The sequence below is a fragment of the Phoxinus phoxinus genome, assembly GCF_949152265.1.
Source record: "Phoxinus phoxinus genome assembly, chromosome: 8".
NCBI classification, from domain to species: domain Eukaryota; kingdom Metazoa; phylum Chordata; class Actinopteri; order Cypriniformes; family Leuciscidae; genus Phoxinus; species Phoxinus phoxinus.
The window spans coordinates 19,879,904-20,168,261 of NC_136883.1; the positions used below are offsets into that span (position 1 = coordinate 19,879,904).

Sequence of the window (288,358 nt, forward strand, 5' to 3'; positions counted from 1 at the left end):
CGACTTGTAATGTTGTCGCGTCCGGTTGTATTAGCTAGCTAACTAGCTAACTTTAAAAGTATTAGCTTGATAAATTTTAGAAAAAAAGCAGTCATCTTCCGTGCATTCATTACCTTCCATTTCGTGCACATATCCCTCGATCCAGTTGCTGTAACCTTTCAGCAGAACAGCCCGGGGAATCTTGCAGTCGTTATTTACCCATTTTTCAACAGTCCACTGTTAATTCCGGAAGAGATGAAAGGTTTGTTGTCCACAAAGGTACCGCCATAATGACAGACGCCCGCTGTGCTCTGTCACTGAACTTCCGGTTTAGAGTGTAGACCCTAGCCTCGTTTTGGTTTTCAAGATGGAGGCGCGGTGAATAAGGGGAATTGTGCCATCGTTGGTTTTTGTGATTGTGATTTTGGGACCTGTGTTATTCTTGTTAACTGACCCACGCCTGTTTGACTACGATTTTGGATTCTATTTAGCATTGTTTGCTACAGACTTGTACATTCATCTCCTGTGCATATATTCTTGTATATATTTTTGCCAAATTAAGGGAGGTAGGGGGGTTGACGGCATTTTATTTTGTACATCTATCTTTTCAGCTCGGTTCTGTCAACACCGCATTGGATCCCTATTAAACATTGTATAAATTGTAATATGTTGCCGATCACTTACAAAGCACTAAATGATTTAGCTCCCCATTATAGTCCTTCACGTCTATTGCGATCCCAAAAGGTAACACTTTACAATACGGGTGCACTAATATGCATTACTTCATGCTTAACTAATGCACAGATAATCATGTGTTAATGTATGACTCATGAAGAACTAAACCATTAATTAATGATTACTGCATCAGTAACTAATAAAGATTCTAAATGATTAATAGATTAAGTAATATATTAATTGTTATTAATTAAATCCAGTCCCTTGTTGTTCATGTACAGGAGTACATGTACTCCAAATACCTTTACCAAGATTAGTGTTTTGCTCTTAAATAAAATATTTAAAAAATCTCACATTTTAATAGTTTATACTCAAAGTTGTAGTTGTTAACAAAAATCCCATCCAGACATGTCAGGGTTCTGTCACTTCTGTCTAGTTTATTTCTTGGTTTTGTGACAGAGGCCTGACACTCCTGTCTTGTCTTTGTCTGAGCGCGCGGTTTCGAGCGTTCTCGAGTCGTGCGCTCTCTTGTCTGTTTGCATTGTTTCATGTGCTGGGCGTGTTGTTTGGATCCCGGCACTTCGGTCTAGTTTGGCTTCGGTTCAATCTTGTGATTCGGACATTCGTACTAATGAGTTCTCATTAGCTGTGTGTTCATGTCTTGGTTTTGTGAGCACATGACTTGTGACTTGTTTTACTGGCCATGTACTTGTGTTTTAATCATGTTTGTTGTGAGCACATGGCTTGTCATGTGTTTCCTTGAGCTATGAACTCTCCTCTCATTGTCTAGCCCTGCCCATCTTGTTACCTTATTATTGGTTAATTTGCCCCACCTGTCCTCTCTCATTACCTGCTTTGTTTACCTCTCTCATTACCTGTCTCCCTATTTATTCTCCTTGTGTTTGCGTTCCTGTGCTGGTTCGTCGTGGTATGCACCCCTTGTGCCCTGCCAGAGCCTGTTGTGAAGTCTTGCCATGTCCATCTGCCAGTCTGTGTTTTTGACCCCTACGGGGTAGTTTTTGTTTGTATTTGTATTATTAATAAAAGCTTTTTTATTAATTACGAAAATGTGTTAATGCAGACAGCAACTTAGTGTCGGCCCAGATCCGGCCCACATGGAATCCACATGTACTAGATGTGGCCCAGATCTGGGCCAACACTATGTTGTTGTCTGGGAGTCCATGTCAGAATGTTCTAGAAGTTTAGGATGATTACACTGCTAAATATCAATTGATGTTGGGTGTTTGAATTCAGAATGCTGCATTTTTCACAGTATATCAAACTTTTGTTTGGGCTATTTGACTTTTCTTGAAATGAGCCATATAGGCCTATGTACATAATTTGAGTGGTGCTTCTAAAACAGAATATGAGCAGTAATGGTGACTTCATCCAACACATCTAACAACGACTTAATATTCTATCTGTGGCACTGCATTAAACCTTTGACGCGTTTCAATCATCAAACAGAAAGTCATCAAAGCTCAGCCTGCTGTTGGGAGGGACTCAAGGTGTACTTGTCCTTTATTAGAGGGCATTGAGGAGTTCATCCATATTTCTTAAGTGACTGAGACACTCTCTCATTACGGTTTGAGTCCTCGTCTCTTGTGCAACAGCTTGTGAGAACTGGACCAGCAGGAGGACGGGCGGATCTTTGTCATTCCTCGAGCACCCTGTGGAGCATCATCATGAGAACGTCTTTCACACATCCCTGCTTAAGATTTTCTCTGAAAACATGATCTCGTTCACTCCACTTAATATGCTTTCTGAAGGGAAACCCATCATTCGGTAAAGCAGTTAATCTTACAAAGATCATGTACATTTTTAGATGTTTACATGCATTTGGCAGGTCCTTTTATCTAAAGTGAATCACATTTAGTTCTCGAAATACATGTTAGGCTTGTACCCATGACATTGGTGTTGCAAGCACCATGCACCAAAACCCCCAAACAACAAAATTCAAATAAAAGAAAAAAGAAAATGAATCTTGTATTTTTCGCACGTTAGCATTTTTATATTGTATAATATTTGTATTTTATCATGCACTCTTATGCATATGTGTTTGTGATACCTGATTACAGAGAAAAGTACAGAAATGTGCACAATCCTTGTAAATCCAATGAATAATGCATATTACATATTACGTAAAAATTACATATGTTTTGGTTAAAAATGTCTCCATTGTAAAAATGTGACTGTGGCAACATGCTAGCAAAATATTCCACTGCTTCTTGCATGTTTCAACATTTTCAATTGAAATGTTCATTGAGGGTGCAACTAAGAAACACATTCAATTTTATCCAAAACCGAGAAGCTTGAACCTGAGAAAATTTTATTGCTAATTAATTTAAATGCATTTGTAACTCCTGAAACTTTGCAGTGTTTACATGGTGACCAAACCTGCATCATGTCCTCTGTGAAGACGAGATCTTTATTTCCTGATGGAATGATAAACTCAAACATATTCAGAGGTGTGGCCGCTTCTGTCCTTGAAAGCAATTATTACGATCCATAAATATGCTGGCGTGCTGTTCACAAACACTGTCACATTGAACTGTCAAATGAATAGACACACACGGACAGATGCAAGCGAAATGACATTTGAAGTCCTTGTCATCTGCACAGATGCTAAAAGACTTCAGTAATGCGAGCATGAGCTTCGGGTCGCAACCGACATTAAGTCCTCTCTCTACTCTTGGTAATGCATCTCTTTCTGTCTTTTTCTCCTTGTGTTTATGAGCAGATTATTATGAGCTGGCGCGAGAATGTGGGTTGAAGGTTAATGTCTTTTGGCTGCTTGTGTATGTACAGTATGTTTCTCCGTGCTTGATGAAGCAGGACAGCTCACTTCCTCGAGACATGTCCAATAAGGACAAACAGCCGTCTGAGAATCGCTGCGAGACCAATGACACCGGAGCGTGTTTTTCCCCAAGACGCTTCCTGAATTAGAGAGGTTTGTCTCTGTCTGTTTTCTGAGGCAAATGTCCTAATGGCTAATGCAAGAAAAGCCTCCAGATCCACTCATCCTTAATATCACTGAATCTTAGTCTTCTGTCCTTAGATGTCACCAAAACAAATATGAACATCCGTAGGGATATTTGTTTTTAATGACCCTACAAATTTGATTAAACCAAAATCAAAAATATTTGATATTTAAAAAAAAAAAATATATATATATATATGAGAAAAGAACAAAAATTGATTTATCAATTATTTGACATAAAAGACAAAATATAAACCTACAGGTTCTATTGTACTATTAAAAAAAAAAAACACAATGCAGTAAACATAGCCTAGCTAGCTGGCTATGATTTCAGTATAGTAATATTAAAGATCCTTGCTCCTTCTCAACTCTCTAGTAATATTCTATTCACAAAATACAACCAATAGTACGGTAATGTTAAATATATTACTTGTGAAAAGTAATCCCCCGAGTAGTGATGGTCCGCCAATTTGAGCAGGAATATGCTGCTCAGTGCTAGGCAACTGGGAGTATGACTGGTCCAAGATGGCGGCCGCATTTCTTGCGCCCAGTGGCCAATAGGGCGTCTACTCTCTATTATGTCTATGATGCTGCCTCCTTTATGGTCTACTTCCTGTCATGTGATTGCTCACATGACAGGCAGACCCATTCACATTTAAAGACCTACACATATTAAATGGTTAAGCGGAAAAGAAATGTCTAAAACAACATGTAAACCCATTAAGACTTGTAAGATAAAAAAAAAATATATATATATATATATTGTTTTATACCTCTCAATATATACCATGATGGTTTATATTTTATTTATATATATATATATAAACCATCATGATATATAGAGCGGTATAAAACGTCTCGGCTACTAATGTAACCCTCGTTCCCTGAAGGAGGGAACGGGAGAAGTTACGTGATTGGGATCAGTTGTGGGCTGAAATGCTCGCGGCCACCACTGATCGCGCCGTCACTCCAACACTGGAAACAGAGTCTTCTTTGAAGTATTTTCAACGAAGTAGCAGTCTTGTAGATCTGAAGTCAAACAGAGAGCTCGGCTCCGAAGTGAAAGACAATGTGTTTATACCTGCGCTGCGGGGCGGGGTGCATGACGCGATTCACGCACGCCAACGTTCATTGGCTCGTTCTGTAGACACTCAAAGATGATAGGGCCCCCTGAAATGATCCCAATTACGTTGTCACGACGCTGTTACGTCGAATGTGAGCGACTGAAAGGGAACGCGTGTCTGTAGCCACATTTCCATTACCCTTCAAATTGTGCAAATTGAAAGGCGAATTGAAAATACGCCCAATGGAAACACGTCAATTTAGCAAAAACTCCCATATGTTGGGAATGTTTTGACAAAAGGAATTTTTCGTAAAACTACAATGGAAACCGTTTTTATGCATTTACACGTCACCTGACGTAGATGGCGCGGTGTATTTAGACAGAAGACTAATTCTTCATTAAATTCATAAAAGACAAAAGAATTACGGGAATACTGAATACAAAGAAATGCCACAATCAAGACTTTGAAGCAGATATGAGGGAGAAACACCCAGAAACAACTCATATGTGGCTTTCCTTGCCATTGATGCTTGGATAACTCGCCTCCGTCTCCTTCGATTATAAAATAATGGCTAGTGCGGTGGCTGCGATATGCGTAAACCTATCAACATCCGTTGCCATGGTTTTTGGAATGACTTGTTGCGAGAGGAAATAAATTAAGTTTCAGTCGCATAACATCGGTTAATGGAAACGCCGTCACTGCGCAATAGTTTTTATCAACATTTAGAAAATATCACAAAAGTTTTCCGCAAATCTGTAATGGAAATGCGGCTAGTGTCACAAGCTGAACTTGATTGCAGATCATCAGAAGTCTTCACATACTTCTCCTTGAGTTTTATCCTGAGCTTCAATATCTGGACTCAAATATTTATGAAAAATGTAAATTGTACATGGGGATTGGGGGTGGTCAGGTGAAACTATAGGTGTTGGGGGCCCCTTTTGAAAATTTGCTTAGGGCCCCCAAAAGTTACTGGACTTAAGTATCTTTTTGGCTACTTTGTACTTTGACCGAGTATCAAGGATATTAGTAACTTGAACTTTCAACTCACTAACATTTTTTAAATAAGTATGTACTCTTTACTCCAATAGACATAACATTTTGCATGTCACCTAACTTTTTCTGCAGCAGTTTATTTATGCTACAAAAAAAGTAATGTCACCATCTACAGGACATTGTAGGTACCATTTCTTCTGTTTTTTTTTTTGCTTTTATTCACTAAAACTGACCAACAAGGTTACTTTCCACGAATAAGAGAGCATTAGCAGGTAGTTTCTGAAACTCAGGTGTTTATCCGAGGTGAGGACGTGGCGGCAGCCGAAACCAGCACGTCTAGTGCAAGTAGGCTTTGACTTTTTTAGGCTTTAATTATAGTTAACATTATTTTATATTTTATAATTTTTTTTTTTTTTTTTATTTTTTTTTTTATTTTTTTTTTTTTTTTTATCCCCTCCTTGAACTGCCACCTTAACGTGGTGGAGGGGTTTGAGTACCCGAATGACCCTAGGAGCTATGTTGTCCGGGGCTATATGCCCCTGGCAGGGTCTCCCAAGGCAAACAGGTCCTAGGCGACGGGTCAGACTAAGAGCGGTTCAAAACCCTTTATGAAGAAAAATACATCGAGGACCGTGACGTCGCCCGGTATGGCGCAGCCGGGGTCCCACCCTGGAGCCAGGCCCGGGGTTGGGGCTCGTATGCGAGCGCCTGGTGGCCGGGCCTCCCCCCACGGGGTCCGGCCGGGCTCAGCCCGAAGGAGCGACGTGGGGCCGCCTTCCCGTGGGCTCACCACCTGCAGGAGGGGCCGTAAGGGGCCGGTGCTTAGAGGATCGGGCGGCAGTCGAAGGCAGGGGCCTCGACAACCCGATCCCTGGACACGGAAACTAGCTCTAGGGACGTGGAACGTCACCTCGCTGGTGGGGAAGGAGCCTGAGATCGTGCGTGAGGTTGAGAGGTTCCAACTAGAGATAGTTGGAATCACCTCTACGCACGGCTTAGGTTCTGGAACCACACTCCTTGAGAGAGGATGGACTCTTCACCACTCTGGAGTTGCCCATGGTGAGAGGCGGCGGGCTGGTGTGGGTTTGCTCATAGCCCCCCGACTCAGCCGCCATGTGTTGGAGTTCACCCCGGTGAACGAGAGGGTCGTTTCCCTGCGCCTACGGGTTGGGGATAGGTCTCTCACTGTCGTGTGTGCCTACGGGCCAAACGGCAGTGCAGAGTACCCGGCCTTCTTGGAGTCTCTGGGAGGGGTGCTGGAAAGTGCTCCGACTGGGGACTCCGTCGTTCTACTGGGGGACTTCAACGCCCACGTGGGCAACGACAGTGTTACCTGGAGGGGCGTGATTGGGATGAACGGCCCCCCTGATCTGAACCCGAGCGGTGTTCAGTTATTGGACTTCTGTGCTAGTCACAGTTTGTCCATAACGAACACCATGTTCAAGCATAAGGGTGTCCATCAGTACACGTGGCACCAGGACACCCTAGGCCGTAGGTCGATGATCGACTTTGTGGTCGTTTCATCTGACCTACGGCCGTATGTCTTGGACACTCGGGTAAAGAGAGGGGCGGAGCTGTCAACTGATCACCACCTGGTGGTGAGTTGGATCCGATGGCGGAAGAGGAAGCTGGACAGACTCGGCAGACCCAAGCGTACTGTAAGGGTCTGCTGGGAACGTTTGGCCGAGTCTCCTGTCAGAGAGATCTTCAACTCCCACCTCCGGCGGAGCTTCGACCGGATCCCGAGGGAGGCTGGAGATATTGAGTCCGAGTGGACCATGTTCTCCACCTCCATTGTCGAAGCGGCCGCTCGGAGCTGTGGCCGTAAGGTCTCCGGTGCCTGTCGAGGCGGCAATCCCCGAACCCGGTGGTGGACACCGGAAGTAAGGGATGCCGTCAAGCTGAAGAAGGAGTCCTATCTGGCCTGGTTGGCTTGTGGGACTCCTGAGGCAGCTGACGGGTACCGGCAGGCCAAGCGAACTGCAGCCCGGGTGGTTGTGGAGGCAAAAACTCGGGCCTGGGAGGAGTTCGGTGAGGCCATGGAAAAGGACTATCGGCTGGCCTCGAAGAGATTCTGGCAAACCGTCCGGCGACTCAGGAGAGGGAAGCAGTGCCCCACCAACGCTGTTTACAGTGGAGGTGGGCAGCTGTTGACCTCAACTGGGGATGTTGTCGGACGGTGGAAGGAATACTTCGAGGATCTCCTCAATCCTGCTGTCACGTCTTCCATGGAGGAAGCAGAGGCTGAGGTCTCAGAGGTGGACTCGCCCATCACCCAAGCTGAAGTCACCGGGGTAGTCAAAAAACTCCTCGGTGGCAAGGCACCGGGGGTGGATGAGATCCGCCCTGAGTACCTCAAGTCTCTGGATGTTGCGGGGCTGTCTTGGCTGACACGCCTCTGCAGCATCGCGTGGCAGTCGGGGACAGTGCCTCTGGGATGGCAGACCGGGGTGGTGGTCCCTCTTTTTAAGAAGGGGGACCGGAGGGTGTGTTCCAACTACAGGGGGATCACACTTCTCAGCCTCCCCGGGAAAGTCTATGCCAGGGTACTGGAGAGGAGAATACGGCCGATAGTAGAACCTCGGATTCAGGAGGAACAGTGCGGTTTTCGTCCGGGCCGTGGAACACTGGACCAGCTCTATACCCTCTACAGGGTGCTGGAGGGTTCATGGGAGTTTGCCCAACCAATCCACATGTGCTTTGTGGATTTGGAGAAGGCATTCGACTGTGTCCCTCGTGGCGGCCTGTGGAGGGTGCTCCGGGAGTATGGGGTCCGGGGTCCTTTGCTAAGGGCTGTCCGGTCCCTGTACGATCGAAGCAGGAGCTTGGTTCGCATTGCCGGCAGTAAGTCAGACTTCTTCCCGGTGCATGTTGGACTCCGGCAGGGCTGCCCTTTGTCGCCGGTTCTGTTCATAATTTTTATGGACAGAATTTCTAGGCGCAGCCAGGGGCCGGAGGGTGTCTGGTTTGGGAACAACACGATTTCGTCTCTGCTCTTTGCGGATGATGTTGTCGTGTTGGCCCCATCAGACCAGGACCTTCAGCATGCACTGGGACGGTTTGCAGCCGAGTGTGAAGCGGCTGGGATGAGAATCAGCACCTCCAAATCCGAGGCCATGGTCCTCAGTCGGAAAAAGGTGGCTTGCCTACTTCAGGTTGGTGGAGAGTTCCTGCCTCAAGTGGAGGAGTTTAAGTATCTTGGGGTCTTGTTCACGAGTGAGGGAAGGATGGAACGGGAGATTGACAGACGGATCGGTGCAGCTTCAGCAGTAATGCGGTCGATGTACCGGTCTGTCGTGGTGAAGAAGGAGCTGAGCCGCAAGGCGAAGCTCTCGATTTACCGGTCAATCTACGTTCCTACTCTCACCTATGGTCATGAGCTTTGGGTCATGACCGAAAGGACAAGATCCCGGATACAGGCGGCCGAAATGAGCTTTCTCCGCAGAGTGGCTGGGCGATCCCTTAGAGATAGGGTGAGGAGCTCGGTCACTCGGGAGGAGCTCAGAGTAGAGCCGCTGCTCCTCCACATCGAGAGGGGTCAGCTGAGGTGGCTCGGGCATCTGTTCCGGATGCCTCCTGGACGCCTTCCCTGGAAGGTGTTCCAGGCACGTCCCACCGGGAGGAGACCCCGGGGAAGACCTAGGACACGCTGGAGAGACTATGTCTCTCGGCTGGCCTGGGAACGCCTCGGTGTCCCCCCGGAAGAGCTAGAGGAAGTGGCTAGGGAAAGGGAAGTCTGGGCATCTCTGCTTAGACTGCTGCCCCCGCGACCCGGCCCCGGATAAGCGGAAGAAGATGGATGGATGGATGGATTATTTTATATATCCGTTATATCAAAGAGACCGGTTTAAAAAATATTCGTTTACATTTGAGCTTAACTGATTCTTGAGTGCATATGTTTGTAGACGTCTAAGAGGCTGCTGTGTCAACGGGTTCAGTTTTATTTTGACTATGCTCTCCTCACAAATCAGCTGTTTCTTGTTTTTCACTGTCATGTCTCTAAGGTGTTGAGATAGAGCATCTTTGAGCCTACATTCAGTCATAGTAAAGTACTTCAGTACTGTTAAAAACAGATTACCTAGTTTCACAGACACGACTTAAGCCTATAGTCTATTGCATGTTTGAGCTGTTTTAACTGAAAGTAACTTGCACCGAAATATCTTAAAACATGCAGTGCCTTTGTTTTGTCTCAAGATGCACACCAGTAATGTTTATTTTTTCTAAGGCAAATTTAAAAGTTACTTAAATGTCCTGATTTAACTAAGGCCTAATTCTGTATTAATCTAAGCCCTGTCTTTGAAACTGGGTCTTAGACTTTTACTCAAGTGGTGAAATTGAAATTGGTGACTTGTAATGGATTAATTTTAGCTGTAAGGTATCGTCCTTTTACTCAATATGATGTTCATACTCTGTACACCTCTGAGTGCATGTCCCATTGTCTCTATTAATTGTTTGAGACTAAGTTGATATCTGCAACCAATGAGAAATCATGATCTTTAAAACCGCAAACTCTTGGCAAACCTGCTTAAGTTATGGAAAATGTGAAGTTCATGTGTAATAGGTCATGCGAATCTTAAGTGTATCTTCTTCTGTATGGTCTCATGTAATTTATGTCTGTCCTGTTTTAAGATTTTTCATAATAAATGCCCAAACCAAACTGTTGAAGGGCATATGCAAAATCAGTCTCCGCCTCCTTGTGTGTGTCCTCGGCTCTGAGCAGATTCATGAATCACAGCATGTGCTGTCTTTGACACAGAGAAGGGGCGTTTGATTTGTCTTTGTGTAACGTAGGCCAGTAAAAGCTGTGTGTGTAAACCTCGTTCCGTTGGCCTCAAGAGGCGCGTAGTGACTGACGCTAGAAGCTGGCGTCTTTAGCGTCCTTGTTAGCGCACCCGCTTCCCACGCCGGTTCGTGTCCCGCTCGGAGCAGGTTGAGGACCTTTACATTTGGTGCTGTGACCTGGATGAGAGTGAGGTTTAGGGGGTAAACCAGAAAGAGCTGTGCATGTCAACCTCTCAAAGAAGAAAACCGAGGGTCAACAAAATTAAACAAAGTGTGAGCTGATATTTAGCTGCGTTTGTAAAAGATGCAGCAAACACCTTTAACATTGCTCTAAAGCCTTCTTAAATAGCCCTCTTTTCCCTTTGAGACGCCGCTGAGAGATTGATGACATGGGTCGGAGCATTACTATAAACCCACGGGAAGTGAAATATTGGCTGATTGCTGGTTTGGTGATTATGGTTTTTAAGATGTCAGTTTTTCATGGTCAAAGACACAAGGAGCATCACCCACAGATACAGAGATGCATCGTTTCCACAGCAACTGCAGTCTATACTAGGCTGTGTGTGAATGCTTCGAATATGGAAACTGAGTTAATAATTTATTGAGCTCTGAATTCTGAGATCTATAAAATCAGTATTGCAGAAAGGTTTGTTCTAGAGGTTTCTATCAATAAAACTGAATGGGTACATTCTGAGAAAAGTGAATTACTGGTGCAGTGTGGTGTTTTAGAGTGAAAGGAAATGTCTGTAAACAACAGATAATGTCCTGTCAGAAAATTGCCAGCACCTTTTCCATATTTCTGCTGATTTTTATTTTAGGGTTTATAAATATGAAGTGAAAACCTATGGCCCATTTTGATGAACTATTCATAAAAGTTGGTTATTTATGAAGTGAAACTGTCTCACAGGCTCTGATAAAATAATATATTACACACGTCCATTGTCTTGCTATAACATGAGCTCAGGCTCGAGAACTTCAGACATTTGGAGCTGGATTTCAGGTCTTAACCATTGATACATGGTTGCTGTATTTGGCTCATTTTCAAGGGATGCACATTTAGTCTTCAATCATTATCATTATAAAAGTGTTTACCTCTTTCTCTTTAATCTTACAAAATCTGCATTAAACCGAATTGTGTGATATTTATGAGGAACCAAAATGTTTGGAACAGGTTTGCTGTCAGAAGCTCGCAACACATCTGTCAGTTTACATGCTTGAGTTTGACCTTTTCAATATGGCGGCAAATGCTGCAAGTAGCTAATGCAGAATCGACATATTCATATTTATGGTCTCTTACCATTATGCTGAGCGATGAGGATAGTTTTGAATGTAAATGTGGCGGGTCTAATTTCCCTCCTGCTGTCTCAAAAATCAACAGTGTTACCACATACTGTGATGAAATCCGTTGTTGTTGTGTTACCAATATTGTTAAGAGCTGATTGTGGCCATTCAGATGAAGATGATAAGACTCATATTGAGGAGAAGTTTTTAAAAATATCAGAACAATTGTGAGAACAACTGAATTATAAGGTAAATGCCATGGCATCAGTCAAGAACATGTCAATTCACCCCCCAAATCATAAAGAAATAATATACAAAGTGTATTACAGCATCTGCATTCTTTAAAAATTACTAATAAGTTTGAGTAATGAGAATTTGGAGGGCAGGGTCAATGCACTCCCACTCATATAAGTAGCCAGAGGAACTTTTCTCTATTTACAGAAATGACGACACACACACACACATCGGCGCAGCACGGCACGACTCGGTTCGCTTTAGCTCGGTTTGCTTTTCCACTGCAGTTAGTACCGCTTCAAAGTGGGTGGGATTATAGACTGATCATTATAGTTTATCCGCTCCTCGGCAACCAATGAGAGGAACATCTGCACTTCATCCACTGACCACGATTCAGCCATTTCTTTTTTGGAAGTTTTTTTTTTCTTTTTTCTTCAAGCAAGTAGTTTAAAAACAGGTGCTACAGCGGTGGCTTTTACTGGCTATTTAAATCTAGCGGGTTTGGTGTCTCGTGTCGGGCAAATACAATGACGCTTGTAGTGACGATAGTCTGACCAATCAGTGATCTGCAGTGTTTTCACATCACATTTTAGTATCGGTACGTTATGCTCGGAACCTCAACAGAGGTGGTACCATTTAAAGCGAGCCGAAACAAGCCATACCGTATCATGCAGTGGAAAAGCGCCAAAGTGTGCCATACCGAACCGAACCATGCAGTGGAAAAGCGCCATAAGTTACCACATATAGCCAGAACTTCAGACTGACGTCAGAAGTTCTGGACTCCATAGCAGCTTTCATTGGCCAACGACAGCCCATGTCTGACCGACATGTAAAGCAAACAATCACAGTTTGTTTTGTTCTGTTTCATGTTTAGGGGCGTGAAAATACTGGTGTGTAAAACTCTAGGAATTTTAAAAAGAGTCTATGCCACGAACTTTACGTACTTCACATTCTTTTGAAAATCCAGCATTTAGTTGATCCTGATAAGCGCTCATTGTCACAGTTGTAAACACGACAGCTTTCTTCTTCCATGAGGGGGTTTTGACATCACGGCATCTTTGTTTCCCGGAGGAATGCTAAAAAACGCGACACACGTCTCCCAGAAATTCTGTAGAATTCAATCAATCAGATGACGACTTCAAAACTCCTGAAGTGTTTCTAACTTTGTGTGCCATATGTATCAGACGTTCAGCCAGCGGTCTGCGGGCGTGACGTCCGAGGCTGAGACTAGCTTACAATTGTCAATCAGGGTAAGACAAAACATGTATTGACTCATTTAAATTTTGTTAATTCTGAACAGAAAAAGTTACATGGTGTACCTTTATATCAGGGATGACCAGGGGGCTGTTCCATAAAAGCCGCTTAGAAAAGCGGGGATTAAAGCCCAAAACCCGACTTGAATAAACCTAACAAATATGTTGGGGCTAAAGCGGTTTCATAAAAGGTAATTCAAGTTCACGCAATCCCACTAATGTGATCCAGGTTTATCTAGTCTAGATAACTGCGTGTGCACACATTTCTTAAGCAGCCCTGGAGGTCGATCATAGATCAAATCGATCCACCATCAAACTGCATATATTTTGTGCTGTTTAATGCGTTTGAGACATGGTGTTTGCAAAACTTACATTTCACAGGAATATTCTCCATCTGAAAATCTTAGAAAGTCGTGCAAATAGTTAAATTTTGCTGTAAACTTCACATTGAACGAGCGCTGCTGCGCGCATGCGCGCCAAATAGGAGCGCAACAATTCTGACTAATACATTTTGCTTGGAAAATTAATAGGTTATGCAATATTTTATAACACCAGAAATATCTTCTAATTATAATAATTTATCTTTAGGATGTTGGATCAGTTGCAGTGAACTTGTATCTCATTAAACTCATATATTTTATACTTATAATAAATCAATTGAACAGAAGTAGGCCTAATTCAGGGAAGATTTTTTTTTTAAGAAACCAAATATTATATAATAAAGATACAAAATATAGTTTTGGGTTTAGGACCTAAGCTACTTAAAAAAGATGACTTATACTTATTTAATTAGAATGCTGAGAATTACAGCTTTTAAAGCAATCTTTTTTTTTTTGGAGAAAGCAAGAAGGTTTGGTTAGATTTAGTTTATACAGTGCATTATGGAGAGGATAACATGAAATTAAGAGCAAAAGTATACATTTTGAAAAGATATGTGCAACTCTAAAATCAAAGAATATTCCATAAAATAAAGGAATACATATTAGCCTATAACTAAATAACCTTCCCTCCCTTAATTCTAGTTATTTGTTATTTTATTTATTTAATATTTGATATTTAAATAATATTACTTTAATAAGTTATTATGAATTATGTGTCATTATAAGAGTTTGATATAAATATGTGAATGTTTGATTTTTTTCCTTTTTTTTCATATGTAAAAGTGTCTAACTATGTACTTAATGGTTGTTGTTCTAATTGTTTTTATGTGTTGGTGGGTATTATCACAAACGAAAAAAGTAGAAGGAAAAATAAGATTTATTGGGGGGAAATATTATGTCTTTAAAGGAACTGTCCATTTGTATAATTGTGTTAAATGTATTTGAATTGAAAGACATAATAAAGTACATAAAATATATATATGCTAAAATATTGGTTGTTGGACCTTAGATGTGCCTTATTTAGAATTTTAAACCTATACAATTTAGTGTATTTTTAGGATAATAACTGTAAAGGGACTGTTGTAATGGGGTAAATCAAGTGTAGGTTAATATAGCAATTACTAAGCTCAGATTAATTTTACCAGTTTAAATGTATACTGTGCTTTTGTAATTATTTCTTTTAAATGTTGTGTTTCATAATTTTTTTAAACTATCTAATTAAATCACAAAACATTCAGCCAGTAAGAAAAGAAAACCTGTAGGATATATATATGTAGGCTATAAAACCCCCGACATATATATGTTTTTTAGGTCTATATTGTCTAATTTATCATTGTAGCCTTGTTTAAGTTGATTTTCTTTACTGTATATTTATTTTTGGATTTATAGTGGTTAATAAAGTCAAATAATGATATGAGAGATTGTCAGTAATTGTGTTCCTATTGGTCAGTGTTAGAGGATCTGTGTAACAACTGAGGCTTAGCCTGACAGTTAGCCTGCCCTGAACCAGGCTAGTTTCCCAGCATAAGTTGCCAGGGTAACTGAGTTTGAACTATTTTAAGTTTGCTTTATGAAACAGAATCAACCGACAATAAGTCTGACCAACCAAAATAAGTCTGGCTTATACTCTAATCTTGGTTTATGAAACAGCCCCCAGGGCATGTTTTTGTGAAACTCACCCCATAACTTCCTCTGTTAACTCTGAATGTTCAATGATAACCCATAATGCTAATAATTGATAGGTTGATAAAGCTGCTTTCCTTAAAAATGTAAAACAATGAGACCTTAATTACAATTTCTCACTAAATATATTTACATGACATACAATTTGCCATCAGTGCAATACATAGGAATGTTGCATAAATACCAAATGTTAAACTTTTTCCTCTGTAAACAAAAATAAATGAGATGACAGCGATCGATATGACTCTTCTTGTAAAGCAACATTTACCACGTTCATACCAGATAAAACAACTTCACAGAAATCATCCTGAAAAACTCAGAACCCGGCCCATAAACACAATCAGATATGATTCAGCAATACTATAAACATGATTCATGTACAGTATGTAGCACGTGTACATAGTATATACTGATTTTCATACAGATCATGGATTGCTTTTGTATGAATATTTTCATGTAACTTTGGCAGTTTTTTTTTTTTTTTTTTAGAATCAAAGTTGTTTCAAAAAATAAAAAGATGATATCAAACAGTCAACAAATGTGATGTAAGCTTGCCTTTCAGAGCCCATGTTCACAGTGATAATTCAGAAAGGCTGAAAGCCTATGGTTAAAAAAAAAGGAAACGTACAGGAACTAAACCTACTAAACAAATGAAAAAAACTTCCCACCCTTCCTGCCTGGACCGACAGCACTCAAGGTGGTTTTCATTGTTGTCAACGACTATAAAATTACAAACACGTATGAAGAGATTCGTAGCAGTCATCGCCATTTTAAAAAATGGTCTCTTTTCAAAGTCGGCTCAAAATACAAAACGTTGGAGGGGAGAGGGTCCGAGCCGATGCCCACAGTCACTGCGAACACATGGGAGAGACGTCACCAAGAAAACGAGACATGCACCACCAGTGCTGTGTGAGAAAGGGTGTGTTACCAAAAATGCAAAAAACAAACAAACGAACTACAAAAAATGGTGTAGAATGAAAAGACGAACAAAACCGTTACACACATAAAGAGAGGATGATATACACTGGACAAAAGAATCGAGCAAATTTAGAAAGATACCAACGTCACCAATAATTGTGTTTGTTTGTTTTTTGTTTGTTTTTTTTCGTCATTTTTTTTAAACTCATCAGGTTTGGCACTTTATCTGAACAAATACAGGATCTGTTCAAAAAGACTAATTGTCATACAAAACTGTATTTAACGTCTCTTGAACATAACTTTGTAGAATATAATATTTGATAGAGAGCATACGGTAGGTAAACACTTTTGTACGTACTTGTAGTTTAAAATGAACATTCCAACAGATGTTTTACACACATGCACAAAAACAAACACAACCGTCTTGCGTTGCGATATCCCTCCCGCTCTTTTTTTTCTTCCCACCGGTTCTTTACGATACTTCCTCGGCTGACCGCGTGTCTGATTTGAGACGAACGAACTCTTTGGCCACTTCGTCGTTGGTCCTTTGCGAGAGTATTCTCATGATGGTCAGACCGGTATCGTCCATCGTTACGCTCCTAGCGAGCGGATAGCAGGCGTTCAGGCTGCCCTTTTCGGCCAGTTCTCTGAGCTGCAGGACCGTCAAGCCGATGATTCGGTCCTCTCGGGCGAAGCAGTAGTCCTTCACAGAGATGTGAAGCTCATAGGCCTCTGGGCCATGTTCGTTACTCAGCACGCTGGACGGAGAAAGACAACATTTATATTAATACACATCAATGTATTATACACATGGTCCGGGCGTTAACTGACTGTGACATGCTGTCAATTACAATTCATCTCATCCCTCGGTTTGTGAGAACAAACAAGTGAGCCAAATCAAGCCCAAATTAGGGCTGGATTTATCTTATATTATGACATAAGAAAAATACATTTGTGTTCCCCCCATAAAAGATGAAGTGCTACGGCTGTTTAAGACAGTATTGGCTATGACTCAACAACAAAGACGCTCTTCTCCGCTCCTTAGCCTTTATAGACAGTATTTCTCATCTTAAGTAAAGAAAACTCTGTACTCAAACAAGCAGTTCTTTATTTACCCTTGCGAGGTTGAGTAATGCGGTTTGACCGACAGTTTGATGATCCAATGGAATTACAAGGTTTACTAATAAACTCTTTTTAATACTTCTCATTGGTTTAGGGCGGTAGTCGTGACCTAATGGTTAGTGAGTCAGACTGGTAACCCGAAGGAAGCGGGTTCAGTTCTCAATACTGGCAGGAAACGACTGAGGTGCCCTTGAGCAAGACACCAAACCCCTAATCGCTCCCCGGGCACCACAGCAAAATGGCTGCCCACTGCTCCGGGTGTATGTGTCCACAGCTCGCAGTGTGTGTGTGTGTGTGTGTGTGTTCACTACTACTCCCAATGTGTGTGCACTAACTTGGATGGGGAGAGGACAAGTTCAGAGTATGGGTTACTATACGTGGCCTTCACATAAATATTTGCTAAACCCACAGACTATTATTTCGCCTCATTGTACTTGGGCCCCGGGGCCCCCCCTGAATGTGCGAGCATAGGCACACATGCTTAGGATGCCTATGCATAAATCCGGCCCTGCACATAATGGATTTCCAATGGAAGTCATTGTAAGCCATTGTAAACTAACAATGAACAACACTTCTACAGCATTTAGGTAATTCTGCAGAATGTTAAATCATGTTGAATAAAAATGTTATCTGTTAACATTAGTTAATGCACTCTGAACTAACATGAACAAACAATTAATAAAGAAATTTTTATTAACAAACATTAAGAAAGGATAATACATTGCTGATTGTTAGTTCATGTTAACTAATGTAGCTAATGTTAACAACTGAGACCTTATTGTAAAGTGTTACTGATATTTATTGCTTACTTGTTACATAACAATATTTCAACTCCTGCCATCGCCATTAAAGTTGGTAAACTTGTAACTTTTGCATAATATGTTTAATAATACTGGCAAGTAGTTTTAGCAACTCTAATCATCGTAAACGATATGATCTCAACAAAAATGCAAGCTTGATTTCAACTCTCCAGAATGTCTTGCCTCATAGACTTCCTTTATAAGTGCATTACTGTTAATTTGATTTTAATTTGGGTGAGAAAAAATATTTTCATTATTTCATTATAAATAAATAATAATTATTATTATATCAACTCTTTCCCCGCCATTGACGGAAATTTCCATAATTTGTGAGAAAACGCTTCTCCGCCATTGACGGAAATAAGCATCTAAACATTTTAGCGATGAATGAAATGAACGGTAACCCCACCTATAATTGACCACTTTTGCTTTCATATTAATGGCTGACTGTGAATAGAGCATCTCTACAATGACATAAGTAACTGAAAACCTTTGCATAGTGCTTCATTCAAGTCACTAGTTTTCAGAAAGTCTGAGATGACTGTCAATATCAGCCAGCAAAAAGAAAAAAAGAAGCATTGAATGTAAATGTCTTCTATGCAGGTATGTCTTGGATCTGATGAGTCTGTAAAGTACCCTTGACAGTAGTACACAGCAACCAGGTCAGCCTTTTTTATCCGCTTAATGTTTAGCATCTATCAGACACAGAAACCACACTGACAATGTGAAAAGAGCCACACAGGAGCTCTTTTATGATTCCACACAAAAACTGCTTAAGACTCCATTAGGCTAAAAGGCCCTTAATACCCAAAGGTTGGCTTTGATTTCATGGTTTTTTATGAGCGCTCTAAGTGAGAGGTTAATTCAGTGTGTCTTTGAGTTTGTGCAGGGCTCCCATCATATTGTACGTCGGCTTTGAATGCCATTGAAACGCCAAATGCAGGTCTTTCTTTTGAGCCGACTGTTCTGGAAAGCCTTTCTTAATTATCTTTTCGACCCAAAATGAGACTGTCAGAAGAAAATCTTCACGTGAAGGGTTGATTTCTGTGCTGTTGTTCAAGTGCATTTGTGCAGCTTAAAGCCGATAAGTCAATGCCACCGGTGAAAAACCAGGAAGTAGATGAGACAATTGCTGATGTATAATGCTCTTTACAGTCAGACATGATTCATTTATTTTACAAGAAAAAGGGGCCCATAACAGGAGGGTTACCAAGATAAAGTGAAAAGTATGCGTCTACTCCATGAGCTCCATATAAAATACAACATCTTTTATTAGGGTGCTTTCACACTGGCAGTTTAGTTTGAAAATGTGGAACTGTGTGAATGTGAAAGCAATTGCACATAGTGAGTGCAATCAGAATGGCAAATGAATGGCTTGCAATCCGCTGTCTCCTCTGCAAGCAGCAGAAAGCCAGCTTCATGCGATGGACATACAGTAAACCTAAATCTCTGCTGTGCATTCTGTTTTGTATCATGCACCGTGCACGCTTGTGATGATGTAAGATGAATGCAAATGCACCAGGGTTTGATAGTCAAGTGCCTGTGAAACCAGACCAACGCCGCGGGAGGAGCCAGGAACAATCGGACTGCAGCAAACGTGCCCAGTGTGAAAGTCCTCTTAAGATACAGAGTCTTACGAGAGCTTTCAAACGTACGCTTTCTTTCTTTCTGTTAAAGTTCAGGACAAAATGACTGTGTGAAATATGTGATTACAGAACGAATAGTAGTATCATATCGAACCATGACTTTATCCAATTACTAGTAGCTGGGATGTCATTTTCAGTAATATAACCCTATGGAATTGCCATCCAGCTCTTAAAAATCAATTCAATGATGGTATCAGAAGGTAATACAATGGTACTTTGATAAGCTACTGTTCAAAAGTTCAGGGTCAGTAAGAAATAAATATTTCTATTCAGCAAGGATGAACTAAAATGATCAAAAGTGACAGTAAAGACATTTATAATCTTACCAAATATTTCTATGTCAAAAATGTATATTCCAGTTCCCCATGTACATACTATAAACTTATTATAGTAACTACAATAACTAGGTACTAACCTAACATTAACCCATGTAGTTACCTTATAATACCCAGTACTTTCAAGTACACTCTAAGTACATGTACTGTAAAATATAGAGACCAAAAAAAAAAAAAAAAACGTTTCAGTTTTCATAAGAATTTTAAAGGGTAAAGTATGTAAGATTTTTTATGTTAAAATACAGTCACTTAACACAGTTTATTGTTCATTAATTACTATTAGTATGGGTTTATCTCCCCCAAAGGTGTGAACATTGAGCCTCTCAGGCACGGTCCATTCAGATCCATCAATCTCTTTCCAGCTCAACCTATAGCATGAGTTTGGGGTGTGGCTACTGTAGCAGGCAGGCGGAGCCAGAGGATGATTAGCAGCTATGGGACCATGACTGACACATCACATGGGACAAGATGTGTTAACTTCGGTTACAGAAGTGCAAGCCAAAATTTACTGCATTTAGAAAGATTAAAGGGATAGTTCACCCAAAAATTTAAATTAGCCCATGATTTACTCACCCTCAAGTCACCCTTGGTGTATATGACATTCTTCTTTCAGACTAATATAATCGGAGTTATATTAAAAAATGTCCTGGCTCTTCCAAGCATTATAATGGCAGTGAATTGCATTTTCTGTTTTGAAGTACATAAAAGTGCATCTATCCATCAAAAAAGAGCTCCACACGGTTCCGGGGGGTTAATAAAGGCCTTCTGAAACGAAGCAATGAGTTTGTCTAAGAAAAATATTCATATTTAACACTTTACAAATTAAAATTCTAGCTTCCGGCCAAACGCATAAATATCAGCAGTACGTTGCATTACTCGCGTAAGTTAAACTTTACACTAAAGTGGAATCCGTATGTTTGTTTGGCCGGAAGCTAGTTATTTTACTTTATAAAGTTTTAAATATGGATATTTTTCTTACACAAACGCATCATTTCGAATCGAAGCGAAGCACGAGTCTTAAGGACATGAAAGGTTTGTATTTACAACATGTTTTGCAGCGTTGAGCTATGTAGTCAATCACAAACATATCTGGTGATTTCTTGAACACAATGTGTTCACAATGTGGTCAGTTAGCATTGAACAAAAACTCTGGCGTTTTGAGCGTTGAGTGGATTTTGAATTCTGCACGATTGCAAATCCCCTCACTGTTATAAACAACTATGTAAACAGGAGATTCATTGTGTAGTCAGCTTCATTGATTATAACGGAACTTGGTGAGATTGCAATGAACTAAGATGAGTGACTGTTTTTTTTTTTTTTTACTTTTTTTTTAAGCGTCCCTTTAACACATTCTGTTGACTAAGTAACGTTGTATTAGTAGTAGAGTATTAGTAGACTGGTAGGGTTAGGTTTAGAATAAGTTGACATGTAGTGGCAAAGTTACTTATAGTCAGTTGAATGTCTGTTGGAGGACCATCACAATAAAGAGTTAGCAGATATTAAGCAGACCGTCTATATTAATACCGTACTCTGAGACATGTAGTTGCAAAGTTACTCATAGTCAACAGAATGTTCAATAGGAACCATCAAAATAAAGTGTTACCCAGTTTTTTTGTGATTATAAAGCTCTTTGCGTTCTTTCTTCCATACCAATTTCCACATAATACAGTATGCTTGCTTTTCAGGTAAAATTAGCAGTAGTTTGTGAAACCTAGCCACTTTAGCTACAAATAATTTATCGGGAGCATTTATGCTCAATATGTGGACGTTTCTAATCTTTCCAACTGAATTTCTGAGATTAAGACATGGATGTCTATTATTTTTTTGTTTAAATAGTTCTAAAACTTAAGTCAAGCCCCTTGGCTCTCCCCAACAACTGTGTAATGCTGGCTCTATAGCTTTCCCTGTTGATAGTGTTTCCTTAAGTTACAAATAAAAATAAAAATCGAGTCATCTTTGATGCCAGCCTGTCATTCGAGCTTATTGTGCAGAACACTGTTAAGACATCCCTTGAATAATAAGAAATGTTTCTTGAGCAGCAAAATCAGCATATTAGAATGATTTCTGAAGAATCGTGACACTGAAGACTGGAGTAATGATGCTGAAAATCCAGCTTTACATCACAGAAATAAATTACATTTTAAAATTTAATTCATAAATGAGCATAAATTCATTGATGAGCATAAGAGACTTATTTAATAAAACATTTTTTAAATCTTACCGACCCCAAACTTTTGAACAGTAGTGTATGTGATACTGAAAATGGTCAGCACTTATTGTACTATATTTTGCTAGATAAAAATAAAAATAAATCATGATATTGCCATGGTTCTGTCTCCATAACCATCATACTTTTTATATATTTTTGTAAACACCAACTGTTATGAGTATAAATTATAGAAAGGTTCCAATCCTGTATTAAATGAATACTCACTACTGGAATGTTTCATTGAATTTTGGAGACCAGTTGTTATTCTTGGTTTTGGTGCTAAACTTGCGTTTCTTGTCAGCCAGGTGTGGGCCGATGGCGTTGATCTCCACGAAGGGGCGAAACATGGCATTGGTCTGCCAGTTGATATTGTTCACACCCACAACTGCAGAGAAGAAGAGGATGGTCTCAAGTTAGATCATCAAACACTACACTGGTAAGACAGACATTGAAGTCACAATGAAATCAAATCCTCTTTTTTTCTTAAATATTGCAGTATTTATTATAAATAATATATATATCTGTGCACATCATTATTTAAAAAAAAAAATCATGTTCTCTAATCAAAATAACTCCCCCTCCCTTTGGCAGCGACATCTCTTCTCTCCTCTGATGATGTGTTTACTGGCGCGAGGGCGGGACAACCTGTCACTCACAGGAGATCCACCAATAGCAAACCACAACCATCCAATTAATTCCCCATATACAAAATCAAGTCCCGCCTTACATTTGTTCTTGTTCCAGAAGCCGTTTCAAATATACGTCACAATAGGGAAGAAAAGACTATCTGCTTCTGTTGCTTTAAACTCTCTAATGTGTTTTACTAGAATTCCTTATCCATCTCTAGAACTGCGTAACTAAACCTGAACTCGATGACCAGAGAGGGTTGTCTAGACTCTAAGATTGCAAAGAGAAATCCAACATGGAACATCCAGACCTGCTCTTTAAAATAGATGCTGTATTATAAAACATCATTACGACTCTAAAATCAGACCAGATGAGGCATGTTTGAAGCTTTTGCAAAATTGCAGACAAGCAATGATACAACGTTGCTTGGCAACAGTAAACAGCCGACAGATTAATAAACTATAGTTTACTTAATGTAATGTATACAATAAGTCTGTTTTGTGATGTGCCTCAAATTCATACATTAAATTCATAACACAATGTTACTGGTATTGTTTTGATTAGAAAAGCACTTTTTAAAATGCTTCTTTTTTTTTTTTATACAACGGGCTAGTTAGCTAGTCTGTTTTATTACGTTGTGGTTGCGGGTCATTAATTGAGCAACAGCAAACGAATCTCACAATCCAAACGCTTTATCAGTGAAATTACACAAAATTATTAAATTAATATAAAGTCAGAGAGGGAAAGAGAAACATGCCAATTCGATTCATTTAGACCTCAGAGTTTCATGAATGAATCGCTGTGTGTGTGTGTTACCTTTCACGCTGACTTTGTGCTCTCCAGTACCGGGGTGTGAGATCAGATCCACCTGGATGGCGACCTCCCCGTTGGATGCAGTCGTGGACTGACCTGGAATCAGTGTTGTTACATGAACTTCATACTGTATGTCACATGAGCATGCGTAACACACTGACCCACACACCAATATACAATAAAACCTTAGAAATCAGTGGTCAATTAGTATGTTGTCGATTTGTATACAGTACACTGTGATCCAAATTATTATGCAAGTGACATATCAGTAGGGTTTCAGTACAATACACATTTGTGTTTGTTTTATTTCTCTTTCTCTTGGTAGATAACTGGTATCACTCCCAGGTTCAGTAGTTTTCCAGATACTTAGGTAAATGGAAAACCTACTTGAAGAGGTTGTTCCACATCATTAAGCAAATCACAGTTCTCAAGAAATATGGGGAGGAAGAAAGATCTTTTTGAAGATGAAAAGCAAGCAAAGTCTTGCAAAAGACATGAAAACAACTAATATTTTTGGAAAACTGAATAGAGATTATCGAACTGTCAAAAGAATTATGAGTGATTTAGAGAACACAAGAACTCTGTCAGATAAAGCACACGGGTGGTGGTTGAGGAGAGACCCCGACATGACCGTAAACTGTAAAGCGCTTTGGGTGTACAGTAGTACATATGAAAAGCGCTATATAAAATGCCTCATTCATTCATTCATTCATTCAGTCAGTCATTCATTCATTCATAAAGGCTTGTTAAGGAAAGTTTCAGTCAAAAATAGGGATGTCGCAGTGAAGGAATTTCCCTTGCGATAATTTTCAGTGGCTCAATACCGTGATGTGTGTTATTATAGCCATTTATTTATACTTATTTATTGCTATATATATAAGTGTTACGATGTGATCAGCAGGCATGAAACCGAGGACATGTTCAGTAACCAATGAAATCAAAACTAAACAGAGCGTTGAAACAGGAAGTGAAGTAAACAGAAGAGAATGTCAAAATAAGGGTCCACATAAATCTGACAATAAGCTTGTTGGGCTATTGTTATATGTAAAACAGTTTGTTCCGATAGCACTACTCATATCTGCCCATTCTAGATAGGCTGTCAGTCAATGCAGTAACATCATGTTACGCTACTAAGTTGCGGCAAGGGACTATCTTTGAGCGAGTCATTAAACCCTTAAACCGTTCATTCAACGAACACGTTCAAAAAAGCTGATTCATTCAAAGATAGATGTAATGAAACAAGCTGTTAATTATTTTAACTTTGAGCTCCACTTTTCAAGGCTCAGCGGACCAGCAATGCGTCGCATGGGTAACACTGAAGCTGATGCTTCACTTCATAGCGATCAATGGCATTGATTCAATGCATTGATCAGCGCTGACGCCATTCATTGGGAATACCCTTAAACGTTAAAAGGATGATACGACAAAGATTTTGCCTTACTTGAACACGGCAACCTTTTCACGAACATGACTTGACCTCAAAGACAGACGAAGGTAATCTCTCTCTCTCTCTCTCTCTCTCGGCTTGTTAATTAAGTTCAAATCCATGGAGCCTCTGTACAAATCACCATGGTAAACAGTCTTATTATCATTATTAACTTATTTAACATGCAATACAGGAGTGATCTGTCTGAATCTACTCTAGTAGATTACTCTTAAAACAGGAAGGGCATAGCCTTATGAAAAAAAGAAAACATGCAAATATCGCGGTTGCTTGCATTCCTCTTCGGTTGGCTTGTCAGTATCGCGGTATTACACTATTGCGGTTAAAGGAGAAACGTAAAAAAAAATTAACTATCCTCATTCCTCCTTCGGATGAGACGTTAAACCGAGGTCCTGACTCTCTGTGGTCATTAAAAATCCCAGGATGTCCTTCGAAAAAGAGAGGGGTGTAACCCCGGTATCCTGGCCAAATTTGCCCCTTGGCCTCTGTCCATCATGGCTTCCTAATCATCCCCATATACTGATTGGCTTCATCACTGTCTCCTCTCCACCAGTAAGCTGGTGTGTGGTGGGCGTTCTGGCGCAATATGGCTGCCGTCGCATCATCCAAGTGGATGCTGCACATTGGTGGTGGTTGAGGAGATCCCCCCCCCCTTCTATGTAAAGCGCTTTGAGGTCTCAGAAAAAGCGCTATATAAATGTAACAAATTATTAATTATTATTATTCCTCACTGGAGTAAATTCAGACAGATCGCTCCTGAACGTGAGAATAACAGAGGAGTAATTGGTGTGTTCTGTATCTTTGCATTTGCCCTTCAAGGTTTGCAGCAAACAGAGAAACTGTCAAGGCCACATTTGCCCAAACTAATTCAAGAACACATGACATGTGTCGGCTAAATGAACGACTACAGAATGACCTATAGCGTCCACGGCAGACATCAACAATCAATCAATATTGGATTAACCTCGTCTCTGCTTTCATTTGCTCTCTGACCTCGTAACAAACACTGTGTTTCATAAAGAGTCTCTTTGGCAGATGCCTGGCGGGCCCTGGATTTATTTCCCAGGCCACAATTAGACAGGGGAATTTAAAAGACTTTCACAACAACGCTACAAATGGTAGACTATGAAAAATGTTGTGATCGCCAGAAATTTTTTGCATGAACTTTCATTTTTTGACATTAAGCATCTTGTCCTGATATAAAAAAAAAATATTTAAAAAAAAAAAATAAAAATAAAAATATATATATATGGGTGGGAGACATATAAGCCTAAAAAAAGTTTTTATTTTTTACTTAAAATATTAGGCATAAAAAATATTGAGTTGTGTTGTTCTGACTCTTGCATTTCCCAAAATATATGTGGTCTTTTAGATTTTGTATTTGAAATTGGATTTATTCACCAATTTGTTGCATTCGTGCCTAAAATTGTCATATGGTGTGACAAAAGTTATTCTATACAAAATGAAAATGGGATATACTCTCCCTAAGTAACTACCTTCAACATAAATCGTTATCATTACTATCTTAAGATTTAACATTTCTTTTGTTCAAATTCATTAGATTTTGTATTGTTTTTCTAAATCATCATGCAAAGTAAGTCATCTCTCCTCAGCCTTTCCAGATATTTTAGATTAATTATGTTAAACCTGGTTATAAATATATGAAAATACTTGTGACTCTTGCTGACACTATTTCTCTTGTGTTCCATTGACTTTTTTATGATTTATAATTAAGAAAGTATTTTTACTGGCACAATTCTGAATGTCACACCAAATTATATAGCGTCACGCTATATGATAAACTGCACCACTCCACCAATTTGTCAATGCAAAAAACTGTATTTTATTTGGATTCAACATTCAATTAATTCAATTCAGTTAACACTAATGATTAAATTCACTTCTTTTTTTCCTTTTTCTGTATTTCTTTTGTGCATCTCTCCACATCTCTCTCATTTTGTCTTGTCTTGGAGAAAGAGACTGTACACTGAATGCCTTGAGTTTTCCCTTTTGTTTCTTCTCTTCATACCTGGTAATGAAAAATATGTAATTAAGATATTTTCATTCCTTTCAGTTTCACCATCTTGATAATAGTATCATGTGTTGAAGTTACACTATGTTGTGGCCTAGACTTTCATATAGTAGGTGTCTATTCTGTGTGAACTGGCATGATCTCTTTACTTTTTTCTCCTTTCCCTCAGGACCTCCTCTCTCCTTTCATGGTCAGCATTGAGTCTTTCCCTGTATTTGTGTGTCCTCTCTTTACTTGACATTTCTGCCTGACAGACAAAACATTGCATCTTTTAATAGGCAAAGCATTGCAAATATGGTGAAACATGGTTAAATTAAGTATAAAATTGAAAAGAAATACATTAATTGTATAGTTAATTTAATGTTTACTATTAAATTCATTGAATGTTTTAAATAGTTATTTATTTATCATTAAAAAAGGTGTATGTAATATTGTGTGACAAATATATCATATGGTGTGACTTAGAAAAACAGTCACACCATATGATACAGTGTCACACCATATGACGTTGTGTTCAGTTAAGCTAATCTCTTGGTTAACTAAAAACAGCTAGCTTATACTTAGCATCTAAATTGCCACATGGCAGGAATGATTTTTAAGAATTAATAAGTAAAATTCGTATAAAAGCATTTCATTTTTATGTAAATATAGTCACACCATAAGACACAAAACATTGACCACTAGTGAGCATATCAGATACAGAGCTTTTTAATTAAAAATGAAAAAGCCAGGACTCACCTCTTGACCTTGCAAACCACTCCAGAGATGACACTGCAACTTCCTGGTTGAGTGTGGACCTCTTCATCATAATGATATCCAAATTATTGCCCGTTCAAAATATAAATTGCAGTGTCACACCATATGACGCCCATTTTGCGGACAAAATGTATTTGGCCAGAACTTGCTTTAAAGTCATACACAGACATCAACACTTTCTGTGTCTGTTGAAATAGCCTAATTATTTTACTTAAACTGTAAATCTATCAATTATTTATACTTTGCTGATATATATTGGCATATTAGTAAAGTCACACATATCACGGACAGTCACACCACATGACAATTTTGATGTTTAGATAAAAATTTGAAGTAGAGGTCTTTATACACCAGCTACAGCTATGGTATGCTGTAATAATATCTTGTCAGAGGAACAACATGAAGATATATATTTTTAACAAATACCCATTTTTATTAGGTTATGACATCATGGACAGGTAAAATTGCATGTCATGTCTCCCACCCATATATATATATATATATATATATATTATGAAGAATCTAATTTTCATTGATATTCTAAGATTTTCAGAACATTATTCTTTGAATTATTAATCTTTTCCAATATGAATCAGCTTTATAAAATCTTATTATAAAGGACCTCACGTAGAAAACTTAAATAATAATAATAATAAATGTATAATGTTTTATGCCCACTTTAAAATAAAAACCAATCTCTCTTCTCCTCTGGTCAGACTGAAAAAAAAGAAAAGAAATCCTGTCCAGAATCATTCACGTTGACTCTGAACTCCAGTGACAGGGTCTCGTAGCATCGCTGGACCCCACGGGATACATTTTCACAGGCCTTTTCACAGACAAAGAAAACCAACTTGTCACTGGAGGAGTTTTTAAAGTTAGTTCAGAAAGGAGCGAGAGGAAACTGGGGGACTGTGGGAGATTTTCCCTCGAATCACGGAGAGTGAATTGATTACTTCCAAAGCTAATTTTAAGGAGTCAGAGGTCACAGCAAACAATGGAAGCTTGTATTAAACTGCGTTAATATTTCTGCATATAACGGAGTTAGACTTTGAGTTTCTGGAGATGAGCACATCATCTAAATCAAGATAAAAATAAAACACTTTACATTTCTCAGTGGGTTTGCACCATTATCACATCGTCACTGCATTGAAATACAGGACGACGTACCTAAGAAGATGCACACAAAGGCATCTTGACTACTGTAGCTAGATATCTAAACAACGGGTGAATATATAATGATAATTATGCTAGTGTAGATGTAAAATACTGTTAGATTAAGTTTTTAAACCAGTTTAAACGTACCGAAAAAAATGTTTTAAGCGTGACCCTGTGTAAAATCCCCAGAGATTCTCCTTCTGAACCAAAAGAGCCCCGGATATCAATCACCTTTTCCGAAAGGAAATTCCCTAACTGGAATGATGAATAACTCCAAACATGAAGTTTGATGAATTATAAACTGTGTATAGGGAAGTAAACACATCCTCACCTACACACACACACACACGCACTCACGCACACAAAACTGTGTATTAAAGAAATTTGCCTCAGGAGCTCAGAAAGAACAAGAGACAGGAACTGAAACAGTGTTTGTACTCTTTCCTAAACACAGCACAATATATACTGTATGCTATTAAAGCAGCACTAGGTTACTTTTCAACCTTAATAATATATTTCCAAGTCTCTTGTGATGGTACATCGACTTACAATAGGTTGAATGACACGTCTGCCATAGCCCGACGGGGTCTGTAGCGTTTTTAATCGTACTTTTAAACTTCGGGTTTCGGGTAGTAACCGGCGAACAAAGAGAACTACAAAATTCGACTGCTTTACGGCATATACGTCACTTCCACCACCACCCCCACTTCCTTAAAATCGGACGTGCGAGCCAAACTTGCGCGTTTGTTTGCCAAATGTTATAGTCATAGCCGAAGCAGACAGAAAAGCAAGAAAGCAAAGGTTTTGTCGGAGGAAAGCAAAAAGAGGGAACGAGAAAGTGATCGCATTAAAGGCAGAACGAGGATCAACATTGGGCCAGCGTTTCCTCGCTGGCGTGAGCTGAAGGAGGAGGAGGGGTGCCCGATGCCACCCGTCCCGGTTCTCCAGGGATTGTTCTCTTTTTTGAGCGACAGTCCCGGAAAATGTATATTATTTCCCGGGACACGAATTGTCCCGTTTTTTTGTGAAAATGTACTTCTAAAGTAGAATTTCCTGGTTTCAAATTAAACCATTTCCGTCTACTGTTACTGTGTTTTCTTCATAGTTCTGTACAGTACATCCAATCCTGTGTCCGTAAACGGGTAAAACAGTGGATTGGCCAATGCCAGGCGTTTACTTTTATTTGATTGGAAGCTCAACTTATCGCCTAGCAACTGCCTGTGCTGTCGGTCGGTCGCGTGCGCGCATCAACACACATCCAAGATGATACAGTGTGAGTTTAGTTGCTATAGCTAGCTTTTTAAAAACTGTCTATTTACATCTATTGTGTGAAATGGGGAGAGAGACGGACGAGGAGGATAACCACTGTCTATGAGGATAACACAACAAAGTCGGATGAGCCACCAGTGTCAAAGAAAATACTATTTACAACCTACAACTCAGACTCAGACCACAAAAAATAATAATAATCTGTCCCGGTTTTTCACAAATCAAAGGTGGCAACCCTATGCTCGACCGATGCGGACTTTCAAATATCAAATGAAAGTTCAAATGTCTAAAGGGCATGTTTGGTAGGGGATACATTCTTGCAAGTAAATATATAAGATGTACAAAATAATATTTTAGGATACCTAACATGTCTGTGATATTTGTTTATTTGTCTTGCCTCAAGCTATAATGCAAATCGATTTGTAAAATTAGCAGATTCATCTATGGTAGCTTGATATTATAATATTGACGAGATATGGTTATTATATCTACCACTCAAACATTGCATTGAAGTATCATATAACGTTAGATTCAGTAAAACGGTAACCAATAGACTAGGCTACTATAATGACGCTGGCTTGTAAACGTGAGCATCGCGATCATTTGTCGTTTGAAAAAAAATAAAACCCATGAAATTATATTCATATGACATGCTGAAATATATGCCACTGTACCTGGATGAAGACATTTCACACGCGACACAAGCAGAACACCTGCATGTGAACTCCTCCTACAGTGTTCAGGGCTATCATGGTTGTCAACAAATGCACGTGCATGTATGACAGAGTTTACGACAGTAGTAGAGGACAATACTGTTTCCCAACTGTAGGGGGACCCCGAGAGCAAAAAAAAGAAAAGTAACCTAGTGTTACTTTAAGGATCAGAAATAGAAATATAAAAAACAAAAAAAAAACTATTAAAAATGACAAAAGCACATTACAAAATAACTAAAAATAAATGAAAATATAAAAATAAAAGCTAATTCAATATTGATAAATATCAATAAATCATATAATTATATATAAATAATACTAAAATAACGCTGCCTCTAAAGCTGCATGCTGACTGGAAATGGAACCACATAAGTAACCAATTTGGAACTTTCTACATAGACATAATGTGTCCTAAAAGTAGTGCTTGATCTACACTTAAAACATGTAAGCTATGCAATGCCATGCTATAATAAGCATACTGCACAGCACACGCAAATAACTGTTTCACTGCATGGAAACCTATCTCTCTCTTTCTCGCTCCCTCCAGTCCTGACAGAGAGATATATGATGAGGTCTGCCAGGAGCACAAACATGGTCTTACCTTGAGAGGTTTGGGTGCATATATATTTCTTGATCAAGGCATCTGTGGGTTGAGTGTAAAGGCTGAGGGCGTATTTCAAGGACTTGAGATCGGGGCTCTTCTCCAGGAAGGTTTTCTTCAGACCGTTTCCACCCGCATGGAAATATTGCTGAACGGAGACACAAAAGCACTGCTTACTAAAAGTCAAACATGCTGCTTGTACGGATCAGTCATCCATCACAGCCTTAACCTGAAAAATCATCCATTCATTGTGATAGAGCAAAATAATCATATAAAAGACAGGTTTTTAGCAGTCACTGTGGGAAGTAATTTGGGGATATTCGCAACAAGGTTACTCCTACTAAGCAGCACATTTAGATGTCATAGAAATCATAGTTAATTTCAATATAGTTAATCACAAATGAGTAAAAATGGGTCACAGCTGGAAGAAAACAAAACTATTTTGGTATTTTGCAGTATGTGGAAGGACAGTGTTACTGCATACAGAAAGGCATTAAAGGGTCATGAAATCCCAAAACAATTTTTTTGAGATGTTAACATATGTACAGTTTGCACATCAATAAAAAAAGCTATTTTATTCTTCCGATTTAAAAAGCAAAGTTAAACCAACATCATGAAAAGTGGTCGGAATTGCAGCAGCTAGAGAATTGCATTGGCATTAAATATTGTATACATTTTAAAATCCTATTACTCAAAAAAAAAAAAAAAACTTTTAAAGCCCTAAATGGTTAGATCTTTAGCACTTGAGCGAGCTCTTAACGCATTATAGTCCTTCACGTCTATTGGGGTCTCAAAATATCAAAATCGTTCCTTTTCCTATTTAGCGCCCAAACTCTGGAATAGTCTTCCTAGCATTGTTCGGGGGGCAGACACACTTTGTCAGTTTAAATCTAGATTAAAAACACATCTCTTTAACCTAGCATGCACATAACACACTATCCCATTTCTATAAATTCAAATGCGTTAAATGATTTCTGCATAAAGTAGGTCAACCGGAACCAGGAACCCTTCCCACAACATCCGCTATACTCAAGAATAATATTAGTCTGTCTGAACCAGACAAGTCCTCTGCACAGTCCCCAATGGCCAGCTTTGTCTCCACACAGTGTGATGAATCCCATCTTTAAGCAGGATGTATTACTGGATGTAATATTACCAAATGATACCAATCCACAATCTGTTTTCTGACTTGTGATGCAGCCTGGAATGAAACCAAACAATGTTAGTTTGTTGGCCAAAGGAGAAGCCTGAGCCTGGACTGAGCCTGGTTTCTCCCACTGTTTTTTTCTCCATTTTGTCACCTGATGGACCTTGGGTTCCTTGCCACTGTCACATAGCTTGCTTAGTTGGGAACACTTAATATGCAACAATATTATTGATCTGACTGAATTGACACTATAAGATGAGAACTGAACTCAGCTGGATGATGACATCACTGTTTCCTGCAGAGCTGCTTTATAGTAGAATTGAACTAATTTAATAATTGATGATCTTTATAATGGAACTGAATCAACACAGGACTAACTTAAGCTGAACAATGACACTTTCTTTTTCTTTTTGAAGCTGCTTTACAGCCAAATTTAACCGTTCACATCATTGAATCTGTCAGGGCTCTGCCCTGGCAGCCTTGTCTGTGTTGTCTTTGTTTCATGTTTCTAGGGTTGTCTTGTGACTTTGAGCACATGGCTCTGTCTTTGTTTGTGTTTGCCATGTGCTCCTCGTGTCCCGCTTCCTTGTTTCCTGTTAGCACGCCCCCTTGTTTAGTGCTCGGTTTTACTAATTGTGCTCACCTGATCCTCATGTGCTCTAGTCCCTTTATATTGTGCCTCATTCCCTCATGTCTTTGCTGTTTTGTTTTGTGCGCTTGAAGTTGTTTTAACACTTGCTCTAGTTTTTTTTAATGATCTCCTCCAGTATTAGAGCATCTTTGTTTGTATTTAGTTTTTCTCTTGTCTCTTTTCTCTTGCTTAGCTTTAGCTCTTGTGCATTATAACCTAGATTGGGTTGTCTTTTGTTTTAGAATTTTTTTTTCCTTATTTTCCTCAGTTCTTATTTTCCCTGTAGTTTTTTGTTTATTTACTCTTTTCATTAGTTTGCTTTAGTTATATTCATTTATTTACTTTTTGTTTCTCTAGTCTTTCTTATCAGCTTACTTTTGGTTTTCTTTATTGTTGCTATGTCTTGTCTTGATTCTCGTCTTATATGTTCTTCTGTGTGTTCCTGCCCTGTATCCTGAGTCCCATGACCCCTGAGTCTTAACTGCCTGACTGGTGCAGCTTTCTAACTCCAGTTTCAAGCCTCTGGTTCTGTGAGCCTCTACCTGGCAGCAAGACTGGTGCTACATCTGAGATCTACATCAAGCTACGAGTTCCTTGTGTTCCTGCCTGGTCCTTCTTTTGGAGCTGCCTCTATTGCACTCACGTAATCGCCATCTTACTAACGGTCTCCGTGGTCGCCTGTCGTCTGCCCTGCCCTATGTGAACTGTGATTCACGCTTACTCTCCCTGCTGTCTCAAGTCTTGTTAATAAAACCCCCTTGTCTGCTCATTTGCATCAGGGTCCTATCTCTTGCAGAATTGTGACGGAATCATAATTTTCCTATTGATCATCGTAAACTGAGGATAACTCTGAGCAATGATAATTTGTTTGTCTTGAATATAATTAAACTTTCATCATGTACAGTATTCTGTCAACTTGTCCAAACTCTCATTCCCTCGGAGCATCTAGTTTAACTGTCGGAGTTTGACCTAAGCATATTTTTGAATGTTTGATAAACCCTTTATTTAAAATTACAACAACAGCATTTGTTATAGAGTTTCAGAATTTTCTGCAGAACAGAAATGAACCTAATATCTATTTTATAAACTGCACACAAGACCATGCTATATTGTCTATTGACTGCAATGCTCTTTAGACATACTGTACTCCCAATATTGCATTGCCTTGTTTATACTGTTATGCAACATGCACACACAGAGAAAAATCATTAATTCATTTGAACAAAACGCATGAATTTGAACATAATAAATGATTCTCAGTGGAAAATCACCACAGATGCTGCAGGAGGCAGTTCAGCAATATTCATACCTCCACACTGTTAATTGAGTTCATCTCTGAGGGTGCTTTCACACTGGTAGTTTAGTTGGGAACAGGGCACGTTTCGCATGAAAAATCGCTAATGTGAACGCTGTCATGCGGACCCGAGACTACCTGGAGGAGGTGGTCTGAGTTCGGTTACTCCCGAACCGTGCCGAGGTTTGCGTGAATGTGGAAGCAACACGGACTCGGGTGCGCACTTGTTCAGGAAGTAAAGTGACCTGCGCATGCGTTTTAGCTGATTATGATGTATTTAGTTAAATAAAACACATGTAAGGGATGATAGTGTTGATGGTTTAGCTTGGATACGAGCGAGAGTTGAGCCTGCAGTGTATTTGTGCATAGCGTGTGGAATCAGGGCAACAAATATGTAAATCCACTGTCTCCTCAAAAGAGTCCGTTTGCAACCAGCAGAAAGCCACCTTATGCGACACACGCACAGTAAACCTGTGTTGTTCACTAATAACACCGAATAAATAAAAAACACAATATATTGACCCACGTTCTGCACGTTTACAATGACGTAAAATGCACGCAAACGCACCAGGGTTCGATAGAATCTAGTTGAGTGTGAAACCAGACCAACGCTGCGGGGGGCGCCGTGAACAATCGCGCTCGGGCCGCAGCAAACGAGCCCGGTGTGAAAGCACACTAAGTTACGTTGAGACATAGGACCGATACAGCATCTGTCACAGTCACCTCTATCAGCTGAACACAATCAGATCAGGGTTAAACATGAGCCCAGAGCTTCAGGCACTGCCACAGAGTTAATGGCACATGGAGATATCGGACACAACTAGACATTAGTGTGAGGGGAAGCCTGGCATTTGATCAGATCTAGTTTATTATTCTATTAGCATAAAGGGCGATTAGAGAGGGAATGGTGTGGACAGAGCGGTGACGTTTGCATGTCTGATGTGATTGAGATAGATGAGATTTCCACTGAGGAATCAATTGCTTCGGGTCTGTGGAAAGGGCAGGTGTCATTTTCAATGTTTGCATTTAGTTTTTCCCTCACTTAATACAAATAAATAAATAAACTAAATAAAAAATAAAAATAAATAAAATGTTTAATTTGCAAAGCATCATGCTGCATAAAAAGCAACTCAATGTTTCATAATAATTAAGAAAAAAAAAAAAAATGATGCAGTCTGTCTGTCTATCTATCTATCTATCTATCTATCTATCTATCTATCTATCTATCTTTGGCTCTTTCTCAATCATTTCACAGTTTGTGTGATGAACAGTAAACAGCTCCTCATTTTCTAGTGATGAGAGCCTCTGGCTGTGCGCTGGATTTTAATTGACCCGATGATGAATGGCTGATGTAGTTGGTCGGCTGTATTGATTGGTCAGGTAGAGCATCACTTTTTTGGATTTCAAATGCATGCTTTTTTGATCTTCTGGAGGCCCATTATTTTAGCTGCATTATTCATCGAGCATTCTCTATTGTGCGTTTGAGATCAGTTGGTGTGTGGTGGTGGTCTTCTGAAATGAGGCGGCAGAGTATCTTACTATTACTGTATCTTAAGGATGTTTAGATATTTCAATGGAAAACGTTAATGGAAAATTTTATATTTTGCAGTGCATTGATTCATACATATTTAAAAAGACAGTTGATGACAAAGACATCAGACTGATTTGCTCTCCTCTCTTTTCATCGGTCTGTGTATCTTTTTCTTCCACTCACCCATTAATTATTTTTCTCATTAATATCTTCAGATATCTTCGCTGTCGTTACTTTGCCACCTCAAGCACAGAATCCTGAGCTCATCACTGTGTGCAGCCGTTTTCCATTGTCAAAATTTTACTCAAGGCTTTTGTTAACTTCCCTAATTAGCTTCTGTCCTCAGAATACCAATGAGCATAATTCCCACTCCATGACTGATTCGAACAGGGAGGGGCGCGTGTTACCAAGGAGACGACTGAATCAATAATATCTCTGATGATGCATGTATCTGCAGCTCACATGCACATATACACCACAACTAAAGACACACACCATTCTAACCGTGTGTGTGTGTGTGTGTGTGTATATGTGATACAGGATAAATAGGGTAAATGCTCTCTTACACAGCCCATCTAATCTGGCTGTGTTCCATATGCTTCAACTGAATAATAATCTGTTTCGGGCATTTGAAAAATGGACTTCACATCATCTCTTAAACTGTTTATTTGACTATTTTAATGGAAAGAAACACTAGTGACTCAAGTCTAAGCATACGTTTATGCAGCTGTCCCCTGAAATGGGAGAATCAGAGCAGAAGAAAAGAGAGAAGCTGATACCTTGATGGTGGGAAGCACTAAATCCATGGCGGCACATTGTCGAGGGGTGAGACTACGAGCTTCCTCCCGTATCACATGCTCCTGAGAGAGAGAGAGAGAGAGAGAGAGAGAGAGAGAGAGAGAGAGAGAGAGAGAGAGGGATAGAGAGAGAGAGAGAGAGAGAGAGAGAGAGAGAGAGAGAGAGAGAGAGAGAGAGAGAGAGAGAGAGAGAGAGAGAGAGAGAATATTATGATTTACTGTTTACATTAAGATTAAAATAGAATATTATGATTTACTGTTTACATTAAGATTAAAATGTACTTGAAATCTTTTCTTCCATCCATTTATGTTGGTCAGCTACATAAATTACCTCATGTTAAAGTGCCATTTACCCTCTGCCTGAAACGCTCTGTTTTAATTTGTTTAAAACCCGCCTTCTGAAAAGTGTTGTCTTCTCTGAGTGTGTACTGGAAATGTAAAAATGTAACCGGGGTTTGGCTCACGAGGCTTCATGAGAAGTAAATCTCTTACCCAAATGTTCTTTGAAGGTGGACCAAAGCAGCCAGTAGGCGAGTATTATGCAAATGTGTAACATGGTGACGTAGCTAGTCACAGAATTAATGGCACCTGTATATATATATAACAAATAGGTGCCCTTAAAAGTCAACATGAAATTACATTTTAAATTTTTTATGAAATATTGCAGTAGGCTACTTATTATAAATGATTAATCCATGCACATAACTTTTTTTCTATTCCCTTTTCTAGCCCTCGTAATTTTAAAACAAAATAAAATCCCCTCCCTCTTGCAGCGAGATCTCTTCTCTCCTCTGATGATGTGTTTACTGGCACATGGGCGGGACAACCTGTCACTCACAGGAGATCCACCAATAGCAAACCACAACCATCCAATTAATTCCCCTTGGACAAAATCAAGTCCCGCCTTACATTTGTTCTTGTTCCAGAAGCCGTTTTACTTGAACATCCGTCACAATAGGGAAGAAAAGACTATAATATATTCCATTTCATGCAGACTTTATTCCATTTTGATTAAATACCATGCATAAAATGAGCATTTAGATTTCGCTTTCCTTTTTCTAAAATACCCAACTGTTTTCAAACTTTCACTCCAGCTTTTCCAGTCAGTTTCTTTGACACCAGAACACGACTGGATAATATTAGGTGGAAGATAAATACAAACATAAGGTATTTTTGAAAATCACTAGTGTGCATCAGTCTTTTAGTGTGAGATTTTGCATGTATACAACATTCAGAGGTGAACAGGGCCTTTCCCGGAGAGCTCCTTACCGCTCATTAGAATCAAAAGTGACAGCTCCCAGAAGACTTCGTGGCCTCACCATGACGCAAGACAAGAAGTCAGGCAGTTAAACTTCAATTTCATTTAATCGCACAGGTCAATGGCGGAGCAAAGTTTAATACAAATAAGCCTGAGAGTGATATCAGGGTGGCGTGTGAGTGAACATTAATCCCACATCAAATCAGTGTAAATTCATCTGTGTGTGTGTAGGAAGAGCTGATTCTGTCCATTGACTTCTTCCAGTTAAAGGTCACCTTTTTAAAGAAGCAGTCACACCTCTAGCACTTCGACCGAGTGTATTGATCAGGTGTTAAGATGATCTGTACGTCCACTGATAACTCTCTTTTCAGGTCAGTACACACTTTCAGACTGACCACAAATCCACAAATACTGAATGCACATTTTGCACAATGCATACTCATTGGGTTTTAGATGTTACTACACATTTAAAACTTGTCATATAAAGATTTTAATAAAACAGATAAATCTCACTTGATGCACAACGCAATAAAAGCAACCACAGCTAATCACCTTAGCAACCAAAGGTTATCAGTAGAATTGGAAATGTAGTAAATAGCATGCAGATTAATACTATACTAGGGGACAGATTTACTAAACGGGGCTAAATTAGTGTGAGAGCGCAATTCCAAAACAGCGCCGATGGGAGTGGAAAGATCTGCGCATGATCTACTGATGACCCACACATTAAAGAACAGAGACACAGTCAGATAAATTCCCATAATGACCAACGCAACCTACCATGTAGCGTCTGGTTTAAGACTTACTTTTTTAGGCGGTAAATAATGGCACAAACACCAGTACATTGACTAGTGCAAACCTTAGTATTTATAATTACCGGTTAAATTAATGGAATGAAATTGAATAAAAAAATCATCTACAATTATAATACAGAGTTTGTTCCGTTTCTTTCATTACATTCTGCAAAATAATAATAATAATAATTTATGTTCTTTAACCGTTTTATTCCCAAACTGATGAGAAAGAACATAATTTTCCATAAATTGATAATAGTTTAATTCATTTTGAAGATTAAAAGGTTAGTTCACACTAAAATGAAAATCTTAAAATGAATAATTACTTCCCCTCATGTCGTTCCAAACATGTAAGACTTTCGTTCATCTTCGAATGAACAAAATGAACAAATGAAGATCTTTTTGATGAAGTCTGAGAGCTTTCGGTTCCTTCAAAAGCTTTCTTTTTATTTATTATTTAAATACTCTCCTCCCATACATTTTGTGCCTGAAAGGGAAACTCCTACAAATGCATATGCAATAAGGTCAAATGCAAAAATAACTGTGTCCACGCCTTTTCAGCGCTAAAGACATGTAAATGCTGGCAGTAGTTTTTTAACGCCGAAAGAGGGTTTGCGCTGGCGCTAAATATGTATACGGTATATACTATACTAATCTGTAGAAGCCATAGACTACAATGCCCTAGGTTTAGAAACAGAGCAGCTGAATTATACACACAGTTACTGCAAGACAGAGAACAGGAGCCATAAAAAGCCTTTTTTGAGGTAAAGCTGCAATTGACCAGAGATGTTTCAATGCATATGAAATGAGAGAGAGGGACAAATGAGATGGAGAGTATCCGCCACTGGACTGTGGAGACATAATCACGAGAAACCCTCCATCTGCCTGACACCTGCTCAGATCCAAAGTGCCCATCCTTCTCTGGACTTAAACTCCTCAGCAGGGCGGATTTAATTACACCAGCAGATCTCTCGCAACCGGGAACGTTTTCCGCCGTGATTCTAAAGAAACTGTCATGATGTAAGCGGGCAGCGGTGGAAGCTTTTGACGGACAGCTACAAAGCCTTATCGTAAGCTGGAAACCATTTTCACAGCACACGGAGCAAAACGCGAGCTACATGAAAGCCCCAAGCCCTGCTGTAATTTCTCAAGGAGGATATCTACTTCTGCTCTGTGTCCTCGAGGAGCACTGCCTTCTAAATCTGACAAAACATAAAACTCTCTGTCAGTCGCAGCCTGTTTGCCTTTCCTCCCTCTGTCAGGATGGAAAACAACAAAATTAACATTCCTCGCTACTATCTAAAATATAATACACAAATATTTGTACTCAGAGGCTTGATTATTAAACCAAGTATCTCCCATTTTGGGGGTCATGTTCAAACCAAGCAGCAACCTTCTGGACTCTCTCTAATCCAACACGGAAGTGACTTAAACTGCAATTCATCGACTGGCCGCTAGAGACAGGCTCCAAAAAAGAGTCAATCCCATAGACCAATTTTACAGCAAAAAAATATATGTTTACAGCCTGGTACAAAAAGTGGTTTTGGTCTATATAGCTAATTTTGGCCTTCATGAGAACTGTGAGGGGGGAGCATTTTTTTATAACTAATCCGTTTAAATTATATTATAAATATAATTATATTATTTTGAGTGACTAGTGGATTGTCGCTGCTGTAATTCCTAGCCGTTTGTCTGCTATCTGTTAGCGTCACGTCACCTCAGCTAATCTTCATTTATCAGGGAGTGATGCACTGCCAAGATGGCGACGGCCGGCTCCGCTCACTTTGGGCTTCAAAAATGCTCTTCAGAAACTTACGGGTGACGTCACGGACACTACGACCATATTTTTTTATTTTTTATTTTTTTCAGTCTATGGTTCAAACACATGAAGCCATGTACTTACAAGCTCCTGTAATTTTTGCAGTGCATTTTCTAAGGCAGTTCATAGTATCAAGCGAAAAGCTTTTGAACTTTTTTTATGGTGCTTTTTGTCATTTTTGAAACTGGGCAGCATTAGTCATGATGATGAACTAACAATAAATATTATTTTCATTTTTTGTGACCTATGTCTTTAAAATGAAGTTAAAACTTCCTGATTTGGTCATACTTTATATTAGATGTCTTAAAGTCGTTACATAAAAAAATGACTAGGTACAATGTATTTAACATGTGTTGATGTTGCAAAACACATTCGCTGCTATTGAAGTGGGATACGATTAATTTAAAAACATGTATGTACACACCAAGTGCATTGTATTAAATTATTAATTGAAATGTTAGTACATAGTTGTTAAAGACACTTAATATAAAGTGAGACCCCTGAATTTTTTTAGCATAGATTACAAAACAAAATCCTCACCTTGAGCTTGGAGAGCTGACCCAGGTCCTTGGCAGCACTGAAAATCATCTGAGCCCCTTGCTGTTAAACAAAAGTACAAAACAAAGAATCAAAAAGTAATTCTCTCCTTTAGGAATGAACTGTCTCAGGAGACATGACGTTCAGCGAGTGAAACAGAATTTGTTTGTTTAGTGTGATTGACAGTCAAGTCTGTGGCTGCAGATTCAGCTTTTTAAGAAGATGGCCAGGAAGCTATAAAGTAAAATACATAAGGCCCCCATTAAACGTTATACACAAATATATATAATTCAATCAATCAATCAATCAATCAATCAATCAATCAATCAATCAATCAATCAATCAATCAATCACACAAAACAGCTGGTGTTCCTTAGTATTTATGATCAGCATTCATATTTGTAGATCCCTTAACCACTAAATAACACTTTTTAAAGACACCTCTCTTTATATACCCAGCTGATGCCCTGGAATGGTATCTTCTCTCACATTTCCATAAGCTTCTGTTAGGAGCAGATGCCAAGGAGACGACGTATTGTGTGTGTGCGTTTGGCTAAAAGACTTGTTACACTCACTGTCTGGTCTGAGAGCGGCGGAAGAACAATCTGTCGTTCAATGGTGTTAATGACAATTTTCCACAGCTCCTTCAGAACCCGTTTGAGAACTGTCTTCTCACAGATCTTAGCAAACAGAATAAGGCTGGAGAGAAAGTAAGGGGGATGGAGTGAAAGACAGTAATGCAGCTGGTTACCATGTTTCAAGAAATGTAATCCCGCAATTCTCTTACTTCTTGTCCAGCAGGTCCATGAGGGGTCGCAGGACCGTCTCTGCGTCCATGGCCGCATTACTCTTGTTCCCTGCGTTTCCTTTAATCTGCACGAGCTCCTGGTTCATTTGTTTGACACAGTCCTCAATCACTGGCTTGAAACTGTGGATGAACGTGTTAAACTCAGTTTGAAAACAACATTCATAATCACACGTAACCTAAGATACTATCATTTCATTTGATAATGAAAACATGTTCAACACATTTTTATCATTTGAGATAAAATGATTTTTTAAATAATTTTATCATAAATCGTCCGTATGGCTATGCTTTTTAATCACGGAAGGCAACATGAAACAAATGTAAAATGGATGCCATTTACTTTGTCCATAAATGTCACAGGTCTAATTATGAATGATTCCTTGAATTATTTCCAGTTTTTCCTTTAAATGCATTAACTTTCTTCATCTTCGCTGACGTAATCAAAGCTGTAAATCAATAATATCATAGCCTATATCATAGTGTTAACATTTCATTTGTTTGAGGAATTTACACTCTTTAATTCACTTTAGCAAGTTCATTAAAATATATATATATATTTTATATATGATGGGCATTATAAAAGTTTTTTTTAAAGTCCTCCTGTGGTGAAAATCAAGCTTTTAATGTTGTTTATATGTCTATGTGGTGTTTTTAACATGCTTTAAGACAAACCATGAGTAAATTCACAAGTCTACACCATTGCTGAGTATTTTCTCCTTAAAACGGCAGTGAACCAAAGACAGTCTCAAAAACACGGTTTGAAATCGCTGGTGTTTCTGACGTCACAAACTACCTTGTAACCAATGTAACGTCAATGAGTGGATCTCTGAGCTGGTGTGAGTCAGTGGAGGCGGGGCTAATTTGCATATTCATAGAACCACATATACTAAATGTGGCAAAGGTGTAGAGTAACATTCAAGCGATTTTAAGGCATGAATAATTTTTTTCAAGGAAAAGAAGTTTAAATGTGTAATTTTGGTGATCAAAGATGAATTTAAAGGATAATTCCGGTATTTAACACCTTGAGTCTATATTGTAGTTTGTTTTGGATGAACAAGAGTGGTGGACAACATTTTTTTGACAATGGTTCCTCTCTCGAGTTTTTGACTATAATAGAATTGTCCATGGATCCATTTAACATTGGAGTCAATGGCCATGTCCGAAAAAGTCATTAAAACAGCCAATAATGTTCGTTTACAAAACTGTTAAACTCACCGAGTGGTTAGTGGTGTTCGTTGATGATTATAAACAATATATCGTCGCAATATATGATTCCAATCCGTTTATTTTGCTATAGTGGAACTATTTTTTCAGACACTTCACAACCGTGTAACTTCCGCTCAATATTTGAATCTGAAGCGTTAGCACACTCCCGACCACTTGATGGCGATAACCGATGTTTATGTCTTGCGGGACACTCACGGTCACAGTCGAGTTCAACTTCATATTGCACTGGTCAGTGGTCACGTCTTTCAATATGGTTAGAATTTGTGCGGTCAAAAACTGACAGTGATTAGATTCAGGCGTCTCCATAGCCCTAGACTGAGCCTCCATCTCCCTTACATGTAGCTCCTCTTGTGTATATTCTGGTTCGAATCGGTATCCTCGACCGTCAAACTCAAAATCGAGCGGGTCCTCCATAATCCACTTTTCATAATCCATGTTACAAGTAACAATTAATGAAGGTTTTGTTTGTTTATTTCGCTTACTCTCCCGGAGCACAGTTGCTCTGCTCGCTAGCCTTATGAGAAACGGAAGCGAGCAAAAAGACTACATCGACCAAATGTAAACAGCCCCCTTTCCGTTTCCGGTAGCGCATTTATATTAACGAGCACTCAGTCCTTCAACAGAATTCAATGGGATTTTACAAAATGACGAATAAAACACGACAGAAACTGTATTTCGCAACACTTTTTGTTTCTGGAACATCAACTAACATCACTAATCACTCGGTGAGTTGCACAGTTTTGAAAACTAATGTTCAAGGTTGTTTTAATGACATTTTCGGACATGGCCATTGACTCCAATGTTAAATGGGTCCATGGCCAATTCTATTATAGTCAAAAACTCGAGAGAGAGGAACCATTGTCAAAAAAATTTTGTCCACCACTCTTGTTCATCCAAAACAAAGTACAATATAGACTCAAGGTTTTAAATACCGGAATTATCCTTTAAGGGGATAAAATGATTGGGGGACATTAATGCATAAATTATGCCGTGTAATGCGCCTTATAATGCATTGTAAGATCTCATGAAAGATTATAACCACAGTTATAATACATTATACTACTTATCTGTTCATTGTAACACCATTAGACAGCATAATGCATTAAAACGTGTTTAAGTATAATGCATTAAAACACGACAAACAACTGCAAATACTATAATACATTTGGTTACAATTATTTATGAAAATATATAATGCATTATACATTAAGGCTTTAAGTAAAGTGATCATATTTACACCAGCTCAACAACCCATTGTTCCCTGATACTTCACCTGGAGCCGAAGACCGCACTGAGCTCATCCAGCACCGTATTGAGCTTATTCTGAAGTTCTTTGAGCAAACCACTGGCCTCGGCATCCAGCTGTAAGAGACACACAGCATCACTGTCAGTGAACAGGATATGCTACATATGACAGGAACAGGAAGTACTGAAGACTCAGAATCAACCAGTAATGCCTCTATGAAATATTTAGTTGCATTGCAAATACTAAACTCTTCTGAATTGAAAGTTTATTATACAAAAAAAAATATTTATTGTTCATACGCAGGGTCAAAAATTCACCAAGCCAACCAACTGCAAATAAAACTTGAGTTTGAGTGATTAAAACATTCATCATCCATTTAGTCGGTATTAAAAAGTAAGTTGAATTGCAAAGTGAAGAACACATCAGTGACTTGTGTAACTTCTAACCACTTTTACCTTAGTGGAAATCAAAAAGTGCATTTAGGATACCGAAAGTAATTTTTCAAGAACAAAAATAATGAACAAAATTACAGTGTATTTATGTTTTTGACATTTGCAGATTTACAGAGCGATGGAGACTGACTCATCCTGTACATGATGCAGTGAGTGACACGATGACCTGTGATGTTCGTCAAAAATAAAATTTAAAATATTTGAAAAATATAAAATTTTGTCCTCGTATTTTGATGGATTAATCGAACTTGTAGGGTCATTAAAACATCACTTTTGTATACAGTATATGGTTGTATGTTTTGTGTTTTTAACACAGGTTCACTTGATTTAGAGAACTGGCTGACAGCTCTGTTTTCGTGCCATGGTTGGGTGATTTTATCTGCCATTGAACAGCGAGCTTTCTGTCAAGCGTGCTCAGCCTCTAAAAAGGTCTTGACTGAGGAGTCGCTTGACTAATGATGATGGCAAATTCAATACAAGCCTCTCGCCACATCAGAGGCATGAGAGCAGAGGAGCCAATGAGATGCAGGTGTTCTGCATTCAAACATTACATTGTCTGCATCACACAGGTGGATTTTACTGATAATGCACGTGTATGTATTCATCATAGTGCAATCAAAAACAATGCTCAATATTTGCAGATTTGCAGTCACACAAAATGTGCCCCAGTGGAAATTACTTTAAAATGCACTTGCTGAAACATTCATGCAAACCGTCTGTCAATTACACTTTCACAACATCCTAAGGGCTGAATTATACAGAAAACCAAAGTAATTCTGCATAAAATTAGTGCTATTTATAATTACTGACAACATGGACCATTTTAAAAGACTTTGCAGGGAAATTAAAAACCTAAAAAAAAAACTCTTTACTAAACTGGACTTGCTCATCTCTAAATATGCTAAAACTGTGAGCCATATGGCATTATTGACTATGTTTATGTTCCAGAATCAATTGCTGTCCAGTAGATCTAATATGTATAACCTCCATGAGACAAGGATGGTCCACTTTAGACATCCTACTAACTATAAGTAAATTTGCAACTACATGTCAACTAACTTCATTAGAGTATTAGTAGATTAGTAGATTGTTAGTAAACAATGAAACTGAAACACTGGCCAATATTCCATGCCTATATATATGCACGACCTGGTGGCCGATCTTTACTGATTTTACATTCCGTCAATAAGAGCAGAGTGTGAAGGTTGAATTAGCAGAGCTGTACAAAATATTGCCATCCAAACAACATAATGGGAGACATATCCGAGTTCAAAAGAGGACAAATTGTTGGTGTACGTCTTGCTGGCTCATCTGTGACCATAAGTCTTTGTGGTGTATTGAGAGTTATGGTATCCAGGGTAATGTCGGCATACCACCGCGCAGGTCGAACCACATCCAACAGGAGCAACTGTCAAAGCAAAAGGTAGCTGTCTAAAAGGGATATCCAGGTAATAACCCGGATTGTATCCAAAATCATAGAGCTGCCCAACTCAGAATTAAATGCGCACATGGACTCTGTTTGTCGAGAGCTCCACAAAGTCAATATTCATGGTCGGGCTGCTATAGCCAAACCTTTGGTCACTTGTGCCAATGCCAACTGTCGATTTCATTGGTGCCAACAGTGCAAATCCTGGGCTGTGGACTATGTGAAACATGTATTGTTCTCTGATGAGTCCACTTTTATTGTCTCCCCCACATCAGAGGGAGGGTTACATTGTGGAGAAGCCACAAAGAAGCTTAACACCCGGACTGTTGCGTGCCCAGAGAGAAGCACGGGGGAGGATCAGTGATGGTTTGGGCTGCAATATCATGGGACTCCCTACTGTGCTTGATGGGCGCATCCCTGCCAAGTATTACCGAACCATGCTGGAGGACCATGTGCACCTAATGGTTCAAACATTGTACCCTGAAGGGGGTGCCGTGTATCAGCATGATAATCCATAAATACACACAGCAAGACTTGCGACAGAATGGTTTGATGAACATGAAAGTGAAGTTGAACATCTCTCATGGCATGCACAGTCACCAGATCTAAATATTTTTTGAACCACTTTGGGGTATTTTGGAGGAGCAAGTCAGAAAACATTTCCCTCTACCAGCATCACATAGTGACTTGGCCAATGTTCTGGAAGAGAAATGGTTCAAAATCCCTCTGTCCATTGTGAAGGACTTGTATCTGTCTTTCCCAAGAGTGATGCTGTATTGACCGCAAAAGGAGGCCCTTCACCATAATAATAAATTCTTGTGGTCTAAAAACAGGTGTTTCGGTTTCAGTCCAACCCCTGTAGTTTCAAAGTTACTTACAGTCAGTAGAATGTCTGTTGGGGGACCATCAAAATAAAGAATTAGCACATATTTAGACTGTCTACTAAAACTCCAATGACTGCTAGTTGATATGTAGTTGCAAAGATACTTCGTAGGATGTGAAATAAAGTTTCCAGAAAGTTTTCCTTCCTATGTTTATTAGTTGCATTTTAATGGCAATGTTCTTGTATAACACCATAGCTGTGCTTGGGTGAGGCAGGACGTCCATGTAGTCAGGGATGGATGGCTGACTTGTGAATTGTAACAGCGTTTATGGTTCCCGGTAAGCTGAGGGGCGGCCAGATCAATCAATGATGGCAGCGGGCCAATGCTCGTGCAAGAGACCTCATCAGGTTAATGGAGATCAGAGGAGATGTCGGTCACCGGAGAGGTAATGGCGGTAATTCTGACTGATAATACAAACACAACAAATGCTTTGCAAGTGTGACCCATTAAGAAGGCTTGTTTAAATGAAAAAGAGACGGAAAAAAAGAAATACTATTGTGCTTGATGAAAAGTCCATTTTTTTTTAGCGCACCACCACCCCAATTCTCATTACTGTGATGTGAATAAATCTCATATGCATCACTTTGATATATAAACTACCAATCAAAAGTTTGTTTTCAGTAAAAAAATAAAGAAATGTATGCTTTTATTCAGCAAGGATTCATTACATTTTTTTAAAGTTACATTAAAGGCATTTATAATATATGCCTATAATATATATATATTATATATAATTATAATATATATATACAAACTATATTGATTGTTTTTGTTCTATACACCAAAGGTTTGCATCACAGGAATAAATAATATTTTAAAATATATTCAAGTAGAAAACAGTTATTTCAAATTGTAATAATATTTCAAAATACTAATATTTTTTACTGTATTTTTGAATGGGAGTGTATTACTATATTACATTTAAAAGTATTTTATAACTATTTATAAATTATTATTTAAATAAAATATATATATATTTTTTAAAGTCGTAAATGATAGAAATATTAAATAAAATACTAAATAAATTCTGTAAATATTAGCAAATTAGTTTCAACTAAAAACGGAAAACTTTGTATGCGTTTTGCCCATTAATTTACAAGACGAACAGCGTTTTGGGGGCCTGGGTTTCAAAATGCATGTTTTTGAAAACGATCCCGTTATTGTCTATTGTTATTTAGTTTTCGCAAATCCGTTTGATAAACGTTTCCGTTTTTAAGTAGATCTTACATTTAAGTACATCGAATTTCTTTTTTCCCCCACATTGCTTCTATGAGAATTTAGTAGAGATGCACCGAAATGAAAATTCTGTGACGAAAACCAAAACGCTTTATAAAAATTACTTTATAAAACTTACTAAATTACCTTTTTTTTGTATAATTGTATTAATATAAGACTTTTTAATGAATAATTTAATTCAATAATTTTAATGCTACTGAATTTACAAGCCAATACAATAAAATAACCAGTTTTATAGAAAGGAACACACTAAAATTGGACGTAAAATATATTAATATTAAATATCAATATATTATTCTTTATTCAGTTCTAAGCAACAGAATCAGTTGTAACAGATTTATTTTTGACCAATTATCCAAATAATGTATAGTCCAACAAAGCTTTTATTCTCAAAGCATGTGAGCAGAGCGTAACGGGGAGCGGATAAGTGAAGAGAGGATAGCGTCATTTTACTAATGCTGCACAGCACGGCTATACACACCATGTTACAGCACAGTAGGGGTGTTGCAAACCGAAACAAGTCTATTACATACTAGTTTCATGTTAGCGCATTATTTGAGCGAACTTTGCTTTTCCGATGAGCATTAGTTAAGCGTTCGCTTGGGCCGTAAGCGACGGAGCTCCGCACGTGCAGAGCATTGAGCGGAGTGTCACACCATGCAGTGATCATGGCTAGAGCGAGAGTGAAACTTGAGCACAGAACATTGAGGGGCAGGGCGAGACGGCATATTTTCGGCGGCCGAAATTTAGTTCAAGTTTTTAACTTTTGTTTATGACCTGGAAAAGTAGCACCAGATAAGAAAATCTTTAGTAAGTTTTACCCATTAGACACCGAAAAGTCAATGAGTGACCTTACTAACAAACTTTTTTTTTAAAGATAAGAAATATGTATGAACATGTATAAGAACATAATTTAAAATTAGGGAGGGCTAACTGACTCAATAATTAGAGACGGATTTGAGTTAAATAATGGTTTGAAACCACTTTAGGAAGTGAAATGTGAGTGAAGTTATAACTAAATTCATTATATTCTAATTTTAATCTTAATTAGGGAATCATGATGTGAAATTGTACAAAAGATTACTCTTGTATACTGCACCTGTGGTCTACCTCATCGCGTTAATGAGCAGATAACAGATGCTTGAAGGCGGTCAGTTTTCACCCCGAGGCCCCGTTTCAGACTGACGGACAGCAGTGGGAACGCTTCCGCTATCGAAGCTAACTTTGACTTCTGCAATTAATTTTTCTTGGACAGTTTGGGATCTTATATTTATAAATCCACGATAACGAGCCACTGTAATTGCATTTTTCTTTCAGTTTGCTAATTGCTTTGGGAACGGTGGCGCTGCCAGAGCATGGCAGGGTTATATTTGGAGCGTTTCGCTTTTGCTCTCTCAGAAGGACTTGGAGTTTCATGAAGGAAGCAGAATCATATATTAGTCATACTTTCGAACAGCTGCGATCCTTTTTTAAGCACTGTAGCCTGTAGCCTTAATTTCAAAAGAGGTAACACATATAACCTTAATCTGACAGACCTCTAGCACTCGTACAAATGATCTCACTTTATACATCTTTAATTTGATTTTGAAGTATTTTATGACTGCCCAGTGATTTCACCACATTATGGAGCGGCTTTTTAAACGGCCACTGTTGTGATTATGAAACCATACAGATGTCAATGCAGGGACGGAGCAAAATTGGGATTTGGATACATGTTGATTAAAGCAAAATAAAATAAAACCAAAGAAAGTTTGAGTGCTGGAGAATAGATCAACCCAAACATCAGGATCAAACTAAAAGCTCTTGCAGCCTAAACTCTGGTACCCAAATTAACCACAAACATTGCACATTAATAAAAAGCAAGTTGGTGGCTGTCGGTATAGTGTTAGTTCAGCAAACATAATTTACACTCTTCATGTCATTATAAACCTGTCCCTGTTTTTCCATGGAACACAAAAGAAGTTAGGCAATATGTTTACACATCTCTTTTCCAAAGGGAAATGATGCAATGCAATAAAAGTGAATTATAATGTGTGTGTTTTTATGCTCCAAAAAGCACCAGAAAAGTAACATATGCTATATTAATGAATTTTCACCTACATCTATCATATGACTTCAGAAGAGTTGGAATATGTGCATGGGCATATACTGTATGCATGCGCATGAGTGTTTATGATACTATTTATAATACTTTTAAGGTGCTGTTGACATTTTTGAAGCTCATTCACAATTCATTATTTTCTTACATTGCATGGAAAAAAATATATCATTCTTATCAAACTTTCTTTCTGTGTTCCACAGGTTGGAAACTGCACACTCAAACATTAATCACTTAATTACTCGCTCATGTCATTCCAAACCCGTAAGACATTCGTTCATCTTCAGAACACAAATGAAGATATTTTAAATAAAGATCTTCACTTGTGTTTCAAAGATGAACGGAAGTCTTACGGGTTTGGAACGACATAAGGGTCAGTAAATAATGACAGAATTTTCATTTTTAGGTGAACTAATCCTTTAATATTTATGTATTTAAATTGTTTTTGATAAAATTATCTTATTCTCACCAAGGCTTCATTTATTTAATCAGAAATACAGTAATATTGTGAAATATTATTTCAATTTAACAAAATTGTTTTCTAGTTTCATAAATTCAAAAATGTAATTTATTCCTGATGCAAAGCTGAATTTTCAGCATCATTACTCCAGTCTTCAGTGTCACATGATCCTTCAGAAATCATTCTAATATGCTAATTTGCTGCTCAAGAAACATTTTTATTATTATTATATTATTTTATATTATATTATTATTATTTTATTATTAATAATAGTTAAGCAGCAAAAACAAACAGTATTTTTTTTTTGTGGAAACAATGATACCGTTCAAACATTTGTGGTAAGATTAAAAAAGAGAGAGAAATTAATACTTTTATTCATCAAGGATGCATTAAAGTGATCAAAAGTTACAGTGAAGACATTTATAATGTTACATGCTTTAATAAATGTAATAAATGCTGTTCACTGAACTTTCTATTCATCAAAACATATTATTTTTTTACTGTAATTTTGTTTAAATTAATGCAGCCTTTGCGCATAAGATACTTTTTTAAAACATAAAAAATGTAAATGTTTCCAAACTTCTCACATGTACTGTAATATAGTTAACTAATGTTAACCGATTGAACCTTATTGTGAAGTGTTACCAACTATTCCATGATTTTTTCTCTCTCCATGCATTCATGTAATACTTGCGTTTCATCCATGTGTGACTGACAAATATGCAAGTTCATTAGTTAATGTTGCAACTGTGTAATCCACATGGATTGAAATTGAAATGTAATTCAAATACATAGATCTTAAATGTAGGCCTAAATATTTATTTGAGAGCATGAGGGTGAGAAAATGATGACAGAATGTTCACTTTTGTCTGAACGGTCTCTTTAAAGTTGAGGATTAGCAGCTTCTGTTACTGAAGATACTCGTTCTTGTGAGGTTTCATGCCAGGTAACTCGAGCAGGTGCGACATGCTCTTAAGGGGACCGAACAGGAAGTGCGAGTGACAGGAAGTGAGGTGGGTTTCAATGGGTGTGAGAGCACTCGTGCTGCTCAAACCTGGCCAGTAAAACTGATCAACTGGGATGAATTAAGGCCGTACACTACAGCCGGAATTCACAACTGGGAAGCTGCAGAGATCTGGTTCAGTGTCTTCATTCACTGTCATTTAATGTTGCTCCAAACCCGTTTGGATTTTGCACGTAAGACTTACACCTTACGGGCTTGGAACGACATGAGCGTGAGTAAATGATGACAGGATTCTACTGATTTCTGCAGCTGGTCTGGCTGTAGAGCACTGGCCTAGAGAGATGTTAGAGGAAACCTGTCCACACACCTTGCAGAAGACCACAGTCCCTTCCTCCTGGTGCAAGAGCCCAGAGGAGACGGGAATGACAAGAAACAAGGATATTGTCATAGTTGGAGAGGTTTATCACATTTACAGAAGATAGAGAAGCATTACAACACGCATGCAAGATTCACAAGGGATGTTAAGTTGCGTTCACATCATGACGGAATTCCCATAATTATGAGGAAATTCACGAGGAATCATTTATTTCTATGGTAACACCGGATGTCAAATAGATCCATGTGTGGCTTTGTTGTTCATGACATCATTATATTTGATCACTCCATTAATGAACCTAAACTCTTTTGAAATATCCTGAATAGATTTGCACACATGCAACATTGTTTCCTGCATCACTATTTAGCGGCATGTTCTGCTAATGGATCTACAATTTTTGTGCGTTTGCAGTCTCAATTGATTGTGATTAGAAAAAAAGTATTATGTACCACTCATTTTTTTTCTCCACCAGTGCATTATCAGCTTAGTTCAACCAGTCAGTGTTTCTGAAACCATAGTTCTAACGAACGTTCGCACACAGCATTGGAAAGTTGTGTAGTTGGAACGACAGCTCTCGACCTCTGGTTAGAATAGTTTCTTGTTTGCATGACATGTGTGTTACTCGATAAATCCTTATCTTGAGCCGAAAAAGCAAGCTGACATTAATCTTTTATTTAGAATACAAATGTCATTTACGTCTTTTAGTTTGTCAAGAGATTTAAAGCGTTGTTTTTGAAGAGTGCACATGTGCGTACGTGCTCTAGTAAGTGAGAACAAGCTTACGATTGAATCTGGAACTAAAGCAAAATAACTGAGGGAAATGAGAAATAGTACTCAGATGCCATGGTCGTAATTTAAAGCAAAACATCTAGCATTAATTTGATCATAAATAGATTAATTAAAATAAGTTATTACTCCAACACGTGCGTGACATCCTTAACCAACGTGGTTGAACGACCAATTTGCGACAATACGGTTTCTTATAAATGAATCAAACTAAAAGATAAAAAAATCTGTCTCAAACGCATATTAGTTCGAACCAATTTAACAACTCACTGACTGAATCACTCATTGTTGAAATGATCATTATTGATTGTTACTGTATTTTTTGAGAAGAGTGTAATTTCGGACTGATTGTCTGAAAACAACGACTGGTAAAATACTGGTTTTAATACGGTACGTATTACGTATAGATAAAGATACGCATTCACAGTTTTATCCCAAATGGTCATTTGTTTTCACATCATTGTTTTTGTTTAGTATATTTGTTAAGTACATAACTAGGCCTAATTATTCTTGAAATATTGAAAAGCTCATCAATCAAAAGGGAATTATAACTGTTCAGAGGAATCAGTATCGGAACCAGAATAATTCAATTCTAGTCTTAAAGAAAGACAGAAAGTGCCCCAGATAACACTGTCTATGCAATCACGTTTTAAACAGCAATATGTTGACATTGGTAACTAACACCTGTAACTGCTAAAGCCATGAACTTGATGGACCTTCTAGTTGCAACTAAAACCGACTCATAATTACGGCAATTTGACATGTCATGAACGCAGCTTTCCAGCCAGGGATGTTCTATAACTTCACTCACACAGACAGTTAGTGGGAAAACATTGTTGTGGAGAGTTGCAGTAACATCGATTAGATTACTGACCTGTTTTCCTCCCATGGACTCAAACATCTTCTCCAGCTGAACTCGGAGCTGCTGGATGTTGTTCAAGAGGATACAGGACTGTCAGGAGAAGAAAGATAGACAAGATATTTCATGATTAATCGACTGTCCTCCTTTCCACATGCATTCGAAACCCTCCACCCTCCTAATGCAAGGAGACGTTTTTTACTTGAAGACTTTGTAAATATATAAATTGATTCGTCTGGATGCTGATGATGATGGTGGTCACTGACATGAAATTGCACATCTTACTTTCATCAGTGACAGTAAATATGAATTTCATTACGTAAAATCTGTCTCCACCTCTTCAGAGAAATGCCAGAATTACACAATTGAACATTCAATGTGTTCAATTCAAACACTCATTCCTTTTTGAAAATAATGCACAACAAAGGTGTTATTAAAGCATAATGTTTCTTTTATATCTTGAAATATTCAGTAGGTTGCCCTAATGCATCAAATCTTTTCACCACAAACCTATATATATATATATATATACAGTATATACTGTATATATATATATATATCATTGGCGTGCGGTTCATATAAGCTGCGAATGTTCTGCATACCCAAGCCATTTATGGACTCGCTAATTAACATTAACACTATAAATTACTATAAATATCCTTGTTTGAGGTGTACCATATTAGCCTGACTACGTCAGACTTCCTACTTCCGCTAATTTCATTTCGCTCCTGTAGTCAGTCTGAGACAGCGGCCTATCTTTCAGTTTTCCAACGGCCTTCGGACGGCCGGGCCAATTAACGAACAGAGGGCGGGCTGAGAGCCGTGACGTAGACGCTAAGCGCCGAGTTTTACATTGTAGGTCAGAGAAATCGAAAACCGAAACAACCGCGGAAATGGGAAACGAGACACGGGATGCAATTCGCTCTGTTATGGTGAACCAGTGCCGCCGCTCCCACCACGCGCTGTGCTTAGGACACCAAGAGCTGAAGGGGCACCAAAAAAATAGCCTCCCGGGAGTCTCCCGCATATTGATAGCGGCTCACTGATGCCCACGAATTAGTTAAAATCTCCGGAATCTAGAGCGATCGAGCCCGCGAGACAGAGACTGTGCTCCAAACCGCGTAGCGCGTGCACGGCAGAGAGGGAGAGAGAGTGCCTCATGAAGCTTCTCGGGGTAGAGGGCATCATAAAGGAATTATGCTTAAGGCACCAAAATGGCTAGCAGCGGCACTGGCTGTGTTTAAAAGATCTAATCCTAAATTTGAGAGTTGGCTACAAATATTTTCTTGTTTCACTCTGTCAAAAATAAGTTTACAGGCCGTGATTGTACCGTGGATGCTTAGATTAGACTTCGCATAATCTGCAAAAGTCGTTTACAGCCATGTTCACTCCGGTATTTCGCTCGCATCATCATGTTTACAGTGTAAGTTCGATCATAGATTTGAGTTCGTTGCATGATGTCTGTGGTTCGATGCGGCTGTACAGGCGCATAACATACGTCCTAACTAAACTTATCTGATTGGCTTATGGGTAACCAATGGTTTTAAACTTCAGACAAGCGCCCCCTAGCGAGAGAGAAAACACTTCTCTATTATGCCATTCCAGACTCTGTCTACGAAGCAAAGTGAAGTAGCAGAGTCTGGTATTACCAGGCTAGTACCATATAGCTTACATGATAAAATGTTGGCAATGCGTATGTAACTCTCCGCCATTTATTTATTTTATTTATTTATTATGACGGTAATTTTCTTCAAATCTGCCATTCAGTGATAGTTCCTGCCATTCAGTGATATATTTGGCGCCTACGCTATGTTGTTGTGTATCGTCATCACTGAAAAAAATAAATAGTCATAACTGAAACTACATAACTGAAAATTATTTTTACCGAAAACTTATATATATATATATTTTTTAAAGCCCATGTTGCAGGTTAACCACCACTGTCGATTAATGGGTACATAAATCACTCAAGATATAAGCATCTAATTTTTAAAATGTCTCAAAAATGGTCTTAAATACCAGTTTTTTAAGTTTTTGGTATTAACGTTTTTTTTTTACGCAATTCGGTGATGACGTCACGTTGGGGAGAAGTGGAAAAAAGGTAGCCTGATGGCCGTCAAAGCCAATGAAATGCATGGTCCGAGGAGAATGAGTGGAGAGTTGGTGAAGTGTCCTGGTGAGTTGCTATCATTTAGCAATGCAGCAATGAGATAACGACACATATTCTTTTTTACTGTCATTGAATAGCACAGAGTGAAAAATCAAAGTTTTCTTTATAGTGGCAGTGATCATGACGTTAGTTCAGATAAGTACCGGTAACCTTTGTCATAGTACTGGTAAACTTTGTCTTTGTCATATAGAAGGCATCGTGCTAGCTATATGGGCGTTTCTAAGCGTTTCTCTTCCTCCGGTGAAAATGTTGTTGCAAACGTAGTGTCTGTCGCGGTGTTTGGCAGGTGCTTGTGCTGTAGGGCAGTGAGTGCGTTTTGGTGGCTGGTCGAGGAGCTCACCCCGCGACCAGATGTGACGTGCCTCACTCAGCATCCAGGATCATGCTGCCTGAATCCGTTTGTGCTGAAGATAGCATACACCCGTTTCAGGCAGGATCATGGTCACCTTCAAGCCAGCACGCACGAGTATGTTAATTGTTTACTTTTTACACGAAGTCTTATGAACCAACTTAAACAGTTATAGGTGACTAGAGATGTGTATAGACAATGATCATGTTCTATAATCTGAATACTCTCGTCTACTACTCGTCTCTCTAGTCGCTCTCAAGGCGGGCTTTGGTATATTCTCTCCCCAAGGTGAGGTCATGCAATGCATTGTGACGGAAAGGAGAATCGTTGCCGCTGTAAGATAGTACCTACTTTTTCGTATTATATTCCGTTTTTGTGATACCCAACAACATAAAATACAATGGATAACAGTTTAAATGTTCATTACCAACAAGCAAATTGCACAAATTCGTTGAAAAATTAACCCTGCAACACGGCCTTTAAATACTACTGTTGTTATGTCAGAAAAATGCAGTTCTAAGAGTTTTTTAGGTGAGAATTTAGTTATTTAGACCTCAACTATGTGACTAATATATAATCATTGTGCCTATTTTACAATCTGTTGAGACGCTTTCGCAGATGGCCTTCACAGTCACCAGATCTCAATCCAATAGAGCACCTTTGGGATGTGTTGGAATGGGAGATTCGCATCATGGATGTGCAGCCGACAAAATCTGCAGCAACTGTGTGATGCTATCACGTCAATATGGTCCAAAATCCCTCAGGAATTTCCAGCACCTTGTTAAATCTATGCCACAAATAATTACGGCAGTTCTGAAGGCAAAAGGTCTAGCAAGGTGTACCTACGATATACCCGTACTAGCAAAGTGTGCCTAATAAAGTGGCCTGTGAGTGTGTATACATAAAATAGTAAATATTATTTTCATTATTGTTTAATTGCTTTATGATTTTAAAAAAAAAACTGTGCATTAAAAAAAAACGAACAACAAAATATACATTATTGATAGCACATTATTTCATGTGTGTAAAATGACATCTGCAATTGAAAATGTTATAAAAAAATAAAAAAACATTAAACTCAATGACCAGGTTGATGGTGACCTCTTTAAGATGACCTTCTAACTCACAAGGATCAGTTCCTGTTGGCTAGTGTTAAAAGAGCAAAACAGTTGACGCCAGCTTGATCCAGGTGAGGGTGTTATTGCAATGCTCGTTGGGTAAAGAGTGTCTGTTACAGTGAATGTCAAATAACCATTGGCCAGATTTGTGTTGACACAGATTACCAAGAGATACGGCAGTCAAAACACTCTAGTGTAAGTGTCCCAGGATTTGACTGGATGGGTAGGAGTGCACAATTAGTACAGGAGTCTATAAGCTAATTAAAACGGGCTCTTACTGTCTGCACTGGCACACTTCTTAAAGGTCACATGTCAGCCGTGTGACAAATAGGTGTAAAACTCTGAAACGAAAATATGAAGCAGTTGCACTAATTGAAATGAGGGAACATCGTCTCAGTGACAGGAGCTGGTGATTTCACACAGTCGTAAATTGAATTTAAGACAATGTATATAAACTCTGATGTAGCTGATTTATGGGCATTGGTGCGTTTAAAGATGTAGATATTCTTAGGATGAAGTGTGCTGTCAATTAAGCGATGGATGAGACCCGAGGAGCGGCTCTATCCTCCGAGACAGAACAGAGATATGTCTTTAATTACCGGCCGCATGATTTTCTCTCTGTGGTCCTGTCACTGCACTTAAAAGATACATCTGTCTTTCTTCCCACCACAGACGTCCTGCATGCCAAGCTTTTATAAGCATCACATGAAGACATTGTGAAGAATAAGAGGTAGAACAAAAGCTGCTCTGAGTTAGCGCCGCGAATGCTGTCATTTTACACAAAGAAAGGGAAGTTAAAAGCAAAGCGGAAAGAGAGGAGGACGCGAGAAGGTCTCGCTCTTTATTTGTCGTCTACATATTGCCCTCTCACGAAGACATAATGCAGAACGCAGCCAAAGTCAAATTTAATGTCTCACTATGGTCTCCGGGTTGGTTTCCATGGCAATGTCCCCGGTGTAATCTGATCAAGCCATGTTCGGACACTTGCAGGGTCATGACTTTAAAACACGCTGACATTTTATGACGAAGCAGTTTTGAAAGTGTGTGTGTGTGTGCAAACCTGTTCATAGACTCACCACGTTCTCCTTGTTCAGGTGGTTGCTGAAGTCTTTGGAGATGATCGCAGCATACTGGACAAGAACTTTGTTTATGGTCTGGAAAGAGAGTAAAATGTAGATTTAAATATTATAAAAAACAGTACAAATTAACTTTGTGAAAGCAATAAGTTGGGTATGTGGTGCTGTTATTATTTGCAAACCTAAAACACAAATGTACATAAACTACCATTCCAAATGTTGCTGAAAGAAGTATCTTTTGCTGATTAAGACTGCATTTATTTGATAAAAAATACAGTAAAACCAGAAAATATTGTGAAACATTATTACAATTTGAAAGGGAAAGGGAATAAAACTTAATATATTCATAAATATGTAAATAAGTAAATGAGGGGAGTAATGATGTGCGTCTTCTCAGGCCGCCGTAATAGATTTCTCGTGTCAAGTTTGCATGAAGTAATCAATGCCTCCTACAAGACCCTTTACCCACAATCCTGTGGGTGGAGAGCTGGTATCAATCTTTCTCTGTCTCTCTCAGTTCATTTGCATTCACAGGAGACATTTACAATAGGAAAATATATAAGCTGGCCTGAAATCTCTTGGAAATGTCATATAAAATCTGTTATGTGTATACACTACTGTATATAGTATAGAGTATACACAAGAAAAATGATCACCATATTGATAAGTTGTGAGTAGATGTGTTAATTTGTGGTGTTTTCCAAGATAAACATCACTATTACTGTAGTATTGCTTATAGGTTTAGAGATGTGATCAAACCTCTAACACTGGCAAACATCCTGGCTTCACAGGGTAAAAACTTTATGCATTTTTACATTTTCAAATAATATCACCTAGTATGATTTTTAAGCTGTTTTTTCTCATGGGGACCAAAACAATTCCCCACAAGGACAAGGATTTTGGATATTGACGTTTTACGTATAAGTAGTTTATACCTGTACCTCACACACACACTGCATTTATAAAGTTGTAAAAAATATATTTCAAATAAAACTTCTATTTCAGATTTGAACTTTCTATTCATCAAAGAATCACGTTTTCCACAAAAATATGAGACAGCACAACTGTTTTCAACAATGATAATGATCAGAAATGTTTTTAAAAGGTACTGTAGGTTTCCTCTAAAAGTGTAACACTAGTGCTTTCAAAACATTGCTCTATTCATTTGATAATCCTAACTAATATTCACAATTCCTTTTGGTGATAGTAGTGGGGCAAAAATTACTGCACATACTACTCGGCATTTAAAGAAAATCAAGTAATGGTGCAAAAATACACCCTAAAAAATTCCCAGCCAACAAAGGTCTGGATCTATGCCTAGTTTCAAAGCTTTTCTCCATCATTTGTTTTATTCATCATTTTATGCTCTCAGCTGCCAGGCAACCATATGACAACCTACAGTTAGTGTAATATTGCTTGGCGGAAGAACCGTTTTCTTTGTGTGAGATTATTATTGTTAATTCATGTATTCTTTATTGAAGTGTCTTTTATTAGACTGCCACCGAGACTCTGCAGCTATGATTTTACCACATTTAATTTTAATTTTTTTACTTCGTTTTACATCACAGCAACATGCACAATCACCAATGCGCAGCCTCAAAGGACACACTTTCTATTCTGATGTTGTCTTACCTTTGCAAATCTGCGCATGAAGTGAGCGAGAGCTTGAGGGTTCGGACACTCCAGCTTCTTAATGATCTCAAAGCTTTGGTTCAACTGCGTGAACACATCCACCACCGAGCAAGAGAAGAGAGCATGTTCTGATGTCGGCTGGAACTGCAATGATAACACACAAATCAAAACATGAATGATTATGTCTGCCACACAATATTTTTTTACAGCAATTTATATATATATATATATATATATATATATATATATATATATATATATATATATATGTTTCCTTGAATTTCAGCATTTACTATATAATAGAAGAAATAAAAGAAAAAGTTTTACAGCCTGATTCTAACTTTTTTTCTAATTTTACTTTCTTTGTTTAAAGAATATGTCACACAAAAATCATAATTCTGTCAGCTTTAATTCACCATAATGTCATTCAAAACTAGTCTTTTTTATGCTCCATACAATATACAGTACAGTTCAAAAATTGGTGTCAGTAAGATTTTAATACTTCATCATAATAATACTTTTATTTGGAAAAAAATGATCAAAAGTGACAATGAAAACATTTATAATGTTAAGTTTTCTACTTGAAATAAAACTGTTCTTTTAAACTTTCTTTTCATCAAAGAATCCTGAACAAAATCTATCAGTGTTTTCACAAAAATATCAAGCAGCACAGCTGTTTTCAACATTGATAATACTCAGAAATGTTTCTTGAGCAGCAAATCAGCATATCAGAATGATCATGTGACCCTGACAACTGGAGTAATGATGATGAAAATTCAGCTTTGGATCACAGGAAAAAAACACATTGTAAAATATATTACAAATAGAAAACAGTTATTTTAAATTGCAATACTATTTTTCAATATTGCTGTGTTTTTTTTTTTTATTGTAAAAAATCTTACCAACCTCAAACTTTTGAACGGTTGTGAAAGTGAAAGGAGACTTTTTTTTTGGTGTGAACTATTCAATATTGGTTCTACCTACAGCCAATATGCTGAACTGAAGAATCTATAATTAAATATCAAGGAACGCTATTGGTTTGTGATGAGAAGAAGCTGCCAGCAAGCACTGAAGATGTTTTTAAGAAGACAGCTCTGGTATGATTCAGAGCCTTTGGGAATGCCTGCCAACATAACCTATGACACAATTAACCTGCACTTCTGCCCTTATTCTCCAGGCGCTTCTGCCAACGAGCACAAGCCTAATAATCATTAGACAATTAACTCAAAGTGGTGCTCCATTAGCATCTTAATGTAGAGCTGAATCTCACAAGACTTGAACCCGAGCGCAGCTAAACATCTAAACACAGTTAGCAACCCACTACGCTCATGTAATCTCAGCACTGGCACTGCCTATAAATAAACTCCGGCACTGCTGTTAACAGTAGGAGGAAAAAAACACACACATTTTAACACTGTTTTCATTGCTCTGCAACACTAATCTGCATCTGAAAATGCTCATGTGTAATTATATTTGTCATTGTCACATATCGCATATAATAACGTGGCCGTTCATCACAGCAGTGGATAATGTGCAGGCCAATATTAACAGCACTAAATGGTTTGTGTTTTCACCGCAACCAGTTTCAGGTGAAAGAAATTAGCATATGAAACCAATCGCGCCGGTGATTTGTTTTCGTCAGCGAGGGGAACATTGAGCAGGATAAATGTGTGTTTTTGTAAAGCCTTACAGTAACAGCAGCTCATATTTACACCAGTCCAATCAGAAGCATTTGTTCGGTTTATTTCACGAGCACTCATCAGCCTAATGCTTTCAATTTACCAGTTTACCAGCACGTCAGATTCCATTCATCGTGTTTACGTCTGTGCTATGAGAAAAACACATTGCTTAATCAATTCTCAGCGCAAATATACAAGAGAAAAATATATCCCATCCAAAGAGTGAGCTTATTGAATTGAAATTGTTATAAACTTGTTCAAATGCCTTCAACTTATGTCAGAATGACTGGATTTATGAGTTGAACATGAATGCCACTACCCAGATAACAAAATTGTCCAAAACATTTTCCTAACATTTCTATTAAAGGAATAGTTCACTTTAAAATGAAAATTCTGTCATCATATACTCACCCTCAAGTTGTTTCAAACCTGTATAAAAAAAATTATTCTGCTAAACACAAATGAAGATATTTAAAAAAAATTCAGTAACCAAACAGTTAACTGGTCCCATTGACATCCATAGTATTTTTTTTTCCTACTATGGAAGTCAATGGGAACAGTTAACTGTTTGGTTACTGACATTCTTCAAAATATCTTCCTTTGTGTTCAGCAGAAGAAAGAAATTCATACAGGTTTGAAAGACCTTGAGGGTGAGTACATGATGACAGAATTTGTGAACTATCCCTTTAAGTTTCTTTAATTCCTTTCTGAATGTTTAAATGTCCAGGTTTTAAAACATTGTTTATTGGTTGTACGAATGTTACGGGAACATTTAATCATTTTGCAAGCATTATGGGAATGTTTATTTTGAATGTACTCTGAAACGAGTAAAAACCTTAGACGAATGAAACATTAACAATGTATAAATAGTGTTTTTGTGCTAACGTTTTGAGAAAATTATTGAAGAATTTGAACAACCATTCTATTAACATTACTGGAAGAACATTTGTTCATAACTTTGAGAGAAAGTTTGCCAAGGTTTTGAGGACGTTCTCCTGTTAGCTGGGTACAGTATTGTTTTTACTAGTAATTTTGAAGTGTCGAATAAGAAACATGGCAACTGGTATTGATCATATTTAAGTTTAGTCTACATGCATTTGTGTACTGATTATGAATAACAGCAAATAGCTTGCCAGAAAATAATCATTTAAAAGGTTGTGACAGGCTACATTTTTCATTATTATAAGGACAGAATAAGGATTAAGAAAGTTAATCATATACCCAAAGCATATCCTTTGCACTTTATTTTGTTGTTGCACTAAAAAGTGTCCCGTCTTTGTTTGGCATGTCAAAAAAAGAGGATGAAATAAACTCATCATTTTATTCTGACGAATCATAATTCAAATAGTAATAGTAAGTAGGAACTTCACAGGAGCACTTTGAAGGCAACACACAAGCAAAAGAGAAATGCGGCATTTAGCGTTAATGTGACGTTTAGATGGTAACGGCAGCGTTAGACTATTTGCCAATTTACAAATGAAAAGCTCTACTGAAGCAAAGTAACAATACAAAAAACTCACCCCATCTTTTTTATCTCTCTCTAGAGCTCCGTTAACAAAATCCATCGCTACATCTTCATTCTCATCCAACCACTGGATAACAAACGGCTCAAACCACCTGCAGAGAGAGAATAAAGCAGTGTAATAGAGGCTTTGGATGTGAAAGCTGTTGAAAAGAGCCTATCACAAAAGGTTATTCTGATCTTTATACATGCTTTTTTTCACCCTATTTCATCATCCACGAGATGTGAGAAACAAATGATGTGCCAAAGTTGAATTCCTAATTTGTATATGAACCAGGATTATTTTTGTTAACTGAAACTATTAAAGCATTTTTGTTCATTGAAGCTGAAATAAAATATAAATATAAATTAGATACAAAATATACATTTAACGAAAATGTTCAATGTTGCCTTTTAAACACTAAAATTACAAAACTGAAAATAGCTAAAACTGAAATAAAATAAATTAAACCTAAATACTGTTATGACAACATAAGCTTTTACATTGCTTTAACTTTTCAAAAATAAGTTAAGCAATTTTCAACTTTTTTATACAAGATTCAACTAATTTTTTAAGTCAATTTAATGTAATTTAAGTTGAATGAACTTAAAAAGTTAAGGCAGCAACTTTTTTGTTTTTACAGTGATACTGTTAAAAAAACATAACATAAAATTATTATTTTTTTTAAATAAAATTAAAACAAAAAAATGGAAATATAAAAATAAAATCTAATTCAAGTACCCTTGTGGGCACAGCACTCAAATTTACTCAAATAAACACAATTCAATGCTTTGACTCGTACATATATGGGAAAAGGTGAAATACAGTAGAGGAGACTAAATCTGTTTGAGACGTTTAGCAACAGTATAAACAGTCTCATAGTTATGAAAACATTTCACTTGCAAATAGACAAACAAGTATTTGGTAAGCAGAAATGAGACAAACATTTCTAAATCAAGGAAAGTGTTGTGGATGGCCTGTGGCAGGCAGAATCACACTAATAGCTCTGCTAATGTAATGAACCTGCGCTGTTTACTCAGATTGAGACGGTTTGCAGTAACTCACTGTTTTTGACAGTAATAAGGGAATTAATATGATGGCATTTAGCTTGCTATCTTAAATATTGATCTGGATTGCTCTATGTGACGGTTTCCTAACCACACATTCCCCGATAAGACCCTGATTGCTCAGGAAAGCTGCAGATAGATCTATCTGCTGACTGTTTGTTCATCTAGGTGTAATTTCTACAGCGATTTCTCATTTGCAGTATGTCCCTGGATGTTAGAACGACATTTAGCAGATGTTCTTGCCGACATTTATCGGTTTAAATGTACATGCATTAATTTTTCACGATTTATCAGATGCTTGTTCACAAATATGACATTTAAAATGCAATGTTTTCCAGCAGTGCTCTCTTTCAGACATCTCAGAAACATACGCAGCTTATGATAGGTCCATATTCTATGTGAGACTAGAGCCTAATTGTAAAAAAAAAATACTTTAAAAAAACATGCCCCCAGTAAATAAATAAACAAATAAGCAAGCGAGCATCTGGTTAAATTATGTAAAACAGACAATATTCATCTGATCACAATGCCAGTTGCAATTGTAAACTCATAGTGTACTTGGGCAGGAAAGCTAACAGAACTCTGCTAAATGAAATATAATAAGAATAGTGTAATAATTATAGTACTTTATAAGTGAGAAAACTATGATGGGTGTGATGGGAAACACGCTGAGTGGTTTTAACAGCTGAGAGTCAAAAGGAAATCTGAAAGGTGATGAAACTAAGTAGGTGACGAGGACTCCTGTGTGAGAACATTTGTCTATGTGATAACTTCACATCTGACAGGCTGTACAGTGATGCTGTTCCAATGTTAGTTTTTATAGCTACTGTAGTTTTTTTTTTTTCTCAAACAACATTTTTATTCTTCCCTTTTCCCTTTGAAAATAATTCAGCTTGAATTTTTTAACCCACAAAATCCATTCAGACTAAATTTAGTGATTAATTTAAGTCAGATAGGTCTGTCGTCTAGATGTCCTTTTGTAAACATTATACTTTGTAGGAAATTTACAATTAAATTTTGAACATCTCCTTCTGACATATTGTAAGATTAGAATGTTCGGCATTATGATGACATCATAACATTTAGAAACTGAAATGAGAATGATTTTCTCTCATCTATTTGCAAACTGAATTGTATTAGTCTATTAAATCTATTTTATTAACCATCTGTGGACTCCATTTTAAACCTAAACGCATCTAAAACTTCAGTGTTATTCCTTTGCTGCTTTACAAACACTGGTATTTCCTTCAGCAAATGCAAATTCACTTCTCGTGTCACTTATGCTATAAATATGATGGGCAGAGCAGCTCTTATGTGCGGTCTCATTCTCATGGCAAAATCAATTCTCCTCGAGGTGGTTTTTGATTGACAGCTGTGTGGCTCTTCCCTGATGTCCTGTCCCGTCTGTCATCCCGCCTCTCCACGCTCATAACTCACAGTAATGAATGAGTGACTTTTTGACAACAGACAGCAGCCAATGAGAGGCCAGCGTGCGTCTGCGGATCCAGGACAGATGCATGATGGGTTGTGAATGGATGGATCAACATTCAATGTAAATGTGAACCAGGGGCACTTTCTAAGAGGAAGTCAAATTCGGGTTTATTATTTGAAAGCATAAAAAATTAAAATAAAATATAGCTGCAAGCAGCGATTACGGGCCCAAGCCGGTGGCACCGCCACCCTGGTGCCTTTAGTTACACTAAAGGCACCGGGCTGGCGCTGCCACCGGCTTGGGCCCTCCATCGCTGCTTGCAGCTATATTTATATATATATATATATATATATAAAAAGCCGCCACCCCGTTGCCTTTCGGGTTCCTGTGCACGACGGGCAATAACGTAACCCCGCTTTGACTGTCGAGAAGAAGTCTGCTTTAGAGCTTGTATCAGTGTGAGTCTTTCTGCTCCCCTACAAACACACACAGAAAAGGGGAGGGGGCTGTCTGTGTGTGTGCCCCCCCTCCTCCCCCCCCTCCCCCTCCTCCTCCAGTATCTCACTGGACTAACACACACACACACACACACAGAGAGAGAATGGCAGGGGGAACTCTGTCAGAGAGAGACAAAACCACATTCAAACCAAAATATCTGACTTCCTGTTGGTCGGAGCTAATGACTGTAAATGAGAAAGATGTCCGGATCGATAAGCACAATATACAGACCGAGTTTTGTGACTGTAGGTAAAAATAACCCCCCCACTTTAGTCAAAAGTATCTTGAAAGTAACACACTTCCTGCTGCCAGTTGGTGGCGCTATAACTTTGACTCACAATAGCCACATCCATGTGATCGCCCTCTTACAACAAACACACTGCTGAAGTTTCATCAAGATCAATAAATGTATGAAGACGTTATAACACATTGTGTTTTTCTTTTCTCGCCATAACTTTGTTTCCTCGCCACGGCCAAACCGTTCGAGATATCAAAAATCCGTCCGCAATGTAGCGTCCTCAATGTCTTTACTTCATGCTGACTGAGTTTGGTGGCGATAGGATAATTTTTCTTGGAGGAGTATATCAAATTCCAGGGGCATGCGTTTTCATACAACCCATAATAGCCGACTTCCTGTTGGACTGGCGTAAAACTTAGAGCACGAAAGTTGTTCGGCCCGATGATATCTAAATGTGTACCGAGTTTCATATTATTACATGCAAACGTGTTTGATATATGGACCAAGTTTTTCGGACCACGTTCAAGGGGGCGCTGTTGAGCTCCCCTGCCACGCCCGGGTACCAGCTTCAGTCCGGCTCTAATGGCCGCAGGTTCTGACCTGTGTGCAAAGTTTCAAGAGTTTTCGAGCACGTTAAGGGCCCCAAAAGTGCCCGAGAAGTCCCACACAGCAGAGAAAGGGTTAAAATAAAGCCCCCCTCCTCTCTCACACACACAGACACTGAGAGAGACTGGCAAAATTCCCATCAAATCACATTCAAACCAAAATATCTGACTTCCTGTTGGTCGGAGCTAATGACTGTAAATTAGAAAGTTGTCCGGCTCGGGGAGATAAATATAAATACCGATTTTTGTTACTGTAGGTAAAACTAATACCCCATTTTTGACTAAAGGTGGCGCTACTGAGCCCCTCCACCGCGCCCGTTTCTGAAACTTCACACATGCCTAGTACCTAATAAATCTGATATGCATGTTGAGTTTCATGCAATTTGAAGCATGTTAAGAGCCTCAAATGCACCCAAAAAGAATATTAAAGTTTGATGCGTTGCCATGGCAACAGTATTTAAGATATCAATAATCCTTTCACAGGTCTACATCTGCCGTGTGTTTACATTATACAGATGAAGTTTGAAGCAAATCGGGTAAAAATAAGAGGGTGATTTCAAAGCATTTTGAAAGTGACACACTTCCTGCTGCCAGTTGGTGGCGCTATAACTTTGACTCACAATAGTCACATCCATGTGATCGGCCTCTTACAACAAACACACTGCTGAAGTTTCATCAAGATCAGTTAATGTATGAGGATGTTATAACACACTTCCTGTTTCCAATATTCGCCATAAATTCGTTTCCTCGCCACGGCCAAACCGTTCGAGATATCAAAAATCCCCTCGCAATTTAGCATCCTCCATGTCTTGACTTCATGCACACCGAGTTTCGTGGTCATCCGATGAATTCTCTAGGACAAGTGTTTCAAATGCCAGAACATGCGTTTCCATCCAGCCCATAATAACCGACTTCCTGTTGGACTGGCGTAAAACTTAGAGCACGAAAGTTGTTCGGCCCGATGAGATCTATATGTGTACCGAGTTTCATATTATTACATGCAAGCGTGTTTGAGATATGGACATGTTTTTGAATCCCATTCCAGGGGGCGCTGGCGAGCCCCCCTGCCACGCCCGGGTCCCAGCTTCAGTCGGGCCCTGATGGCCGCAGGTTCTGACATTTGTGCAAAGTTTCAAGAGTTTTTGAGCACGTTAAGGCCCCCAAAAGTGCCCAAAAGGTAGTAAAATAATAATAATAATAATAATAAATATAGCTGCAAGCAGCGATTACGGGCCCAAGCCGGTGGCACCGCCACCCTGGTGCCTTTAGTTTCACTAAAGGCACCGGGCTGGCGCTGCCACCGGCTTGGGCCCTCCATCGCTGCTTGCAGCTATATTTATTTATATATATATATATATATATATATATATATATATATATATATATATATATATATATATATATATATATATATATATATATAAAAAGCCGCCACCCCGTTGCCTTTCGGGTTCCTGTGCACGACGGGCAATAACGTAACCCCGCTTTGACTGTCGAGAAGAAGTCTGCTTTAGAGCTTGCATCAGTGTGAGTTAGAGGATGGATACCCGACCCGAGCCCGACGGGACCCGCCGGTACCCGACGGGCCGGGCCGGGTTCGGACAGATATTTAGAAATGATGTTGGGGTTCGGGTCGGGCTCGGTCACATCAGCGCGATAAGGCATTGAACATTTTAAATTTAAAACAGCTTATTATGTAGGTAGCCTATGTGCCTGATGCTTTCACTTGATGCAAACGTTCGTTTTTGTGATTAAAATACATGTAAAATATTACCATAACATCCGTCTTCCTGTGTGCGGACATTTGTTTATGTAGCCGTGACAACGAAACGCGTGCATAATGTGCGCGCGCCAGGTGTTAAGAGCGCTTGTTGCTCCGCGCGCTGATGCGCTTGTCCTGTTGACATTTCCGATTGCCTTCCTACAGTTGCTTAATAAAAGCGGGCTTTCCACACAAAAAAACGTACAATTGTCATTAGTATGAGAAAAAATGGGATTTTAACTGTCGGGCTCGGGTCGGGCTCGAACATAAATATCTTTATGCCTGTCGGGCTCGGGTCAGGTTCGGTTACTGCTCTGTCGGACGCGGACCAGGCTCGGACTGAAAAATTTGGCCCGATCCGCACTCTAGTGTGAGTCTTTCTGCTCCCCTCCAAACACACACAGAAAAGGGGGGGGCTGTCTGTGTGTGTGCCCTCCCTCCCTCCCTCCCTCCCTCCCTCCCTCCCTCCCTCCCTCCCCACACACACACACACACACACACACACACACACACACACAGAGAATGGCAGGGGGAACTCTGTCAGAGAGAGACAAAACCACATTCAAACCAAAATATCTGACTTCCTGTTGGTCGGAACTAATGACTGTAAATGAGAAAGTTGTCCGGATCGATAAGCACAATATACAGACCGAGTTTTGTGACTGTAGGTAAAAATAACCCACCCACTTTAGTCAAAAGTATCTTGAAAGTAACACACTTCCTGCTGCCAGTTGGTGGCGCTATAACTTTGACTCACAATAGTCACATCCATGTGATCGCCCTCTTACAACAAACACACTGCTGAAGTTTCATCAAGATCAATAAATGTATGAAGACGTTATAACACATTGTGTTTTTCTTTTCTCGCCATAACTTCGTTTCCTCGCCACGGCCAAACCGTTCGAGATATCAAAAATCCGTCCGCAATTTAGCGTCCTCAATGTCTTGACTTCATGCTGACCGAGTTTGGTGGCGATAGGATAATTTTTCTTGGAGGAGTATATCAAATTCCAGGGGCTTGCATTTTCATACAGCCCATAATAGCCGACTTCCTGTTGGACTGGCGTAAAACTTAGAGCACGAAAGTTGTTCGGCCCGATTAAATCTATATGTGTACCGAGTTTCATATTATTACATGCAAACGTGTTTGATATATGGACCAAGTTTTTCGGACCACGTTCAAGGGGGCGCTGTTGAGCTCCCCTGCCACGCCCGGGTACCAGCTTCAGCCCAGCCCTGATGGCCGCAGGTTCTGACCTGTGTGCAAAGTTTCAAGAGTTTTCGAGCACGTTAAGGGCCCCAAAAGTGCCCGAGAAGTCCCACACAGCAGAGAAAGGGTTAAAATAAAGCCCCCTGAGAGAGACTGGCAAAATTCCCATCAAATCACATTCAAACCAAAATATCTGACTTCCTGTTGGTCGGAGCTAATGACTGTAAATTAGAAAGTTGTCCGGCTCGGGGAGATAAATATAAATACCGATTTTTGTTACTGTAGGTAAAACTAATACCCCATTTTTGACTAAAGGTGGCGCTACTGAGCCCCTCCACCGCGCCCGTTTCTGAAACTTCACACATGCCTAGTACCTAATAAATCTGATATGCATGTTGAGTTTCATGCAATTTGAAGCATGTTAAGAGCCTCAAATGCACCCAAAAAGAATATTAAAGTTTGATGCGTTGCCATGGCAACAGTATTTAAGATATCAATAATCCTTTCACAGGTCTACATCTGCCGTGTGTTTACATTATACAGATGAAGTTTGAAGCAAATCGGGTAAAAATAAGAGGGTGATTTCAAAGCATTTTGAAAGTGACACACTTCCTGCTGCCAGTTGGTGGCGCTATAACTTTGACTCACAATAGTCACATCCATGTGATCGGCCTCTTACAACAAACACACTGCTGAAGTTTCATCAAGATCAGTTAATGTATGAGGATGTTATAACACACTTCCTGTTTCCAATATTCGCCATAAATTCGTTTCCTCGCCACGGACAAACCGTTCGAGATATCAAAAATCCCCTCGCAATTTTGCATCCTCCATGTCTTGACTTCATGCACACCGAGTTTCGTGGTCATCCGATGAATTCTCTAGGACAAGTGTTTCAAATGCCAGAACATGCGTTTCCATACAGCCCATAATAGCCGACTTCCTGTTGGACTGGCGTAAAACTTAGAGCACGAAAGTTGTTCGGCCCGATGAGATCTATATGTGTACCGAGTTTCATATTATTACATGCAAGCGTGTTTGAGATATGGACATGTTTTTGAATCCCATTCCAGGGGGCGCTGGCGAGCCCCCCTGCCACGCCCGGGTCCCAGCTTCAGCGCGGCCCTAATGGCCGCAGGTTCTGACATTTGTGCAAAGTTTCAAGAGTTTTTGAGCACGTTAAGGCCCCCAAAAGTGCCCAAAAGGTAGTAAAATAATAATAATAATAATAATAAAGAAGAATAAGAAGAAGAATAATAATCCTTAGAAAAACAATAGGGCCTTCGCCTTTTCAAGGCTTGGGCCCTAATAAATAATAATCCGAAGAAAAACAATAGGGCCTTCGCCTTTTCAAGGCTTGGGCCCTAATGAAATTTTATAAAATTGGAAATTCAATTCTGTACACTTTTAAGTTTAAGTTAATGAAACAACGTAAAAAATGTATAAACTAGGGCTGGGGGAATTAACGCGCTAATCTTTGCGATTAATTTGAGATGTTTAACGTGTTAATTGACGCAGCACTTTTTTGCCTCGTTTTAATGACTTCCTGTTGCGGCTGCTATTATGAGTGTGCCGAACCAAGTCACCCTGTCATGATGGAGAAGGACAAGGATGGCGTTTTAGGAGGTATTTTTGCATTTAAAAAGTTACCTGATGGCGCGTTTGACAAAACAAAGATGCTGTGTATAATTAGCCAAGCTGAATTCAAATACCATAGAAGCTGGATGCACCGAAATTTCGTCCGCCGAAAATTATCGGACGAAAATATAAGGCGAAAATATGCCGCCCCGCCCATTCGTGTTCGGCGATCAGGTTTCACGAGCGGGTCTTTTCCGCTCTGTGTGTGCGCCGCGCTCTCCATTTCGTGTGTGTGTGTGTGTCGGCGCGCTGCTGTGCTCTCTGCTCAATGTTCCGCTCCGTGTTTGCGTTGCGCGTGTCGTTCACGGCGAAAACGCTCCAATCATGTACCGCTCACACAATGGAAAAGCAAAGATTTTCAAAATTTCAAAACAATTTAATTCATTTTAAAAAAGTAAATGTCTTAGTAGTAGACTTCTGTTTGCAATAGCCCTACTGAACTGGTATAGCCATGCTGGGCAAAAATGGTAATGGTCTGATCACATGCTCTGGTAATAATAGCTTTGTAGGACTATACTTTATTTTGATAATTAGTAAAAAAAAAAAAAAAAAAAAAATTTTTTTTTTACATTTTTGAGTATGTTGCAAAGAACTGGATGAAGAATAATATATTGATATATTGATGTTTAATATTATTTGAATATAGGGCTATTTTTCTGTTCCTTTTTTTTCTGTGTTGTTTAATTTAATTCGGTGATTCTATGTTTAAATATTGATGATTACAAGCTTGGGGAAAATGCAATTAATTGCAATTAATTACAGCAAATTGTGCAATTAATTAGTTATTTTTTTTAATCGATTCCCAGCCCTAGTATAAACCTATAATATATGTAAGGGATAATGTGCATCCAGCCGGTTATTACCACAAAATAAACCCCTACAGAGTGATCAGGACCCCTTATTTAACGAAAACCAAAACTGACTGAAAGTATATTATATCGCTTCTTACATGGCTATTAGACGAAATACTGATACCGGTAAGTTGAAATATTTCATTAGTTATTTAAAGGCAAATCCTCTGCAAATAAAAACAGATCCTAGCAAACAGCTTTAAACCTAGACGAACAAAGTTCCGACAAGACATTTAAATTCCCCCAGCAGTTAATCATTTAATACCTTAAAATTAATCTTTGATCATCAAAATGACATATTTAAATGTTTTTTTCCTCTGAAAATAATTCTTCATGCCTTAAAATAGCTTGAATGCAACTCTACACCCTTGCTTCATTTAGCGGAGCCATCAATATGCAAAATACCCCCGCCTCCACTCACTCACGCTAGCTCAGAATACCTGATCCACTCTGTCAATTGTAGTAAACGCGGCACAATGACAAGTGGAAATATTGGTTTAATTCAGCCATATATGTTTGAACTAGAAACTGATTCAGAAGAAGAGGAAGAGCGAATTATACAGGCTCGTCTACAAGACGATGTATCAGAATGGTAATGCGTTTTATGTATCGCTCTCTACAACGTAGCCTTTGGCTTGACTTTGTTCACGTTCGCCCTCTCAGAGTCAGACAGCTGCCTTCTAAAAATCAGACTGAAGAATTTGCACTTGGTCTGTCTTAAAGCCAATTCACACCGCATAGTCAGACGCCAACAAAAACGCACAATCAAGTAAGCCGTTGGATTTAGAATTTTATGAAAAATAAGTGTAATGTTCACACTGCCCCAACAGACACGGACACACTTCGAGTCAGACTGACTTTACATGTCATTTTTCAACAAAACGAAAGAGGTTGTCGGTGAAGCCGTAGTTGCTGCGACGGGAAAGACAAGGCGCCTTCTTGAATTTATGCTGTGAACTGCAGCTGATCTAGACAAACTGTTTTATTAGAAAGATTAAATCATCCAGCTTCGATATTTGTCTACTGTTTATTATAAAATTCGGTTACAGTGACAGGAATTTCTTAATGTATGTCATGAAGTGCAAAATAATCAGTAATTTATGATAATTTTAATAGAATAACAACATTCATTCACATTCAGTCATGTCCGCTGCGGTTTATTTATGTTCACATAGCTGCACTGAACAGCGTCCATTATGGCTTTTAGTTCAAAAGTGCGAATACTTGGAGAAATATTGATACATTTAAATGCGCTTACTTAATATTTATTCGACAGAATCATCATTTCTATTAATTATCCACTGATTTATGCGATCTGATGACCATTGGCGGCTTCCTGTGCTGTCTGCAGGGTCCGAAATTAACTTTTTGGCTCACCTGCCACGGGGACTGGTAGATGAAAAAATCCACCAGCCAAGCATATTTTTACCGGCCAAAATATTAAACAGCATTTTTGTGTCACATATACATTCATTTCAGTACATTTAATTGAGATAATAAGGTATTATGTTGAATACAAACATAAAAAAAAAGTTTTTCAGAGCAAAATTTGAAATGTATAATACTTATTTTTATATATATTAATTTAAACAGTATCTGGAGACAAACATTAACCTAATGTTACAGAGCCATAGGAAAGCATGGAGCTCAATGTCAGCATCAGCAGGCCTATTTTACTGTATTTACACAATTAATTTGAGGTAAACCAAAAGCTTAACAAAATCTGAGAAATAATTGGACATCGGTGATGCTCGCATGGTCGCGGCTCGCAGTGTGTGAGAGGAATCACGAGCCGGGCCGAGCCGAGCACCTCCCGACCAAAAGTTAAAATCAAAAGTTGTATTTGTTAACATTATGTTGTTGTATTTGTGGACTAACATGAACAAACAATGAACAGCTGTGTTTGTATTAACTAATTAAATATTGATAGAAAGTATGATAATTACAGTAAGAAATGTATAGCTCATTGTTAGGTAATGTTAGTTAATACATTAACTAATATTAACAAATGTGACCTTATTGTAAAGTGTTACCAAATGTAGTTTTGGTTGTCTAAATGCTTAATATATATAATCTAAAATATATATATTAAAAAAATGACTTGTATGCACATAATTAAATGATGTCTAACAAGCAATGTGCGTGAACATGATAGCGTAAGGTTTAGAGTTCCATACTGTGTAAACATCAAATGGAATATGTTTTTTTTACATGAGAGGGGAACTTGACTCCTCATTTCAGAAGACACCACAAGTCAGTGGTTTTAATACTATAAGAGAATGAGAGAGGAGGAAATAAACATGGGATACTTACAGGGAATACTCCGGAGGAATTCCCTTAAAGGCAGGCAGGTCTCGGACGTACTCGTTGTGGAACCATTTGACTTTGAAGTGCAAATTCATGTACTCCGTGCTCTTGCATAGGCGATGCTTGTCATGTTCTGCAAATGAAGGGAAAAAACATGAGACATATATACACACACACATATATATATATATATATATATGAAATATACAAAACATAATACAACTATAATGTATATAATTAATAACACTGTAACCAAGAGGACACCACAGGGAAGAACAAAAATCACCACTGAGATGTATTTAATATCTCAACTGTTTATACAAGACAATGAGATTAAATGGAGAGCAAATTGACTCCAAACAAACAAACGCTTCACTTGGAATAAAGTGTTGTGCACAGCTGAATTGTTCACAATAAGAACATACTGTACTGTATATTAAGCAAGTAAATGTGACAGTTTTGATTTCATGTTAACTTTAATAACCCCTATCCCCTTTGGGGGAAAAAAATATGATTTGAGCAATAAAACTTCCCCCTGACAGCTTACAGAGCAAAACAGGACATAGGAAATGTACGCCTGCTTGATTTGTCGGACAGCAACCGGAACGATCTGTACGTTTGCTGCGGTGTTTTGTAAGTGCATACGGCCACAGCGAGTAGAGCTCATCCCAGACTTGTCAGAAAAGATTTTTTTTTAAAAACCTGCCCACCTGTGTGGACACAACGCGGACAGAGTCTCAGCGGCCGGGTGGGATGTTTAGCAGGGGAGCTGTGATATAGACTCTGACATGCCACATAATAGAATTCAGAGAGGATTGTGGGTAACCTACAGCAGCTAAACAGCGAGTGGATTCAGGAGACGACAGTCTGGCAGTCATTAGAGGAAGCACAGTGAAGTATAGCTCAGAAATGACAGTAAGGGAGAAGGAGAGTTGTTTACTGTAACTCCTAAAGTTGTCAAGCGCAGGGAATGACATGCAACTACAGTGAGGAGAGACGTCAGCATATATCCACCGTAACCTCTCACTCCCAGCGTAAACATGAGGACATATCACCTCCGACAGACATGGAGGACTTTATTGACTTAATCACAGTAGTGCAGCGCAGGGCTGTAACCAAAACTTGATGACAAACAGTTTTAAAAGTTAAATACTGTTTTTATCTGTTTTAGTTAAATGCCCTAACCAAACAAAAGAAAACGCCGCAATAAATAAACTGTTATGGTCCGATCTTCTGTCACGTAACGCTACGTAGTAAGTCGCACAACGAGGGAGAATTCCAAAATATAGTCTTTTAATAAATCCATAGGAGGGTATCACAGGAGACAGGCAAATCCACACACTAAAGGTGGACACTGTGCGATTCAGCAAGTTACCTACTCACACTGAACGAGTAGATCACATGCGATGTAAAGCTAAAGCTCAGGATTTATGTGCTCACACTATACGGTCCGATCATCGAGCTGCGACTTCACTGCTCACACTATACGTGTGAAATATGTGCGATGAACCCCCGTGCCGGATGACTCCAATAGACGATATCATGTATCCAGAGATATTGTCAAAACAAGCATCAGCTATCAATATTAAGATGATTTAGCATTTCCAATTTATGTATTAAATTATTATTAATATGATTGCATTATTAGGGAAGGTAGTTTTATTATTAAATTGATAGGCTATTATAATTAATTTGCCACGCAATAATTTCATAGCGCATCACCGCATAACCAACGCGCAGTGAGGTAATCAAATATTACATATAGGTTACTCCTCCTCATTGAAAATTGTCTAAAAACATTTTGGTCGATTAAAATGAATTATAGGCCTATAATTAAAAGCATTAACAGTCTATGGGCTAATATTTCCGAACACTGCAATAATTAGTCAAAACAGCTTTATTTCAAAAACAGTTTGTTTAACATGGACATTGTTTAACAAATTAATAAAAGAGGCACGGTAGCTACATTGCAGGTGAAGACGTGGGCAATATATGGTTTATCCATTTCGCAACACGAACTGGAGCTAAGCAACCGTAATTTGAAGCTAGTTTGACAGCTACAGAAATTAAGATCTCCCTCCTTTTGTTTTCTTTCTTGCTGCAGATGAAATGGTTAAACTTCTGTTTTCGCGCAGGCGCAGTGAGGGAAAAAGCACTGAGTTTGCGGCAATCGGTTCGTAGCTCAGCTTCAACTGTGAGATATAGTCATGAGGAGCGACCTAAATTTCTGACATGCCAGAAATTCATCCGATCATCTGATTGCCGGTCGGGAGAGGTTTATCGCCTCTCGTTTCTGACCCGAAAAAGAGTCGCGCGAGTCAGAATTCGGCTCAAAATCGCACGGTGTATGCCCGCTTTTACATAAGTTACACATAGACGAGATCGGACAAAGGACTGAAAGACACAGGGAGTATTTATACTAGAACTAATGAGATACATGATAAACAGGGCACGGGTGAATGACATTGCTAACTAGACAGACTGGGGAAAACTAGGTCACAGGGACTGAACCAAAAACACACAAGACAGAGAATGTAACAATACCATAATATTGCTGCAATTGACCAATCAGAATCTTATTAAGAACATATTCAATACACATGAGCAGTATACTCATATAACAATAATGATTAAGGTTTCATGACATCTCACCTTAACATGCAGTACAGCTACAGACCACCTTCTCAAATATTCACAGTACGATTTAAAATATTCAACCTATCCGACTGTGGTTGTCAACACTTAAATGTAAGTGTCAGTAAATAATGAATGAACGCATTAGATCATCTCATTCATCACTGCACTGTGAAGTTCTGATTTCAAGCCCTTCGGCTGAAGTGACACGCTCACGTTTCTGCCCTCCATCCAGTGCCAGACCTGCAATGAGGGTCACTTGAACCCAAAACCCTGATCCACCTGAGCTTTTAATAGCTTTACCAGGCAGACAATCGTCCCGCTTGCCATGGAAACACCAACCACTGTAGTCTGAAAGCAAAGATAATGATTCAAACTGCTGCTTACATGCTGATCTTTAATTGTTGCATATGGCTTGAAAAATGTGCTGCATTTATATCACAGCAGAAATACCATAATTACAAGATATACTGAAAAATACAGACATAATTAAGCTGCTGCTCTCACAATGGCCACATGAGACAAATCACACATATTAAAGTCAAAATTAAACTAGTTAATATACTTTCCCTAATACAAGTTTCTGGTTATTTTAAATTAAAATAAATTCAACGAAACGATCCTATTAAATCCTGATAGATAAAATCCATTCCTGTCAGAGTTGTTATCGTTAAATACAGCTAAAACTTAAACTATTCAAAACATTAAAATATAAATATTAGATGAAAAACTTATTAAAAAACTAAATGAAAATGAGAAATGTCGCCTAACTAACTGATTTAAGTTTAAGTGCTACAATTAGTAGAAATTAATAAAAAGCTTAAACTGAAATACAAATAAACCAAATAAATCTTTTCAAAAGAATCATTTCTTTTGGGAGTAAGTAAAAGTCAAAAAAAGCCCATGCAAACAATCATATATATATAAATGTAAAATCAAGATTGTATTTACAGTGTACGTAACACTAAGATAACACTGATACTCTCTCTGCACATTATTTCCACCTGAATATTCTCCTTCACTGCGAAACACATCAAATTATGGAAGATAAATGCGACGAATGCATCTACAAAGTCCCGGCTGACATTATTTCCTGCTGAATATTTCATTCTGAAAGTTATGGGAGTCATTGTGGAATGTTGTCATTAACATGTTCTGGAAATGCAGAGCTAAACTCCAAGACTTATGATAGAAGGAGTCTCGGTTGGTTTAGGCAGCCCTGCATTTCCATAATGCTTCGTATGTTTTCCAAAACCCCATAATGAACGACATTAATAACACCTGCTTATGAAGCATGTCTGCATGAATTATTAAAATGAATGACTAACTCTTTTGGCAGCTCATTGTTTCTTGCAACCTCTGAGAAGTTTAATTCCTGAATTGTGCCGCTGTTTGCCATACCGTGGAATTGCTCGTTTATCTTAAAGGAACCGTTATTTTTCTCAGGCAACAGTCACCTCGAGGCTAATGTAAGGGATATCAGATAGCGTCACACTGAGTGACTTGCTCTTTAAGAAAAAATATAACATCCCTCACTTTAACATCAAAGCATTCATAATCCATAGTTCTGGAGTTTTTCACCACAAAGAGCGTCCTGATAAACACCTGGCGCTGCAGCCGTGTGTCACATGCTCTTCTGAATGTTGCATGAAGAATGAAGCTGTAAAAGAGAGTTCGCTGAAACTGAGAATCAGCTATTGGGTAAAGGCTGCATTTACACTGCAAGTCTTAATGCACAGATCCGATCTTTTGACCATATCCGATTTTTTTGGCCCGCCTGTTTACATTTACTTTAGACAGGGCTGGAATACAATATCTGTGTTTACATTAATTCTGATCATTTTCGCTGATCGTTTTACTATGCACATGGTAGACTCTGGTTTTGAATGGCCACGCTATTCAAATTATTTATTTAATTCATGTCGGGTGGTCATAATTATCCGCCAGCATGGACAAGATAACAGCTGTCATGACTCATGAATGTTTTGTAGCGCAAAATCTGACAGAACAGGTATATAGTCAGGAAATAATTTTAGTTTATCTACAGCTCAGATCTAGGAATCTGAAGTGAAATAAAGTAGCCCTGATTTTTTCAATGAAATCTCCTGAATTTTAATGAGCTCCTGAATGTCGCAAAATTTCGTTTCTTTACAAAGATAAATATAAAGTTCCCACCTCAATAAAAAGCTGTGAGCTGCGCATACAGGAACATCTGCCTCATAATACAACATTAAAAAGCCATCTTTGTGAATAAACATGTCGTCCTCGCCTTGTGGTGGCTTGGAATTCAAAGGGGAATCGGATATGCGTGTTCAGATGTAGGTCGGATATCCAGATATCGGATATATATCTGATTTAAAATCACATTTGAAAGTGTCTCTGATCAGATGCGAAAAAATCTTTTTTGTGTTTACACGTGTGCAACAAATTCCGATCTGTGTCAGATGTGAGTAAAAGATCAGATTTTTTTTAGTGCAGTGTAAACGCAGCCTAAATCTGTCAATAACAGGTCAAGATTACATTTCACTCCAAGATCAACAAAGAGATGAAAATTCTACAGTCTCTAACTGTAACTGTACCTATGTGTGGTGTGAAGAGGTGGATGGTTGAGAAGAGGGATGTGATGTGCTCTGACAGTGTCACTTTAATCATTGGTCCCGAAGGCTAAAGCGAGTGCTAGTGCGGTGTGGTTCAGTGGCGGCAGGAGATGTGTATGCCCGGCTGCCCAGAGTGTAGTCCACCCACACTGAGAGCGAGCGCACCTCCAGCACATGTCCTCCCTTGAGACAAGCCCTTATTAAACCAAGAACTCGAACAGCATGCGATATTCACACAGAACAAATAAAAACGGAATTTTCCGTCAATCAATGTTTTAACTGCAATGCTGCCGTGCAAAGGCAAAAGACCGTAACTTTATGTTTGGTCGAAAATGAGTTATTGATATTTTTGGCACATTCAAGACCTCCTTTATCATGTGGATAAGGATCTTGAGTTAATTCCGTTGTTTTTTCAAAAAAAAGTATGGGTTATCTTAACAGTAACTTCCAAAAGCCCATGAGAAACCAAGGCAGAACACCGTAACTCCAGTTACCGCTCTTTGGCTTTGTTTTTGAACGCTCAAATTGAGTTACGGTACTCTGCCTTTGTTTAGCCGCATGTCAATATGAAGTTACTGCGCTGGTGTTCTATCAAATAATGCTACCTATCAGATGTAGTTCTGCCGTTCTGTTCTGTTCTGCCTTTGTTTTACTGTCAATTTAAATTTAAATCACTGTAGCCTTTTTCCATCGACAAACGTGCAATATTGATAGCGAATGATATATGCAGAGCTGACAGAAAAATGTAACGCATGCCGTAGCAACAAAGACCTAAAGTCCCGCCTCACCCAGTTGGGGTATCGGACCTGGTTGAAACACCCATACATCTAGCTGGCAGAGTGCCAAAACTTCGCCGGTGCCTTCAGCATCGCCTTAAATACACGCGGGAATAATATAGCACAGGGAGTGTTAATAAAGCAACACGGGTATATTGGTGCATACAACATAATGAATCGACAAGAGTACTGGTGCGTGCATGCAACATCAGACCAGCTGTTACAAGCAGGTTATACAATCACATCGTCCGAATAAATCCGCGGGACGAGCGTGCACAAGCATAATAATATGGCAGACAGCTGAAACCACAGCATGCTGAAAAGACGCAGAAGGTTGTGCAATAATGCAATTGGTCGTCGAGGTAGTCCAGAACGCGCTCCCCACTGAGTCTCAAAGGGGAAAGCCCTGCATTTTTCGCGCGACACATTCGAACACGAATCTTAGGAAGCGCCTGTGTGATGAGCATGCTATATCCTATCTGAATGTGAAAGTATATGCGTCTTTCAGATCCACCGCTAAAAACCAAAATCCAAATATTGATAATGTGGAAGTTACTGCCTTTTGCCTTGGCAAACTTACTTCTCGCTTTTTGCTGACAATACAAAGGCAGAGTACAGTAACTTTAAAATAGGGGTTAAAAGTCAAGTTTGACCTCAAGATTTTTTTTATGTAGATAATTTTCATTACTTAAAATCTAATTGCCAGTGCCCGGTTGCATAAAGCACCTTAAGTTTTCCCCTTAAGTATGACACTTAAGGGGCGATTTCCCCTTACCTAAGAGAATAACTTAAGGGTGTTGCATATAATCTCTTAAACGATTCTCTTAGGTAAGGGAAACATTTAAGTGTTTCACGACAGCGATCCTGGATTCACGTTATAAAAGTCTGTTGTTGCCATAGATACGCAAAACACTAACACGAGCGGGAAATAGCCCCCGCAACCCGGTGAACCACTCTGCTGACAGACGATTTATGAACGTGGAAAACATCTCCCACTATCGTCTGAAAACTCCAAGTTGCAAAAAAACGCAGTGCTATAAGCAGTTGTAACACGCAGGTGAAGAGTGGTGACACGGTCAAGGTCGCCGTCTAGTTTGTTAGTGATGTCAAATATTGCGCGTCGATCAAAACAGTATTCATGCAACAATAGGGTTCTCCCTATCCCTAAAAATTCTTCTTGGCACATAATGATCTTCAGCTGGTTCCATAAATTCAGCCATGTCGTCTTATTTTTTGTCCGCGTTACTCTTAAGGTTACGATTTCCAAACCTTAAGTTATACTTAGGGAAATGACCGTTAAGGGGTTTTATGCAACACTTAACGCTTTTTAAGGGATTATTTAAGTGAAAAAAAGCATTTAAGGGAAATTCTAAGTGTTTATGACGTTTCACTTAAAAAAACAGTTAAGTAACACTTAAGGGTATTTTTCTGCAACACCCTTAGGTTTAAGGGAAACATAAGGGCGAACTTAAGGGAAAATTTCACTTAAGGTGCTTTATGCAACCGGGCACAGATTTCCAGTGTCCTACCTATAATTCATTTGGCGGGACAACTATACATCTTTAAAGTCATTTTTCTCAGTTCCACACTCTAGCGAGTTAAGGTCTTTTGCCTTTGTAGGGCAGAATACTGGGATGGGTGATACCACTTCTTTTATTTTCAATCCGATACCTTATGAAAAATAACCATGGTGTTACATAAGTAAAATGTCAGTAATCATGTTTTTTTTTTATTACCATGGTTTTACTATAAAAATATTATGGTTCATGTAGTGGTAACCATGGTAAATATGTGGTTACTGTTTACTACAAATACTATAGATGAACTGTTTAAAACCATGGTTAATTTTTGTAAAGGGCTGCCAGTGACAGGCTGTTGTATCCTTAAAGGTACAACTTAATTTTTTTCTGACAGATTTATTAACAGCCATCAAATAACATAACACGATCCATCTGGATGTTTAATGATCAATGGAAATAAATGTAATTCCACAAACTAGCCTAATTATAATAAGTGTCACATATAAACTACTGTTTACAAGTTTGGGGTTGGTAAGATCTATTAATGCTCATCAAGGCTGCATTTATTTAACCAAAAATACAGTAAAAAACAGTAATAGTGTGAGATATTATTACAATTTAAAATATCTGTTTTCTATTTGAATATGTTTTAAAAAGTATTTTATTCCTGTGATGTCAAAGCTCCATACTCCAGTCTTCAGTGTCACATGATTCCTCAGAAAACATTCTAAGATGCTGATTTGCTGATCAAGAAACATTTCTTATTCTTATCAGTTGAAAACAGTTGTGCTGCTTAATATGTTTTATTTTCAGGATTCTTTGATGAACCAAGTTCAAAATAACAGTATTTATGTGACATATATTTTTTGTAACAATGTAAAAGCCTTTGTAACAATGTAAAATTAGTTTATTGTGAAATAACTTCCGGTAGTTTCTCTGTCATCTGATAAGCATTGTTCTGGGCTTTGTTTCCCAAACCCATTGTAAGGCTAAGCTGATCGCAGAGACCAGTGGTGGCAATGGTTTGATCTACTTTATGCTTATGCTTTTGGGAAATGCAGCTCTATTTGAACAAGCACCAAGAGAGAAGCGTCAGCAACGAACACTGTCAGGGTCCTGATTTGTTTCTATTTAACTTTTCTTCATACTTTAGACTTCATGCAGCGCTGGGCAGTTATCGGTGGCTGACTTGAAGCAGTTATTGCCGGTTATAAATTTTGTCTGACTTGAGACAGCGCCGACGGCACGTCACTGTGACGTATGGCATCAATCTCAGCGAGAGCGATTCGAGACCAGACGGCTGAGTCAGCAGGCACAGCTCGCTGATGGACTCGATCTACTCAATCAAAGTTTTGATTATCGTTCTAAATCCGATCCAGACCTAGGGCCCTATTTTAACAATCTAATAAGCACATGGTCTAAAGTGCAAGGCGCAAGTGCACTTACTCCGACTCCACTTTTGCTAGTTTAATGACGGGAAAAATGGTCTGCGCGCCCGGAGCATTGACTAAAAGGGTTGTCCCTATTCTCTTAATGAGTAAGGGGTGTGTTTTGGGCGTAATGTACAATAAACCAGTCAGAGTCTCATCTCACATTTCCTTTCAAATCCAGTTGCACTCGCGCCATGGCAGATTCGCTATTTCATGGCGGAATTTGCAAGCGGAAAAACTGAACGGTTCTCTAGCGAGGAAACGGATCTGCTCGTGCGCAAGGTAGCGCGCAACCAGACCATCTACGGGACAAAGTGTACGCGCACATTACAAAAGACTCTTTAAATAACAAAAAAATATATATTGCGCCATTGACTTTAGATCAGGTTTTTGTTGGTCAATGGCACAATCTATTTCAGTTGCCTCAAAATAGCAACACGGCAACAAAATAGCCTGAACACACCCATGGGTGCACAAATGCATTTGCTGTTTAAACAACGTGGCGCAGGACGTGAAAATGATAACTGCGTCAGGCTGAAACTTGCAAAAAAAACACTTGCGTCGCACCTGGCGCCGCATTGCACGGGGTGTATGATAGGGACCCTATCCTTTGACAAAAACTTGATTTTCTCAGCTTTTTGTTCAAATTTTTGCTTTTTTAATTACCCACACGCAATAAAACGTAATGTATGAAAAGCTAGAATAAAATATTTTTTGTTTGTTTGTTTAAAGCAGAGGCCCTGTTCTTTGTTTGATATATTGTACGTTTAGATATCCATACAACAAAATATTCGATGGGCCATGAAATGTGGGTGAAAATGATCAACAATACTAGTGCTGGCTTTTAAAAAACGCTGGCGGGAAAGAGAAGGATAAAACAATGATATTTCCAAAGGGGAGGGGGGGGGGGGGGGAGGGGCATGAAAATAAATAGACAAGGAAGTAAATTAATTAAAGCATATGTTAAAAGCAACATTTATGGAAGTTAGAACCCCTGGAAAGACAACAACAACTGAATTATATCACATTAAATTACCACCCTACACTTTAGATCTCATATCGATTTTTACCACCAATCCTAACTCAATCCTAACCTCAAATGCTATCTGTGTGCTCTGGAGCAGGAGGTATTGTGGGTAAACATTGTGGGTTTCTCTCAAGAGGACAGATGGGGGTCAGACGGGTTTGAAGGGCTCTAAGAACAGCTGTTCACATCAACGATCGCAGACCCTCGTAATAAAACCTCAATGCAAACCATGAATGCTTCTCTCCTCTGGTATGGTTATCAATTATAAATACATTAGGATGTGTCATCTTATCCTGATGGTAGGCACAATTACTCAAGCGAAATGAAAAGTACAGCAATAATAAGATGTGATAATGAAATAATAAAGTGAACAGAGCTCATCAGCAGCTCAAACTCATTCGCTTTATAATGCTGCTTCACTGGTCTCTCCTTAGTAATGCAGCACATGCACACTCAGCAAACCTCACAATCATCTTCAGAATAAAGAGTCACACAGCCCCAAAGTATGTGAATACATAAGATAGTTTGGTATCACTTTAGAATACGGTTCAGTCATTAATAAATAACTACAAAAGGAACAAATGAGTAACGCAATATTAAATATATTTTAAAAAAAAAATTCTTTCATACTTACCCTCATGTCGTTCAAAACCAGTAAGACTTTTGTTCATCTTCGGAACACAGATGAAGATATTTTTATAAAATCATGTGCGATTTCTGACAGCTACGCATCTATCACTTTGATAATTAAAAATGTTCATAAAGAGATTGTAAAACTAATCCATATGAATTGAGCAGTTTGGTCCAAATTCTCTGAAGAGACACGATAGCTTTATACGATGAACAGATTGAATTTAGGCTTCAGCTGTGGTCAATGGAAGCTCAAGGATGTTCGCTTGACGTGCGAGAACAATGAGGTTCGTGATGTTCGTGTGTTAACGCAGCACGTTTGAGCTTCCGCAAGAACCAATGAGGTTTGTTCTTGCGCGCCAAGCAGGTTCGGTTGAGCTTCTGTTTATGTTCGCTGATCAATGTTTATATGCGAAGAAAAGCCTACATTTAGTCTGTTCATCATATAAAGCCATCTAGTCACTTCAGAAACTTTGGTCCTAAATAACTCAATTCATATAGATTAGTTTTACGATCTATTTACATCAAAGTGGTAGTTGAGTCATTGGAGAGTACATTTATATTGTACATTTCGCTTAGACATGAGGGTGAGTAAACGTTCTCGTCACTGCTATGAAATAATGAAAAAAAAACTCTGATTAATGAATTAGTAAGTGCAGTAATAGAACTCAGCTGAATGTGATAGTTTACTATTAGCTAATCAATAACTAATATTTTGCATACCTCTCAGAGGACTACTACGAACTACTATAAACAAGTTCATAATTAATGTGAATAATGCATAATGTATCATTCCTTTAGAGTCAAGATTATGGTAACCCACTAGTAATGACTCAAGTATTACCAAATCTTTTAAAAGGAATTACTAATTATTTGGAACAAATATTCTAAAGTGAAAAGCTTTAGAAAAGATAACTCACTGAAGTTATTGTAAGCTTTAGAGGTTTTTGTAAGGTTTTTGATAGTAATTGCTTCTGATGGAACATACCACATGAATTAAATTCTTTCTACTGACCCAAAACCTTTCAACGGTGTTGTATAAAACCCACTTTATATAAAGAGCTGAGTGATAATTACATTTTATGACTAAATAAATAATCAAGCAAAAAAAAATCAAAAGAAGTAAAAAATTTTTTTTGTCCAATCAATTACAAATGGGAAAACGTACCCTCTCTCTCTCTCTCTCTCTCTCTATATATATATATATATATATATATATATATATATATATCTTTCCTTTCCATCTAGTTTTTGCTGTTGATCAATTCCTCTGAAAACGTATTTCAGACTCAGAGAAAAAAACTGAATACAGACACAATATTACAGACAAAGAGCACACGATTTATAAGAAAGAGTCTCTGCTTCATCTACAGTGGGCACTGTAGAGGTCTGAAGGATCTCATTATGTGCGCTTCATCATTTCAGTTCAGTGCCTCATAAAGATGAAGCTGCAGTGTCGATCAGGACTTTCTCTGGGAGGAATGTATTGATGAGGTGAGGCGGTGATCACTGCTTTAATTTCACACTTCCGTTCGAGCCCAATCCCTGCACGGATATGTTTGTTTTAATGCAAATATCTTATAGATGTATTCATGTCATGTGCCTCATTTCCACATATTCCAGATTTGAATTCAATTCCACACTGGACGCACAATATCTGTTGAACTGCTGTCTTTATATTAAAGTTTGTTTTCTAATCATTCATAACCACAAGAACAATGTTCAAGAAATGCCAGGCTTGTCTTTGACACTGACAGATGGGGACGTGAGCTGACGAGCTAAACAACAAAACGGTTATCCTTACTAACACAATATTCTAATAATCGTAAAATACATAAAACATAATAAATCAAATACAGTGTTTAAATAATAATTAATAAATACATATAACATAATACATTTAAATAAATTAAGAATTAAAATCTGAATACAATAAAATAGATTGAGAAATCGAAATGTTCTTGATTTTTTGACATATAAGAGTTCATTGTTATATAAAAATATTCTGTAAGTTTCAAAACTCAAAACTTCCTCGTTAGTCCAAAAACAGCTTTCATAGATACCAAGCTCAGAAAACGACTTGTTACGTATTCTGTCACATTATTACATTATTTCGCTTTTAAACAAGACACAATTCGACGCAGGCTTTTCAGAGAGACTGAAAATAAAAGATGATGCAGTGTCGACTGTATTAGATCCGACAGTAATGTTGCAACACAGAAGTGTGAGTAACAATGGGTCTCATTCACTAAGCGTGCGCGAAAAAACCTGCGTAAGAACATTTTCACAAACAAATCAAACTTTCATACTAAAATGTATTCTAAATGTACGGAAAATTTAACCACACGTACGCAAAAGGAACTTTCTGCGGCCCTATAATTGTGTTAAGAAGTTGTATTTAATCTCAACACGACTATTATATTATATTACCTTTATAGAAAATTATATAATAAAATGAATAAATAATACAATTTAATTTAACCTTAAATATATCTATTAATAATCTATAAATATATTGTATATAGTGAAAGGGTGAGAAAAGCTGCATTATAGGTTCAGCTGCGAGGTTTCTCTGAAAAAACGCAGATTTACGCGCATGTACAGCTGGCTAATGAGAGAAATCTGGGTCTGTATAAAAGCAGTTTGAACAGGTTTAGAGAATGACACACTTGGCATTCCTCGAGGATCTGGAAAGAGCGCGTCTGCAGAAAGCGGTATGTTTGACGAGAGTGATAAAAGGCTGTAAAGCAAAGCATGTGCTAAAAAGCCCTTATATGGAGATGGTTTGGGTGCGTTTTATGCAAATTACTAACTTTGTGCACGCAGCCGCTCATTTAGAATATGCCAAATTCACTAACATTAGAACAAGATTAAGAGCAAAATCATGTGCGTACACACGTGTTGTGATTTTCTGTGACAGGTTCTCCTGTGCGTACAAATACATAATGATCCACACAATCATAGTAAATGAGACCCAAAGTATTTACCATGTGTCACTATTGCTTTGTCTCATACAGATCGTTTGATATGTATACATATGTATTTATACTCTGTAGTGCCGCAGCCAAACTGAACAGTTGTGATTTGATGTTCTTTCCTTTGTTTCAGCATTCATGGGGTTAATGAGTTGGGTAAGCCATTCACTGTAATCCAGAATAAAATTAAAAACATAACAAACATATATTAAATAAATAAAATAATAATTGTATTATTATTAGTCGTAGTTAAAGGGATAGTTCACTTTAAAATTAAAATTCTGTCATCATTTACTCACCCTCAAGTTGTTTCAAACCTGTATTAATTTATTTCTTCTGCTGAACACAAAGAAAGATATTTTGAAGAATGTCAGTAACCAAACAGTAGACAGTACCCATTGACTTCCATAGTAGGAAAAAAAAATACTATGGAAGTCAATGGGTACAGACTACTGTTTGGTTACTGACATTCTTCAAAATATCTTTCTGTGTTCAGCAGAAGAAATAAATTAATACAGGTTTGAAACAACTTGAGGGTGAGTAAATGATGACAGAATTTTTATTTTAAAGTGAACTATCCCTTTAATAATAATGATAGTATTATAGTGCCTTTAAGCATTACATATTTTAAAGACTTAAACCTCAGCTGTTTAACACAGAATATGAGCAATTTTTCAGATATTAAATTTATGTTTTGACAGATGCACACACACACACACACGCACGCACGCACACACGCACACCTGATGAGTGATGATTGACTCCAATCATGTTGCACAAAGACTCCCTGGAGTGCTTTCAACACAACAAACCTATTTATTTACATTGATTACACACAAACACACACACACACACGCTTGTAATTGACAGGCAAACACACTCCCATCACTGACTAATCACCCCCTGCAGATGATCTCTGAATCTTCAAGTTCGGGTGCCAAACAACTAAAACCAATCGGACACAGCCGGCTTCACACTGTCAACAGATTGCATTTCGTTTGGAGAACAGGTCGTATTTTTCCCTCCTGATGCAACTTACAAAATGTCACACTCTGATACAGAAAACAACATTTATTAAAAAGTGTTGAAACTCTTAAAGGAAGAGTTCAACCAAAAATGAACTGCTGTCATGATTTATTCCGGTCTCATATCTCATTTGAGATTGCAGACAAACCATTGAGTGGCCGTTCTGAATAACTCAGTAGTGAGTTGTTGTGTCAACCCAGAGGCTGATAATTCACAGAACCAGAAAATAAATGCACCACATCACTCTCTTCTGAACAGTAAAAGCTGCTTTTCTGCTGTTGGAACATCAATCCCTGAGGTACTGAAACAAGTAAAACCGGAACTCATTTTCTTTAACAGACTCTTTAAGAGGCTCTACAGTCTCATCAACTAACATCCAAACCTATAAACTCACTCACATTGAAGGAGTGCAATAAATAAAGTAAAAAAACACACACACACATTGACAGTAATCTATCCTGAACAAGACCTTGATGAAAAAGCTTTAAAAAATAAAATAGAACAAAAACAAAAAAACTAATTGAGAGTGATCTATGCTGCACAAGAACTTGATAAAAAGGTAAAGGAAAGAAAAAAACATTGACAGTGATATATATGCTGACCAAGACATAATATATATATATATATATATATATTACACACGCACGCACGCACGCACACACACACACACATATTTACATACACATATACATGTGTGTGTGTGTGTGTGTGTGTGTGTGTATCAATCACACAGGTACAGTGATCAAAGGCTGCACAAGAACTTGACAAAAAAGTTATACTTAGACCAGGGTGGATATTTTTCAGTTTTTATTTACATTTACGGGTAACTGGTATATCAAAAAGTAGCGTTTTTGCTCAGAACGAACCAATAGTTTTAAAATTCCTAATTTGAGAATAACAAATAGCCTACTTTATTGCTTGGTAATAGGAAATGAAGTATTTGTTTTTACATATCGCCCAGCCCTCTCAATCCAGGACCTCACCCATATCCTGCAGGTCTTCCCTCTTTTTTTCTGCCCAAATTGCACTGCAAATAAGTAGCGGCAGCTGTCTGTGACATCCCTGTTTGTTTTACAAGATCTCGCACAGTTAAATTCGGCAGACCTCGTCGTAACTCGCCAGTTGCTAAGTGTGTTGTGTAGTGGACTGAATCAGTTGTTAGGTTTATGCTACTCTCTGACTGTCAAAGACTGCAATCTGCACCAATCAATGGAAACGGTCTTTCTGTCTGTTGAGTTCAGTTTTGATATTTCAACTAGTTGTTCAGGGTATCCCCAGCTTAAGGGGATAATGCCACAAAAATCGAAATATAATCATCATTTATCACATGCAGCAATCTGGGACTCAAACAGAAAAGAAGTTAAGTCAGTCTCATGAGGGTTAACTTCTCATATTTTCCAGAGGCCTTATAAATGTTTTCGTATTTTCAAAAGCAAAAGGAGAATATGTAGTCATTAGTTGTTCCTGTACAAAAACAAACACCCCCATAAAAACCCCCGGAGAGCTAGAGGGTCTCGGTCTACAATCACACCGACGTCCTCACAGGAAAGTGTCACGGCTCTATTGAGATTTCATTGAGATTAACAGTGAATCGATACGAGCAAACACCAGAAAAGATTTACGCCGTGTCGCAGGGTCCAGCTTTGCTAAAAGAAAGTCTTACAGATTAAGGTTGCTAAACATGAAGATTAACACCCGGCTGATGTGAGACACCTGTGAAACACTGACCTCTTCATTTCATAGAGGCTTTGACCAGTTTAATGTTGATGTTCACAAAAATCTAAGCATTTTTCCTCTGTAACGTCCCATATCTGCAAGGTCACGGTGGGGCCGAGCTGACATACTGCCGCCCCGTTTGCCGTTCTTATCGGGACGGGAGATCATGGAATTAGAAAAGAGAAAGTGCAGAGAAAAACTGAGACGCAAGCTGTCACCCGATCCTGACAACAAAACATCTCTGGTTACGTATGTAACCTTAGTTCCCTGAGAGGGAACGAAACGCTGCGTTTACGCTGTGGGAACACTTCCAAGTGTCTCGTCATGAAGCAAATGTATAATCAGTCCAATGAATGAGCGGGACGTCAGGTGACGTCATAGACCAGGAAACTATAAATCACCCCTGAACGCAGAGCGTGACAGCTTCTGAAAAGCCTGAAGCAAGTCGATCAGGGCATGCAGGAAGTATGGCAGGCGAACGCAGCGTTTCGTTCCCTCTCAGGGAACTAAGGTTACATACGTAACCAGAGACGTTCCCTATCAAGGGAACTCCCGCTGCGTTTACGCTGTGGGAACCCCAATACCCACTACGCCATAATGACAAGTGCCCGTTCTGTGTGAAGACCTTGCGCACACTAGAAGCAAGCAACCTCGCCCCAGGAGTGGAGAGGTCTAAGTCATAAAATTTGACAAATGCATGCGGCGAGGGCCAGCCTGCCGCATCACAAATGTCGTGAAGGGAAACTCCCGAAATTAGAGCCATAGAGGCAGCCATACTCCTCGTAGAATGGGCCCGGACAGCCAAGGTGAAGGCTGTCCGGCCGCTTCATAAGCAAGTGAGATAGCCTCAACTACTTGCTTGCTCATTATCTGTTTAGATGCAGGGCAACCTAACTAGTTAACCCAAAGCAAACAAATAATTGCTCTTATATACGCCACAGGGCAGCTCTGTGGACATAAGCATCCAAAGCCCGGAAAGGGCATAACAGATTAAGTTTTTCCTGATCTGGGGTATTAGGTGGAGGACAGAAGGCCTGCAGCACAAATGACCCGCAATTTTAGAAGGGACCTAAGAATACAACCCGGCCTGGGGTGAAGAAAGACTATCACCCTACCAGGTGCAAATCCAAGTATGTGCAGGCCTCAGCCTCATGTACCACGGAGAAATCGAAATTAAGGATCTCTCCTCAGAGATAACCCAGCAAAGAAACATTAATTGCAGAAATCAAGTATTGTACCATCAGGGCAGATAACAAGATTCAGAAGGTGTTCTCCGCACCAGGCAGAGAACAGTTTCTATTTCAATGCATATTCAGTATTCTCGTGGAGGGAGCTCTAGACTGGAGTATGGTCTCCACGACCTCGGTCGAGAGACCTGAATCTATGAGCTGGGCCCCCTCAGAGGCCGAGCCCACAGTATCCATAACTCCGGAAGAGGGTGAAATATTGTGTCCCTGATTGGGACGCTAAGTCCCTCCTGAACGGAATCTCCATGGGAGAGCCATCTAGAAGGGACAGTAGGTCTGAGAAACACTCTCGGGCCGGCCGGAATTGGGCTACTAATAATAGATGAGCCCCTACCAGGCAAACCCTCTCCAGAACTCCCGGGAGCAAAGATATCGGGAAATGCGTACAGGTGTAGCCTCAACCACACCTAGTACATCGTATCCAGTCCAAGCGGAGCTGGATGCATCAGGGAGAACCACAAAGGGCAATGCGTAGTATAAACGATGCAAAAAGGTAGACTGAGTTTACCGAAGTTCTCCCAAAGGAGCTTCACCACCTCAGGGTGAAGTGTCCATTCCCCGGGCCTCAGCCCCTGCCTCAACAGGATATCTGCTCTGATATACGAGACCATCAGTGTGTTGTCCGAAAGGACAGGCACATGGTGACCTCTCGGGTCTGACAGGAAGTATTGAGATAATCGGAATACCGCCATCACTTCTAGCCATTTATGTGCAAAAAGGAAGATGGTCCTGCCAAAGACCCTTCGCCGAGTGACCACTCATGATCACCCCCCACTTGTGAGGGAAACATCTGTCGATAGCATTATGCGTCGACAAGAAGCCCCCAACACTGGGCCTGGGCGAGGAACCAAGGTTCTTCCACATGACCGAGGCACGTAGGCATAGCCGCGTGACCTTGATCATGTGAAAACGGATTTCCCCTCGGAGAAAACCCCTTGGTCCTGAGCCACCACTGCAGGGGTCTCATGTACAGAAGGCCAAAAGTAATTACGTTGGACGCAGCTGCCATGAGACCCAACAGTCTGAAACTGCTTCACAGTGAGTGACTGGCCTAGTTTTACCCCATTTACGGCGAATCGTTATAGCACACCTAGAAAAGTGGTCCTCTGAGCTGGGAGGAGCACACTCTTCTTGGTGTTGTGTCGCAACCCCAACATCTTAAATAAAACAGGACGACATCTCGATACCGAACTGCCATATGCTCAGATTGAGCTAGGATCAACCAACCGTCTATATAATATAATACGTGAATGCCCTGGGGTCTCAGAGGAGCCAGAGCTGCATCCACGCATATTGTAAAGATGCGGGGTGATAAACATAGGCCGAATGGAATAACCCGATACTGGTATGCTTCGCCCCTGAAAGCAAACCTCAGGAACCTCCTGTGATGAGGATGGATAGATAAGTAAGCGTCCTTCAAGTCTATTGTGACAAACCGGTCCTCGGACTGAATCTGTGCACAATCATATTAGCGTAAGCATACTGTGAACTTGAGATTCTGAAACCTGCCGTTTAATTGACGCAGATCTAGAATAGGACGCAACCCTTCATCCTCTTTCAGAACAATGAAGTAACGGCTGAAAAACCCTGACTGTCTGCTGGGAGGAGGAACCCCTTCTATAGCTCCTTTTGCAGAAGTGTCAGCACTTCCTGCTCCATAACCAGAGCCTGCTCGAGGTCCACCACTGTGGGGAGGACCCCTAGAAATCTGGGCGGACGAGAACCGAACTGAATTCTGAAACCCTTCTATAGTGAGCAGGACCCACTGAGAAATATGTGGCAGTAGTAACCACGCTGCCAGAAATTCTGCTAAGGGCACCAGTCTCTGGAGTCTGGCCTCTGGATTTGGTTGAACAGTCACTTCGGTGCCCTGAAGCGGCGAACCGGCAGGAAACAACCAAACTGACCGTTCTACGACCCTCCTCGGAGGATCGTATGGGGACGCTGACACCTCGGTGCCCTGAACGGCGAACCGGCAGGGAACAACCGAACTGGCAGCGCTGCGACCCTCCTCAAAGAGTCGCACCCCAGAGGTCGCCGAGGAGAAACGATTTCTCAAAACCGTCCCTGCCCCGGAGGAACCTTCAGAAGCCTGATAGCCTCAGCGTCAGGACTTCTTGTCCAAGTTTTATTAGAGATAACGACAGTCCTCAGATCTTGCCTACCTCTAACTCCTAGTTCCAACGACCCTCCTCGGAGGATCGTTGGAAAAAGCAGGCACCTCGGTACCCTGAAACGGCGAACCGGCAGGGAAACCGAACTGACCGCTCTACGACCCTCCTCGGAGGATCGTTTGGGGACGCTGACACCTCGGTGCCCTGAACGGAGGACCGGCAGGGAACAACCGAACTGGCAGCGCTGCGACCCTCCTCAGAGAGTTGCACCCCAGAGGGCGCCGAGGAGAAACGATTTCTCAAAACCGTCCTACCCCGGAGGGGACCATCCTCAGAAGCCTGCAGCCTCGGCGTCAGGCTTATTTTCTTTCTTTTTGCAGCACTTTATGCTGCGAGGAGCTTTAGTAGGTTGAGACTGCTTCCCAGCAGTCTCAGGAACATTAGATCGGTGAGGAAGAATCCTCTGGAACGCCGCTGAATAGTTTATTCCTTTGTTTATTTGAAAGCGCAGAGTTCAGAAGAACAGACATGTTTTATATTATTTTTCTTTACATCAGAAAACTTAATATATATCACTCCGTGGCCACCAGCAGGAAACAACCGAACTGGCAGCGCTGCAACCCTCCTCAGAGAGTCGCCCTCCAGAGGACGCCGAGGAAAAACGATTTCTCAAAACCGTCCCTCCCCGGTACAGTTTTGTCTGTTGCGCGACGCAATTCTGGAATAGCGTCAGCGCTGACATCCTCACATTCATCCATGCCCTTATATATAAATATATATATACTTTACCAACCAGCGCTGCTTAATAATATTGATCTATTATTTATGATGGCTGGTGGGTAGCGTCGGGGTTATAATGACGCCGACTCAGGAGAGAGATAGCTTGCAAGCGTCTCTTAACCCGAGGCTCTGTCATACCATGATACTAAATACCCATAACTATAGTAGAAGTTTGGGGATTTAAAACACATAAATAGAAACCGGTTTATTCCACGATCTCGACACCTCAGTGTGCAGATAGGGCGCTTTTTTTAAACGGCAATCCCCGACGAGGAGGCTGAGATATAGAGTTATATAAATTCATTATATTCTCACTCTCATAATGTTGGCTGGCCAGTAAATATTTATTTAACTTAGCAACAGCACTAGATAAAACCTCCTTTTATAAGCTCCTCTTTATTCAACAGAGTTATATGCAAACTTGTTTATTATAGAAACTCATAAACATCTGCCTTATATATATATATATATATATATATATTCTTGTATATATTCTTTATTGTTTTGTTCTCTCTTTCTTAACAAAACATAAACGATACCAGTTCCTCGGAACTGGAAATCGCAGCATGAGTGTCTCATCGCGGGGAGGAGAAACGCAGCGCGTGCTTCTCCCCGAGAAAAGCCACTGGCAGATGAGAGCCGAGATAGGGCGCGCCCGTCTCAACCCCCGCTGTCAGATCCGTTTGCGAACCCCACGAAACGAGTCCCCGCCGCGCCTCGGCAACAGCGGGACCCGCGCCTCGAGGAACGCGAACCGAACCGTCATCCTCGAAGAACGGCCGGCGGGAGCAGAGCGTCCTCACGGACAGCTTCTAGCAATGCTCACAGGCAGTCCCCACGAGAACTGACTGTTAACATGCTCCACTCCCAAACAAGCTGATGTGTGTGTGTCCCCGCTCGTAAAATAACGTGGGCAGGGGAACACAACGCTTGTTTGCTCTTTTTTTGCCATAAAATATATATTGCAACTTGACAGACAACAATAAATAAGACAGACAGAATCAGACCGATTCACACAGAGAGCGCTTCGCTGAAGAAACAGAAGCTGTCACGCTCTGCGTTCAGGGGTGATTTATAGTTTCCTGGTCTATGACGTCACCTGACGTCCCGCTCATTCATTGGACTGATTATACATTTGCTTCATGACGAGACACTTGGAAGTGTTCCCACAGCGTAAACGCAGCGGGAGTTCCCTTGATAGGGAACCTCGGTTTCTGCAGTGGCCACGAGTATTTGGGTACTTAAATGTCACCATGAAATCAAAATAAATAAATAAAATGCATGGAATATAGCAATATTTAGTACACATTATTTATCCTTACACATTATTATTATTTTATAATTAACATGCATCATAATCCAATCAAAATAATTGCAGCACCATCTCTTCTCTGATGACGTGTTTACTGGCGCTAAGGCGGGACAACCTGTCACTCACATGATATCAACCAATAGCAAACCACAACCATCTACCCATCCAATCAATTCCCACGGACAAAATCAAGTCCCGCCCTACATTTTTTAAATCCGAATTAACGGCACTATTTTCTCCTGTAGAGCCGCTTTACAGCTGAAATTTAAGCTGTTTCTTACTGTAAAGCTGCTTTGAAACAAGCTACAGTATATACAAAAAGTGTTCAAATACTATCTGGACCCTGACTGTGTTTCTAACCACTCTACAAACATCTCCATAGTTCACCGATCTCCTATTCTGTCCATGGCTGCTTATCGACCTTGTACGTTGGACTGCAACTACTGTTTTGGATTTTTCTCTATTTCAGTGGTCTTACACTTGTGGCCTATACAACACACACAAACTAGACCACCTTTGAGGACTCTAAGCTTTCAACTGTGAACAATTTCACAGCTCAATGAACAATTTTCACAACAATGGTCTCCCTCATGCCCCAGAAAATAAAATTCTTCCTAGATACCACTCCCTGATCGACTCGAGTTGTGTGTCATGAAACAAACCCATTGAGGAGCCAGATGACACTTCAGATGAGCGTTGTCCTGGATAAAAAAAAAAAAAAAAAGTTTAATTAAAAGCCACCATTTAATCCTCGTGATGTGGTCCGTATGACTTACTTTCTTCTGCAGAACAAAAAAGACCTTATGCAGAATTGTTTGCATTACTCTTTTCTTTATAACGGACAGTAGTAGCACAAATGTTGAGCACAATGATCTATATTTCTTCAGAAGACTTGGAATAGAGCACATAGAGGTCATATGGAATACTTTCATGATACTTTCATGGTGCATGGAAAAGAGCAGCATGAACAATCTGCTAAACATCTCCTCTGGTGCTCCACAAGAAAAAAAGACATATGGGTTTAAGTATAACGGTGCATTCACACGTTGGCGTTAATGCTTCTCATTTACTTTGAATGTTTGACGTCATGCATTGCCCAACTTAATTGTGGGTTCCGTGCAGGCGTCAGCCAATCAGATCGCCAATGCAAATACCCTTCAGACATCTTCAGACATGCCTTCCATCAAGCGTTGACTGCAGCAAAAAAGAAATGTGATGACAGAATTGTCATCATTGGGGAAAAAATTCATTTTAAAGAGATAAAATGTAAAAAAATCATCCCTTCATAAACATGTACCGTGACCTCTTTAAATCTGCTATTAGCAATAGATTAAGCTCATCTCCAATCCTGCGTTCAACGAGTCTCTCGCTCAGTAAAATTAGCCACCTTCATCTTCCAGCCGACAGGGCCTCAGGGCACCGAACAGGAAGTACATCAAAGTCTCTATTAGGCATGAAACACAAAATATTTGGTGACAAACCACTCTTGCGCTTCTAAGTAATTCTAGGTAAGAGTTTATAAATGAAATGGACGCCCTGAGCCACAATGAATTAAACAGGTCAGAGAGAGTTAGTTCCGTCCATTTGGAACAAGTGACCCCTGGAGGATGATGGGCCAGTTTTATAACTCTACAATCTCGACTTCATTATGTCCTTTAAGCATGCAAAGAGACGCACTATATGCACATGAGTCGGTAAATGTTAGCAAAAGGACACCGCTGATACTGTGGGGCAGGGGTATTCAATTAAAGTTCCAGAGGTCCGGTCTCTATATTTTTGCTTCCCAGCGGAGGTCATGGCAATACTTTTTCGGAACAGTTATTTCCATCGAGGCAGCCGTTGTACTTTGTAAAAGAAAAGAAAAAACCTAAAGACTCAAAATAGTCCATGATATTGATCCATAATAGAAGGATGATTGGATGAGGGATGGATGTATGATATCTATCCATACAGGTGCACAAACAATATAAACTATACAGATAAAATAGTACTGAATTATGTGTGTTACACACAAGTGTTACAACTAACCCCTCTGTCTGTTACAATTAACCCCAAAGCATATGGTGTAAGTTGTAACATTTCCACTTCTGTCACTTGCAGTGCAACTGTACGAAAATGTTCCTAGAAAAATGTGAAAAGTGTTCATTTGTAGCAGAGATGTGTATGTTGCTTGTGTAAAAAAAAGATATATATATTAATTGAGCCAAAACCTAAATGTGTTAGGTTGTGCCCCGCTCTCCCCCACATAACCTAATAATCAAAACTTAGTCATTTTAAAAAATTGCTTCCCTTGCCATCTCTAAATAATTTTTTTTTAAATCTAACATTGTTTATTATGAAATGCTCTTTATATGTTGATTAATAATGCTAAATGTATGGGGGGAAAACCCTTTCTAAAGACACCACACATCACAAACCTGGTTTAGTTAAACGGTCAGTCATCTGTATGACAGATAAAAATACTTCCATTAACTGCATTCTCGTTTTCGCCAGTGTTTTAGAGAAAGTGTCTATTCTGCTGCTCAACGTGTTTCTGCTAATGTTGTTAAAATAACCGTGTCATCTGCAGCTAATGTGGCGCTTCACGTTTTCAGCTATGGAGAGAGAGAAGCAATGCGCACAGAGCGGAGAGGGCTTGAATGAAGCACTTTTGGCTCTCTAGATAAAATATTATAGATATAGCTCCGAAAGATCATTACCATAAACAACCCTGAGTGCTCGTGGTGCAGCTCCGTTGTTTTGACGCGCTGCTCACTTTAGTCTGTAGAAACGGTAAAATGGCGCAATTATGTCCGGTCTGCCATTTGAATAACACTGCTGTAGGGTACGCTATATGGAACAAGCAAGCGATTTGTATGCTGAGAGGGGTCTGGCATAATACCGCTGTAATGAGAGTAAATGAAAACTTTTAATCTGTTTCCTGAAAAACAGATTAAAATTTTTAAACACAATTTACGTGACTTCAGATTTCATCAGTTGGATTAAATGAAACTAATTAAAACTGTAACGCACCCTTTATTTTGCCAATTAAGCTGCCACTCAAGTTTGTGTCACAACATATTTACAAATATTTCAACTCAGACCGGAGTTTTCTGATATTAAAAATGATGAATGTCTAATGCCGAACAAAAGTTTGTTGTTTTAAAGAAATTAATACTTTTATTCAGCAAGGATGCATTAAACTGATAAAAAAAAATAGTCTAAAGACAGTTATAATGTAACAAAATATTTATATTTCAAATAAATGCTGTTCTACTGAACATTCTTTTCATCGAGACAAAAAAAAAAAAGTATCCCGGTAACCACAAAAATATGAAGCACCACAACCTTTCAACATTGATAGTAATAGGAAGTGTTTCTTGAGAAAATGATTTTTGAAGGATCATGTGACACTGAAGACTGGAGTAATGATTTGCATCAGAAGAATAAATTGCATCTTAAAATATTAAGAAATATTAAATACGTATTCAAATAAAACTAAAAACAGCAATACTGTTTAAAACTACATACAGTATTTTAAATTGTATTTCTGAACAAATAAATGCAGCCTTGGTGAGCATAAGAGACTTAATAAAAAGAGACATAAACAAATCTTACTGACCCCAAATGTTTGAACGGTACAGTACTTTTTCCCCTGAACATGCTTACATACACCAATGTAATGCACAGTGTTAACTATAAATAATGCATTGGTAGATTGACTTCCTGAATCACTAAGAATTAATAGCACCGACTGATAGTGATTCACTAAAGGAGTTATGCAAATCAGGTAATGACACAAGCAAATAAAATCTGTGCATGAAACCAATTTGCATGGTGCAATTCCCCATCTTGCAGGTCGGTTCTGAGTGTTAGGTTGCTTTACTGGAACTGTACAGCATCAGTCCGCCAAACATAAATACCAAAAATATGTTCATCTACACTGCATACACAGATACATAGTTAGTTATACATTTTTCTCCATCATTAGATCATCTTTTGATTAATTTCTACTCCCCTGATCAACAGAAATATACACACAGACATTTTTTTAATAGATTGTGGATGCCAACATTGCAATATATAATAGATTTACCAACACGATCTCATGAAAGTGCGTATCTATACCACAAATGTTATTTCTCGTGCCATTTATATGCCAAAAATGCGTATTTTTTTGCGTACATATGCTACGCACTGAAAACCCGTGGGTAGGATTAGGGGATGGGAGTACGTGCGTATTACACGGCATAAAGTGCGTATCATAAGCACGCAAAAACTATTTTTGCCGTATAAATGGCAGGATAAATAGCATTCGTGGTATAGATAAACACTTACATGAGATCGGGCTGGATTTACAGTATATAGAAAGTAGGCGTTTTTGCAATGAATGACAACAACTTAACATACATATTCATGGCATAGTCCTTTTTTTTCTGAATTTATCATCTGGTTGAAGTAGATTGCTGGTGCAAGATTATTGAATAAGACTCCACTGCATTTCTTAGCCTTATGTCAGATCGTAATCGTCCACAACAAGAGATGGGGAAATTCACCATCCTAATTGTGGTCAGCACACATTTTGTGCTGCTACCTGATTTGCATAATTCCTTTAGTGAATCGGATACTAAAAGAGAAAGCACATGCAAATATTCTGGAGTGGATTCCCTCCTCAGTATTTCTGTCTGGTGCTGCCATTGGTGCAGAAATGACACATTTCACCTTTAAATCTCTCTAGAAGGATTCACACACACATACTTATACTCCACACTATCGGGATGAGCCTGATGCCATATGTAAAGCACTCTGGGATGAGTAGATAGGTGCTCTCGGAGGTTTTATCTTAAGGGTTCATTGGCTGGCCAGATTAAGCGAGAGACAGTGACTATACGAGTCTGCGTGAGAAATAGTTCACATGCAACCATCTCCCGGAGATGATCAAACACCTCAGCTTGATCTGTTACCGAGAACGTTTAATGCTCCTTGTTTTGTTTTTACAGTTGTTGTTTTTGTGTGTGTATGCATCCTATTTGTCATGCAGATAAAACGAACTCAAACTGAAAGCTAAAACTGATGCCAGTCAGGGGTTTTATCTAAGAGAAGATGAGTTTGTCATGTGGACGCTTGCTTTGCACAACTTGTAGGGTTTTCTTTTGAAGCATTCTTCTGCTGCAGGGCAAAAGCATCTGTACACACACACACACACACACACACACACACACACACACACACACACACACACACACACACACACACACACACACACACACACACACACACACACACACACACACACACACACACTCCTGCTGTGTTGCTGGTGCGTTTCTGATGCGGTTTTTCGTCTGCAGTGGCTCTTTAAAGGCTCCAGACATCATTTGTCCAGCAGACGCTTGTCCTACTGAAATCTTCCAGCTGTGTGGATCAGTATCTCATTAACATAAGCGATCTACAGCACACTAGGACACACAAGTTGATATATAGTGCTGTTGACTAAGTCATCACTATTACTAATGCTCATATTTAGTAAGTGATTTTAAAGTGCCCCTATTATGCAATTAAAAAGTGTGTTTTAGAGGACTCCTACAATAGGATTACATGCACCCAAGGTCAAAAAACACTCATTACACTAATACACTCATTTTCTCATTGCAGCATCAGCATCACATCAGCTCTATAAAAGATGTGTCTCTCTAAATCCCTGTTTTCCGAGACTGGCTTCTGCATCTGCTCTACAAACTCTACCAAACTCTTCAAGGCCTCAGCTACAACTACAATGTCTGAGGACGGGTCAAAGTAGACGTTGTTTGTTCACCATTTGTTACAAACCTACGGTTCAAGCAGGAAGTTAGACTGGAATTACTGACAACTTTTTTTCAGGAGGCTCAGAATTGGTTCTTTCTTTTGGAACAATAACTGCATTTATCTGCACTTTGATCTGAGTCTTTGCAGACCTTTTACAATCACAAACAGCTATATAACACACTACATGAAAGGTAATATCTAAAAAAGCATAATATGGGCCCTTGAAAAAAAAAGGAGGGACCCATGCCATGACCAGAAACCTGTACTAACAAGCAACCAGCCAGAACACTGTAGCATCCATCTAGCAATGCTCTACCAAATCACACAGAACAATCTAGCACAGTGAGGGCATGTTTTACACAGGAATTTTTCTTTAAAAAAAATTAAAATAGTTATCGCTCACTTCACTACTCGGTTGTTGTTCAGCTACTGGAGCACCTAAGCGGAGGTGTACAGCTGTTCACCTGATGTCTTTTACATACATGAACAATATGTCACACCCTATCAGAGAGAAAGATATACAATATAAACAGAGAGACAGGGATTGCTGGTATGTGCAATCGTTTCGTATGCATGTTTACCAGATATGAATAAATCATGTAAAATATGTAAAACACATTCCAGATATTCAGACTTCATGGTCAGTTCTGACATGTCAATGTGTGAAATTATTTAACTCTGAATATGTTGGTCTAAATCATGCATCACTGTATGTATACAGTATATGCATTATAGAGAGACACTTATGCTTAAAACACGCGCCAGGCCGTATGCATGAGATCTTGTTCTTTAATCTCTGGACCACCAGAGCTTGTCCGTTTGGGCAGGTGGCGGCTACGGGCTGCTAGAGCAGATTTGCTGTAATCCATAAGTCAGATTTTCCACTGTAACAACCACAATAAAAAGACCACCACCATATATATGCTGAAATATAAAGGATATTATAAAGCAGAGTTATATTTTGACCTGTTGGGCAATAAAATAGATGATAAAAACCCACAGGCTTACAATGAAAGAGGAACATTAAAGGGACAGTTCCCCCAAAAATTAATATTGTCATAATTGACTCTCTCGAGGTTGTTTTAAACCAGACTAAGTTTCTTTATTTTGCTGAAAATAAAAGTTAATTTGAAGAATGTGGGTAACCAAACAGTTGCTGGTTCCCAGTGTATCCTTTTTTTTCCCCCTATGTTGCTATGGAAGTCAATGGGGACCAGCAACTGTTTGGTTACCCACATTCTTCAAAAAATCTTCTTTTGTGTTCAGCACAAGAAATAAATTAATACAGGTGTGGAACAACATTAGAGTGAGTAAATAATGACAGAATTTTCAGTTTTTTGGAGAACAATCCCTTTAAGGACAAGCGGCAGCATGTTTACTATTAGGCTACTGTCGCTTTAAGACCGCCACGCAACGCATCGCCACGCATATGACACACGCACCAGATTTTCTCTCAAATGTTTGCTTTCACTTTAGACATAACCAACTCTGTTTATGTAACCCTTGTGATCGTCATTGACACTCGCTGTGAGAAATGCTGCCACTCAGTACAGATCAAAGTTATACAAATTGTGAAATGGTTTTTGAGTGATATTAGTACAATATTGCATGGCTGGAAAAGACTCTCAGCTAATCAGATTCGAGAACCAGAACTAATTAACTGTTGTGTTTTTATATTTAAAGGGGCTATGTGTAGTTTTCCTCCTAAAATTAATCCTTTTTTTATTGCCTGTGTGTGAAAGGGTTGTAATCTCACATTAAAATTATCCACTTGGCGGGTTTTGCTATTACCTCTGAAAGCAAGTATTCCTATTTCTATGTGAAGGCTCCGGGTCGGATTTATCGCGAAATCTAGTGACGTGACTGAGACCTGCATGCGCGCTCCCGAGCCTCTCGCCTCGTCTACTGACTTTGCACTCAACAGCGACGACACTGCAACTTTATGACATGGAGTCTGCTAATACTAAGAAATGACCAGCACAACACAGACTCCAACACAAACTCCACATAATGATAAAAAATAAAATAAAAAGTTTTATCTGCTGAAGGAGCTCGTCAGGCCAAACGTGAATCGGATCAACTTTGGACGAAAACACGGATCAACATCGGCAGGGCTTTTGAATCATGGAGAAACCTCCGCTTTGTGTTGGGTATAAAAACAGACCCGGAGTTGGCTTTCATCCTATTGGACAGGTAAGCTAACATTATTACAAAGCATGTAAAATATATTTAGATTTTGTGCTTTAGTTTTTTTTTTTTCCAGCTATCATAACAGTACAAACACAGCAAGCCAGGACCCAACTAAATAGACCCCTAGTAATACACAAGATGCACTGAGCCATCCAGCTTTGACAACTGGAGAAGAATCTGACTGGTGAGTTTGTCTTATAATTCTAAATTTATAGATGAGTTAGTGTCATCAATGTCAACATTACCAGAATGCACATAAAACAGTGTAAGAGATATCAAATGTAATATCACGAGCACTCGCTTGTAAACGTATTGGTTGCAATCTGAATCATCACCGCTAGAGGTCGCTGAAAACTACATATAGCCCCTTTAAAGGTGCATTGTGTAATATTAAGGAGGATCTGTTGACAGAAATGCAATATAATATACATAACTATGTTTTCAGTGGTGTATAAAGACCTTACATAATGAACGGTTATGTTTTTAATACCATAGAATGAGCCATTTCTATCTACATACACCATGGGTCCCCATACACTGAAATAGCCATTTTGCGCCACCATTAGGGCTGGGCGATATAACAATAATTATCACGATATAATTTTTTGATAAAACGATATCAAGAGTTCGATAAATGTTCGATAATGTTTATACGCCAAAAGCGTGACGAAACTCATTTGAACCGTGCGCCAAACGGACGGTTTATCCGCTCGGCTCAAAGTCCAAACGGCAGCGCACGAGCGCAGCGCGAGCTCATTAGAGCAGATGCGTTTACTCTGATCGGTCTCGGTCACGAGATCCAGTGAGAAGCACTTCAATTCAGAGAAGAACGCAAATGTCTCAGTGATTTAAACTAGTTTAAAGGCAGATGAAGCGGCGCTGACGAACAGGCGAAACTCTGTGCGCAACGATACAGTCAGTCTACAAATTCCCATCATTTACCACGGATTTACTGTAACGTTAGGCTAGTAATATTAACTGCACCATGAAATGTGGGATGTACATATTGAATTGTATAATATTATTATTATTAATGTAGACAATGTATAAAAGGACTAATGGAATATAATTACAGTATTTAATAATGCATTTAGGCTACTGGTTTTCATACAAATACCATAGAACCATAAAGTAATATTGTGCCATTTTATCCGTTATTTTAACCTGTAGGCTATGCCCGGTTTTATCTGTGGTTATCATGATCTAAATGCGTGACGCTGGATGACCAATTGTTAATTTTAATAAAACTCAAACAGTCATAATATTACATTTTACCAAATAAAAACTAGCACATGCACAAACTAAGAAATATTTTTTTCTATTAAGATATTTATTTTGTTAAGGAAAAATGACAAATGTTTGAATGTTCTACCTCAGATTTGTGGATGTTCCCCTGTTTGGCAAGTGTTTGTCATGATGTGTTCTGACAATAAAGAGTAGTTTAAAACTACAATTAACGCTCTGGTTTCTTTTTGCTCCTAACTTTCACTTAGGAGCAAAAATCTGCCTTTAAACTTGAAAGAAATAAAGATTTGACATTTATCGTGATAATTATCTATATCGACTGATATAAAAAAAAAATATTGTGATAATTTTTTTTGGCCATATTGCCCAGCCCTAGCCACCATGTTTCTACAGTAGCCCTAAACGGACAAACTACTAGTCAAGTCAAGTCAAGTCAAGTCAAGTCAAGAATATTTGTATAGCGCTTTTCACAATACACACACACACACACACACACACACACACACACACACACACACACACACACACACACACACACACACACACACACACACACACACACACACACACACACACACACACACACACACACACGTATGTATGTAAATATGTGTGTGTGTGTGTGTGTGTGTGTGTGCGTGTGTGTGTGCGTGTGTGTGTGTGTGTGTGTGTGTGTGTGTGTGTGTGTGTGTGTGTGTGTGTGTGTGTGCGTGTGTGTGTGTGTGTATAGTAAAATAAATACAATCTACATCTCCTCATCTGGCGATTCCTCTATTTTCATTCTATCCAGCATAACTCCAATAATGACCTTTTCCTGAGCAGGTTGCCAAACGTTGAGCCAAAAGTTGACTTTAGGCAGCTCAAACAAACAGAGGAATGTGTCTGTTTGTTTTTATGTGCCTTAAAGGGAATGCTTTTTGCCTCACATCAATGTCAACGTGTCAACACAAACTAATCTGGATTATATTCAAATGAAAGAGAGATTTCTGAATGTGCCCTCAAGTAAAGCAGAAATGAAAATAAAATGAAACTGCACAAAGGTTTGTGCTTTTCTTTTCTGTCACATTTCACGGCAAGATGTCAATCCATATTAAGAAGAGATGACAGCATAGGCTGGGAGGTGTGCAGCATGTGTGTGTGTGCACACGTTTAACCAACAGTACATATCGGATAGTAAAACCTGAGATCACCTACGTTTTGGGGACCACGAGGGAAATGGATTAATATTAAATGCTTATTTGAAAAAGTAAAAATTCTGAAAGTTTTTCCTGTGATGGGTAAGCTTAGTGTAGGGAGATATAATATAGGGTTATGTCTATGGAAAGTCCATAGAGGGGAGGGGAGGGGGGGCGGTGTGTGTGTGTGTGTGTGTGTGTGTGTGTGTGTGTGTGTGTGTGTGTGTGTGTGTGTGTGAAATCCTTAGATTATTTTGACACCTTGTTCCTATGGCAACCTAAAGTTGGTTCAGTAACCTGTGAAAGACTGAAGGATTGTGTGTGAACCATCATATGGTCTGCTGTCAAAGGCTATGACACACACACACACACACACACACACACACACACACACACACACACACACACACACACACACACACACACATTACGAACATATAAACGGTGTGTGTGAATGTGCAGACACAATATCATTGTTCGTTTTTGTCTTTGGTAACATCTACAATTCACTGTGTGAACCAGATTGATATTGAGAATATAGCCTATTATGTTTTTTTTGTTTTTATCGTTATTTAATTACGAAGAAACACCAAACATCAGAAAAAATTGTGTAGCCTTATGTCAAAACATACTGGATAATGGAGCATCAAAGTGACCAGCTATAGTTATTTCAGTGAAAATATTGATTACCGGTATATAAAAATGTATAGCACATAAGGTATCAGTGATCTTAACAGTAAATCTGGAAAAACATCAATTTAAAAATTGCAATTCCAAATGAAATAATCAAATCAAAATGCCTTACACAAAAACACCAATAAAAAAAAATATGCTTAATAAAAAAAAATTATTCAACCCCCAAATGTCAAATTTTGTGCAGAATCGTTTATTCTTTATCACCTCCAATAAACGCCTCCTGTAAGTGCTTAGAAGCTTCTGTCACCTCTCTACGGCAATCTTGGCCCATTCCTCACTTGAAAAAGCTTACAGATCACTGATAATCTTTGGTTTTCACGTTACCACTGCTTTCTTCAAATTCCACCAAATATTTTTAATGATATTTAAATCTGAACACTGTACAGGCCACTCAAGAACATGCTACGACTGATCCCTGAACCAAGCTTAAAGGGGTCCTATTATGCCCTTTTACAAAGTCTTGATTTTGCTTTTGGGGTGTAATAGAATATGCTTTCATGCTTGATTGTTTAAAAAACATTTTTCACATATTTTACATTATTACAGCTCCTCTCTCCCAAGTCTGTCAGTTGCGGTTTCGATGAAGCCCCTCCTTCCGATATACCAAATTTGCTGTGATTGGTTAGCTGGCCCAGGGTGTTGTAATTGGCACTGCGCGTGTTCTGGAAATGTTACGGCCCTTTACCATAACCACGAGCTCTACTCAGATATAAATATTAAGGATGCCATCAATTTCAAACCAATTCAAGCCTGATTCAGACGTAAAGTGTTGTTTATACTGTATGTCTATGTGGTGTTTTTAACATGCTTTAAGACAAACCATGTGCAAATTCATTAGTCAGCACAATTGCTGTGTATTTTCTCCTTAAATAGGCAGTGAACCAAAGACAGTCTCAAAAACGCGTTTGAAATCGCTGGTGTTTCTGACGTCTCAAACTATCTTGTAACCAACCACATCAACACGTGATCGTCAATGAGTGGATCTCTGAGCTGGTGTAAGTGAGTGGAGGCGGGGCTCATTTGCATATTCATAGAACTACGAATACTAAATGAGGCAAGGGTGTGGAGGTACATTCAAGCTATTTTAGGGCATGACAGATTTTTCAACAAAATTTTTTGAAAATGTCGTTTTGGTGATCAAAGGTGAGTATTAAGGGATACAATGTTATACACCATTTAATCATGCTATTTGTCGGAAAACTAAAAGTAATACAAACAGTAATTGATCCCAAAACCAAGGTTCATTTTCTTAGGGGTGGTGAACATCCTTACAGAAGCTACAGTAAACACTACAGTTTAGACAACCAGAATGCCTATTACCGCCGCGGCAAAGCCATAGCGGAAAAAAATAACCAGTCGCGTTTCAAAATTGTTCGCGAAATGACTGCCAGGTGGCGCAAATGGACATTTTGCAAAACAGCTGCAATTGCTGAAATGTAAGTGGAGCTGAAGTCATAAATACTATACAATGATGGTAATTTCCTACAACAAACATGAAAAATCAAAACAAGAGCTATTGACATTTACTGCACAATAATGAAACAAACAAAGATTTGGTGGAGTTGAAACTGCAGGGTGAGATTATAAAGTAATAATTTCATTATTAAATAAAGTCCAAATCAACACACTACCGCACTCTCCCAGCTAATTAGGTGCTGAGACCTATATTTCAAATCAAAAATGCAAAAGGTTTGCACTCAAAATTGTTTACATTCTTGACAGGAGATATTATATATATAGTGCAAAACATGGAGTTCAAACATGGAGGTGGTCTAGTCTTTTTATGGGGGTGTTTTGCTGTATATATAAATTTTGCATAACAGAAGGCCTCTCTGTGTGGAGTTTGCATGTTCTCCCTGTGTCTGTGTGGGTTTCTTCCGATTTCCCCCACAATACAAAACATGCAGTATAGGTACAGTACATGCAAACTGGAGATGCTAAATCGTCCATAGGTGTGTGTCTGACTCTGAGCCCCAAGCCATGTAAAGGGGAGGGTTGGGGAAATATAAACAGCAAGAGCAAGAGTCGGATACAACTGAAATGGTTAATAAATTAATGAATGTAAATAATTTATGAAAAGAAACAGATGATTCCAAATGTGCATTATAAAGCATTGTGAATATGTATTCTATAAATGTATTCGCTTCATGAAAGTCTAAACATTTAAAAGGTTGACTATGGTTTTGGCTTAGCTTTATTTTAAAAACAATATCCTCACTGAGATGCTCAGAAAATGTGTGAGATTCAATCAGAGGGAATGACCTTAAAATGCTCTACCGTCAAGTGTGTGTGTGCGCGTGCGTGCGTGTGTGTTTGTGTGTGTGTGTGTGTGTGTAGGACAGAATAACCTTGCAATTCATTAATCTTTTACTTTTAAGAACAGTTTTGTGTGTGTTGTTTTTGGTTTTCTGTCACAGACTTTGACAGCAGACCATCTGTGGTTCAAATCAATTTTCACAGGTGAATCTGAATCCTGGAGAGTTTGTTCCAAATATATCCATGAAACACAGATGCCACACTGCCCTACTGCTGTCAGAGTCACAAACAACATTCATAAAACACAAATTCAAACCTTCCCATGATCCAATCACATTCATGTCCCCCTGACTCTCACCGGCTTCCTCTAAAACACTGAACTCCATCAAGACATCACCATATCATAACTTTTCAAATATAAGTTTGATGAAGTATGCAGACATTCTCTAATGTTTACAATAAAAAGCTTCCTTTTGATTCCACCCAGATAATTTATAGAAATCATTGATTATGACATTTAGATATCAACACTAGTTCATAGAGATTAGTCAATCCTAACCAACAGATTATTAACATATTAAAATCAGAAGTCAAAACACCAGAGAGTGGGTGAAACAATGGTCACAAAAAACTAAAATCAAACCATGTTTTTGTGGGGGGAAAAAACAAAAAAACGTTATACATATTATTGGTAGATGTATATGTAGACTAGATGACAAAACTAAAACAGTTTTCAACCAAAGTTACCAAACCAAACCATTTTTCTCTTTAAAAACATGAAAGAGCCTACAGAAAGAACAGAAACACCGGCATCACTTAAGATGTTTGAGTTGAGATGCACTCAGACACTTGAGTTTTGCTCAAAAAGAATCGATATACGAAGTGAGTTGGATCTCAGATCCAAACAGACCCAGCTGAAGCCACACCAGAACAAAAACCATGCCACCAACCCCATAAAGAGATGAGCAGGAGTTACTCACCCTCCATTGCGTACTTCATATCCATGGCGAAGAGGTTCCACATGATTTCAGCACTAATTCTACCCATATTCAACTCTTGCGGGAACCTAAAATGAAATAAAAACAGACATCGTTACAACCATACAGCAATCTGCTCAGCAATTCATTCGTCCAGCGGTCCGAGTCTTCAGAGATCTCAAGGCCGCGAATAAATATATAAATACATAAATAATGTACTTTTTTTTATTTCAGTTCTTGGATAACATGTTTTGGTCTTGATCTGAAACCCGAGAGGTCTAGTATTGTTTTATGTCTTGGAGGGGTTGTAAAAGCGTCCTGTCCTATTTTAGATGCGTGCATTTTCACATGTGAGTACATTCTGTTTATGGGCACCAATTTCACTGTGCTACCCATCTCACAGGCTGTTTCCATGGCAACCGCCACCATACCATATCACAGAGTGAAGTGATCAGTTCTCTACTCTCCCCCACTGCTCAAAAGCAATCTCAGATCAATCTAGACTAGGCTCAACTCTATATAGACGTGGTTTAATTGCTCAGGATGGACAGAAGGAGCTATCAGAGATGGACACATATGGATGCAAATGAACACAGAATGATCATGAACTAGAGAAAACCTCTCTGTCCTCTTTCTCTCTCTCTCTCTCTCTCTCTAATAGTGATGAAAGGGACGTGCTGCTAACTGAAGACATTTACTACGTTTAATTTAAGCGTCTCTCTCGGTGGCTCTTTGCTCTGAGAGATTCAGTGCTGTAAAAGATGAATTGAAGACTATTCACAATGCACAAAATTCCAATTTCATTTTCAAATTTTTAGGACCGACTGTCATTTTTTGATCCATTTGTTCAGATAATGTAGTCAGCTGCTGTAGCTATGACTTAAATTCAGGATGAAACGTCGTTTACAGCCCATTTTACGTGATTTATTGTGCAAACATGATTTTATCTGTTGTGGGGAAGAAGGCGGAGGATGTCATTATTATTCTGATGAGAGGTTATGAAGACAAACGTAGTTTCTTACTGTATAACAGCACACAGCGATGAATAGCTCATAATAAGACCGGGAACTTGTATCAAGGAAGTAAACAGGGTCACGTTGACTTTAAGGAGTTAGCATGCTGTCAGTTTGGAAAGAGAGGATGGAAAATCAGAAATTGCACCTCTGCTCATGACCATCATAAATTCTCTCTGTTCTGAACTCATGAGGTTCAGTTCACTACCACTCAAAAGTGTGGTCAGGAAGATTTTTAAAAAATAAATAAATACTTTTATTCACTAAGGATGCATTCAATTGATCAAAGGTGACATTAAGGGCCTTTATAATGTTACACAATATTTATTTTTCAAATAAAACCTGTTCTTTTGAACTTTCTATTAATCAACGAATCCTCACAAAAATGTATCACTGTTTCCACAAAAATATGAAGCAGCACAACTGTTTTCAACATTGATGATTGAATTATTTCTGAAGGATCATGTGACATTCAAGACAGGAGTAACGATGCTGATTAAACAAATGACATTTAAAAATATATTACAGTAGAAAAAATATTTTAAAATGTACAAATATTTTAGAATGTACAAATATTTTAGAATGCAACTGTTTTTACTGCATTTTTGATCAAATAAATGCAGCCCTTGGTGACATCTTTCAACAAATATTTTCAAAATATAACCAACCACAAACTTTTGAACAATAGTGTCAGCTTTAGAGGCTTTACTGTAATTTACATATTCATGCACATCATTATAATTACATTGGGAAAGAGTAAATTCAGTTGCAGCTTGATATTTCAAACGTGTTGCATTTTTAATAAAGAAAACCTGAAATCCAATCCATTTCCAAAAACCTGATTTAGTTGGAGTTGAAGCTATGTATAAATGTGGTTTGGATTGGACTTCTAAAAAATTTCATTTTATGTGTTCTGTTTGGACTACAGCAAACTAATAAATCAGTTTTTGCTGCCCGTTGAAACAAAGTGCCGCTGTATTGATATTCCTTCAACACCCTTGCTCACTGCTTGCTCAGAGCTTGTTCTAAACCTCTAACCTTCTGTATTACACTTCTGCAAATAACTTATTCTACTTTATTTCCTAGAATAAGTGTCAATGTACCTTTTGATTTTGGATTTTGTAAACCTCATATCTTATGAAATGCAAGATAAAAGTTTGAAAATCTCACACTGAATTGATAGAATTTTCTATCAATCAAAATATGATGCCATTGCAATATTTGCATACTGAACTGTGATTGGTTTGTTGTTGCAACATAATGTTGCAGAATGTGTTGATTATTGATGCAGCAAAGTGACTGATGCTGAATTTCATCCTAAATATTAAAGATACCTAAAACACTGCTCTGCCCTATAAAGACAAATCACAGGAACAACATATTTAGTCAAAACTGAGTTTGTTTCTTAGACTGTGATTCATCCCTTGGCTTGACTCAACTGTCCTCAGATTCAGAGAAAACAAAGTGTGAATACTGACATTAAATCAATTAAATTCAATCAAAACACTCAAAGTCATTTTTTCTCAGATTGTGTGCGTTTTGTCTTTGTAAAGCAGAGTGAATCCTATCAGTTTTCATTTTCATTGTGTTAAAGGGTTAGTTCACCCAAAAATTGTCCGATGATTTACTCACCCTTCTTCTTTTAGCCAAACACAATCTTATTATTTACTTAAGAGTTATATATTTTTTTTAAATGCCCTGAACAGTTCCATAAATTTTGAAGTCCAAATATCCCAAATCCAAATCCATCTATCATAAATCCAAATCCATCTATCATAAATCCAAATCTATCATAAAAGTAATCCATATGGCACCAGGGGGTTAATAAAGGCCTTCTGAAGTGAAGCGATATGCATTTGTTACAATTCTTTTTAACTTTATAGACTATAATCACTGGCTTCCAGTAACGGCCGTACCCCGACCACTTTTTTGGGCTTCAAAATAGCAGGCGCAAGTCAGTTCCATTATAAAAATTGAAAGAGCCAGGATATTTTTTTAATATAACTCCAATTGTGTTTAGGTAAGAAGAAAGTCATATACTTCAATGATGGATTGAGGGTGAGCAAATTATGGGATAATTTTCATTTTTGGGTGAACTAACCCTTTAAGTCTTCTGAAAAGGAACAAACAAACAAACACACACACACACACACACACACACACACACACACACACACACACACACACACACACACACACACACACAGTTGTGTAGAGATCATTAGAGTCCAAACAAAGTATGTGCTATTTTTCTTCACTCCACATGGATCGAGAGACGAGACCAGAACTAATGACACTATAAGTCCAGTAACATCTTCCTTACACACACAGACTTCTGCAAAAGGTGTGATAAAAGATAAGAGAGAGTTGAATAAACAGAAACGCTTGAAGCAAAAAGAAAAACTCTAATTGAGGGATAGACGATTCTTCTCTGGGTTTGTCCAGGATGCTGAATTATTCAAGTCCCCTGCCTGCCTGTGAATTTCTGAACAGTCTATGTCTGTCACATACACACACACACACACCACATATTGCGTTTCATTGCAATGTGCTTATGAAATACTGCAATCTATGAACATGTTCAGAACATCCCGAAATCATCTGTCCTAATTGCTCTTTCATAACTCAGTTGATTTTCCAAAGAAATGTGTTATGTTTAATTGAAGTATCAAGTCTCAGAGGTTTGTCCTAACATGAAAGCGCCCCTATAATGTTATTTTAAAAGTTCCTAATTGTGTTTTGGAGTCACAGTTCAGTTATATTTGGACTTTTAGGCCCTGTCCACACGAAAACGGGCATTTTCAAAACCGCAGCTTTTTCTATGCGGTTTGGCCGTTCGTCCGCACACAAACGCAGTACGCGGTCACTGAAAGCGAACATTTTTGAAAACTCCTGCCAGGGTGAAGATTATTAGAAACTCTGGTTGAAGTGTTGTCGTGTAGATGCTGAATCCCGAGATTTTGGCTTGTGACGTCGTAACCAACCATTGACTTTCATAGTATTTTTTTTCCTACTATGGAAGTCAATGGGGTCCACTCCATTCAACTGTCTGGTTACCAACATTCTTCAAAATCATTTGTGTTCCGTAGAAGAAAGAAATGAATACCGGTTTGAAACAACTTGAGGGTGAGTAAATGATGACAGAATTAAAAAATTTAAGCAAACTAGTCTTTTAATCGATCCGATTGGGCTCAATCCGAATGAAACTTCGATTTGATTGAATGGCGTAACGACGTTTGGCGCGTGGAACGAGATAGAGTTGTTGTTAAATGTAATGTCATTAATGACTGTTGTGTCATTCTAGAATTCCCCAATCACTCGTCGTCTGTGAAATGGAGCAGAACTACGTCCCATCAGTCTTCACTTCATACTCTCATCCACAGACGCTTTGTTTTGGGAGCGGGAATGAGGCAGGGTTTTTTTTTTTTATGGTGGCCCAATAGTGCACAACACAACGAAATTTAAAAAGCAAACATAACTTCACAACACAACGCAATTAAGCAACAACACAACGAAATGAATCCACAACACAACGGAAATGAGCCACAACACAACGGAAAATGTACAACACAATGGAAATAAGCCACAACACAACGGAAATAAAACCGCAAAACAATGAAATAAAGCCGCAACACAACGGAAATGACCACTAGGAGGCCCTCGGAGCGCGATAAAGTTTGTTTTCCTTGCCACTGTTCTATAGATTCAGCAGTCTAAAAAATATATCAACACAACGATTAGCTTTAACAGTATGTAGCTAACCATTGTATATCGACATTTATTAATTCAAAATCACCTACGTGCATTATAGCTGTATATTTATACTCTAGAATGCTTTGACGTGCTACCACAGCGCATGATCCCTAAGGGAACGTCTGCCAATTCCTCAAAGTTGTTAAAACGTATAATTTGTATTAATTAAAAATGACTTTTTAACAATTGCCAGGAAAACTAACTTTATCGCGCTCCGAGAGCCCTCTAGTGGTCGCGAGCATATCCGTTGTGTTGCGGCTTTATTTCATTGTGTTGTGGCTTATTTCCGTTGTGTTGTACATTTTCCGTTGTGGCTCGTTTCCGTTGTGTTGTGGATTCATTTTGTTGTGTTGTGAACTTATGTTTGCTTTTTAAATTTGTTGTGTTGTGCACTACTGGGCCACCGTAGTTTTTACTGCTTGACAAAAATAACAACACGGCACAGTGGTTCGTGTGCTCGTCATCCTAATCAAGACCTAAAATAGATCAATATTAATTCTGCTCTTTAAAAAAAAAGCAATGTAGGAGTATAGTATGTGCAAACAGCAGGAAACGCTATATATTCCTGCAGTATAACCATGTCTAAAAAAATAATATTCTGAGTAGAAGATTGTGACATAAAAACGCACACATTCATTAATCGACATGAATTCATTACGATAGAGACAAAGGTGTGCATGTAAACATAACCACTGTAAGATCAGCAAGAGTGTACAGATTTAAAACTAATATGGTCAGATAATTTGACCTTTGAAGAAATTAATGAAAAATTGTCGTTTGCAGAGGTGTCTTGTAAATTCCAAACACAGATTGAGATATTGCTGAGCTCTTTATTGAAATTATATCTATTAATTGCATTGCTGTCTTGGAGAAACAACTGAGATATTAAAGATATTGTTTTCTTTCTGTTTGGGAAAAATACAGCAAAATATGACACATTCAGATGGCTTCACAATGTGTGTGTTGTGATACGCACTGGTTAATGATGGGTGTGTAGGCCATTCTGTCCTCATCTATAACAGACACCATCAGCGTGATCAGTTTGGGCCAGAAGTCCAGGTTCTTGATGGACGGACCCTGTTCCTCACGCGGCAGATCCTGCTTCTTAGCCTGGAAAGACAGAGAAACAGAAGTTTATTGCAGATAATGACACAATTTCTCCTTATTCCACGTGTTTAAAGTTTGAATAATTTAGTCCGGTTAACTGATGTACTGAATCCGAGTACTCGGCACTCTGGTTAAGTGTTTTTGCTTCATAAGACTTTTTATTAGGTGGTGCGAACACACAAACAGAGAGATGGAGAGAGAGGGGGAGAGGCTCCATGGATTTGAACTTAACAAGCCTAAACAGACAGTGAATATTGAATATGAGAGAGAGAGAGAGAGAGAGAGAGAGAGAGAGAGAGAGAGAGAGAGAGAGAGAGAGAGAGAGAGAGAGAGAGAGAGAGAGAGTGTGTGTGTGTGTGAGACTGGACTCTGATTAGAATCATTTATACTCAACACATTCGTATTTAGTGTTTCCTGCCCTTTAAGCTCATTAATGTCTTCATTAATTATGCAAATCCTGGCTTCTGCAACAATTCCAGCCAAACCATTAACTAAATCTGCACTCAAACAGTCAATGTTTGAGATCTAGGACAACACCATTTTCTAACATGTGACGAAATACATGCAAGAGTAGACTAGTCTAGTACAATAGATTACCGTCTGTTTGGACTGGTAACCAATCATCAAATTCTCTTACCAGGGGACCTCAAGATGGCTTAAAATTATTTAAAATAAGACACAAGCTTTAATATAAGATGTAAAAATCTAAAAAATCTAAATATTTCTATTCATTTATTTATTTTCTCAAAAATATTTTATTAGGTAGAAATTGTAAGAAAAAATATTTAATTCTTAATCCTTATACCGTAATTCAAGAACGACTCGAAAAGTAAATTATAAGAGTGGGATCCTTGAAAAACATTTTATAAAAATCAGGAATCCTGAAATTTAATTATTTTTATTTTTTATTCATTTAGCTACTTATTTTAATCCAAAAAAAGTTTTGGAAACATTACTGTCATTACTGTAGATGTACCAGAGGCAACCTATTAGCCTATTAATCAAAATGATAAGGCAGCCAAGTGGAACAGGATGTTTTACGAATAGAAAAATAAAAAATGATCAACAAAATGTGCATCACATACAAGGATGGAGTCAGATCTGAATTCAAGGTTACTAAAATGCTGCCTAAAAAGCTATTTGGCTAAGGTAATTTCAAAGGTGGAACAATTCAATTTTAAATTGAAGGATTGCAAAAACAAAGAAAAAGAGAACAATTATAATAGACTGTTCTCAAGGTCAAAGTGTGTTTACTCAAAAAGGCTACCAATCTAAGGTCGCAAAAAAGATTCATGAATCGTGCATAATAAGACCAGGAATGTGTACTACGAATGTAAGTGTTTCATGTTTTTTTTTCATTTCGTTCCTTGACATTTTTGTTCAAGTTAGCCACTTAACAGGGGTTTTGTCTTGCTCTATGACCGCATTTCTGCCATTTCTCATAACCTCAGAGAGATTGACAGCTACAACAATATTATTTAACAGCAACTAACCTGTGAAACATGCCCTTGGTTTACAACTGCATGTTCATTCAAAAAGCATATATCTACTGAACTTGCTCTCAAAAGTTTCTTGACTTTTTATAAATAGCAACACCAAGGTCATGGGTTCGATTCCCAAGGAATGTGTGAACTCATAAAATACAAATCTTGAATGTCGTTTTGGATAAAAGTGTCTACCAAATGCATAAATGCTGATTGAAACTTTTTTTGAAACATTAAAAAGTATTGAAATAACAGAAAAATCACATTTATTATTCCAAACAGGACAGACAACTGTGCTGCTATATGAATGTAGCCCTAATCCAAAGGAATCATCATGCATCCTAACATGCATCTTGAGTGCTCACATGGCTGTAAAGACATCAGATATTACACAGTTAGTGTGATCGCTGGATTTACAGCACCTCTTGGCACACAGGTCAGAGTTTATTCTGGGGGGAATGTTTGTTTATCATGGATTTGGATGGTAAAATTAGTACTCTCACTTCCCTCCCCTTGATTCTCCCACAATGCACTTCTGTCTAACATCAGTCCAGGCTTATTTGATGGACAACTGGCATTATGCCAGGCTATTTTGGGCATCTCTCTGGGCTGTTTTCCATGGCAAGACAGTAAAACGCGAGATGCTTTAGAGTTCTCCGGCCACTCTGCTTCTAGAAATAGATTCCAGTAGAATTGTGGGAAGTGTGTGAGCTGTCCATGGTGCTGGAATTGGTTGCATTGAGTGGTACAAAACTTCAGTAGCTCTCAGTGGCATTAAAGGGGGCAATATATTTTTTAATAATTTTATAACTGTCCAATTTCAATTATTTTTTGGTAGGCAAAACAATCATAATTTAATACATATGTGACCCTGGACTACAAAACCAGTCTCATGGGTCAATTTTTTAAAATTGAGATTTATACATCCACTGAATAAATAAGCTTTCCATTGATGTGTGGTTTGTTAGGATAGGAACATATTTGGCCGAGATACAACTATTCAAAAATCTGGAATCTGAGGGTGCAAAAAAAAATGTACATTGTGAAAATCGACTTTTATGTTGGTGATTTTGCTGCATCCACTCAAAGAAATACATTTATTTATATATTTACAGTAGGGAATTTACAAAATATCTTCATGGAACATAATATTTCCTTAATATCGTAATGATTTTTGACATACAATCGATAATTTGACCCATACAATGTTTTGTTGGCTATTAGACATAAAACATAGAAACCATAAAAAATAGAAAACAGTTCATTTAAATAATAATAATAATAATGTTTCAAAATATTAGTGTTTTTACTGTATTTTTGATCAAATAAATGCAGCCTTGGTGAGCATAAGAGACTATTGTCCTTGTCAGCGCTAGTTTATATAAACGTATTAAACAGCATTTACTAAAAACTGTAAAAATGCATCATAGCTAATGTAACGTGTACTAAACATGCTCTATTATGTGTTTCTGTACAAGAGTAAGACATTTTTCCTCCTTTTCTCACGCATGGCACTTCCTGTCAGGCCAATTCAACATGCTAAGACTTGCATATGTACAGTACGTGTCTCTACATTTAAAGTAAATCCTACAATAATGTATTGTATGCACATATTCTAAAACCTAGTTGGAGCCTAAAAAGTGACTCATAAGCGAGTTTCACTGGAGATCACGCTGACGTCGGTGTTGTGTTTATGGGTCTGTATGGGGCATGTGAGCGTGCGTAACACAGGTTTAGTGAAGGGAAAAGGAGCTCCTTGGGGGCGTTGAGTAATATGTGCTGAATTAGATTAAAGTAACAGCGGGACGACTGCGATCAGGACACAACACCGGCTCACGCTCCTCTACTGCTCTGTCTTTAGAATGAAAGAAAAGTCTGTCCTTGTTTCACATTTACATATGAAAGATGAGGAGTAACATTTATAGTGCTGAACAACAGAGAACTGACTCTTGTACCTGCAGCAACCCCCAGCAACTACATATCAACGCCCTAGTAACTCATAACAACCATAATTACTGTACAGTACATGCCATAGAATCTGCATTACAACCACATAACAATGCTCTAATAACTGCTTAGCAGACCCTAACAACCACACAAAAATGCAACAATGTGTATTGTTGTGCATAGTTCACCCAAGAAATTCAAGTTTTCAGAGTTTTAGTGTCAGTACTACATTAAACTGCTATATATAATGTTGAATATAATGTATAATAATGCAATGGGGGATATTTGTGGGTCCAAATGTATTTTGTTACCAGGAAAAAGTGGCCTACATTATTTTAAATATATCTAGTCAGTGACAGAGTGTATATTTGTTTAAAATAATTCTGTATTTTCAGCTTCAGAATCATGAATATTTTTATTCTGGCGTCACCATTGTCCTGTGCATTGGGTTTCCAGCACCAAGTCCAAGCCTATTCATTTACACATCCAATGTAACGGCAAAGTTAGCATTTTAATCAACAGTAAAACATTTTGTTAACCTTTTATTATATGTCTACCTGTGAGTATCGCAATAATATTGTATCGTGAGTTCAGAATCGTGATATGTATGGAATCGTGACATTAGAGTATCGTTACACCCCTATAAACCATATAGAAATGCCCTAGCAACTGCAATGCAACCCCGACCAACCACACAGCAATTCCCAGAATGCCTTACGAGATGCATAGAAACACCCTGGCAACCACCCACAACATCCAAGAATTACAAAGGTGCGTTTTACACAAGCAAACACAAATCACATGTTCTTCAAAAAATGTAAAAGTCTAGTTATTGAATTCATTCCTCCTGATGGCTTGTTTGGATCATTTACCTTTACTTTAATAGTGATCTTTATTTGCTCCTGGACTGTGTGGGTGTGTCACATCTCTTATGCAAGTTCACATCAACAAAGACAAGAAATACCACCCACATCTACTGAGACAGGAGTGAGGTCATCACTACGAGACAATGGACGACACACACACACACTAATCTTACTATGTTTGCCATAGAACGATGTGGGGGAAATAGTACGAGTAGCATGCTATAGTATGCGGGTCCGATTTCAGCATATTGCTCTTGCAGCTGAGTCACTCCACCTAAATGTGAGATTAAACGAGGGATGGATATTCCTCAGGGCATGTGAGTGAGCATATGTGTGTGTGAGTGCTAGCATCTGATGTTGTAAGAGAACTGATTGTTGTGAAACTGAGGATCAAATTCCAGGGCAGAAGAATAAGAAGGAAATATGCACATTTTATTCTTATTTATCGGGCATGCCTGCGTGTTTGTGGTTTGTATATTTTGAATTAAAGATGAGACGCACTGATAACTATAATTTAGTGCCGTCAACTGATTAAAAAGGAAACACGGATTGCAACCGGATCATTTAGAGCAGGATTTTTCTAGATGGTGAAAAGTGGGCGGTCCGGAAGTAGGAGTTTGACGCCCATTGGCTGAGGTGACATCACTGCAAAAGAAAGCCGTTTCAGAGAAAACGATTACGCATTAATGATTACAAAAGGCAAACCTCTGTCTCTGGAATAGTGTGCACTGATAAATCACACACAAAAAGACAAGGAAAGAAATAGAACAGTAAAACATTATAATATTTTCTTTCTAATCCCTTCCTCCCTTTTGAATCCTTTTCTAATTTATCCGGTTGCAATCCTTGTTTCACGGCGGAGAGCTGTGAGAAACTAATCCTCCTCCACACAAAAGACTGTGATGACATGCATAGAGATAACATGACCCATATGACAAAAGAGAATATTGCCATAACACACACACACACACACAGGTTTTCATGTTTTATGGGAACTCTCCATAGACAATGATTTTTAGGCTATGTTTACACGGAAACGATCTGAAGAGAAAACGCAAAAGTGGCGTTGCATTATCACTTTTTATTCTGCGTTTAGACGAGTGTTATTGGGGGGAAATCTGCGTGCATATGGTGACGCAAAAGTGTGTGAAATTCGATGTAGTGTGCACTCCAGGCGGCAATGTGAAGCACTGAAAGTGAAAGAGACGCTGACACAGTTTTTCATGTTTAATACGGTAAAGCTGCTGCTTTAACCCTCTGTGCTCTTCGCTTGTCGCTCAATAATGACAGATTTATTTTTTTTGTCAATGAAAGTAATGCTATATTTTAGTTTCATAATGTTTTGTTATTTTCCTGTAATAACAAGGAAACGTAAACGTGTGTGACGTAAACGTGACGTAAACATGTACGCGACGCCCCAAAAACGCCGTTGCCATGTAAACGAAAGGCACATCCGATAAAATATTTTTACGTTTTCACCCGCGAGCGTTCTCGTGTAAACAGGGCCTTATACTGTACAAACTGTATATTCTAGCTCTAAGTACACTAGCACTACCTCTGTAACTACAAATCACAGAAAACTTTCTGCATTTTACATTTTCGAAAAAACATCACTTAGTATGATTTATAAGCTGTTTTCCTCATGGGGACCAAAACATTTTCCCACAAGAACAAGGATTTTGGATATTGTCATCTTTGTGGGGACATTTTGTCCATATAACGTAGAGAATACCTGAACCCATCTCCCCCCCCCTCTCTCTCTCTCTCTCTCTCTCACACACACACAACACACACACACAAGATTGGTGCTTCAGTGTGCTGATCCTCCTGAGAGATTCACCCATCACTGACACATAATGGACTCCCCCCCTCCCCCCTCGCTGAAGATGGACCACTCCAAACGCTCTCTGTCTTTTCTGTGTGGTTATTTTCTGCCTTCAATAAAATCAGTGTTTGGTGATTCTCTCTAAAATGAGGCCCTGCAGCGGATTTGGACTCATTTTTATCCTGAGCACCAAAGATCCAGATCTTACATCAACCCATATTTTACTGCTCAGAGGTTGCTATTTCATTGCTCAGAAGACTAAATTCAACACAAAACAGCATTTCACTATCCTTGCAGGCTTTGGTATCTTTCCAAATCTGAGCACAGTTTGAGACATTGTTGAGATGACTTTTGAAGACATACCATACACCTCTACTAAGAAGATAATCTGCATTTAGCATAAAAACAAAACATTCATTCCCTAAATGTATGAATTTGTTGTTGGTATGTTTTTGACAAATGAGCCCGTCCCCGTAGGCAGGTTTTGTCTAATATGGTTATAGAAAAGTAAACGTATAGAGACACTAAAGTAGTTAGATGTAAGCTATATCTCTATAATCATCTAGACCTCTGCATATCACTGTCATTAACTCTTAGCTCGAATTAAAAGGTGCTTTGAGGGCTTCACTTTATTGTGGGTTTCTGGTGGTGTGAGTTTAGGTGTGAGTTTAAAGTGCACCGTGTAAATCACAGCTACCTGTCCTGTTAATTGCTACTTATGCAATATGTGCAATTTATTTCTACATCACTTTGGTAAGAAAGTGCCTTTAATAAGGACATAAATGAAAATGTAAAGTGGTTAATCTCTCTCTTTCTTTGGTAGCCTAGATTGGTGAATCTCATGAAAACAACAGACCACATGTCATTCACAAAAATCTTAATATATATATATGAAGACTTCAGATGCAAAAGCCTCTAAGTGCCATCTGGAATGTTCTTCTAAAATTAGCATTTTTATCAAGCTTGTATATTTAAGTTCAGTAATTTCACTTTAATGTATTGCATAAAGAGAGATTCCTCCTTTTGGTCCCGTTTATTTAATTTAAAATTGACATTATTTTCATGACAATTAAGTACATTCTCATTGCTCTAATGCTGCCAGGGTTCTGTCACTTCGGTCTAGTTTATTTCTAGGTTTTGTGACAGAACTCGGACACTCCTGTTTCGTCTGAGCGCGGTTTCGAGCGTTCTCGAGTCGTGCACTCTCTTGTGTCGGGATTCGGACATTCATGTTCCGCGTGTTTGTCCACTGTAGTGAGCGCACAGGATGAGCTTACGCTCGTTCTCGTGCGCTCTGTCTTGTCGTGTGAGCGTACGGTTTCGAGTTTGCACGGGCTGTACGCTCTTCTGTTCACGTCGTTGTGTTTTGTGTAGCACGCGGTTCGGGTTTACATCGGCCGTGTGCTTTCATGCCATGATTTGTATTGTACTATGTAGCACACAGCTAGAGTTTTACACTAGCTGTGTGCTTTCATGTTGTCATGTTTTGTGTGAACACGTGGCTTATGAGTGTTCTCATTGGCTGCGTGTTCATGTCTCGTTTTGTGTGAGCACATGGCTTGTGATTTGTTTTACTGGCCATGTGCTTGTGTTCTAGTTATGTTTGTTGTGAGCACATGGCTTGTCGTCATGTGTGTTTTCTTGTGCCATGTGCTCTCCTGTCCATTGCCTAGCCCTGCCCATCTTGTTACCTTATTATTATTTAATTTATTTTGATAAATTAGTTACCAAATTTTTGTTCTAAATGGTGGTTCACAACTGTAATAAATAAATATATTTTTTGTTTAAATCAGCATTAAAACCATAAAATGAATTAATTTTTTAATGAATATAACAATACAATAAAATAATAAGTATTAGTTTTATCATTAAAACATAATTTAATATCATTAATTATATATTATGAAATGTAATTTATTTTATAGTATTTTAAAAAATGGTTAATTGTCAGATTTTTTTTTTTAAATAGGCTGACACAATAAGCTTACTTTCTTTGTGCAAAATCTAATTTATTTTTCTTTTTTTTTTGGAAAGTCAGATAGATAATACAGTGCCTCACATACCCGAATCATTCCTATATGGTTGGATAAAAGTAAAAAAAAAAAGTTTTAATTAAATCTTACTACTCAAACTTGACATTGTTCTTGTCTTAGTCAATCAATATTTTCTGTCAGTTTCTTCATCTTTTTATCACTCTGAATATTCTGCCAGTTGTTCTGACTCAGTGTGTCTCATTTTATTTCCACCAACCTTGTTTCTTTGTTCTTTTTCAGCCTCCCTCTTTCTCTCCCTCTCTCTCTTTTCTATGGATCTCCTTCATTCACATCACACTAACAGGATTTGGTTGTTTCCGACCCCCCCTGCACGTGTCTTAAGAGCTTTTTGACATGATTATATAACATACCAACCCACCTCTTAGTGATGCCGCTATATTTTATATATAAGACATCCAGAGGAAGAACATTCGATGTGCCCATTCCTGTAGCACCAAATAAAGACCTATTTTCCTCTTCATGGGGCCGTTGCCTCAGTTAAAGAAGAAGATGGGTCAGTTCTGCAACTAAAAATAAGCCTCTCCACCAGCGAGAGTGAAACTCTGGCTCGTAATTTTAACTGCGTTCTGTTCGGGGAATCCGAGCTGTTATTTAGGGCTGATGTACGTTCTCTGGGCGCTGCTGCTGTCTGCTAGCAGATGAGTTACACGTTTTAGTTCAGTCGCTGTGGACGAATGTGTGTTTTCCAGTCCTGCCATCGAGAGCTCGATGAACGGATAAACACAGAAACACTCTTATTTCTGCAGGATATGATCAGTGTTATTTTTTTACTATTGTTAAAAAATTATTTATGCTTTTGTTAACTAAAAGAAAGCAGAAATTAAAATAAGTCAAATAAATTATGAATATTCTTGAAATATTATACTTTTAAATATACTTAATTAGCAAATAACTGAAATAAATGATGAAGTACTACAATTAAGTTAAAGCTAAATGGAAATATAATTAAAAAACGAATAAAACTAACAAAACCACAACAAAATGACAGCAAATATTTAATAAATAAAAATAAAAAAATTCAATGAAAATAAAAGCTAATACATTTATTAAAAAATTATAAAAATTAACATTTTAAATGAATATTACTAAAATAACACATGGATGGTATTGTTTATTTTTCCATATACTGTAATGGCGATCCTAGAGAACATAAATAAAGTGGAAAAACTGTGCTTAACAAAAAATTTAAATGGTCCTAAAAACAGGATTCCTTTTCTGTAAGCAAAAAATAATTGGACAAGTCTTAAATTATCGCTTTTTTATTTGTCCAGAAGAAAGAAACAATTTTTGTTTGAAGAAACAGGATGATTGAGCAAAACCTACCATACTGATTGAATACAAGAATGAACTGATTATTTGTAGATGAAAACGTATTTGACGCAGGAGAACAAAGTGAGACGTCTCTCTTTTGCAAACAAACAGAAACTGATATGAATAAACTGAATCTCTCAGTTTAGAGATCTGAGTCATCTGCCATCGCCAGGGGAATACCTTCAGGAAGACACGCTCGGAAAAACTCAGATGAATTAGAAAGATTGAAAGACTGTGCCAGGAAAACTTTGGAAGAAGCCCTAACTATCAACCCAGCAAATACTCATTTCCAAACACACTCCTTTACCTTAATGCCTGAAAGTTGCAAAAAGCCAATCCATCAGTTCTGAGCGTGTTATTTAGTTCATTTCTGGTCATTTTTGTGTGCATCAGATGGATAGTGGAAGCATTTTTTTTTCTTTTTTTAAGGAACCTAAAGGTCCAATTTTCCTGCAGATTAAACAGTACATGTAAATAATGTGAATGAGTGTAAAAGTTGAGCAGCAGCAGCACAGAACTCATCAAGCTGCCAACAATGTTTTTTTTTATTTTTCAGGATGAATGAGACTTTAGAGAATGTGTCATTTAAAAGTATGTGGGAGATCAGCCCAAACAGTGCAGTGCTATTGAACTAAAGAAAGTGATCTGTAGCGTGACTCGCGTGAATGGGAAGGCTCGGATACGTACTTGTTCAGGATGTAAAGCAACATAGGAAAACTTTTTAGCCAATGACGATGTCATTAGGTCAACAAAACACACGTAAGGGTCGGGATGACAGTGTTGGAGATTTACCTTGGATACGAGCGAGTGGAGTGAGTGCAGTCAGAGTGGAAAAAATGAATGGCTTCTAAAATACATCAGCTAAACATTTCTTTAAAGGTGACATATCATAAAAATCTGACTGAATCCGTGTTTAAGTGCCATAATCTGATCTCCAGTGCATCTACTAACCCAGAAAACGTGAAAAGTGACAACCAGTAACTTTGTTTTGGTAAGCCTTTCTCTGCAAGCATGTCAAAAAATAAGCCGATCAGATTTCGCTCCCATTAATCTGCACGTTTCCACCCACGGCGCCGCCATTTGGTTTTCGCAAGCGACAACAGTGTAACCAGTTATAACGCAATGGCAGCTGTCTTATAAAGAAATCAGGGAACTGTGTCAACTTGTGTTGAGTTAAACATGACAATACATGCAAGTCGATGAGATGAATCAATGTAACTCCATAACAGCTACATGAATGCATCCACTGACCATTCAGAAACGTCCAGGTGCTTCTAAAAGTAGCGACCTCTTCCTGAGTCTCTCTGTAAGGCTGCACTCGCTACTGGTTATTTCTGGAATTTTGCTCACACCCAAAAAGGGGCAAATTTGAGAAGCTATAATAAATGATGGGGGGGGGGGGGGGGGGGGGGGTTTGAGCTGATACTTCACAGACACATTCTGGGGACACAATAGATTTATATATATCTTGTGAAAAGGGTCATAATATGTCACCTTTAAATTAAACCATTTATTGTGGCCATGGGTGTTCAAAAACAACTCAAAGCTATCATATGGCTTTAGAAGACTTGTTGGAATATAAGTCATATGAACGACTGTTACATTTTTATCACAATTGTTTTTGTGCTTTTGGGAGTTGACAAACTCTGGTCAAGATCTAGAAAAGAGCAACATGAATATTCTTTATAATAGTGATATAATGTAGCCTGGCAAGCCAGACTTACATCAAGATGTTTAGTCTGGCAACTCTCTATAGACTCGGCTTAATCCGAGGGGCGGGATAAACGGTTGTCTCTCAAAATCCCTCTGCACGCAATAGGATAGCGCTACAACCAGGGGTTAAATTGTGATTTATTATATGAGTGGGGGCTCTCCCTAGGGGGGTCCGGGGGGGATTTGCCCTCCCGGGATTTTTTTTTATTTTTTAAATTAACCATTAAATGGCACTTTCTGGAGAGTTTTGTGCAACAAAATGGAGAAATGAAGTCTTACATGATATGTGAAAAACTGCAAGGTTAAGAGCATATACTTTGCATTGTTGTAGTATCAACAGGTATTAGGACATTTAGCATTTACAATACTGTTAATCAGTCATCACTTGATTACACGTTTTTCTACTTCAGATTAAAGATGTGATTGGGCCAGCCCAGTGTCAATCAAGAAAATAACCAATCGACCGCTGATCTATGCGTTTCATGCGATGTCAGAAAAAATTGACCAATGCATTACACGAGCATTAACCCAGCGCCGCCGATTAAACAAAACAAAACAAAACGAATGGGCCGCCGATGTATGAGTTTTATCTGCCGTTAAGAAAAAGAAAAAGTATGAGATGTATCGGCCCAAAAAGCACGTCGGCCCACCGGGAATCTCCCGGTAGTCCCGATGGCATTAGCCTATATGCCTGGAAGTCACACTTTAAATCCTACCTGTTGCCTTTCACCATCCACTTATTTAGCTGCTGTCGCATCAATTTAGCCTACATGCCATCTCCTTTTCCCTCTTTCTTTTTCTATTTTAGCCCCCGACAGCTTTTTTGCTTAACCCCCTGGGGTCGGCAATCACGCCGGCGTGATTTGCGCGTTTTTTTTCACATAGCAGCTGAATAAACTTAAAATACTCCGTCATTTGTGGTCATACAGACTTAATAAAAATGAAAAAAGAATCTGTGAGATGTCTACTTTTGTATGTGTCCACTTACAATCAAAACAAAACGTTGTGCTTTTGTAAAATAAAGAAATTAAACAGGGTGTGCTTTCTGCCTCTCCGTCTCGTGAACTTTTTTTTCTTGAGCACGTCTCTAAACATTTAAAAAAACTCAGCGAATACTTGTCACACATTTGTGAGCTCTATATATTTATAATCATTTAAGTGTGTAGTTTTAAATTATCTGATTCAAAACGAAAACAAATATTCTCTGTTTAAGTAATTTGTATAAAACCAACAAGATATTCAGTTTCTCTAACCCTTCCTCATTAGTTTTAATGTGACCACACCCACACGCGCAAAACATATAGAGATGCAAATCGTCCATGTGTCGCGCGAACGCCCCCATTACCTCAACAACAAAGCGGCAAACTTTATCAGTCCTCTTCAGTCGTCGAGTTTGGAAGACATGCTGTGAGATTATTGGGTTTACATCTGAAGAAGAAGATCGCGATTTGAAGACTAGAACGATTTTAAGGTAAGAAATAATCCTGAATTATATTAGTTAGTGTTATTGTTGCATAAACTTCATATTGCCATTGAACTGTTGCTCGATGCTTCAGTGAATGTCCCCTGCACGCGCTGTGAGAGTTTGAAAACGCAGTCGCGCGACGTGCGTTTGAAAAGCAAACCATGATTTTACTCCAATCTCATTTCATAACGTCATATCGATGTAAACATTTGAAGTAACATATGATAATCAATATGTTTTTCTCTAGTGTAGTGTTACTGAAGTGTTCCTTTTTAACTATGCCTGCTATACTGTTCTTATTATTTGATTCAGCCCTGCTGCAAAAAATACTTTCTTAGTTAGTATTTTTGTTTTGTTTCCAGTCCAAATATCTAAAAATTCTTAAACCAAGAAGTGTTTACTAGAGAAGTAAAATGACATAAGAAATTCTATTTTGTTTTAGGATAAAAAGAAAGTAATTTAAGTAATTTTTGCTTAAAACGAGCAAAATTATCTGCCAATGGGGTAAGCAAAAAATTCTTGGTTTCCATTTGAATTAAGATTTTTTTTCTTGTTTTCTATTCGAATTCAGATTTTTTTGCTTACCCCATTGGCAGATAATTTTGCTCGTTTTAAGCAAAAATTACTTAAATTACTTTATTTTTATCTTAAAACAAAATAGAATTTCTTATGTCATTTTACTTCTCTAGTAAATGCTTCTTGATTTAATAATTTTTAGATATTTGGACTGGAAACAAAACAAAAATACTAAGTAAGAAAATCATTTTTTGCAGTGCAGGTATATGCCTACAAGGCACAACAAATATATATATATGTATATATATATATATATATATATATATATATATATATATATATATATATATATATATGTGTGTGTGTGTATTTTGTAAATTTTAAAAAGGAATTTTCACCAGAAATCTAACATGTATTCCCACAATCATGCAGCCCTGGTTTCTTCTTGATATCAGCATGCTCACAGCTTTTTTATATATATATATATATTTTTTAGGTAGCTACCCGTCCTGCTGACTTCAACATGAGCATGAGGAGGTAAAGTGAAAAATCAAACACCTTGGAAATGACAGGTATACACTATGTTTCAGGAAAAGAAAGGTGTGTGACTGGTTAAGTCTCTGTCTTTAGTTCAGTGTGTTAAATAATGTGCTTTTTGCCATTTGTTGTGTATCTTTGGATGATGTTGTGTTGTAAATAAATTCAAACAATCAAAAAGCCATTTTTTTTTAAATCTCCTCATTCTTTGTGCAAGGTAATGTAATGATAGTGCCTGAGAGCTCCTAATAGGGCCATTATGGGAGGCTCTTTGTCTCTCTCAGGTGTGAAACACTCAATATTCATGGTGGTTAACGCCTCCTCGCATAAAGCTTTCTTACACAAAACATGTCATACAAATTTTAAATCAATATATTGTCTTATCTGAATGAGTATTCAGGATGATTTTCACATAGTTTTGGAGCAAATATTCTAGGCTACGTGATACAATTTTCAAAAGCCTTGCGACGAAATAATTAGTTTGTCTTTCATGACATTATTTCAGTGACTTTTTTTTTGGTCATTTTCACAAACCACGCATAAATGTTATTATCTCAAAACTACAAACTTTTACATACATGCTGCTGACATATTATTGTAGCAGAGTTTGTGCTGAATGCAGTGTAATAATACTTTAGTCATGAAAATGTCACAAGTAACAGAAATAAGCACAAATGTTAGAGCATGTCAGAACACCTCCAGGACCCAGAAAACACCTCAGACCCCTGAGGGTTAATCCATCTTTTTCGACGACAAACTCACTACTCGTACCTGCTCGCTCCGTGCTCACGGCGCCCCCGCCCGCTCGCGATATTATTAGAGGGGACCCTTCTATGTCAAAATTCTATGATGGAATCTTATGAGGCCGCCTACTCTGTTAGTCCTCATCTAAAATGTTATATAACATTGAGGAAATGCAGAAATTATTTAGAAACGCACAACAGCAGCTACATATAGAAAATACTACTTCTTTTTTTACCATCGCTTTGGCGCCCCCATGGTGCAGAGCCCCTATGCGCCGCATAGCGCATACTCACTTTTTGCGCCACTGCAGTGCAGGCTTATGTGCGGAGAGCCCAGGCCCAATTTAACCACTGGCTACAACCAACCAGAGCAACGAAGAAGGTGACGTAGTCAGAGCGGCAAAGATCCGGTCCAGCAAAACTCCGAACACTTCTTCCTTTGTTAAGAATGACTTAAGTGCCGTTCTTTGCTCTTTTCTTAAAGAAAAACTTAACTCCAAGTCCTCCAGTCGCGGTCAAAGCCGATTCGAAAGACCGCTGTTCTCCATCCGCAGCCGCCATTCTTTGTTTTCAAGTGGCAGCCGTCGCAACTCTGTCGTCATATGTTAAGCCCGCCCCCGCCTACTCTATACACGATGTTATTGGCCTGACCCAATTTAGGTTTTTGCAGCTAGAAGGTCTATGGAGAGTTGCTAGACTGCCCTGGCTGCAAAATACCTTTTGCTGCCGCTAGGGTGCATCTAGATTTCTAGGCTAGATATAATGTAGATGGGTTTGGAACAACATGAGGGTTAGTAAATGATGACTGACTTTTCATTTGTGGTGAACTAACAACCAGATTGTCATGACCCTTTGAGCGAGCGTGACATCGGTCCTCACAGCAGATCCCTGTGACGGAGGATTCTGGGGTCAACGAATCAGATCATGTTGTGTGTGAATGCGTGAATGCCTCTGCCCTGGTGTGTGTGTGTGTGTAGTGTGGATAGACCATGAGAAATTTCATTGTCGTGTCTGACTGGAGGGATCAGATCGAAGTGACATTGTAATGAGAGACTCGCTATACACACATACACATCAACAGCATCAGAAATAGTGTCATAACACTGCATGTACTTTACAACAGGGGTGAGAAGAAACGCTCTCTTCCAGGAAAGACTGTTCTCTCGTTCTGCACACTAACACTATATATGTGACACACACACACATCATTTTTCCAGAAACTCCACACATCACAGATGTTACTTCTTAGAAAATGCATTGCAAGAGTGTCGTCTAGTTGTACATATTTAACAGATCTCAATTCTCAAGGCGCAGATTGAGTTTTCTTCAACAGCATGTGTTATTCAGGTCGCTATACACTTCAACACCAGGGCTCGACAATAAGGTCGAACAGACGTTCTTCTGATACTTAACAGATTGTCAATGGACCGATCGGGCCAGTGCCACACGTTTTTTTTCCGTTTTTTTTAAGTCCTGCCAATTTCTATCCATCTATCCACCCACCCATCATTATTTATTTAGCAAAAATCTAAACCACTAGCCTAACCAGGCCATTAGAAACATCCTTAGTGTTGAGCACTGATCACATGAAGCCTAAAAGAGAAAACTGACCATAGAAGAGGACAGTCTGCGTCAATGACCCCTAAAGCACACCTTGTGGAAACATTATTCATAACATATTCATGTACTTGAGTATGTTTGTGGTCTTACTGATCTTCGATCCTTTCTTAACCCTGCTGGTTAGTCTCTGCTCTTACCTGGTCCAGTAGCTGGTTGTAGAGCTCATGGCAGTTGTCAAATATGTATTTGTAGGTGGAGTCCAGACAGGCCTTCACGCAGTCTTTAACTACCATACTGGCTCTGGGAGGATTCTGCAGCTCCTGCACCTAGAACACACACACACACACACAAAAACTCAGAATTTGTCAAATACTAACACACACATATTAGTTTGTCAAGGTAATAACATTAAATCAAATAGTAACTTTGAACTATTTAAACAAAGAACAATTCAGTGTGTCAGCGTCCTCGTGAAGGTTAACAGGTTAAAATGGTTCATCACAACTTATATAATCAGAAATCATGATGTATGCAGTATGCCGTTTCTAAGGTATTCTGTGTAATAGTTTCTATGGCTTCCTAAAAAGTGTTCAGAGTGTTGCCATGTGAATGCTATGGTTGATAGTGATGTGGTTGCTAAGGTGTTTTGTAATATTATGGTGTATCTATTAGAATCCACACACAATACTAGAATCTACAACCATTCAGGATCCAGTTGCAAAAATTCTGTCGTTTTGTAGTATAAATGGTGCGAGTAGTGTTAAATACCCGGATGATGGACTTATTTAACCAAAATAAGAAGTGTGGAATATTGGACCCTTAATTACATAGTGTAGGGGGCTATCAGTCTCCGATGTTGAATGACAAATAATCTTATAGTACAATACAATACAGGATTGACAAGTACATAGTGTATAGTGCGTCACTTAGTGCGTCAACTTGTGTCTTTACATCTAGTATGACCCACTACCCAGACAGCAACATAATGTCGGCCCAGATCCGGCCCACATCTGGAATGCACGTGTACCAGATGTGGAACCGGAACTGGGTCGACACTATGTTGCTGTCTGGGTAGCAGTTAGTCAAGAGGCAGTCAGTCTAACTTTTTGGTATCAAAACAGGCCAATCTACGTTTTTATGTAACTGATTAAAAAAGTTATGAACAGTCATAAAGAAAACAATTTGATGACTACGTTAACTTGTAAGACTAGCCTTTGCGGTTCAGACTCACTAATTACTTAGCAACCATAAAACAATGCCCTGGCAACTACCAACAACACTTCTGCAAACACCTAGTAACTTGCTATGTGGTTACTAAGGTGTTGCATACTCTTTCAAGAGTTCAAAAGAGTCTCTGTGATATTCACTTTTTTTTAATGTTTTTGTTCACCATCACATTAGTCGGATCACTTGGTAAAATACCAGTACAGCTCTACTCAACAACAAACAAGATTTGAGGAATCATTCATGTAAGGAGGACAAACGCTTCAGAACGAGCTAAAAGTCTCATACTTTTTGCAATTAATTGGAGAAGACAAACACACACGTTTTCTCTCTATTTCTTTGCTTTTCTAGTATATTTTGGACTTATTTCTTTCCCGGTACATGAGCTAAAGAAGAAACTGAAAAAACTTCCTCAGAATATGTAAATGAATAATGTCAGTATATACATTAGAATGCACTTCTTTTGCCTTATGTAACTGACTAATGTGTCCCACTCATCTGCCTGTGCCGTGTTGGTGATTCTGAATGCGGATGCTAAGGGGAGAAATAAACATCACCCTGGCATGGGCACTCTTCCATTACCCATAATGCATTGTGACAGTTGGAGTTTTCATTCTCTGCCTAGCGGTGTTCTCTCGGTGGGCGGGGCTTCCTCTGCCTCTTTAGCCGCGCTTCACTGATTTGCCTGCTCAGACCACTCTAGCTGTCAGTCATTAAAATGACAAAGCGCTTTTTATCAGATGCAAGGCCTGGCTAATGAACTGACAGCGCTAGGTGTGTATGTGTGTGTGTGTGAGGATGTGACATCATCTCCTCATGCCTCAGTCTACTCTGTCCGACTCATCCAAACACACTCCTTAATTCTCGCAGTTCACAGGCAATCAAATCTGCATGTGGGTCAATGACAAATAAAGAAAATCAGGAGATGGTGACAATTCTTAAAAATACAAGCCAAGTAGTAGATTATTTAAATATATATATTTTATATAAATTAAGAAACTTTAAGATAAGAAACTTAAAATCCTGAAAATGGTTTTCTTGTCATATGAAAACAAAATGGCTTCCACCAAGTCAGTTACATAAATTATCAGTAAAAAAACATTTTTTATTTATATAAAGTAACATTAATACAAAAATATAATTTATATTATTAAAATAAATGTATTATATTAATATATATTTTATATTTATATATGTACAGTAGTACAAGTGCTATATAAATGCCTCATTCATTAATATCTGTTCTTATAAACTATAAAATCATATTTTCTTAAATATTAATAATACAAAAAACACTTTGTCATGGTTGGCTTAGATAGGAAGATGAAGACAAACATCAATATACATCTAGTTCTCAAAAGTTCTCCAAGGAGGCAGGATAAACACACCCATACCTAACAGAGATAGGACAATGACAGAGTGAACGGGAGGAACTAAATAGCAAACACAGATGATGGACACAAGTGATACAGATGAACTAATGATAGTAACCATGGAGACAGACTAGTGGCGGGAAACTGAACAAAGGAACATGTGACAGATGACAACATACTGAAAAGTCCATGAACACAGTGGTGACACACATCAGTACAGTCCTTGTTTTCAAGAATTGCATTTTTAATGCAGCTTTAAATACATTCATTGATCCAGACCAAAATAAAAATGAACATCATCATTGACCCACATACAGTTTTGAATAAAACATTATCTATCTACATCAAAGACCCAACACATATTCCACGCAAGTACACAAACGCTTCTAGCTACATACGCTTGGTTCATGCCATTGCATTCTGAAATGTGTCAGGATGAAATTAATAATGCAAAAAGGGCACAGTTTTAATAATATAACGTGGTTTAATGGCACAGACATTTGAAGGAAACTTCTAATTCGCGTCTGTGTTTGCATACGGTATGTTTGTGGCCAAGGGCTGTCAATGTCTCAGCAAGGACTAAATTTGACAAAACGAAATAGCAAATGTGCGCACGTCTGTGTAAATGAACTATAATAGCCTGGGAGGAGAAAGGAAGGAAAAAAAAAATCAATCACTGTTTATTATTTGTATTGGATTTGATGTCTTTTTTACAACTCATATTGAACTGCAACTACAATAGTCAGTCATATATTAAAATGCCTGCAAACGGCACAACAGAGAATCAAGCTCAGTGAACTAACAGCAGGGGCCAATCGTGCCTGTGATCTCATTTAAAGTATGTCTACTAAATAAAATAGTCTGGTTGGTTCCCCTTAAGCGACCTAAAGCTCTGAGTAGTGTGATTTTACAAGCACTTTTGCTCTGAATACATTTCCAGACACAGACGCGGCTCCCCAACAGCTAGAAATCAGTATATTCTGAATGCCTTCTCAAAAAAGGCTGTATTGTCTCACTCAGAGCTGAGCTATAAGTCAAAGACGTTTGTATTGCCACGAGACCCCCAGAACAAGTGGTTCTTGTTATTGTTGTGCTCAAATAAATTTGACTCAAGAACATATTTCAAGAGCCAAAAGATTTCTTTTATTTCGTGCAAACAAATGAGAAATCGTTGAAACCCTGCAGCGCCGGTGAAAAATATTTCATTACACACTGCAAAAGTGCAGCTTTACATTCGCAGCTGATGAAGCAGAACACAGATGAAAACAATCGGAGAGTATATTCACTTTATCTGTGCTCGCTGAAGTGAAACGCATCAGAACTCTCTCAATGCATGAAAGCTGTGATTAGCAGCTCATTACGCTCGAGACAATCAACACGAGATCTGTATCAGAACGGCTGTGAATGAATATAGCCTATCAGAAAGTCACAATCGGGCAAGTCAAGTCAACTCGTCAGGGTCATATTTCAGCCCCAAAATATATAAGCATAAAGAAAATGACACATATTTGTATGGCTATTCAGAGATCTTTTTTCATTGTGCCATTATTTTTCATGACAATTAAGACAATTACACCCTAAATTACTATTACTGCTGTAATTGCCTTGGTCGGCATTACCGGAAATGCCCACGAAAACCTCATATCCGTTTTTGCCATTGGGGAAAAACTATTCGAATTAACGCGCGTAGACCAACGTTTTTAGGCGCTTGATCTTTACTCTTTGTCTGGATTACGACTGATTTTTGCTTGTTCCAAAGTTGCTGTGAGGCGTTCTGCACCTAAAATAAGTTAAGAAACCCCAATCTGAGGTTTTATATCCTGCCAAATAAACAGATGGAGCCGGTGTTACGGTTTAACTGGTTATGTGTTAAGTTGTGACCTCACGCCAGACGTGAAACCTGTGCAATACGCCCATTACAATGAAACATTTGCACTACATGATGCTGATATTATTGTAAAAATTAAAAAACTATTTAATTGCTTGTAATGGCAAAAGTTTGTTTGACAAAAATGCCAATAGACTTATACTTGATACAGGACTCAAACTGCGTCAAGATAAGCAGTCAGCGCAACGTTAAAGCAACTTATCGTGTACAAATTGATGTAGGAATAATTCAAAAGTCTTCTTTGTTTCATTATGGGAAGAGCTGGACTCATGTTAACTTGTGCCTCAAGCTGATATATAGTCACATTACATTGTATGACACTTGAATGACATTTTCTCATCAAAATGCATGCTGCTCCCCCAAATATTACATGACATAATAGCCTACTTAATAAATCACCCAGTCTTTCGATAAAGACGTTTATCCAGTGTTCGGGAGTTTAATGGATTTAGAGATGTATTACATACATTTACAGTTTTTTCCAATTGCTAACACACTAAAATGGCATGCACAGAACAATTATTTAAACAGACACACAGAGAGCAAAACCTCCTCTCAAGTCTCCAAGTCACATTTTCTGCTTTACACACATTTTGCAATTCAAAATAGCACTTTTTAAATGCACTGAACACGGTTCTCTGCATAAGACACAACAATCTGACATAGTCACATGTTTGCCATTTCAAAACACTGCCATTTAAAATGACACTACATGAGCTAATTGGCCAATACATGTGCCACCTGGCCAAACACCTCGATGGGTAACGGTTAACACTTCAATCAGGATGCAAGCACTATGAAAATGTATTTATTTTTTTCATTTAATATATTTGACTACTTAATGCAGGAAATTATTAGCAAGTCCTTCACACTGAATAACAACTGCAATAATGTTTTGACTGCCCATGAAAGTCACAAAACCCCCTGATAGTTTCATTCATATTTTTATTTGAAAGAATTCGCTTTCATGAAATGTATGAGGGTTTTTTTATTGTGTGTTTGAGTCATAGTGTGGAGTCACACTGCTTTAATTCCAGTTAAATAGCCCACATACTTCTCTCTGTGTGTGTGTGTGTGTGTGTGTGTGTGTGTCTCTCTCTGTGTGTGTGTGTGTGTGTGTGTGTGTGTGTGTGTGTGTGTGTGTGTGTGTGTGTGTGTGTGTGTGTGTGTGTGTGTGTGTGTGTGTGTGTGTGTGTGTGTGTGTGTGTGTGTGTGTGTGTGTGTGTGTGTCGTACCTTCATCCTGAAAAAGGTGATGCTCGTCAGCAGGTCGACGGTTGATTTTAAATCCTGGAGTCTCTCTGGATTTCCAGCAGGGAAGTTATCCTGCAAACACAGAATAAATACTCAGATTATATTTGAAGGTGAAGATAAATATATTAAGATTATAGTTGTAGCTATATATTTGAAGAAAAGAGGCAAGCGAAAAGACAGCATAGCTCAGAAAGATGGACTATATAGGTCTATATTTCGGCATAACAGAAAAATAAGTTGGAACAACCTGCAAAACATATAGTTTGTATTTACACAAAGATCCCAAATAAATACAGATTATCAAAATTTAGATGATAGATGTGGCTATAGACTGATTTCAGTTTATCGCATTAGAGTGTGATGTTACCAGTTGCTAAATTAACAACAATTAAAAATCCCCAGAATAGGTAGGTTTAGGATTAGGTGTGGGGTGGGGTTAGGATTAGGGGGTGGGGTTATGATTAGGGGGCGTGGTTAGGATTAGGGGGTGGGGTTAGGATTAGGGGGTGGGGTTATGATTAGGGGGCGGGGTTAGGATTAGGGGGTGGGGTTATGATTACGGGGCGGGTTTAGGATTAGGGGCGGGGTTAGGATTAGGGGGTGGGGTTAGGATTAGGGGGTGGGGTTATGATTAGGGGGGGGGGGGTAGGATTAGGGGGTGGGGTTAGGATTAGGGGGTGGGGTTAGGATTAGGGGGCGGGGTTAGGATTAGGGGGTGGGGTTATGATTACGGGGCGGGTTTAGGATTAGGGGCGGGGTTAGGATTAGGGGGCGGGGTTAGGATTAGGGTGTGGGGTTAGGATTAAGCAATCAGTTAGCAGCTTCAACAGGGGAAATAATTTGCCAAGGAGTAAAGATTCGGCAAAACACTGCTTCCAAATGTCCAAGAACCCTGGATTCGATAAGACGTGCATTTCAATTCTGCTTATTGATTCCTGTGTGAGCATTTTAATGTGATTTTAAATTCATTCAAGGGCAAGAAGACGTGAAAGAGAACACAATTTGGTACTCTCACACTGTTTTCTGTGCTCCAAAACACATCTGAAGTGCACGCACAAAAATCCACCTCTCAGATAGTGTGCGAATACTGAATTGAGTTATCTTTCGCGTCTTGTTACGCTTGAACGAGAAGAAAAAAAAATACAAACAAAATTATGTCAAAGGGCCTATTTACACCAGGTCACCTGGTCAGCAGCTTGCTGAAGAGATACTGAAGTGACCAGGTGTAAACAGACCCAAAATGTCATCGTAAACAGTCAGTTTTATCTCAAGTCTTTTATCTCAAGTCTTTTATCTCACAAAAGATGTATTTATGCTATTGCTAATACATTTATTTTGTTCTTATTGTATTACTGTATTTGAAATGTATATCAGTTAGGCTAGCTGTTTTTGCTCTGGTTCCTGTGTACGTGTTCTTTAGGCTACTGGTTTTTATTCATAGTATTCAGCTGCAAAATAATGTTTTGCAAAAAGACAGAATAAACGTGTTTGACTTAATTTTTTTTACCTTATTGGAATCAAAGCTGGACTAAAAAGAATCATAATCGGACTAGATACAATTCAAAGTTAAACAATACCCAACCTCAAACACAATCCTCTAAAGAGCATAAAAATTGCATATAGCAAACATAAATATTAGTTAAAACACAAGATCAGTTTGTATGCGAGTAAGATCTGACTGAATAGCTGTTTCTGCTGAAACATTATGATAAACATCTCTAGATGGTGGATGTTTTTCACCTGTTAATATTTCAAATGGCCTTTTACTCTAGATGAGGAGCTTTGGCAGAGATGGATGGTTAAAAACATGTCAACGTGAGTCATCTTCATTAACCCAGCAGCATTATCCAAAACGTGTGCCATCGTCATGAGCGCCAATGACAAAATATGTCATAATTTAGCAGCATGAGCAAAATCCGCAACAGGCAGAGAAAATGTGTTCTTGGGCTGTAAAGCTATCAGCCTGCCTGCTCTAGCATGAAGGAACACAGTATATTTACACTGTGAGAGGAAGAGGCCATGCATGTGCGGACGGTCACGAACACAAAACGAGCTTGGAGAAAACGAATGCCGGGGGAACCTCTGCATCTTTACATTGTGTTCTGTCGGATTGCGCTGATGGCAGTTAAAACTAGTTATAAAATGTCACTGAGTTTAGTGACGGCGTGGTTATGCAATAGTTCCGACTTGGTTTTGTAAGAATGAGAAGAGACCCCCGTGGTCTGAGGTGCGCTTTTCGGCACTTTCATCAATGCCGGAGCGTCAGACGTTTCTGCACTTCTTGGCTGGTGTTTCACCGCAGCTTTCTAATTATTCAGAGCGAGCAATGGAGTGCTGGAGCTGTTTGTCAACAACCACCACCCAAAAAAACCCAAAGACAAATCAATTCAGGCTGTTTTCACACTTGCTTTGATTCCACATCCCTCCTTCTGCTGCCGCAGGTCTTTCCTCACAGTATTTTTGGGTTTGAATTGCGGTAGTCCTAGCAGCAGCTGTTCATCAATGCAGCTAGTAGCAAAAAATAGTTTTTGTGAATTTTTGTGAACAGCGAATATAGACATTAACCTTAACTAAGATTAATGAGATTAATTGATTGAATACAAATTCTATGACATCAATATTTCTTTACAACTGCAAATAAAAACAGATTATTTTCATACCAACTGCAGTTACACTTGAGTTCACATGAACTGCCCACCATACAAACTGAAACTTCAAAATCTCAAATGTGTGAAAAATTGCCATGATGTGTCTGAAATCAGTGTCAGGAAAAATCCATCACGGTTTCCACAAAAACATGGAGAGCCACAGTTTTCAACATTGATAATAATAATAAATGTTTCTTGAGCATCAAATCCATTTCTGAAGGATCATGTGACACTGAAGACTGAAGAAATGATGCTGAAAACTCAGCTGTGCATCACTGGAATGTATTACATTCAGATCAAATAATTGCAGCATACGAGACATCTTTCAAAAAACATTAAAAAAATTGTACCGACCCCGACATTTTGAAGGCTAGTGTATGATATTTGTGAACAAACTAATTTGATTTCAGACAGATGGCGAAAATAAACTGTTGCAACACATTGGGCACATGGAGAATTGTGCGATCAATCTTTTCCATGATAAAGTTATTGTTTTGAAAGCACGTGGAAGGGTGCCAGATTGAGCAGAAAGCGTCTAGTGTTTTCTGGAGTTCAGTGTGATTTCAAGGCGTTTGGAGAAACGTATAATCCTGTGCACGTGTAGAGGAGATAAGTCTGCCTGAGGTTTGCTGAACACAACTATAATGTAGACAAAACAGACGCAAATGGTTAAAATTCATCTAATAAAGCAGAGGCGTTAAAGCACTCTGGAGGAACAAAACCTGCATCGGCCAAATCCACACGAGCAACCGAAAAACCAAACTCACTTTTTCTCAGAATTTCATTACAGTCAAATCCACAGAGCGCTGCAGATCTGGAGTGTATTACTGTCAGGACATGTTGCCTGGAAGCTGACGGCCGGATAGCAGCAGGTAACGGGCACTGAATTCCCTGGATGCCTGCCAGTGGAGTGTGTGTGTGTGTGTGTGTGTGTGTGTGTGTGTGTGTGTGTGTGTGTGTGTGTGTGTGTGTGTGTGTGTGTGTGTGTGTGTGTGTGTGTTCTAGCTCACACACAGATATAGACGGACTACACATCTACGAGAAAGCCACAGACTTAAATGTGTGATCTGACTGCGAAAGCGTCCTTTCACAAACTGTCGGACTGAGAGACATTTTCCCTCGTGACATATTTAGAGACACAATTAGTATAAAAGCAAGAAGGTCAGCTCGAGTCAAGAACAATCTTTGATTTTCTGAGACACTTTCTCAAATCGTTGCTTTGTTGTGTGTATAAATGGACCTTCTGTTCTGTGAAGAGCTCATATAGGCGTTTGAATGTCTTTGTAAATTAAGGTAGGTGATCACTAAAAGTGATGGAGGGGTCAAATTATCTCCATGGCGATGAATAATAGATGAGTGTTTTTCTTTCTGATGTCTCTGAAATAGAAAATCCATCTGGAGCAGTGTAGCGTGAGAGATGTATGTGTGCTAAGATCTTGGGTTTGACGGTTGTGCTTTAGCTCACCCGATACTTGGAGAGGTCGATCCTCAGAGAGTTGTGAAGCTGATCCAAGAGTTTGACGAACTTTTCTCTCTGCAGAAAACCAAAGATCACAGAAAGCAGATCAGTAATGCATCCTGTCATCCATCTATTCTGTTGTTTGTGCATTCATTCATCAATTCAATCATCAACATATCCATTTATTCAATCATTTATCTATCTATCTATCCATCCATCCATCCATCCAACAATCTATTGTCTGTCCTTCCTTCCTTCCAACCATCCATCCATCCATCTATCCATTAATTCATACATACATCTATCTGTTCGTATATTCATCAATCCAACCTTCCATATATTGATTTGTCAATCTGTCTATCCATCCGTACATCCATCCATCCATCAATCCATCCATCCATCCATCCATCCATCCATCCATCCATCCATCCACCCATCCATCCATCCATCCATTCATTCATTCATTCATCTGTCTGTATATTTATTCATCCATCCAAACATCCATCTATCTATCTGTCAGTCTGTCTATCTATCCATCCATCCAAACATCCATTCGTACATCCATCAATACATCCATTCATCCATTTATTCATTCATTCACCCATCTATCTATCCTTTAGTCTGTCTGTCTGTCTGTCTGTCTATCTATCCATCCATCCATCCATCCATTTATCTGTCTGTCTGTCCGTCCGTCCATCCATCTGGTTGTCTGTCTGTCTATTTATCTATCCCATGTATCATTCACCCTTCCAAAGGCAGTGAGACTGACAAACCCCAAAGTTGGATGCTGCGAATCGGTCGGAGGCCGAGATGTTAGTGGTTGCTGTTGTTGTGTGAGCGAAGTAGGCATTGATGTTGGCAAGCAGGTTACTCATCACCGCGGGAACACCGGGACACATGTACTTGGATGAGAGACAAGAGAAATGACTGAAAGAGAGAGAGAGAGAAACAGATGTTAGATCATAAACACACTCATGAGGGGTGTACAATCCAAAATAATGTATATTTCATATCAGATTCCTGTTAATTTACTTCCCTTGAGCATTGAAACATTGAAAGAACAAAAAGTTACTTCTGAATACAGACTGTTTCCTAAAAGCCCCATAGATAATATTACTAAAATACTGATTAAGAACATGATTTTTTTGCAAAGTACTTTTTCAGTAAAATGTTTAGTAAATTTTACTAAGTAGTAGTAGTAAACATGACACACATGTAAATGATTATTTGAGGTATGCAAGTATGAAATGAACTGCATGATCCATCTTATCGTGTCAGAATTAACAGACAGCACAACACAGATCTGCTCATGTGTCGAGCTGCAGGGCAGTGCAGGAAATTGCTCAGCAATGTCAGCCACTGTTAGAGGAGATTCATTAAAGAAAGATATAAGAGCGAAAACGAGATACTGTAGGAGAAGAAAGAAGAGAGACATCGACTAAAAATAGCAGCAGGCCTGCAGGGCTTATACACACACGCGCGCACACACACACACACACAGTGCAATACAGCATCTCACATGTGCACTGCTCTTACACACTCACTCACATAATACAGTACTACGTTTTGTTGAACATTTCACATAAACAAACGGTCCAAAAAACACATTTTTCTCTTTCTCCTTTTGGTATATAATAATGTATGAATGTAAATAATTTATGTAGGCTTAATAAAGCACACATGTATAATAAATAAATAAATTTGATAAAGCAGCAAACTAAAAATATTCTGGATTAATTTACTGTCAAACGGCTCTAAACAAATGATTCAACTGGATCTTAAGCACCAAACAGACCACAAGCCAGCCATGTGTTCAAGGTATACACTAAATGAAAAATAATATATGTCCATGTAAAAGTTCATATACACACTTGCATAAACAAATGTTGAACATACCCCGGTATTAAAAATTGTGTGGTAAAAAATAACTTATTAAAAAGTTGAAGAACTAAACTTATTAAAACTAAAACCTAAATGAAAATGTATGTAAAGCTACGTCACATTACAGTGTCATTATATCTTAAGTACTGAGTAATATTAATTAACAACATGTATTACAACAGGGTTAGGATTAGGGTTTGGTTTAGGGTTAGTTACATGTAATTATGCACGATTTATGACATGTGTACCAAGGACATTGTAAAATAAATTGTTACCGAAAAATTACTAAAACTGAAAATAAAATGACACCTGAACATATAAAAAGCTAATTCAAAATATTAATAAAAACTACAATAGTATATAGGCCTATAAATAAAATTAAAATTAAATGCTTACTGTGAATAGACCAGTATAATTCCACTCCCTGAAGCCACACCCATTTAAAACAACCCACATATTAAAGCCACGCACACTTAAACCAACCCACAGACTGAAACTGTAAAATGAATGCTCTGTTTTTGTGTTTTTGGTCCTGTCCTGTTTTACCCGTGTGCCCTGTCAGCTGACCTATTTTTCCTAGTCTGTGTCTGTTTGATTCATTACACCTGTCATCCAATTAATTAGCTTATTAGTTCCCTCATTTGTTCTAGTATTCATACTCCGTGTTCTTGCAGTCCATGTCCTGTATTCTGGAATTAAAGACTGTTTCTTGGATTATTCCTGCGCTTTGTTCAGAACAACTACCCGTGTCAGAAACCACACTCACTGAATTTTTTATTTCTTAAGTTTGACAGCCTCCGCATTCGCTTTTCTTGAATAATGATTTGACCAAACTCCTAGAATTGTGATGTTTGCTTTAGTAAACACCCCTGATAATATTACATCTCTGTTCTTTACAGTAAGTCTGCAAGAAGAAGCCGTAGGCCGTAAAGATGTGACACCGTACATTAGTGCCTGCAGACATTGATTTGGACCTCATTAGTTCTGATAGCGTGACCTCTGAGCCCGAACGGCCCATCATGACACGCACGGGAATGAAGAATTATTGTGCCTCCAAGAAAAAGGTGAAGAGTTATCCCTTCCTCCATCCATATTCCCTCCTCCCTATTTCAGACGTGATTGAAAGATGCTCACGGCTAAATCATAATAAATTATATTTGATGGAGAGTGTTGACTTCCTGTTGCCTGGTAACCGATTGCTTTCCTTTCAGCCTATGACCATTTGCTCTTTCCTCATTTCTAAAATCCTTGTCTTGCTGCTCCAGTGGTCCGCAGAGCTTCGCTGTAAATCAGAGAAATAAAACTTGCCAGCAAGTATTGACTCGTCTTCTCTCTCTCTCTCTATCTGCTGTCCTCTTTAACCTCTGCGCACCTCCCTCCAATACAGGTCTTAAATTCCCACGCGACGTCAATATCTGGGATATAATCTGGTAATGAGTTACTCCTGTGATCTGTGTTTTCATTATGGTTGAGAATCTTAGATTGTTCTTATTAAAGTTAATTTAACCCTTAAATGCATAAGTGTTTTACCAATCACTATTATGCTGCGTTCACACCAAACGCAAATTGAGTGTCAAATTCGCGTCTATCACGTCTAGTTTGACGCTTGAACATTTTAAATGCATTCGCGAAATGGACGCGCGTAAAAAGCAAGCGTTTGAAGCGAAATGGATGCACGTCCGAGGCTAAATCCGCTTCTTGTGGGAGGGGCAAGTGCTAGGCGATGGTCTGTTTGCAAAAAAGGCTGCAAAATTTTTAAATACTACTGTTATTGTGTCACGAAATGTAGTTTTAAGAGTTGTTCAGTCGAGAATGTAGTTGTTTAAAGCTCAAATCTGTGGTTTATTTATACAGATACCACCCATTTAAAAAATTGTATCTGATGTTTCGGAGTTGTGAGATCCAGGCGATCACCGGGCGCTCAGCGCTCATGTAACCCGCCTGGAACAGCCTTACCTCGGCTAGTCCTGACGTTTGCCGCTGGTAAACGAGAAATGTTTAAATTCACAATCTATAGCTTCGGTTCTATTATATGAAACATATAAGTTAAAATACATTAATGACTCATTATAACGTAGGTCAAACGACTTCTTTTTCTTCCTCTCATTCAGAAATGTATGACTGCAAGTGTTCAGTGTCACATTCATAGTTAACATATAGCTGAACAATGTCATTCCTTCTTTCACGCAGGCATTTAGTCATATTACAAAATAATTGATTGAGGCCAAACATATAAAATAAGTTATTGAGGGCAAACATTTAAAATGACTTTATAATCACCACGTGACAGCAGCAAGCAGGCTCCTGGTTGGTTAACGCGGCGCGAATTGACGCCAAAGTTAAACATTTTCAACTCGGGCGTCAGGCGCGAATTCGCGTCAAACGTGTGAATGCACAAAGCACCACTTGTGCGTATCGCGCAAGACACTCAATTCGCGTCTCCGGCGCTAAACGCCTCATTCGCGCCGCAGGACCTCACGTGTAAACGCGTCTTTACATTGACTTAACATTGAAATCACTCGTGCCAGACGCTCTATTCGCGTTTGGTGTGAACGCAGCATTACACATTCGGGTCTTTAGCGACCCGGACCTATATCTAACACGGATGGATCCCTACCTGACGCGAAAATATAAAACTCTCCTGATATTAGAGTAACAATTACAGAAGAATAAAATAAAGCATATTTTGTTATCTTTTGGAGCTTGGAAGGGTTCAGTTTGAGCAGATGTGTTATACCATCATCACTGTCCTCGTCAGAGCTCATTTCCCAGAACAATTAGCATCTGGCTCATATCTCAAACATAATCTCAAAACTATAATTTTCAACATCTTCAAAATCAGTATTTTGATCGCTGACAGCTTCTTCACCAGTTCTTCAAAGTCTGGGAAGCTACTAAATCCATAGCACCACAGCAAAATAAATTAGCTGGTTTTACAGTCTGAATAAAATGCAATAAAAGAGAAAGTGTGCCAGAAAATAATGCAAAAACACAATGATCTTCTCTGGTTGCATGCAACACCAACAACAATGTCCGAGTTGGAGAAAAATGACTGATGTGTTATTAGTTTGAATCATTCTAACGACTCACTGAATTAATTAACTTAAGTCATTATTTTTGACAAATTATTTTTCTTAAAAGTAATAAAAGACCATAATTGTTGAGGCACTGGAATTGTTAAGGGTAAATCAGACTTGTTTTACCAGAATTGTTCAGTTCCTTAATAACAACTTGCAGTTCAAGGTACAACATGTATAGTTTTGTAGTAAAAACAAAATATGCTTATATAATAAACATAACACATACTTATTTTGATTTAAAAATAAATAGTTTTTCAATGTTTGTGGCCTTTTTGGAGATTTCTAAAAACTCATCCCTAATCTTCACCTCCTTCCAGAAAGCTCTCAACAGGCTCATTTGTGATGCACATCTGTAAACCTATGGACCAACATGCTGCTGATGGCAGAGGATTTCAACCTGAAACCATTATCCCCCCTTCAGCAAATAAAAAGTGCTGAATGGTAAAAAAAATTCGGGCTGCATCTCTAATAACATCAGGAACATGTCACATGACTTTGTTAATGATTACAGGGCTGAGGAAAGGTCATCAGGGCAAACATAAGCATCCCTGGAAACTGTGTGAGTAGCTTCTGGAAAAGACCTTGTGCCATTCTGGGCAGGATAATCTCCACACATCGTCCATCAGATTTAAAGTTTAACCTGAAGAAGTGACCTCACTCATTTGCAGCAGATATACGTGCAAAAAAAAAAAAAAATCACATAAATCCAAAGTTTGCATTTAACTTTTAGTAGGTTAATTAAAACACACAATTGCTCATACATAAGCAAACTAGAACACTATCTACAAGGTGGTGCTGAATGATTTCCTGAGGTGTATAAATAATTCTACATCTAATCATTTAGGCCAGTTCCCCTGATTCAGTACCGAACACTCATTGCTGGAAGACTATCATTTATTGAATTAATCAATATCCATTATCCTAAAACAGAAGCACAAATCAGCAGATGCTTTAAAAGTCAGAAATCGACCAAACAGCAGAACCTGGCGTTTCTCTGGATCAACAAGAAATACTCTAGACGTAGGATCCAAAATGTACACTCAGCAAGTGCCAAAATGTATTTGGAGTCATTTGCCAGTTAGCCAGTAACTTTATTTATGTATCTAATTAATTATTGCCTGCAGAAAGGCTGTCTTCGTGGCACGAACAAAGTGAATAACAAGTCATACAATTAACAAAAATATATACAGAGCATTTCAGATTCAGATTCATGACTAAATTAAAACAAAGGTGATACTTTTTTTCAAATACACCAGTTAAACATATCTTTGAGTAAAAACATCTGTTTACCTTAAAAAGAGGTTTAATAAAATGTTTAACAGTCATATGAGTTTGAAAAGAAAGGCATGATGGGATAAATCAATTACCATTTGTAAATCTTGAATGATCTAATGTAATAACTTTATTAAAAACTGCAATATTACACTGAACTGTTAAAAAGCTAATCTGACTCTTGCTGATATATGAGATGTGCACAATTAATGATATTAACAATAAATTAACAATAAAAAGTGCTACTTAATCAATTCTGTTGAAATTAAATGATTTGCAGTGGAGATTTTGTGCTATTATAATTATTTAACAATTATTTCCCCCTTAGAAATCCATGAAACCATAAGTATATGTGCAATATTCCTCACATTAAGCCACCAAAACAACAACATGAGGAACAGAATCACAGTGAGTTCTCACATGTCAGGTGCATTTTCACAACAACAGCAAATTAATACCATCTGAATGACCCCATAAAAAAATGATAGGCATATATATATACTGTACTTCAGATGGTGTATATATATATATATATATATATATATATATATATATATATATATATATATATATATATATATATATATATACAGCAAATATATTTTTCAATAAAATAATGCAAAAATAATACATTTTTATGGCCAGTATTTGTATCTTAAATCACCCACCGTTGGCAGGTGCGGCGAAAAAAATAAATGCTGGTCCCTGCTTTAAAGTCTGTTTAAAATGTGCAAAGCAGGGTAACGATATATTGTGTGTATGCAAAATAAAAGTACATTGTGAAGTTAGAGCTTCTTTATGCATTACAATCATCTAAACTGGAGCTGTCAGCACTTAGAGGCTTCGCTAAAACATGAAGAGAACAACTGCAATTGCCAAGTCAAACACGACACACTTTAAGGCTACTTACAATCCAGAGAGACCATTTGTTATTTATTTTCAAATCTGACCTTTTTGTGAGGTTGTCACATGACCTGTTAAACGGGGCCGAGGTCTGAACATGTGAAGCTCCTGAATGAGTAAAACACCCTGACATGTTCATTAGCAGTAAACTACAGTAATGATAATCAATACTAGAAAAACTGCAATGAGTCTAACATCTAACTTCATGTCATTTATATACGGCTTAAACCTCCCTGCACTCTCAAACTTATATATTTGGACTGTAAATAGACAACCGTTCAAAAGTTTGTGGTCTGTAATTAAAAAAAAAAAAATATGAAAGAATGTTCAGAAGAAATGTTCAGAAAGGATGCATTAAATTGAACAAAAGTGACAAAAGTAAAGACATTTGTAATGTTGCACAGGATTTCTATTTCAAATAATTGCTGTTCTTTTAAACTTTCTATTCATCAATGAATCTTGAAGAAATGTATCAATGTTTTTACAAAAATATGAAGCAGCAGATTTGTTTTCAACATTGATGATAATAAAACATGAAAACAATTATGATGAAGGCAGCAGGGATGTCTCTTATACAGCAATGCTATAGTGCATCAAATCCAGATTTTAAAAAAATGAGAGTGTGAGACAGAGAGATAGGGGACATAAACTCCAGATGCAATTACGAGAGTAAGGGCCCTCAGAGAAGAGTGGATACACATCGGGGGCCCACACATTAATTACAGCGTTCCAAACGGCCAAAAGAGAGAGAAAGACAAAGTGTGTGTTGAGGGTGAGAGGTTTTCACTGGGAGCCTGAGCAATTCTAGTAAACAGTGTGATTTATAAAGCTATCGTGTGCACCATAAGTCATCGAAAGACTCAGAGTGATCCAACACGAAACAAGCCTTTCATAAATTCCTGTTCAAGCACAATCAGCACCAGTCATGAAAAATGCCAAGCGTCATCTTTCAAAAGCACTAAAGATGGACAAAATAAATACAGCAAATACAGCGAGCTATTGGCTGCTTTCTGTTAAATACTATCCAGTGCATCACATGTCAGACTTATTATTCAGTAAAACACACTTAATATCCGATAATAATATTGATTTGACAGCACAGACACTATTGGATGAGAACAAAACTTAAATAATATAATATAATATAGAACAAAACTGAACTGAATACATACACTATTTTCTTCTATTGAGCTGCTTTATAGCTGGATACAACTTTCATAACTGTTCCATAATTGATTTACTTTTCAGTTATTGAATTGAACCAACACTAAACTGACTATCTATTGTCTTTTAGAGCTGCAGAATTTGAATTTATCGCATATTTGATGAAGTTCGCATCACTGATTCTGATTTCTATTCATGTCTGTGAAGCTGCTTTGAAACATCATATAGTGCTATATAAATAAAGGTGACTTGACTGACTCGCAATCTCCCAAAAACAAAATGAAGCATCAGAAACTGAAAGGGTTCTTCACTCACGTCATAGCCTGGTAGATGGACTCCACACCAAAACGCATGGCAAACTCATCCACGATCTCCTGCGACACGTCGTCAAAATAAACCTTCCAGGCATCGTCGCCTTTGACTTCTGGGATCTTCACGACTCCACTGTTCTTCACCTCCGTCAGGTAGTGGAAGAGATTCTGCACAGGAACATAAGCATCACGAAGAGCCATGTTATTTCAAGAGATAAACAGAAACGGGAAACCCGTTTAGGGGCCAGGCACTGTGCATGAACTGCAACAGCATTGATATGGAATAGATGTCGAGAAATATCAACAGCACAGCCAACTTGGAAAGGTTAACATTTCAGGGTGCCAACCTACTGTCATCACACCGACAAAAATGCCACAACACCGTACAGCCAATGGTGGTTTAAAACCAGCGAGACCAGCGAGCCAGATTCTACACAAACATGTGCAGCTGAAAGGGTTTGCATTCATAAGATCATTGGATTCTGAAAAGCAATTCATAATGCAAGACAAATATGTGTTTTGGCGGATCTTTAACTTTCCAATATGGTGAGTATACCATCAAGGTCCATATTTACGTTGTAAAAGTTATAATATAATATAATATAATATGGGAACACATACAAATGAATGAAATAAGGTATACAAATATGAATCTAAATATCACATTTATCACATGTGTGAATTGAACATATTTTAATTATAAAATCAAATAAAAATCAAAGTGTCAACAAAAAAAACATTTATATATATATATATTTTAAATGAATTATATTAAATTGTATCATGTTTTACAGTAAAAAATATAATTCTAAATCTAAACAATCTAAAGCTAAATTTAATTTAATTTGCACATTTTTAAAATTTGTCATAGAAAAGTATTGAGAAAAGTTATTTATCCCATTGGTTTTTGCTATTGTAAGAACAAATTTACCTATATTTTATGAGTATTAAAAATGTATTTTTACTGGAAAACAAGGCAAAATCTTGAACAGTGTTTTGTAAAATGCAGTTTACACATACCTCGTGTAAACATGTGTACTGCCCATGAGGCGGAGCCACCTTCTCTTCTCCTTTCATCTCAACGCTGATCTTCAGCCGGATGGCCCCCGACACCATCGACTTATCCGTGCGCTTCTCTGCAGGGAGAGACCACAACAAGAGCAAGAAAGGTGAATTGAGCATGTGAACAGAAGATAGATAAGACAAGTGAAATATTGAAGAGTGCTGGAGCTGCAGAATTTCCCTCCTCTCGGACCCTGTCAATAGCACATGTGTAATGCAGCTGACCTCAGAACAGTGACCTGCAGACAGACACACACCAAACCTCATCAGCGCACGGACATGTTCCTTTACAAATCCGACCCCAGGTCAAACTGCAAATTTAAGCAGGCCAATAAGCACTGAAACACTGAAACAGACGCCAAATTTAAACCATCAACCTAAGCTGAACGTCAACTATTGTAATTTTGTAACGTGAGACTTTATCTTTGGTATAATATGCATGATGATGAATCGTGCTTCAGAAACGCTTTCCCTGCCACTGACAGAATTGTCTCTCATTTATGAGATAACTGGAAGCTTGTTTTCTGCCACATAATAAAAAATAAAAAAGACTTTCTCACAATTCTGACTTTTTTTCCTCAGAATTGCGAGTATAAAGTCAGAATTGTGAGATATAAACTTGCAATTCTGAGGAAAAAATACCTTTTTCTTAGAATTGAACTTTATAACTCACAATTGTGAGTTTCTCACATTTCTGACTTTATAACACGAAATTGTGAGTTTATATCTTGTTAAAATGTTTAACTCTGTGGCGGAAACAAGCTTCCATTATAGATGACACTTTCCCGCCACTGACGGAAATTTCTGGCTTCCCGCGTACTCGCTGTTATACGGTAGGGGGCACTATTACGCATCTTTAGAAAGACTACAGAATCTCTGGTTTAAAACAAAGGCAAAAAAGAAGCAGAAACAAGCGATAAAAGCATTGCTTAAGCAAGTTATAGTCTTTGACAAAAATGCGATTTTGGCAGGTTTTTGTTGTAAATGTTGCATTTTTTATGAAACTTACTTACCCACATTCAAGTGCTCATAAAAAAATGAAGGAATGAAGCTGGAATAAACTGTTTATTTGTTGTTTAAAAGCAGAGGCTCTGTTCTTTCTTTTGATATATTGCATGTTCAGATATTGCTGGCGGTGATTTGCAACCCACTTTAATTTAATGATGACTTGAAATTTGATATTCGGCAGCTGCTATTAAAATAATAAAGGACAAATGGCACTTTGCAGATAACACTCCTCACATCTTGTTTCGTCACTTAATTGCTCTAATTGATGTCTGGTCCGTGGCCGCAGCGGCCAGACAAACTCCCATCTGGAACTTTCTCACATCTCGATGTGGACAGATGGAGAAGGACGGCACAGATATCAGTGGTTCAGTTTAGCCAGAGTCACAGCTCTAAAAACACATACTTCTGCTCCAAGCCAAGGAAAACAAACCAACACACAAACCATCCACAAAAGCAGAAATGATTCTCTGCGGAACAACGAGGCCATCTGCAACTTTCCTTGAGAAGTATTAAAGGGACAGTTCATCATTAGCGAAGCTAGAACACCTGATATAAAGCACAGGATCAACTTCTTTTATGGTGTCTGTCATTTTTTGGAGCCACAATGGATAAATCAGGTAAGTAATGCTCAGAGGAATCACATTTCAACATAAAATCAAAAGATTATATTATATTTAAAATATATATATTTTTTAAGTCTTGCTCTGACAACATATTTTTGACAATAAAACATTTTTAATGTAAAAAAGCAACCTAATTGTCATAGATTTTTGGGAAAACTAAAAAAAAAATGTATATAAAGAAATAATTCTCATTAATTATATATACAGGTAATAAATAAATAAATACATTTTATTTATTTAGGGAAGGAAAAAAAGCCATAAAAGTTTAGATTGACATGCGGGTGAGTAAATGATGATTTTGTTTAGTCTGTTTTTTTTTAATGATTCCTTTAACTTTTTGATTGAAGAGACCCATTACATACCGAGATTATACCAGACGTCCATCTCCCCGCTCAGCATCCGCACCTCGATGATAGTCTGACCCAGAAAGTCATCAGATTCCTTCTTAAAGTGCTGCTTCACTCTGGACTTAATGTCGTCGTCTTCATCCCACACACGGACTTTTATACGGTCTGTGGCGTTATGGCATTCGCTGAGAATAGAGAGAAAGGAGTGTTAGAAACATTTCTCAGACAATTTCAATTTCTCATCAAAATTTGATGAGAAATGTTTGAGCTCGAGATCTTTTGATTGCAATCCGTTGGTATCTTGGGAAATCTGAGCATGGATCTCTTCTGAAAGATGCTTTTTTTCAGAATCTGAGAACCAGGACTCTTAAAAAATCTTTTTGCTCACCATATAATATCATTGCTGCTTTCTAAGAAAAACAAATCCGATATTAAAGAGATCTCATTTGAGATTTTTCTTTCTCCAGACAGAACACTATTGACTTTATTTAAGAGTCAATTTACCTTTGAGGACGTCCCAAAGGGAAGTCTTTTGTTATTTAGCTGACATCACAGGACAGTTTTGTCCCTAAAGTATAGCCAAGAAAATCCACACACACACACACACAGAGAGACGAGTCGCGAGCTGCTTGCCGAACTGCTTTTAAAGGTCATATGCTCCACTGAATCTCCAAACAGGGCACTTAGCCTCCTGTGGTCAATCTCTATGTCTCTCTCTCCGGTGGAGGGGTGATGCGAGAGACAGACGGGCTCACAGACAGACGTTACGCCTGCAGACAGACGCTCCACAGATGCAGTCAACGCAACACAGCCTCACAGCACTACAGAACACAGCACAACCCCGAAACACTTCCAATCACATCAAATCATACTGACTGACATGATCCTGAGGAGAAAATATAAATATCATAATATTACAAGAACGGTAAGAGTTTTGTACAATGATCGCTGTGAGGGCCAGACAAATCCTGACACCGTTGCTTTATATGGAAGAATCAGGTCTGATCGATTACCTGTCCTTTTAATCAGTTCATTCTTGATGACATGAACTGATGTTTTGGAATTCATACAGTACCGTTCAGTAAGTTTGGTGTCAGTAAGTAAGGGGTCAGTTCATTCCAATTTAAATAAAATGCTGTTATTCTGAATTAAAAAATCTGAAAAAAAAAAATGTCAGTAAGATTTTCTTTAAAGAAATTAATACTTAGATTTTGCAAAGAAGCATTAAATTCATCAAAAACGAGAGTAAAGTAATTTATGATGTTACAAAAGATTTATATTCATATACATGCTGTACAAAAAATACATGCATACTAAAAATTTCGGTTTCCATAAAAATCACAACTGTTTTCAACTTTGATAATAATAAGAAATGTTTCTTAAAGCTACACTGTGTAGGAATTACTCCCATCTAGCGGTGAAATTGTATATGACCACAAACTGAATATTACTTTCTAGCCCCTCCCATTCCGAGGGCGTTTTATCTCCTACGGTGGACATATTATTTCAAATCTGCTGGCAGTCGCGAGTTATCTCCCCCTCGCATTCGTCACGGTGCCACTGAGTGTAAAAACACGAAAGGCGAAGCTTGAAATTTTCAGGTATGTCCCTCTTTGGTTAATGTATTTTCAAGATGGAGGTGCAACATGGCTTCCGCCATTCGAGCGACTCACTCGTATATATTAGAAATGGCAGATTCTACGCTTCCGAGAAAACTTGATTAGTTGGTAGAAGTAATTATACATTAATGAGCACATATACTTTTGAAAGACAAAGTGTTTTTTGCTAAGAATCAACTTAAAAAAATTACACAGTGTAGCTTTAAGCAGCAAATCAGCATAATAGAATGATTTCTAAGCAGATTCGAGACTTCTTTCAAAAACATTAAAAAAAAATACCAACCCCAAACGTCTGAACATGCACTGAAAGAAAAAGATATAGATTTTTTTAAGTTTATGGAAGGTCAAAGATAGACGTCTCTTCACAAGAACAAATGGCCATAGAAAATTACACTGAAATGGATTCAAACTGTGCAGGAAAAAGCGGAGTAAAAAAAAAAAAGAATCACTGAAGCACAAAGATTTTTGCACAATTTGCACTTTACCATATGAAGGTGACATATTAAGTATTACAAAAAAATATGTAATTTATTGCTGTGAAAATTTACAAATTCTCTCAAAATTCTCAAATGTGTAGAAATGAAGCACCTACTCCACCCCATGTGTACTCATTAACAGTCTCTGCAACTAAATCTGAAATGTATACATTTTATAAATTAGAGAAATGATTCCCAGTTTCTGATTTTCTTTTAAGTTTATTTGAAGCACTAGAAAGTTTTAGTTTAAAGCTAATCCAGAAAGTGTGCTAATATGCAAATGAGACTAGCCACATTGTGCAACTTTGGGGTGGAGGAGATGCTAAAGAGAACTGGATCAATGTCACAGATTTACTTCTATGTGCCATCGTGTTTTACAGCACATGCCGCTAGGACTTCTCTAGATGGCGTTAGAAGAGAAAATACACCACAATAGAAGCTCAAGATCAGAGAAATGTATATTGAGTCCTCACCAGCAGTTATAAAAAGACATACTGTGAAGAATGTTTGATGAATTTAATTTGCTATTATGACAGAGAAAGACTATCAACCTGAGAAAACAAATGCAAGGTCTTCCACTATCTCTCAAATGCTTTTCTCCCATTGAAAACGTTTGTTTTCAATGGGAACTGAGAACTCATCTCATGATAAGCATTTCGCCATAATCCTGCATAAATTGTTCCAAATCAACAGATCCAGCATCTTCTGAAGCCCTGGAGTCTCTCATTATCCTATAGATATTTATCATGAGATTAAGATGAAGAAATGCACACACTGAAAGCGACAGTGTTTTCCCCACACACTCTCTCATTCACATAGTGCTGAAACTGCAATGCTGCAGCATTAAAATCCACATCTTTTACTGTCTTTGGAAGGGTTCAAAATTTAACAAGCGCCAAATGCGTGAACAAATAGGCTTTGGCGAGACATAAAAGTAGCTGCCCATTTGGCCAGACTCCTCAGAAAAGTGTAAACACTGTGAATCCTTCAAAAGATTTCTCTATTTGTTTAAGCATCCCGACCAACAGATACAGCATTACTGGATCAACCAATAGCAGAGTTTGGTGTGGAACTATGTTAATTCAACCAATGGCAGAAGGAGGGCGTGTTCTAAAATAGTGAACAGATGCCCACCCCCTATTTCAGCGGCGTTGGTTCCAGAAGTATTTTTCCCATAAGGATCTTAAAATGTCTTTATTTAAGCATTATAAGCCAAGAACCAAACCAACCAGCTATGTGGTGAATCACAACTTTACAGATTTTGATTTGAAGAAAAAAATTGAAAATTGGAAAATAACAGGCTGTGTACTGTGTAATGACTGTAATGGCTTTACTGTGGGAATGAACTACAATCCCATGAAGCACAGAGTAGACAATTAAATGTATATATGTATGTATTAATATATATATACTGTACACATAAGTTTAAAGCTACAATATGTAATTTTTTTCGCCACTAGGAGTCGCTTACCTCTTACAATAAGAAAGGCGTACGCTGATGACGGAAAATTCCGGCGGAATTATGGAACTTGTCGTCAAGCTGATGGATCTAATAATGTTTATGGATGAGTGAATACATTGATGTTTTTAATATGACTGTGGGATAAAGTAGGGCGCTATTGCTAATGAGAGACATATATCAGCGCCACACACAAGTCTCGCGAGTCCCGCGCCCGCGGATATAAAGGAATAAGGACCCGCAAGTGCTGTATTAATACTCACACAGGTCAGTTTATTAAACGATTGAAACTTGTGAGGTAACGCAGCGCTGTTTCACTTGCTCTACACTATCATACTAAACTGCATTTGAGTGTGGTGAAAGTTATAATGTTATTCTATGTGTTTGTTTGTCTGTATGAGACTAGCAGTAAGCTAGATCAACATTAGAATAACATACAGATCATATTCTAACATATTCTATATGCAAGTACACAACTGCAGGAAATATATCACACTGTGCAAGTGATTTTGGGATATTTTATTACAAAATTCTTACATACTGTACCTTTAAGTATTTATGTCATTTGCAGTGCTTCATGGGAGAGGCCGTTCCCTGCCAGCTCTTTTGGGTCTTTTTGATTGGTGGAATTTTTGTTTAATTTTTTTACCACAAATTCCACTGTTAAACATGATTATTTAAAAAAATAATGTGAAATAATGTGAATATATGGCTTCAAGAAATATATCATCAATTAACAACCTCATAGCTCACAAGAGGTCAGTAAGTTATCGTTAAAAAACTATTTCCCAATGGAGAAAATCTAGGGAATTTTTAATTCCGGAACCCGACTGTTGCACTCTATAAAGACACTCGAGGCTGTTTTATAATGAATACAGTCACGACTGAAGAGGTTACAGGCCCTTTGCTGCTTGTTGTGTCTTAGTCCCTTACAGCACCCTTAGTCTGTAACTAATTCACAATACAGCCAGGCCTCTCATTCATTATTGCTAAAGGAATTCACAGACCGTAATTACCTGTCATATTTCTCATTTCTCATACCAGTGCGAGGTCGACCACTTACACTGTACAACAGCAAGAGAGTGTGATCTCTTCTTTAATATTCTCTGAACTGTTTTTACTCAGTTTCAGCTCTATATTCTTACACCACACTCTTCTCCTTTTCTGTCAGGACCACTATCGTCAAATGCGATTGACAATTAGCATACAGTTAGGATTGGCGGTGGTTCTGTTCTGGGCAAGAACTCCCAGCGCATCCATGCAGCCTAGCATGGATAAGAGCAGGGAGAGCAGCAATAACCCCACTTATGGTAAACAGAACAGAACCAACTTGAATGTACTTCAGATATCATTAATTCAATTTAATGTACAACATAATTAGGGAATTTTTGTCTGATTCAGGGGTAAGCAGAATGCCAAATCCTGACTGACGTGAGGAGGAGCTGGGGATGGAGGAGGGTAATTTGATCCTGAGAAATGCGATGGCTGCTGATAATACTGAAGGAGCTTATATGTATACAGCAGTGTTTCCCCTACAATGTATTCAGTAGCGGCGCAGCGCCGCCGCTGGATTTCCAGCGCCACTGCAAAATCTTCACATGATCAGTAATATTACGACATTCACTTACACACTGTAAAGCATAACAGTAAAAGTAGACGCCTCCGTCTCAACACACGACCGTTGCAACGTATATTCACATCAAATGTTAACGCAGAGGAACTGGACACTGCAGTTCACAAAAGTTCATTATTTGCATGTGATTTAAAGCTTTGCCGGTTAAACATGTCATTCACGCGCTTTTCTGAGGGCAAACACACGACGCGCACATGCACTAAAAGCCTGTCAAACAGCGTCAGGTTACTGGGATAAGTTATCTTTCGCGTCTTATTGCGCTAATATACTGTCAAATACACACAAGGTTTACATAAACAAAGTTGGTCATGTCTAAAGTGAAAGAAAACAGAAAATGTAGAGAAAACTGCTCGTTAAATGCGTGTATATTACACGCGTCTTGTTCAGGTCTTAAAGAGACAGTAGCTTATACCGGTAATAGTAAACATGCTGCCGCTTGTTCTTAAAGTGATAGTTCACCCAAAAATAAAAATGTCATTATTTACTTACTCTAATGTTGTTCCAAACCAGTTAATTTCTTTCTTGTGCTGAACATAAAAGAAGATATTCTGAAGAATGTGGCTAACCAAATAATTGCTGGTCCCCATTGACTTCCATAGTAGAAAAAATATATACTATGGAAGTCACTGGGGTACATCAACTGTTTGGTTACCCAGATTCTTCCAAATAACTTTTATTTTCAACAGAAGAAAGAAACTTATTTGGATTTAAAACAAACAATCAGACCTTAAATCTTGTTGATGGTATGTCATATTTGTATGTCTCAAAATGTCCATTTCTATCCACAAAACTTGTCAGAAGTCATGGTTTTTTTAAGGGGTAATAATTTTTTTTTAAAATCTTCCGGAGGTGCATGCCCCCGGACCCGCGCGGCTTGGTAACAACTTCCGACACGCAACAGCACCGCTGCTGGAAAAAATTATAGGGGAAACACTGTACAGTGATAGGCGTTGTATTCCTATAGGTAGATGTGGATTAGCTGAGAATCAGCTGATGCGAGCTTGACTAACGTGACCTGCCAGAACTGACGCTACGCTTTACTTCTGTCAGGAACACTATCAAATATGATTGATTAGCATACAGTTAGGATTGGCGGTATGGTTCTGTTCTGGGCAAGAACTCCCTGCGCATCCATGCATCCTAGCATGGAACCCCCCAAAACAAAACCACATGCCAATATCCCCCAACACAAACTGACAGCGAAATTCTGGATGTCTTTTATGCTCTATCCCCAACACGACTGATGCTGATAGAATGGTTAATACATCCTGATGTTTGTGGCAAATGCATAGGTTAGTGGCACTATAGATCCAATCTAATAGGGGAAGCATCACCCCAAACTGGAGCGAGCAAGGACACATTGCAACAAGCATGTTGCTGTAACCAATTTAACAGTGTATGGGTTCTATTGGTGGAAGCTCACACCCCTAGCGGCAGCAAAATCTGATACAACAAGCATGTTGTATAAATCGCGGAACTATTGCTAAAACTAGTGTAGTTTGGCAGGGGAAGCATACACCCTACAGCAATAGCGCCAACAAGTGGCAACCAAATCTGATACAACAAGCATGTTTTATAACCATAGGACTAGTTTTAAAACTAGTGTAGTTCGGTCGGGGAAGCATGCACCCAGTTGCTCTGAGTCAGTGCGCAGCTAAGCAATGAAGTACAGTGTGCTTCCTCATTCATGAACATGATTTCTGCTTCCGTCGTACTGAATTCCATTGTTGTGGAGGTGAAGATGACGACTCTCATGATTCCACACTCATTCGCGGACCATCAAGCTACTATGTTGTTAGTGTTGAATGACAGACCTCTGCTGTGAACATACCTAATGTGTATTTGCACAGTATGTTACCAATAATTTAGATAAGCTTAAGCCACAAGCATGTGCTAACTTTAACACAGCGTGTGCAATAATCGGATTTAAAAAAAAAATATATCATTCTTTATTCTATGGCACCAAATTAGGCTTAAACAACGCTTTGATTACCACAACATGTTGCTTAATACAGTATGCTCAATAATACTAGAAGCCCAAATAATGAGAATATATTCAATAACATTTGCATAGCATTGCAAATGGTGGATGCTGCACATTGGTGGTGGTTGAGGAGAATCCCCCTTCCATATGTAAAGCGAAAATATAAATATAAAAAAGCGCTATATAAATGTAACAAATTATTATTATTATTATTAGCAACCATTACAGTACTGATAGCAATGTTGCTGAAACAACAACAAGCATTTTGCTGATACCTGCATAAGCTTAGCACAGCATGTGACAATGACACCAGATACAGGCCTAAAACACAACCATGTTCCAAATAACGACTGGGCTAAATAACTTTAAAATACCCATGTTTCCATTAGCAACTAACAGCTTTTAAAGCAGTGGTTCTCAAACTTTTTTATAATAATCCCTTTAACCCTTTAAAATAAAAAATCTGAGCAGGTTTCCAATAGCAACCAGATAGCCTTAAGCACAAGCATGTTTCAATAACAACAGAAAGACTTTAGAGCAAGCATATTTCCAATAGCCTACATTAAAGCTTTAAGAACGCCATGTTTCCAAGAACTAGATAGACCAAGCGTGTCCGATACCCAACAGAATCAACGCTGAACTGACTCAACTGAATAGTGGCTGTCTTTTTAGAGCTGTGCCACAGCAGAAAGGATTTTGTTTTCACCATGAATTGATATTTCCTAACTATCACCACAAGCTGCTTGAATCTGTGCTGCATAGTGCTAAACACACGTGTGCAATGCGAGCAGTTGCCAATGACAACAGAAAAGTAACGCACATAGCCAACATGATCGCATAAGCCTAGCAGGAGCATTTTAATGAAAACGACTAGATAAGCTCAAGCAACACGGATAGCTTTTAAAAAGGAACTTAGCTTAGCTTCGTGAAGACTTTCAGAGATAAATGGAGAGTGAATCACATCCTGTGTCAACCAATGATGCAAGCAGCAATGTACTGAGGTCACTTTCAAATCAGGCAGCTTATGATCAATGGGGCAAATCTCGTGCTCAAGTTCACGAACTTGAATGAATCTGAGGTGAAATCTTGCTAAATTCCCGATTGCACGATTCCTTGTGAGGTGCTCCTGAGAAATGCGGGATAGCTGCTGATAATACTGAAGGAACTTATATATGAATATATTGATAGGCGTTGTATTCCTATAGGTAGACGAGGATCAGCTGAGAGTCAGCTGATGCAAGCTTGACTAACGTGACCTGCCAGAACTGACGCTATGCTTGATTTCATGTACACCAGAGGGTTGTAATGAAATGAATGTAACACAGATGATTGAATGGATGGATGGATGGATGGATGGATGGATGGATGGATGGATGGATGGATGGATCTTGTGATAACCGTTTGTCAGGCAGAAAATACAAACGATTGCCTATCATCTATCAACCTCAAATAAGTATTAGCAACTTTTTTTTCACGACACATTCATAACCAATACTTTTTGCAGACGCAGAATCATAAATGAAAACCGACGCGTAGCCTACAGCATAGAGGCTACGCCGTAGGTCTGACGCAGAAGTATAAATTAGCCTTTATGTGAGGGTTTGAGTGCTGATTAGGCTATGTCCTTATTACCTACACGTGCGATTGGTCGACTAATCGTGAACGACTAATAGTCGATTCGAAAAATCTTTAGTCGAAGGCAGCCCAAATAGAGAGAGAGAGAGAGAGAGAGAGAGAGAGAGAGAGAGAGAGAGAGAGAGAGAGAGAGAGAGAGAGAGAGAGAGAGAGAGAGAGAGAGAGAGAGAGAGAGAGAGAGAGAGAGAGAGAGAGAGAGAGAGAGAGAGAGAGAGAGAGAGAGAGAGAGAGAGGGTTTACTGCTGTTTTCGGACACTCTAATTTTCTCTTTCTCAACAGCTTCACTGTTCATCTTTCATCTCATCGTCTTCTTGGTTGGCTCCCATGGGACTTTTAACGATTGGTGCAGAAAGCTGTGGGGGCAGGGAAGGGTGAACGAGGGGTTGGCAGACCAAACCCTTTAGAAAGGTTTCCTAAAGAAGCTTTCATACCACCATCAACATAAACTTCCCATAATGCTTAGAGGCCATCTCCTCAAGCACCCCGGGACTGTCAGATTTCGACATGTCACAGCACGCGCAAACTGACCGGTCATGTAGCCTTTAGAATCCGTGCATAACTTCCTCTTTAAATGCATGACATCAGTGGAGGAAGTAAAGCGTGCATTACTCAGAGGGGATTTATGATGGTACATCACTCTCAGAGCAGCCATCAACACCCATTAACATTGTCATACAGTACATAAGAGTGGTTTGTGTGAAATGACCATGAAACACCCCTAATGGATCCCACCCAACAACACTAGAATCAGCAACATATCTACTGGTGTTTACTAAGACCAGAGTCATCATTACTGCAGCTCATAATTAGCATTTAAACAGTGATTTAAACAAATGCAGGACTAGGGATGACAAGAGCACAGCTCCTTTAGTATTAAGTAAAAAAAATGAGAAAAGTAAGAAATGTAATGTAAATATAAATATAAACTACTGGGGGATAAAAACATTGCATATGTGTCAAAATATTATATCGATGCATCAGACCTTGCAGTGTAAATGCAGCCTAACAAACCTGCCACTATTTATTATGATAATTAATTTCAATTGAACAACATTATAGACAAGAAAAAGAAAAACACTCACTGCTTACTCCATATATATATATATATATATATATATATATATATATATATATATATATATATATATATATATATATATGCATATGCAGAGTATATGCAGTATATACATATAGTTTTTGATGTGGCATAAAATTGTGAATCATACAATTTTAAAAAATCATAAAAAACTAAGAACCTAGCAAAAACCAAGAACCACTCATATATCTCAATAACTGCATAGCAACACCCTGGCAACTATGTTTGAGAACATCACCTAAAATATAAGCAAAAATTCTAGTTCACAAAGACGATTTGAAATATGCCCTATATATATATATAGCCACAGTGTAAAAACATGCAAGCATATGAGAGGAATCTGTGTGGCCTTTAGCATACAGAACAATCCATTAAAGATCCCAAACCCTCTTCCATAGGCGGAGGCTGATGATTCTCTCAGGATTAAGATCGCAAGCTCGGATTGAAATGGAAAATTAAAGTGGGCGATGAGGATTAGAGGTCACGTATAAGACAACTAGACATACAAGCTGCAACTCTAATCACTGTCTTTAGTAATCTAGCAATCCTCCCTTACGGCAACAACACATCCACACATTCAAGCTAAAGTTCAATACAACAGCAAGGAAAAGCAGATCGCTCCAGCGGCGATATCTGCCGACAGGATTCAGCAGTTTAATATTTAAAGGATGACTCTCGCCAAAAGTGAACCTAAGCTATTTTTGTTAATCTACCCGAGTCAAACATTCGTGTAAAAGCATAATTAGAATGGAAACTGCACTTTTAAGTTTGACCGTATTTCCTTTTTGGTCAAAATGCCTTTTGAATGGGAGTGCTAGGGGCACTACAATGAGAGCATCAAAAGCGTTATTTTTTAAATCATTAAGGAGGCTCTACACAACATAAAACTGTGCTTGAAGTATCACCAGGGGCTCTACACATGAACTTGAGCATTGACTACATTGTTTGTGTACACAAAGTTTGCTAAAAAGAAAGGTTTTGTACGACTCACTTTATCAGTTAGTTTTTCCGGTGGCTGGAATTCTGTCAGTCAAAAGTAGTCGATCTACGTAACATGCAACGTAACATGAGGAGAGTAAAGATGGAAAGCTCCTAAAGCTTGTTTCCGTGAGATATTGCCAAGATGCTAAGTGTCTAAGTTATCATGCTTTTCATTGGAATTACAAGTTCATGACATTTCCTCATATGGAGCCCTATTTTAACGATCTGAAACGCAAGTATCAAACGTGAAGCGCAAGTAACTTTGTGGGCAGATCCCGGGCGCTGTTGCTATTATACCGGCGGGATAAATGACTCTTGCGCCCGACGCAGATCTAAAATGGGTCGGTCTGAAGTAGCTTCATTACTCATAGGTGTGGTTTGGGCGTAACGTGAAATAAACCAATCAGAGCGTCCTCTCACATTCCCTTTAACAGCAGGCGTGCTTGTTCCATGGCGGATTGCTATTATAATGGCGGATTTGCAAGCGCAGGAGCGGTTCACAGCCGAGGAGACTGAAACTTCATTCCCTTCCCATTCACCATCACATAATCTGATGTTTTATTTATTTATTTCTACATTTGCCGTAGTATTGTCGATGGGTTCAATAACACATCCTGCAAAAGGGGGGCCTTGGCCTCAACCTAGTGGTATTTGGGGGGCCTTGTCATGGAAAAGTTTGGGAGCCCCTGTGCTAGGCGGCTGTCTGTTTGCAAGATGGCTGATGTTGATCGAGCATTCATTGAGAGACTCACCGCTCTGTATTTGCTCTGGAGATAAATAGCTCCGTATGACTGCTCACTGCCAATATCAGTCGTTCCTCCATGTTGAATGAGTGACTTTTTTTTGTCATTTAGTTTTTTTTATTCAATGCCACAAGAACAAGAGTTATTACATATTCACAATATTACATTAACATTAGCCAGGAAATGAAAAAAAAAATTGTTTTACATAAAATCCAGGGCTTTCAATTCTCAACTCGCCTCTTTCGCGCATACTGGACGGAATGAGGCGAAATCGCGTCCATCGCGCCGCAGGACCTCCAGACGGCGCAGGATCTCCAGGAGTCAACGCGTCTTTACATTGGAAACTTAACATGGAAATCACTCGCTCCAGACGCGCAATTCACATTTGGTGTGAACGCAGCATAAGAGGGCAAGAAGACCACCTCTGGAACCAAGCCCGAGAAGGACAGGACTTCTCATTGGTCCACATGCAGTTTCTGCCCTTCGCCTATCTAGAGACTAATTCCTATGGTTTTGGCCTCTAACTGCCTATAAAATTCATCAGGACTTCCGGATGCAGCTGTAGTTGCTGAAACAAAGCGAGGCCACAATGATCCATCCAAATCCATTCATAACCATGTTTGGAAACTTTAAAACTGATGTAAACTACACACATCCATTTCATACTTATTCAGAGAAATACGTTTTCTCAGTAACAGTTATTTATAGAGCAACATCTTACACAAATTCAGCTGTAAATGTACAAATGAATGAATGCATTACAGTTTGATCTTCTTCCAGCTTCTTTGGATTCTACAGTATTTGTTTAGAATATTGCCAAAGGTATTCTGGTGGTGGTTTGGAAAGTGAGAAATGTATCGGTAAAACTTTAAAGACACTTTAAAGACTTTTAAATGTGTGCTTTAAACAAATAAGTTCCACAGGGGAAATAACTGATGCCAGCAGCCAATCGCAGCACTGGAATGGAAGTGCCAAATTGCAATCTCCTCCTCATCGGAAAGGGATAAAGGTACGCTTTCAACAGACACTCTTTGTTCTGGGTCTCAGTCCTGCAAAAGTGAGACAGCAACAGCTACAACCACATTCTGAGTCGCGTGAGACTGTAATAGATCAACCATGTACTGAGCCTGCGGCCTGTTACAGGGAAGGCAGCAAAAGATACAAGTTCTGAGTCTCTGGCCTGCAAAGGTGAGACAGCAACAGATACATTCAAGTTCTGAGTCTCACATCCGGTGGGACAACAAAAGATAGATCCATGTTCTAAGACTTTATAGTCTATGAGGAAAGAGACAATAACAACTACAGCATGTCCCGATTCTCTATGTCAGAGAGACAAAAGTGGATCGGCCAAGTTCTGAGTGCCTGGGCCAGAGGGGCAGAAGACAAACAGAGACATTTGCAACAAGGTTGAGCTCTGGTGAGCAAACCTTTACTTCAAGGTACTTCATCTGCATGTTCCAGATTAAGGACCTTCCGCACATACTTCAGGGCCTCATCTGCGTTTTCCAGATTTGAGGACCCTTTTGGTGCTGCTGTTGAAATGGATTCTGACTCATTTCCCCACTGCATTGTCACCCAGCACAACCAGTGGAAGACGTCACCACCATCGAACTGCTCATTCGACCATGAGGAATGTAAATATCAGTATCAGTATATGATTTTATAATTCAAATAAGAGGTAATATAGCTGATGTTAGTTAATAACAAATAATCTTTCATTTATTAGTTTGATGCATAATAAGACTTTTCACCTTATTAGTTTCAGAGAAACAACAGTTTATCTTTCCATAAAATAACGTAACTCTTCAATAGATACACTCAACTTAATCACTTGTATTTTATGTGTCTGCTGCACTTTATTCCTTTATCATTCATGGTATTCATTCAGTAGTTGTGTTAGTTATTCTTGTTTATCTTTTTGGTAATAAAATCTATTTTATTACACCTTTGTGCTGATAATACAGAAGAGGTTTTACAAGTTAATGATTTCAATCACCCATCAGATGAATAAATCAGCTGACCAAGTCCCTCTAGGTTAGGCTACATTAATTCTCTCACACTGCCAAGGTAAAAAAAACTTGTTCCATGGCGGATTGCTATTATAATGGCGGATTTGCAAGCGCAGGAGCGGTTCACAGCCGAGGAGACTGAAACTTCATTCCCTTCCCATTCACCATCACATAATCTGATGTTTTATTTATTTATTTCTACATTTGCCGTAGTATTGTCGATGGGTTCAATAACACATCCTGCAAAAGGGGGGCCTTGGCCTCAACCTAGTGGTATTTGGGGGGCCTTGTCATGGAAAAGTTTGGGAGCCCCTGTGCTAGGCGGCTGTCTGTTTGCAAGATGGCTGATGTTGATCGAGCATTCATTGAGAGACTCACCGCTCTGTATTTGCTCTGGAGATAAATAGCTCCGTATGACTGCTCACTGCCAATATCAGTCGTTCCTCCATGTTGAATGAGTGACTTTTTTTTGTCATTTAGTTTTTTTTATTCAATGCCACAAGAACAAGAGTTATTACATATTCACAATATTACATTAACATTAGCCAGGAAATGAAAAAAAAAATTGTTTTACATAAAATCCAGGGCTTTCAATTCTCAACTCGCCTCTTTCGCGCATACTGGACGGAATGAGGCGAAATCGCGTCCATCGCGCCGCAGGACCTCCAGACGGCGCAGGATCTCCAGGAGTCAACGCGTCTTTACATTGGAAACTTAACATGGAAATCACTCGCTCCAGACGCGCAATTCACATTTGGTGTGAACGCAGCATAAGAGGGCAAGAAGACCACCTCTGGAACCAAGCCCGAGAAGGACAGGACTTCTCATTGGTCCACATGCAGTTTCTGCCCTTCGCCTATCTAGAGACTAATTCCTATGGTTTTGGCCTCTAACTGCCTATAAAATTCATCAGGACTTCCGGATGCAGCTGTAGTTGCTGAAACAAAGCGAGGCCACAATGATCCATCCAAATCCATTCATAACCATGTTTGGAAACTTTAAAACTGATGTAAACTACACACATCCATTTCATACTTATTCAGAGAAATACGTTTTCTCAGTAACAGTTATTTATAGAGCAACATCTTACACAAATTCAGCTGTAAATGTACAAATGAATGAATGCATTACAGTTTGATCTTCTTCCAGCTTCTTTGGATTCTACAGTATTTGTTTAGAATATTGCCAAAGGTATTCTGGTGGTGGTTTGGAAAGTGAGAAATGTATCGGTAAAACTTTAAAGACACTTTAAAGACTTTTAAATGTGTGCTTTAAACAAATAAGTTCCACAGGGGAAATAACTGATGCCAGCAGCCAATCGCAGCACTGGAATGGAAGTGCCAAATTGCAATCTCCTCCTCATCGGAAAGGGATAAAGGTACGCTTTCAACAGACACTCTTTGTTCTGGGTCTCAGTCCTGCAAAAGTGAGACAGCAACAGCTACAACCACATTCTGAGTCGCGTGAGACTGTAATAGATCAACCATGTACTGAGCCTGCGGCCTGTTACAGGGAAGGCAGCAAAAGATACAAGTTCTGAGTCTCTGGCCTGCAAAGGTGAGACAGCAACAGATACATTCAAGTTCTGAGTCTCACATCCGGTGGGACAACAAAAGATAGATCCATGTTCTAAGACTTTATAGTCTATGAGGAAAGAGACAATAACAACTACAGCATGTCCCGATTCTCTATGTCAGAGAGACAAAAGTGGATCGGCCAAGTTCTGAGTGCCTGGGCCAGAGGGGCAGAAGACAAACAGAGACATTTGCAACAAGGTTGAGCTCTGGTGAGCAAACCTTTACTTCAAGGTACTTCATCTGCATGTTCCAGATTAAGGACCTTCCGCACATACTTCAGGGCCTCATCTGCGTTTTCCAGATTTGAGGACCCTTTTGGTGCTGCTGTTGAAATGGATTCTGACTCATTTCCCCACTGCATTGTCACCCAGCACAACCAGTGGAAGACGTCACCACCATCGAACTGCTCATTCGACCATGAGGAATGTAAATATCAGTATCAGTATATGATTTTATAATTCAAATAAGAGGTAATATAGCTGATGTTAGTTAATAACAAATAATCTTTCATTTATTAGTTTGATGCATAATAAGACTTTTCACCTTATTAGTTTCAGAGAAACAACAGTTTATCTTTCCATAAAATAACGTAACTCTTCAATAGATACACTCAACTTAATCACTTGTATTTTATGTGTCTGCTGCACTTTATTCCTTTATCATTCATGGTATTCATTCAGTAGTTGTGTTAGTTATTCTTGTTTATCTTTTTGGTAATAAAATCTATTTTATTACACCTTTGTGCTGATAATACAGAAGAGGTTTTACAAGTTAATGATTTCAATCACCCATCAGATGAATAAATCAGCTGACCAAGTCCCTCTAGGTTAGGCTACATTAATTCTCTCACACTGCCAAGGTAAAAAAAACTTGACTGGTTCCATGACCAAAGAGAGGGGGGAAGTGTTCATCTGATATACTCATAACCACACCTTAAGTGATGCGTGATCCAAAAGTTACAATGTCAGCTCTGACGTAAGTACCAATTACAGTATCCATCCATCCTTCCATAATTATGTCTGTCCGCAAGTCAAATTTCAAAGCTTTGCTTTTCTAGTGAAGAATTTATGGTTATGAATGTATTTGAAATTTTGCATCCTGTTTGCTACCTCAATTCAATTATTGAATTGGAATTTAAAAGGCATTCTCAGTTCAATTCTGAATGATGAATGATCCATGTTGGTCACACACCACTCACTCTGAACACACAGCTTGCAAAATACAGCAGTGTGATGAACAAGTGCATTGATCTCATAAAAATGACCTCAGCAAACCCTTAATGAAAAAAGCAACTAATAATCAGGAACAACCATAAATACACAAATAGCACAAGATATAAGGTCTCTGTCCGGATTGTACAACATTCCCACAGTCAGGGTGGTGCTGTAGATATTAGGGGTCTGATTTATTGGCTTTGTGCATCATCAGAAGCATCAAATCCTAACAAAGGTTTATGAATGGAGCAGGGCAGTCTTCACTATAATGTGACACCCATGATTGCAGAAGCCTCAAGGATACACCATCAGGAATATGAAAAGAAATGGTCCCATGAAAGAATGACAGGGCCAACGGGAATACAAATGATTTCCATTACTCCTCATTTATGAACCTTTTCAAACAAACTAAAAAGCTCCTTTGAGTATCAGCAAAAAAGGCAAAGATACAGACTCGTAATGGAAGGGCTCTACAGAAAATGTCAAATTAATGAAAGGCTACTTTGAATAATTCATATGCCATTTGAAATTTTGTTTGTGATTGAGTGGCAGAAATGTTGTGAAATGTAAACTATGTCTCTGCCCTTTGAGTTCAACCTAATATTAAAAAGCTTCATTGCATAAGAATAATCGCATAAAACCATTTTCATCTCTAGCAGCTCATGCAGAGAGCCTGATATTCTGGAGCAGTGGATATGAACTGATGGGTCACGCCCTAAAAATGTGCCTCAGGTCTGTTCTGATGGGTCGTGAAAGGCAAGGGAAAAAACAATGTTGAATGCCAATATAAAACGGCAACAAACCATATAATCATGCATCTAAATTCACTGTATTTTAGTGCAAATTCATCTGTCACGTAATACCAACATAAAAATGGTCACGATAAAAGTTTGTGCTGAACAAAAAATGTGTTACACTGTTGGCAGCAGAGATTTAAATGATTTTGATGATTGAATTATTATTTGTATTTTTTAATTATTATTTATTTGTATGATTATTATTTTATATTAACATTAAATCTCAATGTCTTAAGGATATTTTTTGTATGATACATCAGTATTGATTGCTCTGCAAATTGATTTCCAGTGTAGAAATCTGGATCCTGAAGCAAAACCAGTTGAGAACCACTGATCTAGAGCATCAGCACAATGTTAGCTAGTCTTGTTTATAAGACAGAAGGAAGATGAACAGAAAACACATCTGTTTTCTGTGAGACTCACAAGAAAAACTTCTCGTCCCAGATGGGGTTGAGATTGCCGAAAACAGTTTTGGTCCTGCGTTTGGTCTTTCCCACTTGTACTGTGACGTAGGGGTCGCTGGAGCCCGTCTTGTCTTTGGCTTGCAAACCTTGAGCACATAGAACTAGAGAAGGGAGACAGAAAAAAAGACAACGTTTTGCAAATTGTGTATTCTAAAAGAAAGCAAAAACATTTGCATTGGAGATAAAATGTTATTGTCTGAAGAACTGTCTATAGTAAAAAAAAAAAAAAAAGTAAGATAAATCTGTGGTTTTTAGTCATAATTTTAAGATATGAAGACAAAGGTTTAAAGATTTTAAGTTATGCTGGTGCCAGACCACAATCCATCCTTGAACATCACTCATGTCCTATCTGAATGTGCGTATACATATGGCAACCTAACTAATAACTGCAATAATGCAACATAAAACAGTGTGTAGCCTGACTGTGGCACTAAAATCAGTCAATGGGGATACCATTCGTCACAGAGCCAATAGTAGTTCACAGGAAGCTCTTGCCTCATTAATTATGAACGAGCAGGGTGCTAAATTATTCAGGGAACATATATCCTTGGGCTTGGAGACAGACAGACATTGGTGCAATGTCACCGGGCTGGTTGAAGAGGGTAATATAGTCCGAATAGTTTAGCTAGAATGAAAGAGCGATGGCATGTTTGTGTTTCCAGAGGTGTGTTCACACATTGATGTCATGTTAGCGTGTCTGACAGTGACGGTCATATTGGTTTTGGTGTCATGGCACAACACTCTCTCACTGAACAAGATAGATTAGATTAGATTAGATAGATAGATAGATAGATAGATAGATAGATAGATAGATAGATAGATAGACAGATAGATAGATAGATAGATAGATAGATAGATAGATAGATAGATAGATAGATAGATAGATAGATAGATAGATAGATAGATAGATAGATAGATAGATAGATAGATAGATAGATAGATAGATAGATAGATAGATAGATAAGTGTATGTTGCAGTCAAACTAAATCAGAATGAACAGAGGCTAGTGTTGAAACTCATGATAAATAAATCATTGCATGAATACTTTCTAAAATGGGAGTTTCGACCGTACGCCAGGATAAATTAAAGCAGAGAGCTGTTTTTCTCTCTTTGTTCTATTGACACTCTGGCAGTGTTGCAAGCTTGGCAATAATTCACAGCCTCTGTTGACCCTCAAAGTCAGGTGAAGGAGCAACACTGATACGGACACATATAGGAGCAAACTTCACCTGGCACCGGCTGAACTAATACAGTGGCTTCTGGAAGATAAAATATGACCGAAACATAGCATTGTGAGGATATACGTCATGCAGACGGACAGAAACTGTTCTTTATGACTCAGAGAGACGGATGCGACTGCCTATGTTTCTGTCCACAGCAGATGGTTGTTGTCGTCTAGCGGTTTAAGCTGTCAGAAAACAAGCAAAACTCTCGGCACATTTCCCAAACTAAACTGAGCAGCATTTCCTCCCTGTAGGGTCTGATCCAGCCACAGACCCAGAGATGCACAAATAGACTTTAAGGGTGAATCTCATGAAACGTGTCTAGAACATGCTCGGCCAAAACTTTTTCTATTTTATTTTATTATTTATTATTTTATAACTTTATAGTAATACTTCTAAATAAATTAAAATTAAACTTGTCAAGAACAGGCTAAATTTACCTGCAAAAAATATAAAAAAAAAAAAAAAAAAGGACATTTTTTTTATAAAATATTTATAGAAAAATAATAAAATGTAGTTATATAGTATAGTGATTTTATACTAATAATACTTTAATAATTTATAATTAAAAACAGTGTGGTCATTCTTGCTATTTTATTTACATTTGCAATGAAATTGTTCATTATTTGAACATTATTACAATACATAATTAAGATATTATAAACCAACCGCAATTCAATTCTGAATCACATTTTTAATCAATCAATCTATTTGCCACTTGTACATGCATTTTTTTAAATCTATTTTATATGACAGTGAAGCCTACTTTCGGACCACTAACATTTGCATGCACTGACTTTATCATGACACTTAAGCAAATTCTCATTTTAAATTTTTGCATGAAATATGACCACGTTCTTGTTAGGTTATGTAAGATTTGCTCATTGCTTACCCGTGATGGTGATTTTGGCAGACCACTTGGACGTCCCCTCCAGCACGGCCTGTTTGGCTGTCTTCAGCTGGGTGATGAAGTCTTCCTTCGTGAGCAGAAACATCTCCTGAATCAATTCGAACACCTCGGGTCGGTTCTTCTCCCTGATTTTCATCCGTTCCTTCATGGCCATGATGATGTTTTGGGTTTTGTCCTCGGCTCCATGTTTCGAGCTCTTCTCTACTGCACCTATAGAGGATGATGAGATTTACATGTGTTCTTACATAATCTCTGGTGATATGAGCAGCAATTCCAATTTCTATACTGTCCGGCCTAAACAGTATATAAGATAAAGTGAGATGCATTCTAAATTATAGTACATTAAAAATAGCATGTTAAAGGTGCCTAGATGGTGTATTATTTCTGCTGGATTTTGAAAGTATGCATGCATCTGTGCTTTATGAGTCAATATTTCTCACCCAAAAAAAAAGAATTTGGAAAAAATGTATGATAATGATTGCCATTTTCAGCTGTATGAATATAGCAAGGGATGTGAGAACAAGTTTATAAATGTGTGATTATGCATGTATATAATCAGTATGCAATTATGCATATAATAAAATACTGAATCATTTAACACAATGCTTTATGAATGATGGACATTGCAACTCCATAGATATCTAACCCTTTCACACGTACAATCACACCGGTGTGATTAGAACGGTCATTGCATCATGTGATCAACTGCTAAATTCAAATGTGTTCTTTCGCGCGTTGGCTGGCGCTGAGCCAGAGACGGATATAATATATATCACAACTTTTCAGTCTTTTCAACCACATAATGTTTCTTTTAGGTTTCAGACATATACAAACACATAAGTACTAAAAAAAAACAATACATTTAGAGTTTGTAAAATACACACACTGATGTCTATGGAAGCGGCAATAAAAATCCTTTCCACACGTTATTCATATCAGATACATGTTGTGTAAGAAACTTTAAAGTTTACTCTATTCTTTTCCCAGTTCACCAGCCACTTACTTTCATGTATTTCAGGAGAAGTGGATGAATTCACGACACGTGTTGGGTAAATCCAACAGATCCGATTCTCTGAACTGTGGCACAAACTAACGAAACATGGCGGCGCCCATCGCGCATACAGCTCGACTAACGCGATCGTTATAAAGGTGTTTAAACAACCAAACACATCCACTTGCATATATTTGACAATCGGAATATCAGGTATTTCATGCTATAGCTAACAAATTTGTGAATATTTAGAATAAAAAAGGGAAAATTACATAAAAGCAGATCATCATTCATTCAGCGCTGCTGTGGCTGCGGTGTGTCACGTGACAAGCAATGACGCGTCACCATGGAAACCATAAAGTGACAACGGTCGCCTTGAAAAACTCACGCTCACGTCAGCCAGAATATTTTTAATTTACAGTACGTGTGAAAGTAAGGAATTTTGTAATGAAGATTTTATGATGATGTAGTTTGTCTCAATACTGGCGTACTATCTTAGTCAACGTGTGCTTTCCCATCATCAGTAAAGCACAGACTTCAAGTGCATATAAAGTATGCAAATTTACTACCATGTCAACATGCATATAAAAAGTGGGCATGCATATAAAGCATCTTTAAGACCTACTAGCCATTTAGACTAAAAGATTGTGAAGTGAAAATAGTATTGCTCATCCCTCGTGTGCAGCCCTGAAACAGATGATTATAGATGATTCACTGCTGCTTGAAAAACGTATCTCTGCACCCTATTAAAATGAATCATTCATTCAGATGCATCATAAATACCTTGCAAATGCTTTATAAGAGTGTTCAAGAGGTGCTGGATGTGGGAAATAAAACCGTGTCTCTGAGAGAGACGGTTTACTGGTGTCTCGCCCTACATGTCTTTCCTTTCATGAACCATGCAGAGAGAAGTGATGCACTAGTCAAACCAAACGCTCATACACACTCACATTAAAACACACAACTTCTAAATATGATGAGTTTGATGGCTTGTTTAATAAATCTCTTTCTGTACAGGCCCATTTGCGTCTCTGGCAGACAGCCACGTCTGTGAGGTTTACTAGGGAACTACATATGTCTCACGCACTTTACCACTCATCTGAGAGCTTATACTAGTGTAGATGGTTATTCTGTTAGTGTCGAACAATAAAATGAACAGCTGCCAAACACAAAATGTCAAAGATGAGAGCTGCCATGCTATGTGACAGACAGACAATGGCGCTACACAATGGCGAACATTGCTCATGCAGTGTGATCACTTTAACATTTTCAGAAGAACATTTTGAAAACACTCCCCATCACAATGCAAAAGTGTTTCTATGGAGTGTTTTAAGCATTTGTATCTATTACACCCATTTTAATGCAAAAGTAATAGTGATGTTTGACTTAGCAAACACCTTAGTGGTTTTAATGGTGATTAAACAAACTTTGCATTGTCTAAATATGAATTAAACAGGGCTCACAATTGTGAGTGAAATCATCTTTCTCTAAAAAAGATGTGTGCGAACTGTAAAATGTATTTAGTAGCATGTGTGTGAGGGGAAAAAAAATGTCTTGTTTTCCAGTACAAATATCTAAACATTCTCAAAACAAGAAAATGCTACTTGAGAAGCAAAATGACAAAAGATATTAAGTCTCGCTTCTGAAAAATGTATCGGGATTAAGTTTTAAGTTAAATTAATTATGCCAATTAAGTTTATTTTTCTGACAACATTGGTGATTTTTTTTCTTGTTTAAAGCTTGAAATCACTTAATTTGGATAAATTTTCCAGAAAGACTTAACATCTTTTGTCATTTGCAGTGAATAAAAGAAGCGAGTCATCAGTTTTAAGAAATTGAAGGTCATAAAAAATCCTAAATATCTAAATATATTAATTATAATTTTAAGATGTCTTAAATTTGGGGATAGAAAACAGATCTACTGTTAATGAATTATGACAATGTTCACTTTATGGTGTTTATATTTGAATGTTTTGTATCTCCATCTTTTTGAATGAATAGCCGGCAAAAGTAAATCATAGACATTTAAAATAAGAGTCCCGGTGTACTTGTTTAAAATTAAAAGTACTGCCATATGCATAAAGGCTTTGCTGTTTTTTGCTGTTATTATGGTTACACGATACATTGTATCTGTGTTATGACCTGTCTTGTATGCCATGTTTGTAGTCTTTTGTAGTTTTTAACGTTAATTTGTTCCTTGATTGAATCGACAGGTGATCCTAGGCATTGTTAACAACTATTTTGTCTAGTAAAATGTGCGAGAGAACGCAAAAGCATTTAAATATTTATCCCTCCCATCTCATTTTTTTTCTCTCCATCACCATCACCTGTAGAATGTGTCATTTCCTTTTTCGAAGTGGACTGTATTTTGAATTATGGACTCACGTTGGAGACAGTCTGCGTTCAGGAGGTCCTGGCATTTCTCGTGGCATTTCACCCCACATTCGCTGCAGCGCATGCCCTGCCGGGCGATGCCCCAGAGCAGACCCTCACACTCGTGACAGTAGGTGGGTGCAGTGGCCGTCCACACCTCGAAATTATGGGGTGTCGTGGAGGAGATGGGATAGATCAACGCTTGCAGAGTCTTTCTGAGCACATGCAGTTTCTGAGAAAAAATAGAAAGTTTACAGGAAAAGGTAACAAAGATACACAATACATTTTTTTTTTTTTTTTTCAAATCAATGGAGGCCATAGAAGGAAAGAAAAAAGAGCATTTGCACTGATCACAGGACTCGATATACACATTATTGCTGTGAACAAACATGGTTTAAAAAAACAGTCTGGAAAAAGCTTAACGGCTAACTTGGATCAAGTGTGCCTTGATAACCAATCACATTACAGCCTTGGCGTCATTGAATTTCATTCTGAGTTGTGCGACAGTCAGTCACTGTTTGTGGATACTATAGAAATGAATGAGAAGTGCCGTAAACTGAATCATAACTGTCGCACAATTTTCCTTGACTTCTCTTATAAAACAGCATTTTTTTTTGGTGTAAACTCTAAAAATAGATCAATCCAAAATGAATGTTTAAGATGGGCTCTCAATAATGTTAGCCGATGGGCTCTCGATTCTTTACATGATAAGCTATTTCCTCACAAAAGCGTTTTTTTTTTCAGCGTAGTGAAGCCTCCATTGATATCCATTAAAAAGAGGCATTGTCTCCTTCCCTGCGTACCGCAGCGTTAGCAGGTGTTAATCTTTTTTTGGCAAAGGTTGTAGGCTTGTCTCCAAGTGTATTTGTTGGCCCAAATTTAGGGACTGTATTGGGGTCCCGTATTACTGTATTGTATTCGGGATTGGGACTTTATTGGGTGCATCAAGTTTCATCAATCCCTATCACCAGCAATATCACTGTAAATATACTGTAAATATTCAATATATCACCCAGCCCTAGGAAAGATCTAATTTTTAAATGCATAATGTCATAAAATATTAGTCAAGGACTAAGAGAAGTCGTTCAGATTCATCTACATGATCTGTAGTTCAAGATCTCTATTCTCCACTCCTCTTACAAAACACTCCAAAAAGTACAGACGCCTCAGTCAGCTGGTGTTCAGAAAAATCATAATATCGTGGATTTTTTTAAAGATGTCATGCTGATATTAATTTCCATAATTATAGAGCACATATCAAGCCCATAGTGTTTTCAATCTGTCCCTGTTCAGACTAAAAAGTCTCTTAAAACCTGTCAAGAACATGTCATATTTCCTCCCAAAATGAAGTGTTGTTGAATACAACACACAATTATGTTTATTTAATAGTTTGCATAAATACAAATATACATTACAATTACTAGCATTTAGAAATAAACAATATATTGGGTTTTTTTCACATTACATGAATAAAAATATTGGGGAAGAAATGTATTGTTAACAAAAACCCAGGTTGTTATAGTTAAAAACAAGTAAAACCATAAAAAACATTTTCGTTATAATTAAAATGATTAGTTATTAAGTCACCAAGAAATCAAAATCAACCCTATATTTACTTTATTAGTCACCACTAGCGCATTACCAATAATAATAATAATAATTCATTACATTTTATATAGCGCTTTTCTGGACACTCAAAGCGCTTTACATAGAAGGGGGGAATCTCCTCAACCACCACCAATGTGCAGCATCCACCTGGATGATGCGACGGCAGCCTACTAGTCTTGTGGTAAACAATTCATCCATGAAACTTCCTTGAATTTTGTCTCCATAATCTTTAATCAAAATCTTTAAAAAAAGTACTTCCCCTCTGGAATTGCCTTCATTCTCTGACGACATCAGTTTGACAGCTTTGACAGCTTGGGTAGAACATCCCCTCCAATTGTCCGCTTGCTGCAAGCTTTTGACAGCAAGCTGAATGGAACGCCTACTTTTCTAGATCCAATCAATTCCCAGTGGGAAAAAAACAAGCCAAGCCATCTATTTTTCTCATTCCGTATTCAGTTTCACTCGGAAAATATGTCAATACTGAAGTAAAGTCGGTCACAACTTCCGGTTCATGTGGACCACGGAAATAAAAGTTAATCATAACTATACATACGTTTAAAAAAAATGCAAAAAATAAATAAATAAATAAATATATATAAAAAAAAAACCTCAAATCAAACTAAAACTATTAATAAAAACCATCAAAATGCAAAAAAAAAGAATGGTCCATAAAATAAGCTTCATTTTCTGTAAGCAAAAAATTCCATCTATCTTTCTTCAGATTCCGAGGTCATGTTCTTGACAGGTTTCATGTGATTTCACTATTTTGTCAATAGTTGGCATTCAACTTCAAAGTGGTGGAGAGCATCATAGGAATCCTTTTGAAAGAGCAGAATCAATGTGTGTGTCCTTTTACTGCTGGATAAGACAAAGAGAGAGCGGGAATGAAGGAGAGGTGAGCTGGTGATGCTCAGCGCTCTAAACTGACGATTTCTTGTTTCCCATGGTGCACTTTTGCTGATGTGTGTTCTCTGCTCTCCACACAGAGTCATTACGTTAAGAGCTGCGGAGAACTTCAGCCATGTCCAAATGGTGTAAACGTAGAAAAAAAGAGACAGTATAAAAGTAGTTGCACTGCAGAGTGAAAATGCAGGCTAATTAGCAAAGTAAACCTAAAAATAGACAAAGGGAGAAACTTCCTTCACCGATCTCTGAGGGGAAGTTTAGACACAACACAGCAACAGCATCCAACGCGAAGTGAAAAAATAACTCGATGCACAATTGAAACTGCACCGAATGATTAATAGCAGTTGTCCAAGTTATAGAAAACACTTACAGGGGTCACATTATACATTTGGTCAATTCATTTTTTTTCATGAGGTCCACTTATGATGTTAGTCGAGGTTTAATGCACCTTCATTTATTTTTTCATGGCTGTTTTCCACCAGGTCTCAAACATTTAGAATAATGCAGGTTGTTTTTTTAGGAATAAGATTTTTTTTTAATCCTAAATGTAAGATTTCTGTCTCTGAATTTTGTATATAAAATTTCAATCCATTTGAATTACAGTTGTAACATAAACTAAAACATTGTATGTATTATATACATTATGTATTTATACATTTTACATTTGATGTATATGTGTCAGTCATAGATAAAAACTGAAGAAACAGTGTTTAATCAAAATAAAATGATGGAATAGTTTAACAATTTTGGATCTATTTTATTTTATTTGAATAATAATTGTTTTAATGCATTTATTAAATTGCTTAAAATCAGCATAAATCTGTTCATTTTGAAAACAATTACATTTATTCAGTTAAAAATGAAAAAGTATGAAAATATGGTCTGATCGCTGCTGGCCGCCACGTGCTCGACTCCTGCTTGACTGACGGCTGATTCCAGGCCAGCGGCGGTAATGTTACGCAAACGAGGAGGATCAACAGCTGGCAAAAACGGAAAAGGACTTTCCAATTTAATCTAGCGATTCCAGAGCAACTAGGCGAGTTACCCTCAGAATTAAACACTGGGCTATCAGCCAGAGAGAGAGGGAATATTCATGGAGTAATCGCTCACGCTGAACAAAGCGGTCAGCACTGTCACAAACTCCAGCAGAAATGAGGGACGGAGGAATTAAACCATCTGTCAAACACACAGCCGCTGACCCACAAGCCTCACAGCATCTTAAACTGGAAATTAAAATACTAACAGCATACACCCCTAAAAAAAAAAAAAAGGTTCCATAATAGGGGTGCACGATGCACAAATAGGGGTGCATTTTTATTTTTAAAAATTACTTTGGAATAACTTGACTTTGGATAAATAATGACAAAATGTTCATATTCTCTGCTTGTCCTTTGAGAAGCATCAGCCAATTAAACATTTGGAAGAGTCCTAAACACCCGGAGCTCTCAGCTTCCAGACCCACTGTGGTGACGTCTTTGGTTCGGATCTGTTTCTGTGCTGGAGGCCACAGCTGGTGCTGGAAATCAGGAGACACTTGAACGGATCATGTGCACAACCATTGAGGTCAGTACGTTTTTTTTGTTTGTTTGTTTGTTTGTTTGGAAAGAAATTAGCACTTTTATTCAGCAAGGATGCATTAATTTGATCAAAAGTGACAGTAAAGCATTTGTAATGAGACAAGATTTCTGTTTTAAATAAATGCTGTTTCCTTTAAACGTTATATTCATCAAAGAATCCTGAGAAAAATGTATGGTTCCACTTTATTTCGATAGTCCACTTTAGACATTCTACTAACTATAAGGAACTTTGCAACTACATGTCTAACTCTCATTAGAGTATTAGTAAACTGTAGTAGACCGTCATTTTTTATATATATTTAACTTGTTGTTTACAATTTATTATTAATGAATAAACTTGAACATTCAAAGAAGCCATTTACATAGAAGAAACTATGAGTCAAAGACAATTTAAAAACTAAATTATGAATGTTTTTGGCACAGAAACCCTTGACTAACATTATAAGTAGGGGAAAGCTGACTACGGTGTTTCGCTGAATAATGTCACAGACCGAGTCCAAACACTCTCTGTTGATTATTCTCCTTCTTCCCGTGAATGCTGAGGAGAGTTCTCGTGATATAACAGTTTCTGTCCTTGTTTTAAAAGTGTCTTCTTAAGCATATGGACACATGGGCTGTTTTGGGCACGCTTTTCTCTAAGGAATTGTGTTTCTTTTATCATTTCTCCCTCAGCCCCCTCACTTCATGTTTCTTTCTCTCTCTCGTTTTTTTTTTTTTACTTTCTTCTCGCTTTTGCTGGCATATTTTAAGCATTTGAAAAGCATCGGACATCTGTTCGACCTACTTAGTAATCTGCCGGCTAGCTACAGCCTCTGCTCTCTATATCTGACCTTCGTCCTTTTTAAGTCTTTGAGACCAGTCAAAGACTGTTTGGAAATAGGTGCATCTAAAAGAGTAATTGCAGTGCTGCTATTCTTTAGAGGACTGCTAGTGTTGGATTAAGGTCGATTGGACTGTCCCGCTGAACCCCAACTTTGACCTGTCCATTTATCACTCGCTAGCGCTACCTTCAACACATGTGGCAATGGTTGTACTATATAACAGAGTATATGTACCTGTATATGTAATATAGTGTATGACCTTCATTCTATGGGCAGCAAATCAATGAGACATTTAGACAGATTTGGAACGACATAGGGGTCAGTCAATTAGTCACTTTTGGGTAAACTACCTGTTTAAGCTTTCTAGAAAATATGACTTTTCAGCTGTTTTATGAGGCAACAGCCTTCTTTGACCAAACTATATTTCCCCTCATTCTCTACAGCCTAAACCCATGAAGCACTGAGAATGACAATCTTCCAATGTTCTTAAATATTTGTGTGTATATATATTCAAGCATATATATATATATATATATATATATATATATATATATATATATATATATATATATATATATATATATATATATATATATATACACACAGTTGTATGCAATTGTTTGGGCACCCCTCTGAGGCTGCATAATAATTTGCTGTCGTTTTAAGAAAAGATAGTAGTGGTATGCCATTCATTTTATACAGAGAGCTGGATAATGTGATGTTTTTCAGACAAAAGTGTTTTGCAACCCTTTTTTAGTTGCATTGATTTGAATATAGATGTAGTCCCTTAATGTTGATTGATTGTGACACAAAATTGATTCGATTGGCTCAATGAACATTAGACTGAAAACACAGGTGCAACCAATCATGAAAAAGTATATTCAAGTATATTTGTGCTTATCTTTGATTCTCTATTGGAAAGTAGCAACATGGGAACCTCAAGAACTGCCTAGACTAAAACTAGGATAAATTCATCAATATGAATTAGGATAAGGATACAACAAGTTATCACAAAGGTTTAAGGTCTATATCTCCACAATCAGAAATTCAGTAATAAAATGGAAGGCTACAGGAACAGTCCTTGTGAAGGAAAGATGTGGTAGGCCGGGAAAAATATCTGAAAGGCAAAGGCGATGGATGGCCAAAGAATGGTTTGAATGGTCGCAGAAAAATCACAGACCACCTCCAAAGAGCTCCAAGAACATCTTACTTCTGGTGGTGTCATTGAACATCATTCCTCAATCTAGCGTACTGAACAGGGAACAGCCTTTTCTGCGTACTGCCAACAAGCAGAATCATTTGATGTATGCAAAGACTCATCTGGACAAGCCAGAATTATTTTGGAATAATGTCCTGTGGACAGATACAACTAAGATAGAGTTATTTGGTCACAACCAGAAGACATTTGCATGGCGGGAAAAGAACACAGTGTTCCAGGAGAAGAACCTGCTCCCTACTGTAAGGAGTGTCCATCATGTTATGGGGCTGTGTGGCAAGCAAAGGTACTGGAAACCTTGTCAAAGTTGGTAGTCGCATGGGCTTCACCCAGTATTAGCAGATTCTTAAGAACAATGTTCAAGAATTAGTCAAGAAGTTACACCGGGGTTGGTTGATTTAAGCAGGACAATGATCCAAAGCATTGTTCCAAATCAAGGAAAACCACAGACACAAACAGAATGTTCTAGAATGGCAATCCCAGTCCCCAGACTTGAATATCTTCGAAAATCTATGGAATGATTTGAACCGGGCTGTCCACGCTCGGCATCCATCAAACCTTACTGAACTGGAGACATTTTGTAAGGAAGAATTGTCCAAAATACCTGCAGTCAGAAATCAGGGACTTATCAGTGGCTATAAGAAGCGTCTACATGCTGTTATTTCAGCAAAAGGAGGCTCTACAAAATATAGATGGGATTATTTTATTGGGGTGCCCAAATTTCCGCACCCATCTAATTTTGTTGAGACTCATATTGCTTTGTATCTGTTGATTCAATACATGTTATTTCAGAACTGAAATATTACTGTTTCCATAAGGTATATATTATAAATGATAACAAATGAAGTTGCTGCGTCGAAAGCCCAGCAGATTATAAACTGAAATTATGATAATTATCAGGGGTGCCCAAACGTATTTGCATAAACATAAAATAAACATAAAACAGTTTAGTTTAATATATGTAAATCAATAGTTTTATATCACTCCAGTGATTTTATTTAGAATATGTAATTTGCAGTTCCCTATTTTAAGCAATTAAGTTCACAGGCTTTGCCTTTTTGTTAGATTTCCAAATACTTTTAGATAAAAGGTTGTGATAATGTTGTTATTCACCTCATAGCTGGGTGGTTTGGTTTACGGCTTATAACTCTTTAACGAAGACATTTTAAAATCCCTATGGGGAAAAGGAATAGGTAAAATACACAGATGCATCATCAATTACACACCTAATGCACATCCAGAAATAAATAAATAGGAAATTCCCTAGCATGTCCAGTTTGTGCCTGAACACATCGTGTTATAATTAAAATGATATCCTCTTGAGCTGAAATACAATCAGGTTTGTCGAGTAAATTCCTGCATCTCAGTGTCACAACAGAACGCTAAACATCACATCACACCGTGTCATTCTGGGCTGTTTATTCAGTGGATCAATTAATGGGAGGAGAGAAGGTCTGGATAAAAAGAAGAGTAATTCTTCTTTATTGATTAAGACGTTCTTTCCTCTCTCAGGTTTTTTGGCCCCTTCGTCAAATTAAAGTACGAGAATACAATTAAAACTAGAATCATCGATCAACACCCAAATAATCAGAAAGCATCTTAATGCTTTAAACACAGATACAACAGCAACATCCTCATCACGGCCACACTCTCTTCGACGCTGATGAATGTTGTTGTTAAGCTTTCTATTAGTCAGAGAGAAACCTAAAGAAATGGTTTCCGCAAAAATATCAAGCAGCACTCCTGCTTTCAACACTGATAATAATAAGAAACGTTTCTTGAGCAGCAAATCAGCATTATAATGATTTCTGAAGGAAGACTGGAGTAATGATGCTGAAAATGCAGCTTTGCATCACAGGAATAAATTACATTTGAAAATATATTAAAAGAAAAAATAGTTTGTATAACATTTTTATATAATATTTTTGTATAATAAATTTGTATAATATTTCACAATATTACTGTTTTTACTTAATTTTGATCAAATAAATCCTTGGTGAGCAGAAGAAACTAAGTATTAAAAAAATATTACTAACCCCAAAATGATTAATAATGTGTATATCAATATTGTCTTGTGATTGCCTTTTACAACCAGCACAGGAAATGACAATTTCACTCAAATCAATATGTATTGCTCATTTATTTATGTACTTTGTAAGCAGCAGTGTATTAAGTCAATGAAATACATAAATATTTGTTGAGTGTCTGCTTTGCATCCGGCTCCTGATTTCACTGTCAGGGTTTATTTTGTGACAATGATCAAATAGTCAAGAATATCAGTAGAGATTTTAAATAGTCATTTTTTTGTCTTGTATGAATTGTTCTTGCCTCTGGGTCTGATGTGTGTTTGCAGACGTGCGTGTGTATTAGTTGTGACTTTATGCATGAGCATTACATTAGTGCCACATGACCGCTCCTCATCAGATGCTGACTAGCTGCTTATGGATTTATTTGTACATGAATCTGTATGGTAAAACCGCTGTGCGTGTGCTGTACACATGCTGTGTGTTTAAAACTCACCAGCTCCTCGTTGTTTAGAGTCGTTCTGTTCACGAGCCCAAAAGCAATGCCTGCCTTTCGAGCAGCCAATGTCTGAAAGGAAGAAAGGATATATTGAGAAAGAGCCAGAGTGAGGGAGAAAGATAAAGACAACGCTCAGGAACTGAATCAAACGCTACAGGGTGAAAATCTGTTGTGTTAGGCTGAATGTTATCATGTGGGATAAGACAAAACCTGATTTCTCAGGCTGGGAAACCACTTTCACCTTCAAGCAGATATTCACCTGTTACGCAGAACGCACCTCTCAGAAAGCTTTTCATTTTAGATTGATATAGAGGAACTATATGAACATGTAGGCTGCCTTCTGCTCTGTGTAATATGCTTTCATTTCATTAGGTGTACTGTGATTTTAAGAGATTTCAGGAAGCGGGAATTACTTTCCCAATAACAAAACAGACAGACAAGGCCCATTGCTCACATTAGGAGCGCAAATAAATAACTACTGAAAGCCACATACAAAAATATTAGGTAAAATAGCCCATTTTAATATCTGGGATTGTATTGTTGTCTATGAAGGAGGTATGCATGCTGCCTTAGAATTTGACAATGCCAAAATATTATCAAAGTCTTCACGTCTATCAAAATGCTTTAAAATGCTGTCTAGGTGAACGGCTCGCTAGATTTGGCATAGCAGGCATTTTCTTTCATGAACCCTGAACAGAATTATGCATATTCTGAAACATTCTTCATTTTCACATCAAATAAAGAAAGCTATATTCTGAATGTTAAAAAAATGCAAATAAATATGAAAGCATGAATAAATAAATAAATAAATAAATAATAAAATATAAAAAATACATAAAAAATACATTACACAGTACAAAATAAAATATGAATAAATAATTAGATGATAATTAGATAGATAGATAGATAGATAGATAGATAGATAGATAGATAGATAGATAGATAGATAGATAGATAGATAGATAGATAGATAGATAGATAGATAGATAGATAGATAGATAGATGAAATCACCCAAATGAAATCAGTTTCACAGATTACACTGCACCATAACTTCCTGTCTACTGAGGTAGAACAAATTAAAGTGAACCTTAAACATATTTAGTGAGTACAATAATGTAATTTGTATTCTTTCCACACACACACACACACACACACACACACACACGGTCTCTCAGGCAGATAAGGATACATCTGCTGCCTTCAGCTGACTACTGTAGATGAAGCTACAGTATTTAAGCAGACAAACACTGGATTCAGACGTGCATTCATTAAATGTCATTAAAAATGCAAGAAACTTACCAGAGCCTAGAGTGTCCAGGTGCAGGGAAAGGCAGACAGAACACAAAATTAGACATTTAGTGAAGGTGAGCTGTCATTCACATACAGTAAAGCGCATCTCTTTACGTCATACCTGCCGTCATGCAGAAAATCAGATCGTGAGTCTGTCTAAAGCGCAGAGAGAAAGCTGCAGAGGTGAGGCTCAATCCTTAACTTACTCACCTCTGACATGCAGCAGAAATTTACTGTTCACTCATGCATTTGCTGTGCAAATGTTTGGTAAAGATAACTGAAATGTGCCCTGACATAGTCATACTGCCTGCGAGTATTGTTGCCATTACTGCTACAAACAGACAAGACCAGGAAGCATGTGTTAAAGCCAGCTAAAAAAACACGATCCAAAGAGTTCAGGACAGAGAACGAGTGAAAGAAAGAGCCAAGGCGGGGGAAATGGGACACTACAGAGCCGGTCAAAAGTCAAAAAGCCACGAAAAAGCCATATCGAGATCAGCAGGCTTGGACAGCGGACCATACTAGACTCGTCTTTACCATCTGACCCTGAACCTGATGGTGGTAAAGACCAAGCGGGCTGCTAACGCCCCCTTAAAGCAGGGGAGCACAGGAAAATAGGGTAGATTTGACCTCTACATGAACGTCAAGTGTTGATGTAAGTCTCAACATGCACTTGAATTGCTGAGGGTTGCTGCAGGCAATGGAATTGTAGTCTGAATTTTGGAGGATTTGTTCTCTGAGGTCACGTGACCGACTGTCGTTGCCCTGAAGCAATCACACAGCCAACAAGGGGACAGAAACAGACAGAGGCATGATGGGATAGACCAGATCGGACCCGGTACAGCACTGACTTCATCCACGCTGTAAAAGGCTTAGTGGCGCACGTCACTTTTACATGGATTTAAAAAGGCACATAGTTAAATCAGAAGTCAATGAAGTCCTCAGATATATTTTTGGGTAGAGTTGTCAACATTTCGGTTTCGAATGCATCTGCTGTCGATTGACTGAAAACAACCATTTTGAAGGGAAATCTGACAACTCACGGAAAAATATCACCCATAATCAATATGGGCCCAAGTGGGAATGGACCACAGGACACGCCAAAAAACCAAAATAACATACTGAACGATGACCCGTACTTACCAAAATAGGGTTGGTTTTTAATTTCATGCAAAATATGGACAGATAGAGCATCAACATTTGTCCTTCAGAAGCAGAACATTTGCACAAAACTCAATGTAAGAATCGGTTAAGAAAATTAGCTCTAACAAAAATCAAGAAGAAATGGAGACAAAGACATGTAGACGGACTGCAAGAGCTCAGACAAGAAAAATAAAAAATAAATCCTTTGAAATGTTAACAAATGCAAAAATATGAATAGAAACATACGACATACTACATATAGATGCTGTGGATCAATCATTCGCCGCCTAGAGTCTCGTAAATTAAATAGAACTTCATTATTAATATACGAGCACTAACATTTAAAGACAAGACAGATGATTTGAACTGCAGATATTGTGGAGAACACCAGGTGAGTGACCTACTTTTACTCTGGTGGAGCGTAAAACCCTTAAAATAGCATCAAAACATAAACACGTGTGCGCTTCTATCTTGCATGTGCCCAGCTGACAGTGTGGGATTGTAAATTCGGACTAGTGACCGTGTGCACGGTGGGTCTGATTGGCTAATACAGTCTTCTACAGCTCCATCAGTCAAACATAACCGTGCCGGGCATGATTACTCACCAGGTCTCGGACAATAGGCATGGTCCTCTTGCGACGTAAATCTGGCATGCTGTCAATGCCATAAAGTATACTGCCAACCCTGGGGATGGAGGCAGATTTAGAGTCTATTAATACCATAATCATGCTGTACGCTATGAAACATTACCCGGATAAAAAGCAGTCGGCTGATTTACAGCACTGGCAAATGACATGGGATGGGCAGAGGGGGGTGGGAGGAACAGGAAGTCCATCATAATTGCTCTTGCTTCACACAGACCCATTCTATACATGCATAGAATACTTGGTCAAATTGGGCCGTACAACCAAAGCACACTCCACTGGGTAATGTATTCCACAATGCACTTATTCATTTATTCACATACATTTTTAACATCATCTTCTAATTATTTGATCCGATTTAAAAAAAAGTTGCAAAATATATTTTCAATTTCCAATATGATACCTATATGCTCAGATAAATAATGCTTTGGTTTTTAATGTCTCCGTATTTAGTTTTTATTTGATTGGACTACCAAATATTAGAGAACTGTACACAAAATTGCAATTATAAATGTAAAATAAATATTTTCAACATCAAATTTGGATGAATGCAATGCAATGAAAATTTAGCATTTCGTTGCATAATGTAAACCGTTTCACTCTGTATTTTTAAAAAACTGAAGATGGTACACACATACTCCAAAGAATACAGTATGTTTTTGTATTGTATGAACATAGGCGAAATAGATCTGGAGAATAACTCTGCATGTCAATAATTCTAAAATACACTCATACACATATGACAGTTTAGATTAGGCCAGGATGTTCTCATACTGCACATGTCTATAAACACACGGGTCTTTTTCAATCATAAAACACGTTTGTCTTTGTTAGGAAGACAGTGACATCATCAATGCTAAATGAGAACGGCCTTTAATAAGCATAAATGCCAACAGTGCAGGGTATATTTATTTATTTTTGACAGCTCATTACCAAAAATTGTATTCATCCCCACTACATTCATTAACCTGGAGACATACCATTGCAAACAATTAACACTAGATCAGGTCCCAAGAAAATCCACAAATAACATTCCATGCACATTCTTGCTCTTCTGCCTGCAGGTCTATCAGAGAAAAATAATATCAGCGAGTGTGTGTGTGTGTCAGTGATAAATGGATGACGAGGAGACCCAACGGCTCGAGAGTCCGAGGCACCAACACACACACACAAACACCACACCACACACATATATATATGCATCTAACACCTGTAAGAGTGTAACTCTAGACACACTCTCCTGTGTGTAATGGTGTCCAGATCAGCTGTCTTTATTTCCCTTGTGTGTTTTGCTGTTGAGTATGTCTGTACTCACCCTCCGCCAGTCAGCCCCAGTTTGGCTGCGTCCAGGATATTGGCACAACCCTGTCAAACAAGAAAACAACCTGCTGATGACTTACACCGATCAATAAGACACTGTACTTAAGTACAGTAAGACACTGTACTTACTGTATATCATTTACCTGTACAGTAAATATAAAACATGGTCACAAAGAAACAGACAAACAGTGACAAACATGTGTAAATACAGACAAATACATTACAAAAAATACGATCAGAAATTAAAGATCTACCTATCCATCTATCTGTCTGTCTGTCTGTCTGTCTGTCTGTCTGTCTGTCTGTCTGTCTGTCTATCTATCTATTCATCCATCCCTGTCGTGTCTGTCTGTCTGTATACCAGTGGAAATATCAGTGGTGTTCATATATATATATATATATATATATATATATATATATATATATATATATATATATATATATATATATATATATATATATATATATATAATGTAAATTCATTAAAACCAAGTATAAACCTAATCAAGTTAGTAAGCATGGAAAGTATTTCTGTATTTATTCAAAAATAAAAATTAAAGGCAGTAACAACTTTAACAATATATTTGGTAACACTTAATTTTACAGTGACGTAGTTACACGTTACTACATGTACTTACTATAGTAATAACATGTAAATTATGAATAATTACAAGTAACTAGCCCTAAAACAGACCTTAACCGTAACTCTATAGTAGGGCTGCCCCCGAATAAAGATTTTTCTATTTGACTAGTAGTTGTTCATTTAAGCCATTCATCGATGAATCGCACGTTCATATTCATTTAATTACTTAAATATATACCGAGGAGAATGCTAAACCATAATGAGCGTTTAATATAGGAGTAATATGGCATAAAGCTTGCCGCAAAGCAATCGGCAAAAGTAATGATTATGCATGTGTTGGAAAAAAAATAGCAAGGAGACATTTTAATTATTTATTAATAAACTAGTGTTTTCTGTGTCAGTGGCGGTTGCAGAGATGAAGTTGATGATGCTGACTCGCAATCTCCGCAGTATAGTGAACATGCCTAGAGAAGAATGTATCTTTTAAACGGATTACATAAGCAGAGAGTATTTCTTTTTGTTTTGAATTGGTTCATTTAAAAGTAGACATTTCAAGCTTTCTATAGATATATGTCTCATGTCTGTGACTGTGAGGCAAGTAGCCTATAGTATACACAGAGTTTCAGTTCATTTATGTGACGTTGTACATGTAAAGTTGCTACACGTTTTCAAACGATCCGTCCCTCGTGGACTGCGTGACTTCTCTTCTAGTTGACCAACGTTAAGTCGGCAGCCCTACTCTATAGTAAGTACATGTAGTTAATAAATATTACTTAGGTCTTATTTTAGTAAGTACAATGTAACTATGTCACCTTGAAATAAAGTGTAACCATATATTTTATTTGTAAACTGATGTTCAGTTGTTCTTTTTAATAGTCAACTTATTGCCGGATCATCAATCATCATCCTCGGTAAACACTGTCACAGACACGAAGATGTACCTTAAATTACATTTTTGACGTGTTTTGACGGTTTGATTTTGACGTGACAAAGCAGTGATAAGTGGGTGGGTTTACTTATTTTTTAATTAGTCTTCCCATCAACGCCATAATTTAGTTCATTCAAACTGATTCATGAACGTGCGCGAAAACAAGAGGCGGGATTTATCGTACGAACCAAACGTATCCAATCATGTCCAATCATAGCTCGATGGAGGCAATGCCTCCTCTCATGTGACTTTCCCTCATTCATTCTCACCGCACGCTTTAGTGGGTCTGTTAAAACTCAATAGGCTCAGGCAAGGCAAAAAAGATGCGGCGTCCCACTAACTTTACCTGCTGGTATTGCTGTTGGACAGTGTTACTTAAGGAAAATTAGTGATTTATACTTTTTAATGTCATATTTTATAATATGAATTTTTTTGAGGAGGCACTGCCTCCCTTGCCTCCTCAGAGGAAACGCCCCCGTTGTATACATCTACCAATCTATCTATACATTTTTATCTGTATATCCATCCATCTATCGAGCCATTTACCCATATATTTATCTATCTATCTATGTTTTTCTATGTATCTGTCTATTTGCCTATGTCTCTTTGTATACTGCTTATTAACATCACCACCAAGCAATTAAAGAGAACACTGGAAAAACATGCAGCATATATTATGTAAATTCAGACATGAACAAACACACACAGAAATGGGTGAACAATTATATAAGTAAAGAAAACACAAGAAGACCTCCGTGTCCAGAGCAGTGCTGTCTGCAGAAGAGAAGCAGAAAGACAGAGAGGAACATTAGAAATAACAGCATATATTGACATCTTTATCTATAAATAACTGCACACACTTATAATGACTTGTGCCTAATGGAGCCAAACAAATAGTGCCAGCACAGCTCATTTACGATATCTCAGTCAGAGTAATCTCTGATACACACACACACACACAACCTTGAGCCAATATATCATGTTTCTCTCATACTACACTGGCCATATAGAGCTGTAAAAGCCTGCGGTGCACGGCACAGAGAGACCGCGTATGTTTATTTAAATACACTTTCAGACAATCAATATCCAAACACAATTTCTGCCAAATTATGGGCAGATTCAAACCTCAGAGATGAGGTTACACTGATGACCATTACTGACCCTGATTTCTCATATTACAGTAGATAATCCATAAACTCCTTCCCCTCCTTCAATTCGTCTCATTCTCCCTCAAAGTTCACCTCAGACGCTTTAATGTCACTCAAGAGTTTAAATGTAATGCTGATGATTAGTTCAGCTTTAGTGTGATAGCTTCACAGCTCACTGGACCACGAACAATAAAAGTGAGGCTTCAGAGACGTCAGAGGTCAATAAACGCACAAAGACACCTAAAGAACAGCCTTGGAGCTGAAATCTAGCTGGTTAATATAGTGAGCATGGTCGACAGAGTATTGATCAAATCTTTCCTGTTGGGCTTGTGGAGGATTACTCGTCCTTTTTGTAGTGTAGAATAAGAACACTAAACCGAGGGCCAACCAGTCTATATTTGGGTGTTTCAATGGCCTGTTCATTCCAAATCGATTATAGCAGCAAAAAATCGACTAGGTTTACGGGTCTTATATATTATTCTTTTTTTAAATTATGTTGATATGAACCCGAGAATTCTTTAATTTAATGGTCAATCTTACAACATTTTCAAGTCACAAAGTACCCCAAGAATAATAATAAAAACAAAATGTTTTCATAAGATTTAACATAAAAAATAAAATAAAAAACTTAAAGTTTAGCATCAACGCATTTTTGAAGTAAACATTATTTATTTACGGCTATTAAGACCTGTAATCCTATTTTTAAAATGGAAAATACTATATTTCAATAATTAGAATATCCATTAAAATTAATGAGAATGACACTAATATTCAAAATATTTTCAATTTTATTATGGTAATGCTGATTGCTGTCATATATATTTTAAGTCAACAACAATCAAACTCACATTTAGGTCTGGAACAAACACTTTTCATGATTCATGATCCATTCCTGACAGATAAAACAAGTCACATCCCACATTTTATCTTGCAGAATATCCTGTTTCACTCAGAAATATGACATTACAAAAATAAGAAAAATAAAAATTACATTTTGACATTAAGAGAACATTAGGTTCGGTAACACTTTACAATAAGGTTTCATTAGTTAACTACTTTAGTTAACATGAACTAAGAATGAACAATAGCCTACTTCTATAGCAATTATTAATCTTAGTTAATGTTAATTTTAGTTATACACTATTAAAATCAAAAGTTGTATTTGGTAACATTAGTTAATGCACTGTGAACTAACATGAACAAACTATGAGCAGCTGTATTTTTATTAACTAACATTAGCATTGATTAATAAATACTGTAACAAATGTATTGCTCATTGTTAGTTCATGTTAGTTTATAAATTACAATAAGGTCTCATTCGTTAACATTAGTTAAAGTATTACCAAGTTCTTATTCTGATTGATTTTAAATATGAAATATTCTTTACAGGTCTCATGAGGTTGACCGTTAAAAAAAGATCACATGTCCAACGTCTGCAGAATATATATGCACTGAGGGATTTCTCAGATGAATTAAATTTCCTTTTAGATTTCTCGGTCAGTGACAGATGAAATGAAATGAATATTTTGGCTGGGGTTCTCAAGAGGCTAAAACATCGGTATGTGGGAGAGGTGACAGAAAACCTCTTTCACTCATTTGGATCAATGGTCTGTTTTCACTGAGCTCTGGCTAAATGAATTACTTTCATTAATAGTGGCTTTCAGAAAAATAACTGCAGGTAGAAAATCTTCTTTTAAAGACAATGCCATTCAACATTTAAATGATACAACTAAAACAGCGTCATATTTCCTAGTTAAACAGAAGTCTCATATATACTAAAATGTGTTACATTTCTGACTAAAGATAATGAAAAACATTTTTCCTTTTTCCTCATGGCACCGATGAATAGTGCACAACAAGACCAAGAACATTTATTGAAGTAATGTTCATGTCGTCTCAACACAATTTGAATAGTCATTTGTAATGCACTTTAATTATGCATTCCATAATTTGATGTATTTCTGAGTGAAACAAGCTTAGGTGAAGTGATGGAGCAAGTTGTGACAGTTTGATTAAATAAAAAAACAAACAAACTTTTACATTTGAATAACATGCGCTGATGAATCATTCACAATAAGACCAGCTACAAGTATGAATAAAGTAAACGGGGTCAAATTAGATTTTTCTTGACTTTCATGTCCATCTCTTTGAAGAATATTCCTAATACAGTCATAATCCTCAAATACTGAAATGCAGTGCAAATGTAACGCATTGAAAATATGGAGCAGAACTTTATTTTTCTGGGTTTGAAGAGCCAATAAAGAAATATTATTTCCTAAAAACAGCGAGGAAAGGAGACCTTTTCTACAGCAGATTGAGTAAAAGCAAAGCCTCACACATCTGCAAGTGGCAAAAAGTATTTAAATATCCACATGTTTTTAAGTCAGTCCTCTGTGAGTGCTGTGATCTAAATACAAAATACAAAATAACAGAGCTGGCTTACAAACAGCATCAGCTGACCTCGATGGGTCATAGCGGAAGAAATAAAATTGATATAATAAACACGTGAAGTGAGGACTGCCGGCTCGCACGGCTAGCCTCCGAACAAGACTCATATAAGAGTCCCAACAACACTGACCTGGTTAGCAAGCGCCCTTGGGAGGAGGAATTAGCATGTGAATGCAGTTCAGGCTAGAACTAAATGAAGATTGGTTTGGCAGAAAGAACAAATCCTAAGAGACCGCACTGTAAAAGACTCCTAAAACGTGCAGCCTGAAGAAGACTAAACCAAAACAGCCATGACACTCGGAGACACTCCATGACAGTTCCTCATTTTATGCAAATGATTTCTGATCAGCACTCTTTAATTAGTCGAGGAGAAAATGAGAGCTGAGGAATTAAATTGGCTGTGTGAAAACAAGGAGCTAAACACCAGCACCGCTGAACTGAAGAATATTTCTGTGCACAGTTTTCATCAAGGAGGATAAACCTGGAGAAAGCTAGGCTAATCATTAGCATTCCAATTTTAAGCACTGTCAACAGAAAATCATAAAAACATGTTTTAAAAAAACTAAATTATATTAAAATTATACCATGGTCTGTTAGAATAATTGGTAGTCCCAAGTCAGTTTAATCACTGTTCTATGAATGCGCTGCTTTCATTGAAGCGCACACACATATGTCACTCAAACACAGAGATTGGAGATCGCCCTGCGCACACACAGAAACAGGAGCACAGAAACTTCTTGTCAAAACCGCCCTGCCACTTTTATAAATAAATTAACTTTGCTACATTATATTACTCAGCAAGGAGGTTGTAATATTTCTGTTTTTGAAGCAATTAAACTTGGACAGCTTCATTGCTAGAGAGATGCTTCGCAGATGCAGGTAATTCACATGCACATCCCTTTATCCGTTCAAATAAATGTTAGAATTCAATCAAATAAATCTTACCGCACTACTTTATCTGTGTCTGATTTAAAGCGGACAGAATGCTAGATGTAATGAGAGGTAGCTGACGAAAATAACCGTCATTTTAACCTTCCAGTCAAATTTAGCGCTGCAAACATCAATGACAGCTTTAACTTGTCAATGCTGACAAACAACTATGGTATAAGTGGGATAATCCACAGCTAGCTTTTTAATTTGAATGCACTCCACAGAAGCAACCGCCTCCACATCATGCATTAAAACTGTTTAATGCACATACGTATGTCACATGTGGTTGCAGGTAGGCAGAGAAGATAAACCAAAATAACTAACACGTAGGAGCTCAGGAGAATACAAAAATGCAGGAAAATGAAAACCACTAAACAAAGACAAGAACGAACAAATCAGAACACAAACTGAGGGCTATAAATACACAGTGAAACTAAATGGCTTAACATGGAGCAGGTTATACAAATCAATCAAACAATGAGTCACCATAAAAACAACTGGGAACATGCTTTAAACTAGGGCTGGGCGATAAAACGATAACGATATGTCTCGCGATGGATATGTAATCAATATCAATAAAAAATCCGTTCGTAAAACGTTGTTTTTTTTCTTCGTCGGAAGAAACCAGAGGTTGAGAAGCAAGTTTGGTTGCATGAACAAAGGCACTCACTCTCTGGTAACCTAGCAACGTAGGGACTGACACGCTAACAGCCAATCATGTAACAGTTTGGTTGCGCCATATCGTTGTCTCGTGTTGGATTCTTCAGTAACAGAACCGGCGTGGAGTGATAAGTGGAAAATGAGTGCCGCAGCGAGCGAGGAAATTGTTGATAAACTGGAAAAGTCAGCTCAACAGTATGGCAGCTTGACTGTATCAGGTTTGTTTTTTAATGTTACAGATGTAAAGTCTACCTCAGTTTTATTTTAATTTCTCCTATGTTTACAAAACACTGCACATATTTTAAAACACTTTGTTCACCAGAAGGTGAATCAGCTAGTGAACTTCCTAGTACTAAACTTGCTGAAAATAGTTCTTCTCAGGTTTCTCTATGTTTATATTTAACACTTTGCACTATTTTATTACACTTTATTAAGCATTTCTTACGTATTCTTTAAATTTGCACCTTAATGTTAAGAGATAATTGTTAATTTTGCAATATGGTAATTTTGCACCATAATGTTAAGAGATAATTGTTAAGTGTTCATTGTGATTTTAGACTTATGTTTACATTTTAATTATTTGAGTATTTTTCATGGTTGTGTTGACATTTCTGCTTTTATAACTGAGGGGATTATAATCAGAGGAAGGTTAAGGTCAAAATAAAAATGTTTAAACGTAATATATTTTTCTCCTGGTCCTTATTTTAAATACGTCATAAAAAATATCAATAATTATCGATATCGACCGATATGAAACATTTATATCGTGATACAGTTTTCAGTCATATCGCCAAGTCCTACTTTAAACCATAGAAGAAGAAAAGAAAAACACAGGAAACAGAGCTACAAACTAAAACTCCAGGAAAACTAAACTGAAACTAAAACTTTACGTGACAATATAATATAATATAAATGTCTAAAAACTGCATATAGTACACATTACAGGTCAACAAGTGCCTAGTCATAGAAGGGAAAGCCCTAAGAAATTAGCACTCTCTTTATAGGGTGAATGTCTTCTTTTATTATTAAAATGAAATGCTCAACCTGTCCAGCGCACCAACTTAGTGTCAGCAGAACAGTCTGTTCCTTCTCTCATTATGCTAGTGCACAGTACAACATAAACCTGCGTCTACGGTAAATCACTGCCAGGCCAGTTTAATCAGGAGCTAAATGCACATGGTAGTGATGCAATGCAAGTATTAAAATGAAGTCATTGTGCATTTGGTTTGGATCAATGCCATGACGTGCCGGTAATAGATATAAGAATGGACAAGGAACTGAACAGGGAATATATACAGACTAAATGAGTGAAATAACAAGGGGCAGGTGGACACAATAGGATGCTAACCTTAGGTTAACTAACAGGCACACACTAGGAAATGAAGGCTGCATCCGAAATCGCATACTTCCCTACTATATAGTAGGCGAAAAAAGTAAGTGATAAGAGTAGTATGTTAGAATTCCCAGTACTCATAAAAGAGTAGGCAGAAAGTACCCGGATGACCTACTACTTCCAGCAAGATTCTGAAGTGTGCATACGATAGACACTTTACTATCCCAAGAGGTCATGGGAGAGGATTTGTGGACGGGAGAGGATTAAGGACGTAACTGATGCAGGTAGGTCACATTATAATGACCACATGGCTAATGCAGTATGTCCGGATTACATTCTTACTCCACACATTCATACTACATAGAACATTATTTTTAGCAGTCACAAAGTAAGTACTTATTCAAAATAAGTACCAACACAAGAAAGTATGTCATTTCGGAAGCAGCTTAGGCAGGCGTAGCCAGTAATGGGCCCACATTACTCGCTGGCCCACCCAGGTTTGATCAAAATACATATTTAGGCTAGTTAATTTTTTATGATTCAAATGTAGGCTATTTAAGAAAATGTCTAAGGCCCCGTTTACACGATGGGAAAACGCAGATATTTCTCTGCGTTTTGGCCTGTCATTTACACGAAAACGCCGTTTTTATCCCAGAAAACGATTATTTCTAAAAACTCCGGCCAAAGTGGAGATTTCTGAAAACGCCGGTTATGTGTTGTCGTGTCAACTGGGAGAAACGGGGTTTTAGGTTCTCTCTTGTCGATTCTGAGGATTCTGATTGGCTTGCATGGCTTTATCCTTCTCCCTACACTGCCGCCCATAGGTTTGGCATAGTTATAAAGGCGCTCGACGGCGTATTTATGCGGGTTGTGTGCACGATGTTATTATTGAAAACGGAGGGGGGGAAATATTCGTTTCTCTAAATACCCGGCTATGTGTAAATGTGGCCTAAATATAAACCTGATTTATTGTTGACTGGTGTATGTGTTTAATTTATTTTCCGAATAAAATGGAACTGTTGAAGCAAGTTGTAGAAAGCCTCCCTCCGGAACGTAATTGGTTGCTAGGGGTTCCGAGAGGAAGACTCTCTGGGCGGCGGGCTCTGGTGGCCTTTTAAGGGGGTCGTACACCGAACGAGAAGCGCCTTGTCTTAAAAATTCGAACACGTTATTCTCTATGAGTTGTTGTAAACTTTTTCCTTCTTCTAAGCAAAGACCAGGAGACGTTGGAATCGCATTCAAGCTGAAGTTATTCTTTATTGAGCGTAGCGGCAGGTTCGTCCAAACAGTTCAGTCTAATCTAAACAGTATATACCTGGTATCTTACAGGCATTTTAGGAGGAGGGGCTTCTTGGGGGTGGAGACATTCAAACAAAGCATACAAAAGGGAGGAGTTGATTATATCAAGCGAAAACCGGTTTGGCAGATTATCTAGATTGCTCAAGAGAAACAGAGCCAATCAGCATAACACTATTGCTAATCCAATCATCCTGACTTGATTGCTCAAACCTTAACATTATCAGAGAGACAAAGGCACCGCTGTATCTTGAGCTTAATGGTCAGGAAGTGCATAAAGACAAAAGATAATGTCAGACACCTGAATTGCTTGACTTAATCTTCATCTATGCCTCAAATGCTAAAATCAGTATTCTTCACTTTTGCAGTTTCCTAAATTAAACATTTAATAAATTTGTTATTCTTCAGTGTACACACACCGGCGGCACCATTCTGTGTCTGTCCGCAGCGCCCATAAACGGCTGCAGGACCTTGTTCAAAATCCTACTGCGGCACAAAGTGCCATGTAGCCTACATAGTTTTATATAAAATGTAACACTTATTTGTCTCAAATCGTCGTTAAGGTATAGGCTATACACTGACTTCACCCTGTGCTGCAATATACATTTAGTTTTACATTCATTTACAGAAATCAGCTGCTTGAATGAAAATTGCTGATATTGGATTTTCAGGTGATATTCTCAATTCATTCAGTTACCGGACGCTCTGAGGTAAAGTGTTCAGACTGCAGAAACAGCAACGATTCTATTTAATTGTATACAGTACAATCATAACATAGTGCAGACATTATCTTAATCCCATAATGTCCTTAAACATAACAATATTGCTGGCCATGAGCTGAGAAAGTGCGCATCCGGTGTGTGATACCTCGAGTTGTAGACGCGACGCTGCGCTTCTCGTCCGGTGTGCGACCCCCTTTAGGGTTGAATTATTATTTAAGTATTTTTTTTTCTAGGAAAAACTATAGGCCCACTCACTTTTTCACTGGCCCGCCCAAAATACAATTTCTGCCTACGCCACTGAGCTTAGGTCAAGTAAGGAAGATAGGAACACATTAAAACAAAACAAAACATAAACCTGACAGTACTCACAACAAAAAAAATGGTTAGGTACGATGTACTTGTCTGTTGTTTTGCAAAACTCTTGTGCTGCTATTGAGGTGGGACACGGGTAAGGTTAGGACATGGTTGGTGGTAGGGGTAGGTTTAAGGGTGGGTTAAGGGGTAAGGAAAGGGTCAACAGTGTAATTATGTGTCATTACAAAAATTAATTACAGATATAATATGCAGGCTTTTTTTATTTAATTACAATGTAAAACATAAGTGCATTGTATAAAATTATAAATTGAAATATTAGTACTTGGTAGTTAAAGGCACATAATATAAAGTGGAACTGAGAACGACACAAGTTGCGGATTAAAAATGATCCGGCTGCAAGAGAAGTATATCTTGCAAAAAGAAACGAGAGGTGATGAATCTTGTTTAGTAGTCTCTCAACTGACTTAAGCTTATGATTCTTTTCGTATCAATATAAATCACGACTCGTGTTGTTATTCAATCACAATCGATTACAGTGCATCAAACCAATCGATTGCACTGTAGCCTATTCAAGTTCCTGAGTTTTGAATGTGATTTATTCTGTTTTTGATCAATTTACTACTTTTACTCCAATAGATAGCCTACTGTTGTGTTGACTTAAACACTTGTTGTATTTGTATTTTATAGTTATATGTAATGTAAGTGATGAAGAAAAAAATCCAGTATTCAGCATATTCTAGTGCACATAACCACATGGTTCCTGACTTCAAATAGGCTATGCAATATATCAATTTTGAAAAGATTTTTTAATCCTTTTTTCTTTTTACTTTATTTGTCATTAACCCATTTGCATCATTATCTAATTTGCAAAATTCCATTGGTGAATCAGACTCTAAAAATAACACAGAGAGCACTGCACCCTACATGCATTTATTCGATGTAAAACATCCAAACTCAATCATTTCTGGAATCCCTGTGTTGAATTGTGTGCCAGTCTCAAATCTCATTGTAATGCCTAAAAAATGAACTGATTTGGTTTGTGATTTGTGGCTTGTGTTTTAAGGGAATCAGAATCCCCTTAAGTACACAGAGCATCTGGCTGTTAGCGTGCAGCATGAATGAGCAGCCTAAATACAGTATCCCAACAGTACTCAGCAGTGCGGTGTTGGGTTTGCCGTGTGCTGTGACTGTGATTCTCACATCTAGGTCAAGAGCGTTTTCAGTGTGAGTAAGACTGGGTGGAAATTCCCTTGATTCCTGACTGACTGTAAAGGAAACTCTGCTTTTGTGAGGTAAATTTTAGAATAGTGTAGAGACATACAATTGACACAATTTCAGCTGTTTATGTGCATATTAGCATGTAAACTAAAAACACACGTTTGAGAAACAACCACTGGAAATAAAATAAAATGCTAAAACTGCTAATAGAAATGCTTGCGGTTATTTAAGGAATATTTCACCCTAGATTCAATTATACATATGCACATATTTAAATGTGGTGCATAATATTATAAGACTTGCAAGAAGAACCAATGCAGTTTGTTGTCATTGACATCAACCATGGCCTGATCTGAAAATACACATGAACAAATTGGATTGGAGAGAGCCATGTAAACATCCATCAAATTGTCTTTTTATGTTCAAAGCTAGAAGAAAAAAAAACTAATCTGTGGAATGACATGAGTGAGATTAAATAATGAGGAGAACATTATTATATGGGTGAACTATTCCTTTAAAAAATAAATGCTTAAATATAAATAAACATCTTGATGTTGATTTGTTTCTCTAAGATTAATGAAGGCCACACAATTTGAAGAACACTTTCACCTGAACACTGATATGCTGGACAACCACACAGACAAACACAAAATCAATCACCAATTCTAACCACTCAACAACATCAAAAACTAGTAATCATCATCCTGTCCATCAGAACAACCCTTCAATAGTGTCTGGGTATTCAGGAACCAAGACCTGAGAAGGACATTCATTTATGGACAATGGTGGATCTCAAATGACTCAATCAATGGCTCACTGACCGAACCCTAAACTAAAATCCTTCAAGAAACAAATTTAAACAACTATAATGTATAAGCAATTCTGTACAGTTAGCAAATAAAATACAAATAACTTGTTGGATCGTACCTCCTGCCAGGATCTGCTGTTCCAGCTCAGCCATCTGCTTCCTGTAAGCTCTCAGTGCTGCCTCTTTGAAGGTGGGGCGTATCCTTTTTTTGGGTGGTGCTTCCTGCACAGGAACCTCTGTAACGTTTTTGTTCTCGTCCTCTTGTTCTACAGTCTTTTCTACCTCATCTGCTCCCTTCGTTTCTGATGTTTCTTGAACCTCCTGCACCTCCTCTTTGCCTTCCTCCTGTTCTTCAATCTCTGCTTCTGGTTCCCCGGTTTCTTCCACATAATCCACCAGACTCACCTCATATTCTGCTGTGTCTTCAGTCATGGGATTGTCGTCATACTCCTCACTGAGTTCCTCATCATATTGTTCATCAAGGCTGCAGTCATATTCCAACACAACAAGGTTTCCATCTTGAGAGATGTCATATTCTTGCGAGACATTGTATTCCTCTTCTTGGTACTGTTCCTCAGCCTCATTGGCATTTGTTTTGTTTTCCAAATTGGCTAGCACTTGTTCCATTACTTCAACATAATGTGTCTCATTGTCCACAGGTTGCTCAGTAGATTGATCTTCATCTTCTGCCTTGTAATAGAAAGGTTCTGTGTAGACATCAGAGTCAATGGTTGTGCTGGAGCTGTTCGCTGTGGACTGGGACATGGTTCTGAACCTGCCCATGAATGAGGTGTTGCTTGGTTCTTCAACCGGGGTGCTGGTGCTTTGGGGGCCTTTATTCCATACAAAATCCAAAGCTGACTTTGCTCTTTGTAGGGTGGATCCAAAACCTCCAAAGCCAAAGGATTTTTCACTGAGGTCTATGCTAAGCCTGCTACTCCATGATTGTGGGATGTCCTCCACCTTCTCATTTCTTATCTCACTCTGGCTCCGGTACATGGCTGAAGATTTCTGGCCCTGCTGGAGGTGGTTCACATCTTGCCGTTGCAAAGTTTGTGGAGCTGATTCAGGCTTGGCTTGGATCTTCTTGGTCTTGGGCTTCTTTTCAGGTTGCGGTTCAGCCACAGGTCTAGGTACTGGTTTTGCTATGGGTTCAATCACAACCTCTGGCTCTGGTTCTGGCTCTAGTTCTGGTTCTGGTTCAGGTTCTCGCTGTATCATTTGATCTGGTTCTGCCTCTGGCTCTGGCTCTGGCTCTGGCTCTGGCTCTGGTTCTGGCTCTGGCTCTGGCTCTGGTTCTGGCTCTAGTTCTGGCTCAAGATCTAGCTCAGGTTCTAAAAATTCAGGTTCAATATCTATATCTTGGTATTGGCCTGTCTCAGGAGTGCTATCTAATGTCAGAAAGGTCTCACCTTCAAATTGTAAATCAACCTCAAGGCATTTAGTAATTTTCTCAGGGAAACCAGGGTTAGCTGCAGGATCAAAGGGACTACTGATCTCAGAGATTATGTTCTGCTCAGTTGAAGCGTCCAAACCTGAATCAGTACCTTGTTCAAGGTGATGCCAATCTTTCCATGGTGAGAGGTCACCTTGCAGCGACAGCTGAGAGCCACTGTAATGGCTCCTGTCCCCTGATATACAAACGAGACCATTACTCACACCACTGTCAATTGTCTCAGTGGTTTCAACTTCATTATGCTCCACATAAGGTCGTTCTTGGCTCAGAGTTTGACTGGGAGGACTAGCGTACCAGGAGGATGCCATGTCTTCTTGCTTCCGTTGCCAAAGTTCTTGATCTGAGGAGGAAAGCAAGGAGCAGCCATTGACTCTGCTGAAATACTGACTCTCTGAGAAATCCTCAGAGTAAGACTGGCAAAGTTTAGAGCAGTCAGATTCAGACCGACTGAGTTTGGGAGTGGAGTAGTCGCTTTGAGAAAGCCATCCAGGTGTTATGTCAGAATAGTAGGACTTACTTTGCTTGTCGTGGTCATCATAGGCTGTATTATCCGCATAGTGCACAGAGTAGGCAGAGTCATCGGCCATCCTTCGGTGATCGTGAGACTTTTTCTTGTCAGATTTACTTTTTGGGGGTGGTTTGGACACAATTGCATATTTGTTCTTGTTTAATTCATCAAGCTCTTTGTCGCTTTCCATGGAGTCCCAGTCATCACTTTCAGCCTTGTCTTTGGCTGAGACCTTGATGTCCATGCTTTCATACGTCTGAGAGGAAGCCATTGGCTTGTCTCTCTTTTCTTTTGAATCATGTACTAGACTATCAGTCGAGATGGATATTCCAGTTCCTTTAAGCTTATAACACTTTTTCAAAACTAAATCCCTGTCTTGTGGGCTTGAAAATATAACTACAATTGGTCGAGGTTTAGCATTGTAACATTCTCTTTGTTGCCCTAGTCGATGGGCCAGTTCAATTTTAAATGTCTTGCGTGCTTCGGCAAACCCCATTTTCTCTTTCAGGATTTGATAAATAAGCTCTTCTGTTTTTTCATACTTCTCCTCAGGCACATTTAGAAATCTCAGAGCAGCTTTGTTGGTCTGTTGGCTAATCTGTTTGATGTAATCATGGATGTCTCGAGTCTCACGTCTGGACTGCACAAAACCAGTTCGGAGCTGCTCGATTTCACTCTGCACCACCTCCACGCTGCTGGAGATCTCATCAATGGAGCTTTTGAGGGCGTTAACGTGCCCTCGCAGCTCTGAAAGCTCAGACTCAATCTGACTGATTCCCTGAAGTTCTTTGAAGATCATCTCCATCACATCCTGAGTCTGACTGATACATCCCGTCGAGCTGGATCCCGGCTCTAGGGTAGTGGTTTTCTGCTGTCGGTTAGCCCGGTCTAGAGATTTGCTTCTGATGCCAAGAGTCTTTCTCCAGTTGCTGGCCTCTGAGTCTGAGGACACACATTCTTGGCTCTTCTTCCATTTCCTCAGCTTTTTCAGAGCGCCCAATCGAAGAGTTTGGAGACTGCTGCGCTCTCCCCGTTCTCCCTCCGAGCTGCCATCAGAGGGCGCTAAACTAATCAAACTCTTCCTGTTCCTTCTTACTGGCATTGTATAAGCTTTTTGTTCATCGAATCTATGGACAAGTTTTGCCTCGTTTAGAGAGTCAGAGTAATCACTATCAATTGACAAGACCTCATGAAATTCATTATTGTTCAGAAAGAGGGCATTTTTTGGCAGACCATTGGCAATTGCTACACGGTAACTGAATGTTGGTGAAAGAGAAGAACAGTCGTTTTTTCCATCATCCTCCTCAAGAGATATATTGCGTGCCGACGAACATTTGGAGATTTTTCTAACTGTGCTTTTCAGTGTGGTTGAGAACGTTGGGTTCCGTGCTTGCAGGTCGGGGGACGTTTTCGGTTCTTTTTTGTTTTCGCTGCTCTCTTTCTTCTTTGTGGCAGTTGCCAGTTTCTTTGTAAACATTCCTTTGCAAATCTTCACGATGTAAGACGATAGCTTCTTGAAATGGGCAGAAACCATGGAGGGCGATGTTTCAGCAGTTTTGCACTCTGGATGCAGTGAAGCAAAACTGGTCCCAAATCCAGTGGTGCTCAATGGGAAACACGCAGACACTTATGAATTTTCAAAAAATCAACCCTGAGGTATAAGAGGGTCTAGAGAAGAAGTGACCTCAGATGTGGTTGTGCTGAGCAGAAATGGTTGCACATCCTCAGTGAGGGAAATATTCAAGGGTGTTCTACAGAAGAGGCCTCATATCTCTGAAAAAAAGAGAAAAAAAACATCTTTTCAGTTAGTTTGCACTGAAGGTCAATATGTAAAATGCATAACGTTACACTGTATACTGCACGATGAATCACTGAACAATCCTTCTAGAGCCCTAATTTAATAGGCCATTTCTCATGAGGCTGTCAAATTCAGCTGAGCTAGACATGTCACGTTTTGTGAGTATTGAGGGAACCTTCTTATTTAAACAAAAACCAGAGCAAACTCTGGGCCACAACAGTATTGTTTTGGAGAGCCAATAATCCCCTAAACATCCTAACGTGAATGCCTATGTTTATATTATTGTACAAATCTATGCATTCCTAACAACAAGCTTCAAAATGAGAAGAACGCATTTTGTTAGCTGCATCATGATCAATGACGTGTCTGTTTGGTATGGCAATATAACCATTAATCATCAAGTTACACCGCTGTAAACTGGCTTTTGCCACATGTAGTATCCCAATAATCCTTTCTACAGGCAAAGTACACAATGAGCACAGCTGAACAGTGCAGTTCAAATGCACTAGAACACACAATATGATTATTAACCTGAACAATAAACTCAATTGTAAAGGACAAGACCCTCTATGCAATGGGAAAGAAGTGGCATATGTTTGAAAATCAATAATTCAGACAAGTACGGTTTTGTCTGGAAGCTCATGTTATTCATAAATGGAGGTAAAAGGTGAGTAATAAAGTCATTATGCATCACTCCACTTAAGGCTCCACTTGTTGCATCTAATGAGATACAGTAAAAAAACTATAGTTATACATGTTAATTTATAAATATCTGTCAGTGAAAATAGCAACACAAACACAGCAATAGTCCTCTGTATGGAATTAGATAGCACATTTGACCTACAGTATAATACAGAACAGACCAGGTGACAGCCTGTGTGTGTGTGTGTGTGTGTGTGTGTGTGTGTGTGTGTGTGTGTGTGTGTGTGTGTGTGTGTGTGTGTGTGTGTGTGTGTGTGTGTGTGTGTGTGTGTGTGTGTGTGTGTGTGCGTGCATGGGTTGATGGCATTGTTGTGAGTCAGACACCTCTCTCTCTCTCTCTATCTCTCTCTCTCTCTTTCTCTCTCTCTCACACACACACACACACACCTACTAAAGCAGCTTTCACTTCACTAATGTAATTATAACCAAACCGAGCTTGTACACTCACTCAAACATTATTGACTCATAATTTGACCATCAATACTTTTGTCTTGTTTTTGACTAAAAATATTTAAACATACTTTAAAACATAAATACGATTAAAAAGGCTTTTTTTGAGAATTTTGAATTTTGAATTAGGTTTAGGCTAATTTGTCCCCCGCTGGTGAAAACAATCCTCTTTTTTCTTCTTGTTTTAATCATAAATTAAAAATAAAATAATCAAAAATAAATTTTCTTAGATTTATGCACAGCCCAAGAAAAAAACTGCAAAACATTTTAATTTCAAGATCATTTCAAGATCAAAATTATTTGAAAACATCTGATCTGATCTGATTTGTTTCTAAAAACAACAACAATTTTGATTAAATTTAAGGTTATTTTCTGCAGTGCTCACTCCTAACATTATTGTCTAAAATGACCTTTTTCATATAAATAAAGTTAAGGACCAATACGATTTTTTCCAAAAAAAATTCATGAAAATAAAATTTTACGTCTTTCCGTAAAAAAAAAAAGAGGACCTTAATTGTCTTGTAAATGACCAATTAAAAAAAAAAAAACGAATTAGTTGGAACATTTCTAATTGGTTTTCTTTTGATTTTAAGGGTACATTTTTAAAAACTATAGGATAAAATTCACTCATCTGCCACACATACTGCCTATTCAACACAACCAACCCACTCAATAACAGACGCTAGAACATGGAAGCCACAATCACCAGACTCTCTGATACTTCTAATTAAACTAAGTATTTGGCTGGTAAAACTCCAGCATCCGGCATGATTAAGACTTTGGACCTAATGACATTTGTCAAGTTCATTTCTGATGTCCACTCAGAAAAAGTTTAAACTGGGCAATCGAAGCAAATGCTGAGACCAGAGGTTTCTAACTTCCTTTTCCAATTAATTTATTAGCTCTTGTATGATTAATGGCTAAAATCACTGTCTCTTTATTAAGCTATTACAGCATTACAGAGCTCAATCAATCAATCTACTGAAAAATACAGATGAGACGATTAAATTTGATTAGAGTAACCGCAGTATTTCCACCACACCCCCAACAGGTAATCAACTTCTAATTTACAGTGCAAATCAAATTTCACTGGATATGGTGTAAATGAAAAATATGTTTTTGAAACATGAACTGAAATTCATGTGGATTCGGAGTCCCATTATTTGGATAGCTAATGACAAATAAGTGTTTCTGCCTAACGAACCTATCTGCATACAAATTGACCAAATGTATGTGACGCCACCTACAAATGAACACATCTTGCTATTTGAGCTACACCATAAAATCAAGCATACTGCCATGCAATTATTTCAAAATGACTTTGTGCACAAAGCGAGGTCTATAAAGACATGGTTTACTGACTCTGAACTGAACTGATTCACTAATGCTCTCATGTCTGAATTCTGAAAGGGAGCAAAACCCTGCATACATGATCCAAGATCTTGTGGAAAGAAGAGTTAAGCTCTTAGAGATGACCAACACCCTACTTATGCCAATGGTTTTGATTGTTGACTCAACAAGTTCTCAACAAATGATCTGAGCTGCTATCGACATTCATTTTATAGCTCTATATGCTCATTTGCATCTGTTTTTATTTAATCTAAGCCGTTTAACAAGGTTTTTTCAGTTCTGAATTATGAAAGAGCAAACTCTGAGCACTAACATTTTACTTTCCAGTTCCACAAGTTAGAATACAAACTCATGTGAATTGCAAACTGTGCTATTCACAACAACCAAACCTCAAACCAACTGCAGATCCACGTGTGGAAAATGGGTTTCAGAAAACTGATCTCACTATCCAAAGGAACGGAACTATAAAGTGAAAATGACTCGGGTCGCCGGCAAATTCCAGATTGTGCATTTATTTATCATTTATTTTTTCTGTCATTTATTAGTTTAGTTCATGTATTATGTAGCTGCTCCAAATCATTGCGCTTGACAGCGTGTTGTGGAATGCTTCATAAAGACAGGCAGCTCATTAGCTACTCTCGCTTTCTCTCTCCCGAGGAAAGACGATCTCATGTGTGGCCGGCGGTGAGCTTGAGATGCAAAAGACATGGATTATCGATCCGATGTAGACGCAGGGCTCTGACCCCATACCTCACATACAGACACTCCTCTGACAACCTCAGCCCCTCCTGATGCATATTTAAGATAGAGAGAGAGAGAGGGACGAGAGACAGCGAGAGAGTGAGAAAGAGCCCCACCCACTAACACAATTACAATCCGTTGCTCATCTCACATTCAGTCATTACCCCGCTAAACCTCGGCATGCACAGATCCCTGTCCACATACGCTCTTTAAACCTTAAAATCATGAGCGCGGCTGACTTTGATGCCCCTTGACCGAGAACATGCTGGATATCACTTCACATCAGTGCTTCTGTCCCGGCATGCATGCATGCATCCATGCATGCATGCATTAAACAAACGCTGAGCGCCATGCATGCCCTCAGTGCAAGCTTTAGCCGAGAAACGCAACATATCAGAGCTGCGGGAATTTGAAAGCTCTCTCGATGATAATCCAGCGAGTGCTTCAATCATCCCTCTCTGCCTGCGGGAACATGCCACCAGATGTTGATCAGAGAGAAATGCGCTGATAGCAACAACGGGCTGAAAGCATCGGACGTACCCCCGCCCCCTCTTCCCAGAACAACGCACAAAGTCTAATGACAGAATGTTAAAAAGTGATCCACGGATGCGTGCACACACGATGCAGCAAGCAAATGCATGATCCGTTCAAGTGCATTTTAAGGTTCAAGATGCAACAGCTTAACTTAGTGAAGTAGACATACGTACCCTCTCCGACAGCGCGTAAAATCCATCCACTACAGCACAGGAGCGTCCACCGAACTCTTAAACGTCCTGCCGTGAAGCACAGAGCATCCTCTGACATCGGAAAAGCCCTCAGTTCCACGTTCTGCTCTCTCCGCGATCCATTCCTCCCTCGTCGCCTGCTGCAGCGGCTGCGCTCGACTCAACCTTGGAATGAAGTCTGGCACGGCGGGCGCATGCTGTTGCAAATCACGGAAGGATCCTGGGCAAAAATCCCCTCCTCTCCGCCAGGCTCTCCCAGACGGAAGTCGCAGTGCTCCGCTGGGCAGCAGACGGTGTGTCTGGGATGGTGAAAGCCCCCTGTCTGGATGAACGCGTGTGCGTGTGTGAATGTGTGCTGAGAGAGAGTACGAGAAGCCCTTAGAGGAGTGCAGCCCTGAGCCTCTCTCTCGCTCACACAGAAAGAAACGCACAAAGCCGCTGCTGCGATTCACAGACCTGCACACGTGACACGAGAGAGAGAGAGAGAGAGAGAGAGGAGGATGGGAAGGGATGAGACGCACAACAGGAAGGCGGGTTGTGTGTGTGTGTGTGTGTGTGTGTGTGTGTGTGTGTGTGTGTGTGTGTGTGTGTGTGTGTGTGTGTGTGTGTGTGTGTGTGTGTGTGTGTGTGTGTGTGTGTGTGTGTGTGTGTGTGTGTGTGTGTGTGTGTGTGTGTGTGTAACAGAATCTAAGATTGACTTGCAGCTATTAAACCTGCACTCAACATCTTGCACTCTTTCTCTCATTCAGTCCATTTCATTCATCCTTTAACTTGTCATGTTTTCTAAGGTAAGCATCACTAGTGTTGGTGCTCTTGGGGATTTGTACAAACCTCTAACATTTAACATATTAAAGTTGAGCGTGTGCCGTCCCGCAGTTTTTGTGCTCCAGACATCGGCTAAATTATTGCTCAAATCTTGTTGTTGAGGAGAGTGTGCGGCCACTTTACTCTAGGGGTGTAACGATACCCTAATGTCACGATTCAATATATCATGATACTGAACTTACGATATGATATTATTGCGATACTCCAAGACATATACGGTAGTAAAAGGCTAACAAAAAATATACTGTTGATTAAAATGCTAAATTTGGCATTACATTGGATGTGTAAATGAATAGGCTTGGACTTGGTGCTGGAAACCCAATGCACAGGACAATGGTGATGCCAGAATAAAAATATTCATGATTCTGAAGCTGAAAATACAGAATATGCTTGCACTCTGTCACTGACTAGATATATTTAAAATAATGTAGGCCACTTTTTACTGGTAACATAAGAACTCAAAAATAACCCAAAAATATCCCCCCATTGCATTATTATACATTATATTAAACATATATAGCAGTTTAATGTAGTACTGACACTAAAACTCTGAAAACTTGAATTTGACATTTTATTTTGGGTGAACTATCATGATACATATTGTTGGATTTTTGTACTGCGAATGCGATATATTGTGACATGATATATTGTTACACCCCTATACTTTACTGATCAGATTTTCATTTGCTGAACCATAAAACAGGTGAAAAAAATAGCAGACGCACACTGAAGGAGGATCAATCGCCTATAATCCACTAGCAACCACCTAGCAATGCCCTAGCAACCCAGAACACTCTATGCAACCATTTAGTAATCACAAATCACACTGTAGAAATCCTAGAATACTCATACTAGCAATTATCTAGTACACCCTAGAAACGCTATAGACCGTATGCACCAGAGAAACAAGCATGCAGCCATCTTTAGAACTTTGAGTTTGAACTTCTGTTTTTCCGGTAGCTCTATATATTTGAATGACATCGCTGTCGAAGAGTAATTAGCTGGTGAAGTGGATTTACTTATTGTAGAGTTAACGAAAGTTGTCATGAGCATTGTAATGTTTGAAGCGGATGTCATAACAAATGTCAGTAGACTGGGAAGATTTTAAATTGAGCAGTTCATTCTTAAAATCCGTAATATCGTACCTTCATGTTGTGGAAATACAAACCGGCAGACGGAACACAACGAGTGCAGCGCTGAAAAGGGGCGGGGCTACATACGGTTGATTCTGGTAGACTCTGTGGTACACTTCAACCCTCAAGAAGACCATATCAACTGGAAGAAGAAAAAACATTCAGAATGCATTAGCAATCACATCGCCCTAGTAACTACATAGCAACCACCCAAAACACTCTAGGTGACCACTAATAACCCAGAACAACCTGGAACAGCCTATATATTCAATTATTTAAAATAATATAATACAATATATAGTTTATAATAAATAAAACTATTAAAAAACATTTTAAATGTTAAATGTCCATTAAAATAGAGTTGAAATAAGGTAAAATACTAGCTAATATTAGATTAAAAACTAAATGAAATGTTGCATTGGCAAATGACTTCAATAAGTTTCAGTTGAAGTACTAAGATCCTAACTGGAAATAAACTTAAGTAAAAAATGAATTAGTAAATAGTAATATTTTTTAAACAAATAAATAAAATATAAAATAAAATAACAACAAAATTAGGCTACAAAAAAAATAAAAAATAATTCAAAGTATTTATAAAAACTATACACTATACAATAAACACTATACAATAATAATTGTATAAACACTATACAAATTATACTATTATACAATAAATTCTAAAATAATATTATTTTGTATATTATACTAAAATAACACGGATGCCATACCAACCATTCAGAACACTCCTAGCAACCACATAGTAACATCCTAACAACCACCTAGAACACCGTAGCAGCCAACTATCAACAATATAAAAACCAACTCAAAACCTCTAGCTACCATTTTTCAGCGCCATCCACCTAAAAAACACGCAGAACAGTGAAAACCACAGAAAACACTAAACAACACCCTAGCAACCACCTAGAATATATTTGGACCATTTGCACAGGCAAAAACACCCCCCACATTTTCTTAAGAAAACAAAATATATCATTATATCATACTGCATATGTGTCATTCACAACTTGCATGAGCAAAAAATGCAATGATACCCTAATAATCTACACAATATTTGAAACTCACCATCTGGACTTCCCGTAAGTCTTGTGTATAGTTAGTGATCTTTTACATTCTCTCTCGTTTGAGTCCTCGTAGAATATGATTATCATTTCTGATTCGTTTAGAGCCGATAGCTGAGAGCTCTGCTCGCTTAATTTAGCCTCCGCACTATTTCCAAAGCTTTTATTATGATTTCTGTATCACTCAGGAAACAGGGGATGTGTCATGTAATCCCACAAATAGCCACTAATTTGTCTCGCCTCCCAGCTAAATTGCCTTCCAGACTATTTTTCCCTGTGTTACAACAGAAAATGGGTGTGTGAGTGAGAGAGATGGAGAAAACCATAGGAGAAAACAGAAAGAAAATGAACTGGAGCCAAAAGGAAGCATGAATGGAGACAGAATTTGGGATGTTAATGAAAACACGGCTCTTTGTCGCCCCCTAGTCTAGACACAACTAATCGTCAAACATAGGGCAGAACTAATCCACAGCTGTTCGTCTACCAAATGTCTTTTTCTGGCACAAAAATAGCGAATTATTCAGGCTAATGCTGATGTTCGATCAATAATACAGAGCTGCCAACTCTCACGCTTTCGCCGTGTGACACACGGTTTTGCCTGTTTTCACACGCACTCACGCCACACATCACATTTCTCACGCAAAAAAAAAAAACAAAAACTCCCCGACCATAGATGGCGCTGATGAGCGTCACTGAACCCTATGCGCTGCACCCCGAACTTAGTAACAGAAGAAGAGATACAAGAAAGACGGCCAGTAGCACCTCAATGCAGTACAAGATCCAAGGGCGGAGTTGGATTCAGATCCAAGGGGCGGAGTTAGATCCAGATCCGATGGGCGGAGTTGGATCCAGATCCGAGGGGCGGAGTTGGATTTCCTCCCACTGCATTCTGATTGGTCGACAGGTTCCTAGCGTTTCTCACAGGTTCGCGTTTAAAGTCTGTGTAGAGAGAAAGAATGGTGTCGTCTAATTTAAGAACCTAATTTAATAACAAATGATCGTTGCGACGGAAGCGAATCATTTAAAACTAACTTTAGCTGGAAAATAATTGTATTAAAGAACCGCTATAAAGCCAAAACCATCTCCATTTCCTTAAATTATAAGTTTATCTCTGTAAAGCTGCTTTGAAACAACACTGTTAAAAGCGCTATAAAAATTAAGATGATTTGACTTTTGACAGAAAAACAAACTTGCTGAAAACAAATCTTATTTAATGAAGTTTAAAAAGTTACAAACATTGTAGTTTGTACATTGTGTGAATGTGATTTTTTTTTTTTCATTTGGAAAAAGCGTTTAATTATCCAATAAAATTAATAAGCGTTTAATAATCCAAAACAAAAAGATTGATTAAAAATTCTTACATTTCATCTTCCCTGAAAAGCATGTAGTTCCTTGTTACATGCAAGAATAAATATCTCTTAAAAAGAAATGTATTCTTTGATTGGCTGATATTTTACCCCAGTAGTCCACATGCACTTTGATTTCAAATATTAAATCGAATATTATAATATTAATAAGTAGGCGCGTCTACTTTTGAGTAATATTAAATCAAGTTTAAATTCATGTAGAAAATATGTGTGCTTTTCCACTGATTATGCAACTGTAAGTGACTAAATTATAGCAGCACTAATTTTAAACTTATAAATGACTTCACAAGGGAATCTGACTTAATTTACATAACATGCATGAACAATTCATTACCAGCACAATTAAATAGGAAAAAAAACACGTTTATTAACACACTAGGTAAAACAGACATTTTGAAAACAGTAGGGAAACTTTGAAGGCAAAACATAAGGAAACTACATTGGGAGCACACGCAGAAATGACACAAACATTACAGGGAAACCACCGGACATTCGCAATTAACTATTCATCCTTTCAGGTCAGCACAGATCTGGCAGAACTCGCTGCAGAAGTCTGGGTGGGTGTCTTCACATATTATTTAAAAAAGTTCCCCCTTTCTTCCTCGACCTCCATATCCTGTGGGTTAGCAAAGAAAGCAAATATTTAAATGTTCATTATTTTTTTTAAAGTTTTAATTCATCATTGAAAGTAAAACACTCCATGGCAACAACTAACAATGCATACCTGGAGTGCAGTGTTTGCCTAACCTGGCTAGTGGGTAGCGTGGCTAACCTGGCTAACTAGATAGCTACCTGACAGACAACACACATGTTAGCTTACCCTAGCTATAAACATATGAACATACCAATAGTATTATCCAAAGCTAATTAGTTTAGCTAAATAGATAGGCCACCACACGTGCGTGCTAACGTTAACGCTACAAACGACCTAACTTACCATTAATGGATGCCAGTTTAGCGGACTAGTTAAACATGTCTTGGTGTTATCAAAAAGTATGGACACTGTCAAAACTTTAACATATATTTAAGTGTGATCATTACTTAAAGACGCACACTAAATTATTAATCTATCTCGACTATATTAGTAATCAAAATGTAGACTTACATTGATGAGAGCAAACTGATCACCGATATGCTGGTTCATCTGGTGGTGGGGCTGGGGCGTGGGGGCGAAGTATATATAGTGGGAGGAGTTGGATCTGGATCCAACTCCTCCCAGTGGATTTCATGTTCTGCAGTGAGGACCTTCTCAAGACGGCGGGGAAAATCGGAAAACCGCGACGACTGGTGATGAGAATCTGAGCTCAGCTGAGAGATATTAGTAAATAAACCCGAACTTACCGAAATGTATGCCTCGGATCAATCAGTGTTTTTCAACCGCGGTAAGAAGTCAATAAAACAGGTAAATGTTAAATGTAAATGGACTGCAAAACAGGTCGGCTAGAACAATGTCACATAAGTTACATTTACATCAGGAAAGCAATTTAATGACCATTTATAGGCTGGAAAAATTAGCTAGAGAGTTTTGTTAAATATGTCCACTATATTAGGCTACATATATTTTTACTTATATCATTAAAATATTATAAAGTTGTTATAATAAAGAACGCATTATATTTTATTTAAGTTGTTATTTTTAACCTTTAATAAAAAAATAGGGCTCTCTATGTTTTCAGCATTAGTGATTTATTTGTTAACATGTATCTACTGTAACTAATAATTATCAAAATGAATCGATATTGAATCAAGATGTCAAGCAATAATAAATACAGTAACCGGCCAGTAATTGTAACCATGCAGCTAAACATTGTAACATGTTGTCAGTAAACTTAATAAAAATAAGTTACCAAATGTTTTGACAATCATAACTTATTGTGATGCAAGTTTTTTTTTCTCCCACACACAGAAATGTGGGAGAAATTTTCTCCCTTTTTTTTCTCCCATTCCCCCCCCCCCCCCCCCCCCCAATCTCACTCCAAGCTAAACTCAAAAGTTGGCAGCTATGATAATAATCTCTGTGGCATATGGATATACCCATAAAACATACAATTTCATAATCCTGTTCATAATGTCAACATGAAATTACATTTGTCACCATTTGTCAGAAAAATTGATTGGACAATGAGAAGTGTTTCACTATAATAAGTGGTTGACAAATAAAAAGAACTGATAACAAATCTTTTTTCCCCTTTAGAATAACAGAATCATTTCAAATAAGACCAGAAATGCACATTAGGAAAGTAGGCTACATCAAGTCCATTTTGATTTGATTTTCTATCCCACCAAGTGCAAATATTCAGCGCAAACAAGACTTTAAACTTAAAAGAATCCGTACTACGAACCTATATTCACAGCAGGGACGAAATTGACAAGCGCAGAGGACCTGTAGGTCTTTTTCCCCCTGTGTTTACACAAGAAAGATACAAGCTTCTGGGTCATGTCTCCAGATGTGGTGTGGATCTGACAGCTTTTCACATTGCTAGACTCCCATTACAAGGACCATAAAGAAGTGATATTAAAATCAATTTCATAATTTCATTACATCAACTGAACTGTATGATAACTGTACAACTCTATTATATCATTAGACTGCAATATGTTCTTATATCGCTATATCTATCAAGTCTGTTTTTGTCAGACAGGTCATTTTAATGGAAATGAAATTTGTATTATCAAATGGGTTGTATTTTGCAAGCAAATTAGGATATTACAATAAACGAATAGTTCAGCCAAAAATGAAAATCATTTGTTCACTCTGTCTGTCATTCCAAACCTTTCCATGCAGTGACACTAAACAGAGAGCTTCAAGCTTCAAAAAAGGATGCAAAAGCACCATAAAAGTGATTAATTATTAACAGTTTGAGTGTTCTGCGGTTATTTGATAGCTTAGTGTGAAGAGAAGAAATAAATTTAAGCCATTATTCATTGATAACCAGCTGTTGACCTGTGGATGAGTGAGTCTGTGAGTTCAATTTGATTTGTGAATTAATTTAATTTAGACCCATTTTGGGAATGTTTCATTGAAAATAGTTATTTGTTTATGCATAATTTCACTCTCTGTAGGGCTTATTCCTCACACAAAGTCATTAAATTACTTTATAAAGTCAAATAGACCACTTTTAAAGGGGTCCAATTATGCTTTTTCACTTTTTCAACTTAAAGGGGTCATGACATGGGTTTTTTAATTTGATTATTATGTTCCCTTAGGTGCAATTATAGTATTACTATAGTTTTTTTTACAAAAAACTTTTAAAATGTAGTGATTTATGACCTTTCCCACCCTGTTTCTCATCCTCTGATTCAAACAGTCTGTTTTGGGGGTGTTTCCCCTTTAAGAGTTCAGTGTTAACACCCACTGCTATGATTGGCTAACGTCAGTGCCTATGCATCAATTATTAACGCCCCCAGCCAGAACATTTGCGGATTCGGCGTATTTAAAAAGTAGTTTAAAGTTTTAAATACATTACTTACAGTTTGCGTCGTCGTTGTTGAGCCCAGAATAGTCGGCACGGACTTATCTTTGAGCAATAGTTTTCTGGCAAAGCCAGCATCATTTTGGGATTTGTTCTCAAAACAGTCATCCTTCAAATGAACAAACGCTTAAACTAACACTGCCGTGACTGAGACGTCCGCAAAAAATAAAGTGCATCCATTTTTCCCTGACGACTGGATCTTTCGCAGCGTATTCAAAGATGTTGTTTGTCCACAGCCAGGAACAGCACATCTGCGTGGCATCGTAATTTCCCTGTACACAGACCCACTCGCTGTCCGTCGACTGAACACTTGTGAGGCGCGCAGCGCGCGGGCGCGACGACGATACGAGATGAGCGTAGTTGTCTTGCGCTTTAAGCGTAGTTGTCTTGTGCTGGAGGCGGTCTATATGCAAACGCTGGTACGTCACTTTGTACCGTGACGTCACTTCTTACCATGGATCCAGAACGAGCTGTATTTAGAGCTTGATTAAATAAATGATTCGTTTATAATGGGGAGGAATTCTTAAGCTATGAAACTTGCAGGACGTTTTAATGGTACAAAGACCTCTTATATACCAAAAGATCAAGGCAAATTTGGTTTCTCATGTCATGACCCCTTTAAGTTAGTGTGTAATGTTGCTGTTTGAGCATAAAAAAATATCTTCAAGATTACAAAGCTCAAAGTAAACTCCAAAGGGAGATATTTTATTTAATAGAATCCACTTTTCAAGAACTACAAAGAACAGCTCATTTGGACTACAATGCATTTTTTCCAGATCTTTTGAAGTCACAATGTTACTCATTTAAATAATCTCCGCCCACGAAATATGCAAAAAAGGGGGCGAGGCCTGGTTGAGCTGCTCTAGGGAAGATGAAGGGTGTTGTCGCTGTTTTTTCCACCTTGTCCTGAGGGGGACAAACTTAGAGTACTTAAAATGTATTTTTAACACTGTTCCTGAACATTATAACCCTAAGCGTTGTCTGTGTGCTGCACGTTTTATAGAGGAAAGCTCCCAGTACCTAAGAGAGTACAATGCCAGCTACGCACCAAAGCTTCTCCTGAATGATGGAGCAGTTTCCACTTATGGTTGTTTATGAATCACAACTTGTATGTCTTATTATTTGTAGTTGTGTTTTCTATTAACAGTTCCAATTATAAGTTTTATGTAGTTGCTATGATGTAAACAAAGGGCAAAGCTTTGCCTCCGCTAGCCTGCTAACTAACATTACAGTATTGATATAATGTTTACCGTTTGTAAGCTCTCGCTTTTGTAAGACTGTTCACCGCCTCTTAAGATAATTATCCATGATTTTTGTAATTTGATTACTGTTGCCAGTTTTCTGACAAATATGAACAAATGGTGGATAACCAAATGGTGAATAATCTTTCAGAAAATTACAAAAAAGCATACCACTCTGAAACATCCTAAAATCCGTGCTTGCAAAGTCTGTGCTTGAAATTCATTCTGAACGATCCTCTTGTTTGTTAACATTGTCAGGGTCTGAATCGTGCTCGAATTGGTTTGAAATTGATGGCATCCTTAAAGTGATAGTTCACCCAAAAAGGAAAATTAGCCCATGATTTACTCACCCTCAAGCCATCCTGGTGTATACCTAAGTGTATATGACCTAAGTGACTTAAGTGTATATTTTGGCGTAAGTCGACTTGCATAGGCAGTCTGCCGGAAGCTAGTTATTTAGTCGATAAAGTTTTAAATATGGATATTTTTCTTACACAAATGCTTCGATTCACTTCAGAAGGCCTTTATTATCCCCCCAGAGCCGCGTGGGGCACTTTTATCATGGATGGATGCACTTTGATGGACCTAAAAATAGGGCTGTCACTGTGAAGGAATTTCCTTTGCAGTAATTTTAAGTGGCTCAATAGCGCGATATGCAGTATGATCGCCATTTATTTTAATTTATTTGTTGCTTTATAAATAAGTGTTACGATGTGGTCAGCATGCAAAAACAAGGACATATTCAGTAACTAACCGAAACTAAACAGCGTTGAAACTGGAAGTGAAGTAAACAGAAGATAATGTTTAAAAAAAAGGGGGTCAACATAACATAACATAAACCTGACAATAAGCTCGTTGGGCTTTTTTTTATATGTATACCAGTTAGTTCCGATCCTCGAATCTGACTGGACAAGAGGCTTTCTGCTGATATTCCACCAGTATCATCGTCTTCGTCTTGCTGACCAGCAATGCGTCTCATGGGTAACACAAGCTGATGCTTCACTTATCTAGATACTAAGTTACCAAAATGGCATAGATTAACAGAGCTTGAACAGAGCTGCAGCTGACGCCATTCATGGTAAATACCCGTAAACGTTAAAAGGACTACAAATATTTCGCTTTCCTTAGACAAGGCAGCCTTTTCACTAAACATTTTTACCTCAAAGACATGACGCAGGTAATCACACGCGCTCAGTCGATCTCTCTCTCATTGTCTGTTTAGGCTTGTTAAGTGCAAACCCATGAAGCCTCTGTACAAATCACCACAATAAACACAGCCTTGTTATCATTATTAACTTATTTAACATGTAATAAACATGCACGAGACCTTATGTAGCCCCGCCCCTTTTTAGCGCTGTGCTCGTTCGTTGTTGTCTTCCGGTTTGTATTTTCACTGCGATCTTACGTATTTATGAATGGACGGCTCGTTTTAAAATCTTCCCCGTCTACTGACATTTATTAAGACATCTGCTTTAAACAATACACCGCTCAAGATAACTTTCTTTAATTCTACAGTAAGTAAATCCACTTCACCAGCTATCCAGCAAACACATTTACGTCTGTGTGGTTGCATTTCTGCTATGGCAACGTCGCTGTCTACGTCCTCAGCTCTGTAACTTAACGTAACTTACGTGCTCACAACATTGTAACAAGTTGTACTTGTTATGTTACTAACAACATAGAATAAGACACGACAGGGCTGGAGCAACGTTGTTGCACGACATTCGGCAACTGCGAGACGACGTTCTGACCATTTTTATTAATGTTAGATAGGCAGGCACGGATTAACGCACGGGTCTACTGGGCCAGCAGGGGGCCCTGTCAAATTTATATTATTTTCAAATAATAACTATTTATTTATCTGTTCAGTAAAATTGTGTTGAATATTGTGAAATAATGTGATTTTTTAAGTATTAAGTAAGTATTATTAACTGGTAAATAAATAAAATAAATAATTTATTGCTGTGCTGTTGAGATGGACATCTAGAGGCGAGTGAAAATCATTGCGTAATATACGGGTAGAAGATGGTTACTCGAAAAACAAAACAAAAATGAGTTTAAAACCACAAGTGGATCAATGAAAATAAAGCACAAAAAAAGGACAACGAAGCAAGAGAAGCTCAATTCCTACAAAAGCTACCAACAATCTCCAGTCGCGACGATAACGATTACTGACCTTCTCATCTGAGCTGCTTCAGCACTCAAACACCTTTAACGGCTCTGCTGACCGAGTGACCAGATGACCAATCAAATCACAGTAGGCGGGCTTTATGTTCACAGAAGCGCGAGCCGAGCGTTAACGGTCATACAGTGCGAGATACTAGGCAAAACAGCTGTCTTAAGATTTTAAGCGACCAACAAAAATAATCAGTTTGCAAAGACTGTATCAATCAAAGCTCAGCTTTGGGAAGGGAAGATATACAGGTAAGATAAAGAGACTGAGAGAAGAAAGAGAGATGGAGATTAGAGTGGAAGAGCAGCATTGCATACTGTGGCCAGAATTCATTCAAATGAATTGTAAATTTGGGCAACTAATATGAACGATTTAGCAAAAAAAAAAAAAAAATGTCCTAACTCCGTCCCTGTATAGGCCTAGCATTTTGTTTTTTGAGGGTCAGATGTTAGATAATTATATACTTTTTAAATATTGTTTATCCTTATTATTATTATTTAATGGGGCTATCCGTAAATTAGCCTAATTATAATCAACACCTGCAAGTGTACACTTTGAAGAGTAAAAATGACAGAAGGTTTATGTTAGTTCAACTTTATTAAATCTGCATTATGGTAATCAAATTGCATTTGTGGGGAAAAAACTAAATAAACAAATAAACAAAGGATTTTAAGTATAACAAAAAAAAAAAAAGCAAAGATCAGAACATTTAATGAACAAACCAGGGTTCTGTACATGGCAGACAGTAGTCGAAACGAAAGCCGGGCGATTAAGGTCGGTAACCGGAATCAGTCGAGGAAACTTCCACAAATCCAGAGGAGCAAAGAAACGAATGAGACTAAATAGCAGACAAATCAACTGAAAAACTAAACAGTGTGAGCGAGGCTACATTAGTCACATTAGAAAATGAAGTTGTAGGTTGTGTTAGAATAATTCCTACGTATCTTATTTAGATTAAGTATAGGTGGTGATAATAAACATAATAGTGCATATCACAACACACTGGGCCAGATAACCAATCACACCACATTTTGTATTGCAGAGCATCATCGAAACAGAAATGTGAGAAGCTGTAATAATGTAAAATAGGTGAAAAATTATGTGTTTTTCAAACAATCAAGCATGAAAGCGTATTCTACACCCCAAAAACAAAATCAAGACTTCGTAAAAGTGCATAATAGGACCCCTTTAAGATATTTTGTCTTTTTGAAGCTTGACTTTATTTGACAAAAGCTTGATTTTAATGTAATTGTACGGAGAACAACTAGCATATATTCTCTTGTGTTTTCACAGAAGAAAGAAATGAACATAGGTTTGGATGGACAGAGTTGTCCTTTTCGTGTAAACGTATACCTTTAAGAACGGTAACGGTTTGCTCTTGGTGTGAATAGACTTTTCATCTGCAGGTTGGTTTGTTCTTCTGAACAGGCCTTAAAAGAAGGGAAGGAGAAAGTTCAACAAGTAAAACAACTTTTAAAGTGTGCCAAACCAATTAAACTGCACATTTTGGACAGTTGCTCTCACAGCTTGTTTAACTGTAAAGTGGACGTTATGGTCTCTCTCTCTCTTTCTCTCCTGTGATATAGCCCATCATCAGTCTTCCTGTGCCTCTTGTCCGGTCATGTATCTTTGCTCTAGATGAGTCAGAGACATTTAGGCATCAATCCTGGTTCACAGTCAATCCCTCCATGACCTACATATGGCACACAGGAGAATGGCCACTGCATGCCGCATGACCTACACACACGTGTAGTAGTCATAGATCATTCACTTATCATACAGTCTTTCCACAGTTGGAAATTTAAAGTAACTGCGGCGATTCATCACAAGTGCTGTGATGCTCAGAAATATCATAATATTCTTAACAACATAATAGAAGCTCGCCACCAAGGGAATATTCAGTGCGTTGTTTGACAGTAAATGACAATCGTTTAGGATTATTTCTTGTCTTTCCTCCTCCAGTGAATGCAGGTTCCATTAAAGGCTGCGATGTCTCATTTCATTCTGTAATTTTTCAGTAAACAGAGTTAACCTGTTATTTGCCAAACGCATGAGATTGGGTTAATAAACTGCATCATATTCATATCTCAGTCATTTGAAATAAATATTTATATTATATTTTTTCAATGTTTTGTTTAATGTTGTTTCATGACTGATGCATTGACACGCTCCTCAAACATGCCTGCATGTAAAACTGAGAAATGCATCTCTTTGGCATTTGAGAAAATTGTTTTAAAGGTCACAGCAGAGCAGAATGATATGAGACACCTGAGACACCCGCACATTACTAGAAACATTAAGAGGAAACTATAATAATGCAGGAAATATGCATTCAGACAAACAAAGTGTTTGGACAGACACGGGTGTCAGTGTCTAGGAATAGATCAGTCAGAAATGAAAATGTTCTCTTTATTTGTTCTCGTGTCGCTAAAAACACATGTGACTTTTTTTGTCTGTAGAACACATAAGATGAATTTTGAAATAATATTCTACCATTTTTTTATTGTATATAAACTAAAAAAGACTGGCACTTTCAGTTCTCAAAATGACAAATATGTTTGAGTCAGTATTTATTTATTTAAGAAATTAATAATTTTAATCAGGAAAGATGCATTAAATTGCCAAAAGTGTCAGTAAATACATTTCGAATGTTACAAAAGATTTACATTTCTAATAAATGCTATTTCTAATTTCTATGCAATAAATAATCCCGAACAAAATGTATATCCGTCTCCACAAAAATATGAAGCAGCGCAGCGGTTTTCAACATAGATAATAATAAGAAATGTTCTTGAGCAGCAAATCAGCATATTAGAAGGATTTCTGAAGGAGAAATGATGCTGAACATTCAGCTTTGATCACAGATGTAAATTACATTTTAAAATGTATTCAAAACAAAAACGGGTAGGCCTATTTTAAATTGTAATATTTCACAACGTTACTCTTTTTAGTGTATTTTTGATCAAATAAGTGCAGCCTTGGTGAGCATAAGAGACTTTCTTTCAAAAACAAATACCAACCCCAAACTTTTGAATGGTAGTGTATATTTTTATATATAAAAGTATATTTTAGCAAAATATAAGCCATTGTACATTAAAAATCTGTAGTTCTCAAATCAAATATGACATCTTGTTAGACGTGTTGCATCAGGATTGATGCTCATGAAGTCAAGGTGCCATTTTTGTGCCAAGACCATTTTCAGAGCTTTGGCGAAGGGAATAACAAGGGTTTATTCATCACACAAAGCTATCATATGGCATCATCATTCCATATAGTATTTGATTCCATGAAAGAGAGAAAAATCATATGGGTTTGGAATGGCACTAGGGCTTGTAATGGATGACAAAATTACATTTTGGGATGAACTACAGTACTCTGTGGTCAATAATGTTATCCCTTAAAACTCATCTTTGATCACCAAAATGACATATTTAAACGTTTTTTCCTTGAAAAAAATTCTTCATGCCTTAAAATAGCTTGAATGTAACTCTACACGCTTGCCTTATTAAGTATACGAGATTTTATGAACATGCAAATTAGCCCAGCCTCCACTCACTCGCATCAGCTCAGAGATCCACTCGTTGATAATCCCACGTTGACGTGATTGCTTGCAAGGTAATTTGTGACGTCAGAAACACCAGCGATTTCAAAGCGTGTTTTTGAGACTGTCTTTGGTTCACTGCCGTTTTAAGGAGAAAATACTCAGCAATGGTGTTGACTTAATTTGTACATGGTTTGTCTTAAATCATATTAAAAACACCACATAGACATATAAACAACATTAAAAGCTTGATTATTTCCACAGGGGGACTTTAAATAAACAGCAGTTTTGTTCCACCGAGATGTTAAACACTCGCATATATCTTTGAACATCTGACGGTGCCGTTCGAGCAGCAGGGATGTTGCAGAAGCACAAGACGGATGGAGGAGGATGATGGTAATGGAATTTGGGGGATTTCCCTTGTGTCACTCACAGCAGTCAGTACATCACATGCAGGTCTGGACTGCTGCATTGCAGTTGAGAGATGATCCAGCCCATCAAACCCTGAATCTAAAATGCTGAGGAAGAGAAAGACACAGAGGAGAACACACTCAACACACATCATCACTCACTTAAACATTCATAATCACCAGAACAAACACATTCTGTTTCTTATCAGACTGAAAAATACAGCACGGCCCTCTGCGGCTGCCCGTTTGACGTTGTTAATCGCAAACGAAAGTCTTAGATTTGCATAAACGAAGCTGATCCTACATCAGTAAACACAAACCAACTGTTCCTGTCTCCTTATTTCTGTAAGAAAATGGAAAGCAAAGGCAGTTGGATACCAACCTCTAACTGAATCTCAGCACCATGGCCAAAGATGTATGATGGACAGAACCATTGATGTCTGCACTGACTGGCTTCATTATTCAAGCTTTGGTCTTCAGTATCTGTCACGGTTCTTATCCCATCCTTCCAGATCTTGAGGAAATTCCAACTGAACTTTAACTCTGTAAGTATCTCTGACACATCTCTGAACGCATGTGAGTCTATTAGCTAGTATCCATGTGAATTGGCACACATTGAGTCTCGCTTTCTGTTTCTTAATCATATTTGCTGATTAAATAGGGTATACGTAAGTAATCTGCTTCATGTGGAAAATATGGTTCAGGTAAATATGAAATAGAAATCATGCTGAAAAGTGAGTATAACATAATATACAGGTATGTTCAAGTAAATGGTTGAATCTCATGAAATCTGTAAAGAACAAGAAAATATGTAAGCAAATTTCCTCAAATACTCTTTATCAGAATGAGGGGGGGATGCTGGAATTAGTTATTAATGGTACATTGTTTAAAATAAAGTATAACATGGAAGTATATGTTGCACTGATTGCTGTTGAATAAAAAAATTTATAAAATTATATTGAATAAAAATCCTATATTTACAGAAAAGAGAATCATAAACAAAAATCATTAAAGAGTCAGGAAACTAATGCCAAAATATTAACATTTTCATGAGCTTGACCCAACTGTCTAAATCAAAACTCTTGAATACCTTTGAATACTCAAATATTTGCTACAAACAAGTTGTAGCATCAGTCTGCTAAACAGTAAACCCAACTAATAGTGATTGATATAACCCTGTAGTTCCTCGACTCCCAATAATTGCATATAGCCAATCAGATTGGAACAGGTGATTTCAGCTTGCCATTTTAGTGTGCAGTATGCATCAGTGTGCAATATGTGATGGTTCGTGAGCGTGCTGAGACGAGCCGTTCATTACCATCATGACATTTAGGACACCTATTAGCATGCAGTCTCATGCACACACAAACACACACCTCAGTCATTGTGCTCTAGTTCCCCTATCAGGGCCCCTAGAGAATTACGGTGAACAAGCACTGATTCTTTAACGTTTTTTTTTTTTTTTTTTGGCACATATGGCAGCTCTCTTCTGTAAAAACAACACCGGAAAAACTCCCATAAGATCCTCAGAACAAACTCAGAAGCACTTTGCTAAACTCTCCTGGCTCCGGCACCATCCTCTGTAACTCTTTTAATCTCAGCGTAGACGGCAGGGTCCTTTCAGGGCCGCTGAGACCTTTCAACAGCACAATTGTCTGGCGAGTTCAGGAAGAACCCCTGTGGATTTGTGTTTGAAGAGGACATGATAGTTCGTTCCTGAAAGCCCGTGAAATCAGCAAACCAGCATTTGAGCATAATTACTCTAGCATTCTCTTTACACGCCCGCAGCTCACAACAAAACCTCAGAGGAAAGAAAATAAATAAGTCACCGAAACCCAAAAGAACTGAACAGAACACGAGCTGGACGTGCTGCTGCTATCAATATTGCTCAGACTTACAACGACGCAGTTAACCAGATGAAATATCCTCAAAACAGATTGTGTTTTGAACACTTGCACTTTTAGAGTTGTACGGTATTTTCGTTGTTTCAAGTGTTCAAATATCGCGAGTTCTATAATGAGAACTAGTCGACGACTTATCTGTCATGTTATTCTTCGCTGTCAATCATTAATATTATGGCTTTCAACCTCAGGTTATAAAATATGGCAGAAAATAGACTAAACTACAGTAAAGGACATAGTGAGGGCCGAATAGGAAAAACAGAACGGGAGTTTTTGGTAACACTTTATTTTACAGTGTCATTGTTACACATGTGACATGTAGTTACTGTAGTGACTATAAATTATGCATAATTACATGCAATTAACCCTAAACCAAACCCTAACCCTATAGTAAGCACATATATATTATTATTATTACTCAGTAATTAAAAGTATAGTTACACTGTTAAAGTCACAACTTAAAATATAGTGTAACCGAGTTTTTAATCACATCTCTAAGAGGATTACATTTACGAGAGTAGCCAAAATCTCAAACAATTTAGAATATAATTCAGGTCTTGCACTCACAGGTGCACACGGTCTTGAGACAGTGCTTGAGTAATTGGCAGTGAAAAGCTAAATTCTTTTTGAATTGCCACAGTAATTGCCAGTGAAAAGCTCAATTTAATTACCTCAAATAGCCATTTACTCCACAAGTACAGTACCTTTTATTTGTTGTCACAATGGAATTAAAAGCGATTTTTCACATTTAAGCGCCAATATTCCCTCTAACAAGACGCTGCTTGTCAGTAATCCATCAATGGGACAGATACAAGCGGCTACTCTCGTACTGCCTTCATCCGTCTGTTACCCAGCATGACAGCACAACACAATGACCGGTGCTTTGCGTCGGTATTGATCCGACCGGCACAGTATTCCGGGATAATGGACTAAGCAGGAAGCGCTGGTACACTGATTAGTGATCAGAATACATTTTTCTGTTGTAACGCTGAAGGCTTTTAAGTAAAATTTGAACTGCTTTGTGCTTCAATCCACTCTTAGAGAAAAATATTACATGGGGTTCTATATAAAACCCTAAATTTCACTTGACTAAATTTCAAAGAACCCATTATGCCAAAAAGGATACAGTAAGGACAAATGTCTTAAAGGTGCTGTGAGTGATTTATTTACATGACAATGGTGTTTTGGGGGCCTGAAAATGCAAACTTTAGAAAACGGGGTTCAAAGTTTTTGAAACCGAAACCGTTATTGTCTCAGTGTAAACTACAAAAATACAAATTTGAAAATGGTGATGTCATGCGCATGCGTATCACGTGCTCAGTCTATATGCATGCAGTTTTTCTTTACAAAGTGACTTCGCCAACTATTCACCTAGCCTGCATAAAGCATTGTAAAGGGGTTCTAAAATGCCCTTTTCACAAGATTTAAAATAAATATCTGATGTCCCCAGAGTGTGTGTAGGAAGTTTTAGCTGAAAATACCCCACAGATATTTTTATATAGCATGTTAAAGTTGTTACTTTTTGAGGGTTAGCAAAAACGCACCGTTTTGTGTCTGGCCCTTTAAATGCAAATTAGCTGCTGCTCTCCACACAGAGGGCGGAGCTTCAAGAGCTCGTGTGTTAGCAGCTCTGATTACCTCATGCAGACACACTAAAATGACAGAAATTGTTCTGCCTTTTATGTTTAAACGGAGTCAGACAAAGATGGAGAGACTCAAGAAGAAGTGACAACACGTAGAATGCAACAGGATGTCTCTGAATGATTAGTTGATGAATTTATGTTGCTGATGTGGCGTTAACTATCTTCAATTAGCATATTCTGTCATGATGATCTATAAATTGCTCGTATAGTTGCTCCAGTGACTTTCTATTGCATGTGAAAAGACGGATGCTACAGCAGAGCTGCCAACTTTTGAGTTTAGCTTGGAGTGAGATTTGGGGTGTAAAAAAAGTGCAGGCTATAGTGATTGTCAAAACATTTGGTAGCCTAACTACACATACTTTAATTAAGTTTAGTGACAGCATGGTGCAATAATTGGTAGGCCTATAGGCTACTGCTTTTATTATTGCTTGATACAAATTTTACGATTTCAATTTAATTCTTGTGGTTTTATTCCGATCTTGATTCAATTTGGATACATATTAGGTAGGCTACAATAGATGTAAATTTGTTCTCAAGAAAGAAAATCTCACTTAATGCTCTAAACATAGACAGAGAGTCCTGTCAGCTGGTATTATTAAAGGTTAAATTTAAATATAGGCCTAATGCGGTTTTTTTTTACAACAACTTTATAATATTTTAATGATAAAGTAAAAAATATGTAATATAGTGCACATATTTAGCAAAATACTAATTTATACTACTAAATATAATATCAAATTAAAAAAAATTGTAGCCAACTTACATGCTATGGTCATTAAATGGCTCTCCTGAGTAAATATAACGTTCACGTGCCATTTGAACTGAGGCGCTACAGCGGTCACAATTTAAAAGCGCCAAAACGGTATTTATTGTTTGAATTTCGTAATAAAATTGACAGAATCTGAGAGCTGAGAATCAAAATTACCTACTCTGTCTAGTTTGTCGGTGTCAGTGTCCTCTTTGCTTTGCGATTTTTCTCTGCATGAGAAAATGGATGTGTGGCGTGTGCGCGTGTGAAAATGGTCAATTGCGTGAGTCACACTTAAAGCTAGAGTAGGTAATGTTGGAGAGCTAGCCAGATTTGAAAGTGGCACCTCTTCTAAGCTCCGCCCCCTCCTGTCAGTGCTCCGTCCAAAGCTACGCCCCCCCACAAACATGAACGCGCATCCACATTTGGAGTCAGCTGCATGTACCTACCAGTGATGCGCGGGTTGATCCAAAATGAGCGGGTGCCTGCGCCCGCGGTTACGAGTCATCCAAAAATATTTTTAATGATATTCGGGTCGCGGTCGGTCGGGTCGTTTACCTTTGTAATTTATATAGTACTAGACACAATGTTCTATGAAATACATAGGTCTACACTTTATTGTCTGAATGCGCGAGGATGACGCACGAGCAGTCTGCAGATAAAAGTGGGAAATCCTTATTTACCTTTTGAATGTTCAGCGCGTTATTAACTTTTGAATAAAAGCTGACGCGGGACAAAATGCCCGATTTCCCAACGCGTTGAACTGAGCAATGCCATTGTGCCATTTTAATAGGCTACTTTTAAACGCATATAGCTCAGTAATGTCAGTTTTATGTAGCCTATTTGGGATTTTTGTTGGGAAAGTCCGGGGAGAGACGCACACGTCGATTAGACTGGATAAACACATGCAGCATCTTAATTGTTAAGAAAATGAAACGAAATAAATGAATAAATCAAGCCTTTATTACAAAACACTAGGCTATATCATACAGCATTCTGAAAAATGCGCACCCCTAGTTCCTCCGTCTAAGCGGGCGGGTTAGTTGAAAACGTCGGTCGGGTGCGGGTTGTTTATACATTGACCCGCGCATCACTGCTGTGCACGCAGTGGTGCTCGGGCACGAGACATGAAGGCATCTGATTGGTTCTTTACATTCGCACCGAATGGCAGTGATTAGTCAGAGTTTTTACTGTCCTACAGCTGCTACAGAGGTCAGATTTTTTTCATTCCTTTTTCTGAACACATAATGTATTGACTACTATCAGAATGGAAGGACCATTTCACCCAGTATAAAAAAAAATGTTTCTGAACAGGATTACCAACCCTACCTTTAATTCATTAATCAATTTTCCCCTGACATGAAGCCTTAAAGTTCCCTTATTAAAACAACACGTCCAGATTAGTCAAATTTAAAGGTGGCATTACCTTGACTTGTAGCTGTCAATGTTGTTAACTAGCTGTTGCCAACATCTAATTGTACAGAGGGAAATGTCACAAGAAAAAGCTCTGGTTGAAAAGTATGTCTGAATTAAATAAATGAGAAATAAAATATTTTTTAATGAACTATCATTATAATAGTCAACGCACATGATCATTGTCTTAAAAGGTTATTGGACAGGAGAGTTAAAGATATTAAAAATAAATATGTGTTTGTTTGGATGTCGATTTTAAATATCAACAATGTTTCTCTGAAATATGCACCTTTATTTACAGTATAAGGATGTTATTTTAAAAAAATTATGTTGATAAAGTATGTTTACGAGCTGTTTAATTCATATAATTCAATAAAAATAAAAATGTATTAAAACAAAATGAATTAAAACTCAATCCATAAAAGGATCCCATGATGGGAAGCCCTAAAACATTATGTATGAAGCGCCTGAAAGAACTTTTTAAGATTTGAATTAGAACCTTGACTTCTAAGAGGGTTAAATTAGGGTTAGGGGTTTGTGTAAATCACTTCCACTAAAAAAACTTTCCCCTGCATTAGCACAATTCATCTTGTGTGGTTTCATCCTCCTCCGGAGATCCTCTGGCGTGTTGTTATTGTGCGTGGGTCGAGACACAGAGTAGGTGGATCCAGCCTGCAGCCGCATGAAAGACTGTATTTACATTTGCATCAGACTCAATGTGGCAGCCGAACAGCCTCAAGATGCACCGGTGCTCACTAACTCCCTCAAACATACATCGCTCTTATCCTTATAGCTGAATATGGCTGTTTTCTTATTCTTATGCAGCCGAGAAGAGAAACTGTATTGTGGGAATAATTGTCTAGTGGGAAGATGGATTCAATCTACCACATGCAACATAAATTCAAGTTTTTCAATTCAATTCAAGTTTATTTGTATAGCGCTTTTCACAATACATATTGTTTCAAAGCAGCTTTACAGAAAATGCATTTAAAAAATATACATACAAAAATACAGTTAGTTAATCATAAAATTTAGGGCATAACATATCGCCGGCGTTGGGTCGTCTCTTCACAGGCGTCGAGTCGTCTCATCACAGGCGTTGGGGCATCTGAAGTCTCCATGAGAGGCTGGATACATAACTGGAGCTGACGAACTCTATTTGAGTTATAGGGACAGGCGTCCCGAGATAACAACAAAAAAGGCAGATGGGAAATAATTAGCGTAGCTGCTGTTCATAATATGAATGCATTTGATCTGATTTAACTGTAGTATAAAAGGTAGATGCATCATGTGAATGCTTGGCTAAAGAGATGCGTCTTTAATCTAGTTTACATAAAAACAAATCAAATCTCACCTGCTAGATTGTTTATAATATCACAAAGAGCTATTATCACCCATCTATTTATAAGTATACATATAGTATACTCATGTAAAGCTATACTATATAGCAAATCTCAACTGCTTGATTGCATGTATCATTGCAAAATATAAACTATAATCACTCAGCTCTAATCTGCTAAATGCAACCAAGACATGAAGATATAAAGATGTTTAAACATTAATGATTTTCTGTAAAGCTGCTTTGAAACAATGTGTGTTGTGAAAAGTGCTTCACAAATAATTGGATTTGACATAAAGGAATCATTCAACTGAAAACGTCTTGGTTTCTGATGTAACCCTCGTTCCCTGATGGAGGGAACGGGGACGTTATGTCGGCTGACAAATAGGGTCTTACTTGGGAGCCCTAATCACCTCTGAGTTTTAGAAAAATGGCCAATGTAATTTGCATGCCAAACCACTCCCCGCACATATGAGTATATAAGATGGCGGTACACATCCACTCATTCAGGTTTTATGCTGAGGAGCCGAGACGGGATCCTGGCCATTTAGCAGTGAGGTGGTTCAGGTTCGTGGCAGGAAGAACATAACGTCGCATTCCCTCCATCAGGGAACGAGCGTTACAACAGTAACTAAGATATTCCATATCTGTCAGTCACTACAACGTTATGTCGACTGACAAATGGGGTCTCTATGGAAAGTGCCACAACCACTGAACTGAGTTATGAGTGTTGGAGACACAGAGAATGGCAAGTTGTAGCGTGCCCTATTGGCAACTGCTCCCGTTAAGGAGGCTCGGAGGAACTCAATCCAAGGTTCGCCAAGTGGGGAACTCCCTCCTCACTTGTCCTCCCTGACCTTGCACAGTGTCTGTGCAAGCAGGCTTACTGGGGGAAACGCGTATTTGCGTAGGCCCCGGGGCCAGCTGTGTGCCAGCTCGTATGAGCTGAGGGGTGCCTCGTCAGGGAGTAAAAGAGCGGACAGTGGGAGGACTCCACAGAGGCCCCAAATCGACTCCAGATCAGCTGGAGCACCTGGGTATGGAGTCTCCATTCTCCCGGAAGTGATCTGTCGTGAGAGCGCGTTGGCTGTACGATTGAGCTTCCCCAGAATGTGAATGACGCTGAGCAACCTGAGCCGCTGCTGACTCCAAAAAGAGGAAATGGCGGGCGAGTTGTGACATGCGACTTGAGCGTACCCCTGTTGATGTATGCAACGTCTCAGTGTTGTCCGTGGGACCAACATGTGATTGCCCTGAAGCAACGTTCGAAACAGGTGCAGAATGAATAGCTCTGCCAGCAACTCTATGCCACTGCAGTCGAGGTCCCGTCTAGGAGCTTGAAGCTGAGTCCCCATTGCATACAGTGCACGAGCTAGTCTGTTGTATGCTCTTTTCTAAGAACACTCTTTGACAGGTGCCTGGAAAAGAGTGATCGCTGCACGCAACCACACGCCAAAAATCTGAATGAGTGGATGTGTGCCATCATCTTATGTATCCGTATGTATGGGGAGTAGCTTTGCATGCAAATTCCAAATTCCATTTTTCTAAAACTTAGTGGTGATTGGGGCACCCAAGTGAGACCCCATTTGTCAATCAACATAACGTAGTGACTGACAGATAGGGAATTAAAGTTCTGTCATCATTTACTCACCCTCATGTCTTTCCAAACCTGAATGAGTTTTTTTTTTCCTGTGGAACACAAAAACATTTAGAAGTAGGGATGTCCTGATCCGATCCACGTCATCGGTATCGTGCCGATTGTGGCCCAGAACGCTAGATCGGAGGGGAGAAAAAAAATGATCCGATACCTATCCAACTCAAACCATGGGAAAATCTAGCTTAAACCATCGCCTTGAATCAAACCAATGCTTGAATATTAGCATTTTCCTTGCTGTGACATACAGTTAAGTGGCGCAGCCTGTCACGTGATAACAGTAGTAGCCAATTATAGTCGCATGAGTTACTCAGCCTCATGATGAGTTAGCTAGCTTACAGAATAGCCATGTCAGCGGTGTGGAAGTATTTCAGACAGACATCCCAAGTCTCATGAACTTCGTGAATATGAAGATTTTCAGCGACTAACGTCTTAAAGTTGCTGCCTGCAATTTTAGGCAATTTCAAGAAAAGATTTCTGCAATCTCAAGTAATTATAATTATGATAATATTTTATTTATTTATTTGCTATTACAAAGGAGTAAGAGAAAGGAAAATAAGCAAAAATTGGACAGAAGTGCCAACAGGAAGAGAATGTTTCTTTAGCTAAAAAAAGTGCAGGCAACTCCCTTGATTATTTTCTGCCATTTAAATGTCATTATGATTTTTCACATATTTTAGAGAAATCTCTGTCAAGTATTATGCATGTCATTGTATGCATGGGGTTGACAAATAATATAGAACTATTCAATTTGGGTCTCCTAAAAAAAAACTTTAGCTTTAGAAGACTTGAATTATAATGAAGTACTCCTTTTTGGAGATCAGCCGTCAGTTCTCAAATATATCACAGAAGGAAATCATAAAGGGTTTGAACAACATGCAGGTGATTAAATAATTACATTTACATTTTTTTGTATAAACTATTCATTCAAATCTCATGCAAATTAACCTTATTTTTCTCTTCCACCCAATTAACACATTGGCCTCCTTCCACACTGCCTCCTTCTTGAATGCAACAGTGCATAACCGCAGGCAGGAACGCAGGACAGCAGAGGTGAGGAACCCCCCTGTGTTTCACCTGGCTGCTATATGCAGCTACACACAGTGTGTTCCTGCATCATCTACTAAAACTAAAAGCAGGAATTACACGCATCGTCTTGAAAAACATCATGTCAAAATCAAATGTGCAGTGTATTGTGACATGACAAAAAACTAGATAACTCCCATCATAATTAACTAAGAAGTCTGAAATATTAATTTATATTTAAAAAACTTACATTAAAAAACGTTAATTGATGCAATGAATTTTATTTGTTAAATGAGTCTGACTTTCACAACCCAGCTTAGCTCATGATGTGTGGCTACATATTTGAATAATCTTTTCTAACTATTGACCGTTGGTACTAATATATTTATTATAGTATAAATTTGTTATAGTATACGATATAATTATACTCTTGTTATGATTGGCTGTAGTAAGCGCACAACGAGGGAGGGTCCAAAGCAATAATATATTATATATATATATATATGTATATGTATATCACTGATTCTTGAGAGTCGGGACAAAACATGTCCCACATAGAAAAGTCTAATTTATAGCAAAAATTAAGAAATTCATCATGATTGGCATACTTACAAAGTTAAATCTAAAGGATTTGTATATACCTATCTGATTTTTAGAATAAACTTTTTATCTTTTTGGGGAAAATTTGAAGGTTTTCTACAGGTCCATGTAGAAGGTCCATGTTATTGCACTTGTCCTCAGCAAGAGGTCACAACATTAACCATCCCAAAAAACTTTAAAAAAGCTCTACAATTGTGAAAACATATATATCAAATACAAAATAAGGGGTATACATATAAAAAACAATGCATGAAGTGAACATCAAACAATATTTTCCATAGAAATCTGCCTATTAAAGTTGTGTCCTCAGTTTCTGTCAACTCCGTCAGATATTTTCATAAAGCTCTTTAAATCAGGAAATAGCATGGTCAGCTATATCCCGAGGACCCCTTTTCATCTCCCTGCCTGTGGTGAATGCAGCACTACCACACATGCTCTAGTACGTTTTACATTTTTTTATATTTTAGACAAACAATGTCAATATTCCTATGGTCACAGATGCACCATGTCAATACCATCTTTCTGTTAAGATACTTTTTTTAAAACCAGAGTGGATTGAATTTAAGCATTTTAGTGAGGTTATTGGGACAGCTAGCAACTGAGGAAAAACTACCTAGCTGCAGTGTACAATACATGTTTTGGCGGAAAATACATGCCCTTACGTCAACTCCGTCAGACGTCAACTCCATCAGGTTCTATGTCTGACGGAGTTGACCTGTAAGATGACGGAGTTGACAAATCCACCAATAACCTCTTAATGTGCGAATATAATATTATTTGTGAATATAGTGAAGGGTTAAACTGTTATTTCAGGGTTTTATTTACACATAAATGCACATACATAGCATGCATTACATTATTTAACCATACGCATCTGACTTGTAGAGAATGGGCAGGCAGTGGTCTGCTTATTATTGTGTAACGTGTAACTTTGCCAGCACTTTAATATATATATATTTATATATATAGAGACAGATAGACAAATGAGAAGCCAGTGTAGGGCTAGGCAAAAAAATTTATCACGGCAGAGGGAAGCCCCTGGTTTCCCTTATTGTTTTTTTTTGTTTTTTATAGTTGGAAACGGTTTAATTTAAAATAGTTGGAAATGGTGTATGTGCAATATGTTTATTATAGTTTGCTTTACAGTAAGTTCAATACTCTAATAACAAGGAGTAGTTTTAGTAGTAGTGTTTAAAGAGCACATCTGTTCAATAATCAGCAATGCACACATTTTGTGTCAACACCGTCAGTTTTTCGTCAACACCGTCAGATCTTCGACGTTTGGATGTATGTTTTTGTAAAATTTTTTGGGAAAAAAATATTCTTCCTTCAGTTGGTGTTGTTTTTGTAATAAAGGACCATCTGATCTACATCCTCTTAGGTTTTATTTATTTAAGGAATTTGTTTTTACAATATTGAAATTAAAATCAAAGTTTGAAAATGCAAATATTTAGAAATCTGAGTTTTCAGAATAGTGTGAAATCACAACTTAAGTTTATATATTGTATTTTGTTTACATATCAGAGTAACTAAACACTATTACAATATACTTCATAACTTTAGATTCTTGTTGGATTGGAAGAATTTAAATTGTTTACTTTTTAGTGTGTCTGACGGAGTTGACACAAATCCAGTTCTGAAGGGAAACATGTAAATTTGTTTAAAATGTGTTTTTATTTAGAACCTGTTCCTTTACATGGTTAAATAGCTAAGACCTTTCTCTGCAGAAACTTATAACTCTAATTGATATGGTGTGTATTTAAAAAAAAAGGTTTTTAAAACGTGTTTTGTCCCGACTCTCAAGAATCAGTGATATGTATATATATATATATATATATATTGTGTGTGTGTGTGTGTGTGTGTGTGTGTGTGTGTGTGTGTGTGTGTGTGTGTGTGTGTTTAACTTCTTTTAAATCTTCCTTAAGTTCTTTTAAAAGTTGAGCTTCAAATAGAAGACCTGCATGACTTTGGTTCCCGTTCAAGGCAACTCGAGCTGCGACAAAACACTGTGGGAACGCCCCTGTGTGATTGCGTCATGAAGCACGTATGAAATCAGTCCAATGGCGTGACAGAACGTCATGGGTGGGTGACGTCATCGACCAGGAAAATATAAAGCACACCTGAACCAAACAGTGTCAGCTTCTGTGTCTTCAGCAAGCGCTCTGTGTGTGAATCTATGTCACTGGTGTTTTTTGTCTGTCTTTAGAAGTTGCTAGGCAGGAGTTTTTCATCATATATATTTCTGTCAGTTCCATAAAGTCAAGAACACACAGACAATAAAAATGATTAAGGCGATATGGCAGTATAAATTTGGCGGTATGGCCAAATATGAGCACCATGAAATAGCAGAGAGTCAGAGGAAAGCAGCAGCATAAGGTAACGCTCACACAGTTTAGGACTGGGAAAGCTAAATTATTTAGACGAATGCTTTCTGCTTTCCCGCGTGCAGCCTCCACACCTGTGCTTGCCGTTCTTTCCCGACCTCCACACCGAGGTGTCGAAGTTGTGGTAAAGACCAGTTTCATACCGTGTGTTAAGCCCACAAACGTCAACGCATTCTAACATCCACGGCCTCTAAACAACATGGTTATGTGGCGATGCCCAGGGCTGAAGAGACGCTTGCGAGCCATCTCACCCCTGGGTCAGCATCGTCCTTCAAAGCACCGGCATTACCCACCAAGCCACTCAGATCCACATCAGCCTTGGTAGGTAAAGCATATTCGGCGGCAGGTCAGGCCGCGGCATGTCTGCACACCATGTCCATCCTGCAGGCATACCAGGCCGACCTATTAAGATATATTGTGAGAGTGTGAAGGTCAGCCCTGAATAGGTGCAGATCTGAGGACCATACCGGCCGTCGACTAGCTCCTCACACCTGGCGCAGCAAAAGCAGAGTGTCGCGTTTCGCGCTCCCCGACAAAAAGATTGGGGCACGGCGCTCTCAGGCAAAGTCCTCTAAGAGCAAGACAGATCTGAGGACCATTATTGCCTCGAAAAGGGGTTTGTCTAAAAAGGCTTCTGAGGGTAGATCCCTCCGGGGGATACGGTTTCCACCTTACTACACCTCGGTCCCCTTTAGGAGAGCGTTCTGCCAACCCCACCTTTATGCCGGGGTGTAGAGGGTCTCATTGAGCGTATCGTGTTCTTCCTTTTGGCCTAGCTTTATCACCCCGCACTTTCACGAAGTGTGTGGATGCAGTGCCAGTGCTGTGACTCCAGGGCATCCGCATACTGAACTATTCCGACGATTGGTTGATCTAGCTCAATTGGAGGATCATGCGGTTCGACATGGAGATGTCGTTCTTACTCACATGAAAAAGTTGGGGTTGAGGTCTCCTGCTCGTATCATTTCGATTATCTCAGCCATGAAAGAAGTAAAGCTTGGCCAGTCACTCACTGCAAAGCACTTTCAAAAACTGTTAGGTCTGATGGCAGCAGCGTCCAACGTTATACCTTGCGCCCTTGCAGTACATGAGACCGTTGCTGTGGTGGCTCTGAGTGGGCCCAGCTCATGAGTTCGGGTCTCTCAACTGAGGTTGTTGAGACCATCCTCCACTCCAGAGCTCCATCCACAAGGAAACGGTATGCCTTGAAGTAGAGATTATTCACTTCCTAGTGTGGAGAGCATCAGTTGAAGTGTGCACTTTCACGAAGGAAAAAGATGGCGCCGCACTATGGCGACTCGGTTTTGCTCTCTGTTTGTTTGGTCTATTTGTTGTTTTGTTTGTGTATGAAATCTTGCGACGGTCTCATTCAATATGATAGAGCCGAACTCATCCACATTCGGGACAACTTGCCGGTTTCACAGTAATTTGTGCCAGATTCATACTCTTGTTTCCCTTGGAAACACCCAAAACACCGGCTGAGGAAGAGAGGTAAACGCGGAGGAGCATTGGTTCGGCTAAGATATCGAGGGCACAGACTTGCCCTTCCGAGCCTTACTCTATCCAACGTTCGCTCGTTATCAAACAAGAAGGACGAACTAACTGCCCTCATTCTTTCCCAACGGGATCTAAGAGACTGCTCTGCCATTTGCCTGACAGAAACTTGGCTGCACGAGTATATCCCTGATTCTGCACTACAACTGGATGGCTTTACCTTTCATCGGGCAGATCGCACCAGCGAATCCCTTAAGCAGCGTGGCGGCGGTGTTTGTATTTATATTAACCAAAACTGGTGTGTGTCCACCAAGACTCTATCACACAACTGCTCGCCGGACTTGGAATATCTCACAGTTAAATGCATCCCCTTTTACTCACCGAGAGAAATCTCCTCAGTCATACTGTGTGTTGTTTACATTCCACCGAGCGCTGCGATGACGTCAGCGACACAGGAACTGGCCGATCACATCTTCGCCATGGAAAACTCCAACCCGGATTCTGTAATCCTGCTGCTGGGTGACTTTAACCATATATCTATGAAGAAAGCTCTCCCAAGATACAAGCCTCAGATTCATATTCCTACCAGGCTGGACAAAACTTTGGACCAGTGCTACTCTCCCATTCCAGAAGCATATCAAGCTCTGATCAGAGCCCCGATTGGTGAGTCTGATCACAACACTATATTACTTGTCCCAATACCGCCAGAAACTAAAAACAACTAAACCAGTGAAAAAGAGGATCAGGTGGTATTCTCCACTGGCCACTGACATGTTACAAGACTGTTTTGATGTCACAGACTGGAGTGTTTTTGAGCACGATGATATTGACACTTTCACTGACACTGTAATGTCTTATATAAATTTTTGTGAGTCTGTGTGTATTCCCATCAAAACTGTTATCAGTTACAGTAACAATAAGCCTTGGCTTAACAAGGACGTAAGGCGTTTATGTAGGGAAAAAAACGCTGCATTCAGATGTGGGAATAAAGCACTATACAGACTCCTCAAATACCAACTCAAAAAGGCTATTAAAACAGCTAAAACCACTTACTGAGTGAAACTCGAAAATAAGCTCCAGGTCCATGACATTAAGGGTGTTTGGCAAGGTCTACAGACAATCACTAACTATAAGATCAAGCACCACGTCTCAGACTTTGACCCCTCCCTCCCTGAGAAGCTAAATGATGTTTACTGTAGATTTGAGCCCTGTGGAACTCAGATTAATTCTCCGAGCTTCCCTCTAACGGGGCTGGTCGATCACCCCTCCCCCCCTTTTACGATCTCAGAGCATGATGTTAGGAGGCTGCTGCACCATCAAAACATCAGAAAAGCTGCAGGGCCTGATGGTATAGCACCAGCTACGCTGAGGAACTGCGCAGCCCAGCTCACTCCAATATTCAATTTACATCTTACATCTTTAACTGGTCTCTCTCCTCCTCAACTGTACCTATCTGTTTTAAATCAGCTATGGTTATTCCAGTGCCTAAGAAGAATAATGTAACCCAGGTTACCAATAAGTGTTAGCAGGGACAGAATAAACTTCAAGTTAAATGAAAGATTTTGACACAGCACATATAAGTTGTAAAAGGATTTATTAATGATTAGGGATGGCCCGATACCGATACCAGTATCGGGTATCGGCCCGATACTGAGCTCATGTACTCGTACTCGTACTCGTAAAAACGCCCCGATACCAACAACCGATACCAGGCAGCGTGTGTACAGTGTTTGTGTCCAGACAAAGAAGCACTGACAACAGAAAGTATAATGGGGATAAAAAAGAAGGCTGTCTATGAAGTAAATTTATCATATTAGTGAAATATTAAACAAAATATAGTAACGCCTATATAGCTGTGGTGCGCGAGCTGATAAGAGAAAAACGCGCAAGTGGATTGAGCGCGCCGCGGCACCGAAGCGCGAGCTGGTCGAGCGCATCAGACGTCAGTGGAAAGTTTGTAGTTCAGTCGGATATCAATGGCAAAGAAAGTAAAACGAGGCATGTAGCTTATTATTAACATTAACTGACCAGAGAGAGAGAGAGAGAGAGAGAGAGAGAGAGAGAGAGAGAGAGCGCACTTCTGTTGAATGCTCTGGATTGCTGATCGTTCACTCGGCACGTATATTTGGATTAAAACTAAATCGTATATGTAAGTAAAACATGAACTGTTACCTTATTTATGTTTAACAACATTATTACAGGACATTTGCAGTTCAAGAAGTTACATGAACTTCAAACATCCAAAGCGCGCGCCCCGAAAACCATCGCCTCAGACAGCGCGCGAACACTGAGTGGAATTATTTCACTATTGCGCTTGTACGGATGAATTCACACAAAACTATGTAAAAACGCCCGTCTTGGCGAGTATCCTAGTAAACAAAGTATATTATATGTCAAGTGAACGTAGAATTCAAATGGGTTTCAAGTGCGTTCGGTCTTAAAGGGGCAGCAGTTGAATTAATCTGCTGCTGTGTTTTAATTTTAACCAGACAAAGGATTAACTCTTGACTAAATAGGCTACCTTTTTTTGTAACTTCACAAAAAGATCCATCTATATTTAATTTATACAGTAATGAATATGCAGTGCATTAAATATATTTGATGAACAAATTAAGTTTACATTTAATAAACAAATATGATTTGACATTCTTTTGGTTTCTCTACCAATACATTTAAAAATGACAAATGCATGAATTAAATTAATTGAAAATAAAAATACAGGTATCGGTTACGGTATCGGTATCGGCGAGTACCAAAAATGAAAGTATCGGTATCGGACTCGGCCTGGAAAAAGTGGTATCGGGCCATCCCTATTAATGATATAAAAGTGAAAAAACATAAATATGAATATTATAAAATTGTTCAATGAGGATTACCTTCCTTTTGGAAGGCCTCCAATTAGATCGCGCTTTGAGTGACGCCATGTGAGCTTCCGCTATCGCGGGACTTTGGAAAGTAGTGCGTACTAGAGTTTTCTTTTCCTCCGTGAATCTGACGAGAGCAGATAGTTGTTGCTGCTCCGGGAGACTTTAAGCTCTAAATCCAGCGAAAACTGATGTGAGTGGTTTAATTTGTCTATAAATCAGTCATATGATGATAATTTTGAGTTAAGTGACGGTTAAATGTAGTAAGAGATGTGATTATGCTCATAGTATGTTCGACAGTGTGTTCGACCGCGTGTTAATGACGCAATAAGGGCTAGCTTAATGCTAATATTACATGTGTATATATATATTTCTAACGAAGGATTCAGAGAGAAGCCGTGTATGTGAGATTGACGTTGTGGAACATTGTCATCTGAATTTTCCTGTTGTCCAGATGCACATTGTGTGCGAGTTCCTTGGTGAGTCAATATAGTGCATTTATTTTACTTTTTCTATTCCGTGTGGTTTTATATTCAAGGTCATATTAAGTGTGTTACATTTAAAGCATTGGTTATTTAATGCAGTATTAGTAAAAGGTACAATTGAGTGTAAATTTAACACTGAAAGTAGGTCATTTAGGTGAAATTAAATGATTGAAGAGTTGATTTTGTGTTAAATAACATATCACAAGCAAGTGTGCAAGAAAATGTATTATTGTAGTTCTCTTACGTAGAGTTCTCTCGTACTGCGTCGAAGAACGCTACGGGAAAGATATTTCTTTGTCGAGATTGAAGCCTAAAATTAATCCTTAATTTTGTAATAATGTAAAACGCTTTTCTGAAGCATACAACCTAGGCGGAGCAATACAGCTCACCCATTGGCTGCTCTGCCAGAAAAGCACAGCCTATGCGAGGCCAGGACGCTGACCAATGAGGGCGCTTCGCGCCCTTCTGCGTCACCTCCCGCCCAAACAGGCGTGGCCTAGGCCTATAAATACGAGCATAGCTGTCTAACACGCCGATTTTCTAAAATTCAACGAAGCTGCACGCATCGCTGGATTGGATTCGAGCCGCCACAGCCGTTTGGAACAAGCACCTCAGCAGGACGCGCCTCTTACCTGAAGCCGCTGGTCTTCGCCGCCTTCAGCCGCCGTTCCCTGCTGCGCTTCTCCGGCGTGGAATATCCTTTACATTATGTGTGTGTGTTTTGTGTGTGTGTTCGCCGTCGCGACACACAGTTTTTCCACCACTAAAAGAGCCGAGCGTCTTTTTCAAGATGCCTCGCACCTCCTGTGGCTCGTGTAGAGCCCCGCTCAGCGACAGGGACCACGTGCTGTGTTTCCTGCCTGTGAGTATCACGCAGCTTCAGCTCTCGTCGATGGCGGCTGCCATCGCTGTAATTTGATGCCTACGGTGACTCTGCGGACTCGCCTGGCGTTCATTTACTGAAGCTGCATCTTTTCCGCCTGCTGTAGTGCCGCGCCGTGAAAGCGCCGTGCTTAGCAGAGCCCGGAACCTCCCTTCACCACGAGGTGCTCGCCGCTGCTGCCGCCAGCTTCTCCGCCCGCTTCGCTGGACTCTATGATCGACGGACAAGGGCCGCTGTGTGCCGCCGCGTCCGTCATGAACGAGGAAGGTGAAGCCGCGTCTGTGGAGGAAGACTGCTTTTCTCTCCCGCTTCGGATGGGCGAGCTCCGAGGATCTCCCCTCCCCCGCCGCTCATGAGCGTCGACGGAGAAAGACCAGCATCGATGCGCTTACCGGCTGGATGGCTGTTTTTCTGCAGAGGAACGTACGTTACCGTCCTCACGACCCGCGCCCTTTTCTTCCTGAATTCACGAAGAAAGCGCGGAGTCCCGGAAAGCCCCGTCTTTAGCCAGGATGCGCACTTCTGCTTCGAGGGAAGCTACAGTGTTAAAATCCCGCCGCGGCCGGATTTCACTAAAATGTCTCGCTCGCACAGTCCCAACATACGCGACCGTGCCAGTGTATTTTGCAGTCACCAAATCAGCATCAATGCTCGTTTGCCTGCACACAAACGCCGTTTTCACGACGCCCCAGGTAAATCTGAAAATGTATTTTCTGGTGTCCCGGCCACGGCCGATGGTGTAATGTGTGTATCCGTAATGCCCACGACTCAGTGCCCATTCATACACACAAGCACAGCCCTGCACAATACAGGGCTTGCACACATAAAATCGACTCGTGTCGGTTGTGCAATACATGTAAGTTAGTGAACGTGCCCGCTTTTCAGTGCCCACAATCACTACACACTGCATGTCCCGTGGTTTCTGTAAAAACGAAACGAATGCACGGTCAGTCGGTTCTGATAGACAGTACTCTCTGTGCTACACGGTGTCCCGGCCACAGCCGATGATGTAATGTGTGTAACTGCAATGCCCACGACCCAGTGCCCATTCATACACACAAGCACAGCCCCACACAATACAGGGCTTGCATATATGTAGTGAGCGTGCCCGCTTTCAAGTGCCCACAATCACTACAAGCTACATGTCAACATGGTCTCTACGGAGCTCGCACCGCGTGCTCTCTCTCTCTCAGCTGAGAGAGCTGAGCGCGCGCGCGGGCTGCCCGCTCGATAAGCGCGCCCCCGCATCACGCCATGTTACAGCACACGACTGCTCTCGTGTCGCCGCCATTTCGCGACCAGAGCCCGGTTTTTCAACCCGTGCAAGCACAGCCCCGTACAACACAGGGTCTGCACACATAAAAACGACTCAGGTCGTTTGTACTTTACATGTAGTGAGCGTGCCCACTGTCAAGTGCCCACAACCACTACACACTGCACGTTCCGCGGTTTTCTGTAAAAACGAAACCAACGGACGATCAGTCAGTTCACAAACACAGTATTCCCGGTGTTATAAATGTGCCCGCTACCACGCGCCCACATTTATTCACAAATATACGAGCCCTACGGGCAGCCCCGTTCAACACAGGGTTTGCACACTTAAAATCGACTCAGATCGATTGTGCTTTACATGTAGTAAGCGTGTCCACTGCCAAGTGCCCACAACCACTACACACTGCACGTTCCGCGGTTTCTGTATAAACGAAACTAACGAACGGTCAGTCAGTACACAAACACAGTGTCCCCGGTGTTATAAATGTGCCCGCCACCAAGCGCCCACGTTTATTCACAAGCATAACGAGCCCTACGGGACTCGTCCCGCGCGCTCTCTCTCGACACAGAGAGTCGAGCGCGCGCGGGACGCATACTGTGTTAAACATGTCCCCCGCCTCAGACGCCACGGCGTCCATGTTACAGCACACGGTTGCTCTCGTGTCGCCGCCATTTCGCGACCAGGGCCCAGATTACATTCAACCCCTAGTCACACGTGCACATGCATGGGAAAGACTTCCCGGGGTCTCAGAATGGGTGCTAGAGACTATAAAAAGAGGCTATTCGCTACAGTTTCATCGATGCCCTCCCCGTTTCACGGGAAAAGTCGAAACCACGGTAAAAACAGAAGTAGCACATCTACTTCGAGCCGAAATAGCGAAGCTATTGAGCAAAGGGGCCATAGAGCCTTTATCTCAAGCTCAGAGCGAAGGGGGTCTGTACAGCAGATATTTCCTGGTACCGAAGAAAGACGGGGGTCTCAGACCCATTTTAGATCTAAGGCGTCTGAACAAAACGCTAACAAAGCGGAAGTTCAGAATGCTCACGACCAGAAAAATCCTCGCGCAAATTCGCAGAGGAGACTGGTTTATGGCGATAGATCTGAAAGACGCGTATTTTCACATACAAATTGCGTCACGTCACAGGCGATTTTTGAGATTCGCCTTCGAGGGCCGGGCATATCAGTACACAGTCCTGCCATTCGGCCTGTCTCTAGCACCTCGTACATTTACAGTGTGCATGGACGCGGCGCTGGCACCCCTGAGACTCCGATGCGTTCGAATTCTGAACTATTTGGACGATTGGCTGATTCTAGCTCAATCGCCGTCAGAACTCGCTCACCACAAGACACTAATACTCGATCACCTCGAGTGCTTAGGTCTGAGAGTCAATTGGGAGAAAAGTTCACTGTTTCCCAGTCAAAGGATCTCCTTTTTAGGACTGGATCTGAACTCACTGTCTATGACAGCACGCCTGTCATCACAGCGCAGGCGAAATACCCTGCAAATGGCGAAATCCTTCCGCAGCGGCCACATAGTGCCGCTCAGGAGATTTCAGAAAATGCTGGGCCTCATGGCCTCAGCCTCTACAGTGCTGCAGTTGGGCCTGCTGCGCATGCGCCCACTACAGTTCTGGTTGAGAACGCGCGTACCGCGCCGAGCATGGTTACACGGTCGTTATCGCCTCAAGGTCACTCAGGAATGCATTTCAGCCCTGACACCATGGAGAGCGTCAGACTGGTACCGGTCAGGTGTAAGCCTGGGAACTTCCTCGAGCCTGAAGGTGGTGTCCACGGACGCGTCCACCTCAGGCTGGGGAGCACTGCTCGACGGCAGACCGCTCTTTGGCCAATGGGCAGAGCGAGCCAAACTACCGCACATAAACTGCCTGGAAATGATGGCGGTGGACTTTGCGCTGAGGCGCTTCTGTCCCCGGATAAAAGGACACCACGTCCTGGTCCGCTCGGACAACGTGTCGGTAGTAGCCTACATAAACCACCAGGGTGGCCTGAGGTCCCGAAACCTATTCAGGTTAGCGGAACGCATACTGGTGTGGGCTCAGCACAACCTGCGCTCGTTAAGAGCAATACACGTGCCAGGCCACTTGAACGTAGGCCCGGACAGACTCTCACGGAACAATGTTCCTACGGGAGAGTGGTCCCTACACACACAGACAGTGCGTCTGCTGTGGAAAAGGTTCGGCAGAGCGGAAATAGACCTGTTTGCAAACCAGGAAAACGCTCACTGCCCAGAATTCTTTTCGAAGAGCACGAACGCGCTGGCCAGAGTCTGGCCCCGCCGTCCGCTCTATGCTTTTCCTCCTGTCTCACTCCTGCCTCAAGTGCTGGAGCGTATCAAGGAGAGCGGATGCTCAGTACTACTGGTTGCTCCATACTGGACGAATCAGACCTGGTTCCCAGCTTTGATGCGACTGAAAAGTACTGCCCCGTGGCCGATTCCAGTGAGGAGAGACCTCCTCTCACAGGCCAAGGGCGCGATTCTGCATCCTCACCCCGAGCTTTGGTCCCTACACGTATGGGCCATAAACGGGTACCCGCTAACCTCCCAAGAGGAGTGTTAGACACGATCGAGCAAGCTAGGGCTCCGTCTACTAGACGGCTCTACGCTTCCAAATGGTCGGTGTTCTCTGGATGGTGTTCAGATCAAGGTCTGTCACCACTTCAGTGTGGAGAACCGGAGATTCTCTCCTTCTTGCAAGAGCTATTGGATAAGGGAAGAACCCCATCCACGCTCAAAGTCTATGTGGCTGCCATATCAGCGTTCGTTAATCCAACGCTTGGCCGTTCACTAGGCAGGAACGACCTGGTGGTCCGCTTCCTTAGAGGCGCCAGGAGGTTAAACCCTCCAAGGCCCCCCCTCAGTCCCCGTTTGGGACCTTTCTACAGTGTTGAACGCTATGAAAGGGGCCCCTTTCGAGCCTATTCACTCAGTTGACATGAAACACCTGTCTTTCAAGACCGTGTTTCTTTTGGCTCTCGCTTCAGTGAAGCGTGTGGGAGACTTGCAAGCGCTCTCAGTGAGAGCTTCTTGTATGGAGTTCGGGCCAAACGACTCTGTAGTCGTATTGAAACCGAAGCATGGGTACGTGCCTAAGTCCCTCAACACACCGTTCAGGGCTCAGGTCATCTCCCTGTCGGCCCTGCCGGCCTCAGAGGACGGAAATAGCTCCCTTTGCCCGGTCAGGGCATTAAGAGCTTACGTGTCCCGCTCCGCTGTTTTTCGACAGACGGAGCAGCTCTTTGTTTCGTTCAGCGGACGCTCCAAGGGGCGAGCCGCGACGAAACAGAGTCTGTCTCGATGGGTAGTGGACGCCATTGCGCTAGCCTACGCATCTAGAGGTTTGGAATGCCCTTTGGGCATCAGAGCACATTCCACGAGAGGCATGGCCTCTTCATGGGCTTGGTATAGCGGAATCTCGTTACAAGATATCTGTATGGCGGCAGGCTGGGCCTCCCCGTCTACATTTATTAGGTTCTATAACCTAGAGGTTCCTGCGTTGCAGGCTAAACTGCTCTCGGTCTAGAAGACTATGTATTAGTGTCCTGCCCCGCGCTGCGGCCCAGGTCACTTCAATGTTAATATGTATAAGTGTTCCTGCCCCGCGATGCGGCCCAGGTCACTTCAATGTTTAATGTGTATAAGTGTTTCCTGCCCCGCGCTGCGGCCCAGGTCACTTCAATGTTTAAGCATCACTCACTGACAATGTGTCCCATGAGCATGCTATTACCCCTCATATATATCTATATTTACATATATATGCTGTTATGCCTTAAGAGGCACTACTATAAAGGGATGATGCTAATTTAGCCGCTCTCCCTATACTTCTTGGGGTAGGCACTTGTATACCAGGGCGCGCGCGCCCTTAGGTGTCTGTGTCGGTCCAAGAGCACGCACGGCGTTTTACATGGGGTTCCCGTAGCGTTCTTCGACGCAGTACGAGAGAACTCTACGTAAGAGAACGTACTCGGTTACTAACGTAACCTCGGTTCTCTCTAGAAGAGGGAACGAGTACTGCGTCTCATGGCCGTGCGTGTCCGCGCTGCGTCGCTTCATTGACGAAAATCGGCGTGTTAGACAGCTATGCTCGTATTTATAGGCCTAGGCCACGCCTGTTTGGGCGGGAGGTGACGCAGAAGGGCGCGAAGCGCCCTCATTGGTCAGCGTCCTGGCCTCGCATAGGCTGTGCTTTTCTGGCAGAGCAGCCAATGGGTGAGCTGTATTGCTCCGCCTAGGTTGTATGCTTCAGAAAAGCGTTTTACATTATTACAAAATTAAGGATTAATTTTAGGCTTCAATCTTGACAAAGAAATATCTTTCCCGTAGCGTTCTTCGACGCAGTACTCGTTCCCTCTTCTAGAGAGAACCGAGGTTACGTTAGTAACCGAGTACGTTTCATAAATGAACATTGTTGATGTGTTTATAAGAAGTTGTGTAAAACTAAAAGTGATTTAATGAAACGGGATACTAATTGATATTTTGGTCTTGTGTTTCAAGGCCAGGTTTTTGTTTTTGTTTGATGCGTTTTATTTCCATGTGAATGCTGGAACGTTCGTCTAAGTGCGAGTGAACCGAGTCAATCCTGGATTGTGAACCGTCTCAACTCCTCTTTGGATGTCTTACGGTGGAGTTGGACTGGCGAGCCACCCAAGAACGAAATCTTGTTTCCTGTGAAAAGAGAAACTGAACTGAATTGTTCACCTTTGAATGGTAGGACAGAACTGTGCATTTTCTAATCGTTTCATCAGGAAGATGATTCCAGAACTGAACTGAACAGTTCACGGACTGTTTGAACTGAATTAATGAACTGATCGGGTTCATTGCAGAGAAATTTGATTTGGGACAATTTTAATTGTCTTATGTGAAGTGAGAATAATTGTGTGTTTTGTTATGTTATTTTATTTTATTTGAATCTGGGTAAAAATCCTATGGTGAAGATTTATAGTGAATGAAGAAAAGTGAATCAGAGGGTTTACTGGAAATTGATTTCACTAATTATTTTATTTGTGATTCGTAATTTGAGGAGTAAATTCTAAAGTAGAGGAAGGGATAAGATCAACAATTCTGAATTCATTTAAATTTTCATGCATCAAATCTGTTGTTATATTGGTTCACACAAAATACAATTTGTTAACTTACCTGTTGGTCTGAGTGTTCACTGCTGCTGCATCATCTCTCTCCTAGAGCGAATCTAAATCTTCTGAGCCACTGGTCCATTAGTGAGTTTGATCTAGTGAACTTGTCATTGGGTGCAGGTTACAAAAAAATTGGCGAGCCAGCCAGGAGAAGATTGATTGCAGCAATAGTGATTCGGTTTTGAGTCCAAACTAAAAAAAAAAAAAAAACGGAAAGAGACAATATAACCATACATATATTTTACACTTACATTCTAATAGAACTTTGACGACATGGATATTATAAAGACAGAGAACGTAGATGTTTCAAACGCCGTGATAGTCAGCGGTTTAACATTTACCGAAACAGATCAGGACTTAGAAACATGGTTGCTGAGATATGGTAGCATTAGTCGCAACCTTCTTATCGAAGACCCAAACTCCGAATTCCATCAGCATGCCATTATGGAATTCACTTATAGCTCTGCTATGAAAACGCTAATGCCCCTACTGCCTGTATCAATTGTCAGCACATCCAACCCTGATACCACTTACTTAGTGCGTGCCTTAGGCTGTGTGTACCCCCATGTAGCCAGTGACAGTGCCACTAAGCTGTATTTGGAAGAGCTACAAACTATTGCTAGCGCTAGTGGGAAGTCAATTGAAGAGGTGCTCCAGAAGGAGTTACAGAGGATGAAAGCTGGCTTTTCAGTTGCTGAGCCCTTATCTGCTCCAGATGAGCGAGTGGAGCATCCACATGTTGCAGACTCACAAACTCGTGACAGTAGCACCACCAATTCACTGGATGGACAGTCGTCCCCAGCCAAATTACAGAAAGTGACAACCGAACAAGTAGCCCCTCCCTCAATTGAATCTGAAATATCACAAAACCTGTCCAAGGAAAGATCCAGCCATAGAACTAGCTATCCTGCTCCTACAGTTTTACCCCCTGCAGTACTTACTATGGACATGATTGATCCGCCCAGCGTGCAAAAGGTGGTAGTTGAACACATTGTCAGAACTAACGAGACTGCTAAATTGCAACCTGCCTTTTTCCGTCTCAGGTCGTTCTCTGGGAAAGTTCCAAGGCCAGCAATGAACCAGATTTCGACACATGGCGGGCAAGTGTTCAATTCCTGTTAGACGATCCTTCCATTTCGGATTTGTCCCGCACGAGGAGGATACTTGATAGTCTGCTTCCTCCTGCAGCTGATGTCATTAAACATGTGAGTCCTCAGTCTTTACCTTCAGTTTACTTGGAGTTGCTAGAGTCTGTTTATGGATCTGTGGAGGATGGCGATGAGCTGTTAGCAAAATTCATGACCATGCTACAGAATCAAGGGGAAAAGCCTTCCAGTTATCTGCACCGGTTGCAGGTTATGTTGAGCACCACTGTAAGGAGAGGTGGCATTGCGGAGAGTGAGCAAAACCGCTGTCTGATAAAACAATTCTGCCGTGGATGCTGGGATAACGAGTTAATCTCCAGTTTACAGCTAGAGAAGAAAAAGATCAACCCACCTTCTTTTGCAGAAATGGTAGTACAAATTCGCACAGAAGAAGACCGGCAAGCCTCAAAGGAAGACCGAATGAGGAACTATTTCGGATTCAACAAACCCGGTAATGCCCCCAAAATGAGAACTGCCACTCATCAAATGTCAACATACTCCCGCACTCCTCATGCAGTTGGTGAAACAGTTCAAGGAATGGACACTATGCAGTCTCAGATGTCTGAAACCAATGCTCAGGCTGCTGCTATGCAAACCTCCAATTACCAGAAGTGCCAGCCGGACCATTCCAAAAATCCTGAGTTGATCCAGCTGAAGAAAGAACTAATAGAACTGCAAGCAGAAGTAGAGGCTATGAGAACATCCATCTCTGGTAAAGTGACGAAAGAAACCCCAGCAGATAAGGAAATAGCAGGACTGAGGAAGCAAGTGGCAGAGTTAAAGGCTCAGTTGTCAACTCCTGAAACAGCACAACATCGGTCGGGGATGACAGCAAGGTTTCAGTATAGGCAAACCGGGAGAGATGAGAACAACCAATTCAGAAGCGGTTCATTGACAGTCACTCGCCCTCGTCCTGGATACTGCTTCAGATGTGGGGAGGATGGACACCTCGCCATCAATTGTGAAAATGATCCGAACCCGTCTAAGGTGGATGAGAAGAAGCGCCAGTTGAGAGACAAGCAAGTTCAGTGGGACTTAAAGAACCAAGCCACCACGGCTCAGTTAAACACCAGACAGTCTCTGTAGCAGGGCATATGGAGGCTGAGACGAAACATCATTGCCCTAAAACCAAACTGCCGAGAGGACTAATTGGAATGAAATGTACTGCACGAATCTATGTCGACACAATCGAAGTGAACTGCCTTTTAGACACTGGTTCCCAGGTGACTACAATTCCATTGTCGTTTTACAAGAATAACTTGTCGCATCACCCCTTGAAACCTCTGGAATCTTTGCTGGAAGTGGAGGGAGCCAATGGGCAATCAGTGCCGTACCTTGGGTATGTGGAGTTAACTTTAATGTTTCCCAAAGAGTTCCTAGGAACAGACACCGAGGTTACCACTCTAGCTCTGGTGGTTCCGGATTTGGTAAACGTGCCACAAGTTCTCGTCGGTACAAACACCTTGGATGCACTTTACTCCAGTTATGTGCAGGAAGAGACTGTCAGCCCCAATGCAACTTCCAACGGGTATGCAGCTGTATTGAAGACACTTGATGTGAGACATCAACAGTCATGTGCCGGAACCCTGGGATGTGTGACGTTGAAAGGTACGGTCCCCGAAACCGTGTCAGCAGGAAGCACTGCCGTTCTTGATGGAGCGGTTTACCTGAGTTATCTTCCATCAGAGAAACTGACGGTTCTAAGTCCTCCCACAATATCGTCGCTGCCTGGTGGTTTATTAGTCGCTAGTGTGTTGCACACCTTACCTGGTAAACGGTTCTTCTCTTTGCCTGTGGTAGTCAAGAATGAAGCCCAGACTGACATAGTAATCCCTCCCAGGTCAGTAATTGCGGAAATGCATGCTGTCCAGCAAGTGGTGAACAAACCATTAACCAGTGACAATGGTGAAACGAAAGGAAGGACTGGAAGTTCTCAGATAACTGTCGATTTTGGAAGCTCTCCATTGCCCCCCGAATGGAAAGAACGGATATCCGGCTTGCTGAACTCTATGCCTGAAGTGTTTGCTTTGTCAGAAATGGATTATGGGCACACTGATAAAGTGAAGCACCGAATTAAAATGAGTGACGAAACTCCTTTCAAACATAGAGCTCGTCCCATTCACCCACAAGACATTGAAGCTGTCAGGAAACACCTACAGGAGTTGCTAGCAGCGGGTATTATACGAGAGTCTGAGTCCCCATATGCATCCCCCATCGTAGTCGTCCGGAAAAAAGACAACTCAGTGCGCCTATGTATTGACTTTAGGAAGCTAAACTCTCAAACCATACGAGATGCATACGCCCTCCCAAACCTTGAGGAAGTGTTCACCATGCTAACCGGTTCCAAGTGGTTTTCTGTTCTCGATCTTAAGTCCGGGTACTACCAGATTGAAATGGATGAAGCAGACAAGCAGAAGACCGCGTTTGTATGTCCTCTTGGGTTCTGGGAGTTCAACCGTATGCCGCAAGGGATCACGAACGCGCCCAGCACATTTCAGCGGCTCATGGAGCATTGTATGGGTGACTTGAACAGACGAGAAGTCTTAGTTTTCATTGACGATCTTATCATTTTCTCTGAAACCCTTGAGGAGCATGAACGTCGACTGACACAAGTCTTGAATCGCCTGAAAGAGTACGGATTGAAGCTCTCACCCGAGAAATGCAAATTCTTCCAGACATCTGTGCGCTATTTGGGCCACATTGTTTCTCAGAACGGTGTCGAAACAGATCCATCAAAGATTGAGGCTATTAAAACCTGGCCAAGGCCCCAGAACCTTCGAGAACTAAAATCCTTCTTAGGATTTACAGGATATTACCGGAGGTTTGTTAAAGATTTCTCCAAGATTGCAAAGCCGCTTAACAACCTTACAGTGGGCTATCCTCCGGTGCGAAAGGGGAAAAAGAAAGAGAAAGATCAAACTTACTTCAATCCAAAAGACTCTCTGGGTGACAGATGGACAACTGAATGTCAACAGGCATTTGAAGGTCTCGTGGACAGGCTAACATCGGCTCCTGTGTTGGGATATGCAAATCCGTGTCTGCCCTACCTGTTGCATACAGATGCTTGTGCTACGGGTCTAGGGGCAGCTCTGTACCAAGAACAGCAAGGACACATGAGGGTGATAGCTTTTGCCAGCCGTGGATTAACAAGATGTGAGGCCAAATATCCTGCCCACAAATTGGAATTTCTGGCCCTCAAATGGGCAGTAACCACGAAATTCCACGACTATCTGTATGGAGCAGACTTCACTGCGGTAACTGATAGTAATCCCCTCACGTATGTGTTAACATCAGCTAAACTGGATGCTACTAGTTACAGATGGTTATCCAGCCTCTCAACGTACAACTTTAAGATCCAATACAGAGCTGGAGCACAAAATCAAGATGCAGATGGATTGTCCCGTCGTCCCCATGGTGAACCATCAAACGATATGGAATCTAAAAAAGAGCAAGAACGAATCAGACAGTTTACTCTACATCATCTTGAAGATCTTGAAGGCAACACTAAGACAATCTTACCTGAAGTAGTGGAGGCTATCTGTGGGAAACACCAAATCAATCAGTCCCGTGATCTTCTGTCTTTCCCGCTGGCATTGGTAGAATCCTTGAGCATGAATGCAAAGGCCTTACCTCCAGAAATCCAGAAAGAAGATGGTCATGGTCTCCCAGAGATACCCTACCTGTCTGAGGAGGATCTGATCAGGAAGCAGCAAGCTGACCCTGAAATTAAAGAGGTAATTGATTACTTGGAGTCTAACAACAAGCCTTCAAACATGAAATTGCACTCTCCTGAAGTAACCTGGTGGATGAGACAGTGGAATAAGCTTGAGCTGAAGAATGGGGTGTTATATCGGAAGAGGATGGATGGAGACAAAGTGCTGAACCAACTGGCTTTACCTGAAGATCTTCGAGACCTTGTACTTACCAGTCTTCATGATGACATGGGCCACCTGGGTTTGGAGCGAACTCTCGATCTTCTACGCTCCAGGTTTTATTGGCCAAAGATGGCAGCCGACGTTGACAAAAAGATCAAAGGGTGCGAGCGCTGTGTTCGTCGGAAAACACCTCCACAGAAAGCGGCTCCCTTAGTGAACATCCAGACTCAAAGGCCACTAGAGCTGGTTTGTATGGATTTCCTGTCGCTGGAACCAGACAGCAGTAATACTAAGGATATTTTGGTTATCACGGACCATTTTACCAAGTACGCTGTTGCTATTCCTACACGTAACCAGAAAGCACAGACAGTTGCTAGATGCCTGTGGGATAATTTCTTTGTTCATTACGGGTTTCCTGAGAAACTGCTCAGTGATCAGGGGCCAGACTTTGAATCCCGTACTATCCAAGAACTGTGTAAAATTGCCGGCATTCGCAAGGTACGAACCACCCCGTACCATCCTAGAGGGAACCCGGTGGAGCGTTTTAATCGAACTCTCTTGCAGATGTTAGGCACTCTGGAAAACAAAAGCAAAGCTCATTGGAAAGATCACGTCAGACCATTGGTGCATGCATTCAACTGTACCAGGAGCGATGTAACTGGATACTCGCCATATGAGTTAATGTTTGGGAGGCAGCCTCGATTGCCAATCGACCTTGCTTTTGGACTTCATACCAACTCTCATTTACACTCTCATTCGCAATATGTGAAAACTCTAAGGAGTCGATTAGAGGAAAGCTACAGAATTGCTTCTCACAATGCATCCAAAGTGGCCGATAAGAACAAAAGGCGCTTTGACAGAAATGTAGTTGCCTCTACACTTGAACCAGGTGATCGAGTCCTTGTGCGAAATGTCAAATTGAGAGGGAAACACAAGCTGTCAGACAGATGGGCATCTGAAATATATGTGGTAGTCAGGAAAGCAGGAGACATGCCAGTTTATACAGTTTGCCCAGAAGGGAAAGATGGACCAACCCGCACGTTACACCGCGATCTGTTATTGCCTTGTGGATTCTTACCTGAGAATGAACTTGAGGAAACAAATTTGAAACCTCGTCGCAGACCTAGAACCAGATCCCACTCTGTAAATGAAGCGGTTCATCAAGAGCATCAGAGCAGTCAGTCAGGATCAGAAGATGACTCCGATTATGTTAGAAATTCAATGTGTCGATTGGAGTTCAGTACAAAGATCATTACCCCTCCTCCAGAACATCCTAAGCTTGTAGAAAACTTACCTGGAATGGATTCTCATGAGTCACGTTCTTCCGTGGTGGAGCCTGTGAATGAAACTTACCTGGGAAAAGAGACCTTACCTGACATCAAATTAAAAGGAAATACCACAGATACTCAGCCAGATGATGACGTGGGAGATCACTTACCTGAAATCAATCCTGTGGAGGCTGACGCTGTTCAAGAAGAAGACACGGTTGAAGTGGAGACTTGCAGAAAGGAATGTACTAAGGAAATCGAAGTCCAAGAGTTCTTACCACCCATTAGTGAGGATGTGTTGGAGTCACCAGATCTATTTGACACTGTAACTGATGGAAAACAGTTCAACGACATGAGTTCATCTGCTCAAGATGTTGCGAGTGACTACAATGAGCCAGATGAGAACTTAGGAGCTACTGACCCTAGACGTTCGAAAAGGCATTGTGGGCCTCCTAACAAGCTGCAGTATCCCAAGTTAGGAAATCCCTTGACCCTAGTTATTCAGTCATTATTGCAAGGGTTGAGTTCTGCATTTACCACTTCCTTGGAGGAATCCACGTCCATTAGTGATCAGTCCCTGAATATGTCTGAAGTTTTCCCCACTGTGGTGACATGTCAACCTCCAGCAGGCCCGAGGACGTGCCTGAATTTAGAGGGGAAAAGTGTAACCCAGGTTACCAATAAGTGTTAGCAGGGACAGAATAAACTTCAAGTTAAATGAAAGATTTTGACACAGCACATATAAGTTGTAAAAGGATTTATTAATGATATAAAAGTGAAAAAACATAAATATGAATATTATAAAATTGTTCAATGAGGATTACCTTCCTTTTGGAAGGCCTCCAATTAGATCGCGCTTTGAGTGACGCCATGTGAGCTTCCGCTATCGCGGGACTTTGGAAAGTAGTGCGTACTAGAGTTTTCTTTTCCTCCGTGAATCTGACGAGAGCAGATGGTTGTTGCTGCTCCGGGAGACTTTAAGCTCTAAATCCAGCGAAAACTGATGTGAGTGGTTTAATTTGTCTATAAATCAGTCATATGATGATAATTTTGAGTTAAGTGACGGTTAAATGTAGTAAGAGATGTGATTATGCTCATAGTATGTTCGACAGTGTGTTCGACCGCGTGTTAATGACGCAATAAGGGCTAGCTTAATGCTAATATTACATGTGTATATATATATTTCTAACGAAGGATTCAGAGAGAAGCCGTGTATGTGAGATTGACGTTGTGGAACATTGTCATCTGAATTTTCCTGTTGTCCAGATGCACATTGTGTGCGAGTTCCTTGGTGAGTCAATATAGTGCATTTATTTTACTTTTTCTATTCCGTGTGGTTTTATATTCAAGGTCATATTAAGTGTGTTACATTTAAAGCATTGGTTATTTAATGCAGTATTAGTAAAAGGTACAATTGAGTGTAAATTTAACACTGAAAGTAGGTCATTTAGGTGAAATTAAATGATTGAAGAGTTGATTTTGTGTTAAATAACATATCACAAGCAAGTGTGCAAGAAAATGTATTATTGTAGTTTCATAAATGAACATTGTTGATGTGTTTATAAGAAGTTGTGTAAAACTAAAAGTGATTTAATGAAACGGGATACTAATTGATATTTTGGTCTTGTGTTTCAAGGCCAGGTTTTTGTTTTTGTTTGATGCGTTTTATTTCCATGTGAATGCTGGAACGTTCGTCTAAGTGCGAGTGAACCGAGTCAATCCTGGATTGTGAACCGTCTCAACTCCTCTTTGGATGTCTTACGGTGGAGTTGGACTGGCGAGCCACCCAAGAACGAAATCTTGTTTCCTGTGAAAAGAGAAACTGAACTGAATTGTTCACCTTTGAATGGTAGGACAGAACTGTGCATTTTCTAATCGTTTCATCAGGAAGATGATTCCAGAACTGAACTGAACAGTTCACGGACTGTTTGAACTGAATTAATGAACTGATCGGGTTCATTGCAGAGAAATTTGATTTGGGACAATTTTAATTGTCTTATGTGAAGTGAGAATAATTGTGTGTTTTGTTATGTTATTTTATTTTATTTGAATCTGGGTAAAAATCCTATGGTGAAGATTTATAGTGAATGAAGAAAAGTGAATCAGAGGGTTTACTGGAAATTGATTTCACTAATTATTTTATTTGTGATTCGTAATTTGAGGAGTAAATTCTAAAGTAGAGGAAGGGATAAGATCAACAATTCTGAATTCATTTAAATTTTCATGCATCAAATCTGTTGTTATATTGGTTCACACAAAATACAATTTGTTAACTTACCTGTTGGTCTGAGTGTTCACTGCTGCTGCATCATCTCTCTCCTAGAGCGAATCTAAATCTTCTGAGCCACTGGTCCATTAGTGAGTTTGATCTAGTGAACTTGTCATTGGGTGCAGGTTACAATAACATCACCTGCCTAAATGACTAAAGGCCAATTGCGCTCACATCGACTGTTATGAAGGTATTTGAGCGCTTGGTCTGCAGAAATCTAGTGCATATCACACTGGATTGTCATCAGTTTGCCTATAGGGCAAATAGGGGAGTAGATGATGCAGTGTCATTGAGCGTTCATTTTATTCTCCAACATCTTGAGTCAAAAAACACTTATGCTCGTGTCCTGTTCCTCGATTTTTGTTCAGCCTTCAACACCATTATCCCTATCAGGCTGTATAACTCTCTTTTAGCGATGGGTGTCGATGCTGTACTCTGTAAATGGATTTTAAACTTCTTATCCTGTAGGAAACAATTTGTTAAAATCAATAATCATGTATCATCAACGAGGATTCTAAATATCGGCGCCCCACAAGGGTGTGTCCTGTCCCCGCTTTTATTCTCACTTTACACTAATAACTGCACATCCAATCAAACATCAGTCAAACTGTTAAAATTCGCAGACGATACCACCATATTAGGCCTTATCTCTGATGATGATGAGACTGGCTATCGGGCAGAGGTTGAGCGGCTGGTGAAGTGGTGCGAGACCAATAACTTAATCCTCAATACAACTAAAACAAAAGAAATGATTGTAGATTTTAGAAGGAAGACTGTTTAACACCTCTCTCTCTCCATCAATGACCAGGTTGTCGAGAGGGTCTCGTCCTTCCGTTTCTTGGGCACCACCATTCACCAGTCACTCTCATGGGACCTGAACATCAGTCTCATCGTAAACAAAGCCCATCAGAGACTCCTCCCACCCAGCAAATCATTTATTTAACATTTTGCCATCAGGCAAGAGGTATAGAAGCATTACCAGCAGAACATCACGCTTCAGAGACAGTACCTATCCTCAGGCCATACGTCACCTAAACATGGTCTGAGGCTAGGATACTGAATGCTTTCTTTTATCCAAGCACCCTTCATCTGATCATTCGGCTATTTCATCTCATGTGCAATATGAGGCTTTTATGTCTGTGTATTTGTTGTTGTTGTGAAATATGTGTGGAATGCGCTGTAATGTCAGTGTATTTTGTTAATTAAGCTGTATGTGAGCATTGATCCAAAACAAATTCCTATCAACTTTGTTGAAATGGCTAATAATAAACTAACTAACTAACTGAACCCAGTTAACTGCCGGGTGGGTGCAGTGGAGTTCCTGCAAGAGCGCTTCTCCACAGAGTTATCCCCCTCCACACTAAAGGTGTACATGGCGGCCTTAGCTGCTTACCATGTCCCTTTAAAGCTAGGGTAGGTAATGTTGGAGAGCTAGCCAGATTTGAAAGTGGCACCTCTTCTAAGCTCCGCCCCCTCCTGTCAGTGCTCCATCCAAAGCTACGCCCCCCCACAAACATGAACGCGCATCCACATTTGGAGTCAGCTGCATGTACCTACGACCTGTAACGCAACTGGCTTACACCGACAGAGAAGCTACTGTTAGCATTGGGATTTTTTTGAGAGGGGGCGGGATTTTTGTTGGGTAAGTCAGGGGAGAGACGCACACTTCGATTAGACTGGATAAACACATGCAGCATCTTAATTGTTAAGAAAATGAAACGAAATAAATGAATAAATCAAGCCTTTATTCCAAAACACTAGGCTATATCATACAGCATTCTGAAAAATGCGCGCCCCTAGTTCCTCCGTCTATGGCCCATGACCAGTAAAGGCGATGAGCATTTACTATAGCTAAAAAACGCGGGCGGGTTAGTTGAAAACGTCGGTCGGGTGCGGGTTGTTTATACATTGACCCGCGCATCACTGCTGTGCACGCAGTGGTGCTCGGGCACGAGACATGAAGGCATTTGATTGGTTCTTTACATTCGCACCGAATGGCAGTGATTGGTCAGAGTTTTTACTGTCCTACAGCTGCTACAGAGGTCAGATTTTTTTCATTCCTTTTTCTGAACACATAATGTATTGACTACTATCAGAATGGAAGGACCATTTCACCCAGTATAAAAACAGGATTACCTACCCTAGCTTTAAGTGGTGCATCCTAGGGGAGAAACCCACTTATAACTTGTTTCCTTTGTGACACCTTGAGGCTGATTTGGCTATTGTATTGGAAGGCCTCTCCCTGGCTCCCTTTGAGTCCATTGAGGAAGTTTCTGAGAAATATTTCACTCTAAAGTCTTTCTCCTTGCTATTTCGTCTCTTAATAGAATTGGAGACATTCAAGCACTCTCTGTATCTCCCCCGTGCCTGGAATTATCGCCCTGGTATGGTAAAGGCTTTTCTTCACCTGAGACCGGGCAATGTTCCTAAGGTCCCTACTAATATTGTAAGACCAATAGTACTGTCTTTCTGTCCTCTTTCCTTTCTGACGTCAGACCAAGAGAAACTAAATCTGCTCTGCCCTGCCCTGCCAGGGCCTGTGTCAGAGCTGCCCTGTGCAGGAAATCTGAACAGTTGTTTGTGTGCTTTGGGTCAACCAGGAAGGGGCGCCCAGCATCTAAGCAGAGAATGAGCAAATGGGTGGTCGAGGCTATCTAACTTGCCTATGAGTCAGCTGGTCAGCCTTCACCCTTGGCTGTATGAGCCCACTCTACTAGGAGTATGGCTGCTTCTGAAGCTCTATTGTTAGGAGTTTCCCTCCATGATGTATGTGATGCAGCATGCTGGTCCTCACTGCACACATTTGTGAGGTTCTACATCCTTGACTTTGGCTCGACTCCAGGGGCGCAGGTGCTTTCGTCTAAATGTGCGTACTGACTTCACAAGGACGGACACTTTCTCTTATGGCGGCGTGGGTATTAGCATTCCCACAGCGTTTCGACGCAGCTCGTCTTCCCTTGAAAGGGAACGTCTCTCATGACGCAATCAAACAGGGGCATTTCCACAGTGTTTCAACGCAGCACCTCGTTCCCTCTTCAGGGAACTAGGGTTACATACATAACCGAGACGTTATGATTTCCCAAAGGTTTTCAATGGCTTTAAGGTCAGAGGACTGAGGAAGCCACTTGAAGACTTCAAAATGCAGAGCCTTAACACTTTCATTGTGTGCAACTTATTGCACGCCCAGTGTGTTTGGGATCTTTATCCTGTTGGAAAATACACATTTGATCTCTAAACAGATCCTCCATGTGACTTCATTGTGTTCATCAGAATTCCCAATACTGGTCCATTTTCAAAGTGGCATAAATTTTGTAGATCTTTCCAACACATGCGTCCTAATACCATTGTTTCCGCTGTAGTGCTTAATGGCACCACGCATGCATTTGGTATTACAACACTCCAGTCGTCTCCTACAAACATACCTGAAATGTAATGTTTTGACTTGGACTGCAGAACACGGCTCCAAACTTCCACACTCCAGTCCTTATGTTCTTTGGCAATGTTCTTGGGTTGTTTTCTACATGAATACAGAGACTACATGAATACAGAGTCTAGTAATTGTTATGACTTATTAAACCTCATGTTCTCTTTTTAAACACACAGTCTAACGGGACCATGCACTACTCAGAGGAATTTTCCTCTTGCTGTCGCCATGTACAGTATAGAATAAGCTCATCTTAAGTCATGTGATTCATGATAGTTGACACAGGATATTTTAGTATGTCAACGCTGTTAGCTAAATCTAATCTGTTTTATGACAGAGAGTGAGGGTGCTCAGCTTTGGCTCTAATGCCTTCAAATATATTGAGAGCAAATGCATGTTAGAGCAAACATAGACACACACACAAACACATACAATGCATTTGTTTTTTATACTGCCATTATTTATATATGGAGCTCTGCTCTTTCTTTTCCTTTGAACACTCAAAGCCCATGCACAAAAACACACATGGGCTTGGAAGCCAGACCAACCGAGCAGTAATTAACAAACGTCAAACCCACAGTCCATTCACTGACCGCCTAGTCCATACTGCACAGAAAAGTGTCAAGAGCTGCTGAAATGGCCTGTTTCAAGCTTGCTTTACACGTCATTCAGTCAGACATACCAGACTACCTGGAAACAGACTAAACAGGATATAATCCGTAAAAATGGTTTCATTGGTCACTTCAAAATGGCAATTTTTTTAAATGTTTTTAAAAGAAGTCTCTTATGCTCACCAAGGCTGTATTTTGTAAAAAAAAAACAAAAAAAAACAGGAATATTGTGAAATATTATTACAACTTAAAGGCATACTATGCAGCTTTCCGTTTTTGTCAAAGGAATACTTGCACTGTCGTAAGAAGCGTCGGGCATGGAACAGGCACAGATAGACTCCGAAGATATTGACCAGGTGTTTCACGATTTCATACAAATATTAGGCTACTGCATACTGCATAGTCTACTGAACTACTGATGATAATAATAAGTTTATGTCGAGTGCTCGACTACTTTATAATAATAAAGTAGCCTACCGCGTTTGACGTTTTTACATGATTGCAGCTAAATCACAAGTAAATAGCCTATAGTATAATTTCATTTTGTGTTTTTTAATTTTAATGTAAACATTACAAAATGCCAGATGACATCAATAAAGTTAAATGTACATCGCATTATTTCATAACATTGGCCGTTATGATCATTAGAAATGATTATTGCAATTCATCATAATAGTTAGCAAATTGTGCTCATTTACACTATTTACAACCTCTAGGCTTATTTATTTCCTTATAATTATGTGAGATATTGACAACTGTTCTCATGATAATCACAGGAATCAACGTCAACAGTGTCGTCTGATATAATGGATGAATGAACAGCATCGTAAAAAAATGACATACTACAAGCAAGCGCAACAACATAAAACATAGAACGCAAACAAGTTTACAAATAAGAGATTTATTTACTAGTCCATCAACAAGATCGCCAGGTCACCATCGCTGTTGCATCCAGTGCTGCTTTTTAGGTCGCGCCAACGAGTGAAAGCCTGACCGAGTGGGACTCTTGTCTCTTCCGACCGCGTTTTCTTAGCTTTCTCCATCGTCGAGTATCACGTCTGAAATGCGCGCAAGTATCTTCGTGCTTACAGAGCGGTGCTTCATATGTTGTTAATGTGTGTTACGTCATTGCCGTAAAGCAAGTCGTGATACTCGCAAGATTTGTCGGGGGCGCTCCTCTCAAACTTGCATTGCTGGTTTTTCCAGCGGCGTCCCCCCCCAAGCTTCACTAACAGGATGATTTGCCCTACTATGAGTTTGTTTAATGACTTTGAAGCTGTTTATTCAGGTACAATTTCTACATAGTGTGCCTTTAAAATAACTGTTTTGTATTTTAATATATTTCAAAATGTAAATTATTCCTGTGATCAAACCTGATTTTTTAGCACCATTATTCCAGGCTTCAGTCACATGATCCATCAGAAATCATTCTAATATGCTGATTTGCTGCTAAAAAAAAAATCTTATTAACAATGTTGAAAACAGTGTTGCTGCTTCGTGTTTTTGTGGAAAATGTGACACATTCTTTTGCAAGATTCTTTAATGAATAGAAAGTTCAAAGTTCAAATTTATTTGAAATAGAAATCTTTTTTAAGGTTTCAAACTTTTTCAAAATCACTTTTGATCACTTTTGCCATCTTGAGTTTTTCGGGATATGAATTGCACAAGAACAGATTTGATTGGAAATAAAAATGTTTCGTAATATGTATTTACTATCACTTTTGATCAATTTAATCTGCATCTTTGCTTTTAGTTTCTTTCACAAAACTTTTGAACTGTAGTGAAAATGTATACTTATGATCAATTTTGATGATGCTTTTTATTTTATTTTTGGAGCTTGACAGCATCTAGTCTAATGGCGCTTTTCCACTGCATGGTACGGTACGGTTCGGTACGGCACGGCACGCTTTGGCGCTTTTCCACTGCATGGTACGGTACGGCTCGGTTCGGTACGGCTCTCTTATGGCGCATTTCCACTGCATAGTACGGTACGGTACGGCTCGCTTCAGCTCGCTTTAAATGGTACCACCTCTGTTGAGGTTCCAAGCGTACCGTACCGATACTAAACGTGACGTGAAAACACTGCAGATCACTGATTGGTCAGACAGAATCGTCACTTCAGCGTCATTGTATATTTGCTACACGAGACACTAAACCCGCTATATTTAAATAGCCAGACAACAGCAAACGCGGTAGCACCTGTTTTTAGAGTTTTTACTTGACAAAAAAAAGTTAAAAAAAATCAAACAAGAAATGGCTGAATCGTGGTCAGTGGACGAGGTGCAGACGTTCCTCTCGTTGGTTGCCGAGGAGCGGAAGTAGCACAGCTCTTAGCCGCACACGGCTACCACCAGACATACAACTTAACGATCAGTCCCACCCACTTTGAAGCGGTACTAACTGCAGTGGAAAAGCAACCGAGCTAAAGCAAACCGAACCGTGCCGTACCGAGTTGAGTCGTACCACGCAGTGGAAAAGCAAAGCGAACCGAACCGCTCCGCGCCGTGTTGAACCGTACCGAACCGAACCGAGCCGTACCATGCAGTGGAAAAGCGCCATAAATTCCATTTTGTTTTCTGGATAAGAGCAGCTTGGACATTAATCATGCAGATTTTAAAATGATTATTTTTTTCTTGAAGCTCAGCACTGCAGAGCCCTGAGGATCAGCCATGCTTGTTCATTCATAGGGAAGCCCATAAATAAATTGAAGACTAGCTGCTGCTTAGATCATGAACATTTCCCACATCACTATGATCCAATTGCAGTGTGAATTCCCCGCTCTGGAAGGTCCTGTCAAACTAGGCAACACCCCTGGGCATTGAACCGCCTCGCTAATCGCACTCCTGCGGACGAACTGAAATGAGCTTGGCCGTTTCTCCATTCTGAACGTGTGCTTTCTAATCTTTGGGCAGATTAAAATACGACCCACGTCTGAAACAAAACACTGGAGGCAGGCGAGGACAAAAAGACTTTGTTCCGGCTGTTAGCATGGACAGGGAGTGAAATGTCAGGGGAATGAGCTAAATTGTTTCTGGAGCAGAATCACTATTGGCTTGCTCACAATATCAATGACACAAAGAGATATGCATTTTCATAATGTTTAAACGCTGTTTAAAAGCTAAAACAGTTTACTAAATTCACTTTTTAGCCTCAAACACAAATGTACGTACATAAAAAATAGCAGATAAAACCTGTGTAGTTTGAAAGTTTTAACTTCCAATTAACTCTGAACAGAAATTGTTTTGTGTTCCTCCGCGAAAGTGCAACAACTTAATTATGACTTTGCTGTGCGACAGTGATAAATGTGACCTATCATTATTTGCCTATAGAGCCAACAAAGCTAACATCCCTCAGGAACCCGTGGAGTCCAGATATACAGTATAATACACAGTAGTCCTAATTACTGCAGTACACAGGGCGCTAATGACAGAGGTGCTGCTGTTGACACCGCAGGCGTTTGGAGATGTTTGTCCCATACAGCCTGGGGCCGGAGCACAGAAAGCCAACATTAAAACTCGACTGAACGAATCTTTTTGCACTTTTGAGTAAAATACTCTTGTCTATATAAATGGTCCTAACTAAAATGAGAATTTTATTTTCAAAAATGGGGACTTAAACAATTTTACAGCTTACACACGTTTTGACAAAAAGAAAATAGTGTAGAGTTGTCTCAACTCAATATAATTTGTATAGAGTTGTCGGCTGTAAGTATATATCACAATTTTGTCGGCTGCACATCCATGATGGGATCTTCCTTTCCAGCACATCCCAAAGGTGCTCTATTGGATTGAGATCTGGTGACTGTGGAGGACATTTGAGTAGTCAACTCATTGTCATGTTTAAGAAACCAGTTTGAGATTATTTGAGCTTTGTGACATGGAGTGTTATCCTGCTGGAAGTAACCATCAGAAGATGGTACACTGTGGTCATAAAGGGATGGACATGGTCAACAACAAGACTCAGGTATGCTGTGGTGTTTAAATGATGCTCAATTGGTACTAAGGGGCCCAAAGTGTGCCAAGAAAATATCCTCCACACCATTACACCAACACCAGCCTGAACCGTTGATACATGGCTGGATAGATCTTTGCTTTCATGTTGTTTATGCCAAATTCTGACCATAACATCTGAATGTCGCAGCAGAAATCGAAACTTATCAGTCCAGGCAACTTTTTCCAATCTTCTGTTGTCCAATTTTGTCCAATTCAGTTTCCTGTTCTAATCTGACAGGAGTGTCACCGGTGTGTTCTTCTGTTGCTGTAGTCCGTCTACTTCAAGGTTGGACGTGTTGTGCGTTCAGAGATGCTCTTCTGCAAACCGCTGTTGTAATGAGTGTTTATTTGAGTTACTGTTGCCTTTTTGTCAGCTGAACCAGTCTGACCATTCTCCGCTGACCTCAACAAGGCATTTTCACCCAAAGAACTGCCATCACTGGATATTTTCTCTTTTTCAGACCATTCTCTTTAAACACAAGAGATGCTTGTGCATGTAAAATCTCAGTAGATCATCAGTTTCTGAAATACTCAGGCCAGCCCATCTGGCACCAACAACCATGCAACGTTCAAAATCACTTAAATCCCCTTTCTTCCTCATTCTGATGCTCAGTTTGAACTTCAGATGATCGTCTGGAACATGTCTACTAAATGCATTGAGTTGGTACCATGTGTTTGGCTGATGAGATATGTGCGTTAAAGAGCAGTTGATATAGTAGTAAAACTATATACAAAAGTTTTGGGTCAGTACTTTTTTTTCTGTTAATGTTTTAACTCAGCAAGATGGCAAAGGTGATCAAAAGAGATTTTGAAAACATTTGAAATCTTAAAAAGGATTTCTATTTCAAATAAATGCTGTTCCCTTGAACTTTCTATTCATTAAAGAATCCTGCAAAAGATTGTATCAGTTTCCACAAAAATATGAAGCAGCCCAACTGTTTTCAACATTGATAATAAGAAAAGTCTAATATTTCACAACGTTACTGTTTTTACTGTATTTTTGATCAAATAAATGCAGCCTTGGTGAGACGTTTTAAAATCTTACCAACCCAAAACTTGAAAGGAAATGTAGAATTTCAGCATTTAGGGAAATCCTCTTCCTCACCTGCTCCATGGTCTTCTTCATCATTGGCAACTTTTACACCTTTAAGAACTTACATTCATTCATCAAACAATCAAAACAATTAGCACCGCTAAGTGCTAATTAAAAATGGTTAATGACGGAAGTGGCTTTTTCGTTTTTGATTAAACTCAGCAAAGCATGCAAACACAGGGAACACCATTTCTGCAGAAGAATTATCTGTAATAATTATCACTAAGAAAAATAAATTGCTGTTGTCATATTTTCCTCACAAAACCATTTTTCTTTCACCAGAATTAGTAAGTTATTTAAGAAACACTCACTGGTAAATTGGCTCGTGGCATTATCTGCGCTGCTCCTCTAAAGGCATCTGAAACAAACAAACACGTGACACGGGAATTGACACAAGGAAACAACTCAATTGTAACGGTATAATCAGTGCAAATAAAATGCAAACATAATTGAGTGATAAATCTAGAGCAGTTTTATGAACACACAAATTAAAACACACACTGCTGGTTTTGCAGCTGTCAAGTCTGACACACTATCAGAGCGAGCAATCCTTCATTTCACCTCCATCTCAGCTGTGACACACACCACACAGGAAATTAACTGATCCCTAATATCACCCCTTCTTTTCATTTCGTTTTTCACCCAGGGAACATCGACTGTGCGGAATGGCATACTAGCACTGACTGTTTCTGCAGTATGCATATTGTTCACAGTGTGCTTACATAATAAGCCAAATGTGCAGTATAATAAACTAGAGTAAAATAATATAAGAAAACCTCCCAATACCTTTCAGAGATGTTGCTGTTCTTCTTCTGACATTGCACTGAGACACACACACAAACTTGTTTTAATATCATTATTTAGACTTTCCGTAGACATGATTTTTATACTGCACAAACTAATTACTAATTTAAACAGACAATATTTATTTTTATTATGATTTATTGCCAGCGTTGTAATTATAGTTAAACGAAAATCTTAAAAAAGATTTTCATAATTAGAAATAAAATAAACGTTGACTTAAAGTCCCCCTGTGGTAAAAAAAAGAAGTTGTTAATGTTGTTTAAATTTAAATGTAATATGCTTTAAGACAAACCATGTGTAAATTCATGTCTTCACCATTGATGAGTATTTTCTCTTTAAAACTGCAGTATACAAAAGACAAGAAAAAAAATAGCTGGTGTTTCTGACATCACAAACTACCTACGTCAACGTGATCGTCAACGAGTGGATCTCTGAGCTGGTGTGAGTGAGTATGATAGTGTGATATTCATAGAATATGCAAATATCCAAACCGATCTCATGGCAATTCGTGCAAATTTTACGAGGTGGCTAATTCGTACCAATTCATACGACCTCACTCATAGGAATTTGTACGATTTTTGCTCAATCCTACATATTTTATGAGTTGCCAAATTCATATGAATTCGCACGAATGAGACCTACCCCTGGCCCCGCCCCTAAACCTACCCATCACGAGTGAGGTCATACGAATTCGTACGAATTAGCCCCCTTTTAATCACTCGTACAAATTCGTACGAATTGGTCGTTGTGAGATAGCGTTGAAAAATCTCCGTATATTAAATAAGTCAAGGGTGAAGTGTTACATTCAAGCTATTTTGAGGAAAAAACTTTTAATATGTAATTTTGGTGATCAAAGATGAATTTTAAGGGATACAATTATTGACTACGGGGACTTAAAAAAACAGAAATATAAAAAACTTAAACTTACTTTATTTCTCGTTTTTATTTAGTTTAAATTGATATATTAAAATAACTTAAAGGGCACCTATTATGACATTTAAAATGTTCCTAATGTTGTTGTGGGAGTCCCCAACAACAGTTTTACGTGCATGCAATGACAAAAAACACTTTTGTTGTCGTATAATATGCATTTATTTTCACCTGATTTGCTCACCGACTCCCAAATGATTCGTTCAACGACTCGTTTTTCCAAACCCCTCCTTTGCGACGCTAATCTGCGATTGGTCAGATGACCCAGCAGTGTTTACAGAGATAATACTTATTGTTTAACATGGAGTACAATGATGCTTTTATCAATAAAATCGTGTTATAATAATGATTATAGTCCACTGCTTTATAGTTTGTAAAAAACTAAAAATAAGATAAAGAATTTAATGTTATGTTAGCGAGCATAGCCCAGAGTTCATATTGTAAAAGCACAATCAGTCTTTGTTTGCATTAGCCCGATTCATAAACATAACGTTTTTACACAAAAAAAAATGCAGTTACGTTACTACGAGGTATTACTCTATTCTTTAGACAACTCCGAAAACAACGACGAACACTTCACATATCTCAATACAATTGCCATTGAAGACCTAGAAGCTAAACGGTGCTTACACAACAAACAAAATAATTATTAAGCATGCTACATTAAAAATATAAAAGCAAAAATTATTAATAACACTTACAGGTTGTGATACGGAGGAGGAAGCTGAAGCAAATACACTTGGAACTGAACCTTCCTTCAATATCAGCCGGCTCGCGAATCCAAGTTTGATTGCATTTAAGTTAAGCAATCGTCTTCGAAATGGCGCGAACAAAGCACAAGGCTCAGACTATACTTCTGTGGTATAGTTGTATATATGAATTGTAGCCACTTAGTCTTCAAATGCTCCTCCTTGGGCAGATGAAAAAAGTTGGCTTTTGAGTCGCACTTCAGAACACAGCGTCTCGTCGCCATGATGTTTTCCCTGCTGGCCTTGGAGCGCAATAAGTGGGCGTGTCGTATCCAAATAACTTGACAAGTTGACGTCATCTAGTCAGAGAAAAAGCTTCGGTCTTCTAACGATTCATAAAAATGACTCAGAGTCGACTCTTACTTTTGAAAGACAATAACTTTATATACGGTGCACTTTCATATTTCAAACTTTGCTGGATGTTTTTGTTCACTTAGATCTATGTTACACACTACATGAAAGGTACATTTCAAAATTCCATAATAGGTGCCCTTTAAACCAAATTACAATTGTAAACTAAATAGACATTTAAAAAAACTAAAATTTGTAACTAAAAAAATGAAAACAGAAAAAATCTATATAAAATGTATTAAAATGTTAATAACAACTATAATAGTTTCTCAAAAATACTAAAATAACACTGAGTCCCAGACCGTGCGACCCCAGATGTCACAAAGCGGGTTTCTATCATATTTAGCTCCCTTCGGGTTCTTTTGTCCCGATAGTTTAGCTATAGTATAGTAAACCTTCATGCACAGGCAAAGTCACTCTTAGTGCTCAAACAAGGCTCTTGAAGGGCATGCACATGAACTTTTAGTTCTGCATTGTTTCAGGGGGAATAGGTTTTTGTGCTGACTATGAGAATATTATGACCTTCCTGTTTGATCAGCTCAACAAATATTTCTCTTTGTGTCCTGTGATCAATGACACCTTCACACACACACACACACACACACACACACACACGCACACACACACACACACACACACACACACACACACACCAGGGGGCTTCATTATTTCTCTCTTTTCTCTCCTCTCCTCCTTCAACTGCTCTGGTTAATGTCAGATTGCTGTTTCTTCTCACACCTCTCCATCTCTTTCTCTCTATCCAACCACAACTAAACATCTAAACTGTAAGTCATGGATGACTCTGATATGTCCAAACACAACGCCTTCATCAACCCGGTCTGAGCAGATCGTATAACCATTGCCACCAATGGTCTCTACGATCAATGAAGCTCACAATGCTTTAAGAAAAGCAGCTTAGGGTGGTTTGGTCTGTATTATTAATATTTAAAAAAGCCATGCTTATTATAATCTTACATTATCTATATACACAAACACTTTTCACTAAAAATAAGATATTAAGGTCATTTTAGTGCTTGAAATGTGTGTGTTTTTAAAGCCTAAGAAACCATAAATATAAATAATGCAATTTAAACATTAAAATAATCAAATAAAACATAAAATGATACGTTTACAGCAGTGGCAGAATAGGAGAGTTAAGAAAAACCTGTTTGAAAATGTTTTTGTAATTTTGCATACTGTAAATTACACACTTCAGTTTTACAACAGGGTTTTACAAATCTACATTGTGAAATATTCAAACCGAACTACTCAGGATCAGTGTGAAATATAGGACAATATAATGAATCCAGAGATAAAAATGACTCTGGGTAAGCTATTTCGAGTATAAAAGACTCAATATTGTGTCCTGAATTATGACAGTTCTGAAGAAGGCAAATGTTTATGATTCTAACACACGAGCGGCTAGGAGAGTTGTGTACGTGGGCATTATCAGTGGCAGATGGTATCACTGGCGGACGATGGCACACAGATGGTCCAGGTATCGGGTCGGGTGCCAGGGGCCCGCTGGGGAACAGGTCCATAAGATGGATCAGGCTGTCTGGGGCCAGACAAAGGCATAAAACAGGGTCAATACAAATGCTCTCCCTCCCATTCTCTCCCTCCATATCCATCCTCCACGATTCTTATAAGACTTTCTTTCTCTTGGGACATGGAGAAAGCTTTTTTCGGAAGGACCTGCGGGAGGAGGCAACACCTCTCTAACAAATGTATCTTTGGAAAGCACCAAGTCTATTTTTTCAGAACTGTCATACCCATTACAAGCCCAAGACAAATGAACTTTTCTGCTCCACTGAGCCTGAAGGAGCATTCATGATGAATCAAACAGAGAAGGATGCAGAGAACTTCACAGAGCATTTCTGCATTCAGGACACGGAGAAACTTTAAACAGTGTTTAATTATGCTCAATATTTTTGAAAAGCTTAGTGTATAAAATAAAAAATTAAATAAAAGTCAACAATAATTCAAATAATTAAATTGGTCAACAATGATAAGAACAAATAACAGTTAGTTTCATGTAGGCTATACATTATTTGTATTTTTTTAAAGTATACTTTATTCTTTCTGTGTAAATACATAAAACACATTTTTACAGCATGCACAGAATGAAAAATAAAATTAAAAATTAAACTAAAAACATTTATTTTCATGTGTCTAAATGGCATCTTTCAATGTAGCCGAAAAAAGAAAAAAAACTAGTAATAATTTAAAAAATAAATAAATAAAAATCATGTCTGCCAGACCAGGAAAATTTATTGAAAGGAATAAAGTGAATATATTTTTTTTAATTGTGCTCTGATGTAAAATACTTCATTGGTTAGATATTGCTCTTGTTTGGAGTAAAATATACTCACAAGACATACAGTACAGTAGTGATGTCATTGCGATTTGTCAACAAATAATTTTCTGAGTCAGCTCATTTCAACGAATCAATCAAATTGGTTTGTAACTTGGTCAGAATGATTCATTACCAAATCCTTCTTCATCAAATTAATTTAAATAATATTTATCCTACTGCAAGTGAAGTGCCTGAAAGGCTCATGGTGAAGTAATGGTAATACCTTGATCCAGCAGTGTGTGAATGATGACAGGTAGAGCTTCCTAACACTAGTTTTCAGGAGCTGGGATAAACAAAACAAACACAATAAATGTCTCCTCTGTCAAATGCACGGCTTCAATGATGTTTCCATTAAAGCAATTGGAGAAACATTAATTACGCTTTTCCATTTATAAAGATGAGAATGTTTCCCTTTTCAAATATTGCTTAAGCTGAGATATATTTATATACTGTAGATGAAAACAATGTACTTTTCGAAACGGACAAAGACTTTGTGCATTAAATCTAGTGAAAATAGAGGGCAAATGACGCATGAAAGACATTAATCTCCTGCTGTTTGTCCATGAGGGTTATAAAGGCCCGTACGGACCTATAGATCGAGGGAATATTGCTGTCTGTAGCACAAATCAGATTTGCTCCGGTACTTTATCCCCTGAACGTGTCGCGGCCACAGTGAAGCTCTTTATAATGTTCTTAGAGAAATGGTGATTAAATATTCCAGTGTGTGCTCTAAATGGTTTGGGATATTTCAATATGAGCAGCATCTATGGTTTTTATCATGTAAATCCTCTGGAGAACTGCATAATCCAACCATCTACCAACAGCCTGATTTAACGCAACACAATGAGCGATATTACAATTGTGCATGGCCAACAATGGTAAGAACAGAATTATTTTCATTTTATGTCTAAAAAAACTATAAATGTTAATAAATAGTAAAAAATAATAATAAAATAAAATTATTATATACATAATTATCACAGAATTTTAATGCAGAACAAAAATTTTATTATTAATTAAACTATTTCTCTTCTCCAAAGTCATGCTTGTCTAAATTATGTATTTCAATTTAGTTTAAAATAAAGGAAAATGTATGGAAAAGTATATCAAATAAAAACAATTCTAGTTATGCTCTGATTTAAAATACTTCATTGGTTAGACATTGCTCTTCAAACTGGTTCATAACTTGGTCAGAACAATTCATTATCAAATACATTTGCATCAAAATTAATTTTTTAAATATTGATGATGTGATTGCAAGCAACTGAAAAGGTCGCGGAAAAGTAATAGAAATACCTTGATCAAACACTCTAAAAAATGCTGGGTTGTTTTAACCCAAGTTTGGGTCAAATATGGACAAACCCAGCCGTTGGGTTAAAGTTTTAAATTACATTTTTAATCCAATGTTTGGGTTTGTCCATATTTGACCCAAAATTGGGTTAAAACAACCCAGCATTTTTTAGAGTGAATAGTGTGTGAATGATGGCAATAAAGCTTCTCAACATTTTCAGGTGTTTTCAACAAGCACAATAAAAGCCATAATTCAACTGCGTAATCCAACCGTAAGCCAACAACGTTATTCAATGCAACACAATGAAGGAGGTTTGAGACACACACACACACACACACACACACACACACACACACACACAGTCTTAGCTTTAATCAAGCCTGCATCTGGTGACCTGTGTGTGCCACTGCCTCCTGTGCCGGTGGATATTAAACACAGCTGGCAGGGAAAAGGATGTCACACAGGGGTCACCGTCTGTGAACTTTGACCTCACATTACGTCCTCCCTCTGCACAAAAATAGTTACTATATCTGGCTCGGAACTCTCCTTCCCATTGTTTTTCCTGTTTCATCGCAAAAAAAACATGCATCTGATCACTTAATAAAGTAGCAGCAGCTCTCCTCAACAAGACATTATTTGAGAGATCATTCATGTCTGGAGCACAAATGCTGCAGGGCCTTTCTAACTTTTGACATTTTTGAGAACGCATTAAACAAAACTACAAAATACAGAAGACACATCTTCCCTAGCACCGCCCACAGAAATGCAGAAAAGAGTGTGTTTGTTTATCCTCTGGAGATCATGAAAGTCAAAGGGCCGCTCATCTTTGTGCTCTGTATAATCCTTTGGCACATTCAAGGTAGTTTAGCATTATAATAGAACTATATTTAATATGCAAATGACCTGGAGGATGAAGTATTCTCTCAGAGGACATTAGGAACTTCCACATCTGCATAACATTACTGTTACTAAGAGGCTTTCAAGGTAAAGGGTGCGCTTTCTGCACAGCTAGTGGCACCAAACTACGAAAATAATGATTTCAATGTCTTCAAACAGGTTTGCAAAGCACTCCTTCTGACCCCTATCTGTTGCTGATGGGATAAACAAGAAGTCCAGACCCACACTTATTTACATTTATGCATTTGCCTGATGCTTTTATCCAAACTGGCAGCTCCAGTAATGATAATATGTATATTGAACTCTGTCATGGAAACTATAAACCTTAATTAAACAATTTAATAATCAATTAAAAATGAATTTTATACCTCTATGATATTACGATGTACCCACGTTGGACAAGGAGTTTGTAAAAAAGATGGATGGATGATTCAGCTGCGGGTGCCATCTTCTGGTGGGACACTGGAATTCATTCGGCGCGACCCTCACAGTGCATTATGGGCCGTTGAGCAAACGACTGTGTCCTAAAGCTTAAAAATGCTGCCTTCAGAGGACGCATTCCATGGAAGGCATCAACGCACATCCGAATCCAATGTTAGGCAACTTGTTGTACACTTGTTATTTCGGTGCATTATGGGATTGAATGAGTGCACTGGATAACGTCCACTATGATTTCGGACTCCACTACAAATGGCTGTTCCCTCAAATAATGCCATGTTTAGGGGCTATTTCAAACACACACAGAGAATGTATCTGTCGATAGATAAGCTCCGCATGTGTTTCACGTGAGAGTGTCTGTCCAATCAACTGTTGGTATGTAAATCAGTTGCTGACATCACAGTTCCTCACGTGTTGGTTTGTTGCAGTTCAGCATGTCAAGCGAAGGAGACAAGCTGCTAATAGAGCCTCTGTCTGCATCATATAAACCTCCTTATTAATTCTCTTTTATGTCTTGCGCTTGAACTGACAAATTCACACAAATATCATGTCCGTAACATGCCCGTCTTGGGGAGAATCCTAGCAAACATAGTCGATTATATCTTAAATATCTTATTTTCTTTACTGTCAAATAAAAATAGTCATTTCTTCCAGAACATACAGCACATACCAAACCTGTGACCCTAAAGGCGTGATACAAAATGAAGCATGAGTAATTTGAACCGTTACACCCCTAGTAGTTACATGGCTGCTTGCTCTAATGCTAACCTAGATACATATGAGCTATTATTAGTGGAAGCTAAATTAGTCAGAATCAGAACCTGCTTTATTGCCAACTACAGTGGGTTTACATGTACATGGAATTTGCACTGGTGTGCAGGGGCTTAGAATTAGTAAGAAAGCGTAATAAAAAGTCATATTTAACTATACATTAGTGCAGGGTGTGCAAAAAGAGCAATTGTTGCAAATGTTCACAGTTTGAAGAGGGGGCAGCAGTCTGGGTAGTGTGTGTTAATGTAACGCATATGAAACGTGTTTTTATGTATAATGAAGGCCGATAAAAGAACATGGTAGGTTTTAAGTATTGTTGATGAGGCCAGATGCAGTTGGAAAGAAACTGTTTTTGTGGCGTGGGGTTTTAGTCTTGATGGACCACAGCCTCCTCCCCAAAGGGAGTGCCTCGAAAAGTTTTTTTTCCAGGGTGAGAGGGATCAGCCACAATCTTAACTGCCCGCTTTGGTGTCCTAAAAAGTGTACAGGCCCTGAAGAGATGGCAGATTGCAGGCCAATAACCTTCTCAGCAGAGCGAATGACACGCAGTCTGCTTTTATCTTTGGCAGTGGCAACAGAGTAGCAGATGGTGATGGAGGAGGTGAGTATGGACTCGATGATGGAAGTGCTGAAGTGCACCATCATTGTCTTCAGTAGGTTAAACTTCTTCAACTGCCACAGGAAGTGCATCCGCTGGTGAGCTCTTTTGATCAGAGAGTTGATGCACAGCATCCACTTGAGCTCCTGATGATGGTTCCCAGGAAGCGGAAAGAGTCCACAGTACAGACTGGGTTCTTCCTGAAGTCTTCTTTCCACTGTTTTCACAGCGTTGAGTACCAGGTTGTTCTGACTGCACCTGTGTAATGCGCTTACCACATGCTCAGGCGCATATACTGTGGAAATGACGAGTCTTTGTCTTGGGGCAGCCACTAGATACCTCAATGACAACACATCCAGCATTGAGTTTAGCTTCCACTACTGTAACACAATGGGTCCTATCATTCACCCGGCGCAATGCAGCTTCAGGTGCAACGCAAGTGTTTTTTGCTAGTTTCAGCCTGACGCAGTTATCATTTTCACGTCCTGCGCCACGTTGTTTAAATTGCTAATTGCATTTGTGCGCACATGGGCGTGCTGGTCTGAAAACGAGTTGTGTTGAGGCGCATTGTTGGCGCGTTGCTATTTTGAGGCAACTGAAATAGACTGTGCCATTGACCAACTGAAACCTGTCAATGAAAGTCAATGGCGCAATATTTTTTATTTTATTTAAAGAGAGCGTTAGTAATGTGCGCCTATAGGTGAGTCCACAACGAGTGTACACTCTGCTTATTAAACACACATGGACGCGCAATAGAACACAAATATGCCAAATGTTAAAAATAAAAGGATTACAATGTAAAAGGTTATTATTGTGTACATAACTATATGGTGGAATCCAGCCTGTCCTGTAGATGGTCTGCTTGCGCGCTTCAACCTCGCGCATGAGCAGATCCGTTTGCGCTCTGGAGACGCGTTCAGTCTTTCCGCTTGCAAATTCCGTCATGTAAATAGCGATTCCGTCATGGCACGAGCGCAACTGGCTTTTAAAGGGAATGGAAGCTGAGACTCTAATTGGTTCATTGCACATTACGCACAAAACACAATAGGGACAACCCTTTAAGACCATGCGTCATTTCCTGTCTTTAAACTAGCAAAAGTGCACTTGCGCCGTGTGCTTTAGACCGTGCGCTTAGATCGTTAAAATAGGGCCCAATGCATCTTAACTATAACATGAGGCCATGTGTTAACAAAGCATTCATGCATTTGCATACTACTGTAGCTTGGAGCATGCTTACATCCTTACAATTTTCAGGAAATCTGCCTCTACACATTGAACTGAAAAACACAAACAAACACTTCTGCTTGAGGTTCTCATTTACAATTCAAATGTGAACATGATGATCAGGCAGGGTTGGATACTTGGGAGGGCCAAAGTGTTCTTGAATCAAGCAGGTCAAGTGGCACAGAAGGAAAGTAAAAGAAAATCTCCAAGCCTGCATTCAAAGCCAAATTTTCTACACATTCCCACCTAGACACACCTGCAGAGATTCCCAGTCAGGGCCAGAGGAGGATCTGACAGCATTCCAGGCATCTTCATAAGTGAGAGACACACACACACAAGCACACACACATCAAGTGGCATAGCCATTGTTTATTTCATCTTAAATGCTTGTCTTTAAATGCAAAAATAATCTGGGTAGGAAACTGAATTCGTAAATAAGACATTCAAAGAATAAAAACAAGAAGTGTTTGATAAGCTGTCAGTGTGTTGCCCACTGGCTGCAGGAACATGTTAGCGTGGAGAGATGTTATGTGCCCTGCATCATCAAAGAGCCACGGGACAGTTACATAAACACACATGACACAAATCAACATGTCATGTTTACATTATAAACACACCCACGCAGTCTCAAATCAAATGTGCCGTGTATAATATGAAAAGAATAACATTAGAACATTTAAACGTTTATCAAAACACAGACGACGTTATCCATGGAAATACTACTAATATTGGTCTTTTTTTTATATCATTTTGAATCGGTTTGTGAAACATGTCCATATGAAAGAACAAGTTAGAGCAATTATTTTTTTGTCAACAAAGTTACACTACCATGGTAGCTTGGTAGTCAGTAGCTTTTAAGAAATTAAATACTAAAAATGATCAAAAGAGAGAGTAAAGACATTTGTAATGTTAAAGGGGTCATGACATGTTTTTTTTTTTTTCATTATTATGTTTCCTTAGGTGCAATTATAGTATTACTATAGTTTTTTTTTTTTACAAAAAACTTTTAAAATGTAGTGATTTATGACCTTTTCTCACCCTGTTTCTCATCCTTTTGTGGATTTTTTCCTCAAAACAATCATAAAATGTATAGAACAAACGCTTAACACTGCCGTGACTGGGACGTCCGCAAAAAATAAAGTGCATCCATTTTTCCCTGACGACTGGATCTTTCGCAGCGTATTCAAAGATGTTGTTTGTCCACAGCCAGGAACAGCACATCTATGGCATCGTAATTTCCCTGTACACAGACCCACTCGCTGTCCGTCGACTGAACACTTGTGAGGCGCGCAGCGCGCGGGCGCGACAACTATACGAAATGAGTGTAGTTGTCTTGCGCTTTAAGCGTAGTTGCCTTGTGCTGGAGGCGGTCTATATGCAAACGCTGGTACGTCACTTCGTACCGTGACGTCACTTCTTACCATGGATCCAGAACGAGCTGTATTTAGAGCTTGATTAAATAAATGATTCGTTTATAATGGGGAGGAATTCTTAAGCTATGAAACTTGCAGGACGTTTTAATGGTACAAAGACCTCTTATATACCAAAAGATCAAGGCAAATTTGGTTTCTCATGTCATGACCCCTTTAAGATTTCTAGTTTTAAAAAATGCTGTTCCATTGAACTTTCTATTCATTAAATAATCACAAAAAAAAGTTTTATCATGGTTTCCACCAAAATACGAAGCAGCACAACTGATTTCAACATTGATAATAATAAGAAATATTTCTTGAGCAGCAAATCTGCATATTAGAATGATTTCTGAAGGATCATGTGACACTGAAGACTGGAGTAATGATGCTGAGCATTGAGCTTTGCATCACAGGAATAAATCACACACACACACACACACACACACACACACACACACACACACACACACACACACACACACACACACACACACAGACACACTGTTACGTCTTGGTTTGGTTTTGTTTCATGTCTTTGTGACTTGTCTAGTCATTACTCTTGTGTGTATTTAATCCATAATGTGTTGCCATGTGTATTTGTCAAATATAGTTCCCTGTAACCTCTGTTGGTAAGCGTTATGTCCATGTTTTGAGTTCAACTCATGCCTTTGTTTTTATGTTTGATCACGTTTTGTAAATAAACTTCACTTGGGTTCTCTACAAACTTGCCTTCAGTTGACCATCCTTTCACAATATTATTATTATTTTTTTTTTTTTTATTATTATAATACATTTTATTTTAAATAAATGCAGCCTTGATGAGGATAAGACACTTCTTTACAAAAACAAATCTTACAGATCCCAAACGTTTGAAAATAATTTATAAAAAAGTACATGTATTGATTTATTAAGAATAAAATAATCAAATGAAACCATTAAGATCATCTTACCAATGAGGAATCACAGACGAGCTTTTCAAGTGTTCCTGTGGAGGAAAAGAAAGGTATCTCACATTTCTGCTTCTGTGTCTCTCTCATCTCACTCAGACGCGGGTTTCTAGGGTTACAGGAAGGAAATGTGTCTCAGAATGTTAAATAATGGCTTTCAGAATCAAACAAATCAATTATTTTTCTCTCTGTGACCCCAGGGCAGACGTGCTGGATGTATTTCAGTGTGTCAGAGCTGTGAGATTATGATGATGATGATGATGATGATGATAAGAGAATGAATCATGAGTTCAGAGGCTCTGACCCCCTTCAGCACCCGCTAATATTGAGAATCATTACTGTCCGTTATTACCAGCATTATCTCATGTTAGCCAATATGTTATGACAATTATCATATTTCTATAACTAGATTTTCATATTTGTCAAAGAAAACGTGCTCGATTTGACTGATTTTTAGCATGTTAGCGGTTCTGGGTGGTTACTTGTTACTGCTGGTATCTACAATGTATATATAATATATATATTTTTCAAAGTTGTAAATAAATCAACTAGAGTATGTACTATACTTTTTTTAATGATTAATTATAAATTACTTTTATAATTCAGTTGTCAAAAACAATATGTCAGTAATGGTGCTCTCTCAGAACAAAAGGTGCATGAGTGGATAAATCCTGTTGCTGTTTCTTTTATTTTTGTTTATGAAAATGTATTAAGTTTACTAGCAATTTCTGAGTGAAAATTGTTTCTACACCAAAAAAAATTTTTTTCAGTGTAAACTTTTTTTCACCTGTTGCATCATTCTTTCAGAAAAAAGAAATGTGTGCTTGGTAGTTTAGAAAAGTCCCAGTCAGCAACAGTGTCGGCCCAGATCCGGCCCACATCTGGTACGCGTGTAATCCATATGTACCAGATGTGGGCCATCCGGGCCGACACAATGTTGCTGTCTGGGATAGCACCCCTCTCTTCATCAAGACCCAATTTTGAAGTTTAAAACCAATAGTAATACTGATGCAAAACCACTAATAATGAACGTTTTAATGGTGGCTTTGTGAGTGTGTGGATCAAGCATACAGTTACAAAATCTTCTTTCTGTCCAGAAAGAAGTTCCATATTTTGAAGAAAAACCTCCATATGAGCACAAAGCCTTTATAATCAGACTTGTGATCTTGTGCCACAAAACATATCATATATTCTGAGCCATATCTGTCAACGTGCATTAGATATTTCACTTTGATCACACAGATCAGGATCTGCTCGTCACAGTACACACAAACACAGAAGCAATCTGCACATTTACATAATCTGTTGTGAATGGTTCACCTCACACAATCTTCACCTCTGAGTGACTTTCACCTCGTCTCTGTTGTTTTCTTCTCACTTTCATGTGGCCTGACATGCTTCTACAATCATCAGGGACAAGCGCTTGCACCGCCGCTCTGAAAGGGAGATACTCTGCTTCTGTCTCGAGATCTGTCATCACAAATTCTGTCTTATAATCCAAGGGGCAAGATAGATCTGGACGTCAGGTTGCATGCGTGTTTGGATATAGTTTAACATGTCAAAAAACTGCTTGATGTGGTGGTTGGTCAGGCAGTTTACTGCACGAGTTTTTGGTTCTGGTCTTCACCAGTGTTAGGGGTTTTGCACATTGCAAGTAATGTGCCTTAAATATTCAGATTACTTTTTGATGTAACAAGTAAAGTAATGCATTTCAAATTTACACATTAATATTTGAGTTACTTTTTACAAAAGTAAAGAACGTTATTTTTCTGTTTAATCAATTTGCTTAAACATTTTACAATTCTTACAATTCTCAGTTACACTATTTCGATTGTAGACATTCTTCCAATTATACCGGCAAGTAACTTTGCAACTATGTACATGTGTACATATGAGTTTTATTAGTCTGTTAGGGTTAGTAAGTAAGTTCATCTTTATTTGCACTTACAAGTGCGTTACAGAAGAGAAATTCAAGAAAAAAAACATACATACACATAGAAATAAGATTATAAAACGAAATACAATACAATAAAAAGAATAAAATAAATAAAATATGCATGTGCGCATTCACAGAACAGAAAAACATATCTTATTTAGCTAAAATAGCTACAATATAATGCATGTAAGAGGGTTAGAATTAGTAGGAGAAGTTGACATGTACTTGAAAAGATAAAGTCAGTAGAATGTCTGTTGAGGGACCATCAAAATAAAGTGTGATCAGATAATAACCAGACCGTCTAATAATCTAATGACTAGTACTTTACATGTAGTTGCAAAGTTACTTATGGTCAGTGTTATTACTTTTAGTCTCAAGTGGTCTATTGAAATAAAGTGTTACAATAACGCGTTCACTAATACATGTGCACTCATGTGAGCGCGATGACAAACAAACAGTACAAAAAGTACAGTAGTATATATAACTCTACTGTTAAGAGATCTTTTGAATGGCATGCATAGCTCCAGGGGTAAGGAAAGTGCTCGGAATATAATAATATTCTAAATGTGTTTTTAAAATAAAATGAGTATATTATCTAGGCTATGTTGCTGAAAGCATTACTGCGTTAAAAAATAATAGAAGAAAAGAACAAATAAACCCCAGCAAGGCCTGGAAGACAGTGAGCCTCAGCCAGGTGAGAAAAAGTCATGCAAAAGTATACCGGAAAAGCCTAAATTTCCGTAAAAAGTAACTTAGCAACCTAATTAGTTACATTTATAGGGAGTAACGCAATATTGTAACTCATTTCTTCTTTTAAAAGTATCTTTCCCCAACACTGGTCTTGTCTGCAGTAAAAACCTGGGGCCGGTTTCACAAAGATAGACGTTGACTATGGCTTAGATATAGCCTAGTAGATAGTCAGACTTCAGATAGCCTAGCCTATCTAAATCAGACCGTTTCACAAAGATAGACGTTGACTATGGCTTAGATATAGCCTAGTAGATAGTCAGACTTCAGATAGTCTAGCCTATCTAAATCAGACCGTTTCACAAAGCACTTAAGACTTTGACTATCTTAAGTAGGACTACACTGCAATGCATTCTGGGTAAACTAAGACACTTTTCAAAACAAAAAACATGGCGGATCGAGTAAGCGCATTCTGCCGCTCAGTGCAGTTTTCTCCCAGCAGAAAATATTTGGAGGAGTATAACAGTTACAAGGACATTTTACTTGGGAAATTTAGCGGAGATTGTAGTAACAAGAAGAAATGTTTGGAAAAAGATTGTTATGACAGTTAACCATTGTAATCCGACCGTTGAGCGTTAAAGATGTACAGAAAAGATACAAACCAACGATGAAGTCGTCATTATTATATATTTCCAGTAGGTTACTGCAGTCCCTAAAAACCCTTTCCCTTCTCAGCGCTCTCCCCGTTGTCTGCAAACCACAAATTATGAGCCATTTTCCCTTTTCTTTTGGCTGTTTGTGATGTAACTGATTGTTACCGTTGGTTGCCAAGGTAACATTGAGTCTTAGACCGAAGTTAGCCTGGGGGTAAGGTGTCTAATTTTTTTGGTCTAAATTAAGTCAGTCTTTATTTTTGTGAAACAGTCTAACTTGCATTAGACTAGTCTATGAGCAAATTTTAGACTTGCCTAACACTATAGACCGGTCTAAAATAGCTTTGTGAAACCGGCCCCTGAAGTTTTCAGTCGTGCTGCAGTATAGGCAAACATATCTGTTAGACAGCACCATTGACCGCTCTCACACTGATTCATTGACGGAAACAGACACAATCCCGATGCGGGTGGAAGGAATTGGTCTGAAAAGGAACACACTCGGTTATTTGTTTGAGCGTGTCTGTATTGGTTTGCAACCATGTCAGCATGTTTGAAAATCTTCGCCTGAGATATTTGATTTTCCATCATCATTTTCTTCCTCCCTTTGCATTTGTTCTCTCCTCACCTGCAAAATGAAGAGAGGGTGTTCGAATGCTTTGGTGGTGCAGGATAAAAGTTTACAACATAAAAATGACTTTTCCTATTTGACACCATCCTAAAAATACAAAGTAAAGGCAAAATCTTATGCACATCCAATTTGTGTAAAATATGCATTTGCATTCTTTTGCATAGCCGCACTCTCTCATAATCGGATGTATTGTGCCGTTCTTATAAACATCCTTCTTACAGAACAAATCAAATGTTTTTTTAAAGTGAAATAAGAATAATAATGGGATTTTGTGGTAACACTCAGCAGGGGTCTCAGGATTAACGGCAGAGCAGCACAGGCATGCGTCTAATAAATAAAAAGCCCTTATCTAATTGAATTCTGCACTGGTCGATGTATTGATGTTGATTAAAGTCTTTACACTGATTAATGATCGTCTTTACTGTGACTGAGCCTTCTGGGCATGAGCCTTTGAATCAAAGTTTTTGAAGAGAGCATTGCTTAACAGACAATCCTCACATGTAGCTCAAATAGTGCTCCAAAAACAAATAATCTAATTCATTTTAGTGTCTTAATTCTCTCAAGTAAGTGGAGATGTTGTAGTGCAAAAAAAATACGGTTAAAAAAAACATTTAGTGAGGTTGTTTGTATTATGATATTTAATATAAATTCACTAGTCACAATTATTAAAGTTGGCATGACATCAAAATTCACCATATTTATTTTCTTAATGCATATTTCAATTTAAAATATTTTACTTTTCTGACTATTTTTAACCAAAATGTCATAAAACCAAGGCTGCATTTATTTGATCAATAATAACATTTTAAATAATGTAATTTATCACTGTGATGCAAAGCTTCATTTTCAGCATTACTACAGTCTTCAGTGTCACATGATCCTTCAGAAATCATTCGAATATGCTGATTATTATCAATGTTGAAAACAAAAGGCTTTATGCACAGCTGCACTACTTCCTGAACTTTAGCCAGCTCCTTTGTTTCCTGTCTGCCATTATTGGTCAAACTGATTAATCCAGGTGTGTCTGATTATTGTTATTGGTCAGGGACACCTGAATTAATCAGTTTGTCCAATAATGGCAGACAGGAAACAAAGGAGCTGGCTAAAGTTCAGGAAGTAGTGCAGCTGTGCATAAAGTCCATTGTGCCCGCTTCATATTTTTGAGAAAACCGTGATAATTATTTGTATGAATAGACAGTCGAAAAGAAATATAAATCTTTTTGTAACAGCCTTTCTGTATAAAAATAAAATGTATATATTTAAAAAAACTCCAAGAGGTCCAAACCTCTGATTAACAGTATTTCATATTATGGTAAGTCATATTATCGAAGTCACAGCTTCTGTTTCCTGCAAACTTTAAGCAACTTTGTTTCTCTGCCAAATTTATCTTGTTTTCAAGCCACTGTGAAATCTAAATCGACCCTATTTATTTTCTAAATACACATTCCTGGTGAAATACAGATTACATTTTTTTATTTGTCATTCAGAATTTTTCATAATGCTTTCTCACCTCCAACCGTGTATGAAACTTTTCACCATCCAGGTCCGCATAATACATCATTTCTCCCTGAATATCCTGTTTCACTGGCAAATAAGACAAAACACTAAATAAGAAATGGAAACGTCAGTGTTAATTTTGCAATTTTTTAGCTTGCGTTGTTATCAAAATCAGTAATTTGTGAAAAGTGAGCAAGTGTTCAATTCAATTCAATTCAAGTTTATTTGTATAGCGCTTTTCACAATACACATTGTTTCAAAGCAGCTTTACAGAAAATGCATTTCAAAAATATACATACAAAAATACAGTTAGTTAATCATGAAATTTAGGGCATAACATATCGCCGGCGTTGGGTCGTCTCTTCACAGGCGTCGAGTCGTCTCATCACAGGCGTTGGGGCATCTGAAGTCTCCATGAGAGGCTGGATACTAACTGGAGCTGACAAACTCTATTTGAGTTATCTCGGGACAGGCGTCCCGAGATAACAACAAAAAAGGCAGATGGGAAATAATTAGCGTAGCTGCTGTTCTTAATATGAATGCATTTGATCTGATTTAACTGTAGTATAAAAGGTATGAGATGCATCATGTGAATGCTTGGCTAAAGAGATGCGTCTTTAATCTAGTTTTAAACTGGGAGAGCGAGTCTGAGCCTCGGACAGTATCAGGAAGGCTATTCCAGAGTTTAGGAGCTAGATGTGAAAACGCCCTCCCTCCTTTAGTGGACTTAGATATCCTAGGTACGACCAGAAGCCTCGAATTTAGCGATCTTAAAGAGCGCGATGGAATATATGGCGATAGAAGGTCTCTTAAATACACAGGAGCTAAACCATTTAGGGCTTTATAGGTCAGTAACAATACTTTGTAATTGATACGGAACTTAATAGGTAACCAGTGTAGAGATGATAAAATTGGTGTTATATGATCATATTTTCTTGACCTAGTAAGAACTCTAGCGGCTGCATTTTGGACTAACTGTAGCTTGTTTACGGAGGATGCAGGACAACCAGCTAATAAAGCATTACAGTAATCTTGTCTCGAGGTCATGAATGCAT

At 38.8% G+C, this 288,358-nt stretch overlaps 1 protein-coding gene and 1 long non-coding RNA gene across 3 annotated transcripts; one reads left to right on the top strand and one right to left on the bottom strand.

The window, feature by feature from the left end:
* Positions 1-15,412: 15,412 nt before the first annotated feature.
* unc13c (unc-13 homolog C (C. elegans)) lies at positions 15,413-211,788 on the bottom strand. Of its 2 annotated transcripts, XM_079620743.1 has the most exons (33): positions 211,340-211,788; positions 203,747-207,364; positions 193,501-193,523; positions 191,234-191,283; positions 189,880-189,958; positions 186,838-186,909; positions 178,202-178,421; positions 174,808-175,035; positions 172,652-172,793; positions 155,021-155,190; positions 152,986-153,101; positions 151,970-152,133; positions 144,128-144,281; positions 143,361-143,429; positions 139,230-139,319; positions 133,707-133,835; positions 117,358-117,491; positions 111,619-111,704; positions 75,515-75,641; positions 63,919-64,015; positions 60,720-60,863; positions 59,088-59,165; positions 54,390-54,467; positions 52,721-52,747; positions 44,861-44,949; positions 42,340-42,480; positions 42,128-42,251; positions 41,556-41,615; positions 37,127-37,207; positions 31,745-31,892; positions 23,778-23,870; positions 22,560-22,719; positions 15,413-16,980 (listed from the first exon to the last, which is right to left on the bottom strand). In XM_079620743.1, the coding sequence occupies exons 2-33, from the start codon at positions 207,123-207,125 to the stop codon at positions 16,695-16,697; spliced, it is 7,038 nt and encodes a 2,345-aa protein (XP_079476869.1). In that variant the 5' UTR covers positions 207,126-207,364; positions 211,340-211,788; the 3' UTR covers positions 15,413-16,694. The 2 variants fall into 2 exon arrangements, with proteins under 2 accessions (XP_079476869.1, XP_079476870.1); XM_079620744.1 differs by lacking the exon at positions 52,721-52,747.
* Positions 211,789-258,618: 46,830 nt separating this feature from the next.
* Positions 258,619-259,520, top strand: LOC307002637. The gene is made up of 3 exons (XR_013798507.1): positions 258,619-258,750; positions 258,940-259,036; positions 259,382-259,520. It is a non-coding gene; the product is annotated as an uncharacterized lncRNA (long non-coding RNA).
* The last annotated feature ends 28,838 nt before the right edge of the window (positions 259,521-288,358 follow it).

Bases quoted from the DNA above. Each gene is read 5' to 3' on its own strand.
- unc13c (XM_079620743.1), bottom strand. From the start codon at position 207,125: ATGGTTTCTGCCCATTTCAAGAAGCTATCGTCTTACATCGTGAAGATT. The intron at 189,959-191,233 runs GTGAGTACAGAC...CTCCATCCCCAG, and splicing joins CTGGGGCTGACTGGCGGAGG to GGTTGGCAGTATACTTTATG. The intron at 117,492-133,706 runs GTAAGAGCAGAG...CTGTCTTTCCAG, and splicing joins ACAACCAGCTACTGGACCAG to GCTAAGAAGCAGGATCTGCC.